At 53.9% G+C, this 265,283-nt stretch overlaps 8 protein-coding genes and 1 long non-coding RNA gene across 18 annotated transcripts; 5 read left to right on the top strand and 4 right to left on the bottom strand.

Moving 5' to 3' along the window:
* The first annotated feature begins 22,811 nt into the window (after positions 1-22,811).
* SEZ6L (seizure related 6 homolog like) lies at positions 22,812-60,702 on the top strand. 2 transcript variants are annotated; one of them, XM_051785554.1, is made up of 17 exons: positions 22,812-22,888; positions 45,210-45,971; positions 46,636-46,769; positions 50,321-50,513; positions 51,026-51,211; positions 51,664-51,829; positions 51,958-52,124; positions 52,925-53,119; positions 53,209-53,347; positions 55,477-55,673; positions 56,821-57,015; positions 57,140-57,331; positions 57,566-57,760; positions 58,121-58,153; positions 58,290-58,401; positions 58,635-58,737; positions 59,038-60,702. In XM_051785554.1, the coding sequence occupies exons 1-17, from the start codon at positions 22,819-22,821 to the stop codon at positions 59,065-59,067; spliced, it is 3,069 nt and encodes a 1,022-aa protein (XP_051641514.1). In that variant the 5' UTR covers positions 22,812-22,818; the 3' UTR covers positions 59,068-60,702. The 2 variants fall into 2 exon arrangements, with proteins under 2 accessions (XP_051641514.1, XP_051641513.1); XM_051785553.1 differs by having other exon boundaries at positions 58,287-58,401; positions 59,038-60,701.
* A 3,631-nt stretch (positions 60,703-64,333) lies between these two features.
* Positions 64,334-71,692, top strand: ASPHD2 (aspartate beta-hydroxylase domain containing 2). 2 transcript variants are annotated; one of them, XM_051785573.1, is made up of 4 exons: positions 64,334-64,490; positions 66,876-67,981; positions 70,251-70,364; positions 71,403-71,692. In XM_051785573.1, the coding sequence occupies exons 2-4, from the start codon at positions 67,096-67,098 to the stop codon at positions 71,510-71,512; spliced, it is 1,110 nt and encodes a 369-aa protein (XP_051641533.1). In that variant the 5' UTR covers positions 64,334-64,490; positions 66,876-67,095; the 3' UTR covers positions 71,513-71,692. The 2 variants fall into 2 exon arrangements, with proteins under 2 accessions (XP_051641533.1, XP_051641534.1); XM_051785574.1 differs by lacking the exon at positions 64,334-64,490 and adding an exon at positions 65,306-65,418.
* A 3,461-nt stretch (positions 71,693-75,153) lies between these two features.
* HPS4 (HPS4 biogenesis of lysosomal organelles complex 3 subunit 2) lies at positions 75,154-88,748 on the bottom strand. Its single transcript, XM_051785563.1, has 13 exons — positions 88,615-88,748; positions 87,678-87,768; positions 87,277-87,420; positions 86,250-86,357; positions 85,833-85,949; positions 85,616-85,710; positions 84,476-84,548; positions 83,782-83,815; positions 83,084-83,180; positions 81,694-82,612; positions 79,147-79,279; positions 78,172-78,280; positions 75,154-76,327 (listed from the first exon to the last, which is right to left on the bottom strand). Exons 1-13 carry the CDS (start codon positions 88,647-88,649, stop codon positions 76,156-76,158), a joined length of 2,127 nt encoding a protein of 708 aa, XP_051641523.1. The 5' UTR covers positions 88,650-88,748; the 3' UTR covers positions 75,154-76,155.
* Positions 88,746-90,683, top strand: SRRD (SRR1 domain containing). Its single transcript, XM_051785583.1, has 7 exons — positions 88,746-88,920; positions 89,007-89,047; positions 89,174-89,310; positions 89,387-89,485; positions 89,591-89,745; positions 89,980-90,025; positions 90,304-90,683. Exons 1-7 carry the CDS (start codon positions 88,772-88,774, stop codon positions 90,508-90,510), a joined length of 834 nt encoding a protein of 277 aa, XP_051641543.1. The 5' UTR covers positions 88,746-88,771; the 3' UTR covers positions 90,511-90,683.
* A 794-nt stretch (positions 90,684-91,477) lies between these two features.
* On the bottom strand, positions 91,478-99,897 carry TFIP11 (tuftelin interacting protein 11). The gene is made up of 12 exons (XM_051785555.1): positions 99,508-99,897; positions 98,910-99,063; positions 98,522-98,678; positions 97,872-97,999; positions 97,257-97,409; positions 95,888-96,397; positions 95,236-95,342; positions 94,831-94,999; positions 94,398-94,641; positions 93,631-93,773; positions 92,974-93,139; positions 91,478-91,922 (listed from the first exon to the last, which is right to left on the bottom strand). The coding sequence occupies exons 1-12, from the start codon at positions 99,702-99,704 to the stop codon at positions 91,567-91,569; spliced, it is 2,484 nt and encodes an 827-aa protein (XP_051641515.1). The 5' UTR covers positions 99,705-99,897; the 3' UTR covers positions 91,478-91,566.
* Positions 99,898-100,050: 153 nt separating this feature from the next.
* On the bottom strand, positions 100,051-117,563 carry TPST2 (tyrosylprotein sulfotransferase 2). Of its 5 annotated transcripts, none has more exons than XM_051785568.1 (7): positions 117,483-117,563; positions 109,542-109,601; positions 105,628-106,530; positions 103,621-103,819; positions 101,919-101,969; positions 101,676-101,724; positions 100,051-100,901 (listed from the first exon to the last, which is right to left on the bottom strand). In XM_051785568.1, the coding sequence occupies exons 3-6, from the start codon at positions 106,461-106,463 to the stop codon at positions 101,695-101,697; spliced, it is 1,116 nt and encodes a 371-aa protein (XP_051641528.1). In that variant the 5' UTR covers positions 106,464-106,530; positions 109,542-109,601; positions 117,483-117,563; the 3' UTR covers positions 100,051-100,901; positions 101,676-101,694. The 5 variants fall into 5 exon arrangements, with proteins under 5 accessions (XP_051641528.1, XP_051641531.1, XP_051641530.1 ...); XM_051785571.1 differs by having other exon boundaries at positions 117,381-117,492; XM_051785570.1 differs by lacking the exon at positions 117,483-117,563 and adding an exon at positions 117,338-117,394.
* A 684-nt stretch (positions 117,564-118,247) lies between these two features.
* Positions 118,248-123,044, bottom strand: CRYBB1 (crystallin beta B1). 4 transcript variants are annotated; one of them, XM_051785580.1, is made up of 6 exons: positions 122,830-123,044; positions 122,032-122,191; positions 121,048-121,166; positions 119,263-119,395; positions 118,991-119,133; positions 118,248-118,720 (listed from the first exon to the last, which is right to left on the bottom strand). In XM_051785580.1, exons 2-6 carry the CDS (start codon positions 122,170-122,172, stop codon positions 118,540-118,542), a joined length of 717 nt encoding a protein of 238 aa, XP_051641540.1. In that variant the 5' UTR covers positions 122,173-122,191; positions 122,830-123,044; the 3' UTR covers positions 118,248-118,539. The 4 variants fall into 4 exon arrangements, with proteins under 4 accessions (XP_051641540.1, XP_051641537.1, XP_051641538.1 ...); XM_051785577.1 differs by having other exon boundaries at positions 118,991-119,395; XM_051785578.1 differs by lacking the exon at positions 122,830-123,044 and having other exon boundaries at positions 122,032-122,231.
* Positions 123,045-126,596: 3,552 nt separating this feature from the next.
* Positions 126,597-127,790, top strand: CRYBA4 (crystallin beta A4). Its single transcript, XM_051785586.1, has 5 exons — positions 126,597-126,663; positions 126,787-126,905; positions 127,117-127,258; positions 127,350-127,492; positions 127,643-127,790. The coding sequence occupies exons 1-5, from the start codon at positions 126,625-126,627 to the stop codon at positions 127,788-127,790; spliced, it is 591 nt and encodes a 196-aa protein (XP_051641546.1). The 5' UTR covers positions 126,597-126,624.
* A 3,145-nt stretch (positions 127,791-130,935) lies between these two features.
* Positions 130,936-136,660, top strand: LOC127470278 (uncharacterized). The gene is made up of 2 exons (XR_007904253.1): positions 130,936-131,886; positions 132,108-136,660. It is a non-coding gene; the product is annotated as an uncharacterized LOC127470278 (long non-coding RNA).
* Positions 136,661-265,283: the final 128,623 nt, after the last annotated feature.

Raw genomic sequence — 265,283 nt, 5'->3', positions numbered from 1 at the left:
TGAGGACTTAGAGCAGGAGACAGGCGCTCACTTGGGTGATGGAGAGGGAGCAAGGACACTGCTGGGGCATTAACCTCACACACTGACCATGGCTCTGGGTGAAAAGTGTTGTTTCTCCTCAATTCCCAGTCAAGCTGCTGATCTGAGTGATGAATTTCTCTGAATCGAAGTCCTGAAAGAACAGCGAGGGCTTAATTACAGTGAAAGGTCTTTGTGCTCATGCAGCACATTGCAAACCAGCTGGGGAGAGGAGCTCCTACAATAGGAACCTTTTCAGAGCACTGTGCTGGCTCTGGGGCACCTGGGGCAGAGGGAGGGTTTTAAAGGGAAAAAGAATACACCAAAGAGAAGCAAATCACTAAGTCTGAGGCTCATTTGCATTCCCACTGCAGACTCCAGGCTGGCACTGCAACTCCAACCCACCCAGGCATCACTTCCAGCAAAAACCCCAAAGTGGGGCAAACTGGTGCTGCTGAAAATGCTCTTCCTAAGGAATATTAATATTTTCATCTTCTGGCCTGAGGGGCCAGGGCACAATGGCCGTGCCTTGGGAAAGGGGCCCCCTGGAGATGGCTCTGACCCTGCGCCTGTCACTCTGCTACCACTTTTTGCTGATGTCTTAAAAATAGCTCAAGGCCTTGTGGTTTTTAAGACAAAGGTTTGGTACCTGTCTATTTTAACTACTTTCCAACAGCACAGCCTTTGTCAGCTGCCATCCTACAGGATGCTTTGCCAGAGTTTCCCAGGAATAGTGGGATTTCACTGGGTGCTTGCATGCCCAGTGCTGTACAAATAGCCCTGGTGATCCAGGACTCCTTCACCAAGGAGAGGTGGCAGTGAGGGGCAGAGGGGTTTTCTTTTGGGGTGCCCTGGACAGGTCTGGGACTCGCAGCCACCCGCCTGCACCGGGACATGGTGGCTCAGCTGAGCACGGGGAGCGTGGGCAGGGATCCAGGGAAACAACTCCATCCTGGAAACGTGAACATGTGCTTTCTGGAAAGTGCCAAGAAAGCAACATTTGGAGGTTAAGAAATGGCAGAAAACAGACAGATTTTTTTTGTGTGATATTCGGTGAAACGATGACTGTGAAGTTTCGTGGAGCACAAGCTGTGCAGCTTGGAAAATTAATTAATATTTGCTAAGGGCTTTGGGCTCCTCAGTGGAAGGTGTCAGTGGCACCACCGAGATGGGTGGCCGATGACAACGCAGCAGTGAAGGGGACTGTGGGCTCTGCCATGAGTTCCCTCTCCCCTGTGGGCAGTTTGGAGGGTGGTGGGCAGGGCTGGTGGTGCAGCCCAGGTTTGTGAGGGGGCACATCCAGTACGGACCTGGAGGGTTCTGTGCTCAGGTCCCTGATCCCTGATGAACCACAGTGAGATGGCAGTACCCCCTCCCCTGCCCCAGAGCAGGCCCAGGGGGCCCAGCTTTGTACCCTTCCAACATCTTTGCATTGGTTTTGAGCCAGAAACACCCCGCAAATTAAATTATTTATTCCTATGAAATGTGCTTACAACTGCAGAAGGAATTCACTTAATTGAGAGTGCAGCCAGCATTTTAATAAAACTATAAAAGGGTGAAACGTGAATAAACAGAAAAAGTGTTTAATCTTGACGCAATCACTTGATGTTAGTGAGAGCATTTAGCTTCCAATATAGCAAAGCAAATAATACCAAGATCCCACGAGCAAAGAGATATTTTTATCCTTTTGCACAAGCCCTGGGTTTAAATTTGACATTCTAATTGTGAATTATGGTAGTCCATTACCATAGCTACAGGAGGCTCTGACCAGCCAGTGGATTGCATTACTAATTGTGTCACAGGTTGGATGTGGTGGCAGCAATCCCTTGGGACTGCTGTGCCCTGGGTGACACCACCGAGCTGGCATCACAGCATGTGGCACTGTGGGCACAGCATGGGTGTAAGGTCAACATGGAAAACAGCCTGCGCTTGTGTTTAAGGCACTCAGATCACAGGAGACGTGACAAACACAGCTAATAAAGGAGGGGGCTCACGGCCAAAATCCCCAGGGATTTTGGGTACATTATGAGCATTAACAGCAGCTGAACAGGGATAACCACTTTGGCTTTGCAGGTCCGGGTCCTCCCACTGCTCTGGAGGGCTCAGAAAAGTGTTACAGGACAATTTTGGGCTCCTTTTGCTGCTAGGCTTAGCTTAAATTCCTGTCCAGGATAAAGCTGTGGGAAAGGAGCTGCTTAGGCCTTGGGGCTTGCACAGAGTCCATGGGATCTGCTCTGATGGCAGCGCTCAGCACCTCTGCAAAACCAGCATGATCCCCTGTCCCACATCCTCCTCTGCTGAACATCCTTCCAATACCATCACCAGCACCCAGGCTCCCTGTGTGATGGAATGAGGCAGCAAGAGTTTGGGAACCTCTCAAACCTGGGTTTCAAACTCTCTGCTTAACAGCCTGGTCTCCAAAAAAAGCATTTGTATGGTGTACTGTAACCAAGGAGACTGGAAACTCAGGGAAAGGCCAGTCCCGCTTATCAGGGGCTTTTCTTCATCTCTGCTGGTGCACAGGATTGTGCTCGGTTTAATAAAGAGGTAGAAAACGTGTCTCCCTTTGCAGGGAGAGACAATTCTTCCCAAGGCACAGACATCTCAGCTGGCATCTGCCAACAGGAAAAATGGGCAGCTTAGAAATCCGTGCAGCCAGAAGCTGGAATTCTCTGCACTTCTCCAGGCATCAAACTTACATCTGAATTGCAGAAATTACCGGGCACTTTCCAAGGCATCATGAGCTGGAATCGCACCCAGGAAGGCTCCTTTTGCCAGCTGGGGGAGATGGTTTGGGGGGCTGCACCCACATGCTCTGTCTGAGAGACCTCTCAGCTGCATCCAGAAGACATGGAGACAGAGATCACCGGGAAAAGTCCAGAGGATGCTGCACTTGTGGTTCCCAGTGTCCCACAGCAAGGTGCTGCTCCTTCCATCCACAGGACAGAGCATTAATACATTCCTGATTATTTCAGGGCCTGTTCCTGGGGAGGAAAGCCATTATTTAAACATTAATTCCTTGTGTGGGCTCTCCTGCAATAAAGCAGAAGTGCGGAGGTGTTGAAGGAATTACGTTTTTATTTAATCACAGAATAATTACAGGACCAGAGCTCTACGGAGTGGCTGTGATTGACTTCTCAGCTCAGCCCCAGCTCACGGGAAGGGCCAAACCGTCTGACACCAAACACACAATAACAACCTCACGTCAGGCATGGCCACTGCAATGGTGCAACTGCTGGAGGACTGTCGGTGTGCCATAGAAATGTAAACAAATATATATAATATATATAAATATAAATAAATATATATAAATAAATATTATATATATATATATGCATATATGTATAGTGTCCTGCAAGGAGAGTCCCAGCTCGGGCAGGCCTCTGTTTCCAGGGTGGTTTTGTACAGAGAGCTGTAGCCCTATCACCCAAAGCAGGTCGTCAGGGACACATCCAGACCACTCTCCAACTCCAAATTTTATAAAGGCACCATTTACCAAAAGCAAATTAATTGCCCTGAGGGTGGCAAGTGCAAAAGCAGGGACAGTGGCAGGACAAGTGGTCCTGGCTTCACTAGGGAATAAGGATATGCAGGGAAATGCCTCTTCTCCCTGTTCCACAGCCATGACTTGAACCTGGTTTTTGCCTTAAAATTTCCACCAGTTTCATCAAAACACTGATTTTAAGGCAGAACTGCAGGCTCTGGGCTGACCTTTGAGAATGGGCAGTAAATTCCTCCAGTCATCTATGTTCAAGTAAAGCTTCTTCTCGGAAAAAACATCCTCACTTAGTCTGAAAACTTCAAGAGACTGAGAAAGCATCACTTCCCCTTGATAATTCGTTCCAGTGGTTAATTACCTCACTATTAGAAATGTGTCTTTTGTTCTAATTTAAATGTGTCTGGCTCCAGCTTCCAGTCATCAGCTCTGAAGTGCTTTCCTTGTTGGATTAAAGGGCCCTTTCAGTGCCTGTTGTATGTCAGGATGGATTTTGCGCAGTGGATTCAAGACAATTCTGGATCTTCCTTTTGCTAAACCCCAGGGACTGCTGTCCCCCCTCACCTCTCAGAGGTGTTTTTCCAGTCCTCAAAGAATTTTCTTACCTCTTTTATTCACCGCCTCTTGTTTGCCAAACCGCTCTTTAATTAACCACAGATCCCTGAGCTGCCTGGAGTATTTCACTTGGTCACACAGGTATGTCAGGACCATGTCAGGACCATGACAACTCCCCTAACCCCCCACCTGACCCACAGCTGTGCTGGGGCTGTTCCCTCCAGCCTTGGAAGGTCCCCCACTGCACAGCCCTAAGAGCACCCGTTGAGCTGCTTTTTTTCCTACAGACCCCAAATTATTTTCACATTTGATGTTTTCTGGGACGCAGCCTGCCAGTTTGTGAGCATGGCCTATATTTCCTGTCTCTAGATCGCAACATCGCCTTGGATTTGATTAAAATCTATTTTTTCTTGGATGGCACTTGATTTACCAAGGAACCCAGATCTCACTGCTCCTGTGGGACACCAGCAGTCCCAGCAAACGGGGCTCTTCACCCAAACCTTGCAGGAAGGGAACCGTGTCTGAGAGCTTGAGGTGTTTCTTAATCCCAGAGAAGTGCCCTCGGCACTGGCACCAGCATTGAGCCCTCAGCTCCTGGGCACCACTGTCAGCACTAATAGGTTTAACATCAGGCCCTGTGGCTTAAGCTCCTTAGTAGGAGTAATGCTAGGTTTGTGGGGAGATTAGGGCAATGCTGCTGCTCAGGGATCCCCCTTCCCATCCCTGGCAGCCCAGGAAGCACTGGAGGAACTCCCTGCTCTGCTTGGTCCTTGAAGCTCTCCCGTCACTGCTGGCATGGCCATCCCACCAGCACAAACTGATGGCATGTGAGGGGTGGCCAAGGAAAGTGGGACACGACAGCGCACGCCCAGAGCTCTGGCTTGGCAACCAGACCCCAGGCAATCTCCCAGCCCCCCGGTGCTACTTCTGGGTTATTGGGCAGAAAAGGGTCAAGGGAGTGCTGGTGGGAGAGCAGTTGGTTCCTGGGAAACACAGAGGTGATGGTTGGCAAAGCCGAGGGTGCTGCTGGTGCACTGCAGGCGGGTGGCACAGCATGGGCACCTGGCACGGTGGTGAGGAGCATCCCATCCTGGGCTGGGCATGCGCTGGTGGTGGCTGCGGCACACGGAGCTGGCACTCTCCCAGCCATGCTTGCAATCACAGGGCTGCAAGCCTGAGGTGTTCTCAGCAATTAGATGTCACCTCTAACAATGTCTCCAGTCAGCAGCAGCATCATTGCAGCTCAGCTCAGCATGGGAGCAGGACAGCTCTGTCCCAGACCACTGACACCAGCAGTGTCCAGGGACCACCAGGTGACCTGGCAATAGCATTGGAACAAGCACTGCAGTCAGTACTGCACAGGCATCACCCACCCAGTGCTGGCCTTAAGGACCCCATCCCGGGGCCATCTCTCCCTCCCAGCACAGCCCTGGGGTCACAACCTTCATTCCCACATCTTTGTGTCACTACCTGGTGAGCAGTGCAGCACCAGAGTCCCTGTTTGGTGGGTGGCTTTGACATCTGTGGGTGTCCATCTCCCATGGGGACAGTTTCCAGGTCAGGGGACACCACTGAGAGCTCGCTGGGATTACTCATGGCTTGCTCCTTGCATTGTGCAAGCAATTGTGTGCAGACACAGCATCACTCCTGCTTCCTGGCTGGGTGACAAACAAACAGGATGAGACCACGCAACACCCACCATCACACAGGAGGACGTGCGGGGGCGTTTCTTCAGCAGTAGGGAAATCTCTGGCAGCTTCTTTGAGTGAGGCAGAGGCCAGTCTCCTCCTTTGACAAAACCAGAGCCTCTGTGTGAGGCAGAATGGGGCCCTCTGTTTTGCACGGGAGAGTCCATAAATCATTATTGACTTGCTCAGCCCTCCTCTCACCAGAGCCAGTCTGGAAGCGCTCCAGGAGGGTCCTTGCAGAACTCCTCCTCCTCCTCCTCCTCAGCGTTCCACAGCAGCACCACAAAACCATCAAGTAAATAAAGATAAGACTCTTACTCACCGCTGCCCACGTGAATCATCACTGGGTCCCACAAGGGCAGCAAAGGAAAACGCTCCATTTTCCCAGACCTCTGCAAATTCACTAAAAAAAGCAATCCTGGCTGTCCCCTCGCCCTTGCTCTGGGCTGTGCCGGCAGCGCTGAGCTGCCAGAGCCCAGCACAGGAACCCTTTGCCAAGCAGCTGCAGCCGGCACAGAACAGAGCACGGACTGTGCTCTCGGCAGCCTTTGCTGCTTTTCTGCATCTCTTTTGCTCTGCCAAGGCATTTGCACACAGGGGAAGAGCACCAGTGGGAAAGCACCAGAGGCAAGGCTGGCAGAGGGGGGAAAACAGTGTGTGCAGCAGGGACGTGACCTGAACATCGTCAGCCTGGGGATCTGCCGCCCTCCTGCACTGCCCACACGGCCGAGCTGGGCACGGGGGGCTCAGGTGGCTTCAAACCCCAGCCAAAGCCCTGCTCAGTGCTGTGAGGCAGCAGCCACATCCCACACACTGCAGGGAGCACGGAGGTGCAGGGCTGCAATGCTGCTCCAGGACCAGCAGCTTGTTATAGGGGGGATTAAGGGAACTGCTCTGGGAGTGAAGTACCCCACACCAGAACCACACCTTGCCAGGGGAACAGGCCACTGTGTTCATCTGGGCTCCTCTTTGAAACCTGGGCAGGTTTTATAGCTCAACAAATGGATAATGCCCCATCCCTAGAAGTGTTCAAGGCCAGGCTGGATGGGGTTTGGAACAACCTGTTCTAGTGGAAGGTGTCCCTGCACAAGGCAGGGGGTGGAAGAAGATGAGGTTTAAGGTCCCTTCCAACCCAAACCCTTCTGTGATTCTGTGACAACAAGAGATCTTGCCACCAGTGCATCCCCAGGGTCCCTCTGCCTCCCAGCCTCCACAAACATCTCTGTCCCAGCTTCCAAGCGATGGCTTTAAGAGCAGCCCTGTTGCAGAGCCCATCTGCTGTCAGCACGTTCTGGGCAGTGGCAGCAGCCAGCACAGAGCTCCTGCCGGGAGCAGGAGCAGGAGGAGAGGCAGAGCACCAGCCAGCACAGTCTGCATCCCCCACCACCTCCGAGACCAGCCAACATCCACCGCTCGCTCCCGTCGCAGGGCACACGTGTTGCAGCATGACGGATGTTTGCTCTGTACCAACCCAGGAGCCGAAATAAATTGCAGCCATACAATGAAGAGGCACTTTATTGCTAAGGCATTAGGCAAAGCTAATGTAATCCGAACTGATATTGAATACAAATCCTTGGCTGTGACTCACCCTGCTATTACATTGTGTTCTGCAGAGCAGCCGCGTGCCATCAGAAAGTCAGGTTTTAGGAAAAAATAAGAAAGGAACATGCTTTTCTTTCTGCCTGTGAAAGACAGCTGCAATGACGGCCAAATCACCCAATCACTGCCTTAATTAATAATTATTTGGGGCCTCCTGGGATTGATTGGATCATTATGACACCAAGTGAAGCCTGAAGAGGAAGAACTCCTTGGGGGAAGACAGTGCAGATTCCACGTTCACTTCAGCTCTGCTCACTTGCAGGAGAAGCATATCAAAGCTGAAGCACTTCAGGAGCCCACAGAGAGGGAGAACCTGCATTTTTCCTGGGATAACTCATTCTTGCAAGTAGCGTGAGACACTACAACCATCACCTGCTCTTTCTGCCTGAAGCCCAACACGGGGCCAAGTCTTGTGCTGGGGCAGAGCTGCAGCAGAAGGGCAAGGGGATAGGGGAGCTTTTTTCTTCCCAGCCTCCCTCCCCAAGACTGGAGCTGGGATCCTGCTCAGTACAACATTTGTTCTGCACAGGATGGTTTCAGATGCCACATTGGTGCCTGCTGCACAATTCACAGCCAGAACAGCACGTCACACAGCCAGAGCACCCCTCATCTCAGGGGAAGGGTGAGTTTCAGCAGACACTGCAGAATCAAAGACCCCAAGCACTCCTACCAGGCAGGTGGTATCACTGCATAGTGCTAGGTGAGATTTAGATTTGAGCACAGCCTCGTGCTGAGTTAGGAAATCTCTGCTGCTAACCACACCTGAGGTCAATACTAATGCAGTCCTTGATCCCACAGCCAGCCTGAGACTGCAAATCTTCCCTCTAATTCAGCCAAGAACCTCTCCCTGCTCAAAATCCCACTTTCCCTTTAACTATTCATTTCAAGACCAAAAAACTTGGGTAAATCAAATTGTGTCCCTGGTCCCCCAAGGCCACGAGCCCCAGAGCATCCCAGACAAAAGCCCAGCAGTGCTGAAGGGCAGAGTCCATCCTCACTCAGTCCCTGTATCCCTGATCCCCTGCCAAAACCTGCATCCAGGCACCCCTGGGGACAGCCTGCTTATTCTCTACACCCCTGCACAGAACTTCTTGAAGCGTGCCAAGAAAATAAACATGATCCCAGAAAGAGAAATCAAAGCACCTCCCACTCCTGTGTTGGATCATCACCCTCTTGGATATCCATGCTGTGAGCACATGGGGATGAACTAAACATGAGTGCTGAGGGTGGAGATGGATCTCCAGCACAACGAGGTGTCATTCCTGGTTGCAGGCACACTTCCAGCCCCATGATATCCAGCCCAGTGACAGCCCCTGTGCAGCCCAGACCCCAGCAGCAGGGGGCTGCAGCAGGCATTGCATGGCCAGTTGGTGAGGGAATACATGGCCACCAAGCCAGTGCTGATGTCACTTGCATGGACTGAAGCTGTTTTCCATCATGGGAGGCTGCATGGGCAGCACTATTTGGTGTGTCCAGCTTGCCACTGCCCTAGTCATAGAATCACAAAACTGTTTGGGGTAGAAGGAACCTTTGGTCTCCCAGTCTGAACCCCCTGCAATAAGCAGGGACCTTTTCAACTTGATCAGGATGCTCAGAGGCCCCCCCAAGTCCTGTCATTTTTCTTGTGAGCAAAGTCATGGATAAGCTGGGACTGTCCTGTTTTGGATCGTCTCACCAGCTCCTGCTGGGCATCTGCTCTGGGCTGCAATGAGACAGTGACCTTCAAAAGCACCCCTGAGCCCTGCACTGCACCCTAGTCCCTGCCCCAGAGACATTGCACGTGCTGAGGCTGTTTCAGGTGATGAGCACGCCTGCTGCTTCCCTGGCTTTGGGGAAGAACGAATGAGTTGTGCCTCACACTGCCAGAAAAGCCCACAGTGAAGGCAGTAAGTCATCTGCTCCCCTCCCACACAGTGCACCCCTGTTTTATGAGAACATCCATCACCAGGGTTTTTGGAAGCTATCAGTATGTTCAGGGTGAAAGACTTGGTCATTGGTCACAGGGATCTGCCAGGGGCTGAAGGCAAAAGTAGAGGCACCGACTGCTTCCCCAGAGCAGCATTGCCCTGACCCCACGGAGCCCCTCACCTCTGGGATTTGGGGTGCAGACCATGCCCTGTCCCACCAACAACATGTCCAGTGCCACAAAGGCAATGTCGTGATGGTCGAGGCTTTCTGAGCACAGACCACTGACCCAGACCCTGGGATGGACCCCACCTTCCTGGCAGTGCCACAGAGAAAGCTGCACACAGCAAAGATCAGCCCTGCCTGGGTGCTGAGGCTGTTCCCTGGAAAGGTCAGGCTGGCAGAGCGCAGTCTCTGGGTAAATGCTCCCCAGCCCCCAGCTGTGCCATCCCTCAGCTGGTTTGTTTTCTCTCTGAAAAGCACGGGAAGCGGAGCAGAACTGGGAAGGCAGCAGGATGAAAGGGGATGCAAACAGATGGCAAGACCAGTGGAGACCAGAAATACCTGGAAGGCTTGAACTTCAGAAAATTGGTCTAATATGCGAGTAAGTGCATTTTCCACAGTGCTGTGCATGGCAGGAGGACAGGCAGGGGCTGCCTGATGAGTGGCTTCTGCACCATGAAATCAATCCCACCCAGCACACACAGGCTCTTTCCAGCAGGAATCCTTCCTGGGTCTCACTGACCCACCTCAGGTCAACCCCCATGGATGGCAAATGGAATTAGAGCAGGGACAAGTAGATGGAGACCTTTTTTTCTAGAGTGGGGAAAAAGCTTATGAAAGTGAGGAAAATGCTGGTTTTTAAGGAGGTGTGAGCAGAGGAAGCTGGCACAGAGCAGTGTTGGTAACAGCTCAGTCCTGGGGTGTAGAGCCTGGCACTGCTTCCCAAATTCCACATCCACCAGGACCACACCACTGCAGCAAGTTCATGTGTCAATAGCAATTTGTGACAGCAACAAGCATCACTCCACAACACCCTGAACACAGGCTCAGCAATCCTGAGGAGGTTTGTTTGACAAGCTGAGTTTTGCAGAGTGTAGGAGCAGCCTCAGTCAGGGCACAGTCCTGTCATTTCTTGAACACCCTCAAGGGTAGTGACTCCACCACCTCCCTGGACAGCCAGTTCCAATGCTTGATCACCCTTTCCATGAAGGATAAAGGTCCATCCCCATCAGCTGCAGGGTAGAGAGATGGACCACCCTGAGCCAGAAGGTTCCTTGAGGCTCAGGGGTCCCAAGCAGCCCCTTTTGTGAACAGTCAGGCTTTTCAATGGCCACTATGTTCCTCAAAGTACTGGGGCACAGAGCAGCATTTGCACCAGAGGAGCTGGCAGCAGGGCAGAGGAATGGCTGCCCCCTCCAAGGGTGTTCAGGGCAGGGATCCCCCAGGCATTTCTTCCCTCTTCGAAGTTTTACTGGCTCTGAGAGGAATGGGAACAGGACCCTGGAGTTAACCACAGAGGCAGCCCCTGTCTCAGGCAGAAAGGCTCCAAGGATGTTTGAGCATCCTCATGGGCTCACTCATGGGGTGATTGCAGAGGGCTGTGCAGACACAGAACAGAGATGACACTGAGCTGGGGCACATTCATCACATGAACACTGCACAAATCTGCCACCACACGTACAGAAGAGGAAGCAAGTGCAATGGCTTAACAAAAAGTCTTAATTTTTGGGTAACCATTAGAGAAAAATCACTGTTTGGGGTTACAGACGTTGCATTATCAGTGTTACGTGCTCAAGCCCTCGGCTCCAGGTGTAAAGGCTTGTACAGCTCATACTCTCATCATCCTCAGACCCAGGGAGCCACACAGGCAGCTGGGGAAGGTCCCTGTGACTCAGAGCTGTGTGTCACCATGATCTTCCCATCACCCCCTCACATGCAATGTGACCTGCCAGAGCTGGGGCCCATGAGCAGTCGCAGGATCACAGAGTCATTAAGATTGGAAAAGACCTCCAAGATCATTGAGTCCAGCCTTGGATCCATTGCTACCATTTGCCCAGTGGACGCCAGTGGAAGCCAGGTCTAGTTGTGACCATCCCCAGCTACAGGCCACAGCCAGTGTCAGAGGGGCAGGTCCCAACACCACAAGGCTGGAAAGAGCTGCTCCAACTCTCCCCACTGTCCCACCATGCAAAGCCCCCACCAGCTGATGGCTCACCTGAGGTCCTGAGTGATCATTCATTACCTGTTCCACAGAAGAGTTTGAGTCCTCAGGAGGTTGTAAGCACCTTTCATCCTGGGGCAAGGCACGTCCTGATGAGGGGACAAGGCTAATTAACACAAAGTCATTACAACCAGAGCTGGAGTCCCCAAATGAAAGTCTGAGTATGCCCTAGGTAGGGCAGCCACATGTTTATTCCCAGTTTGAGCCCCTTGACTAATCCTCTCTGCCCACTCATCTCCATCACTGCCAGGTTTAACCCTGCAGCATTCCCTCTAGGATCCCCACCAGGATAGCCCAGAGATATGGCTCATACAGGGGCTGCCAAGCTCCTTCCACCTCCCTGTGTACTAACACTGCCATACTCGACAGCTCCCCTTATCTGCTGCCAGGCAGATCAGGTCTGGCTGTAATTTCATGCTGTTATAAGCAATCACACTTGTAAAGCAAAAATCACGGTTGTGTTTCATGGCAGAGAATGTGAAGGAGGCTTTTAAGTGCTGGAGAAATCCCAGCTGATGGCTCATCCTTCCATCCCTCCATTGGCACCCTTCACTCATCCCAGTGCTTGGACATCCCCACAGCCACCTCCTCATTCACAAATTCTCTGGGCAGCCAGTGCCTCACAGTAAAGAATTTCTTCCTTATATTTAATCTAAACCCACCCTCCTTCAGCTTGAAGCCATTCCCACTTATCACTGCATGCCCTTGTAAAAAGTCTTCCTCAGCCTCCCACCATCCTCAGTCTCTTCCACACGAGCCCTTGCCCTTTTTAATGGCTCTCAATAACAAGCCCCAGGTGGGAGGGAGCATCTCCAACCCGGATGTGTCCCACACCTGCCTCAGCTCCAAAACCCCTCCGTGCTGTGCCAGTGCCAAGGAATGGGTGACCTGGTGGTGGCCACACCGTGGGGACCTCCGGCAGTCACAGCCTGGCCTCACTGCCACTCACCCACAGCCCTTCTGCACCAGCCCCGTGGCTAACACCACTGTAGCTGCACCACCCCTCGTGCCCTGGCAGAGCAGCACCACGTCTACTGTGGGGCAGCGGCACGGTGCCCTCTGGGCACAGCACCCACCCACAGAGTGTCCCTGAGCATGAGATGTGGCTCTGCTTCATGGGAACATGGGGCGTGGGAGGATAGAGCTCCCCTCACTCCTCTCACTCCCCCTCGCTCCCCCTCTCTGCTGCAGGGACTGAGGGCAGGAGTGTGGATGGTTCCTGCAGAGCCGGCTGTGCCTCGCACCACGTCACACAGCACAGCTCAGACACCTTGTTAGACAGGCAGGGAATGTGTTGTGTGTTTTGGGAAGGAAACAAAACTCCTTATGGTGCTCTCCATCTGGGCTGAAAGGTTGCCTGGAAGGAAGGAAGGACAGCCAAGAGTGCAGGGCACAGTCCCAGGGTGAGAAAGCGTGTCCTGCTTCCAGTGCAGCCCCCCTTCGTGGCTGTGCTGCCCTTCCCATGTACCACTGTCCCCACCAGTATCGGGAAGGGGCCTGGGAGCCACGGTTCTGCCAGGCAGGTATTGCAGGAAGAGAACACGTCGCTGAGGGCAGCCACAAAAAGGATGGAAAGGATGTCAGGCTGCAGAGTGATGCAGCTTTTTGGCCAAGCAGGAGGGGAATGAGATCAGCTCAGCTGAGCTGTGGGGGCTCCTGGGAAGGGGGAAATGTGTTTCTCTGCCTGCAACTGGCAATTTTCAGCAATGAGCTGCAGCAGGGACAGTGCAGCCTGCAGCTCTCCTGGCAGGGACAGGCTGCAAATGCTGCAATTTAGCTCCAAGGTGTGACATAGCTGTGACACCCCACCCAGGGATGGCCCCCAGGGACCTTGATTTCCACGCTTGCATCTCTGAAGAGTAGATGCTGTGGAAATGAGAAAGAAGGGTAGAGAAGAACTGGCAACTGCTCAGGACCCTCCTGAGCTGGGTTAAGGCTTGGACTCGATGATTTTAGAAGTTTTATCCAAGCTAAATTCTGTAACTCTCACCCATAAGCCTTCCATGACCTCATCCTCCACCTTCCCTAGGGAGCCTGGGAACCTCAGACCCCCAGACTCCATCCCTGTGGGTCGAGCCCTGTGCTGGCAGGGCTGTGCCATTCAGCGCCAGCCACGTCTCAGGAGAGGGATTATTGATCCATCAGCATCCGGCACCGGGGCAAAAGCCTGCTGCAAAGTGTAATTAATTGATCAGTAAGCGCTCAGAGATCCCAGATGAAAGAATCACGTAATTACTGAGTATCATCCGGTGGCACTCAGGGTAATTGCGATAACGGCTCAGGGTCAGCTCTCAGAGGCAGAATTACCTCAGTGTTTAATGCCACCCTCTGGGGACAGACCATGTCCTCCCTGTGCCATATGGAAGGTACTGGAGAGCTTGGGCCTGGGAAACAAAATCCCTCTCTGCTTCCCCTGGGATGCTGGTGCCTCTGGAGAGGTTGGGGACAGCGGGAGGGCCGTCAGGAGGGTGCAAAGTGAGGAGCTGCTCTCCAGAGTCAAGGCAGGGAGGGCTCCCAGAGTCACTCAGGTTGGACAGGACCACTGGAGATCTCCATCAGTGACCCTGTCCATCACCTACTCGTCACCAGGACTGAGGGAGTCTGTTGAACACCTCAGAGTTTCCAGAGGAAGGCACTGGAGTCTAAAAACTGTGATTATGCAGAAATTCAGCTCCGTGTGGGATTCTCTGACAATTCCCAGCCTTATTTTAGATTTTTTACGGTCTGCCATAAAAGCAGTTATAGTAAATTATTAGACCCGCATGTGAGCTGTCAGGAGGCTTCTTCCATTTGAAATCCCCCAAGATGTTGTTAATTTGCTGCACTAAGACAGGCTGTGTGTCCCACGCCCCTCCAGCCTTAGGACATTCTGGGCTTAGGGCCACTGAGTGTGCAGGGACCTGGGGCTGGTGCAGCACCTATTCCCATGGAGCTTTTCCCAGGCATATAAAACCCTTTTAGAAATCAAAACCAGTCCTCACTAAGTCATCCTAATGGCCAAGTCAGGAAGAGTAGAGCAGTATTTGCGTCTATTGCCAAACACAAACCAAAAACTGATCTCCTGGATGCTCAGGAAAGATTTACAAATTTCTGTGGTTCATTCCATTAACCCCATGGCTGCTCAGGGAGCTCAGCAGTCCTGTCTGCAATAACATGACCTCCTTTAACCCACAGCCAACGTTCCTTCCTGCTTTCCCAGCTCCCAGCCCTGCCTGAGCCACAGCCTGAGCAGCTCCGAGCTCTGGTGCCATCTCCGAGTGACAGGACAGGGCCAGGGGCACCTCCCCGGGGCCACAGGGAGTTGAGCTGCCATGGAACACACTCGTGTCATGCAGCCAACACGCAGCAGCTCAGTTTCCTTGCACAGTAATTAGTTACAACTGGAAACGGCTGCTGCAGGGCCAGCACCTGGGCAGGGCCAGGGCTGCCATCTCTGACCCTGTGCCATGGAGAGTCAGGTCCTTTCAGAGAGGCACAGGTGCTGCTTGAGACCTGCTGGAGCTGCCGGGAACAGTGCCGGGTGCTCTCAGCCAGAGACATCCCTGCACAAACACCCACCAAAAGCCCCTGCCTGCCTGCAGGCAAGGCACGGGGAACGGGCAGCACTGCCCACCAGAGCAGGCATGGAGGGCCACGTTGGTTGGAGAGCGATTCCCTCCCGGATGGCTCGTGTTTGCAGTGCATTTGCTAATCTCATGGCAGCTTGCGCTACATCTCCCACCGTGCGAACGCACACGCACACGCTGCGATGCTGAAGCCCTGCCAGGGCCCCACACAAGTGGCTTCCAGCCTGGCTCCTCCTCCTCCTCCCCCCCCAGTTTCCCTTCCGCAGCTCCGAGTCGTGCCTGGATCCCTGTGGAGTCCCCCAGGTGCTGCTCCTCCACAGACTGGGAGGTCGGGGGGCCTGGGGCCAGGAAGAGCCACTGGATCCCGTAACCAGCTGTATGAAGCACCAGGACCCAACACCAGACCTTCCATCTCCACAAATCCCTGTCCGCAGGATGTGAGCAGGTGCTGGGAGCCAAAGCACTGTTATTCCAGAGGAGGCATTTATATGGCAGCACTTAGTGAGTGCCGGGAGCTTTATTACCAGCCCCTCATCACACTGACACACGCAGCAGCAGGATCTTTGAGCAAGCCTCCATAATTGCTCTGCACAAGTGAAATGCTGTTATTTTGCTAAAATGTCTGGGAATAAATATTCCTGTATCCATGTGAGCTCACAGTGCTGCAGGTTGGGCAGTGGCTCTGCCCCAGTGGTGACTCTGTGCCTGGGACTCCCCCAGCCCCCAGGCCAAGGCAGAGTGGGAGTGCCCCAGCCTCATGTGGTGACTGTGTGTTTTAGGGCCTTTTCTCTTAAAACAAGTACAGAGCGTCCACCCAAAGGCACTCGAGAGGTGGAGGGACGAGGCTGGAGGTGGAGAGAAGAGGCTGAAGGCGGTTAATGGCTTTCCACCTGCGGGAGCTGCGGAAATGCTCCCAGCAAAGCATGGGCTCTGCTCCAAGCTCTTACAAGCTAATCAATGAAACATCACAGCTTGGGAGCCGGGGCAGAGCAAAGCAGCACAGTATGGATTTTATTTTTTCATGCAAAGAGCTTTAGTACAAATCCCTTTTCCCCCCACAAAGAGATCAACCATCCTCTGCAGAGAAAACCAGCCCCAGAGCACTGGGGCTACCACCTCCCCAGAAAGGCACAGACGGAGTTAGTGCCACTGTCCTGCTCCCTGTGTCACCCAGTTCATGGGTGTTGGTCTCTGGATGATGCCCAAAGCAACAGAGGAGCAGGTATGATGCTGCTGGCCCATGGCTTTGCTGGCCAAACCACAGACCCCATCAGGAGTGTGCTCTGTGGGGCTGCCACTGCCTCTGCAGTGCCGTGGGGAAACAAAGCACCGCTCCCTGCTCCAGCTGCAGGAGGCTTCTCTGACCTGAGTGATGCCAACTGCTTTAGCTGCTGCTGAGGGATATTCCAGTCTCTGGGACCCCCAAGTCCCTCTGTTTCTTGGCACAGAAATGAGTTAATCTGAGTGGCTAGACTGCATCTGGTTTAATAATTCACTTGCACTGTGATCTGGGTTGTGCCATGTGGCTGCACGTCCCTGCTCCTGTTAACCAGCCCTGATCTCCTGCTTGTACAGCAACCACCAGGGATTTGGCATTTACCTGCAGACCATGACAACGTGAAGCTGTCACAGTGCTGAGTGCCAGAGCTGAACAGACTCATTAATAATTCTTCCTTGTGAAGATGATTCCTCCTCATCTGTCTGTTCTCCAAGATCTGTCAATGAGCCAGTTCACAACCCACTTAAGATGTGCTGCACTGATACAGCATCACGCTGATTCTGTGAGAATGGTGCCTGATGCCACATCAAATACATCACAACAACCTACGACAGTGATCAGATACCTCCCTCCATCAAATGCATCATCTCCTCAAAGATCACAGTCAGCTGTTGGACAAAATCTGGATTTCACAATGCCATGGTTACTGGTGCCAGTTGTAATCTGTGCTTTCCTTCTTTTCCCTTATTTCCCTGTTCCTTCCCCTTCCCACCCATCATTGGTGCTCCAGTCTCACCAGCATCTCAGGGATTATTCCCAATCAGCATCACCAAAGGATGCTGATTGCATCAGCTCCTTTGAGACTGCTTTTATGATTCCCATGGGGAAATTATTGGGGCCAGATGGATGAAAAATATTTACCTACGGTTGGTGCTGAGGGCCAAGGTCTGCAGGCTGCACTCAGGTCATCCTATCCTGTCCCAGTCTTCCCCCTAGGTGTTCCTGCCCAGCTTGGGGTGCTGAGCACTGGTGCTGTGCCCTCCTGCCTGGGTCAGGGGACCCTAAAACACATGGGGAGACATTGGTGTGAGTGAGAAAGTCAGGACATCTTTCTGGAGACAATTAGTAGGTTATAGTAAGTGTAGATTAATGCAAAGAAATCCCTTTTTCCAGAGGCAGTGGGATAGCACTATAGTCATGCTGCACTCTACCTCGCTTCATAAAAACTCCCTGTTATTCCTCAAGGAAAATTGCCAAAGAGGACAACAGATCTGTGCACTCCTGGATTTACGAATGCCATTTTTTGTATCAGTGTTGGGTGCAGAGTAACTTCTCCTGCAATTTGTATTTGGGATGCGATGAGTAAACGCCAGCAGCGTCCTGGCAGAAATACCGATTCTGCAAAGGATGCAGAGAATGGAGGACAAGGTAGGAAAATCTCCCCAGAGCAGGTATTTTCCAGCAGCCAGCACTGTGTGGAAGGCAGATTTCTCCAGGTGTTGTGGGGATGGTAGTCTAGGGGGGCTGTGTAGCTCGACCGTGAAGCTCAGCTTTGGCTGCTCCCACCGGCTTTGCCTGATGCAAATCCTACCTGAGCGAAAAACTGAAAATCACAATTAAAAAGTCTTTAAAAGATGTTGGACAGCACAGCACAGCACAACAGTGAGATATGGATATGGCAACCAGAGCAGCACTGTTGCCTTGGGAAAGAGCCCAGTAGCCATGGATCGGAGCAGCTGGAAGAGCTGCAGTGCCTGGAGCTGGTGGGAGCCTCTCCGGGCACTGCCACGAGGAGCTTTAGTTAATTAAGCTCTGAATTATGAATTATGCATAGAGGATAAAACAATGTCCTGATTTATGGCTGGGGAATTAAGGTGTCACGGGCTCAGGTAGGTGCTTGCAGGCTTCATCCCTACTTTGGGGTGAAAGCCTTTGTTCTGTGATGGGATGGCTCCCTGGGATGTGACACAGGGACTCTGCGAAGCTGTGCTGTGGCCAATGGCCCACACAGGGACATTGCATCACTGAGGGACATTGATGGAGTGCAGAGGTGATGCTGGGGGTCACAGCCCTGGCCAGGTGCTTGGTCAAAGGCAGTGCGGGGGCCAGGCCACCCAGCACCCCAGGCGGGCTGCCCAGGGGTCCCTTCCCTCCCGCTCCACAGGGACGCCACTGCCTGCCATCCCTTCAGCAGGTTTGTTTCCCTCAGTCCCCTCCAAACCCCAGTGGGCAATAGAGAGCCTATTTCTGAGCCATGCAAAGTCTTCTTCTGTTGACAAGGAACAAGGACTTCCCTCCTGAGCGGGCCCCCAGCTGTGCCTGCCGGCACTTGCTCAAAGGGGCTGGATCCCAGCCTGTCCTCTGGCTCAAACCCTCCATTCAGCACCGTGTTTGGAAGGCAGAGCAGGGAGGCAGCCAGCTCCCAAAGCCAAAGGCTGGAGTGGCTCTGCCATCTCAGAAGAACAAAGGCCTTTTCTGCCCTGGGACAATATTGCCACTCACCAGTGATGCCCTCAGCCAGTGGAGCCTGGGGATGGCTCCTTTCAGCTGCACTATGGGAGACCTCAGCTTCCAAGTCTAAAGCTGAGGTTATTTTTCCGCTTCTTTCTGCCATTGAAGCCCCCCCGGGCACTGTGGAGGAGGGCTGAAAGCTTCCCAAGAAAGCTGCAGGGAGGAGGCTGGTCCCCTATGTGCACAGAGGGCTTTTGGGGTCAGAAACCTGGCACCCCATATCTGCCCTGTGTGCCCTCACAGGACCCCCACAGAACAGCTGTACCATCCTGTGATCCTCAACAGGATCCCCAGCATGTTTTGGGTCTGGAACCACGAGTCGTGGATGTACCCTGGTGGGGTCTGTCCTTCCAGCACCTCTGTCCCCATCTCCCCCCGGGACTCTCCTACTCTGCTGTGGGGGGCAGAAGCTGTGGGGATGCAGGGTCAGGATGTGGGATGCAGGATGTGGGATGGTTCCCACAAGTCAGATGTGTCCAAGGGCTCCAGAGGTGATGCCCAGGTTGGACAGAGCCCCTGGCAGTGCTGCTCCTGCCCCACGAGTGCAGGGAGCTGAGAGTGGGCGGCGATCAATAGGCACAACTGCAGAGCAAACGCAGCAGCACCGGGCTGCTGCATCACCATCACGAAAATAAATGAGAGATTGATTTTCCGGGCAGTTTGGATCTCATGGATCTCAGCAGCCATGACAAGTGGAGCGCAGACAGGGCCAGCTCAGTGGGGCTGTCACCTCCCTGCACTCCTGAGTGCTGAGGAGCAGTGGTGTGAGGTGGTTGGAGGCTCAGGCACCTGGAACAGGGGCAAAGCAGAAATGAAAGGCTTCAGGGTTGCACTGGCAGTGCAGGGGTCAGACCCCAGGCATAGAACGAGGCAAGACTGAGGACACTAAGAGGGATAGGAAAGCAGGTGCTTTGTGCTCCCTGAGGGATCTCCTGGCTCACAGACACCAGCCACAACCCAAACCGTTGTGAGCAGCACTCGCCTGCTCACCAGAAAGGCACCGTCTGCCTTTAATGTCTTATCTTCAAGCTGCTCTTGCTAAGTCACATCTGACTTAATTATGGTAATTAAGATTGACATTAATACAAGATTAAAATGTGAAATTAAAATTAGCTGCGAAACTTATCTGAAATTTTAGAGCAGTTATTGATTTTCTTCACTGTTAATCAAAGGTCTGAGGTAACGGCCGATGAACACTGCACTAATTAGAGTAATGCCCATAAAGTGGCCTCAGGAGATATTTCTCTTATTTCCTTGGAATACCTCAGGTCTCTGACCTTGCAAACATGTCCAGCCCTGAGTGCTGCTGAAGGAGCTTGAGAGGCCACGTCTCACCCGCTCTTGTCAGCACCACTCCCAGTATGGAGCCGGGCTGGGCACTCACCGATGGGCAGTGGTGCTTGGTGCTTCACGGTGCTGCACAGCCAGACACAACGCTGGAAGGGCTGGTCCAGCTGAAGGGGGTTCAGGATGACAGGTCCCACCTGCAGGCAGGAGGGCCCTGGTATTTCCAGGAGCAGCAGGAGCACAGTGACCCCGGGAGCACTGAGGCTGCTGGCTCTCCCGCCGCACACATCACCGCTGTTTCTCGGGTTGAAATTTCACAGGCCATTAGGCCTCAGTGGTGGCTGTGAGAGGGAAATTATTCCAACCACACCAGCTCCGGGGAGTGCATCCCATGGTGTACCCTGCAGTTCATCCCAGCCCATCTCCCCACATGCACTCCTGCCTTTCAGCTCACTCAAATCTGCAGCAAAGGGTTGGAGGGACAAGGGGACCCCAGTACTGCTGTGAGACCCCCCTGGGCTCACTAAGCAGCACCACTCCCAGCAAAGGGTTCCTTTCCTCAAATGTGATGCCTTGGAGTCACAAAGTGCTGTGTTGTGGGAGCTGGGCCTCTCTGCACTCCCTAAACCTGGCTGAGGAGCTGAGGCTCAAGCCTCACCATTCCCTCTCCAACACTAACAACTTTTGCCACTTCGTGGGCATTTCTGCATCACAAATACAGCATTTGGTCTCTTTTCCTGCCTGTTTCCATGGCACTGCTGTTGTTATCTGACTATCTTAGGAGTTTACTACAATGCAGATGAGCACAATAAAAATCACTCAAGGAGAACTGCTAAATGATAGACAACTTTTATCTTTAATAATGTCAGGTTGGGAGAGAAGCGGGGCTGGAGTGGAGGGGGAGCAGAGCAGGCTGCTCTCGCTCTGCCACAGATAGCTTTGTTCAACCAAATTAAACCTCTGAGCAGGCGAGTCCCACTTGGATATGAAAATGACAGTGTTAAATAACACGCTGCACCTCTCAGTGATTTCTCTTCCTCATTTTGTCCTTCTCACGCCTGCTGCCCAACTGCTCCCAGCTGGCTCTGGCTCGGAGTGACACGGGGAATGCAAATGACCCTCTGCCTGCTCCCCAGCATCCCCAGGCCGCTGCCTCCACTACCAGCAGTGTCAGTGGAGGAAGGAGCTCAGCAAAGCCCAGAAGGGAAAACGGCAGCAGGATCAGTCTCCGTGTTTGGACAGTTCCTTGACTTGATGTGTTCTGCGTGGTGGCATTGGTAGTGACACCAGTGTGTGATGGTTGTTGCTGAGGTAACGGGATCAGTGTAATTGCTCTCCCAAAGGTAGCGGGGACTTCTCAGATGGCAGCATCAACAAAGTGGCTGTTTGGGGGAGAGACTGCGCTCTGTCTCGTGCTGTTTGACACTCGTGTCGTGCTTTGTGACATTGTCCTGGCTATCTGACTTGACAGGCGTAGAGGCCGGGAGGACCAGGCAGCTCTCACTGGGAGGTGGTTTACAGTAAACATTTCAGGGCAGGATTTGGGATTTCAAGAGAACGAAGCCTCCATTCCTGTTCTTATCAAAGTCAGTGTAATTACACCGTGTCCCCTGATGGGCTCAGGAGGGGCCTGCTGGGAGCCCTGGGCTCACAGCAGCTGCTGGTGGCCTGGGTAGGAGGACATGCAGGACCAGACTGGGCAGAGGGCCCCATGGTCAAGCCCACGGTCCCCTCGTAGGCAAGGAGGTTGTGGAGCTCCAGGGCCAGGTGCTGAGCAGGGACTGACTGTGTACTGTTTCTTTTGCCACAGGACTGGGGACATTCCAGTGCTCACCCACAGCCACAGTGCCAGTTCCACATTACAGGGGACCCCGAGCAACACCCACAAACTGTGAGCTCTTGTATACCTAGAGCCCCTGCCCCACTGAGGCCAGGCAGGTGCAACTCTCTCCAAGCCAGCCTTGGCTGGCACTAACAGCAGGACCAGACCTCAGTGTGTCCCCCCCAAGGGGGCCATAGGGCCTGTATCAGCCTTCCCATAGCACCACTGCCCTACTCACAGTCTGCTTTTTGGGAGCCAGAGGGCAGGGAATGGGGGTAAGTCTTGCCTTGAGGAGGGAGGTGAGAGGAGCTCTGGGTGCTGAGGGGAGTTTTGGGTGCTGAGCAGAGTTGGGATGCTGAGAGGGGCTTGAGATGCTATGGGGGGCTTGGGGACAAGGGACAGTGAGACCATACAAAAGACTGGGCACAGGTTGAGCGGGGGCCTGCAGTAGGGAGCACTGCCCAGGTTAGGGGGGTACTGGGGCTCTTGGAACCAGGGGGAGCCGGGGGGCATGCAGGAAGCCACGGGGGAACCGTGTGACCGAGGATGCCGTGGGGAACTGTCCCCGGGAAGCACAGCGGGTCGGTGGGGCTGGGGCGAGCGGCGGGGGGGCCGCGGGCGGGGCCGGAGCGCTCGGCACTGCGCGGGGGCCGGGGCGGCCGCCGGCGCCCTCCCCCGCCGCTCGCTCCGCTCCGCTCCGCTCCGCGCCGCTCCGCTCCGCTCCGCCCTCCGCCGCGCCCGCGCCCCCGCGCCGGCTCCGCTTCGGCGGCAGCGCCCGCCCCCGCCCCGGCCCGGCCCCGCTCGGCGCGGCGCGGCTCCGCTCGGCTCGGATCGACGCGGCCCCGCTCCGTTCAGCTCGGCTCGGCTCGGCTCGACTCGGCTCGCCCAGCTCGCCCCGGCGCGGAGGCTCCGCCGCGTCCGCCGCAGGATGCCGGGGCCCCGCGGGCTCTGCCTGCTCGCCCTGCTGCTGCTCGGCACCCCCGCGGCCCCGCGCCCAGGTAAGCGGGGCGGAGCGGGGCGGAGCGGGCCGGGGCTGCGGGGCTCCCCGGGGCCCAGCGCCTCCCGGCTCCGGGGAGTGGGCACCGCCCGGGGCGGGGGGATGCAGCCGGGACGGGGAGCGGGGAGTCGGACGGGGAGGGTCTGCTGGAACTGGCCGTGGCATCCTCGACCGGGAACCCCTAGCTTCTGCTGCTCCTGGGGCCGGGGTGAAACTTCTGGCATTGCGGGGGAGCGCAGCGGCAGCGGAGCGGCAGCGGGCGCGGGGCCCGGCGGGACGCGGAGGCTCAGCACCGCGGGGCGGACAGCTCCCACCGCCCGGGCCGAGCGGGGCTGCTCCGGGAACCGCGTTCTAACGGGGAACCGAGGGCTAAAGGGGCCGCGGCCTCCCGGGAGCCGTGACGGACCCTCCACCTATCTCCCACAGGGAGGCAAGCCCGATGTGTCCGCAGTCCTCTGTGTGTCCCCAGCCCCCGGGGTCCCTCCAGCCCCCACTGCCAAGTCCCCGCCGGTGTTCCTGTCCCACCGCCTCGGGCTTGCAGGGGGTGGCCGTGAGGGGGTGTGTTTATCCAGGGGCTGCATGTTCATTCCGCGTGTGTCACGTTTCCACGCAGACCCGCTCCCGCTCCCACCGCCGCGTTGACAGACCTAAGAATAGGCTCTGGGACGTGCTCGCGGGTGACTTGGCAAAGTCATCACAAACTCGCGTGGGGCTTAAACATGACAAAAGTGGTGCCTGTATCCAGTCCCTCGGCACTGGTGGGGTGCTGGGATGAGGCAGCTGGGCTTGAGTGTGTGTCCGGATGGGGCTACCAGGGCGGATTGTTCAGTGGGAGAACGGGAGAGGCTGGTGTCTGCCAGTGCTGCAGTGTGTGCGGGGCCCGAGGCTGCCCTCCAGGGCTGATGGGGGGTTTATAGCAGGGACGACCAGCTCCAGGTGTCAGGAATGTTGTGCAATGCTGCCTACCCTCTTCGGTCCCTGTTCTCATGTTCAGATTGCATTGAATGACTTTGACTTTTTGGCCTTAAACTCAGCTCTCTAGACAGGGATTGTATCACAGAATCCATCCTTTCTGGGCAGCAAGACAGAAATGAGCATAGAGGATGGCATTTCTCTCTCACCTGCATGGATTTGTGTTCTGCATATGGACATGCATGTATGTGTGGAGGAATCAAAGTCCCTGCCAGTCCTGGCATCCTGTTCCAGCATGGGGGCACAGAGAGGCATGCTCCTCTGGCTACACTGACACTCTGGTCCAAGCTGCTGGTGGGTTGTGAGTGCAGTGATGGTCCCTGAGCCCCCTGGGGGGGTTTGGAGGAGCTGGGAAGCAAATCCATCAAGCACAGGCCCAGTGTGGGGCTCACAGCTCCCACACTGCCTCATGTACTGGAGGCAGAAGGGTTGCCCCAGTCCCATTGGGAGCATCAGCAGGAAGCCCAGCTCCCTGGGAACAGGATTTGGCACGATCTGCCATAAATCTAAGGATAGGAGAACACAGCGTGCCGAACTCCTCTTTCCTTGGCAGAGAGAGAGCTGATAAATTGTTGACCCTTTACAAGGTTTGGTGAATTATTGCTGTAAAAGCTCAACTCCTGCCTACACAGCCTGGAGCCAGCGGTGATGTGGCAGCTCTGCCCATGCCTGGGAGGGTTGTTGATCTGTGTGGACAGGGACACAGTTAGGGCCCAGACCAGCAAACCATGCTGTTCTCCAACTTGGGTGGGGAGCAGGATCAGACCCTGCAGAGTCAGATTGCTGTGCTCCATCTGCTGCTCTTTCAGTTCACGCTTTCAAGAAACAACCAGTTTCACATGACTTGCACCCATCGGGTGCTCGGCTGGTGGCTTTTGGTGCTCTGCACTGGTGAAACCATTTAGATCACCAGAGAGGAGGTGTGAAAGCCTCTCCTCTCCTCTCGGCATCCGCTCGCACCCACCCACCGGCACAGAGTGGAACAGGCAAGACAGGCACGTCTCTCCGCAGGGACTTGTGCCAGGAGGCTCCGGGCAGCGGCGTGCAGGGAGCAGTGGCGTGCAGGGAACACGGTCACCAGCGGGGGTATTTGTTTAGCACCGTGAAATGATGCAGAGGGCAAACATGGGGCGTGTGGGCAGCTGTGGGCAGAGAGGGCAATGCTGCCTGTGCTGCCCATGCAGTCTCGGGCTGGGACCGACCCCTGGCAAAGTCTGGTCACTGGGCATGGTAGGTGCACAGTCAGACCCCTGGGAGATCTAGGATTTCTAAATATACCCCGTTTAGGGTGTCCACTAGAGGCTGTGACGAGACCAGTAAACCCTTCCCGAGGCTGCGGTGCCGGGAGCAGAAACGCAGCCAGGGGTGCTGAGCTTTGGGCTCCTCTGTAGCCTCGTGATCTGTGCCCTCCCTTCTCCGAGGGGTTTGGGCACCCCCAGGCTGGCTGTCACAGTGCAGCAGCAAGGCACAGAGATTCCTTTGGCCGTGTGGTGAGCGCAGCACCACGGGAGGCTGTTTCCAGAGAATCAGGTGTGTCCAGCAGGAAGAAAAACTGAGCGTGAACTCGGCAAGGGCTGCAACAAGTGCACGGTGAGCTCTCGCGGCAGCACCCCGAGCAACGAGATAACGGCACAGGGCCAGGCTGCCCGCGGGCTCTGCGGCCGGAGACATCGGAATGGGGATTGTCTGATGGAGAGCTATCAGAGGCCATGGCAAATGGCTCCTCTTCCTTCTCTCCTCCTTGGCAGAAAGGACAGGGAGAGCCTGGACTAGGAGCAAATGAAATTAGTCTCTCTTAGCCATCTGCTTCTCCCGTATTTCTTGCCATTATGAATATACAAATATGCCATTTTAAGTATAGTTTTCTGGATGTCACAGTGTCACAGACATTTCCTTCTGTACATTTTAAACTTTGTCCTTGAGGGATCTGTACCAGGATTTGGGGCTGAGAAGGCAGGCTGCACACAGCTGAGTGTGCTCCCTTGGCATCCAGAATGCCAGGCAGAGGTCTTGGAAACGCAAACCATGTGAAAAGGGAAGTGAAGAACAAATTAGTGTGTGATCCAGCCCTCAGAAGTCAGATTGTGCTGGGTTTGGAAGCTGATGGATAGTACGTCACAGATGAGGCAGAGGGGTGTCAGGGCATTGCTGGGCAGGTAACGTGGGTATCAAAGTCAGCAGGTGTGAGTATGGCCCATCCTGCCAGCAGGCAGGGATGTTCCATGCTCAGTGCCAAGCACTGGGGTGCTTTGTTATCCCATTCTGTACAAACAGTTGTTTTTTTAATGAAATGAGCTTTGTATGATTAAATAAGATGCAGCTTTTGATTTGGACTACAAGCAGCCTCAGAAATCCGTGTATTTTCCATCCTCTGTCACTGCGATGAGTGCAGCTGCTTCCAGCGGGCTTTGGGCACAAAAAAACTCAAAACAGACTAACCTTCTGTGACAATCCAAAAGTTATTTACTTGATGCGATTTTATTTTTCAAATAGTTGAAAGCGGTTACTGATCAGTAAAATACACTCCAAGGAAATCCTGTTACAAAACACAGGCTCTATTTTAATTAGCATGACGAGGGCGACACGGCTGGAACTGGGGCCTGCCACCGAGTGCATCTTTCAGGAGCTCAGAGATGTCTATAGGAAACACTGCGTGAGCACTGGCTTTCCAATTTTCCAGTCCATCAGGATGGATTTACACTCTTGTCAGGGGTATGAAATTGCTGAATTCAGTGCTGAGAGTTTTGTAGCTTTAACCACTTGGTTTGCCAGGCACAGGGCGCTCTGCAAGATGGGGATGTGTCCATCCCTGCTCTGGCCCCAGGGACCCACAGCTCTGTGGGGGGTCACCCACTGGATGTGTAGGGGGACACTGGCACCTCAACAGCACTCAGCCTCCTGACTCCATCAGGGCTTGAGTGGGGTGAGCACCAGGATGAACCACATCAGTGTGGAGTGTGGGGGCCATGGGCAGTACCCAGCCATGCCCCTTCGTGAGGCAGCACAGGGGCTCAAAGCCAGGAGAAACCTTGGGGTGCAGCTGGTGCCAGCCCTGGCAGAGGGGATGGGGACAAGCCACCCCCCAGCTGGTGCCCCCCAAAACAGGGGGCAAAGAACAGAGTGGGGGAAGGCTCAGGGGCGCTGTCCAAGGGGAGGGAGGGTTTGGCATATCTGACTGGGGTTGCTGCCCTTCAGCTGCTGCTCGTAGCTCTATTCTGCACTTTCCAGAGCCCTTCCCAAAAGGACCTGCTTCACAGGATCACTTTTTCTGCTGATGCACACGTGAGCAGTGCTGGATTGATGGGATGCAGGGAGCAGGTCCACATGGTGCAGGTGCCTCAGCAGCTCTCGCTGCAGCCCCAGGTCCAATGCAGTGTCAGGTAACTCAGCCTGCACGAGCCGGGAGAAGGGAGAGAGAAAGATTTTGCAGCTGGAGTCATTCCCGCTGAGGTGCTCAGGGAAGGAAGGTGTCCTTCATTCCAGGGACAGGCCGCCAGCTCCTGGCTGTCTGTCTCCTTTCACAGCTTGTTAACAGACAAGTTGTTAAGGATGTTCTCGCTCTGTCCCATGGGGCTGGTCCCGTTCTATCCGCATCCTGCTCTATCCACATCCTGCTCTATCCATGGATAAAAATACCTGCAAAACGGAAACGGCAGCCACAGAGAGGAGTGAGAATATGTGAGAGAAAGAGCCCTGTGGATACCAAGGTCAGTGAAGGAGGAGGACGAGGAGGTGCTGCAGGTGCCTGTGGTGCAGCCCATGGTGAGGTAGCTCTGCCCCTGCAGCCAGTGGGGGTCCACAGGGCAGGAGAGATCCACCTGCAGCCCGTGGAGGACCCTATACCGGAGCAGGGACCCCGTGGGAAGCCCATGCTGGAGCAGGTTTGCTGGCAGGACTTGTGACACCCTGGGAGACCCACGCTGGAGCAGCCTATTCCTGAAGGAGTGACCCTGTGGCAGGGATCCATAGTGGAGCAGTTCCTGGAGGACTGCAGCCTGTGGGAAGGACCCACACTGGGAAATTCATGAAGAACTGTCTCCCATGGAAGGAACCCCAGGACTGTCTCCTGTGTGAGGGTGGAGCAGCTTTGGTGGGCACCCAGCATCCCTCCAGTGCCAATCCAGAACATCTGCAGGGTCACCTGCACCACTGGGAAGGTGAAGAAGGGAAATAAATGAACTTCCAATGCTTGCAGCAACCCCCTTTTCACTCAGAAAGTCTGTTGTGTTTCAGACTTCATCCGTAAAAATTTCCAAAATCAGAGGTGATCCATGGAGCTGGGCAGCTGGAGGAGCTAACTGGAGCCTGGGACTGAAGGGGCAAAGCTGGGAGCAAGGGAGACTCATTTTCCATACTGGAGGGTTACATGTTGTGGATTTCCATTAGAGCCTATGGCATTGGCTCATACCCAAATGCAAACCTTGGTTATCTCTGGCTTGGATGGGGGGATGCTTGAGCAGCCATGGCCAGTTCCTGGGTCCTGGCAGAGTTCTGGGCCCCCTGGCAGCCCCTGGACCCCCAAAAACCAGGTGATGTCAGGAAGGAACTTCCAGGAGCTGTAAAAGTGGGGCTCAGCTCGCAGGGAGCTCCACCAGTGCTTTTGAGAAGATATTGTTCCTGGCCCCGTGTCCTCCTTAGATGACATGGATGTAGGATAACAAGCCCTTTGAAGCGTGCTGCTGGGATTTAGTGTCACGCTGTCACAGTTGTGGGAGCTGCACTGAGCTGTAACTCAGGGATCCAGATGAGTGTCCTCGTCCTGGCTGCAGCCAGAGCCCATGGGGAGTGAACAGGGGCACGCAAATCCAGCCACAGGGGTGCAGAGGGGAGTGACAGTGCCCTGGAATGGGGATCCTCTGCTGCACTGCTCTGTCCCATGGTGCCAGGGGGCTCAGGGCTGTGGGTGCATGGTCATAGTGCTGTTCCCAACCTTTGCTCGGGAGGGACGGTGTTTCTGAGGTGCTGAGGAGCTGCTTTCCCTTCTGTTCCCTCTTTTTGGTTGCTGGAGCTCCTGCTGGTGGTGCAGCTGCGGCTGGCATGCTCCCAGAGCACAGCCCCGACTCAGTCATCTCTTTTTTTATTCCTTTTCCTCCTTTTCCTTTCCCTGGGAAGAGGCCAGGAGAGCAGCTGACCAACCCTGAGCGCTGGCTGAGCCTGGCGCTTTCCTGACACAAAGTGAGGAGGCTCTGCCTGGATTCCCAGGTCTGCAAGGTTAAGCGCAGAGTTATCCAGACCGATCTCCCTTTTTCCAACCCCAGGATCCCATTCCTGCAATAGGTGTTTAACCCCCAGAAAGCCTGGCAGACTGCCCCCAGGGGTTTGGCTCTTTGTTCCTTCCTAGGGGTGAGGGCAAAGCACCCCAGGACAGATGGCTGCGGCAGGAAGGTGTGAGGAGACTTCATGGAAGCGAAATCCAAGCTTCTGGCAGAGAGGAGGGATCGTATGAGCAGCCTGGCCACTCAGCCCGGCTCCGAAGGCACGATTCCAAGTGCAAAGCTTTAGTCTGGGAAGGAAATTTGGTGCCAAATGCAAAGGCATCCAAAACCTGAAGCACGACAGAAGGGATAACTGTGGGGTGGATCCCGGAGCAGCGTCATCTGCTCGGCAAGAAGGATTCTCATGTCTCGCTGTCTTGCACAGCGGTGTGTGATGTGCCAAAACCAGGAGCTGAGGGACCAGGAGTGTCCTTGGGAGGGCAGCTCTGCAGGGTGACCCCAGGGAAGGGACAGCAAACCTGGTCCCTGGGGCTGCCAAGGGACATTTGGTGACGTCCTCCAGCCCATGATCAAGGGCACCACTGCGGGGACCTGGCACAGAGGGCAGGAGTGGGCAGGCAGGCACAGGAATAACAGGGGGAGTGAGGGAATGTTCTGGAAACCGGTCAATTCAGGGCAATTTCAGAGCTAGTCAGAATGGCTGAAAATATTTAAAATTCAAGAGAGAATCTCCATCTGACTTTTTAGGGTGGATTAATGGAGCATGGCAACATTTTGTGGATGAGATGCTTCATCTCGGGTAGAGTGGTGGCTGGGGGACAATACTGAGGACATCACTTCTGATGTCCCCTCTGCCACCCTGCATCTCTTCCATGATGATGGGGCTGCACAGTGATCTGCAGAAACAGGCACTGCATCTCCTGATGCTGATTTGAGTGCAATTTCAGTAAAAAAACAGGCTACTCCTGACAGTCCTGAACTTCCATTTGCAAAGACACAAAGTCCCTAAATTGACAGACCACTCTGGCATGAGCCCTAAGAGCTCCCAGTGCACCCAGTACACCAGCACATCCCCTCCCACCGCAGGAGCTCTGCAGACACAGCTTAGCAATGTCCTCGTGGACATGTCCAATGTCCTGAGAACATCCTTAGAGACTTCAGACCATTCCCAACACTGTTGGGGTTAATCCACTCTGGGGCAAAGGGGAAAGATCCTGGGGCAACACTTTCCAAAGCAGCCACCCACTGCAAAGCCACCCCAAAATTTGGGGTCCCAAGACAAGGAAAAGCTCCTTTCCAGGGTACACAGCCCCTACCAGACAACATGTTTCCCTCCACTCCTTTTCATGCATCCATATTATCCATGCAGCAGTTTTTAAACTGCTGCTGGACACTATATTTACATAAATATGTGAGCCAATGAGGTATAAAACCCTGGTGAGCTCTAAATGGTGAATTAGGTTTTTGGAAAGAGGATTTTATCAATTTACTGTGAGTGCAAATCAACAGCAGAATTTACAAACCCATCAAAAAGCGAGGTGACAGTTTGGAATTAATCCTCTGCCCCAGGCACACGATGTACCTCCACAAACATCTCCCAGCATAAATATATTTGAGAAATAGTGAAGGAAAACGTAACTCCTAATGCCTGTGCACGCTGGCGGCAGCGGGAGATGAATGGAAGCGAATGTCATCGGGAAGGTGCTGCCGCCTCCTGCTTTATTTTTATCCAAGACTCAGTCCCCAGCCTCCGCTGAGGTATTGCAGTTTGTGCCAGAATTTTCCCCCAAGAAATTTCCCCAATAATCTCTCTTCCTCATGCATTCTTTAAAAAAAAAATAAAATTAAATTTAGTTCCTCCACACACCCACCCCCCAAAACAGCCCCCCCCTCCACCTCCATCCCACACCCCCACCCCATCCCCCCGCTTGGAGCAGCCCTGGAGGCAGCGTGGCCTGGGGGGACGAGTTTCTGCTTTCCCCCCAGATCGGAGGGGGTGGGGCGTGGCTGTGGCTTTGGGACAATAACTGGCACCGTTGGGGTCACTTGCGTGCTGATGGTTTCAGCGGTCAGGGATTTCCTTGGATCGTGGGGATGCTCCGGGTGCCCGCGGTCCTCTCCTGGGGGGAGCCGAACTCTCTGGCAGCTGCTGGGCAATGGTGCTGCTCCTTCTATAAGGATGGAAACCAGCTTTCAGCGTTCAAACCCAGTGCAGCATCCTAACAGGCACAGACATTCCCATTCCTGCTCCTTCCGGGCCCTTGGAGCTGCATCTCACACAGCAGAATCCGTGCTCGTCGTCTGGAGAGGGGCTTGGTCTGCTCTCCTCTCCCCTAGAGGTTCAGAGCTGCCACGGAGATGAAATCAGTGAGGCAATATCAACTAAAAGCCAAAACTTTTCAAGCTTTCTAATCACAACTAGAAAGGCTCCTTTTCAGCTTTTGTTTCCAGCTCACAGAGGAGCCCGTGGCTGCCAGCGGCGAGATCGCTGGCTTTGTTGTGGAGATGACTGTGAAGGACACAGGCTGTGTTCCCATTTAGGAATGCATTGAGGCTTTCTTGGAATTCATTAGGAAAGGTAGGGAGGGAAGGGTGCAGCAAAACCAGAGTCCTTGCAGCTGCAGCCCGCTCCCCAGGGGCAGGGCTTTTCAGTTTTTCTGCTGCAAAATGTTTTTTACAACATCTAAATTCGAAAAGGGTTCCCTTCCTCTGGTTGGGGTTTATCTGTAGCCTTCAAGGAAAGGGAAGCTGCACCTCCAGCAGCCCAGCTGGTTCCCCAGCACCGCTGAGCTGTGGTTCCAGGTAGGACCCCCAAGTCTCCTTCCTTGGATCCATCTGATATGGCTGAATGGCTCTGCTAGAGCTAAGCGTGGAATCCTGAAATGGTTTGAGTTGGAAGAGACCTTAAAGATCATCCCATTCCACCCCCTGCCATGGGCAGGGACACCTTCTGCTAGATCAGGTTGCTCCAAGCCCTGTCCAACCTGGCCTGGGACACTGGGGCAGCCACAGCTTCTCTGGGTAACCTGTGCCAGGGCCTCACCACCCTCACTACCAGGAATTTCTCAATATCCCATCTAACCCTGTCCTCTGGCAATGGGAAGCTATTCCCTCTTCTCCTGTCACTCCAGGCTCTTGTCCAAAGTCCCTCTCCAGCTATCTTGGAGCCCCTTTAAGCACTGGAAGAGGCTCTAAGGTCTCCCTGGAGTCTTCTCTTCTCCAGGCTGACCACCTCCAGCTCTCCCAGCCTGGCTCAGTAGCAGAGGGGCTCCAGCCCATCCATTGGCAGGATGAGGCACAGGGTGACTGTGACTCGTTTTCCTGGTGGGCACATTGTCACCCAAAGGCACAAACTGAATTGAGTCGTAGCAAACAACATCTCTTGGAGTGGCTCAGGTATCCGATCAAACCTCCATGGGGGAGGGCTGTATTTTTCCACATTTCCACTCCACTGGCATCAAACTGGCCTCAGGAGCAAAGTCTTTCTTAAATTATACAGCATTGCATCCTTGATCAAAACAAGAAGCCTGAGCAAATGGCAGAGGCAGGAACCTGCCTAAAGTCAGGGCTACGATCCCGGAGTCAGAGTCACCTCTGAAACAGGGGTTTAGCTCTGAAAGTTCCTTCCTCAGCCCCCCAGCACCATCCCCAGCTACAGGCCAGAGCCTTCTCTCATGGAAAATACTTTATGCATGCCCAGGACCCTTCAGCCTGATCCCTGAGTGTTCAATATTGCATGTCAAAATGGCAATGCTTAAAACCAGATTTATGTCTCAGATATGCCTCTTTTAATCATACTACACTGCTATCAAAAGGACATTAAAAATTACGGTTACCCTGTAGGAACATAAACAATAGCAGCAGTGAAAAAACCCTCATCCAAGACGAGTGACAAGCAGGGTTTTATAATTAGCTGATTCTTTACCTGCTGGGAAGAAGAGTTGGGTGTTTTCTCACCACCTTTCCCCTTCACCAGGGTGTGCCAAAGATAATATGAGCAGAAAATGTGCCCAGACACCAATGATACCACACGTGTTTTACAGGAATACAAAAGGAACATCTGACACAGCCCCTCTCCACATGCTGATTTCAACATCAAAGCTCTCTGGAGAGGCTTGTGTAGTGATGCAGCTCCCTGAGCCAGAGTGGCACTTCCCAGCATGGTACTGCTGGTGTCACACGGTGCCAAAGTTGCTTTGATGGGAGTAGAAAAGCTGGAAAACCAAAGAGCTGCCCACTAGGAAGTGTGATGGTCTCCAGCAGGTCCAGGTCCTCCCCAGCACACCCATTCTGAGGCAGAGCTGGGGGTAGAAATGAGCCTCCAGAGCTGGCATTTTAGGGTTTTCCTGGTTAACTCAGTCCATCTGTGATTAATGAACAATGAGGATGTAACTTGAGTGTGTGGGGTTTCTGATTTTCCTATTTGAGGATTTTTTTGGGGCAGAGTAGAGGAAAGTAACATTGCCCAGTCCCTTACAAGGGAGATGTGCTTCCATGCCCCTTGTCAGCATCCTTGTGCTTGTTCCCAAGGTGGAACACAGTGGAGGGGCAACAAATCCCCATGGGCACAGGAGAAGGTGACACATCCCCACGCTGGGCAGGTGCCCTGATGCAGGTGGGGAGTTCCCTACAGGAAGTGGGAGAGGCAGAGACACAGTTTCTGCTGCTGGCCAGTCCAGCTGGGGGACCAAATCCTCTTTGCTTGTTTACAACACGCTTTTAGCCTTACCTTTCTCCATTTTGGGGAATCCAGGGATGTCCTGGGTGTTGGTGCTGCCCTGGCAGCCACACTGGGTGCAGAGGATGGGGTGTCCCACACCTCATTAGCTGGGCACAGCCGTCACCACCCCAGCAGTCCTGGGCAAAGCGCCCAACCTCTTTGTTCCCAATGTACTCGCACCTCCCAAAAACTTATCATTATCCTTTCTGATATAATCAAGATCAATCAAACAGAATAATAGAGCAGAGGTCAAGGGAGGCTTTTACTTCCTCGGGGAACAAGGGGTTGCTTTCGTCAGAAATACCAGGGAGCCAGCTTAATTGTTCTAAATCTGAGAAATTATGAATGTGCTCTGTAATTGCATGTTCTCCTGCACTGGAGAGGGAGGAGAGACCTGGGAGAGGCTTTGGATGGGAGCTCCCACTGCAGACACTGCACCTCCAGCCTTGGGGGCTGCTGCCACAGAGTAGGGTTTTAGGATTTAATGCGTCATGCCACCAATACTGTGCTGAAAGGAAACTCTCTGCCCTGTGCCTGCCCAGCTATTGCTGTGTGAGTGCACATCAACGAGGAGGAATGCAGAGGGATGTAGAGGTTGCTGGAGCCAGGCAGGGGACTCAGCAGGGCTGCACCCAACCCCAAGAGTGAAGCTGCTGCTTGCCATGCAGGAGGACTGTACTCCTTTCCTGACATCCTGATGGCTAATGAAAATATATGTGCTATCTGTATTAATTAAAATAAAGTGCAGTAGCTCGTCATAAGGCTCCGTGGGAGAAGCTGTACATGGGTTATCATCATCCAGCACAGCGCTGTGCAGCAGTGGAATTAGTTCTGCCAGGCCATCTTTAAAACACAAATCACTGATGGCTGATACAGCTGACAATTAATTATATAGAAACCTGTGTCACTGGAAATGAGGCGAGGGCTGAGGAGCAGCAGCAGCAGCCCAGGACCCTGGAGGGATGGACCTGGGGTGGGCTGTATGGTCCCAGGGTCTGGGGCAGGGCAAGGGGGTAAAGCTTGTGCCAACCCCAAACTGCTGCTCTGCACCCCCAGAAAAACTCCATTTTTAGTGAGAAAATTTTTTTTAGAAGTTAAAAACTGAATTTCAGGCAAATCTTGTCTGCAAAGGGGTTAGTTTCTGAAGGAATGAGCCAGTGCAGAGGCACATCCCTGGTAAGGAGACTCTGGACACTAGGGGCATGGTGGAAGCTGTGGTTCCCATACAGATCTGTGCAGCAGGATGTGCCCATGGGCACAGGGAGCTGCTCTGTTGCCAAACTCCAAATTGTCCTGACACAATGAGGATCTGGCAACGAAGTGCAGGTTATTGCTTTTTTAGGAGGAAAACACTAAGTAATGGAGGGGGTGACTGGCTGACAACCTGCATCAAGGCCAGGCTGGACGAGGCTTGGGGCAACTTGATCTGGTGAAAAGTGTCCCTGCTCACAGCAGGGGGTGGAACTGGATGGGCTTTAAGGTCCCTCCCAACCCAAACCATTCTGTGATTCTACGGTTCTGGGGTCACATCTGCTGGCACTGCTCCAAGCTGTGAAACATCATCTGGGAGCCCAGCACACCCCATCCTTTGGCCATCCCGTGCAGTTCCAAGCTCTGCCCTCTCTGCTGGGGCACACGAGGCTGGCAGTGGTGCAGGAATGGGAACAGAGAGCGCCAGCTGTGCCCTAGCTCCTGCCAGCCTCGGCAGCACAGACCGTCCCCATAATCGATGGAGCCCAATAACTGTAATAACCACAACCATCAGTAACCCTCCGCTTTCCCTGCCTTCCTGATTGCCGGCAGCGGGGCCGTTCACAAGCTGTCAGGAGTCATTAGGCGCTAGAGCTGCATCATTTCAGAGCGGTGCAACAGGGTCTTTTCAAGGGCACCAGCATGCACCGGGCAGCACCAGGCAGCACTGGTTCTTGTACGGTTCCTGCACGGTTCCTGCATGGCCTCAAAGAGGAGAAAATGCAAAGAAAAGTATTGCCTGGAAAAATTTCCCCTCCAGAACAGATCTTTGGGATGATGCAAACTGTGACCATCATCAGGACACACTGACCCCGATGCCTGACCCAACACAGTGTCCCAGCAGGCAGAGCTGAGACCCCACTCTGTCCCTCGGGAGGGAGAAACAGGCTGTGCATGGACTGGGTGTTGCAGGGGATTGAAGCACAGTCTGGGGTACTGAGAACCCCCAGCCCTGTCCCCAGTCCCTCACCCTGAGCAGCTCCAGCTCAGCCACCTCTCCCCCATGCATGGTGTGATCCCGGGTGCTGCATCCCTGTGTTGGGAACAGCCTGTCTGGGTCCATGGGGAGAGCAGAAAACACCTGTGTGCCCTGTGCCAGATGTCACCCATGCCATCCTCATTGCTCTGAGACACCTCTGCAACCCAGGAAGAAGGGCAGGACCTGGTGGGCTTCAAATCCTGCCCTGAGATGCCCCAGGGCAACTTTTGGGGTACTACAAAAACAATCTTTTGGAGTACCCCTGGAAAAACCCACGGAGGAGAGCAGGCAAGGGCAGCAGTGGTGCCAGCCGTGTCCTACCCTGCTGCTACAGGAGAGGCAGTGATGCACCTTGAGGTGCTGCCAGTTCTGCTGCTCTCACAGGAGCCTGGACTGGAGCCACACTGTGATTCCTGTTACATCCTGTGAAAGAAATATAAAGAGCTGCCAAACAGATTGAGCAGAGGCAGCTCAGCTCTCCCCCGTCACTGCAGTCACTGAGGAGCTGTGCTGTGAGCTCTGACAGGAGCCAAACTCTCCAGCTGCCCCAGCCCAGAGAGCACCAGTGCTCTGGTCACCTGCATCTCTGACATCACATTGTCACCTCATATCTCCACTTCTGGAGAGGAAATCAAAACTAACCAAACTGTGAACACACCACAGACGGGTAGAACAACAGGGGAGGTTCTGAATAGTCAGATATTGCATGAATGTGACTGCCTGGAAGTGAGTCCATGAATGATTTATAGCCAGGCAGAGAAACAATCAGCGATTATAATCAGAGTAAACTTTTTCTCTCCAGATGTTTTAGGGCTGTGTATCCAGTAACTGCTTTCCAGTGTCCCCAGGGGCAGGGAGTTTGACTGAACCCACTGGATGAGAGCTTATGCAATTCTGGGGTGTCCAGTGGGTTACCCGGGCTGTTCACCCTCACCTGGCATGTGCTTAGCTAAGGCAGGGTAGGAAGGGACACAAATGTGGTGCCCACACTCCCACAGAACCCCTGGCTGGCACAGCAAGGGATGCTCCTTGGAGCTTGAGGACATCAGTGTGTCAGGGAGAGGAGCCCTCAGAGGTAAAACCCTTCTGGCCATGGCATTCCAGCCTCCCCAGCCTGCCCAGGTGGGTCCCAGGTGGCAGGAACCGCCAGGGCTCTGTGGTTGGGGCTGAAAGCACAGAGGGTCCTGGCTCACTCCCTGTGAGCAATGTCCTGCCCACAGCAGAGCTGCTGAAACCTGGGTTGCAACTCTGCCAGGGTTCCTGCATCCCTGCCAGTGCTCTTGTGTCCCTGCTGGGGCTCCTGTATTGCTTCTGGGTCCCCTCCACCACCCCAGAGGCAGTGCCAGGGCAGAGCACCCCTGCCAACACTTGGGCTTTGCAGCACTGGCACCGAGAGGCACTGGCATGGCAGGGACACAGCTGAGCAGAGCCCAGCCAGGCAGGAGCCCCCAGGAACCCCTGTGGTGTCACAGCACGAGCAGAGCATGAGCTGCTCCCGAAGAGTTAATCCTGGTACTCACTTCTTCAGATCTGCTCCGCTACGTCTTAACAGTGATGGGAGATTAATTATTTTAGCTGCAGAGAGCTGACTAGAACGGGGTTTTGTAGCTAAATATACTCTCTCTTTAGGAACCCATTTAATTTTATGCCCTGATGTAGACGGCTGGGCTGGATGATTGGTGCAGAAAGAAGGTGCTTCTCTTCCCCCACTTCAATTTATACTCTGAAAAACTGCCAAAATACCCAATTTCCTCTCCCTGGGAGGGCCCTGAGGAGCAAACATCCCGCTTGGGGAGCCCAGGAGAGTTACAGGATGGATCTGCCTCTTCTCCTTCATCCCTGTGGATTCCTCATCCCTGGAATTGCTCAAGGCAAGGTTGGACAGGGTTTGGTCTAGTGGAAAGTGTCCCTGCCCACGTCAGGGGTGAAACTGGATGATCTTTAAGGTCCCTTCAAACCCAAACCATTCTGGGATTTTGTGATCCCTGTGACAAACCTCTCTAGAGTGAGGACACCCATGGGGACACGGCAGCAGAGGACAGGGAGAGCAGGTCCCCCTGCCCTCGGATTCTGTGTCTGGTGCTGGTTGTGGTAATCCTGGGGGTGCATCTGGCCAAGGTGGAGTTCTGGCACTGGGGATTTACCAGGAAGACTAGAAAGCTCAATGGAAAACTTCCTATTTGCACCTAGTGAGAGGCTCAGCTTCCACAAAAATTAATGCCTCCTTGAACCCACTGGGTTAATTCCTTTCAGCCAGGTCTGTCTGCCTGTGTCAGGCACAGATGTGCCTTTCTTATACCTGACATCATAAAAATCTCTGATAAACCAATCCCTGCATCAAAGTTCTGCTCTCTGTAATGGCTTTGCCCCCCTGGCCCCTGGTCCCCACGAGTCCGTGTATTGCTCTTGGAATATCAGGATAATTCCTCTCACATTGGCTGGGGAAGCAGTGGGATCCATTTAGGAACAGTCAGCATGCGATGAGTTGTATCGCTTCCACACTGCGAATCTCTTGATTCCTCCATAATTGGATGAGCCTCTTTAATTCCTCTTCCTCATTAGCTGCTGGTGCTGCTCCTCCCGTGTCCTTTTGGGAAGGAGCTAGGCAATTCCCAGCATGATTTCATCCCTGGGTATTTGGGGCTGTGCCAGGGCTGCTCTGTGCTGGGTGGGATACAGGGGTGAGGGGTGCCAGGGTGCCAGGGCTGGGGCATCGCTGGGACACACAGGCTCCAGAGTGAGGGGACCTGCCCAAAGCCACAGGTGCCTGCACGGAGCTGGCGTGGCCAAAACAAATGCCCGAGAGTCAAAGCCTCATTGATTCCAGCTCCATGAAGCAGCACTGGGGAGGAAAATCTATTTTCCTCATAGCTCAGAGAAGTGTGTAATTTCCCAGCATCTGTCAGGCCGCTGCGGATCGTTAGAGCAGTTACGAGCTTCTCGGGAACACGTGGAAGGGAGAGGTTTGCAAGTTTAATTCCCGTATTCCTGGTGGTGTCCTTGCTCCTGAGCAGAGTCAGCCAGGCACAAGCAGCATGAATTCACCAGTCAGGCACAAGTAGGATCGATTTGCCACTGAAACAGGTTTTTAGGAGTGTTTTGCTGTCGGAATGTTGCCCGCCGCCTGCAGCAGTCCCTGACAAACTCCCTGCTCCCACCTGGGACCAGGAACCCCCTCCCCTATGGCCAGTCCAGGGGGCTTTTCCATCTGATTCAGCCCGGTGCTGGGATCAAGTGTGACAATGGGTATGTGCTGTCCCCCAGGACCATGTCCCAGCCCCACATCCTCTGCCAATGCAGCAGATCCCTGAGTCTCTTGCTATGAGCAGCAGGCATTGGTGAAATGCCTCTCTTCCATCCCTGGAATTGCTCAAGGCCAGGTTGGACGGGGCTTGGAGCAACCTGGTCTACTGGAAGGTGTCCCTGTCCATGGCAGGGGGAGTGGATGAGATGGTGCTTAAGGTCCCTTCCAACTCAAACCATTCCAGGATTCAATGATTCCATGATTCTCTCTTCTCCTCACTTCTTTCCAGACAGAGGCAGATTTGCCACTGGATGCAGGAGCTGCAGCCAGGTGGGCAGTGGGGAGGAGAACCCCATCCTTCCTGGCCATGGCTTCTCGGGCTGGGCACCACTGCCAGCATCCTCACCCAGTAATGAGGGGTTTCCATGGCAACCTTATTTGAGCATCGCAAGTGACACAGATGTAAATTTTAAAATGAAATATTCAGACCACAGTCCTATGAGCATAAATAAACCCCTGCACATGGGCAATTTAACAGCATTTTAAAGCAGATTGGAAACTCCCCAGGGCCACCGGAGTCTCTGTGGCATTGGGAAATTCATGGGAATGGAAAGAAATGCATCCTGACCCCATCCTGCCCCAGGAATCCCAGTGCTCAGCCCCATCCCAGCCTGAGCCCAGAGCAGGATCAAATCAACAGGGAAAGGTGCTGGTTCACCTGCACTGCAGAGGATGTGGCACGTGGGGACAGCATGGGAATGACATCCAAGTGCCCCCTGGAATGGGAGGCAAATCATTCCTGGAGATTCTTGACCTCTGCTGCAGTCTCCTCCTGAGCAAAGGCTGGGCATCTTTTTTCTTCTGAATTATCTTACATCAATTGCTCCGTGGAACAGTCCATGTTTTCACGGTGTGCAGGACCGAGCACTGGAGCCCTGGGGCTCCCAGCACCCCTGTGCTGCCATCCCTGCCGGGCAGGACCTGGGGACAGGCACCGCTGCTGTGTCCTTGTGCCACGTCGGAGAATCACTTTCTATTTTCTCTGACTGCAGTGGAAATGTTTGTCTGAAACTCACCCACAGCCCTCCCGCTTCTGCCTCGCCGGGGCCACAGAGTCGCCTTTAAGAGGAGAGCGGCTCCGAAAGTCGGGGTGCCGCGGGCAGACCCTGCTCTGGCTGCGCTTCCCGGCGCTCCCACGGGGATGACTCACCCGGATCGGATTGCTACGGCTTTATTTGCTTACAGGGTGAACCGGCAGGATGCTCTTGAGGAAAAGTGGAGGGTTTTTGCCATTGGAAAAACTTAATTTGTTGAAACTGTAACTGCAGGAAAACGTGGGATTCACATCTCCTGCCTGGAGGCAGGCAGCCAGCGAGGCTGCTTCCGGCTGTGGGGACATTTGGAAAATGAAAGACTGTTTTGATTAAGGCTTTTCTGCTCTTCAAGATTCAAGGCAAAAGTCTAAAATCTGAAACTTAACCAAAAAATTTCCAATCCGTCACAGTTGAGTGTTTTCACGGGCACAACATGCTGCTTCTCAGATCTTCACTTGCCACCCAAACCCTCTGTTTTCCTCCCTGAGGGTGAAACCTGTGTTGCAGGTGCTGGAGGTCGATGTGGGAAGAGGCAGAAAAGCAGGAGGTGCCCAGGGTGCTGCTGCCCCTTCCCACACACCAGACCCCACTGACATTGGGTTGCATCAGGGACTGGCCTCAACAGCCCTCTTTTGTCCAAGATCTGGCTAAGCCCTGTATGAACTCATCCTCCTGACGATCCAGTGCACGGCAGCACCTGCCAACCCTCCTTCATCACTTGTGTGGGAATTGGGAATTCTGGGGGTTCGGCCTGCATGCAGAGGCTTGGGTGCTTGGGGGTTAGGGATCAGTCCTGGATAAGGTGCGGGGGGGTGCAGGATCAATCCCATCTCTCCGTGAGGGCTCACATGAGACACCAGCAGCAGCTCCAGGACGGATTAGCCCAGCCCAGCACCTGTCAATCTGCCTAGCCCGTCACACAGGCAGAGCACAGGGCTGAACACCACCATTAATAGCATCTGGATAAGCTTTATCCATTTCTGCTATAATCAGATCCTAAACCCTCCTGGACAGTGATTCCTGAGCTCGAGCAATCCCGCTGCCGTTCCCAGCAGCCGAGGAGCGTGTGCTCATTGTGCGGCAGCGATACCATCGGCATTGGTAATGGGAGCCCGCGATACAGCCACTCCTGGTTTAGCCCTTTCAGGAGCACAGCGGCAAAATGAGGCCTTTGTGATTATTCCAGCATCCTTTTATCAGGCATTTGCAGCTCTGTAATTCCTCTAAGCCCCTCTGGCTGAGGTATCTCAGCAATCAGGTTTGCCTGCAGCTCTCCAGCCACGGCGCCTCTGGAGCAGCAGATGCTTCTCTGCCACCACTGCCCACAGGACAGAGTCCCATCTCCCTGGCTGGGGCTGCAGGGATCCTGGGGACCCTCTCACATGTGGATGAAACTTCAGGGCTCCCACGGGTGGTTGATGCCCTGCAAGCACCTGTGTCAATGCTGGGTCTGGGTGAGAGGAGACGCTCTAGGAGCCCTTGCCCTGCAACCCCTCCTGTCCTGCTGCCTTTCCAGACCCCTGTGGCATCACCTGAGCCCTGAGAAAGGGCTGTGTCCCACTGGCAGCTCCTACAGTGCTCAGCACCCTCATCCCACCAGGGAGCCAGAGCTTCCGACACAGCTAAGTATAAACCGCGGGGGAGTGCGGCTGGTTGGAGACATCCTCCCTGGAGCCGAGCTTCCTTCCACGGTGTTTACATGCTGGTATCCAGGCAGATCCCAGAATAGACCTGAAGAAGAGCTGTCGCTTTGCATTAAGGTCACTTGTGCTCCAAACTGTCCCGGACGTGTCTGTCCCATCCCTGAGGAGCAGCCGCCCGTGCCCACAGCGCTGTGCAGAGCACAGAGCCACGGGTGCCACGTCTGGGGGAGCAGGGGCTGCAGGGCCACAACAGAGGCTTCCATGGATTTGAAGAAGCCTTTCCAGTCCTGAAAGAGAGCCTGCAGAGAGCTCCTGATCAAGATACAAGATAAACCCCTTGTTCATCTCAATAGCATTTATTTCCTCCACAGCTGATTTAGCAGATTAGATCAAGGTCAAACGTGACCATTTCTCTTCCACCAGCTCAGTGTCTCCAGATTGATAATTTGTGAGAACAAGATGGATTTTGCAGCCAATGAGAGTCCTGCTCAGCCTGCCCCAGCCCCAGCCCAGCCTCCTGTGGAGCCAGGTCATCTCTTACCCTGTGGGCCTTGGAGGCGGGAGAATGGCTGTGTGCATTGAAATCGGCATGAAAAGGCTTTCCAAAGCCCACCCCGATCAATACAAAATATGGAAACCCATTGTAATCCTTCCTTAAGGATGTGGATACTTGATTCTGTCTCCTGAGATGGGGTCCAGGCAGGACTGAGCGAGCAGGGGCCTGTGCTGGGGCTGTGGGGCAGCTCTGAGGTAGGTGGGGAGGGAGCAGAGTCTGGCAGCCTGGGGATGTGCCAGAGCACAGCTCAGGTTTGGGGGTGGTGATGCAATCTGGAGCTGAGATCATTAATCACTTCTCTTTCTTGTAATGTGGAATAAGCCTATATTAATCCTTCATGCCAAAGCCCCTGCACGTCCCCCTCCCTGCCACAGCCTGGCTTCATTCCACCTTCTCCACTTCCCTGGAATGCACATTTGCCCTTTACAGACTGAAGCATGTTCAGTGTCTTATTAAAGAGTCACTTTACAGGGTGTTTTATTTCATGCTTTGTTAAGGACAGAATCGGGTAAATGCATCCTGGCAAAGGATCTAATAAGGAATTAGTCAACTTTCCAAAAGCATAAAACATGGTTTAATGGCAAAATCCATTAAGAATTAGGGTTCATGTGACAAATAACCCAGGGATGCTGGTTTGATGTTTCTGGGAATACACTGGCTTTAAGGACTTGGGATCCTGCAGGAACACTCTGACTGTCCCACTGTCACCCAGTGTCCCATCATGTCCCACCACATCCCACCGCATCCCACCAGCCAGTGAGCTCCATCCCCTCACCTCCAGGACTGTGCTGCCTCCTCCTTGTCTGAAACCCCCATCTTCTCCCATCACAGAGAAAGCCTTTTGCTGCAGAGCACTAAAACCAATGAGCTGACCTGTGGGACAGCAACCACCATAATGGACTTCAGCTGCAAGAGGAAAGCAATAGCCCAAGAAAGCTCTGCAAAACTCCTCATGACAGGAGAGTTGACATTGGCAATGCCTTGGGGACCAATTCCCCTCCATCAGCCCATGGCAGGATGTGCATCAGCCCATGGCAGGATGCCCGTGGGGGCCAGGACCAGTCCAGGGTGGGATGGAGAGGGAGGCAGAGACCATCAGAACAAAGTGGAGGTTGCAGGGTCTCCCAGGTCCTACTCCCAGCAGCGTGTGTGGGGACACCAAGGCACCCAGGGGGAGCCAGGGGAGATTATTCAGAGCTGACACCAGTTGGTGGTTGCAGATGATGTGTGTGAAATGTCTCCTAATGTGCTAAGGGAATCAGCTAATTGATTTGCTGAACCACTTGCTAATTAAAGTATTAATGTTTTAACTTGTGGGAAACATAGTAGGAGAGGCCAGAAAACCCTCTGGGGCCAGAACACGTTTGCTGGTGGCTGGATCCATGACTCGACTGGCTGGCAGCAGGACACAGTGGCTTGGGGTGGGCACAGCTCCATCCCTGGCAGTCCCAGGGATGAAGGACCAGCCCAGGTACTGACAGTGTGTCCAAAGACTCTCTAGGACCAAGGACTGGAAGCAGCACAGGGGCTGTCAGTGAATTTTGGTGACTCCATCCTTCAGGATAACTCACCAACCTTTGTCTTTCCCTCTTATTCCTTATCTTCAACTCTTGCCAGAAACTGCTCTGATTTTCCAGAAGATGGAGCAAAGTCAGTTTTCATCAGTTGCTCAGTCCCTCTACACAGGCTCTTGTGTCATTCCTCCATCCCCGTGGGCAGGATCACCCAGCAGTGTCCCTGTGTTTCAGATTTCACATCCAAGATGTGAAATCTTTTTTCCTTTTCATTCTGGTCCTGCCTAAATTGGTAGAATTGAAACACAAAAACCCCAAGTTAGGTCTAGCCCAAGCATTGTGCTTTTGTCTAAAGCACCTGCAATACTGACAGTGGTGATGTGCCCGGGGTGATCCAGAGGTTTATCTAGAGTCTGCTTGGGAAAGAAACCCTGGCTGCTGCTCCAGCCCCCCATCCCCGGGAGAACTGGCACTGTGGTGGGCACATGTTCTGGCTGCCCCCATGGGCACATCACAACAGCTCAAACTGTTTTTGGGAGCAGGTCGGTGCCTTCGTGTGCAGCTGGGAAAGGGAGCACGTGCCTGGGCAGCCAGCAGTGGGGCTGGGGGCTTGCAGACCCCCCACGCCCACACAAGGGCAGGGATCCTGCATTTTAGGGGCTCCAAACCCTCCCAGAGGAGCTGAGGGGGCTGGAATTACGGTCTTTAAGTACCGTGCATTAAGCACTTTCCCTGGCAACTGCTGTTTCCATGGAAAGCTTTGACTCTGGCTCTCGGAGCTCTCTGCAGTATCTCACAAAGATCACCCTGTATTTCACCCCACAGACCACAGCCCAGACACCACACTTGTGGTGGATAAATCTGTATTTATGCAATTATCCCCTGGCTGGGGCAGTGCTGGGGAGCTTTGGTCACTTGCTTTTTATCCCACAGGTTGTGTTGAGTTTGCTCAACACAAGGGGTGCCTAAGGGGGCTCTGCGAAGGCTTGTGTTGTGCTGTGGGGATCACAGCAGAGAGCAGCAGGTGTTCCTTCAGCCACAGCTTCCCAGGGGAATGATTTCACACCAGCAGCACACTTACAGTTTCATGCCCAGACTTGCCCAAGTCCCACTTTTTCCTGTTTTTTTTTCAGACAGTGGATCAGGGGCGGCGCTGGTCCCTGTCAGCCCGGACCCTCTTGCTGCAGATGAGCTGGTGGACAAGATGGTCGGTGGAGCTGCAGAGTTCGGGCACGGCACAGGTTTGGCCGGTGGAGCTGAGGATTTTGGGCATGCCAAGGGTTCAGATGGTGGAGCTGAGGAGCTGGGACATGCCACTGCACTCAACCTGCTGCCAGCCACGGAGGACGGTGCCAAACCAGCAGCAGAGGAGACAACGTTGCTCATGCAGAGCCACGTCCTGCCAACAGCCACCACGGCCCCCAGCACTGATGCAAAAAAACCTGTCCCTGTTAAGAAAAAGCCACCAGCTCCAAAGCAAATAAATATGGGAAGAAAGCACCCAAGGCTCAAGCCCACCCTGGCAGGGCCCCCTGGGACTGCCTCCCCAGCCAGCCCACTGCGCTCCCGGCTCCCCACCACTGCCCAAGATCCACGAGCGCCAGCAGAGGACATGGACCAGGGGCCCCCGGAGCTGCCCTGGGGGGACCAGGCCACCACCAGCTGCCCCACGCTGCAGATCTCCCCATCCACCCTGCCCCCAGCCCTGCCTCGGCCCTTCCCTGACAGCGCAGGTGATGCTGAGGAGGTTCCGACCGCGGCTCCCAATGGTGACACCGTTATCCCGATGAACAGCGCGGAGAGAGACGTGCACAGCTCCTCATCAGAGGAGAGCCAAGAAACCACCACATCCACCATCATTACCACCACTGTCACCACCACGGAGCCCACCCCAGGTAAATGAGCTGCCAGAGCACAGGCACAGGGGTATGGCACCTGAGGGGGAGCAGGTCCGTGTTTAGGGCAGCCCCCCAAAACTAGGACACCACCTGGGTTTGGGGGGCTGCCTAAAATCTTGGTGCTCAGAGGGCTGGAGCACATCTCCTATGGGAAAAAGCTGGGAGAGTTAGGGTTGTTCAGTCTGGAAAAAAGAAGGCTCTGGGGAGACCTTAGAGCCCCTTCCAGTGCCTAGAGGGACTCCAATAGAACTGGAGAGGGACTTTGGACAAGGGCCTGATGTGACACGACAAGGGAGAATGGCTTCCCACTGACAGAGAGCAGGGTTAGATGGGATATTGGGAAGGAATTCTTCCCTGTGAGGGTGGTGAGGCCCTGGCACAGGCTACACAGAGAAGCTGTGGCTGTCCCATCCCTGGAAGTGTTCCAGGCCAGGTTGGACAGGGCCTGAAGTAACCTGGTCCAGTGGAAGGTGTCCCTGCCCATGGCAGGGGCTGGGACTGGATGATCTTTGAAGTCCCTTCCAGCTCAAATCACTCCCTGATCCTATGATTCAGTGGGATCAGCTGACTGAGGAGAGACCTGGGTGCTGGGTTTTGGGGTGCGGGAGGGAGCTGCCAGGTGACGGTCCCTTGGTGTGATTGCTGACGTGTGTTCCCCCAGTCCTGTGCAGCATGAGCTTCCACGACCCCGAGGGCTACATCGACTCCACAGACTACCCCCCACTGCCCCTGCACGGGTACCTGCAGTGCACCTACAACGTCACTGTCTACACAGGCTACGGCGTCGAGCTCCAGGTGAGAAGAGCTTCAGTTTGGGGATCCTCACAGCCAGACCCCTGTGTTCACAGCAGCAAACTGTGCAAGGCACCCACAGCCTTGGGCACCACTGCCCTGGGCGCCTGCACTTGCTAAGATAAACCTTCCCAGGGAAAAAAATAGATTTCTCTTGGGCCTCCTAATAAACAAACTGTACGAGGGAGCTGATACACCCTGAATGTCAGCGATGATCAAACCGCTTAAATGTCACACAATTAATTTAACAACGAGGCACTGGCAAGCAATTTGCTAAAAAGGTACTTGGTTTTGGTGGGAAGAACACAAGTCCCCTGGTCCCTGCATCCCCCTGCCTGCTGGGAAAGGTGTGGGTGGCCCCAGTGGATGCAGGAAGCCCTGAGGCAGCGGGGTGGGCAGCCCAGGTCCCCTCTCCAGCCAGTGCAGGTGCTCACCATGTGCCCTCCCATCAGAGTGGGGCATTCTCACCAGGTTGATGTGCTCCATCAGTTCTCCCCAAAATACAGCACCCCTCAGCCTGATGAGGCTGGGAGCAGGGCAGCGGCCTCAACACATTCCAAACACTCTCCAGGTCAAACCAGCCCAGAGTCCCCATACTCTGGCATTCAATTCTTTCTTCTTGCGTTCTCCCCATGTCACTGTTTACATCCAATTAACATCCATTGACTTTTAATCTGTGTAATTAAGAATGTGCATTAGAAGGAGCAGGGGTTCCACTGGGGTTGTCCCCTTCAAGTGGGCACACGCTGTGGCTGATCCCTGGGGTACAATGGCAAGGTGGCCACCAGTCCCAGAAGTGGGGCAGTGGTGACAGCACAAGGTGAGCACTGGGGTGTCTGAGCATCTCAGACACTTTTCCATGGCAGTAACTGCCTCCTCAGATCTGCAGGGTGCTAAAGACAGGCTGCTTTGCTGTAAATTCGCCTCTGCCCATAATCCATCAGGTGACACCACTCCTGAACTTACTCTGTTGTAAGCCAAGGTTTTAATGGAGCATAAAATTAGCCTCTACACAAGCCCCCAAGCTTTGCATTTCCCTTTGTTGATGCTTCTGAGCATTTCAGACAAATTAAATCACAACAGCAGGTCCGTGCTGGCAGAGTGTGGCCTCATCTGCAGCTGGGCAGTGCCCTGAGCTGCCCGACCACAGCTGGGCTGTGAGCTCCGGGGGCTCTGAGGTGAATTCCATCTGGTAGGTGCTGGATAGTGCAGTGCACCTTCCCCAGATGCCCCGTGTGATGTGGGTAATTGGTACAACTGGAGAGGTTTGGATTTAATTCACAACTCCTGGAGTGGGGATGGGGAGTAAGTCCTTATTGGGTTAGGAAGGGGATGAGCTTTCCTGCCAGGATGGTGTAATGCAGGAATAATTCAAAGGGGATTCCTTTCTTCACGTGGGTGGGCTGAACTGGGAGCTCTGGAGGCCAGAGCCACTCAGGGATGCTGTTTTGGGAGATGCCAGATCAGGCTGGGCTGGGAGCTCTGGAGCAGGTGCTGTGTTGCTCTGTGTTATAGGTGCTGTGGTGGGGTGACCTGGGGTGGATGGTCCCTGTGTGGAGCCTGAGCTGGTGCCCACCCCGGTCACAAGTGGTGCAGGGTCTCAGAAGGTCCTGCTGGAGGCTGAACTTGGAGGGGGGTGTGAGAGCTTGGGGTCTCTACTTGGCTCCCTCCCAGCAGCCCCCCACATCCCTCACAGCAACTCGGGGACAGCTGTACCCTTGCCTGTCCCTGTGCCAGCCAGGCTGTGCCATGGCAGCCCTGAGAGCTGGGAGCAGCCAGCTCTCCAAATGCTTCGTGAAATTATATTTATTTTTAAAATTCTTGAATCTCCTTGGCAGGAAATAGAATTTCCCTAAAGAGGTTTTATAGTGGGTGAGCGAGGCTGGCAGCCTGACTTGAGGATCCCTCCTGCCTTCCCAACAGGCTCTGGAGGAGCTGACATCAGTGCAGACATTGATTAAAGTTAGAACTGGTCCTCCCAGCCCCTGGCAGGAGCTCACACATATGGTCCCTCTCACAGCGCTGACGGTCCCTGGCATGAGGCCACTGCATCGTCTGGGCTCGCTGGGTACTCTGGACTCCTCTGACGATGCCAGCCTGGTGCTGGCACAGAGAATGGCATGTGACATTCACAGTGACACCCAGCTCCGGGTTGCTCTGGGCCTGGGTTTGCTGGAGGATAGGCTGCTGGTGGACCCGAGTGGTGTATGTGTGTGTGTGTGTGTGTCCCATGGCACCCAGCAGTGCTCCTCAGCTTCCTCCCTTCCACAGAGCTCTGCCTGCTCCTGCTGCTCTCCTGAATCCCCTTCCCAGGGCAGAGCTGCTCCAGCAGCACTCCTGAATGCTCCCCTTCCCAATTTCCTGGAGTGATTTGGCTCTGCATAGTGTGCATGATGCCATCATCACCGGAGGGAGCCAGCTGGGGAACAGGTTTGGCTGGAGGGATTTCAGAACAAAATGTGTTAGAAACACCCTGGGAACATCTTTGCAGGGATTCAGACCCAGCTGGGGAAGCAAAACTCTGTCCTGGTAGGAGCTGGCAGGAAGTAGTTAGCATTGTGTGGAGCCCACTCAGCATCCCTGGATCCCATGTTCCAAATAATTCATCCCAAATAACACTTCATTCCATTTATTAATAATTAGATCTGAGCCATCCCACAAGCTGCAATGTGTGCCAGCTGTGCTGGGGAGGCACATTTCTGGGACAAAACCTGGAAAGGAAGGAATGACCTGGGGCAGGTTGGGGGCTGCCCATGTTTCTGATGATGCTTTTATCTGCCAGGACCCAGCACCCTGCTGCAAAATAACAGCAAAATCAGCTCCTCCTGGATTAAAACATGGGCTGGGGTGAACTCAGGCATACTCTGACCCAGCCTGGGGGTGCTCAGTCCAGCCCCACAGCAAAGATCAGGCTTTTCCAGGGATTTTCCTTCAGGTCAGGCAGGGAGTCATTTGGTGGGACTAGGGTGGTTTCTCCAGAGGAAATCTCCCTCCTCCCAGCAGAAAGGCAGAGGATGCCAAGGGCTGTGTGGGGGTCCATGTAGTGCCAGTGGCTGTGTCCTACCTTGTGGGCCAGGGGGAGGTGGCATGGTGGTGACAACAACCACCAATCCCTCCAGTCACAACATCATCGGGAGCGCTTGTAATCACAGGCTGGGCTGGGTGCTAAATATAGAGCCCTGGGCTCACACACTTAAGGAAACAAACGATCTGATGAGCATCTTTCTGCTGAAATATGAGCCCATTTATTAAGCTAAATGGACGTGAAATGCAAATGTGAGGTTACTGCTCAGCTATTTCCAAATAATAATTAAAGGCTTTTGGGACTACTCATTAGATGCACACGCTGTGTGACTCCCCACCACTCCCCCCACTTGGTGGGGTGAGGGATCCTGGGGAGGATTCCCGGTGCACGGAGTGGATGGTGAGCACCGAACAGAGGGAGGGCTGTGCTGGTGCAATGCTCTGTGGGCACTGTGTGTGTCCAGGGCTGGGATGTGAGCCCTCACCTGGAACCCTTCACCCGCAGCTCACAGGTCTCTGCTCCCCCCCAGGTCAAGAGTGTGAACCTGTCTGACGGGGAGGTGCTCTCCATCCGCGGTGTGGATGGCGATGCCCTCGTGGTCCTGGCCAACCAGACCCTGCTGGTGGAGGGCCAGGTGATCCGCAGCCCCACCAACACCATCTCCGTCTACTTCCGCACCTTCCAGGACGAGGTGGTGGGGACCTTCCAGCTCCACTATCAGGGTGAGTGTCTCCCTGATGTGGGTAGGGGTGGGATGGGGGTCAGTCCCATCGGGCTGCCGGGGTGGGAGGATGGTGGGCTCTGCCTGCACAGACCAGTTGGGCTCCTGTTGCACTGCCTGCCCATGCTCAGAGCAGGTGTTGTGCCCAGAGCAGACGGTTCAACGTGCCCTGATGTCTTCAACTCTGGCAATGGTTGTGCCTTTCACGCCTGCCTTGCCCTGTTTCTGTCCCTGTGCAGCAGCTCTTCCTACACACACTGAGACTGTCAGTCTATTTTTTACCTCGAAGAGCTGTAAAAAATAAATGAGTTCAAGCAAATTATTTTTAAAATAGAAACTGGGTCTGGGCAAGAGCAGTAACAGGTGAGGAAGCAGCAGAGCAGGGGGTTGGCACCTGGCAGCCAGGTCTGTCTGTGACACGTGGGGACATCCAGCACGTCCCTAGGTTCACCCCCCTGTGGGGTGGCTGGGAGCAGACGAGCCCTAAACTCCAAATGGGTGTGCTTGTTGCAGTGTTTATGCTGAGCTGCAACTTCCCACGGAGACCTGACTTTGGAGACGTCACTGTGATGGATTTGCACTCGGGTGGAATTGCTCACTTTCACTGTCACCTGGGCTACGAGCTGCAGGGTCCCCGGGTGCTGACGTGCATCAACGCGTCCCGGCCGCACTGGAGCAGCCCCGAGCCCATCTGCTCAGGTACGCTGCACACCCTCAGAGCTAAGGAAAACTGGGGTCCACAACCAAAAATGTAGTCCCTTTCTTTGTGCCATGGGTTGAGTGAGGTCCTGGGAGAGAGTGAGAGCGATGCCCAGCTCTGCACACAGCGCAGCCCGAGGTACTGCTGTTGGCCAGGCAGTGACTGCAAAATCTATCCCCTCATTAGGCAGGAAAGGAACAGGAAATTATAGATTTTATGTGTAAGTGCTAGTATATATGTGTGAGTATAAATATGTACAGATAGAGCAAAGCTAAACCAGGCAAGAAGTTTGTGCATTAGGGACTGAAGAGAGCTGGGCAGGTGCCAGCGGAGGGGGTCATCCATGGGCTGTGGGAGTACAAATGCCCCCGTCCCCTCTGCCCTGCCCCATCTCCTTTGCCTTGCCCTGTCCCCCTGCCCATACCAGTGTGGCTGTGCTCTGTTCTGACAGCTCCCTGCGGAGGGAAGGTCCACAATGCCACCATTGGCCGCGTCCTGTCACCCAGCTACACTGGGAACCAGTCCAGCAGCATGTACTGCGTGTGGGCCATCGGGGCACCCCCGGGACAGAAGCTGCACCTGCACTTTGAGAAGCTCCTGCTGACAGAGAAGGACAGGTGAGGGTCTAGGAGCCACCCGGGTTTGGAAGTTCCCAGCTGGTCCCAGCTCCTACCTCAGACCTCCTGGGGCTGGGTGGGACACAGGGACTCCTGTCCCATGTAACGTGCCATGTCCTGCCGTGCAGGATGGTGGTGTACAGCGGGGACACCAACCAGTCTGCTGTGCTCTACGACTCGCTGCGTGCGGAGAGCGTGCCCTTCGAGGGGGTGATCAGTGATGGCTCCTCCATCAGGATCGACTTCCTCGCGGAGGAGCCCGCGGCCACCACAGCTTTCAACATCCGCTTCGAAGGTGCTGTGTCCTCATCGTGGTGCCCTGGGGGCAGTGCCCCGAGAGCTGTGCCCAGCCTCAGCCAGCACACCCGGCCTCGGGGCGCTCGGGTAGTTACACATGGCTGCAGGAAGGGTCTCAGCTGCCGTTGGCACCAGCAGACCTGGTGCTCCCCTGTGCCACTGTCCCTGTGTCCCTGTGGGTACACAGGGTGACCTGAACCTCATGGGTGCTGTAACAGCTTTGGGGAATATATTTGTCTAGGAAAAAATAGGGAAAGAAATAGTGAAATGGCATTTCCTCCAGCAGGAAAGCTTGTTGGTGAGCTGAGTGTCCATGGGACATGTCTCCTGTGGCAGGGATAGGGCTGTCCTCCCACTTACCCATCTGCCATCCTCCAGATCCATCTCCTTCAGGGACAAGGTGCAGGACCAGCCCTGGCAGCTCACACAGCTTTGCTCCAGTCATTTAGGTGGATCCCACTGGAGGATCATTCCCACGGGAGCCCTGTGCCCCCAAGCAGGCTCGGTAGCACTCAGTAATCCCAGGGTGGATGGCTCAGCAAACATAGTGCCTGGCAGTGCTGTGAGCATGTCCCCACAGGAGTGGGGTTTTGTTAAACCTGCATGGCTCAGGGCAGATAAATTGTTGCTAATCCTAATTGCCTGTAAAACGTGCCATGGAAGAGGCTGTCCATGCTAGTGGGGATGCAGGGGTTGGTTCCTGGCTGGGGACAGTAGCAGAACCTGGGGCTCACCCAGTGAACCCCCAGAGAGGAAAGAAGCTCCATGTCCCTGTGGCTAACAGGACTTCTCTTCCAGCCTTCGAGCGGGGCCATTGCTATGAGCCCTACATACAGAACGGGAACTTCACCACCTCCGACCCCACCTACAACCTGGGCACCACTGTGGAGTTCACCTGTGACCCCGGGCACTCCCTGGAGCAGGGCCCCGCTGTCATCGAGTGTGTCAACATGCGGGACCCGTACTGGAACGACACGGAGCCGCTGTGCCGAGGTCAGCCCCTGTGTCACGGGCAATAGTGGGCAGTGAGGGTGAACACCCCCGTGACCCCGCTGAGCTCTGACCACCTCTCGCTCTCGCAGCCACGTGTGGGGGGGAGCTGACCGCTGTGGCTGGGGTGATCCTGTCCCCCAACTGGCCGGAGCCCTATGCAGAAGGGGAGGACTGCATCTGGAGGATCCATGTGGGTGAGGAGAAGCGACTCTTCCTGGACATCCAGCTGTGAGTAGCCCAGGACCTCAGTATCTGTCTCTGCCCCAACAGAACACAGCCCCCTTTGCTGTAGTATCCCGCTCTCCTTGCCCCAGGGATCTTGCACCATCATGGGATCATTGAATCCCATAATGGTTTGGATTGGAAGGGATTTTAATGCTCATCTCATTCCTTGTCATGGGCAGGGACGCCTTTCACTAGACCAGGTTGCTCCAAACCCTGTCCAATCTGGCCTTGAACATTTCCAGGGATGGGGCAGCCACAGCTTCTCTGGGCAACCTGTGCCAGGGCCTCACCACCCTCACAGAGAAGAGCCATGCCATGTTCCTGTTCTCCCACTCAGAGCTTCCCTAATCCCTGTTGATGCACTTGGCACTGTGGGCAGGACTGAGTGCTGGTCCCTGAGTTCAAAGCACTGCTACACCATCCATTGCAGTAGTTTATTGCTCCTTCAATGGCTTTGGAACTTGCCACAGGGAGTGACGACACAGCAGCACGTGGCCATGTGCCACGTGGGGTGACACACAGCACCATCAGGAGCTGGGTTATATGGGGTTAGGAGAACCTGGGGGCATCCATGAGCTGCAAACAGCTGAATCTTTGGGCTGAATGTGAAATACAGGCACTAAGGGAGCAGAGCCCAGCAAGGGGCTCAGCACAGGCTGAGCATGCCGGGATCAGAGGGAACGAGATCTGATGCTGGGGCTGGGAGCCCTTGGCATGGTAATGCTGCCTCTGTAGAGGGAGTCTCCTTTGATGCTATTTTGGGTTTTCAAGAGGAGGACATGTTTCAAGTAGAGGCTTAGAGTCATAAAGGTTTTAAAGCTTCCCATAAAATCCCAAGTCAGAGCTCCCAGTGCACCTTTCCCAGCTCTGTGGGTGCTTGGGCTGAGCAGAACTGGAGGCCAAGTGATTTGAAATCATCAGACATAAATGTCACTGAGAAAATCGTGTTTGACAGAAAGCAGAGATTTACTACAAATGTCAGCTTACCATGGGGATTAGCTGGGCTCCTTCCAAGAACATTCCTAATAAGTCGTTTGGGTATCAGCTCAGAAATCTCCTGTGGGGCCAGGAGCACCCTGCTGCTTCTCCCCTGGCCCTCTCCTGCCCTAGGGAAGGGGAGGATGGGGGTGTTCCTGCCTCAGTCCTTCCTGTGCCATCCAGCAGCAAAGCGCTGGTGCCGGCTATGCCCCCACTACTGGTGCTGGCTGTGCTCCCAGCGCCGGAGAGCCTTGCTGGGATGCGGACTCGGCAGGACAGCGAGCAGGGAGGGGGGTGTCGGTGCCCACTCTTGGGGCTCATGTGATCCGTTCAGCCAGAGAACCCGCCTGGCAGCAGCGCTGGCACCAGAGCCATGTGTCCTCCGGGATGCGCATCCATCTCCTGCCCTTGGCCTGGTAGCGGGGCGAGAAGGCGAGCCCACCCCATCCTCTTCGGCTCCAGGGCAGCCGCATCCCCGCCGCATCCGGGGCGGATGGATGCTGCGGCCGGCGCTGCCCGGTGTCCCCGGCAGTCCCCGCCATCCGCGGGCCGCCACTGCGCTCTGCTGGCCGCGGGGACGAGCGCGGCGCCGCCGGGACCGGCACTTGCACGGGCAGGGACGCGCTGCCCCGGGAGCCACCGGCACCGCCCCGACCTCGACCCCCGGAGCCACACCCAGAGGGCAGAGGGAGCCGTGGGGCTGCGGCCCAAACAGGCGGGGACGGGACAGTGCCACAGCGCTGCCCAGTCTGCCTGAGGAGGGAACAGGGAATGGGATAGGGACAGGGACAGGATGAGGATGTGACAGGTATGGGAACGGGGACAGGGACAGGATGGGGATAGGATGGGAATGGGACAGGGACAGTATATGGACAGGGATGGGGACAAGAGAGGGATGGGGATGGGACAGGGACAGTATATGGACAGGGATGGGGACAAGAGAGGGATGGGGATGGGACAGGGACAGTATATGGACAGGGATGGGGACAAGAGAGGGATGGGGATGGGACGGGACAGGGATGAGCCACAAGGCAAGTTTGCTGCACTGCAGTGTTGGGGCAAGTGATCACCTCACCTCACCACCCTTTGAGTCCCACACCATTGCATCCTGTTTGGGTTCCTTGCCCTGCTCTCTAACCAAACTCTCCTCTCAGCCTGAACATCACCAACAGCGACATCCTCACCATCTACGACGGGGACGAGCTCACCGCCCGCATCCTGGGGCAGTACGTCGGCAGCAGTGGCCCCCAGAAGCTCTACTCCTCCAGCCCTGACCTCACCATCCAGTTCCACTCAGACCCTGCCGGGCTCATCTTTGGGAAGGGGCAGGGATTCATCATGAACTACGTAGGTACGGAGAGCGGGGGGCTGGTGTGTCCCCTGCCCTTGCCATGAAGGTGGGGATGTGGCACACAGCCAGCCCAGGCTGTCCAGGTGCCAAGTCTGGAAGAGGGAAAAACGGCTGTGACACCAGCATTCCACATCCCACCCACCTCCTGCAGGACCCCCAGCCCAGCCACAGGTCTCTGGGTCAGCCAGTTCTGGGGTGTCCCTGTGTGCCTCCCTCCTCCAGGCTGGCAACAAGGCAGTGGCATTTTTGGTCCCTGTTAGCCTTGGTCTGGCCCAGAAGGAAAGAAATTGCTGGAAATGGGGATGCAAGATACACACACACACCCTGCCAGGCATAAGCTGATGGCAGAGGAGGTCACTGAAGCCAGTCCCTGGGTGGGCTCTTGAGATGGATGTTCCCAGCTCCCAGCTCCTTGCTCCAGAGTGGCTCAGAGCACCTGGAGATATCTGTTCCATTGTCCTTTGGGGCAGCCCTGTCTGCCAGACTGGAGTGGGGAGTGCCCACGCAGGGGACAAGTACTGGGGAGGGCACTCCTTCCCCATGGCTGCCTGTGGCCTTGCTGGCTGCCTCTCCTCCTCCTGCCTTCCCCTGCCAGACTCCTTCCAAGCGTGTTTTCCTTGCGCTGCTGACAGCCCTGGCTATGACAAAGAGAGCAAACTGCAGTGCAGAGCACCTGTGAGGCTGCAGGTCCCTCCTTGGTGCTCTGCAGCACACGGGGTCAGGCTCAGCTGTGGGCACAGGGCTGGGGAGGGCAGGGCAAAACCGGGAGAGCAGGGCACAGACCCCTCACCTGAGCAAACCAACCACGGTACCTGCACTGATCCTGCACCTGCAGCCAGAGTTGAGCCTGGTGTTCCCAGGTTGTCCTGACCCCAGCACAGGTACTGCCCCATCTGAGCCCTTTGTCTGCTGGTAGGGTCAGGGCTGGGGAGGTTTCAAAGAGCCCCCATCACCCACCGCTGCCCCTTCCCTGTGCCCAGGGGTTGCCACCTGCAGACCAGCTGCCAGCTGTGGCTGTGCCATTTGTGGACTGTGAAGCTGGAGAGCTCTGGGGAGGGACAGGCACTTGGGCCATGAGTCTAGGTGTGGTGGCTCCAAGGAGGGGTCTCATTCGGTGAGTGACAGCCAGAATCCCTCTTGGCTGCAGAGGTGTCTCGCAACGACTCCTGCTCTGACCTGCCCGAGATCCAGAACGGCTGGAAAACCACGTCACACACAGAGCTGGTGAGAGGGGCCAAGATCACCTACCAGTGTGACCCAGGCTATGACATCGTGGGGAGCGACACCCTCACCTGCCAGTGGGACCTCAGCTGGAGCAGCGACCCCCCCTTCTGTGAAAAGAGTAAGTGCCCCAGCAAGGTGCTGCTGTCCTGGTCCCACGCCCCTGTAATGGTGCTGGTCCTGCTGCCATGCCGGGGCTCCCTGCTCCAAGGGGACCCTGTGCTCAGCCATCCTCTCCTCCCCAGTTATGTACTGCACAGACCCAGGGGAGGTGGAGCACTCGACCCGCCTCATCTCTGACCCAGTGCTGCTGGTGGGCACCACCATCCAGTACACCTGTAACCCTGGCTTCGTGCTGGAGGGCAGCTCCCTGCTCACCTGCTACAGCCGCGAGACTGGGACACCCATCTGGACCTCACGGCTCCCGCACTGTGTCTGTGAGTTTGGGTTGTCTCTCCTGCTCTCCTGCAGTTCAGCTCCTCTTTGGGGGTCCCAGGGATTCCTTCCCTGAAGCTGGGACCTTTCCCAGCAGGGGGGTGGTGCAGAACTTTGAGCTACCTGGAAGCAGGATGGGGTGGGACTTCAGGTACTTCCCGCTGCCCTCCAGGGTCTTTTTCTCCCTCAGTAGCCTAAGCCCTGAGCTAGCCCCAGATTGTTTCATTCCCTTTCAGCTGAGGAGTCACTGGCCTGTGATAATCCAGGACTGCCAGAAAATGGGTACCAAATTCTTTATAAGCGCCTCTACCTGCCAGGAGAGTCCCTGACCTTCATGTGCTATGAGGGCTTTGAACTCATGGGGGAGGTAACCATCAAATGCATCCTGGGCCAGCCATCCCACTGGAGCGGACCCCTGCCCATCTGCAAAGGTAACGTGGGGGGCCTGGGGGACTTGGGATTAGCTCATGCCTCTGTCTCCAACTTGGGAGAGCCCAGGGTCAGCCCTTGGTCTGGCTGCAGACCTTGGCAGGTCTCTGTCTGGGAGCTGAACTCATCTGAGACCTGGAGCTTCTCTGGCTTTGGGCTGAGTGAGCTCTGCTCGACCCAGCCCGCTCAGTCCTGGCCATGTACTTACAGACACCAAAAGTTTATTAAAATCTGGGAGTTCACAGTGTGGTTTGGGACCAAATGGGGCAGGAGACCCTGAGTCTGGGCTCCCCAGCAGCCAACCACTGCCAGTGCCCAGTCAAACCCAGCTACATACCAGTAATTCTCCATTTCTCTTCCAGTGAACCAAGACAGCTTTGAACACGCTCTGGAAGGTGAGCGATGCGGGTTTGCTGGATGTGCAGGGACCTGAGCCAGGGCCTGGTGGAGCCTGGGAGGAGGGAGAGAGGCAGAGAGGGGATCACACGATGCCTGCAAATGCCAACATAATAGATCTTGTCCTTTCAGTAGCAGAAGCTGCTGCAGAGACATCGCTTGAGGGTGGAAATATGGCCTTGGCTATATTCATCCCAGTGCTGATCATCTCCCTGCTGCTGGGAGGAGCATACATCTATCTCACAAGGTGGGGATACAGTTGGGCTGGGGACCACCACAAAGCAGGGGGGACACAGCCAGGGCTGGCTCAGCATTGCCGTGCCCTTGCCAGCTGCACACCCTGGGCATGGTCCTCGGGAGTGCTTCGGGGCCCTTGGGGTGCTGGTGGGGGACTGGGATGGGGGAATTGGTAGATGGGGCTGGTCATGTTCTGCTCCGGGGTTGGTCCGTGCAGCCCAGTGACTCCAGCATCTCCCACAGGTGTCGGTACTACTCCAGCCTCCGCCTGCCACTCATGTACTCCCACCCCTACAGCCAGATCACAGTAGAAACAGAGTTCGACAACCCGATTTATGAGACAGGGGTGAGTCCTTCTGCACCTGTCCTCCTTGGGGACCCTCCTGAGGGGTTTGGCTGGGTGGGCAGCCATGGGATGAGTCCAGCCACACTGCTGTGGGAGTGCTGAGTAGCAGGGCAGGAGTCTGTCCGTGTTGGTCACTCACCAGGAGCTGGGTCAGTGGCGCAGAGGGTGAAGGGTCCTAACTGGGAAGGCATCACTCCCCTGAGGACAAAACAACACCCAGGATCTTTCTTGCTGCCTGGGAATGGGGAGATGATCTTGAAATGCAGCTGCTGCCCTCAACTGGCTTTTCCTTCCTTTCAGGAAACACGAGAATACGAGGTTTCGATATAAGGACAGCGGTAAGAGAGTCTCCGGCTGTGAACTTAATGTGCTCTCATAGAACTTCCTCAGTAACTAATCCAGAGGCCACGTGGAGTTTGGTTGGACCCCCGGACCTGCTGTTGTCTTTCCTTTTGCCTCTTTATTGAAGATTTTACTGTTTTCTTCACTGTATTTATTCTATTTAAACTGCGATAGGTGTGCTGCCAAGCCCTGGGCACAGGCAGCAGCGGGAGCCGGGGCAGAGCTGGGTCCTGGTGAGGCCTAGGGGGCACGGGGGCACCTGCTGTGTCCCCCTCCATGGCAGTGTGTCCCCTGGTACTGCCCACACATGCAGAGGGATTTTTGCGGTTCTGGTGTTGTTAAAAATTAAAGATGTCTCCATTGCAAGAGCCTGCGGTTGATTGCTGGGAGCTGAGGTAGCGCAGGGTCCCCTGCAGGGTTCCCATCCTGCAGCTCCCAGCTCCCCAAGTAGGACCCTCACCCAGGGGCTCGGGTGGCACTGGTGCAGGGATCATCCTTGCTGCAGGGCTCAGGAAAGCTGTCATCCAGGGAGCCAGGACAGCCTGGCACTCGTGAGGCACACGCTGCGTTCTTGTCCCACTTTGCGTTGGATGTGGAGAGGCAGTGAGCCAGGACTCATGGGGTGATGCTCTGCGGAGAAGCACCAAGCAGTGACCCCCGGCTGCCGGCCCAACAGGGTGGGCAGCCCTGGAAGCTGCCCTGCAGCGAGCGGAGCTCTGCAGCCGGTGCCTCTGCTCATACCAGTTGTTCCTCTCAGCAGCACCTCCAGTCACCCTGCCAGGAACACCCCGACCCAGTAATGGCCTGAGGCCACCCCTTGCCCCCCTGGCAGCATCTCAGGGTAAGCAGGATGGGCTGGGCTCCCTGTCACCGCTCCTTCCACTGCAGGAGGGTCTGCGGCCGACCCCGGCGTCCAGAGCTGGAGTAGCACATCCCACCCAGCACCTCCCGGATCAGCACCTGGCTGGGTCTCACAGCTGGGCAGGAGATGGAGAGGGGCAGGGAATGAAGATGGAGGTATATTGGGGATGGAAGGCAGAAGGGATGCATGAGGGCTCTGACACAGGAGACCAGCCCGGGGGGAGCAGAACAGCCCCTCAGAGCTGGTCCTGAATCCCAGTTCCACCCTTGGCATGCCCTGTGCTCCTCCATCACCTCTGCCAGAGCCAGGCACTGGCAGGGCCACAGTGTCTGCAGGGACACAGACCCCAAAAGGACACCCTGTCCCTGTGCCCCCTATGCCACAGCCCCCAGCCAGCCCCTGGGGAGGGCAGTGAAGCCACCACCACATCCTTGGCTGCCAGTGTCCTTCTTTTGTCCTTGTAGAACAATCACAATCGCGGGAGGCTGGGTTAGCTTGGGGTGGTAGTGCAGCTCTGCAGTGTACAGCTGGGATTTGGGGTTTTTCCTTTAAAAACAACGAATGTGTGTTTGTAATTTGTAAAGGTTAAAAAAAAAAAAAGAGAAAAAAAAAGAAAAAAAATGTGCCAAAAATGTACGAAGCATTTCATTTCCCTTCATACATGTCTGTTTTTATAAGAACAATGTGAAAATTGCTGGGATTAAATATTTTTGAACATGATAAAGTAGTTCCGTGGGAAACTCTAGCGTTCAGTATAACCTCGATACCAATTGTTCTGTGTTTTTAAATGTCTGAAATCAGTTTGCAGAGACTCAGGCCACAGGCTGCAGCGGTGCAGGGGAGAGTGAGGGCCGGGCATGCTGCATGCCCTCCTGTGGGATGGTGGCCCGATGCCACTGGCTTGGCTCTGAGTGCCAGATCCTGCCCTGGTGCAGCCCCATAGTGCCCCTACTCCTGTGGGATGGAGGCACCTAAGCCCTGCTGGGACACGGAGTGAGCTGGTACAACCTTGGGGACATCTCCCCCCAGCACACCCTGGGGGAGCCAGCGCTGGCTCCCCCTGCACCCTCTGAACTCAGCATTGCCCGAGGCACTTGGGACCCCACAGGAGACTTGTGGCCCTGTTACGGAGGACATGCAGAAGGTTTGGAGGAGCCCTGTTAGCCCATTCCCTCTGGGCAGGGGGTTTGTGGGGATCCATCCTGCGGGTGCCCTGCTCACCCATCAGCTGCCCAACTACCCGTGGCTGTCACCTGGCAGCTCCTATGGCTGGGGCAGGACAGCTTTCCAAAACCACAGGGAGAACATGGTGGGATGGGGGGGGGCTGCTTGGCCTGCCCCCCTCCATACAGCTTCAGACCAGCTGCATCCCATAGGCATGGCTCAGGGAAGATGCCAGGGCTCAGTGGGAAAAGTCCCCCTGCTGCTCCCTGGGAGCCTCTCCGGGCTGAACTGCTCTGGTGGCTGTCAAGACAAACCTCCAGGAGGTTTCCCCCCAGCATCAGGTGTGGGTAGGACAGGGTCATGTGGGGGGACCCTGAGCACAGGGCCCCCTGAGCATGGTCCTGCTCAGGAGTGTGGTGGCAGAAGGGTGGCTGTCACCTCACCAAGGAGCAGGGCCACCGGGATACCCCAGATGAAACAGTGTTTCCTGATGCTTGCAGAGTTCCTGGTGTCCCTGGAAGTGGGAAGGGAGGGGGATGGTCAGGGAAATGCCCTTTCCCAGGGCATCCACCCGTCCAAGGAATCCTGGGGTCTTCCATCCATCCCTGCACCTCCCTACACAAAACAATGCAACAACCTTGCCCTCTCTAAATGTGCTTTTAAACAAGGTTATGCTGTGACATCGATAATGGCTTTGCATAGCAGCTGCCAGGCTAATGCACAGGGGGCGAGGGAGCCAAAGCTCTGATGCAGAGCATTCCTGGGGGAGGGAGCTCGGGCTATTTTTGGACAGAGATTGCAAGAGAATTAAAGTGAAGGGAAAAAAACCCAAACCCTTGATGCTGCCGTTCCTCCTCGGTGACGTAAAGCCAGAGCCAATCTCTGGCCTCACGCGTTGTGCTGCAGATGAAGCTTTGTCTGGGCACAGCAGCCTCAGATACAACTCACCTCCCGCCCTGCACTGGGCCAAGCAGGGGACAGAGCGTGTCTGTGCCATGGCAGCCACGTGGCTGAGGGACCCCCGGGCTCAGGGGATGGAGCTGCAGGGACCCCTAAACTCCTTTCCAGCTGCACTGCAGGGTGGTGAGGCACAGCATCCCTGCCCGCTCTGGGGGAGGCACAGCATCCCTGCCCAGCCTAGAAGAGCTGGGAAAAGCCCTGGGATGTCCTTGGCACAGTTCTACCAATGACACCCTGGCAGGAGCCCAGTACGTGGGCAGACTCCTGGCTCCAGTGGTTCCTTCTCCCTTTTCAAGAGATGTCCTCCTGGGGCAGACACTGCCCGTGTCCTCCCCTCAGCTGCTGCCAAAACTGCGCCTGTGTTCTGCCAGGGCTGGGATTTCCTGGAGTGTTTAGGCTGGAGATGGGAGAGTGCTCCTGGAGGGGCCCTCCCTGTGCCAAGGAATCACAGAATCATGGAATGGTTTGGGTTGGAAAGCGCCTTTAAAGACCATCCATATGCACCCCCTGCCGCAGGCAGGGACACCTTCCACTAGACCAGGTTGCTACAAACATCCAACCTGGCCCTGAACACTTCCAGGGATGGGGCAGCCACAGCTCCTCTGGGTAACCTGTGCCAGGGCCTCACCACCCTCACAGGGAAGAATTTCTTAGCAATATCCAATCAAAACCTATTCACAGTTTAAAGTCATTCCCTCTTGTCCTATCATTCCAGGCCCTTGTCCAAAGTCCCTCTCCAGCTCTCTTGGAGCCCCAGAAGAAAGCCAGGGGCAGGTTGTCCCACAGGGAAGTGTTGAGTGGCAGAGCTGGGGACCAGGGCCGGGGGGGCCAGCGAGAACAGGGAGCAGAAGATAGAGGGAGGAGAGAAAGAACGAGAGAGGGCCCAGAGCTGAGGAGCCTGCGACTGCTGACAGAAGGATGGGGGTCTGGGAAGGAGCAGGATGAAATGAAGTCCTGCTCCTTTCACCCTGCAACACACAACGCTGCCAGGGCCCTGCAGCAGCAAGCTGGGGTGGGGAATGTGCTGGTGGGAACATGGGGAAGCAGCAGGAGCAGGCAGGAGGCAAAAATGCGTCAGGACAGAAAACAAGGAGCAGCTTAGGTCTGCAACAGCAGGGGATGAGGTTGCTCAGAGGAAGCATATGCACACCTGAGGGGCTGAGCAGGGAAGTTCTAGTCCCACTTCCAGAGCCCAGCACGAGCTGTGCCAGAGGAGGATGTGCAGGCACCGGATGGCCAAACCTGCAAAACAAGGCAGGGCTTTCCTTGTGCCAGGAGCAGTGACACGTGTCCCACGCAGCTCCACGTGGCACTGCAAGAGGGCAGGGCAGTGTGCTCTGCCTGCACCCCGGCTCTACCTGCAGGTAGGGGAATGGAGGAGGGAGGGCTGGAGCACTGGGCCCCCTGGGGTCCTTGGATCTGACAGCAGTGGCTGAAGTGAACAGGAAATGGGTTGGGGAGGAAAAAAGGAAGCAGGAAGGCTCACAACAGTTTCTCCACCAGCACTTCAAAATTGTTAAGGGACATCCCAGCCTGGGAACAGCTTCCCCCCATCCCAGGTGCCACAGCACATCATCACATCCTCGCTGAGGTATTCCCTGGCTGCCTGCATCCTAAGCATTGCCTCCCTGGGAGTTCCTGTCCTCTGCATGCCAGGTGCACTCATCCTTGGGGACCAGCAACCCCTGCATCCCTAGAGCTGCAGCCCCAGGGGCCTGAATCTCTGGAGCCAGTACTTCCCGCATCCCTGAATCCCTGGGTGCTGCATCCCTGGAGCCAGCATCCTGCACATCCCAGCTGCTGCATCCCTAATAACCTGTGTCCCTGGAGTCAGTCCCTGCAGTCCCGTCCCTTGGGTGCCTGCATCCCTGTGTGCTCCCACCCCTGGGACCACCATCCCCGGGGCCAGCATCCTCTGCACTCTGACTGCTGCAAATCCCAGTGCCTCAATACTTGAAGCCAGAGTCCCTGCACGTCCCCTGCACCTCGTGGTGCCCCCGCACCTCCTGCGCCCCCGCCGCTGCAGCCCATCCCCTGTGTCCCCGGGACGGTGTCCTGGGGTTCCCGCCGCCGGGATGGGCACTCCCTCGGGGACCATACCCGCCGCCTCCAGCCGCTCCACCCCCCGGGACCCCTCCCGAGTGCCGCAACCCCGCGGCTCCCCCCGCCCCTCCCGCCTGCGCGGTGCGGGAGCGCGGTGCGGGGGCGGACGCACCGCCCCGAGGCCGCGGCGAGGGGCGGGCGCGGGGGCGGGCGGGCGGTGCCGGGGCCGGGGCCGCAGCTGCCGCCCGGCGCGGTCCCGGCGGGGGCGGTGCGGCCCCTCCTGCCCGGGCTGCTGGGAGTTGTGGTCCACTGCGGCGGCGGCAGGAGGAGCGGAGCGGCGCGGAGCGGAGCGCGGCCCCGCACGGCCCGGCGCGGGCAGCAGGTCGGTACCGCATCGCATCGCATCGCATCGCATCGCATCACATCGCATCGCATCGCATCGCATCACATCGCATCGCATCGCATCGCATCGCATCGCGGGGGGGCCGCGGGCGAGCGGCGCGGGAGCGGAGCCCGCGGCGGGGGGCGCAGCCCGAACACCCCGGCCGGGGCAGGGGCTCGGCGTCGGGAGGGCGACACGGCCGTGCCGGGTGACAGCGCGGCAGCAGGTGCCACCGCCACGCCGGGTGATGCAGCCACACTGGTGACACTCGCTGACGCTGGGTGACACCATCACACGGGGTGAGAGCAGCATGCAGGTGACACTGTCACACTGGTGACACCGCCGGGGTGGCATGCTGGAGGAGAGGGTGAAGGGAGCACCCACGGCTCCAGCTCCGGAGTGACAGTGGGCACTTCACCTCACCCCAGTGCTCCTGCTCCTCGTGCCTCTCCCAAAGGCGACGCCGGCCGTGCTGAGCTGAGGACATCCCTGCCATGCATCCCCGTCACCACGGGCCCACGGCCTGGGGATCCCAGCCAGGCTGAGCGGAACCCACTGCCTCCGGGAGATGCCAGGGCCACCACGGAGCCACCGAGATGCAACTTTGTGCTGCATCGAAGCCTCTGCCTTCCTTATGTAACGCAGCTGCTGCTGGCACGGTGCTCGCCTCCACGTCCTGCACAACTTCGGTGCAACGTGGAATTGATCTCCTCTCCCTGGAATGGCTCTGCTGGTATCATTAGCTGAGGAGCCTTTTCTGGGATCTGAGGCCAGGGGTGCTGGATGCGACCACCCGTCTAATTGCAGGGCTGTGGCTGGAAGTTGACAGCACCTATTGGGTGCCCCAGGCAGGTCCTGGCCATGCAGTGTCCACTGGGAGTGGTGCTGGTGTTTGGGGCCCTGCTTCGCTGCCACAGCCCCTGCGGAGGTGGGTTTGGGCAGGTTTGCAGGGGGGTGTCTGTGCAAGCATAGGAGGCAGCTCCTGGGATGGATCCCATGAAGTCTCTGCCCAGAGGAGACCAGGGCTCTCTAGCCCGAGCAGGTGGCACATGGGCATAGGGGCTTTGATCTCTTACTGCTCTGATGGTTTGCCCCTGACTTTCCACCTTTGAGGCACTGACAGCAGCAGTGAGGCCGTGTTTGTGCCATGCTGCCCTCACAGGATGTGACTCTGGCCTGGGGACCCCAAGGCTATCGGACCCCCAGCTCTGCACCCCCCATGCCCCCTTAGTCAGTCGGTCTGACCGAGCCTGGCTGCTGTGCTGGGGTGGCTCCCTGCTCGCCTGGCAGGGTGAGAGCCACCCTGAATACAGATCACACCAGGGCTCTGCTGACTTTCCTGGCACACTCTGGGCCTGCAGGGAGCACAAGGGGGTTGTGTTGGCCTTGGGGGACACCCCTGCAACTGACCCTATGGTTGCACCCCGGGAGCTGAGGCCTGGGCAAGAGAAACCAGTGTGTCTGGAGGGATGCCAGCTGTGGGGATGGAGGAAAGTTATCTTAGGATTCCCAGGAGGCTGTGACGTGCCACGTGGATTGCAGGTGCTGGGACGGGGCACGCAGGCAATGTGCTACAAGGAAGTAGGGTGTGTGGATGTCCCTCTCTGGGGTGTAACTGCCTGAAACCCATGTCCCCAGCACTGCACAAGGTCCCAGCTGCAAGGTCAGGTCCCTCCTGCAGCCCATTCCCATCCCCACTGATAAGGAAATGCATGTGTAGAGGATGCAAGACCTTAGTATGAAGGGCTGGGAAGGGTTTGGATGACTTCCCTGGCTCATAAACACATCCTGCTCCTTAGAGTAAGTGCTCTCACAGATAAGCCAGTGAAATCAAACAGGCCAACCCCAACCTGCCCCTGTTGCCACCATCCTGACATGCCACTGTGGGTATGTGACCTTGGCAGTCTGGCCAAGTGCTGGGCTGTCACACAGCTCAGTCTCTGGAGGGAAACTCACTTCAGAGCGGTTAGATGAAGGGGATAAACTGATGTGCTGCCAGATAGGGCTGTGAAGTGTCTATTCCCAGTGTCTATTCCCTTATCAGCCAGATTTCAGAGATGATAAGGCAGCAACTTAGGAGAGAAATGGGAAGAAGAGCAGGGAGATGGTCCCTGGGCTGATGGAGGTGGGCTCTGGGTCTCCCTGCTACCTCTCATTTGTATATTTGTGGAAGATCCTGTTGGAAGGGGTGTGGGTTTTTCTTGGCATAGGATGAGGTTGGGCTCCTGGGCAGGGAGGAGGACTCCTCATCCATCATCCCCTCCCAGAGAAGCTGGTGTCCTACACAGCCCCAGCACATGACCCTGGCTGTGCCCCTTGCACTGTCCGCTGCAGGGACTCCAAGGGGCAGCTCCCTTCCTAATACCTCTGGGTTTCTCTCCCCAGATCTTCCCTGCAGGGGAACCTTCCAGGATGATCGGCCCAGGAGCACTGCTGGGGACCCTCCAGGCACGTTGGTGCTGACCCAGCACTGGGACCCTCAGGCAGCCTGGCCACCCTCCTCCCCGGGTGCTGCCATCAATGCAGAGCTCCCAGGAGTGCACGGGAGAGCCACCACTCCACTTCCCCATGGCAGCTCCTTCCCACTGCACCCCGGCCCAGCTGCATGGTGTGGGTGCCCCTGAGGCCCACGAGGACTGACCGCCGGGCCCCGCTGCGTGCACCCACCCACTGCGGCACCACCATGTCTCTGGAGTGGCTGATGGGCTGGAGCTGGTCCCTGGATGGACTCCGGGATTTCATCGCCACTGGCATCCAGTCTTTCCGGGACTGCGACGCCACCGCCCTGGCCGCCGTCGCCTGCTTCCTGGTCCTCTTTGTGTGGTACTGCTACCACGTGGGGCGGGAGCAGCCCCGCGCCTACACCACCGTCAATGCGCTGATGCAGAGCGCGGAGGCCAACGGGGTGCAGAACGGGTACGTGTACTGCCACTCGCCCGAGTGCGTGCGCTGCACCCACCACGACGGGCTCAACCAGAAACTCTACCACAACCTGCAGGAGTACGCCAAGCGCTATTCCTGGTCCGGCATGGGCAGGATCCACAAGGGCATCCGAGAGCAGGGCCGCTACCTCAACAGCCGGCCCTCCATCCAGAAGCCAGAAGTCTTCTTCCTGCCCGACTTGCCAACCACACCCTATTTCTCCCGGGACGCTCAAAAGCATGATGTGGAGTTGCTGGAGCGCAACTTCCAGACCATCCTGTGCGAGTTTGAGACCCTCTACAAAGCGTTCTCAAACTGCAGCCTCCCGCAAGGATGGAAAATGAACAGCACGCCCAGCGGGGAGTGGTTCACCTTCTACCTGGTGAACCAGGGCATGTGCGTGCCCAGGAACTGCCGGAGATGCCCACGGACGTACCGCTTGCTCGGGAGCCTCCGCACCTGCATTGGCAACAATGTCTTTGGGAACGCGTGCATCTCCGTGCTGAGCCCGGGCACTGTCATCGCCGAGCACTACGGACCCACCAACATCCGCATCCGCTGCCACCTCGGTGAGTGCCCAGCGCCGTGGCTCGTGTTCTCTGGGGGCAGTGCCGGGGCTGCAGCAGTGCCTGGGAGCAAGAGCTCCAAAAAGGCCTATGGCATCCGGTGCTCTTGGGGTTCAGCTGCCAATTGCAGCCCTGGGGGGCTTAGGCACCTGCTCTACTTTGGCGTGATGGAGGTTTTTAGGGCTTTTGTGGCAGCAGCCTCCTCAGGAGAAGCTGGTGCTCAGTCCCTGGGTATCTGACATCCCCAGAGTCCTCAGCTCAGCAGCAGAAGGGTTTCACCTCCTCCTCACACCAACCTGGGGCTGTGGGCTCTTGCCAGTGCAAGATACAGGGCTGATTTTGCACAGAGGTCTCCAAACGCCCCTCACTCTTCAGGCAGGCCCCCCTCCCATCCCAGGATGTGGCTCAGCCTGGGGTGCTGCTCCAAGGACTGTGTTGTGCCACTGGCAGCTCCTCACTCCTGGGATCTCAGGTGCTCTGCGCGGGACACAGGTGGATGGAATCAAAGATGCTGCTTTGGGGTTTGCAAAGATGCAAATGATGGTTGAGAGGTCCTGGGGGGTCCCCTCTGATGGGTCAGGCATTGAGTTGGTAGCACAGTGCTCCCTGCTCTGCAGACACTGGGACAGGGAGAGCCCACAAGGCACAGATGGCCGGGCTGGCAGTGGCACCGATCCTGCCGGGGGAGGCACCGCACGGGCTGGCTGGCAAATACCGAGCACGCCTGTTCAACCAACAACTTGGGTAAACACACCCAGGCAGTGCTGGCCATTTATTTGGAAAAGGAGTCATTTTCAGAGTTGATCCCAGGAGCTGCTGGGCAACTGGGACCTGCCCTTGCTGGTTCCAGGAGGAAGCCTATCACTGACCCCTCTCTCTGGGGCGCTCAGTGCTCCCCTCACGAGGGGCTGGGAGGGGTTCCTGGGAGGGGGCTGATGAGGTCCAGGTTGGCTCAGGTGAGCACAGCTGGAGCACACATGCCCTGGACACTTGGGAGATGCAGTTTGTTCCCTTCTCCTTCTACCAGGACACCGCACAGTGCCAGGGGCACACAGACACCCCCACCTCTGTGCTGGGGACACGGTTCTCGCTGTGCCCAGGATTATTAAGAGATAACCTGCCCTTTCAGACAGCTTGCTCTGCAAAGCCAGTGCAGCCACTGGCATGGCTGAATCGCTCTCGAGGATTTACTGCAGCCCCCAGGCACGGTCACCAGCTCTGCCTCTCCCTGGGCCAGGGTAGCATCCCTGGGGTGCGAGTGCGATGGAAGGGCTGCAGGCTGCTGCTGCCTCCTCCCTGCATCCCCTGGTTGTTCTGCTCCCCCTTTCCAGCCTCTCCAGCTGAGGCTGTTGTGCAGGGAAATGGCTTTGGGTTTTGTAGGCTTTGAAACAGCAGCTTTGTGCTCCCAGCTCTACCTGGCAGCTGGGAGTCCCTGCTGTGCTCAGTTTTGGCATCGCTCTCGGGTCTGTTCTGCTCGTTTGCTGCATCGTTACCATTCAGGAGCCACGTGAGCCCTGACCCCTTTCTCTGCCACAGCTGCATCCTCAGGGCAGGTTAGCTCTGCAGCAGCTCCAGTGTCCCCTGCACTGCAGGGGGTGATGGTCCTAATGCAGGTGGTGATGGGATCAACCCTTGTTAAACTGGTCTGGCTTGTGCTGGTATCATACAAAAAGACCCATTTTATTTCTATAATTATTCTTCTTCCTGTGGCCCTCACAGAGCTGCTTCTTTACGAGGGTTTTGTGACGCCCCTGAATTTCTGTCCTTGCAGCCTGGTAGGTCCCCCTGTAGCAGCACTTGGGGTGGGGACCGAGGAATGGGGCAGGTGCTGAGTGATGCAAGGTCCATGGGCAGCTTGTGGCAGAGACAGAATTGAGCCCATTTGCCTGTCCCAGTGCAGCAGTTCCTGCTTTCCCAGCCTTGCCCTGGGCAGGGTCAGCACAGCAGAGCTGGTCCTGAAGCTAGAAAACCTCCCAGGAGCCTGGTTCCCTACACACATCCTGGGGTCCTGGACTCCAGGGACTGGGAAGCTGTTCCAGATACAAAAGTGAGTGCCTGTGGTGCTGAGCTCACTGGGGACAACAGGGGCTGAGCTGCACCAGGCTTGGGGTTCAGGTCGCTCCCTGGAGGGAAGCTGACCCTTGGCAGCAGCATGGAGCTCACATGGAACTCACATGGGGCCCATATGGGGCTCGCTGTTTGTCACTGCTGCCCTGTCACAGGGAACACAGCACCACCTGACCCTCCTTGTTCTCTCTCTTTGTGCCTGAAGGTCTGAAGACACCCAGCAACTGCGAGCTGGTGGTGGGGGGTGAGCCCCAGTGCTGGGCTGAGGGCCGGTGCCTCCTCTTTGACGACTCCTTCCTGCACACGGCATTCCACGAAGGTGAGCGCAGGTTCAACGTGTGCAGCCTCACAGTGTCCCCTCTGGTGCCAGGGAGGAATGGGTGGGCAAGGACACCTGTGCCCAGTTCCTTCTCCTGCCACAGTAGGACTGGAGCACCTGCCTCCCGCTGGGCTTGGACTGCTGCTGCCCTTGGCTTGCACCACGTGGCAGCAGCCCTGCCCCTGGCACTGGGGGCTCACCCATGAAAATGCTTCCTCTGCCTCAGGGCATCTGGTGCCCCTTTCCTGGCAGAGCCCTGGAGCCCCCCACAGCCTGCCCAGGGCTTGCTCCCATCCTGACTTGCTTCTGGTGCTGCCACAGCACTGCCAGCCCTGCACGGGGCCTGGTGATCCTCTCCCTGCCCAGAGGTCCTCTCCCTGCCATGGCAGCCAGCTTGGAAAGGCTTCCTTCATTGCCGAGCTGTGCAGGGCAGCTCAGGCTGTGATGGCACAGCCTCGGCATCCTCTAACCCTCGCGCTGCCGCTGCAGCCGCCCTGTTGCAGGAGCAGCTCGGTGCTGACGTGACAGCGGCGCCTTTGTCTCCCGCGCAGGGGGAACAGCCTCACTCCCGCCTGGATTGTTCCTCCCTCCGTCGCTGACAGAGGCTGTTCCACTTCAGCTCTCCCAGATTAACCGGCATTAGTTGCCGATGACATAAAAACATCAAGCAGAGCTGTTCCCCACAGGGGAGCCTGTGGAGAGAGTGAAAGAACAAAAGCTGTTGCTTCCACCTAACCCGGCTGTGGAATTGGGAAGCGCAGCTCCGTGCAGGGCTGCAGGGCCAGGAAGGCTGGAATGGCGCAGCAGCTGTTCCCTGCAGATACAAGGTGCAGCTGCAAGGAGGGCGAGCGCAGCATCCTGCCTTGGCCCTGCCAGGGGAATCCTCTGGGTGCCCAAAGCAACTCTGGAGCTCCGGCAGGGAGGACCCTGCCCTATGCCAGCTACTGGAGGCACTGGGCTCCCAGTACACAGGTGTTTACTGGGGTTGCACTGAGCAGGTGCCTCCCTGTGCTCACCCTGCGCTTCCATCCCACCCAGGTGCCCCGGAGGATGGTCCCCGCGTGGTCTTCATGGTGGACCTGTGGCACCCCAACGTGGCGGCCGCCGAGCGCCAAGCCCTCGACTTCATCTTCGCGCCGGGACGATGATGGCGCTGCCCGGCCTGGTGGGCTCAGGGCAGCCGCGGGCGGGCGGCTGTGCCGGCTCGGCCCCGCCACGGCTCCGGGGCCGCACTGGAACCTTCCTCCCAGCACACGGCCTCGGTCCTCCCTCCCGGGGGCTCTTGTAAATGGAAACTGTGACGTGTATCAGCGCCCATCTCTTTCCTCCATCGTTGGCTTCAGGGATTCTTTTCTCGCCCCCCGCTGTGGCTCGCTGCCCCCCATGCTCCTACGTGTTCTGTTGCTACTGTGTTTTGCAGTGTTCAGAAGTAGAGTAACAAACCCAAGGGTGTTCGTTTGAATGTAATAATGTAAAATTTCTCGTGGTCATCAAAGGAACAACACACACACACACGCCATTACAGCCAACCAGCCCAGCAAAGCACTCAGCCTGTCCTGCCTGGCTGCAGTCTGGGATGGATGGACAGATGGACACTGGGGGCTGCAGCAGGCATGGTGCTCCCCCCTGGGCAGGGGCTACTCTGGCTGAGGCTGATGGGGTGGAGAGGGCAGAGCTCTGCCTATAAAGAGCCCTCTCACCATGAGCCCAGGGGCTTATGCTTCCTCCCCCATCTGCCAGCCCAGGGCCCCCAGCCCTCCTGTCCTCAGAAACTCCTTTTGTCACCCAAAAAGGGAGCAGAGCCCACTGCCTCGAGCTGCAGGTGCCCCCAGCCAAGCAAGGCAGCGAGCCTAGGGGTGCCCCAACATGCACCCTGCCAGGGGACAGCACACACAGCCCTGCTCTTCAGTCTGACCGAGGGCATTATCAATCGCCCAAATCCCCTCCTTGCTCTATCTGCAACCTTCAGTTTTCACAGCTCCAGCTGGGCAGCCCTGCAGGGGTAGAGATGCTGTTTGGGAACACAGAGTAGGGGTTTTGTCTGTCCATAGGAAGAAAGGAGGTCACCATACTTTCTGGGAGGTCACCATTCCTTCTGCTGCTCCATCTTCTCCTTTCCTCGAGCCAGGGCAGGTGCACACAGCAGCAGCTGACATGGACCTGACTCCAAAGGAAAGGTTCCCAAGGCAGAGGGGTTAACACTGCAGCCTGAGGAATGAGCCCCCCACCCTGGGGTCCTGCCTGCCCAGCGACCACCTGCTTTTCCTGAAGGCACCCAGCATCCAGGGTCTGTTTGGGGGACAGTTTATGACATCCTACATGTGAAGCACAGCGTGCTGTGGTTGCTCACCACTGTCCTTGCTGGGGACCGCTCGGCTCCGTGCCCTGCCGGGGAGGGAACACAGCCCTGTCCCCCTACAACTTCTTTACAGACTTCTCAGTGATTTGATTGCGAGATAAGGCAGAGATTTCAAATACATCTGAGATATTTTTTACACCTGTCTTGTTACAGACTATCTGAAGTGCATGATTTCTACTCGCATTGGCTACCTGGCCGCAGGCCCCGGGGAAGCAGGTTGGCTCTGTCTGACAGTCGGTAACATTCATAAGTGGATAAGCAAAGATTATCAATAAACAGTTGTGCTGAAAACAGAAGGGGCTCTGCCTGCTGCTCTAATCAGTCCAGGGTCAAGCAAACACTGAGAGGTTGGGTCCTGCTTATCACAGCAGCTCAGTCGGCTGCTGGTGGGGAGAACATGCTGGAAGAGCATGAGCTGCAGGGTGGGAGGGGGCATTGGCCCATTTGCCAGGGATATGGTGAGTGAAGGCAGTGCTTTAAAGTACCCAACCCCATGAGACCTCTGTCCCCATGGATTTGGCCATGCTGGATGGGGCCCTGAGCAACCTGGTTGAGTGGGTGAATTCCTGCCCATGGCAAGGGGTTGGAACTGGATATTTGGGGTCCTTTCCAACCCAAACCATTCTGAGATTCTGTGATGTCAGTCAACCCCAGGCTGCCAAGTAGCACAGGGAACACCTCCCTGCCTCTCCCATAGCTGTGGCGTGGCATGGGCACAACTACGGTTATGGCAGGACTGCCTGGCCTGGGGCAGTAGAGACTGTCCCCAGTCATCCCCAGAAGCAGCTGCAGCCCCTCAGCTCCCAGAACCTCACAGCAGCCACTAGTCTTGCCAGAGCATCCGCAAACAAACCATTCTGGGAATTGCTTCCAGCTGCCTGCACTGACGCATCAAAGGCAGCAGATCCCCAGGAGCAGCTCCAGGGCAGAGAGTGCTGCTTAACTCCCACCCTACTGCCCGAAAACAGCAGCACAGAGCCAGCTTGGCAGGGCAGGAATCGCCCTCCACCACTCCCTGGGCCTCGCTGGTGGCACTCAGACAGACCCAGCTGCAGCAGCTGCTCCTCATCCCCTTATGCTCAAAGTGCCCCATTTTTAAACCTCTCCAGCACAGCAGTCACGCCAAGGGCCGGGAGGTCTCCATGTGCTACCCAGGCAACTTTCCTCCCAGCCAGCTCAGGCAGAGAGGTCTGGGTGACCAGATGCAGCCCCAGCAGCCACGGGAAGGAGCCACCCCAGCTGTTCCCCCGCCGGCAGACGGCTCGGCAGATTGCGGCAGGAGATCCCCGACGGCAGCAGGCGAGAGCATTCATCTATTTTGTGTCTTGCTGCTGTGCCAAATCTCCCTCCTGTCCCTCTCAGGATTTTCCTTCAACTTCTACGTGTTTCCTGATAGAGCATACAACCACTTCCAAAAACACCCAGGCAGGAGCCAGCCGGATCTCCCCGGGGAGCAAACCAGGCTGGAGCTGCCCCGCAGCCCTGCCCGCTGGCTCGCTGCTCCCAGCACTCCGAGGCTTCCTCACCTCCTGGGAATTGCAGAGGGAACCCGGATCTGCTGAGTGCGCAGAGGCGACAGGCAGAGCAGCATCTACCCGAGGGGCTGCTTGGCTCAGCCTGGCAGGGAGCCCAGAGAACAGAAGAGGCTGGAGAACACAGCAGCCCCTCCCCTCCTGCCTTCTCCCACCCACGCGATGCCTCCCTGTGCTCTGCTCCAGACCCAGAGCAGCTTGGCCATCACTCAAGGCAAGTGCACAGGGAAGTCACACAGGGAAGCAGCACCTTACCTTCCACATGGATGTCACTGAAACAGGAGGTCACTAGGATGGCTCCAGCTCAGGCTTCCCAGTGAGCTTTCACTCCTACACTGCCAACAGGCTCCTGACAGTCCTTCTGTGCAGAGCAGCTTCCCTGCTATCGTGCCCAGGACAGGAGCAGTGCCACACAGCCCTGCTCCTGCTGAAACACCCCCATCCAGGTGGCAATCCATGCCCAGCCACCTCTGAGCAAGCAGCTGGCTTGTCCTCTGGAGTCCTCTGAAGTTCCCAGCAAGGTCTTCAGAGTAGCCCTGCAACGGCAGAGATCTTGGGAACTGCCTGTGTCAGAGCAGATCCACGAGCTGTGACCATGGTGACCTCGCCATGTCCAGCTCTGATGCTGACACGAGGCTGCTCACCATCTCACCATGTTCATGTCTCTCTCACTATCTCTCAGTAACACCAGTAATGCATCTACCTTCAGGAATCTTCCAAGAAGTTGTTTTGCAAGAATGACTGAACCAACAGGCACTGCCTGTTCAACCCCACCAGTCAGGAACTACCCTTGGCACAGAGCTAAGAGGGGGAACAGCTCACCCAACCCAAGCCATCACACTACGAACCACAAACACGACAACCAACATGACTCTGGCCGCTGACACAGTGTTAGAATGAGCCTTGGAGACTCTCCTTTATTTCCAGTCATACTGTGGGAGGGGTGTACGTACCAGCAGCAGGTTTCCAAGCCCAGCCAAACAGCTATCCATCCCTCAGGTCTAAGCAGCCATCACCACAGACCCCCCCAGCCACCACTGAGAGGGGACACTCTGTCAGAGCAGGAAGGGAACAGTTGCTGAGGGGCTACAAAACCTCTTTGGTCCCATCAGCTTAAGAGGCAGTTTCAGGGTCAACAGAGCGTGGGCAAATGGAGCATCAAGAGCAGCAAAACAAGGTCCTGCACCAGGAGGGAGGGAGCAGAAGGACACTCACACCACCACCACCATCACAGGGCCCTGTGAGGCCACAGGGTCCAGGTGTGGGCAGCAGTGGGCTGTACCATCACTGACCAGGCAGGTGTGGAGGGACAAGAACCTCCCAGAGTCACCTACAACATAAAAGCCTCCTGACAGCACCTGGAGGAGGCTTATGAGTTCTGCAGCACTTCTCCAGTCTGAGAACAGGCAGGCTCTGCTAATCAAGGTAAGGCACTACATCATGGCAGGGCTCATTCCTATGGATTATGAGATATAAATAAAGCCCAAGTCTGAGCAGGGCAAGTGCAGGCACAGACAGTGTCTGACTGACATGTCCCAAAGCCAGCGCTGCCCGGGGTCTGTGTGGCTCAGAGGAAGACGAGGTTTTACATCAGGTCAAGGCACGTGGAGAGTCTGCAGAGCACCAGGAACTGGCCCAGAGTCCATGTAAACCAAGCGCCCCAACACGGCTGTGTTCTGTCTTCAGTCTTTGGTAAGTGCTAATGTCAGTAACACCTGCCCTGGCCCCAGATGAGCTGCAGGACAGGGCAAAAAGTGACCCTTTTGAGGGTCAGGCAGGCTGGAGACCCCACAGAGGCAGGACAGAGCCTCGTGCCTCTGACGGAATAAATGGCTGAGATTTTCCTTATTGGAGATGAACATTCAGCAGGGGCTGAGACACATTGTCTGAGCACATCAGCTCACAGCAGGTTCACCCCGTGCTTCAGCAGCTTCTGCTTGGCCTTGCTGGGCAGGCTGAAGGCACTGTCATGCGGGTTGGGGACACCTGAGTTGCGGAGCGGAGCACCCAGCTGCTGGAAGTAGGTTTCCTGGACGGGATTCCGACAGGCATACACAGCTGTGGAGGCATTCCTGGCAGGGCAGCAGAGAGGGAAGAGGTCAGATTTACAGATTTGGGCCAGATTCACAGGTGGGCACTGGTGTGTTTACAGCACTGGGCTCCCAGCTACTGAGAGGGACTTTCAAATGTCTCAGCGAGGGAACACGGAGCTAAATGGGCACCAAACCCCTGCAGTGCATTCCCAGAAGACCACAGGGAACCAGACCCTTCTTCTCAAGGGTCCTGGCATCCTAAAAGGGAAAATGGGATATCACAGAACCTTTGAGGCTGAAAAAGACCTCCAAAGACCATTGAGTTCAACCTGTGACTGATCCCTACACAGTCAACCAGCCCAGAGCACTGAGTGCCATGTCCAGTTGTTCCTTGGACACCTCCAGGGGTGGGGACTCCACCACCTTCCTGGGCAGCCCCTTCCAATGCCTGATCAGCCTTTCCATGAATAAATTCTTCTAGGACCCACTCAGCAGCACTAACACCTGCGTGTCACCAGCCCAGGACACCATGAGCTGGGATGGAACACTCCTCATGCCCAGCACTCCTCCCTCTCCCACAGGAGCCCATCTCACTGCTGCTGGCCATAACCAAATCCCAGTACAGCACCTCGCAGCAGGAATCACATTCAGTCACAGGTGTGATGAAGCTCAGACAATAGCCAGATACTGTAACCACAAAAGCTGTGATTATTAACAGCAATTAAGATTAAGAACCCCCACAGAGCATTCTCCTGCAGGAAGGCTGGCATGGAGAAAAGCCAAGGACCCTGGATTCCTCCTCAAGGGAGGAAAGCAGCAACTGCTATGTTTGCTGACACCCTTCTGTGACAACTCTCCATAAAAGAAAGCAGTTTTAGTCATCTTGTTACTCAGGCTGATTCACACATGGAGTTGCTTTTTTTGGGGTAACACGGAATACACCAGCTTAGGCAGTCAGTTTAGGATTGGATTTAAGGAGCCAGTCAAGCTCATGCTAAACAAGGAGTTCTCCAGCACTGAAGTGTGTGATTCACATTCCCTTGGCAAGCTGTGCCAGAGCAGTGAAACTGTTTAATTCCCAGAAGCATCTTTATTTCATCATGTTTTGGACAAACAAGCAGGACCAGGCAGGCAGAATCTGTGCACTCACAACACAACCCCCCCAGCTCAGCTGAGGAATGGAGGGTTCGCTTCAGCCATGGCCTGGGGAAGGGATCTGGGTGTGGGGAAGGGATGTGGATGTTGGGAAGGGCTCTGGCTCTGGGGATGAGCTCTGGATGTCAGGGAGGACTCTGGCCAGGAGGAAGGGCTGTGGCTGTTGGGAAGGGCACCAGATGTCAGGGAGGGCTCTGGCCATGAGGAAGGGCTTTGGATGCCATGGAGGGCTCTGGAAGTCAGGAAGGGCTCTGGCTGTGATAAGACCATCCCGCCTGGTGCATCACAATTGAGTTTGCCATGCACATCACAGTGTGTTTCCAACCCAACAAGCCGTGTAAGAAAACAAAATCTAGGTTGCCAATTCTGGGCGCCTTTGGCTCCCTGCCGAGACACAAATTTATTAGGAACAGCTATATTTAACACTGCGTCTTAGAATCTTATGGTGCCAGGAACTGGCAATGTTTGAACATTATATCTTAATCCAACTCATGGCACCACTCAGCTGTGCCCTCAGTCCTGGTGCCACTGTAGCCTCTCAACATCCAGAACACAAAGGAACCCACAATTAAAAGCAAACTTAGGGAATAAGGCGATGTGACTGACCCTTGCCAGGAGGCACCGGTGTGGTTACAACATGTGCCAAAACCCAGCCAGACTTAAAAAGAGGTTCTCCCCTTCTGTGACCACCCAGCCTGGTGTGAGGAGGGGTTGTGAGCACCCCTTACCTGATGATCACCTCTGAGGCCGAGGGAAGCTGGCTGAAGTCAGAGTGGATCAGCGTGGCCGCCCTCAGGAAGTGCCGGTCCAGAGGCCCAGGTGTGTGGGGCAGGTTGGCTGCACAACAGGAGCAAGGGGGGGTATTAAAGGCCCACTCTGTACTGTGTCCCCATTTACTGAACAGAGAAAGGCCTTGGATCTTCCCACAGACCCTGCATAGCAGCAGAACACGCTGGTGACACCTTAAGTCCCAAGGTGACCTCAAGGCTCAGCCAAGCACATGCTGGGGTACCTTTCCCTGCAGGCAACACACATCGAGGGGTCACAAGGTGGCCTGAGGCCTGGAGTATCTAGAAACATTGGGGTTTCTCTCTCTCTTTAAAGCACTTCCAAGTTGGACAGAGCCAGGCCACTGTCTGGGAGGCTGCCAGAGAAAGGGAACAGCAAAACCAACTGGAGCAACACATGCACAGGGCTTTCTGCAGGTCAATGGTCCACCCACACCCAGGGCAGCAGCCCCCCAACTGCTGCCTGGTCCCAGCTCCTGCTTCTCACAGCCAGAAACAACTGAGAGACCCTCAGGTGTGACTGACAGACCCTCAGATGTACAGTGGGACACAAGGCATCACACCAGGGATGAATGGCTGGGGGCAATGGCTGGGTTTGAAGGGGATGTCGAGTCCTGTGCTCACACCCAGCCCTCAGCAGAACCCCAAGGGACATCATTCTGAGCAAAGCACCAGTGGCAGCTGCTCCAGCTCCCAAAGCCTCTGGCTGTCACCCAAACAAAGCCATCAACAAGTCTTCAGCAGATTATAAACTCTCAACAGACAAAGTTCCCTCAACAGGGCCTTTCAGCCAGGCTGCGTGGTAGGAGTTACAGTGAGAAATGCTTCTGAGCTGTCTGAGGTATGAGAAAAGGTTCCCCTAAAACCCATTTTCCTCACTATTCCCTCCTGCTGTTCCAGAAGATGAAGACTCACCTGTGAGGACATTCTGGACACGGTCATAGTGTGTGAAGCTGTAGGTTGTCCTGGTTGAGGCCGAGGAGTCCTTGGGCAGAGTCTCCCTCAGGTGAACCTCGAGGCCATTCAGGGAAGCCAGGCTGCTGTGGTACTGCAGACAGGGGAAAGGCAAGGGTCAGAGCTCCACCTGTGCCTCACCTGGGCTTCCAAGGAGATGCTGGAGGGCGCTCAGGTGACAGAGGGACCAGACCCTTCCATGCTCTGCTGTGCTGCCCAGGCTCCCACATGGAATGGCTGGGAAACTTGGGCACAGGGGAAAGCAGACAAGTCCCACAGCTCCCATGTCAGTGATGGAGCTCAGAACACCCTGGTCTGGTGGAAGGGGACCCTGTGGAAGGGGTCCCTGCCCATGGCAGGGTGGTGGAACTGGATGATCTTTACCAACCCAAACCATTCCTTGATCCCGTGACTCAGGAAAGGGCACTCCAACCTGAAAATAAGCCAATAAACCACCTGATGCTATTAATTCCAGGAAAATGCAGGGTTCCATTAATGTACCATCAACCATTACTCTCCAGGGCTCATTTTCACATGACTTTCAGCCACAACAAGGAATATTCCTTTGCTTCCCAGCCCTTATTACACCAGGCAGTACAAACACACACAACAACGTACACAATCAACGCCAAGCTGTTCTCCTGAGTGGACTTTCAGCTGTTCTCCTGAGTGGATGGCTGTGCTGAGGCTCCCTGGGCACAGGCAGGGCACAGGCAGGGGCCCTCCACCACTCCTGGGAAGATTAACTCCATAATCCTCATCCTGCCTGTGTGCTTTCCTCTGCTGTGGAGAGGATAAAGCCTCTGTTCAGCAGGACAGCACTGCATGGCCTATGCTTGACCCCCTGTTAAAGAACAGATTTTCCCTTCTGTGCAGTGAAATGGAGGGATTAGACCTAAAGAGCAGCAAGAAGGAAGCCCCAGAGCCTCCTGCTCCACAGGGAAAGCCTGCGATGGAACCCGCCCTCCCAGAGGTTCTCAGCTGCACAAGTAGCATATTTTACCCTTCTTTGGTGTCATTTTTGGGCCTCAAAGCATTCAAAAACATTAATTATAATGCAGCTTTTACATCCCCGAGAGCTGAGGGTCATTTTTAATCTACAGATAAACAAAAGGATAGACAAGCTGAGGTTATGTCTCAAATCCACCAGCAGAAGAGCCCAGCTGGACCTCCTCAGACAATGCTCTTCCTCCTGGGATAACTGGACATGCAATGCAGCTCTAAGGGATAACAAACACCTGCATCCACAGGAGGGTGTAGCAGAAGAGCCCAGTCACAGCCAAAATCCAGGCTGTGACAGTGCAGTTTGGGTGAGATCCAAAGCAAGGGTACGTGAGATGGAAGCAGGATGTTTGGGAAAACAGCAATCTGGATGGAATGGAGCTTTGTCGACCCTGAGGCAACACATAAAGGAAAATGGACTGTGCAATCCCTGTGCAACAGGGACAACCTTCAGCTCTCCAGAGTGACAATTCCCACCTGCCTGTTTCCCTCTTCCCCTCTTTGGAGAAGACATGGCAGAGCAGATTTGTGCAGCTGCCTGTTCCAAATGAGCAGAAAGGGGACCAAGTGCAAAAGGCACCAGCTGCACCTCCTGCCCTCAACTGATTCTGCAGCAATTCCTCCCCAGGCACATGATCCCTCCCATGCTGAGTGGGGAGATGCTCCCCAGCCTCTGTGTCCCACAGCTTCCAGGGAAAGGAGCAACCTTGAGGCTCTGCATTAGTCTGAGCTTCCCTCCACCTTCCAGTCTAGCTGGGTAAGGAAAATAGGTTGTTCCTATGGCAACTGGCATATCAAACAGGGCTCTGCAGCTTTGACTCAGCTCCTGGGAGGGAGGCAGAGGCCAGGCAGCAGCTCTGCAGGCTGATGCTTCCCAGGAAAGGCGGGGGACTGGCACATCTTGCCCCTGCAGCCTCATCAGCTCCATTCACAGGGAAGCCTTGGCACCCAAATCCCACAGCAGAGTAATTTGGGATTGCTCTGATACAGCCCCTGTGCAGTGCCCAAACGGCATCCTTCTCTCCAGCCTTGGGGAGCAGGTTGGGGGCTCCCACAGCCAAAGGAAACACTCCAGGACCTGCTGCCAGACACGTCTCTGGTGCTCCCAGAGGGAGAAGCTGTGATGTGCAAAGTGGGGGTTAAACAGAACAAACCTTGCTTCCCAAAAAGCACTAAACTGAGGGGTTTTCCCAGCGAATCCCAAATCCAACCCAGGCCTTCTGACGGTCACACCCACACACTCTGCTCCGGTGCTGGCACTGACAGACAACAGCAGCACCAGGAGCTGTGTGAGACAAGGCTCTCACCTCCCTGCTCGCTGCCTCACACCCTCCCACACAGCCAGGGCTGTGGTGACGAGCCCTGAGCCAAACGGCTTCGCCTTGTGCAGCACAGAGCAGGTGAAGAAAGGATGGGAAGAACGATCCAACATTCCCTCTTCAGTTGTAAACCCTGTCCCTCCCACCAGGAGGGCAGCTGAAGGTGGGAGAGATCTTTCCCACTCACCACATCTTCCATGGCACTCCGGTCCCCTCGGAGGTGGTCCTCAGCCAGCAGTGACAGCACCAGCCCCTTGATGCAGTGAACATAGAGGCTCATCCGGGCTGGATCGCCCTCTCTGCCCAACTCCACGGCAGTCCGGGCTCCCAGCCGGTCCCCTTGGGGTGCCCAGCTGCCCTCCCCACTCCTGGGACACGGCGTGTGCCCTGCTGGGTCACTGAGCAGACCCTCCTGAACCCCCACAGCTGGCAGCTGACTCCCACTCCAGAGCTGTGACTGTCCAGCAGTGCCTGGACCACCCAAACCCCACACATGGTCACCAGCAGTGCTGCCGCTCCCTCCGGACACACGGCTTTGGCTCACAGTCTCTTGCTCGTTGTGTTCTCTGGATTTCCTCCTGCTCAGCTCCTGAGCAGGAGAGGGAACAGGAGAGGAGAGGGAACTTTGGTTCTCAGCATCAGAGTGCTCAGTATCAGAGTCCACAAGGGATTTCCCCATGTCCCGACTCTCCTGCTCCCGGGCGTAAGGGTTGGGAAAGGAAAAGCCTTCCAGGTATGGACCCACAGTTTGAGCACATTCAGAAGTCCGGAGTGTGGAAGGGCTTGGGAGATGCTCTGTGTCACTCTCTGATGGGATGTGTGTTTTCCTGCTGAGCTCTGAGCTGTCACTGCCTGGTCCACTCAGGTTTGCAGCTGAGGAGCTCCTTGTGCTGGCTCCCATTCCAGGGAAGCCTGTCAGGGGACTTGCAGGGCTGCCTGACTGCAGAGCATCTTCTGGGGCAGCTGTGCCTGAAGCCTCCTCAGGGCACTCCTGCACAGATATACCATCCAGGGCTTGATTTTCATGAACTCCTGTTGACTCTGGAACTGCTTGGGAGCACGAAGCCCTCTCCTCTGCTCCGGTGCCTGCTGGGGACATGGATGCCCTAGCAGGAGATGACAAAGGGGTTAAACTACTGAGCAGGATCTGTGTGGAGTTATCCTATACCTAATAACCCCACTGCCCCCTGGTACTGATCAATGGCTGCTATAAAGAGCATCTTCCTGGGAAAAGGATGGGCTGAGATCTAACATAGGTGAAAAGCCTGGGAATGTTACATTGCAGGCTCCTGGGAATGTCCCTCCCTTGTCCACAAAGCACAAAGGCTCCAAACAGTGCTGTGAGCTGAGACATCAGGTCACAGATGGTCTGGGGAAGCAGTTCTGCTTCAGGCTGCTCACAGCAGGGATATGGACACAGGAATTCCGTCCAGCCCGAGAGGCCTTAGGCAGCTCCAACAGGCAGCAACAGGGGCCGGGTTAGTTCCAGGGAAAACAGTGACAATGACAACAAGGACACAGAGCCACGTGTGAGCTCCTGCTGCAAATCCTCTCTCTGTGTCAGGCTGGTTTCCTACCTGGCCATCCACTCCACTGGGAAGTCCCGGAGCACTGAGACTTCGTCCCCTGTTAGGAACACCGGGATGATTCGGACACCCTGCGGCAATGGAGACTCTGCAAGAGCAGTGGAGGTTTCAGGATTAAATGAACATGCCCCAACATAAAGAAGAGAGGCCAAACTCCATCAGTTTAAAGGCTTCTGCAGGTGGAATAGGTTTGCCATTATCCTGCATCCCAACTGAGCTGGGCAGCATTTGCCTACCCTCCTCATACACAGTTAAATTTTCCCTCAGCGTTTCTTCCTAACCATCCTGGCAGATCATCTCTAAACTGATGCTGAGAGATGATGACTGGAGGTTTGGACTGCAAGAATCAGCCATCTGTTGTCAGGGCTCCATCAGGGCCAAGTAGGCACATGAGGAACTGGAATGAAGGCAGGCATGTTGGGAATCTGCAGAACTGACAAACCCAAAAGAGCAAACCCTCTGCTTAGCCAAGGGAAGGAGCTGGTTCTGATTACACAACACCCACTGGTACTGCTGACTAGTGCCAGCAACACCCTCTGGGATATACTGGATATACTCCTGCATCCAGCAGGATCTTGGATGTGAATCCCTGAGAACCAGCTCATGCTCCCATGCAGAGAAGGCAGCCTGGGGAGTGCCTATGTGCTGCTGCTGGTGGGCACTTGGCAGCACTGCAGCTGGATGCTCACCAGGCTCCTGTGGCTCCTCATCTCCAGGATCCCTCTGCAAGAAAAGTCAAGAATCGGCTCAGTGCCACCAGGACACCCCTGCCACCCTGCTCAGCCTCCCCAAGGTCACAGCAGACCCCACATCACCCCTCCAGCAAATGCTGTGACTGGTTTATAGTGCTGGGCAGGGGTTTGTTCCTTAGAGAGCTCTCAAAGCCAAAGAGACCTTCCCAAGGACCAAAACACACCTGAAAGCCAGGACAGAGCCACAATTTGCCATTACTGCCTTCTCAGGCCACAGAAACTCAGGTCATTACACAGAAGAGCAGAGGTCTTCCTCATATCTGCATTGTGGTAGCTTTTCTGTCACATAAGTAATAACTTTTGACAAGTTTTAATGCAAACAAAAACTGCTCTATTTGTCACTTTCAGACATTCATGGTATTTCCCACTAAATATTTAAATGTGGGTAAAAAGCCAATCAAAACAACCCACAGATGAGAACTCATGAATTCAGTAACTTAAAGACTGAAAAAAACAAATTCCTGGTGCAGAAGTCTCAAAACCTTATTCAATCATAACTAATAAAGGCTTTGAGCATCAGCATCAACATTTGTCCTTCCCAGTAATGGCACGTGTCAGATCTGTGTGACAAGAGCTCCCACACCACATCCTTGCAGGTATCTGCATGCAGGGAATGTGTTCAGCAACATACCTGGCCTGGAGACTCGCTGCCTTGGAGGAGAACTTTGGCAGTGAGGGAAGGTGGCAGTTGGGTGCTCACAATCCTAAAAGGACAAAACATAGTCATAGAATCACAGAATCATGGAATGGTTTGGGTTGGAAAGGACCTTAAAGATCATTTAGCTCCACCCTCTGCCACAGGCAAAGACACCTTCCACTAGACCAGGTTGCTCCAAGCCTCATCTGACCTGGCCTGGAATAATTCCAGGGATGGGGGAGCCACAGCTTCTCTGGGTAACCTGTGCCAGGGCCTCACCACCCTCACAGGGAAGGATTTCTTCCTAATATTTAATCTAAACCTACTCTCTGTCAGTTTGAAGCCATTTCCCTTGTCCTGTGAGCAGAGAATCCTTCCCTAAAGCTCAGCCACAGGCTCCTGGGGCTCCAGGACAGGCAGAACCAGCAGCAATGCTCATGATGGACACACTGGACTTGTGCTCTGAGCAAAGTCAGTGGTGCTGCAGGAACCCAAAAATACCCTAAAGAAGGAGAGGTTTAACTCCAGTTCAAAGCCCTTTGCAGTGCTGCAGTAAGACTTAAGAGTTCACAGAACTCTGAGGACATTTGGTGACAAAATATCTCTACCAGACGCAGCAGTGATACAGTGACACACACATATGTGTGGCAGAGGCAGGACAAGGCTCTCAACTCCCTTCTCAAGCCAAATGTCCACCTCCCTGCACATGCTGCCAGCTTTAAGGTGCTGCAGTGACTCACGCCCAGCATCCTGGCCACGGGTATGAGATCACTCCCTGTCAGCCCTGGAAAACGCTCCCACTGTGGCACATTTCCAGTGCTCCTAAAAGGTGTTACTGGAACAGTTTATGCCAAAGAAAAATGGCACTTGAATGCTGCTGCCAAGGAGTTCTCGGAATTCCCCACCTCCTGCCTTTCAAGGCCACCTTAGAGGCTTTCCTTGAAGTCGTTCAGTCATCTTTGGTTGTAAGAAGCTGGAATTCCTCATGGGAAATCCTGGCTCTGTGCATTTTCTGTCAGTACAGTGGTCCTAGTCAGCAGATCAGACAGAACCACGAACACACAGACATGCCTGCACTGATCTGCAGTGGATTTAGGGGTAGGTCAAGCCTTCAGGGAACACCTGGTTACTTACAAGCCTCTGTAGAGGATGCAGCCTGCCAAGACATGGGGACAGCGCTGGCACGTCTGCAAGATGAGAGCTGCCTTCAGCAAGAGCAGGGGATCCACCTGGACAGGGAGAACCACAGGGAGTGAGGCCACAGAATTCTGGGAAATGGTCAGAGCAGCAAATAATGCACACTCCCAGGTAGGGCTGCTCCAGCCAGGCAGTGCAGAGGATTGGCTCTTACCTTGGTTTTGTCCAGATGCCAAAGAGAATTGAAAATCCTGTGGAGGTCACTGGTGTTTTTTTGGATGTGTTCAATGTACCTGTCCCACTGCCTGCCCAGCTCCTCCTGGGAAAATGCCTGTGGACAACAAAACCCCACACACTGTCACTGCACAGGTGTTCCTGCATTGGGGATGGGAGATGCAATTCATGTGGGACAGAGCCTCTGAGGGACAAATCTCGTCAGGATGAGGGGGAAGATGATACCGAGAGGAAACTGCTTTAGTCTGAACACCTAGGAAATGTTCAGCAGACACCCAGACATCCTTGGAGCAAGGGCAGGACGGGCCTGCACACTTTCCCAGGTCCCAGTTCTTGGATATGTGAGGAAGAAACACAAGAGAACATTCCAGCCCCAGGGCCAGGGGTCTCCCGTTACCGTGTAGGCGCCGCGCACGGGGCCGTTGTAGAAGGTGAAGAGGCTGATGAGCTGCTCCAGAAAGCGCCTGCAGCTCACGTCAGGGAGCTCCACTGCACAGCCCAGAACCTGCAACAGGAGAGCCAGGAATGGGGGATGTTCACTGACAAAACCCAGGCACAGCAGGTGAGAACAACTCTTATCGCTTTCCAAGGAGGACAGACAGCTCTGTCAGGCAAAACCCCCCGGGACTCACGAGTCATATGAAAAGGAAATTCAGAAATACCCACACAAGAGCCCTGGCACAGACAGGATAAATAAATGATATCAGAAATGCAATGCTTCAGACACACTTTCTTCCCACGCTAGATGACCCAGCTTGGTTCTTTAATAGCTAACAACATTTTCCTGAGATGAAGTACTTTGAAACATTCAAATTAAGTTGTTATTTACAGCAATGAAGACACTTCATTCAGCTTTTAAGTTGCTGAGGGAAGCAGAAGCATCAGGCCACGTGCCTCAGAGCAAGCCATGTGAGCCTGAAGAGCCAGTTAAATGGGGCTGACTGGTCTCAGCCCAGTTCCCAAGGGATGGTTTGGGGGCATTTTTGTCACAGCTCTGCCACACACTGTTCTTTGTATACTAAATGTCTGTGGACACAGACATGGCTCTGCAGCAGGAAATGCTGAGGGTTAGAAGGAAAGAGCAATCAGACCAGCTTGAGATTCTGTTCCCAGTCATTGCCAGTAGCCCACAGATACACACAACGATGTGGAGCTCAACATTTCACAGCCATTGGACAGGAACATCTAAAGAAATCATGTTGGGAGTAGACACACAAATGAGGTACATGAAGCCTAGTGACTTTCAGGACACAGTGACTTAAACTCAAGTTACCTTGCAATGAAATGCGTGCACTGCAAGGTCCCTCCCAGCTCTCCCCAGGCGTGCAGCCCCCACCCTGAAAAATAAACCCTCTTTGTTTGACACAGTCCTGTAGCCTCTGACTGTTCCCATTCTGTGATTGCTCCAGACCTCCTGAACTCACCCACAGATAGTCTCCATCCACCACCACAGCAAATTTGAGCTTCCTGAGGCGGATGAGGCTGGGAGGGACCCCGGAGATTTCGGTCATGCAGCGAACCACCCCTGCCATCTGCCCACACAGCAGCTCCTGCTGCTCTGGGAGGGTCTGCCCAGGGAGACAGGGAGGAGAAGCTTTAGTTTCCCTTTAAAAGAACTTGGAAAAAAATCACTACTGTAATCAGGTATAAATAAAAATTAATTATTAATTCAGTTATACAGAAAGAATTGTAAAGCATTGGAATAGGCTGCCCTGCCCAGATTAATCTGAATCTCCACCTGGGAACCAAACCATTCCTGATCCAGAACTATCAGCCCTGACCCACAATAGCCCTTTACAGGTACTGAAATGAGAGCAGACATTACCTGAGAAGGGTAAAAGTAACAGATCCCAGCACTTGTAGGATCTCCTTCCTCCTTCACCTTTGAGCCGTCGTAAAGGAAAAAGTAATTCCACCTAAAAAAGCAAAGCAGTACCAGGAATTATTTTGTATTTGAAAACTGCTGCACTTCTCTGTCTCCTTTCTATTAGTTCAAGAAGAGCAATTAAAGGTTATTACAAATGGAGAGAGACGTTGTTCTTGCACAATCACACTAAGTTTACACCCAAAAGCAGCACCGAGTGTCCCTTACAACTAAATTTGACCTTTTTTGTGGGCTTAAAATAGGTTCTATAACTCAGCAGCTCAGACAGGTGGAAAAGGATATGGACTTGTGAGATATTCTACCTGAGCCCAGGCAGTAATTGTCATTGAGCATTATCCACGTGCATTCTAAACAATTCCTGGGACCTGCTACTATTAATTCAGTTGCTGCCTGCACCCGACAGCTCTCGAGGAGCATGAGACAGAGAGTTCCCTCGGAAGACAAAATGTTATTCCACTCGTAATTTCTTTGATTCACATATTCATAACACTTTTTGTCCTCTCCTGTCGTCACATCTCGGGACAAGCTTCCCCCAGGAGTATTCCAGCAGGAACAGCCCAGGTCTGGGGCAAAGGCAAAAGACGGCTCCAAGGTGGTACCGAGGAACCCGGGAACCCGCGTTACGGCCGGGCCAGGAGCAGGAGGCTGGATCCGTTCCCGGGGCGCCTCTCCATGGCCCTGGAATGACTCCGGGAGAGGGACAGAGCTGCTGAGCCCCTGCTGGGTTCCCGACCACGGGACGGGCTCTCCGCTCCGCGACCGGTGACCGAACCCACGGTCCGGCCAGCAAAGGGCCGAAGTGCCTTCTCGGGACACCCGCCACGCGTGTCCGGCGGTGTCCGGGCGGTACGGACGGGAGGGGAAGGGGCTCACTCACCACGGCGCGGGGCCGGGCTCGGTGGGCCGGGCCATGGCTGCGGGCGGCTCCGGGATGCTCCGGGCGGTTCCGGGACGCTCCGGGACCCCGCGGTCCCTCCCGCCGCCGGTTCCGGGCGCGCCCCCGCCGGTCCCGTGACCGCCGCACGTGACCGCGCATGGCGGCGCCGGGAGGGTGGCGCGCGGCGCGCGCGCGGCGGCGGCGGCGGGGCCGGGACCGGGACCAGGACCGGGGAAAGGAGGAGGAGGAGGAGGAGGAAGGCGGTACCGGCACCGAAGCGGTGCTGCGGCGGCTGCGGGAGGCGCGGTGAGTGCCCGGCCCCGGCCCCGGTCCGTGTGTCCCCTCCAGCCCCGGGGCTGCCGCGCCCCGCTGACACCGCGCTCTCCCCGCAGGGACGATCTGCTGAGCTCCGGCTTCTGGGCGGCGAGCGCCGGTGAGTGCGGGGAGCGGGAGGGGAGAGCAGGGGGAACGGGAGGTGCGGGGGCAGCGCGGTGATGACGGAGGGCGGCGAGAAGCGGCCCCGTCCCCGCCGCGCTGACCGCGCTCCCCGCGCCCGCAGGAGCCGTGCGGGCCCCGCTGAGCGGCCCCGCCGAGCCCCCCGCCCGCTGCGTCTGCTACGGGCTGGGCCGGTTCGCCGCCTGCCCCGCCGCCCGGTACCAGCTCGCCTTCCTGCTGCTGCTGCTGGAGGAGCTGCGGGTGAGCACCGGGGCCGGGGAACGCCGGGGGCACCCCCCGGGCCGGCCCCCGCCCACGCCACCCCTCTGCCCCGCAGGTGCCGCCCGCCCGGTGCGCCCTGTTCGACCCGGCCTTCTCTGCGCGGGAGGCGGCGGCGCTGGGAGCGCTGGGGCTGCGGCTGCTCCCGGAGAATGAGGTGAGCGGGACTCCCGGCTCGGCCGCCGGGACCCCCGGGGCCAGACCCCCTCGGGACCCCGCGGCCAGGGCTCAGCAGTGACGGGAGACGCCGGTTCTCGGGCAGGAGGGGAAACACGGCGTGGGGGACTCGGCCACGCTGTTCTACATGGTGCACTGCGGGAAGGCCTTGTACAACAACCTGCTGTGGAGCAACTGGAGCCCAGTGGCACTCTCCAAACTGGTCATCATCGGGAACAGCTTCCGAGGGATCGAGGAGAGGTCTGTGCATGCCCCGGAGACTCTCTGATGCCTCCAACCCCACTTTTCTCTCCTCCCTCCCTCCCTCTACTCCTTATATTCCTTGTGACAGCAAGGTCCCTGTTTTGCTCATTTTCGTTGCCATCAGTTTTACAGTCATGAGCCCTCTTTCCCCTTCTCTGTTCCACCCCCCTGTACAGAAAACCCGCCTCACAGAAACCTTGTGTCTAACATGGGCACGTTCTGTTATTCCAGATTGCTGTCCAGAATACTGGAGAGAGATTATTCTTACATAGCAAAGGTATGAGGCAATAGTTTAACATTATTGTTTTGTGTTGACAAAGCACCTTTAATGAGAAAGAAAATGAACTGCAGTTGGAAAGAAGAGGGTGGTTGTTTTTAAAACCTTTTTCTTGGACACTGCAATATAAAAACTAATTGCCTTAGGATTGTTCAACATCTGCAGAACACTGCACACAGGGGCTGGGGGTAACATACACCATCCTCATCCTCACTGACCCAGCTTTGTAGAAAGGGACTTCTGCGTCATCTATAACTTTTTTCCCAAATGCTCTTTAGGTCTTGAAAGGGACAGAGGAAGTGGCGCTCCCGAGTCACCCCCGCTACCTGGACACCTTCAACGACACCTCCGTCCACTGGTTTCCCTTGGACAAACTGCAGGAACTCTCCCCCGAGGTCTGGAACTTTGTGGAAGAGCCAACGTACCAAGATTGTGAGGACCTGGAGATCATCAGGAATCAGGACAGAGCTGCTGCCCAGTCCTGACTGCTCCCTGTGTCAGGAGGGCTCGGATCCATATCTCTTCCCATGGAAGCTTCTGCACAGCTGAGATGAAGCTCAAGAGTGACACTGACATCAGGCTCTGCCAAAAGTGGCAGCACCTGAAAGCTGAGGTGATGGGACACTTTTGTATCTTATTTAATAAAATGTAAAGCTGAGCTTTGACTTGCACTCACTGAACTACAGCAAACTAATTCCCCTAAAACCTGCCTTCAGAACCATCTGTACTGCAGTGAGTGCTCTTTGATTCTCTCCCCTTGCATGAACAATTCAAGGCCTTTGCACATACTACTCACATCTCAAAGCATGAGGAAGAGGAAATTATCTGAGAGGAATTAGCAGCTGGAGGTGTTGATATCTAGTTCCCAGTGCAGGCTTGTAAAAGCTCTGAGAGCTGCTCAGTGCTGCTGAGTTCAGTTCTCCATCTGTTCAGTGAACAACCAGGTCAGCTCCCTCCAGGGACATAAGCCTCGGGTTTCCTCTGTGTGCCCTGAACCACTGTGGTCCCAAAGCACCTTCTGTGAGTTTGCTGGGAGAAATCTCCCTGCTCCAGCTCTGCACTGACAGGGCAGAGGGAGCACAGGCACCAGGCTGAGGGAGAGAGGTGGGACAGGTCCTGGCTGCATGTGGCAAAGAGGAGCCCACTGTGTGAGGGCCATGGGGACAGCAACTCACTGCCAGTGCAGTGCACAGGCAGCAGAAGCTGTGACATCTGTCACTGGATACCCTTGGGACTCAGCTAGACCAGCCCTTGCTCATCTCTGGGATCAGGGAATCACCTCCCATGTTCCCTTCTAACCTGCTGCTGAACCTCTGTCACAGGTGGCAATTGCACATGTGTTGGAACTCCTTTTTCCTCCCTCAGCCTGGGTTTCCAGATCGGGAAACCTGCTCTCAACACTGCCTGAACAGCTCTTCCAGAACAGAAAACCATTCTGGGATACAGCTTCAGTTTCACTATTTACAAACCTGTAACTTCTTTATTCTAAGAGTTACACTAAAGCTATTCCCCGGGAAGGTCTCTGGGTCCCCAGCAGGGCCTCACTTGGCCATGTCGATGAGGCTCTGGAGGGAGGTGGGCACCCACGTCTTCTCCCCCTGCACGAACACCACGCCCCTGTCGATGTAGATGACGATCCGGCCGAACGTGTACAGCTGCTTCCCCTCATGCCGCTTCCCGATCACAGGCATGAACACAATGTTGTGCTCCTCGGCCTTGGTCTGGATGAGGTCCTTGAAGTTCATGGGCACGGAGCTGGCAGCCACGCCGATGCCACGCTGGGCCATGTTCTCGGCCTCCCGCCGCTCCTGCATGGCCTCGTACTGGAAGTCCTTGCGCCGCTCCGTGTGTGTCAGGTAGGCGATGTTCTCCCGGGCCCCCGGCTGCATGTACCCCCCTGTGGGAGACAGGACAGTGAGAACAGGGTCCTGGTCTGTTCCCAGTGCAAGGTCTGTGGGTAACTCTGTCCAGGACACATAGACATCAACACATCTGGAGTGCTGTGTTCAATCCTGGGCTCCACAGTTCAAGACAACTGCTGAGGAGGGTCCAGCAGAGGCTACAAAGATGGTTTGGGGTCTGGAGGATCTCCCTTATGAAGAGACTGTGGGAGCTGTGCCTGGTTAGTCTGGAGGAGACTGAGAGGGGACCTTATCAATCCACACAAATATCTCCAAGGGGTGTGAGGATGGTGCCAGACTCTGTTCAGTGGTGCCCAGTGATAGGACAAGGAGCAATGGCCATAAACTAGAACACAGACATTTCCTCTTAACTTGAGGAAGAACTTTCCATGGATGGTGGCAGAGCACTGGAACAGGCTGCCCAGGGAGGGTGTGGAGTCTCCCTCTCTGGAGACATTCCAAACCCACCTGGATAAGTTCCTGAGCCACCTGTGACTCTGTCACACAGCAAGAAGGCAAGAGGAGCTCAGGATAGGATATCTCAGTCTTTGATAGACGGCAAATTCCAGGTGCTGCTCCCTCAGGCATGGCCTTCCCTTTTATACAGTGTAATTCCCTGTGAAGTCCTAACAATCTCTTTTAGGTCACAGGGAGAGTCATGTGGAAGGAGAGGGCACTGTTCTAAAGCTAAGGAAAAGAACCAGTAATCTCACTCTAAGGGGAAAAAAAGCCAGTAAATTACAGTTTTAGAAGTCAACCCATAAACGAGGGTGTCTGACAGGAAATCCACTGTAACAGGGCAAGGCTGGAACAGAATCAGTCATTTAATGGTCCAGGCAGCCACCAAAACTGTTTCTGCTTCAGTGCAGCACAGAACAATTGAGCAGCACCTCCAAGGACACAGCAAGGCAGAGCATATCGACTTTCACTGCTCATAGGAGCTGCTGCCATGCTGACAGCAGGGCCATCCCAAATCAGCCTCCCAGGAGCCACACGTGGCCTTGCTGCCATCCCAGAGCAACAGAGCCACCCCCATGAGCCACCTACCCACGCTGGAGGACACAGCCCGGTTCATGATGTCCAGAGCCTCATTAAACTTGTCTTTGATGGAGGGATGTGCCAACACCTGGTCTGAGAACATGGACTTCCAGCCCAGGTACCACTTGGTGATCTCTTCATAGTTAGGGCTGTTACTGAGCCAAGAGCAGAGCACCTGCAAAACACAGGGACATGTCAAAGGCAGCACAGGTTTGGGGAAAAGAGGTCTCACTGCCACAGAATCCCAGAATCATTCAGGTTGGAAAAGACCTCTAAGATCATCAAGTCCAACTCTTGACCCATCCCCGCCTTGTCACAAAACCAGAGCACCGAGTGCTACATCCTGTTGTTCCCTGAACACCTCCAGGGATGGGGACTCCACCACCTCCCTGGGCAGCTCCTTCCAATGCCTGGACACCTTTTCCATGAAGAAATTCCTCCTGATATCCAACTTGAACCTCCCCTGGCTCAGCTTGAGGCCACTTAGTTTATTACTGAGCTGTCACTAAAAGGAAATGCTGTGACAATCTGAGGACAGTCTGCTCTGATGGGTACAGAGCTGTGAGTGGAAATCAGCCCATTTCAGCATCATGGCAGCAATTCCTAGTCAGGAGTCACTAAAACAGTCCCCAGTAACCTCTTTCCTCAGTCCTCACAGCATCTCACCTGCAGCCACTTTGGGAAGAAGTGTTTCTCCAGCAGCCCAACAAGGCTGGAGACAGAAATCATCCCCTCCCAGTCGATCACCCAGTAAAAGGCATCCATGTGCTGCTGGTGAGGGTTGATGATGAGCTCGTTCAAACACATCCCTGGGAAAGGGGAAGGAGAGTTAGAAAAGAACCTGACTCAGGTTTATCAGTTCCCTGACATCTTTCACTACCAACACACATGATTTGAGGAGCACCTATTTATTGCACTAAGGGACACTGGGGATTTTTAAACTCTTTGGCTGATCCTGCCACCAAAACAGTGCATTTCCTCCTCCAGTAACTACAGTTTGCTGCCAGAACTCAGAAACTTAAAACCTTTGACTGGTTTTTAGCCTTTGAGCCAGTTCACGTTACAAAACTCATGATGTGAAAGCATTAGCACAGACCAAGGAATTCAGGAGCAACAGAGAGACATCTTACAGCTTGGTCCTACCTGACAGCTGTCAGATATTCCTGCTAGTTGAAGAACAGAGGAATTAGATAATTTTATAAAAAGTAAGACAGAAGACACAGAGAATAATCAGAGTAATTCCTGTACTTTTCTAAGCTGTCTGCCTCTTCATGGGATTGGTAGCAGAAAAGAAGAGGGAAGCTTGGTCTAACCTTGCTAATAACATTCTCTGAAGTAACATTGGCACCCACATTAATGAATATCTTTCCTGGGTGTCAGAGGAAAGTGCAACCAGCAGATTCCCAAAATTCAGCACTGTCTGGTTGTCTCACCTAGTTTAGGCACAATGTTTTTGACCATGAAAGCCTCCCATGAACCAGGAGTGAACACATCCTTCCAGGGCTGAAGGATGAGCTTGGCAGAGGAGTCACTGGGATGCCACTTCTGCAGGGCATTGGCCAGCTTGTTCCTGATAGGAGAGTACAGTGGCTCCAGCCGTGCCTGCATCAGGGGCAGCCAGGGGTGGATCCAGGAGTGGATCGGGACTGTGTCCGTCAGTGGATTCCAGTTTTCAACCTTGAGGTGGAACAAAAAAGATTAAGTAAGTCCATCCATTACCAGCAAGTCTTGTCCAGAAGCACAAGGAGCCGTGATGCAACCTCCAACTCCTCTATCCATCAGTCAGTTGGTGTTTTAGAAGTTCCAGTTGGAATTCAAACACTGGTTCAGAGCATGGCTTCGCTCTACCCATCCCTCTCCTCTCACCTCCTTCTGTAGCTTGGGGAAGATGAGCTGATCCAGAATGTTATCCAGTATCCACACAGGAACAACATTTACCCAGCTATCCAAGAAATCCACCATGGATCCACAGTTCCTTGGCTGCCACCGTGCCACGATGTTTCTGACATATGGCATCCAGATCTCCCACATCAGTCTGGGAAAAAAACCCAAACAATTAAATCAAAGTGAAGCTCAAAGGTATAACCCAGGCCTAAATAAATCAAATATGAACTGTTAGTTAAAGCTGCTTCTCTTCTGTAGAGGGCAGCTGGATTTCAACAGGCACAGCAAGGGAACTGTAAGGAAAGCTCCTTTGTGTCTGCTCTTTTCTGTCCCTGAGGAAACAGCATGTGAAGATGCTGCACAAAGTACAGTTCATTTGCTCTTTACCTGTGGAAAGCATCCGTCGACAGGTCCTGCCCACTGTGGGATAACAGCTGGTCATTTTCCAGAAGGCTCTTCCACTTGGCTATGATCTCTGTGCCATAGGAACAGTCCTGGGAATGATAAGGCACTCGGGGTCAAGGTCTTTATCTTTTTCCATTAATTTCAGCTGGGACCTGCACAGAACAGGCTGATGGTGTGCTGGGCTACAGCCACCATTCTCACCCCTCACAGGGCCAGCCTATCTTACCCATCCCAGCCTAAATGGCATTGAGACTTGACTGAGCATCTGTGATACCTGACAGACAGACCTCTCCTACTTTTGCTAAAAAACAACTGGAGACTTTTTTTCACCTACTTTTTCTTTCCAACATTCATAAAAGGGATTGATTTTAACCTTACAAACTCCTCAGCAAATGTTTGAGAGGGGGCACAGAGCAGGGTTTGGTTTTGTTTCTTTTCTTTTTCACCAGACTGATCAGGAATTTAGAATCACAGAACCCCAGACTGGTTTGGGTTGGAAAGGACCTTGAAGCTCATCTCCTTCCACCCCTCTACCATGGGCAGGGACACATTCCACTAGACCAGGACACTTAAGACAAAGTAGAAAAGACTGCTGAAGCCATCAAGTGAGAACTGCAGATAACCCAACACACACCTTGAGGGGATCCCAGTTCTTGAAATAATCCTTCATGAGAGGATAAACTATGGCCACTGCCAGGTCCACCCTGTCTGACATCCTGTACTCCTCGTAGTACTTGTCCTGAAGTGTCTCAAAAATCTTTGCACACTCATCCAAGGTCAGAGGGTTTTCACAGCCGGGCTGCATCCGCCTCTCACACTCCTCCACCATGTCCAGCACCTTGCTGAGGTTGCTGATGGCCTTCTCCTCGTGCGAGAGCACCTCGGACATCTTCTGGATCTCGTGGCTCAGGTTGACCACCATGTCCCTCTCGTACTGCAGCTGCCGGTCGTTCTGGATGATCTCCTGCTCCGTGATGTCGATCAGCAGCTGCAGGTTGTGCTCCAGCTCAGGCAGGGCGAACCCCTGGGGCTTGGAGTCCTTGCCCAGGGGCTGCTGGGGGCTGTCATCTGGGATGTTGTGCTTGTGGCTGATCTGGCTGTAGCTGTAATAAACCTTCTGCTCCCGGCCCGTCATGTCTATAACCTGCCAACAGACAAGGACAAACAGGTCTTAAATAAAATTGTATCTCAGAATCACAGGATCACTGAGGTTGGAAAAGACCCCCAAGATCATCGAGTCCAACCTTTGACCCATCCCCACCTTGTCAACTAGACCAGAGCACTGAGTGCCACATCCAGTTGCTTTCTGAACACATTTAAAGGAGGTAATCCCTGACTCCACATTAAAATCTTAATTACTCCAGGAGGCTGCTAATACACATTGTATCTCCAGGAGAGGATTGCCTCCACAATGGCCTTCTCCAGACGTGAGGAGTTAGAATGAATAAGGGACAACCTGGAATCAGAGCTGGAAAAGTCTCCTCCATCTCATCTCAGTTTCACTGAGCAATTCTACAAGCAGTGATCATGCCATTAGTATTCTATTAGTTAGTGCACTCAGGTACTTTTATACCTTTTTTAAAGACACCGTAATTTTACATTAATAATTTTACTAAGTACACACCAGACAAATCCCTTACTGTCCCCTTGAGGTAGAAGAAGGTTCAAACCATGTGTTTAGTTGCATAATCCCAAAAAGGACAACTGTGCTTTCAGAAGTGGGTGAGTGTTGATCTATGACTAATGTGAAACAATTATTAAACAACTTGCAATTCAAAAAAACCAAACCCACCCACATTTAATCTAATTGGCATGTTTTAAACCAAACCTGATGTCCAGGTGACACAGGGGGCTATTACCTGGTTCAGTGATGAGTCCAAAAGGCTGCACAGGCAGCTCCTAGAACTGGCTTTACCAAGGTTACTGGTGGCTAAAATGTACCCTTGACACCAAAGTGGACAAAGTGTTTCTCAGAGGTGTCACCTCTCAGGTATCAGCCTTACCTTGACCTGGGACAGCTCCTTCTGAGGGGCTGCAAGCTGCTTGTTGATCCTGCCCTTGGCTTTCAGCTCTTCCACTGTCTTATAGCTGTACTTGGGCTTCTTCTTGCCTCCGTTCGGGTCCTTCCGCCACTGACTGAGCTCCTTCTGAAATTCCTGAACAAAACAACAGGAAATTGTGGGAGCTGCTCTTTGCCGTGCCCCAAAGCTGCCTCTTTCTACAGGACAATAACCATCAGATCAATGAGGAATTCTGTACAGAAAATAACTGGGAAGTGGTGAAGCTGAGTGCCAAAGCACCACAGATGTTGTGGGTCAGTCACCCACCCTATGGCCTGTGCTTACAGGGTTGTTTGTGGTCTTTTTTTAAATTTAAATAAAAGACAAAGACTATTTACCTGGGGGGACTTTTTGTAGGTGGGACTCTGAGACAAAACCCAACAAAAAACATTACAGTGACATGAAAAATCTGTCTAAATTAAATCAACATGCTCAATCTTTGGCTTCTTACCTAAAATGAGCCCAAACAGTTTTCTCTGACACAGAAACTAACAAGAGAACTGAAGTTTGTACACACAGCACAGCAGGGAAACAGATACAGAAGAATCACACCAATACCTCCTCAGCTTCCTCTTCTGAGTCCACCACAGGGAAGTCCTGCAGGGACTGAGTGGTCCTCTCAGAGCCATAGGCCCCCACGGCACCTTTGCCTTTCCTCTGCTTGGCCTCGATGGGATTGATGATGCCTGGGAGGATGGAGAGGGGTCAGGAGGAGCAGTTTGTGTGCTGGGGGAGCACAACAGCCAGGTTTTCCCTACCAGTTACCAGAATAGCACCAAGCCCCTCGTTGGCACTCTGCCCCCAGCACTGGGGTACTTCCACCACCTCACTAATTTCCTATAAAATCACTTAATCCCAGCACACACCAAAATGCCAAAGCCCAGTATTATTCCCATCCACATTTCACTGCCTTTTTATTCTGCCAAATAAAATAACATTTCTTTTTCTGTGAGGAGTTTTATATCCTTTGGAATTTAAATCCCAATTTTTGTTCAATATTTTCTCTCTTGCAAAATACCAAGAGGAATAAATGACCACGGGCCAATTTTAACACGCCTGACTCTCACCACAGGACCTGAATCATTTACAAGAGAGGCAGGAAAATAACAGTGAAGTTTATGCCACCTTGGGCTGGCATTTCTTTAAGGAATCCATTCTCTTCTCCACATCACCAGTTAACAATAAACAACCAAACACACTGACAGTACCTTGAGCATTCTTCCCAAGACCTCTTCCAGGGACATATCCCATCTTCTGGAGAAGCTTCTGCCCAATTCCCTTAGTGTGTCTCTCCCAGCTGCCAAAATCCATGAAAGATTTGGTGCCCCCTACAAAGCCTTTCTGGCTGGGCTTGAAATTTCCTCCCTGTTAAAACACAACACAAACCCCACATCATTAGATCAATGATTTATTATTATGGTTGCTATTTTATCAATTATACAAAAGCCAGAGAAAACACCTCCCTTAATGACAGGTTTGGGTTTCTGGTTTAATTATTTCCCCCTTTTTTAGTGCTCTGTTGTAGTTTCACTGCTTTGGCTACAGTTTCACAAACACATTAGTTACACAGGTCAGAAAGTTTCCCGGAGAGCTCACTGTTTTCAACTTCTTGGGCACGAACTCCTTGGGGATCTCCTCCTGCTTCCCAGGTTTCTCATCCTCATCCGAGTCCTCGTCTGACTGTTCCTCGGCCGCCGCCTTCCTGAGTCCGGCGCTGACAAAGCTCACGGGGGCGGAGTAATCCCTGGAGCTGAGAAACACGCCGTCAGGGAACGCTGCTCCAGAGCACCTTCCTGGGGGAGCCTGGGGGCTGCTGTGCCTTACACCCGCCCAAAATGAGATATTAAAGATGGTCCAGCTGTTTGACGCTGGTTGTGCCCCTCCATCTCCCCGGACTGCAGGGACGGGGAGCAAAGGGGAAGTCCCGCAGGTGAGGGGTCCCAAAGGCAGCCCCGGGCCAGGCTGGGCTGCTCAGGGGGGTGTCCACAGCATGGGTATCCTCAGGGAACGGGGAAATCTTCACGGAAAGGAGAAAGCTCTAGGGAACGGATGAATACCCAGGGAACGGGAGGAACCCAAAAGGAACGGGGGGAGCTCCCCAGGAAGGAGAAACCTGTAGGGCACGGGGGGAGCTGCCCGGCCCGGGGCAGCCTCGGGGCTGCACAGCCCGGCCCGGCCCCGCTCCCGCCCGTACCGCTTCCCGCCGAAGCTCGGCCGCTCCTCGTCCGAGTCGCGCTCGGCCCACACGCCATAGGTCGCCTCCTCCTTGGTCTGGCGGTGCCGCTGCCGGTGCGGGTTGAACTCGTTCTGTAGGTCCCAGTCCGACACCTCGAAACTCTCCATCTCCACGCCATCGGCACCGTCCGTGCCGTACAGGTGCGACATCGACATCGCGGCAGCGCCGGGGCCTCCGGCCCGGAGACCCCCAGCCCCTCAGGGACCCCCGGCTGGACACCCCCGGCCCCTCCGGGACCGCTCAGGGATCCCCAGACACCCCAGGACCCTCTGGGACCGCTCAGGAATCCCCAGACAGCTCCGGCCGCGCCGCTAAACCGGATGAGCCCCGTTCACTTCCGGTTTACTTCCAGTTACGCTCAAACCCCGCTACAAACCATAGAGTCGCAAGGGGCGGAGCGGCCGCGCCTGGGCCGCGCCCGCAGCGCCACTCTACGGCCCGGCGGAGTATGGGGGGGAGGCGGAGCCCGCGCTGTTGAATATCAAATATTGAAACATTAAATATTAAATATCAAACCAACACTTTAATGGTGTCCAACACCGGGGGCAGGGGGGCCATATATTAACTCTGCAATAGCCTCTGCAGGGTCAGGGAGGGGGTGTGGGGAGGGGGGCACGCGCACCACAAAGTCTCTGCAGGGCCAGGGGGCTATTCCTGACCCTGGGAATTGGGAACAGCAGGGACAGGGCGGCTGTTCTTGAGCCTGGGAACAGGGAATGGCAGGACCAGGATGGCTGATCCTAACCGTGGGAATAAGGAACAACAGGCCCAGGATGACTGTTCACAACCCTGGAATTAGGGAACAGTGCGGCCAAGATGGCTTTCCCAACCCCAGAAATACAGAACAGCAGGGCTGGGAGGGCTGTTCCCCACCCTGGGAATAGGGAACAGCAGGACCAGGGTGGCTGTTCCCAATCCAAGGAATACAGAACAGCAGGACCAGGGTGGCTGTTCCCAATCCAAGGAATACAGAACAGCAGGACCAGGGTGGCTGTTCCTGACCCCAGGAATACAGAACAGCAGCGCTGGGAGGGCTGTTCCCAGGAACAGGGAACGGCGTCACAAGACACTGACACGAGATGTAATGAGTCCTTCGGCCACGGCACACACGGAACCTCCTCCCGCCACCCCCAAGCCTGGATTCCCACAGCTGCTTTTCCCACGGAGCGCTGGGAGAGGCCGAGGACATTCCCGCTGTGGAGCACATTTGGCCTTTGCAAATAAATGCAAATACATTCCTGGAGCGCAGTCATTTGGCAACAGTAGGAGCAAGCAATATGCTTGGAGAACCGATTTCCACGGGCCAGTGCAAACTCTTCCTTCTTGGGCAACAAAAGGCCATTTGCAACGTTCTGGAAGAGAGAAACACAGGGAGAACACAGGGCAGGATCCCCTCAGGGGCAGGATCTCCTTGGGAACAGGATCCCCTCCGGAGCAGGATCCCACACACCAGCACAGCAGTGCCCAACAGATGGTTTAAAGCCCCTGTGACACAAAACACAGTCAGCAAGGAACCAAATCCCAGCCCAGGACATTGGACACACAATTCCTGATCCTCTCTCAGCACTTCTGATCTTCTTCTAGCCGAATCGACTGCTTTTACACAGGAATTAGTTTTCAAAGGGCCAGTTTTAGTACCAAAAATGACATTTTATGCTTTAGCGCAGACGGTAGAGAGGGAAAAACATCCAACACGTCAACAGTTGTCTCTGGAGCAGAAGCCCAAGGCAGCAGCTTTGTTTCCCATCATGTTTCCCTTTGTTTTCTATCCCCTTCCTCAGGTCCATGGCACGTCCTTGGAGGCAGCTGGGGAACAGCTCAGCCCATCCACACATTCCACATCCCATCCCTGTGCTGCCTGTGGGGACAAGCAGCAATGACCCTCCCAAGTGGCTGATTCTCATTTGGCTGCTTTAAGCCTGTTCCCAGAGCTCAGGAAGAGAAATCCTGACAAATGGTCCCATACAGCAGCATTGTTTGGAAGATCTAAGGCAACTGTGAATGATCTTTGGCATCAGAAGCGTGCCTGGAGCCCTGGCTAATCCACAGAAATTACACAAACCAAATGCCAATCCTGGAGCAATGTGGGCAGATTCGCCCAAATCCCAAAATTAAAAGGGTCTTACCTGGAAATCATTAATTTTCTTAGTGAGAAGATGACGTGTTCTGAGTGACCTGAAATAACCCAGAAACAGAAGGGTCAGCTCTGAGCCACCATCTGCATTCCCCAGGAAAGGGAGCAGGGACGTTCCCTGAGGGAAGGGAGCAGGGACATTCCCAGCCTGCAGACACCCCTAGGAGGGAGCCAGGGACCAGACACCCCAGATTAACCCAAAAACACAACCCCCCAGGGCACACCAGACTCTTACCTGCAGGTGACCTTTCAGATTGGCCGGTGTTTTATAATCCCCCTTTAAAACCTGTGGGAAAGAGAACCTGGAGTGACCCTTCTGGGGCAGTGGCTCCACGAGCACCAGCCAATCCACCCCATTCCATGTGTCCCATGTCCCAGGACACCTGAACCAGGTGGAACACCCTGATGGGAGTTTGATCTACATCATGGGGTCATATTGGGGCAAAAACGGGAGGTTTCATCCTTTTTGACTATAAAGACAGGGAGCAGGGAACCGACACAAGCAATTCCCAACTCCCCCCTTAGTCTGAGAGGGGACAACGTTTTGGTTTTACCACCATGCCAGTTCTCCAAATTCATCCAAAAAACACTGAAAGGTCCATATCAGAGACCAGAGTGGCCCTGACCCTGCCCAGGGTAGATGTTACCCCAAACCACTCGTGTCCCAGGACAGCTCTCAGCAGGCACTGAGGAGCTGTGAGAGACACCAGAGTGCTGGGAGTACAGAGCAGTTCCAGGGAAGCTCTTCCCACCTCCCAGTCAGTGCTGCCACTTCCCTGCCTGCCTACAGCACCCTGGGGACTGGTCCCACCCTGCTCCCACCACCATGACAAAGGACACCTCATCCATGGGCACTGTCCCAGGGAACTGGGGGGCTGCAGAGCCCCACCCCAAACATGGGAACCTCCCTCTGCCTCCTAACTGCTGGCTGGGACTGCAGCTCCTTCCTTCCAGTTCTGCTCCAGGGACATGAGTCAATATTCAAAAAAAAAGGAAAAATCTGTTGGTTTTGCCCAAAGGCATTCCAAGCCTCCACGTGTGTTCCTGGTGAGAGCACGGGAGTGGCTGTGGAGCTATACACAGACACAGCACAGCCAGAATGTTGTCCCAGGTCCCAGCCAGGGTACAGTGCCCAAAGAAACCATCAGCACACACCAGGAACGCCCACACCGGGGTTCAGGAGCAGGGCTGGGTCAGGGAGGGACAAGTCAGGATCTGCCACAGCACCACAAACAAACACCACCACAAAACCATCGGCAGCACCGTCAGCATGAGCCCCATCAGGCTCCACCCGGGACACACAGCTGGGCTGGAATCACCTCAGGGGAGCTGTCAGCCACTCCCAGCCTTCCCAAGGAGAAGACTGCACCTCAAATCCTGTGTCCAGGTCTGGACCCCTCACTCCAAGACAGACAATGAGGTGCTGGAGCGTGTTCAGAAAAGGGAACGGAGCTGGGAAAGTGTATGGAGCATCAGGAGTGGCTGAGGGAGCTGGAGGGCTCAGCCTGGAGAAAAGGAGGCTCAGGGGGGACCTTCCCTGACAGGAAAGGGAGCCAGGAGTGGTTGGGTTCTGCTCCCAGGGAACAAGAACAGGACAAGAGGAAATGGCCTCAAGCTGTGCCAGGGGAGGTTGGACATCAGGAGGAATGTTTTCACAGAAAGAGTTGTCAGCCATTAAAAGGAGCTGCCCAGGGAAGTGGTGGAGTCCCCATCCCTGGAGGTGTCCATGTGTCACTCAGTCCTTTGGGCTGGGTGACAAGGTGGGGATCAGGCACAGGTTGGACTCAGTGGTCTTGGAGGTCTTTTCCAGCCTCAGTGATTCTGGGATTCTATGTCTGTTTCCCCCCTGCTCTCTCCTGACCTGGCTCAGCAGCCTCCTCTGCTCCAGGGGCTCTGTGAGCCCCCTGGCTCTGCTCCCCCATGGGGGTGACACTCACCCTGTGTGTGTTGTTGACAACCAGGGGGTCGGGGTGGCCGTAGTTGGGGGGGTTGGCGTAGGGGTCGTAGCCCAGCCTGGCGAGCATCGGGGCGATGTGGGCCATGTCCTGCAGCACATCCCCCGGGATGTGCCCGATCCATTTAGATAACGCCTCCATGTTCACCGGCTTGATCACCTGGTCTGTGGATCTTTCTATCCTGGGGAAAAAAAAGAAAAAAAAAAACAAAAGACACTAAAGTTGGATTTCACACACGTGCTGGGGTCACACAGAACAGCCTCAGCCAGCTTCACTGTCACCTCAACATCGAATCACAGACTGGTTTGGGTAGGAAGGGACTTTAGAGTTCATCCTATCCTACCCCTCTGCCATGGGCAGGGACATCTTCCACTAGACCAAACCCCATCCAACCTGGCCTGGAACACTTCCAGGGATGGGGCAGCCACAGCTTCTCTGGGCACCCTGTGCCAGGGCCTCACCACCCTCACAGGGAAGAATTTCTTCCATAAATCTGACCTAAATTTCCCCCATTTGAAATTGAAGCCATTCGCCCTTGTCCTGTCACTGCAGTTCCTGATGAACAGTCCCTCACTGGCTTCCCTCCAGATCCTGGGAGGTGCTGTGAGGTCTCTACACAACCTTCTTTTCTCCAGGTTGACCAGCCCCAACATGTCCCTTCCACTCCCAGGACACAAACACTCATCACCTGCCAGGCACACCTGAGGCAGAGCCAGGGTGAGGCACAGAGGGGCAGTCCCAGGGCAACCCTGTCCCCTCACAGCCCTGATCTGGGGGAGCACACCCGGCAGGGGGTTGCACAGCCCCAGAGGTGGGGTCCCCCTGTATAGAATCATGGAATCGTTAAGGCTGGAAAAGCCCTCTAAGATCAACAATTCCAGCTGTTCCCCCATCATTGCCAAAGCCACCACTAACCGTGCCCCTAAGCATCACATCCACGTGTCTTTGAACACTTTCAGCAAGAGTGACTCCACCACCGCCCTGGGAAACTTGTTCCAATGCCTGACCACTCTATCCATGAAGAAATTTTCCAAAAGATCCAATCTAAATCTCTCCCAGTACAACTTGAGACTGCTTCCTCTTGTCCTAGAGGGGGGATTCATCCTTCACTGGGGTCAGAGTGTTACCAGGACACCTCTCCTTACTACAGGAAAATAATGTAAGTTGTGTGGGCCGCAGCACAGATGCACCACAGGGCCTCTAGGGAAATCCAAAATCTTATCTGTTTAAGGAATCTGGGCAAGATTTCCTCAGAGCAAACAGGGAAGCAGAGCCGGCTGCACACCCACGGCATCCCAGAGCACCGGAGCAGCTGCACATCCCCCCTGGCTCCTGCTGCCCTCACCACCGGGGCACCAGCAATTGATACGGAGACTCGGATAATTCCCTTACACAGCTGATTACATTTTGCTAAGCCTGACTTAAGCCTTTCACTTAGAAAAGAAAAAGCATTAAAAGAGGAAAAGAAAGTGGGAGCAGGTAAACACCCCCCAAGACACAGAGAGGCCAGAAGGGAGTGCTGGGTGTGCCTCCACGGAGCAGGGGTTGCTTTGATTCTGCAACACCAGCCCCAGACCTGGCAAGAACTGCTGCTCATCATCATTTGCAGCACAACTAATCACACTGAGGAGGCATCTGAGGACGGGTAGAGAAAGAGGCATTAAAGAGCTCACGTTTCAGAGCAAGCAGTTCTTTCCAAATTAGAGACTGAAATAATTTCTGCAGTGTCAAGAGAGATTAAACAGTCACCTGCTCCTGAAATCCTTGCTTGACAAGCTGCTCTGTGGAGTACAACAGATTGGGAGCATTAAAGCCATCTCTTACTCAGAAACACAAACCCTATTGCAGTACAACTGATGTGTTGCTCCTTCTGCCCCCAAAAATCACACACAAACACCAGCAACACAGCTTTGCCCCCAGTTTTAGCCTTGACCTGATTCGTGTAATGAAAATGCTTCTTGAAAAGCTGAGGAAGGAGCTGAGACTCACTTGGAAAGCGACACCCCGCCGGGCTTCCCAATGAGCTCCTCGTGGTGCAGCACCGTGTCGCTCCAGGAGATGTCCAGGAACTTCATGATGTTGTGCATGGACTGCTCGGGGTGCAGCACCAGCTGCTCGTAGTAGACGGGCAGGCAGCGGGCCCGGCCGACCTCCAGGCACTGGGAGTACATCACCTCGATGGCTTTGTTCCACTTGGTCAGGCAGTCCCGGTAGCTGTTCAGGTCAAAGCCCGCGATTGTCACTTTCCGCGTGATCATGGAGTGCACTGAGGCCCGGCCATCCCGCACCATCAGGAGGAATTTGGAATTGGGGAACAGCCTGGACAGGTAGACAGAGGACTTGAGCGTGAAGGGGTCCTTGTTGCACAAGTACCTGGCGGGCTCGCCGTGCTTGGCGATCACTTCCAGGATGAAGGCCTGCATGGCGGCGTCCAGGACCTGGTCTGTCACCCCCGCCTCGTCCAGGCGCATCTTCTCCCGCCCGGACTTGGACCAGGCCTGGCGCATGGCCAGCACGCGGGGGATGATGCGGGTCTCCTCCCCGCAGCGCACCTCGGGGTGGGCGTCCAGCATGGCCCTCATGAGCGTGGTGCCGCTGCGTGGGACCCCCCCGATGAAGATCAGGGGCATGTCCTTGCTGTAACGGTACTCGACGTGGTTGGCGTCCATCATGACCAGCTCCTCGTTCTCGGGTCTCATCAGCCTGTGCCTCCTCTCGCTCAGGACCTGCTGGCACTCCAGAACCTGATGGCCAAGGTGCAGAGTCACCATCAAGGCAGCCACCGAGCCCAGCACCAGCAGCACCCTCCGCATGGTGACCCGCATCCTGCTCTCCTGGGCACAGGCTGGGGACTTCAGCTCTCAGCTAGCAAGTGTCCAACCCCACGGGCATCTGCAAGAGAAATGGCATGGTCAGAGGAGCAGGACCCACACTCCAGCCCAGAATCCAGCCTGGCTCCAGCGGGATGCTGACACCATTCAGGATTTCATCATCTCCTTCACTTATCAGCAACTCCCAGACTCCATGCCTTCCACCCAGCAGGTAATTAAAGTCTCTGTCAGTGCACACCCAAAGAGACAATTTCTGTGCTGTTTGTGTTCCCAGAAACACAGGTTTACAGCTGGAGCAAAGCTCTAGGAATGTTTTGGAGAGGAGGGGCCATGTATACCCACTGAGTCCTTAAAGAAAATCTTTACAGAGAGCCTGTTGCATCCCAGATGAAGCCCAAACCCTCTCTAAAGTTATTCCTCCTAAACCCGAGTCAGCACTCCACCACTGCTCACATTTCAGCCACCTGCCTCCTTCCTACATTTTCTTTAGTTTAACCCTGCGGTCAAAAGGGAGGGGGAAGCTGAAATAAGAGAAAAACAAACGCCTCTCATGCAAATCTTAAGTGTCAGAGTCAGGAGAAGCCGTTAGAATGAAACACTGAGAAACTCAACCATCTGACAGTGAACAGCTACACACAGTGTTCAACACCCTGCCCTGCCTCCGGAGACTGACCTGACGGAGAAATCCTTGAAACTTCATCTGGCATGAAGACTCTTTGGGTTTTCCAGGGCTCGGTAGGACATCCAGCAGGAAGGCTGCAGCCTCTGCGAGTGCCCAGCTCTGCTGCGTGCCCAGAGGGACTCCCGGGAAGGCTGGCACCGCTTCCCACCCCCTCCCCCCATCCGCCCCAGTTGCGAGTGCAGGTTTTGCAATCCTACCCTGGGCTCACCCCAGGATTTCCAGTTCTTTGTGATTATGTGGCTGGGGCGGGAGCTGAATGGAGTGGAAGGAACGGGCCGTCCGTGCATTCTGTTTTGCTGACAGGCCAAAGAACTGCTCCAGAAAAGTGTTTTCTCCTATCAACTCTTCCCCCGAAGGAGCACACTGCGCAGCGGCCCGTGCAGAGCAGGGAGCAGGCAGGAGAGAGCCCGGAGCCTGGCAGCCTCCCTGCCCCTGCCCTCCCTTCCAAGCACTTGGGGACTTGCTCTGCTCCCCACTTCCAGCCCCTGACATCCCACTCCATTGTTCCCATCCGCCCACTCGGTTTTTATCCACTTCTGCCCAGGCAGAGCCCCTGTGCCAGCCCAGGGACACCCCTCCCCAGCCCAGGGACACACTTTCCCAGCCCAGCAGCACAGTAACATCAACACCAAACTATTTTTGTGGCTCTTTACTACCTGGTCCATCTTGGCCAGCTGCTCAGTGACATACCCAGGTTAAACAGTCTCAACTGCATCCCCAGGTCTCAGATAAAAGTGTGTGGCTTTCTTGGGATGTAGATCAGAGGGATACCCAACAGCTCTGGTATTTTTGCAGCACCAAGCAGAGTCAGAGCCATTAACAAGGTAAGTATTGCTCCTTCCTGCTATCTTCATCTATTTCAGTCATGTAAATATATTCAAATGTTCACCCAAAAATAAATGCAAATGCCACAAGACCCATTTCAAAGGATGGCAGTGGATTCCAGGATTTAGGGCCAACTGGAATAATTAGGGTGATGCAGACCAAGACAGGCTAATTAGCAGGAAGGGCTGCAGTGTGAAAGGAGGCTGGAGCACAGAAGTACTCTGTTCTCCCAAAAACCAGCTGACAGGGAGCAGTTCCCACCGAGATGCTCCAGCAGCTTCATCTGAGCTGCAGAGGGAACAAAGGGACTCACTCATGTGCTCGTGTTGAGTGCCGGGGGCTGTGGTACCAGCACCACAAGCAGGACACAGCCTCGAGCTCTGCCAGGGAGGTTCAGGTTGGACATCAGGAGGAATTTCATTACAGAAAGGGTGGTCAAGCACTGGAATGGGCTGCTCAGGGTGGAGCCCCCATCCCCTGAGGTGTCCAAGAAATGACTGGATGTGGCACTCAGTGCTCTGGTCTGGTTGACAAGGTGGTGATGGGTCACAGGTTGGACTCAATGATCCTGAAGGTCTTTTGCAACCTAAATGATTCTGTGTGCCTGGGGACTGTCCTGCCTGTCTGGTGGGCAGGGACACAGCCCCCCCACTCCCACCCAACACCACCAGTGTGGGGAAGCTCTCAATCCACGAAGCAGCAGAAAAGGAAGCTGCCCACAGGAGCATGGCTTCTCCTCACTGTTGTGCTCTGGGACTCTGCCTCTGCTCCTGCATGGCAGCCACAGGCCCTGGGAGGGCTGGAATGGAACAAACTTCTCCAGTGGGATCATCCCGGTGTGCCAGGTGGGCTGAACAATACCCACGAGCGCGTCTGGCAGCCGGATGGGAGCAACCACAAACAGCCTGGCTGGCTCTCAACTCTTTGTGCAATTCTCTGTTAAGAATTTCCTAAAATATATGGGGCTCATTAGTCTGTGAGGGAAGAAGGATGGGTCATTTCCTCCAGAGCAGACACTGTGGTGGAATCATGGCATAATTAGGCACATAGCTGTCTGATCAAAGACAACCCTTCCAGAGACAACAGTCGTTCAGATTCCCAAACTGGCTCTGAGAGCTTCTCACTCCAGCAGGAATTAGGGAGCTCTCGGGGGCTTCTCTAGCACATCATGGCAGGCACTGGAGACATGGGAGCAGAAATCAAAGTACCAGCAGCCAACCCCAGGCTGAAGTCCCCCGAGTGCAGCTTGGACACCAGGGGACAGGGAGGGGCTGTGACCCACAGCCAGGGGCTCCATCCCTCACCACCATCAGGGCAAGGCTGGCACCCAGAGCATGGGGGAGGATGGGAACCAGCAGGGAAGTGACAGCAGAGTGACAAGAGGTCCTACAGGCACAGAGCCTTCCCTATTCACATGCTGATGAACCATTAGCATGAACAAGGCTTACACCACCTCCTGTCAGCTTGTGAAGGCAACAGTATTCATGGGGCACCAGTGCTGGTGTGGACAGATGTGAAACATTCACCCAGCATCCCAGGGGAACCAACAACCCATGTGTGCTTACCTTGCCCCCATAAGGTCATTTTGCTGCTAGCCGAGCTTCATGCTGCAACCTCCAGAACACCTGATGGGGAAGAGAAGCCACAATGTTGATTTATTTATTGCACATATGTGCTCTCCTCCTTGGCACCTTCCACTCCTGCCCACAGCCTCCCTCTCGTCCCTCCCAGGGAAAGGTGGTCCCAGCAAAGCCTTGGCACCAGGAGCTGCCCATACTGCCAGGACCTCCCGGCTCCAGCCGAAGGAACAAAGCTCTCTCCAGCCTCACCACCCCCCCAAGGCAGCAGCACCAGCCCCTCAGAGCACATGAATCCCTCCAGGTAGGGAGCCGAACCCCTGTACACCAGGTTTCCCACAAGGACATGGCACCTGCACCACAGGGATTGCCCCCTCCCCGGGGAGCCCGGCAGCTGCCTGCAGTGCCTTGGCTGGAGCCATCCTGCAGGCACATCCCAGGGACAGCTCAGAGACACTGTGCTGCAGCAGAGCACCCCGAGGGGCCGGACCCAGCAGGATGGGAGGATGTCACTCTGCTCCAAGGATCACAGTGGGTGCACAGGGCGCTGGCTTGTCATAGGGCTGCTGCCACTTGGCCCTTCCCAGTCAGCTGCCCCTCAATACATGACAGTGTCCCGGCCTCAGAGGATGTTTTTTAGAACATTTCAAGGACAGACATTAATTGCTATTCCAGGCACTCAAGTCTCCTCCTCTCCTGCCATCGAGTGTCACCGGCCCCTCTGCTTCAGCATCAACGAGAAACCAGAGGGAAACTCCACCCAGCATGAACTTCAGGAGGCCTTATCCGCAGTGCACATGCTGCCCTTCTTCCCTGCCAGGCTTCCTGCTCGATCCTGGCCTGGCCTCCACGGACCATGGGATTTCAGCTCTGGATGAGGCTGCATGCCCACGGAGCAGCATCTGCATCCCTGGATGCACTTCTGCAGTGCCACAAATGCTCTGGATCAGGGAACAGCAGCAGTTTAACAGCCCACCCCAAGACACTCCGCTCCGGAAACAGCTCCAGCTCCTGCCCGTGCACAGACACACACAGACAGGCACACGGACATGCACTCGCTTGCTGACTTCCTTCCTGACACTGCGCAGGGTGTCACTGCCAGCCAGGCTCCAGCACTGAGCTCTGAGCAACCACAGCCTCATGACCCAGCACCTGCGGTGGGAGCGGGTAAACCACCAGCAGCACCGTGAACAGCCCCGTGTGCCAGCACCGCCGGGCCCAGCACCACCTGCAGTGATGAAACAACATCGACCCCATTTTTTAAAGCGTGAAAACAACCGCAAAAACAGCGTCTACAAGAAGCTCCATACGATGAGAAGCTGCATTTTTTCTTTAAAACATTCCCAGAAATGATTGTCACTAACTGCAGCTTCCCCAAAAGACGTAGGTGTGGCCTGGAAAATTTGAGCTCAATTTGTTGGTGCTTAATAAAAGGATGAGGAACTGGAGGCGCCTTTGTGGCGGAACAGCAGCAGGAACTGTGGTCAGCAAGAAATGTCCTAATATATCCAACTCACATCTTTACAAATCAGCAATATTTAATTACTTAATTAGTAGTCTACAGTTCATTTACAAAAATAAACACAGCTTGCCTGAGGACAACTGCTTCATCACAACCTGAGCTCAGCCCAACTCTGTCACTGCCAAGTGGTGGCCATGACAGCAGCTCTTTTTCTCCTAGTCCCTGCCTGGCGGCAACATCACGTTTCAAAACACCTGATGACTCCCAGGTACCTCCCTTAGCAGGACAGGGATACTCCCATCCTGCTTAGAGGGGGCAGCAGCAAACAGCAGAGCGGTCAAGCCTCTGGGAGGAAAAAGCCGGGAAGAGCTGTCGGGGACTGAGGGCAGCAGGAAGGGACAGGCTGCTGGCACTGCTGGCACACAGACACATGAGGCGTCTCTCCATCTGTTTCCAGGCAGCCCGAACAAAAGCTGATCAACAAATTTCGAAGCATTCACCCACTCTGATGAGCAGCTCCGGGACACAGCGAGCGCGGGACAGCCCTGATCCCCGCCGGGTGCCCACGGAGGCACCGCGGGGGCGGCTGCGGTCGCCGAGTGCAGCGTCAGCCCCATTGCACAACCCCCAACGCGTGCTCATCCGCCCCAGCATGGCATGGATCGGGATTGGTCCCATGGCACAGCCATCTCTAGCGAGCAGGGTCCAACCTGCCCACCCCAATCGATGTTGCAGCGCTGGCAGTGGAACAGAGGCTCTGCACCCACCTCTGCTGCAGGCGAGCTGGAGCCTCAGAGTCACTTTGATATGCACAAAATTAAGCTGCAGCACTCAAAAAAAAAAAACCCACAACAACAAAAGAAGCTGCTTTCAGCCACCACGTGGCGAAAGCAGCACCACTGACACCAGGACAGGTTTGGTGACTAAAGCTGAAAAGTCACTGCAGGCCATGAACCCAGAACATCCACCAGAACCAGAGGCCAATCACAGTAAAAACACCGGGAGTTTAGAGCACTTCAGGGTTCTGTGCCCCTTGGAAAAATCCCCAAATAGCACTAGCAGCATCGTGGTTTGCAGTTGCACTGCCAACAAAAACCAAATCCAAAAAAATCCCAAATAAAACTGAAAGAAACAGTCAAAAGTCAGCAAGGATAAGTGTTCAAGCACCCAAATCACACAGAGGGTGCCCCAGTTGCATCTTAGCACACAATCAGCTCAGAAGGAAGGAGGAATTTATTCTCACTGCTGGGTACCTAGAAAAATAAACCATCAGAATCTGACGCCCTGAGGATTAAGGCAGTGTGTGCCAGTTTCGAACACTGGCTTTCTCACTTGGAAAAGCCTGAGAGGTGAGAGCCCCGAGCCACACTATGGATTCCAGCTGAGCACCCCAGCACTCCATCCCAGAGAGCCTGGCCAGGGATACAGACACAGAGCACCAGCTGGCTCCAACAGGCTCTAAATCACATCAGCAAAGAATCCACAGACATTTCACAGCACAAATGGACGGCTGGTTTATCACCTCAAGGCTGTTATGATTAGCAAAACATTTTATTATCCCGCTCAATGCTACAGTGTTCCTCAAACAATAAAAATCCCACCAATTTACAGAATCTTCCCTCCGCCCGTCCCTCATTCCAAGCACAGTGATAGCATTTTATGGTCCAGCGATGGAAACCGCAGCATCCACCCCGCCAACACCGGACGGCAACGGCCCTCGGCCCAAAGTGGCTGATTAATTATGAAACGCCCAAAGTGAAAGCTGCTGGCAGGAGCTGGGCATGGAGGCACCTACCCAGCACCTGGCTCCATGCCCACCATGCCCCAGCAAGGCTCCAGCAAAGCTGGGGGAAGGGGCTTGACACGTCTCCCCTTTGCTCAAGGAGCAGGGTGGGGAGGCAGAGCTGCTGCTGGAAGAATCGAGACGAGTGAGGGGGGACAGGAGGGGAAGGGAGAGCCCCCCACTCCATGCTGCGGACTGTGAGGGATGGGGACCGGAGCAGGAGGGGTGTCTGTGACCCCCCAGTGATGGATGGAGCCACCAGATCAGCTCCATCTCCACGTCGGAAGTGCCTGTGCCAAAACAGGACATGAGCTCTGTGCTTTGGAGAGAGCTCCTGACTTTTAATCAACCCACAGAGCTTCACCTTTCCTTAATTACTCTGCAGTCGCTGCCTCGGGGGGGACAAAGGCAAAGCCAGCGCAGGTGCCACTGCAGCGACGCTGCAGCCAGAGAGACGCTCCCTCGCTGCCTCCCCTTGTGCCCTGACCCAGGAGCTCACCATCCTGCTCCCTGCTCAGAGCTGGATGAGGGGGCTCTTGGGAGACACAGAGCTGTCCTCCTGTTCCCCTTGCCCAGAGAAGTTGTGGATGCCCCAGCCCTGGAGGTGTTCAAGGGCAGGCTGGCTGGAGCTCTGAGCAACCTGGTCTAGTGGAAGGTGTCCCTGCCCATGGCAGAAGGTTGGAACAAAAAGATCTTTAAGGTCCCTTCCAACCCAAACCATTCCATAATTCTGTGATGGTTCCATGAGCCCTCCCCATGCCTCTGACCAGGTCCCTCCAACTCCCACCCCAGGGCCAGGGTATGCCCCAGGGATCCCCAAAGGAGAGAGGCATAGGGCGATGGGAACTGGAGGTTGCAGCCCCCGTGTTCACTCACCACACCCAACGCAAACACAACTCTTCCCTCCCACAACTGCACAAAGATTCCCTGTGGGAATGTGGGTGGTCAGAGCCTGCCATACAATAGGGAGAGAGAGAAGTCAGAGGAACTGCTAGAAAAAACAGTAAGTATCTTCAAAAAATATTTTCCCAATCCACAGGCCAAACCCTAAGTCTCAACAAGCTCTATTCTTGCACGCACAAGGATCAGGATTTGCAAATAAAAAGTTGTTTCTGCAAGAGAAACCCCAAAACCTCAAATTTGCTTAAGAAACAAAATCAAAGTGGTTTATTTCCCCATGCAGGAGCAGCAGCGGCAGCCCCAGGACTGGAGGCACTGTCTGAGTGGAAGGTAGGGAGGACAGAGGGGCTGCTGCTCATCATGGGCAGTGAGGGGAGAGGGGACACGGCTGTACCTCATCTCTGCCAGCCCCTCTGCTCATCTTTGTCCCATTTCCTGCAGCTCGAGGCCTCAGGAACCCTGAGCATGGACCAGGCTCTGGATCTCCACTGTGGCCCAGACGGCCTCGGCACAACCGATGCCACAAGGGCAAGCATTTGGCATTTCCACAAAGCCAGAAACTTTGGGAAGCACCGGCACCCCAAGGCCGTGTGCTGGCATAGCCCCAGCAATTACAGGAAATGAACCCCACCAAGCCTCAGCACAGGAGTAGCCCTTGTGAAACCATGGAAGGAAGAAACGGAACCAAACCCTTCCAGACTGCGTGGCTGCTGACTGTCAGCCAAACCACCCTGCACGGCACATCCGAGTGCTTTCCTGTCTGCAGGAGCCCAGCTGTGAGCCCTGGTCCTCTGCTGCCACTTGCATCTGCAAATGCTGGGCACCAAGGCCTTGTGCTTGGTGCCCTTCCCCTGCTCGGTGCCCTTCCCCTGCTCGGTGCCCTTCCCTTGGATGCCACCCAGCCCCGCTGGCCCTCAGCCAGCTGTGAGCACAGCTGCCAGGGGGACCAGCTGCTCTCCCAACCCCCTTGCAGCTCAGTCACTGCCAGGAACAGCCACTCACACCACAGGATCCATCCCAGCACCAAGCAGGAACAGGAGCACTGGAAAAACCCCAGCTGCTTCCTCCTGCCCCACCAGAGCAGCCTGCGGGCTGCAGCAGCTCCAGAGCTAAAACACCCATGGTCACTTGTCCATGGAGAAGCATCTGGACGCTGCAACCACCTGTGGAGTCCCCGGTCTCAGTTTGGGGTCAGTGGCCTGGGAATCCACAATGGGAACCAGCCACTTGCTTCACTTCCGAGCACTGTGGGTTGAGCAATCCCCTGCTGCTGTTCTTGTTTGCTGTCCCTGTGAGGAGACAAAAGGCTCCTCAGCAGGGCCAGCCCCAGCACACCCTCCTGCCTGCGCCATGAGGCCAGCACAGGATGGACTGGAGACGAAAAGGGGGAAAAAAAGCATTATTCTCCTTGAGACAGGACTTCTGTGAGAGAATTGCTGCAGAATTGGAGGCAGACAGGTGTTTAGAACTGCAGAACTAGAGGCTTGAACAACGTTGTGAACCAAAGCAGGCAGCCAACACCATGGCAAGCTTCTCCCGCGTTCCGCACACTCGTTGCCTGCAGAATCCAAAGGGAAACACGCCTGGCTGAGGCACAAGGCTGAGGTTCCTCAAGGCATCACAAATTCATCAGAAGGCGCATCTGTAGGGTGCCAAATAAAACCACCTGCTGGGGTTTGTTTTCTCTCTCCAAAAATCTTCTTGACAGTCCCTGCATTTTAACAGCACTCCTGCCATCCCACACATCCCTGAAGGCTCAGCGTATCCGTAATGCAAACTGCCTTTGGAAAAATCTCCTTAAAATAGCAACAGAAATTACTAATACAGTTTGTAAAACCTACAGGCAGAGCACGGCAGTGGCCTGGGCCTGCCCTGTCCTGGTGAGTCCATCAGTGTCCTGTGGAGACCCCACGGCAGCTCCCACCCCCTGGCCTGGCACATCTCACCAGTGTGGAGGGCACAACTCTGCACTTATCCCCCCGCAGTGATGCCCCTCCAATGCCAGCTGCTGCAGGTGACGCTGGGAAGGACCCACATGGTCCCCAGCTCAGCTGCTGCCCCCACTGTGTGAGCCCCCCACAGACCCTCAGCTCCCTGTGGGCACCACAGCACGGCTGCTCCTGCTGCGCCTCACGCAGCAGCCACCGAGCATCAGCTGCCACCAGGCACAGGATGGCAAACCCTGCTCGCAGGAACCTGCGTTGGCACTTGACAGCTCCCCACGAGCACGCTGCACCGTTCCCAGAAAAGCAACAGCAAATTTGGAAACCTGTTAGCACCAATCACTCTGAGCTCTGCACTCACCCTTGCTTGGTGCCCGAGCAGAAGGGAGCAGCACTGCTGTGCTGAGGGGGGACTCGCCACCCCACAGTGCACCCAAGCAGCTGGCAGGGTGGCTCTGACTGGCAAAGGGAGGCAAGTTAAGGGGTTTCAAGCTGTGAGATGTTTTTTGGACAGAGCCTGAGTGTGCAAACAAACACATCAAGGGACAGAGCAAAGGTCCATGTGATGCAAATCCCCCTTTGCCCATGGAGGACATCGGCCCAGCTCACACTGCCCACCCTGGGACACACTGCCAACAGTGCTAGGATGGCAACTCCAGCCACGAGTCCCAAGGAACTTGAGCTTGCTATGGACACAACTGGATGTCACATCCCTGCCACGCAGGGCAAGTGACAGATGGGCACAGCCAAGGACAGCGCCAGTGTTTTGGGTGGGCTGCAAGGTGCCAACGCAGCCGCCTGGGCACCCACCTGCACCCCCTTTGCCAAGGGATCTGCACCCCACGGCCACCCCAGCCTCAGCACTGCAAACATCTCTTGTGCCAACAGAGGATGATGCTGACCAAGACCTGAAGGTGCAGGTTGCCCCTGACGCTCACCTGCTCAGCTGACTGCAGCACGGGCCACCACACTCACCCTGGCAGGGGAGGGCAGCGCTGACACCAGTTCAGCTCTGGACACCCAGATGGATGGACAGTCCCTGCCTATGGGTGCCCTTCTGTATGGTGATGCTTGGGTTATGGGGGGCACGGCTGGGCTGATGCTGGGCTGCCAGGAAGGTGCCAGGGGAGCAGGGGCATGAGGAGTGGGTGCCAGACAGCAGGAACAAGGGGAGAAAGGCACAAGGAGCACCCCGTGCTGAGCACTCTGTGGCACCTGCCATGTATCCTGCACCGTGCACCGAGCACCCTGCGGCACCCTCAGCACATCCTGCACTGCACAGAACGTACCCTGCACCCAGCACCACCCCGTGAACCCAGCACGGAGCATCCTGCTCCCAGCACCCAGCACCACTCCGTGAACCCAGCATGGAACACCCTGCACCGGCCACTGCCCTGTGTACCCAGCACCCCTCTGTGAACTCAGCACCGAACACCCTGCACCACTCCGAGCATCCCGCACCGAGCACTCTGCACTGCTCTGAGCATCGAGCACCGCTCCGTGCACCCAGCACCGAGCATCCTGCACCGGGCACCTTGCACCGTTCTGAGCACCCAGTACGGTGCACCGAGTACCGTTCCGAGCACCGCTCTGTGCACCCGCGCACCCCCCGCACTGCGCACCGAGTATCCCCCGCCGCTCCGCCACCCACCGAGCCCCGAGCCCTGCCCGCGCTGCCCGCACCGCCCGCCGGTACCGAGTACCGCGCACCGCCCGCCGCGCAGCCCCGCCGCTGTCACCTGCCGGCCGGGGTGACACACACGGTGCCGGGGCGGGGCCGGGCGGGGCCGATCCCCCCCTCCCCGTTCCCCCGTTCCCCGGTCCCCCCCCGCTCCACTCACCGGGGCCGCCGCCGGCCCGGAGCGGCGCGAGACGCGGCGACGTCACGCGCACGAGGGGCCGGGATCCCCGCGCGCCGCACCGCGCGTGCGCCGCGCGCCCCAGGCACCGGGCGGCACCGGGAGCGCGCGGGCGTGCGCGCGTGTGTTTGTGCGCGCGTGCCCGGGACACGCGGGCGGCACGCGGGAGCGCGATCCCGTGCCGGCGCCGGTGTCGGTACCCGCGGCAGTGCCCGCACCGGCCGTGGCACCGCAGCCGTGCGGGGTCCCGGGCCCGGGAGAGCCCCGGACCGCGCTCTCCGCAGCTGCGCCGTCACCCCCGGCCCCGGTGCTGCTGCCTGTGCCAGCGCTGCCGTCACTGCTATCGCTGTAATTAATCACCGCCGTCGCTAATGAGCGGCGTGGGAGCGCAGGAAAACGCCACCCGAGGTGCTCGGACGGGATGGAAAAGGGGGAGTGAGGCCGAGGAAGCGCCCGGTGCGGAGCGACAGCGTCCGAGGGGAATAAAAACTCATTGAGAGTGAATTGGTCTTTGATTGACTGCAGTTACGGCTGTTAATTAGTTCCCAGGTGGATCCCACCGGCGGGCCCGCAGCCCCCCGTCCTGCCGCACGGACGGAGCCCGGAGCCCTCCATGGTCCGAGTGCTCTGGAGGTGCCCTGAGTCCCCCCAGCCGAGACGGTCCCCGCGGGTGCTGGTGGGGTCCAGTTGAGGAGCCTCCTGCCCTTTCCCACACCACTTCTTTTCCTCCACACGGAGGGTCTCCCATGTCCCAGCAACAGCATGGGGAGCAATTCCCCTGGGAAGACCACCCTGCACCATGTCCCACCCGGCTCCAGCACAGGGCTGGCACAGGCCAGGAAGGCAGAGCGTCCCGCGGTCACACTCATGCACCACCAACCCCCGAGCAGCTCTAATCTTCTGGTTTTTTAATTTGCCTCACAAGGTAGAGTACATCCAGGGAATGTGCAATGTACAAGGAAAGTGCTGGGCAGGCGAGCGCGAGGGGAGGCGGGGGTGCCCCACGGGGCCCGGGACTCGTAGCTAGCAGGCGGCACGCTCAGTCAGAGGGCGCGTCAGGGGTGACGAAGGTGCCCTTCTGGTCCCACTGCATGTCCCGGATGCGGCGGATGGACTGGATCTGGGGCTGGAAGGCAGACCACTCATTCCAGTGTCGGAAGTCTCCGGTCTCAAAGAGGTACTGGTAGCCTCTGTAGCCAGGGTACTGGTACCCGACCCAGCTGCAGGGAAAGCAAAGACAGGGCACCTGAGCGGGCTCAGCTGTTACAGGCAGCAGCGCCACAGCCGGTACACGCTCAAGGAGCCGTCAGAGCCCCCCTGCCTCCCTGCGCTGGGCACAACCCTGGGTGATGGGCCACCAAAACAGCCATGTGGTGCTTTCTCGCTGCCTGAGAGCCCCGTGTGGGTGCTCAGAGCAGCAGCAGTGGATCGGGGCACAGGGGAGGACAGGGAGCCTGACACAAGGCAGCTGCCACTGCAGCCTGGCTTACGTTCCACTGGGCACCTGCACGCTGCCCACACGGTCGCAGAAACCATAAGCCCAGAGGCTGGGCACATCATCCTCCTGGATTTCCATCTTGTTGCCCTTGAAGTCAGCAGACTCGTAGAGGGAGATTTTGTGGTCCTCAGCCTCCTGGGGAAGACAGAGGGAAGGTGTTGGCTCGCATGGCTGAAGCCCTGGAGCTGCTGCAGCGAGGCATCGAGCAGCACAGTCCTGCCCTGGGCAGACCCCAGCAGGTGCTTCCTGCTCCCAAGCACTCACCATTTTGATGGGACGCATGGACATGAAGCAGTCGCTCCGGTAGCTGCTGGACCAGGTGTCCCAGCGAGGGTACTCGCCCTTCTCCAGGATGAACATCTCCCCACGCATGTTGGCCTGCTCGTAGGCCACCCAACTGGGGAGAGGGGTGGGCAAATGGCAGGTCAGATGCCACCCTGCAGCTCCCCTCCTGCTCTGCCAGCCTGTGGAGCGCTGGAGGGGACTCCCAGCACCCAAAAAGGCTGCAGGTACCAGGAGTGGCCCCACCACCCTGCTCCAACCTTTCTCCCAGCCCAGGCACTGTGGTCTGGACAGAGCTGGTGCTGATGTGAAGCAGAGGTGAGGGCTCTTGGCTGGAAGCTCAGTGGTATGTGTGTCCCAACCTGCAGCTGCACCCCTTCCTCAGCTGGGGAGCAGTGGGACCCCCAGGCAACTGGTGATCCCCACATGCTGCACACCACAGAGTCATTTCAGGACTCTGTTTTCCCTCCCGCACCCCCGGGCCCGGGCTGCCCAGGCTGTCTAATCCTGGCACGCTCGCACGCCTCACTGCACCAGCGCCAGCCAGCGCTGGCACCCGGCCCACTGCTGGGGCACGGGGCTTGCTCAGCTGCAATGTCACCTCTTTAGCAGTGCCACGAGGTGCTGCAGTGCTGTGAATGTCATGGGCCTGGGGCCTCAGAAGCCCCTGGCACCACAACAGCCCTGCATTTGCTGCTTTCCATTTCCCTGCAAAACAGGGCTCTTCCTGCTAATGCCAACAGGTGTTTTCCCACTGGCAGGAGACATTCAGGTACCCCAAGCAGCATGTCCTCACACTGGCTTCTAAGGCTCAGCTTGGTCGATTTTGCTTTTCTTTCCTTAAGCACATTTTTTGGCACAGATTCTCATCAGTGACTCTCAAAAAGCCTCCATGGGCCCCAATGATACCTAAGTTCTCTGTTCACCCAGTTTAACCCTTTATATCTAGTGCAGCTTCCCAGGTATCACACCTGAGCTCCTTCCAGGCTTCTCCATCCCCCTTTCATTTCAAGAAGAGTTGGGCATTCCGGGTTCCTAATAAAAAAGTCATTGGTGCTACATGGTGTCATTCGAGGTGACCACAGGTCACAGTCCTGATCCCTCAGGGCCGGTGTCAGGGCAAGCTGTGTCCTGTGCATCCTGCTCAAAGCCCTGCTAGCCCCCCTGCCCTCCCAGCACACCATTTCCAGCCAGGCAGTGCGGAGGGATGCTCTTTCAACATGGAGATCATCTGTTCAGTTATCTGCTTTGGGGATCGTTTATGTCCCTGACTGTGTCAACTGTTCCCATGGCTTTCAGACCTGCCCAGCCCCATTGTCACTGCTCGGCTGCCTGGGTGCAGGCAGGCGTGTGAGTCATCCCTGCCTGTCCTTGCCCACTCCAGCCTTGTCTCCATGGTGGCCCAGACCACCAGCCCGGTCCAAGGCTCCCACCTTATTTCACCTTGGCTTCTGTAAAATCTGCAGGTTCCTTGCATTCCATGGACAGCTCCAGGTGTCCAGGTGGACACCTTTCTTCAGCACTTGGCTTTGTCTCTGGTGCCCTTTGCTTTGCAAGTGGCCCTGGCATCCTTCCTACCCACCCTGGCTTTCTTGCCCCCCTTGAAGGAGATCCGGGACCCCCACCCTGCTCCTGTGCTGGCCCTCCACTGCTCTGCCCAGGCTGCAGGGAAATGCCCCTGTATACCACATTGTGCCCAGGGCTGTGTCCCCACCCCCTTGGGGCATCCCCAGGGACACGGTCCCCTCTGTGGCTGGGGTCACTTACGGTCCAGAGATGACAATGACACTGCGCACCCGGTCGAAGCCGCGGTCAGCCAGGTTCAGGCACTCGGCGGTGAACTCCATCTGCCTGCCCTGGAAGTTCTCCTGGTCAAAGACGACGATCTGGGGGTACAGGAAAAGGGTCAGATGGGGACAGGCATGCTCAGGGAGAGCAGGGTGGTGCTGTGTGTCCCTGCACGACCCTGCGCACATGAGCCTACTGCCCCACGTGTCCTCCTCGGCTCTCCAAGCCTTCCTGCAGCTTTTCAGCTCTGGTGCCCAGGCAAGCCGAGCTGGGCTCTGTGTATGAGCAGCTCTGTCACAGCACAGACTGAACACAAGAAGGTCCCGCCTGACAGCTGTCCCTGGTCCAAGATGGCCTCATCCAGCTCCCATTTTTGATGCTGCAAAGCCACATCTCCCTGTGCCGGTGCCCAGGTTGCTGGGAAGGAGCTGCTTCCTCCAGAGCTGCATCCATGCCGTGGCCTTTGCTACCTGGCACATGCACAGTGTCACCACAGTCCTTGCATCACTTGCCCCTCATCCCCAGCCCTGCTGCAGTGCCTCGGTGGCATTCTGCCCTAGAATCACTGCAGCATTTCAGTGCTGGCCCTGTCACCTACAGTGTCCCCTCCACCCTCCCTGAGCACCACAGAACCCCCACATGCAGAGGGTGACCAGAGGGAGCAGTTGACAGCAGCTAGTCCTGATGCCACAACCCAGGGGACAGCATTTCCAAAGCCTGTGGTCCCCAATGGTCACTGATGAGCTGTCCTGACCAAGGGACTCCCAGAGTGTCCCTTCTGCAGCAGTTGCCCAAATCCTGTGCCAAAGGGACAGAGCAGGGAGGGATGGTGGCACCTGCGCTCACATCCTGCTCTGGGAGGGGGGTCCTTCCCTGTGGGATGATCTCCTCCTGCCCCAGAGATGCTGCCACTGTCCTGCAGCCCCGGAGTGTGTCCTGCGCGTGGGGAGCCGCGGGGCTTACCCTGAAGGCTTCTGGGGAGGGCTCCTCGCCCTTGCTGTTTGCGACAGGAGCAGGGTCAAGGGATGGAGTTGGCGCAGGAACTGCCTTCTCCTTCTCCTCTGCAGCCTGTCCGGGAGCAGTGGGTTTTGTGGTCTCAGACATCGCGGTGGTGGGCTCAAGTCTGTGACAGGGCACCAGCAGCATGTTAGAGGAAGGCATGGTTGGGGCACCCACCACCCGCCCCAGGGATGGTCACATCGGGATGGGGTCTCTCAATGGGGTGGGTGGCCAGGGCCAGGAGAGGAGCCGCTGGAAGGTTCTCCAGCAGGCACAGGCAGAGGATCTGCCTTCACCAGGAGGATCACATGAGGTTCTGGTGTCCACACTCTCCTTCTGTGGTCAGAAGATCTCTATCACTGCAGAGGTCCTGCCACTGTGGGGGTGCCCAGGGCAGCCCCCAGCTCTGTGTCCAGGCACTCCCTGCTCTCCCTGGCCAGACTGGGGCCTGACACTGCACCGGGCACTGGGGCCATCCCGCACGGGGTGCGCATGGGAGCCCAGGGGGCACGGGGTCAGCATGTGAGGAGTGGGAAGGGGACAGCCCTGATCTGCTGAGGCCCTGCAGCAGGCACCCTGCTGTGGCCCTGCAGGTGAATGTCACCAGCAGCTCCCCAGGGAGAGGAGGGCAGTGGGATGCTGAGCACCGAGGTGCTCCCAGACGTGATGACCACAGCAATGGCCATGGCTTAGACCCTGCATTTCCCTCTCCCCACCTCGGGTCCGGCTGCAGCCCGGTGCCCGGGGACTTTGTCCTCTTACCTGGGCAGCTGCTGCTTCTTGTTGGAGTGAGCGGGCTTGTGTTTCGGGGCGCCGCGAGGCCCCCACTTTATAGCCTGGCAAGGGCAGACCCCCGGGCGGGCGCACAAAGGAACTGCCAGCTCATCAGTGTCTGCGCGGCCGCCCAGTCATCACATCCTGCAAAGCGCTGGGCGAGCTGGAAGCCTCTCCCCGGCCCCGTGCCCAGCCGCTGAACCCAGCACTTTCCTTTGTGCCCGCGGCACAACAGAAGACCTGACCGTGCCACTTTGCAGCGCGCGGCGGCACCCGCTGCCCCGCGTGCGGCAGCCCCGGCAGGGCATATATAGCCCTGGCACGGCCAGGCCAGCGCCGGCACCGGCACAGGCACACTGCCCTCCCCTGCCCACCGCCCCTGGCACCAGGCTCGCACGGACGCCCCAGTGCCACTGCTGCCGCAGCCCCACGGTGCCCAGCCTGCAGCCACACTGTGCCCATTTCTCCCCTCCAAACACTGAACCTCTTGCTCTGAACATCACTCTGTGCCCATAAGTGCCTGCAGTAGTGCTCTGAAGATGCCAGAAAGTGAGACCTGAGTGTTCTGAAATGCTTCAGAAACTGTTTTTTTTTTCTCAAATGATGTGTAATTGAAGCCGACACTTTCTGAACCATCTGAGTGCCTGAAAATGGAAAATGGTGTTTGCTCTCTGTTGGGAATGTCCCTGCTCACTGGCAGGGCTGTTCTCTTGCTTTTTAGCCCATTTGCCCCGTGCTGTGCTCCCCCTGTACCACCCCTAGTTTTACCACCACCACACTCACGGTGCCAAACCCCATACAGTGTTTTGGGGCATCAGCTCTGTCTGACTGGCACAGGAGAAGGGTTGCAGGGTGGCTGGATGGGGACATGCCAGCACTGGGCTCTGTGGCGGATGAGCCTGAGGTGCCACTTCTCCTGCATCCCATGGCACCTTGGGGAGACCTTCTCCTGAGCTCCTCTGAGCCTCTGATCAGATCCTCTCCCTGTTTGCCTGCTGTTATCCTTTTCATCCTGTAAATACCTGCACACTCTTTTGGAACACCCCCAGCTTCCCGCAGCATCCAGCATCAGTGCTCCTGGGCAGTACCTCACCCGAGGGTGTGTGGTCAGAGAGTTCAGAGCCCTGTGTTTTGCCCTCATCTTTTGTTCCCCTCATGTGTCACCCAGCAGCAGTGGGATCCAGCTGTGCCCTCTGGGCTATTGCTCAAAATCCCTAACAAAAAGGAAGTATTGATCCGCTCTTTTCCCGAGGTTTTTTGGCGGCCGCGCTGTGCCCATGACGTGGCTGGGTGTGGGGGCTGCTGCCCCGTTACCCTGGGCACTGCCACAGTCTGGTTCTCACCTGGACACTGGGCAGTGGTTTAGGATTCATGATTTCAATTGGCACCATGGATTTTACCCGGCTTTCTAATTTAACCTGCCCTCTCTTCCTCTGGGAGCCAGAGTGGATGTTCTACCTGGCTGCCTCCCCTGTGCCTCCTGGGCATTAATCAGCAGGTCTCACCCACCCCCTGCTCCTGACTCTGCTTCCTCTTCCAAATCCCAGCACCTGGGAATTGGGAATTGAAACTGGGTATTGGGAAAACATTTCAGAGGGACTGAACTCTGCTCCTGATGGCTGCTCTGTGCTGCTCCATGTTACTCTGATCACACAGTAGCTCCATGGTTTTCCTGAGCCAGTGCTGTGGCAGGGCTGACAGCAGGGATCTGTCCTCGGTGGTTCCTGAGCACCCCAGACACAAAATCTCTGCCCTCCCTGTGCACCATCCCTGCCGCTGGCTGCAGGTGCTTTAGAAAGCCCCTCTCTGCTCCATCCCACCTTGGCACGGGGGTGCCTGTGGGATGCACAGCTCCGACAGCAAAGCACAAGGCCAGAGCTGGCACAGCAAGGCTGCAGAGGGCACGGGAATGGGCACGGGGGTTTGTTCTGCCCCGGTGAGTTCCACTGCCCCCAGAGCTCCCGCTGCTGCAGCCCTGCCCAGTGCTGAGTGGCACCGTGGGTACACCCGGCACAGCCCAGCTCTGTGGCCACATCCCCGTGCCAGGACATGGCGTGGAGAGCAAGCGCGTGGTGGTCACTGTGCTGGTGGCCAGCACAAGCTGAGTTTAGCTCAGGCCACTGTAAGAGGTTGGGGACAAATTCTGCCAAAAGGCTTTTGCTGGGGTTGCAGATGTCGGGACAGCCTGTGCAGCCGTGGTGCAGCCGGGGGTGGCTGCTTGCACTGAGCCCCCCAGGCTGCTGTGCTCGCCTGCTCTGCCTCCCCTGCAGTGCCCAGGGCTGACAGGGCTGCAGCTGCACGAAGGATGCTCCAGCTCAGCCCCCTGGCAGTTTCCTGGCAAATGCTGTCCCAAAACACAGCTCTCTCTGGGAATACGAGTTTTCTCACTTGGCCTAACAGCCTCCATTGGCTGCTGCCTGCTCTGAGGTGCAGGCTGGGTGGGTGCCTCTGCCCAGCCCTCGGAGCCCTGGCACGCTCCTGACACCACCCCAGGGTGATTTATGAGGTGTGGGGGTCACGGTGAGTAAAGCTAAAAGGTATTTAGGTTCCCAAAATGTGGGTGCAGCAGACTCTTTTCAGTGCACAGAGGCAGGAGGCTGCTGCAGCAGCAGCCCAAATCATGACCTACACCTCCAGTCCCTCATATGCCTTTGCAAACCCACCCCTCACTTCCCATGCCCTTGGTCCCTGCTTGTTACAGTGTCCATGGCTGCTGTGTGCCCACCCTGCAATGAACTGCCCTGGATTTCAGGGAGAGCTGTTCTGCCCTCCCAGGGAGAGCAAGTGCAGACGTGTCCTTCCTCCCACTTCCCAGAAATGGGTGAGGAAATCTCCCCGCGCCCCCAGTGCAGGCAGTGCTGCCTGCAGGCAGGAGGAGCACTGCCAGAGTGGGAACACGGCCCCAGCTCAGCCCTGCCCTGGGGAGGGCACGCTGCAGAAATGCTGGCAGACCCGGGGGGCAATGCCCCGGCTCTGGAGCTGTGGGGCCGGGGGTCAGAGCCTACACCCGGTGGGCCCGCTCGATGTCCCGGCTCATCAGCGTCTCTGACACGTTTCCTTTGTTCTGCCCGGTCCCTCCTCCCCGCCATGTGCTGAGTTAGGGGTTTCAGTAATGCTCCCCTGGGCTCTGTCTCTATCTGGAGGCTATAAAAACCCAGCCAGAGGCTGCGGGACGTGTCACCTCCCTGGGCACCAGTGCCTCACCCCAGGTAAGCGCCGGAGCCTGGGGCAGCTGCCCTGTCACCGTGGCTGGGGCCTGGGAGCAAGCAGTCGTGGGAACACGTGGAGGAGCATCCAAGATCTAGGGTTAGACCTCACCTTGACACAGGAAGCAGTGGCAGTGGATTGGGGAACTGGGGGCTTGGGAGACTGGAGAATCAGGGGTCATCGCTGGCCATGGCAGTGGCAGGGTGCTGATACTCAGTGTGGGCACATGGCCACCTCCACAGCACTCCCAGCTCAGCACTCCTCTGCCTGCACAGGCTGCATGCACGGGTGCTTTGGCTCAGGGATCTGCCAGTGGGAGGAGTCTCCCTGGGCATGGGCAGGCAGTGCTAGGATGGCTGCCAGGGCCAGGTGCCCACTGCTCTGCACAGCCCAGGCAGCAGCTCTGGGTGGGCAGGGAGAGCCCCAGCCCATGCTTTTCTGCTCCAGCAGGAAGCAACCCCCTTTTTGCCCCCCACGCTTCTGGTGAAGAGATGTGCGTGGGCTCCTGAGGGTGTTTCATCTGGGCAGAGGGGCAGTTTTGACAGTCCTGTTCCCCTGTGCCCTGGCAGAGCCACCATGACCCACCGCTGCAAGAGATCCTCCGGTCTCTGGAAGGTACAGGAGCCTGGGCAGTACCAGCACCACACCCTGTGAAATACCTGGGAATGGGGCTGCAGCATCTACTCAGGGCCTCCGCACCCCCGGAGCCCCCTGACTCCCTCCATCCCCCCCCCCCAGATCGCGGTGTGGGATGAGCCTTTTTTCCAGGGCAAGAAGCATGAGTTCACCACCGACTGCTACAGCACCCTGGATCATGGCTTCAGCACCGTCCGCTCCTGCAGGATCGAGAGCGGGGCGTGAGTGGGGGTCTCGGGGCACTGCTACCTCGCGGTGCCGCGGGACCCCATGGATGGAGGGGGGTTGGGGGATGGAGGTATCCAGTGCCTTTTGCCACCTGAGCCAAGGGGCCGCCTCCTCTGGACACCCGTTGTGCGCAGCGGGCACAGCCCTGGGTGTGAATGGGGCGGTGGGCATCCCGAGGGTCTCAACCCCCTCCCGCCCCGGTAGGTGGGCAGGCTTCGAGCACTGCGGTTTCCAGGGGCAGCAGTTTGTGCTGGAGCGCGGCGATTACCCGTGCTGGGAGGCGTGGAGCGGCAGCAACGCCTACCACGTGGAGAGGATGTGCTCCTTTCGCCCCATCGCCTGCGCCGTGAGTGCCCCCGCCCCGGCTCCCCCCGCGGGGCCGGCCAGGTGAGCCGGGCAGGGCGACCGTGCCAACGCCGTCCTCCTCTTGGCCGCAGGACCACGGGCGCAGCCGGCTGATGCTCTTCGAGCAGGAGAACTTCCAGGGCAAGCGGGCAGAGATGAGCGACGACTGCCCCTCGCTGCCCGCCCTTGGCTGGGGCAGCAGCACCGTGGGCTCCTTCCTTGTCCGCTCCGGCGCGTGAGTACCCGGGGGCTCGCACCCTGCCAGGACCCAGCACCGAGGCACGCGGCGGGGCCGAGGATGCTCTGGCAGCTTCTGGCACCCGCAGCGCGGGGGCTCCATGGTGCTGCCAGCCCTGAGCCACCGCCGTTCTCTGCTCTGTCGCAGGTGGGTCTGCTCGCAGTACCCGGGGTACCGAGGCTTCCAGTACCTCCTGGAGAGCGACAGCCCCGCAGGCGAATACAAGCATGTGCGGGAGTGGGGCTCCCACGCACAGACGGGACAGGTCCAGTCTATCCGCAGGGTCCAGCAGTGACCGCGGTGCCGGAGCCCCCGCACCACCGGCCACATGCCCTGGGCACCGTCTGTCCCGCGGGGCAGTGGGGGCAAAGCTCAATAAAGGCTCAGTTGTCCAAGGCGGCACTGGCAGTTGGGGAAGGGGGGACCATGAGGGTGTGTGGTTGGGAGTGATGTCATGTGTGGAGGCAGAGTGGGGAGTCTGCAGGGGCACGGATGGAGCGAGTGGGATCTTTTCTGCCCCTGCAACCAGCACATGTCCCTGTCACAGGCAGGTAAAGCCCTGTGCCAGCCCAGCTGCAGGCTCAGGGGCTCTGCAGAACCCCCACATCCCACTACGCTATAGACCCCATCTGCTCTACCAGCACCTGCCAGGGGCTGGAAGGAGCTGCAGGACTCAGCAAGTGGCAGGTGCATGCTGTGCACCTATCCCCACATTCATGCACACCCCTGCACCCATCCGAGCACTGATCCTTACTGCCCTACGCCCAGTGCACAGCCAAAGCTGGAAATGTGGCAGGAAAAGGCTGGTCTAGAAAAATTCCTCATTTCAGAAGAGCTCTGGAGAAAAGGTTTGATGTGATGAAAATGTCCCATCCATGACATTTGCAGTAGCAGGGCCACCAGTGGAGGGAATGGGGAATGCTGCCCAGAAAGGGATTCTATCCACTGGAATCACAATAAAAAAGGCAAAATAGAAGAAGAAACAAAAAGTTTTGGGAAGGGCTGAGTGAAACCCTCCTGCACCCCAGGGCAAACCCGTCCAGGGCCAGCAGCCAGCAAGACCCAAGGAGTGGAGCTTCCTGGCCTCTCTATGGCCAAAGATGGGGAGGACCCCCGTCCTGGGCCCCCTTCCGACCCTGCCTAGCTCCTGAGCCCCAGGGCGGGGCAGGGGGCTGGGTGAGGATCCAGCACACAGCCAGACACGGTGGACAGCTGGCAGCGGGACCGGGGGTCCCCAGGGACCCGGCAGGGACCTGGAGAACAATGCAGGAGCCCAGCAGCTGCACAGCTCTGAGGAGGGGCTGTCACGGCCCTCTGACCGGGAGTGGGGCTGTCCCCGGGATGGAGGGGCTGTCCTCCGGCAAGGCTGTGTCCCCAGGCCGGGCTGGGTCTCTTGCCATCCCCCCTACCAAGCCCAGCCACATCCTGCCCACCACGGCCCCAGGGATGTGCCCACAGCAGCCCCTGCCCAGCGACCTGTGTCCCCTGGGCCACCCCAGGGCTGTGGGGTGCCCACACCACCCCAAAGGGCTGTGGGGAGCCTGTGACACCACGGGGGACGGTGTCCTGGCAGGGGGCATGACAGTGGCCTTTCTATCGGCTGTCGTGGCAAAGGGGTCCCCGGGGTCTCCCGAAGCGGGATCAGTGCAGAGAAGTGCGGGAAGGGTGCAGGGAGCGATGCGGGAGCAGTGCTGGGAGCGATGCGGGAGCGATATGGAGCGGAGAGCAGTGCGGGAGCGCTGCGGGGGGAAGGTGACTTGGCCGCATTTCCAGCATTAAAATTTAAAGCGAGTTGCAGCATCCTCCTACGCCGTAGGTAGGGCCGGGGGGGCCGGGGGCTGCGGGAGGAGGAGTTTGCGTGGCCGCCTCTTCCTCGGGGATGCTCTGGGAAAGCTCCAGCACAAAGGAGCGGCGCGGAGGGCAGAAGCGAGCGGAGCCGGCGCCCCCCAGCCCCAACCCGGCCCCCGGGAGCAGGTAACGCTCCGCGGACATCGCTCCGTTCCCTCCGGATGGAGGTGGGGCACCAGTGGGGTCTGGGGGCGCGGGGAGCCCGCGGGCCGCCCCCACCTCGGGGCGGGAGCGGGGGGCGATGCCGCCCCGGGGCTCGGGGGGTCCTGTGGGCATCGCTCCGGGGGGTGCGGAGCCGGCAGGTGGGGCTGCTCCTGCCGCTCCGTCTCCAAAAAATACACCCCACCCCTCCCATATATTATTCCCTGGTTATATATAATCCCATGAGAGCCTCGCGCCCCGGCAGGAGCCCCCGCTTCCCGGGGGTGCCAGACTGGGGCAGCCCGGGCCCCCTCCCTTTGTTAAGGCAGGGGCAGCCGCTCATCCCGCAGCCTGTTCCCGGCCGCTTCCCGGCCCGGCCGGCGATCCCGCGTGATCCCGGTCCGGAGGCGGCACCGGGCAGCCTGGCCCATCCTGGACACAGCCTGCAGCCCCCGGCCCAAATCAGAACTAATTGCTGCACCGCTTGTTTGTATTTTTTTTTCAGAATCCTCACCAAGAATAGGGCTCCTGCCAGGTAAATGGATTCTTGCCTGATTTTCAATGCCCCTGGGAAGAATTGCAGCCAAAATGCTGTTTTACTGCTTTGTCTCCTAATCCCTGTTTTCTCCTAAAACTGGGGATCCTGGGTGGGGATTAGAGGCGAGGCTGGGGCCAACACTCCTGGGGCACAGCACAGCCCCTCCTTCAGAGTTAACCTGCCAGATGCTCCTCTCGCGGAGCCATTTTCTCTCCCTCATTGTCTTGCAGCCTTTTGTGTGTGTGAGTAGGTCCTGCCTAGGGCCCCAGGAGGAGCCCAGAAATAATCAGGTTTTCCGGCGTTCTGGGTTTTCAGGGAGCCTTTCACACCCTCACCCTCCCTTCTCCCAGGCTGCCCAGCCTCAGAGCTGCAGACAAAGGTGGTAGTGCCTGGCACTGCTGCAGCAGCACGGGAGCCTGGGATGTGCCAGAGCCTGGGCTCTGCTGGATGGCAGTAAGGGTCAGGCAGCGCTGGCAGGGCCCAGGGCAAAGGTATTTGGCCACCCTGCTGGGAGCTGGGGGACTGGGGTGCCCAGATGCCACATCCCAGAGATCATCTCTCTGGGCACAGGCAGCTCATGGCAATGCCGTGCCTGCTGTGGCCTTATCTCCCTGCTCCTGCCTGCTGTGGAGCCTGTGCTCCTGTCCCTCCCTCTTCACTCCAAGGGGGGGTCTAGCCCCTGTTTAACCCAGGTGCTCAGCAGCACCATATGTGCCACCCACCCTGTGTGGCAGAGGAAGCTCTGGCTCATGGTTGGCAATCACTGCTCACTGTGCCCCAGACAGAGCGTTTAGCTGAGCCCTGCCTGCACAAAATTGTTTTCCCTCCCTGTCTCCTGGGATGTGTTTCATTCCCGGGTGAGAGAGGCCATCCCACAGCCATCGTGTCCCGCCTGCCTCACCACAGGCACCTCCTGCTCAGATCCAGGCAGGGGATCCATTTGCCAGATGCTCGATGGCATCTCCGGAGCTCATTCCCGCAGCTGGGTTGCAAATGCTGCCTGGACATGCTCTCCCCATGGGAGGGACTGTCCTGCCAGCAGTGCCTGCGGCATGTGGTGACAATGAACAGCGGGAAGCAGGAGCAGCTCCACAGCTGAACATGCAGAGTCATCACGGCCCAGCTCCCCCAGGAACTGCTGCAGTCCTGGCTTTTCCAGGTGGGCAGGGCAGGAGCAGGAGCAGGGCAGCAGCGGGAGAAAGGCAGGAGCAGGAGCCGAGCAGGAGCAGGAACCAGAGCAGGTCAGAAACAGCAGCAGGGCAGAAGCAGGAACAGGGCAGGCAGTGTGGCTGGCTGCAGACATGGACTGGCTGCTGGCACCAGCCATGTGTCCCTGTATCCCTGTGGAGGTGGAGTAGCACCCACCACAGCGCAGTTGTGACCGCTGGCTGCCCCAGTACAACTGGTGCCTGCGGAACCACAGGGTCCCAGTGACCCAGCTTAACCACAGGGCAGGAGCAGAGCTGGCAGAGGCAGCAGTGGCAGTGGCAGTGAAAGTCAGTCCCTGCCCCCAGTGCAGGGGTTCCCACACCAGGTAGGGACAGTCTGGGGCATTGCCACCATTTCTGATGTGGTGGTTCCTGGTGCCCCCCTGTGCCTGGTGGTGGGTCTAGCTCCCCGCTCTGCAAGAGGAAAGGGACAGGAGGATCCCTGCCCAGCCCTCCTGCCAGGCTCCTGCCAGCTTGGCTCGGCTCTGCCTGAGGACGGTGCCGTGTGTCTCTCCCTTGCTGCGTTGGTTGTTTCTTTTGCAGCTGCTAATGACTGACCTGAAGTCTGTTCACACAGTCCCCTCGCGGCCTCCACAGCGCAGAGCCACACAGGATGGGGGGACACTGCACGGCACTTGCATAGCTGGTGACCACAGGTAGGATCCCCAGGGAGGGGACACAGGCAGTACCAGCCCCAAGCTCTCCCACCCCTAGCAAGCTGGGAGGGCTCTGGGCAGCCAGGAGCCTTCCTGCCCAGGTTCCAGTGGTGTCCAGGGGTCACACCATCTCCAGGGCCACCTGCATGAGAGAATGCTCACCAGTGGGGAGGGGGTGGTTGCCACACTGCCCAGGGTCTCACAGCATCTCTGCTCCCCAGTGCCACCACCTCAGAGGCACGGCCTCAGCTCCTGCCTGGCCAGACCGGCTGTGCCTGGAGAGGAGCCAGGCTCGGGGAGCCGACGTCGCCACCTGCACACAATGCCAGAGCCGGGCTGGCCCCAGCAGAGCAGCCTGGTGCTCAGTGCCACGGGCCACAGCCACGAGCCTGGCCACTGCGGGGGACACAGCCGAGGACACGGCGCTGGGGACACCTGAGGACACGGGTCTGCACGTGCGCGCGGTTTTCCTGCAAGGTGCTGGGGTCCCCTTCCCTTCCGCTGCTCCACCCCAGCCATGGGCAGGACGAGACCCATCCCCTTCCCTGAACGCAGTGTAGGGAGAGGGAGAAGAGGAAGGCTACAGGGATGGAGCTGTGCCAGCTCCTCAATGAGACACAATGGCCAGAGCACAAAGGGACTCTGGTTGTCCCCACCGATCCTGCCTGTCCCTCTGTCTGTTGGTGAAGTCCTGGTGCTTTCTGCCCTGGAACTGCCTTGCAGTGCTAGTACTGTGTTCCAGCAGGACCCTGTCTCCCCTGCCCTGTGGAGCAGCCTGGAGTGTGTGGAGGGACATGGGCAGTGAATCCTCCTCCCATGACCTCTGTGGGGGTGGCAGTGGCCCAGTAAGTGGTTGGGCTGTGGCTGCACCAAGCAGTCACTCCAGCCCCTGTCTCTGGACAGGAGGGAGAGCTGGGAATGAGGTGGGCTGGGGGCTGAGGGCAGACACAGCTTGTGGCAGGTGTTAGAGCCTTGAAGTCCAAGCTGGAAAAGCATCCTCTTGGGGACCAGCAGGAGTTAGTGCTGCAGGAGGAGGTAACCCAGAGGGACATGGGGCGGAGGGTGCCCTGGGTGCCCCACCAAAGCCCTGTTTCTCAGGGCACAGTGCTCTTACTGCCCCTCAGAGCACTGCTTAGCTCCATGGAGAGGCAGCTTCTGACAGGGAAGGGGTAAGCTATGGACCACTTTTCCTCTGCTCCATGGCATGGTTTTCCCTGCTGAATCTCTTCCTCCCTTCACAGGCAATGGGAGCTCGGTGGAGACCCAGAGCAGCTCTCTGCAGAAGCCCTGCTCTTGCAGAGCTGCCCATAGCCTTGCCCCAGGCATGGTCAGTGATGCTTTCACCCCTTCCCTCTCTGCTTCTTCCAGCTCCTTTAGTGCCCTGACCTGAGTCACTGCCTTGCACTGCTGGGACTGTCTCCATGCATCCAGTCTCCCACCCTCACCAGTACCAGGAGTGGGAAGCACACTCTGTGTGGGGACACACTGCTCGGGGCATTTGGTACCTCACTGGCCTGGATGAGAGGGGCAGATCCTTGCAAAGCATTTAACTCAGAAACAGGTTATATCATGCAGGTTAAACCCTCCAATAACACCTTCCCAAATCTCGATGTGGTAGCAACGCCCCAAAACACCTCCTGCTCTTGTGAACCAGAGCCCTGCTGCTCACTGGGCCCGGCTCTGCATGCTGCCGCTGCGCTCCGACATTAACCTACTAACCCGCTGGGACCCTGTGCCCTCACCGGGGGCTGGCACAGCCCCTGGCACACGGACTAACCCACTAACTGGCCCCAGTGCATGCCCTACTAACCCACAGCCAGCCCTGCCTCACACCCACTAACTGTGGCAGCAGTGCTGCCTTTAAAGGGGAACGGAAAAGCTGGGAAAGGAGGTTTGGAAGTGCCAGGTGTCAGTGCCAGGCTGTACAGGCAGGGACGGGCAAGGGCAGCCCCAGCTGTGGGCAGGAGAGGGGATTGGCAGCCCCTGCCCAGCATTGGGCTGTGTCCATCAAGCTTTGCCTATACAGGCAGCCCCAGCCCCAGCTGTGAGCAGGAGGGAGGACTGGCAGCCCCTGCCCATGCAAGCAGCCCCTGTTCTGGGCAGGAGAGGGGACCAGCAGTCCCTGCCCCAGGCAGGAGAGGGAACCAGCAGCCCCTGCCCTGGGCAGCCCTTGCCAGCACGAGGAGAGGGTTTCTCCTCGCACGCCCTGCCCGGCTCTGCCCGTGAGCCTGTTGCTGACTAGGAGCCTAAAACGGTTTTATCAGCAGAAGCTTTTCAGTTCCTTTTTAAGCCAGTAGATCTCTGTTACTAACACATTCCTGAACTGAATTAAACAAACTAACCATTGCTGCTTTTCTCTTCATTTCTCTTCCAGTGTGTGTGTCCTAAGGCAGACCGGTGCCCTGCTTCTGTTACTAACCTGTACTTCTGTTAGCACTGTACTAATCCTTCCTGACCTGTTTCTCTCTTGCTACTAACCAACTCTCTGCACTTTGCCTCTCGGATGCTATTTGCCATGACAAGTGACGGTGGCTCCTCCTGGACTTCTGGTTATCAACCCGCAGCACCCCAATTTTCAGTGCTGCTGAGTATCCCTGGCTCCCATTTGGTGCGATGGGAAGGAAGATGCCTTTACTGGAGGGTTTTGAAAATTTCCCCATTTGCCTTCTGTTTTCAGAGAAATTTCATGTGGCACAATGAGGAAAAGAGGCTGAGAGGCAGTAGGACAATACAAAACCATTAATAATGACCAGTAATGGCTGTAAAGATCCAGCAAACCCAGAGAGATTCAGCCACAGAGTGATGCTATTGCCCATGAGCCCCACCAGAGCCTGAGTTTGGAGCTCTCCTGGGGCCCCACGTCATCTGTCATGGGGAATGGTCTTGTGCTGCTCCCTGAACTGGCTCACGGACACTCCCGGGCTCCTCTCTTCACTCCCTTTGTCTTTCCACAGTTTATCTTGTGCCTGGTGCATGTGGAAGCTGTTGCCAGCAGCGTGGGCGTGACTAACCATACCTGTGTGTGACTGCTGGGCTGGTAATGAGCCAAGGGCAGGAGGGGGCAGTGGGTGTCAGAGGGGGCTCTGCCATCAGGCTGTGATGGGGGCACCGCCTGGGCTTTGCTTTCTGTTTGTCTGTCAGTTGGAGTAATGTTCCCAGTCTCTCAGGGGTCCTGCCAAGGTGAAGGCTCCAGGACCTGGCCCATCAGTGTAGGTTTGGACATGGGCTGGTGACCCAGGGCCAGGCACCACCAGTGTTCAGGACTGCCATGACCAGCGGGGCAAAGCCAAGCTGTGTGCCAGCAGAGGATGGTGGCCCTGTGGTGCTGGTAGGCATGGGCTGGCTCATGAGGACACCCCAGACCATGGCTGCTGTGGGGACACAGCAGTGTGGGGCTGTCCCCACCAAGGGTCAGGGCAGCTCTGTCTGGGGGTTACAGATCCAGGCAGCATCCAGCTCTGGCTGCTCTTTCTTGGCTTTGCCTTATGCTCACTAATCCCATGGTCTCCCCAGTCACTATCACTGGCTGGTGTCACCATCACCCCACAGCAGCTCCTGCCTTCAATGGAAGGCAGAACCAGAGTGGGGTCCCCCTGGATGGCTGGGTCCACCCCCTAATGCTGCCACTACTCCTGGGCATCCCAGCTCTGCACTGACACAATCCTGCTCCTTCAGCTGGGGTGTCACTGGGCTGTCAGGCTCATGGGGGTCCCCTCCTCACCCAGCTCCATGTCTGTCCAACCTCCACCTTATTCCACTAATCATGTGCCTACCCTTCTTCCAGACAACTGGCACCAGGGTGGGTTTTTGGGCTGATGCTCCTATGTTTGATGGAAGGGGGACACAGGGCCCTGCTGTGGGCTGGGGGCAGAGGAGGAAGCAGGGCTGTGGGGACAGGAATGGGCTAGGAGGACAAGCCAGGTTGGGCACAGGGTGGGCAGGTTCAGGGCTCCTGCACAGTTAGGAGCACCACCAGCACTGGGTTGGGGTTGTCAGAGCCCACCATTGTGAGGGACTCTCCTCCCTGCCCCATAACCCCTCCTTCTGCTCCAGAGCAGCCCTCCTGCACCCAGGGGGACCTCCCCAGGCTGGTCACTGAGGGGAGTCATGGGACCACAAATCACCCTGATAGCTAAGAGGATGCACTGGGCAAATGTGGCCCTCCAGGGGCAGCCAATGCTGCCCACAGACCCCTCAGTGGGGACAGGCCACTTTGGGTAGCTGCCCCCCTTGCAGAGCCACCATTGCTGAGCTGAGCAGGCCTGGAGGGCAGGGAGGCTTCCCCAAACAGCCTGGTTGCTCCTTTCCTCTACTCTAGCACCTTGGGGCTCCCTGCCCCTGCTCCCCAATTCCTGCAGCTGGCAGAGGAGTTGGTCAGTCTGTCTGCCTGTTTCTCCCACTTTGCTGGTGCAGGGAGAAGTGGGGCTGGGGCACCCCAGCAGCAACATGGGCAGAGGTCAGAAGGTGTCACTCAGCCCTGGGTGCACCATCTTGCCCAGGGTGCTCCAGACCAAGCTGGCCAGGGCTGCCCCTGCTCTGCAGGACCCCACACTCACCCCACGTCAGCACGGTGGGAGCAGGCACAGCCACGGTGGGACTGGACTGGCCACTGGAGTGGGGCGTGGGGATGCTCTGGGGCAAGGAGTCCTGGGGTGGCCTCAGCGGTGTGAGCAGGAATCCCGCAGGTCACCAGGGCCCTGAGGATGAACCCACAGCCCCGAGGATGTCCTCGCTGCCTGTAATGTCTACTGTGAACATGGCAAGTGTGCAACCACCCTGCAGTCTGGTGTCTTTGTGAGGTGGGGGGGGCTGGGGGAAGCGGGTGGGCTGGGGCAGGGGGTGCCCCAGCTCCCACGGGACACACTATGGGGTGCGGGGTCGTCAGGACAGATGGTTCTCACCGCAGCCACCTCGGCATGTTGCTGAACATCTGGGGCCACCTGGGGCGGGCGGAGGGACAGGAGGGGATGGAGACGCCCCGGGCCCTGAGTGGACGGTCCTGTGGGGACGCAGGAGGGGGATCACCCCCCCACCCGCGCACCGCCGGAGGGTGGTCCTGGGGGCGGTGGTGATACCACCCAAGGCGGGCAGCGATCGGGGCGGGCAGCGCGGGGTGCGGGGTGCAGTGCGGGCACGAACCCCCCGCCGCGCTCCCAGCCGGGAGACCCCTCGGCGGGGCCGTGCCCGGGGGTCGATCGGGGAAGCCGCGAGCAGCGCGGAGCGGGGAGGCAGCGGCCGGGGGCTGCGGGGCCGGGGGGCCGGTCTGGGGGGCTCGGGGCACCCGCAGGTACCGGGCCGGGCCGGGAGGGCGGCGGCAGGTGGAGCTCGTGCTCCAGGAAAGTCCCTGCCCCGGCTCCATCCCTGGAAGTGTTCAAAGGCCAGGCTGGACGGGGCTTGGAGCAGCCTGGGCTAGTGGAAAGTGCCTCTGCCCATGACGGGGTAGTGGAACGAAATGAGCCTTCTTCCAACCCAAACCATTCCATGATTCTGTGATTCCTGCCTGGGACACGATGGTCACACAGAGCAGGGCGCGGTGCCTGTCCGTCCCTCTCCCGTGCGGGAGGCTGGAGACCCCCCCGGCTGTCGCGGGGAGGGGTCGCGACTCCATCCCCTGCCCGGCCATTCCCGGCGGAGCGGGAAGGCAGCATCCAAACCGCCGTATTTATTTTCCCCGCCGTGAGCAGCATTTTGACATGTCACAGTGAGTCTCTTCAACGTGTGTTGACAGGGAATGTGTACAAGCAAGAGAAATGCTGTTCATTTGCATCAAATTGCGCCGCGGTTCTGTGAAATGGATGCGTGGCATTTCGCGGAGCGGCTGCGAGCGGTGCTGGGGTCTCTGCCACCGAGGGGCCCTGAGGGAAGGGCTTTGCTGGAGCGATTGTTAAAGCCCCGAGCACCGGATCATGGCCATGGAGCTGCCAAAAGAGCTGGGCAGGCGAGCAGGACGCCAGGCCGGGGAGCAGGTCCAGGGCAGCTCTGTGTCCGGAGCCTCGAGAGCGCAGGAGGCTGCTGCTGCCATGGGAGCTCATCCCCACCTCATGCCCCTGCTCCTGAGTCCCTCCCCTGCCCCTGGCTCTCCCACTGTCTGGCATTCCCTGTGCTGGCTGCTCACCTCTGGGCAAGGAAAGGCTTTCCTCCCCTAGAGCTGTGCCCACCGCCAGGAATCTTCTTGTTTCCCAGGTAGTTCTGACTATTCCATGTCTTGCAGCAAGCAGGGCTGAGAGAGCCATATGTGGAATAATGAGTGAAGCTGGAGCTGAAGGCAAGATATTCTGGCACATCTTGAAGCAATTTAAGTCTCAGTTACAGAGCTCTGCACATGTGAAGCCGCTGTCCTTCTCTCTTCCACCTTTGTAGAACAAGGCAGTGGCTGCAGCTTAGTTGGGCACCAGGATAATGTCTTTAGGCTGACAGAGAGTAGGTTTAGACCAGATATTAGAGAGAAATTCTTCCCTGTGAGGGTGGTGAGGCCCTGGCACAGGTTGCCCAGAGAAGCTGTGGCTGCCCCATCCCTGGAAGTGTCCAAGGCCAGGTTGGATGGGGCTTGGAGCAACCTGGTCTAGTGGAAGGTGTCCCTGCCCATAGCAGAGGGTGGAACTTGATGGCCTTTAAGGTCCTTTCCAACCCAAATCATCCTGTGATTCCATGCCATGCCCAGGGCTCCTGGATCCTGGTTTCTCCAGGAGTGATCGCATTTGGGCTCTCCCCTCTGCCGAGAGTGGGCTCTGGGCCTGCGCTGCCGCACTCTCATTAATGCGCGGGATTGTGAGGCAATCCATAATTAGATGCTAACTGAGTTTTCTCTAAGTTGGGTGAGAGAAGGTCACCAAGGTAGGACTGGAGTCAGCTTATTGTTATTATCAATCAATAACCTATTTATTTTCCAACATTCCTATTAACCTCTACGAACCACTCGCCGTTTCCCTATGAAAGGGCTGTGCCGCTGCTTTGCTGACTGGACAACTCTGATTGAAAATGGAGCAGTGACCTGACCCCAAAGGCAGAATCCAATTAAAATCATTTTCATTTGTAGATTAATATTTTTTAACATGTTCTACATCCCTTGCTTCAGCATTTCACACAGGAACTGCTGCCTCATTACACGAGCACCTGTATCGATAGCGCCATAAGGAAATAATTACAATTAATTAGTCATGGAGAAAATAGGACCGTCCTTTTCCAGGACTGAGGGACAGTGTCCAGTTCTGACGTGCCATCCCTGTGGTGGCAGTGACCAGGATGCCTGTGGCTGGTGGGACAGGGCTGCTGTGCTTGTGGCGAGAAGAGGGACAGGGTGGTCTCCGCGTCTGGCTCCTTGTGCCACTGTCCAAGCACCAGCCCCAGGGAGGAGGGTGGGTGAGGGTCACTGGTGATCCAGCCTGTGCTGATGGAAGAGACCAGATGCCCTGGCACTTCACAACACACAGCGTCCCACCCTCAGCCCCTCGCAGACCCTGGTGCTGAGTGCTGCTGAGAGCAGTAATTGCCTGATGGAGCTCGGTCTCAAGGTAAAGCCTATTATTAATAACGTGACTTTGATAATAAAAAGATTAAAATTAGGTTTATGGTTTGCTGACTGCCCTTTCCACACTGTAATCATCCCTCATTCATATTCATGAGCCTCTCATTAGTAACCACTGCTTACAAGGCGGCTAAACAGCCCAACCCTTCAGCAGCCGCCATCTCCTTAACTGCTTAACTTGCTCGCTGATTACCAACATCAAATTAACTCTGCAGAACGGATCTAATAAGCTTCCCGGTGGCTTCAAACCTCCTTGAAAATTGCTCTGATGTCTCCATGGGGCCCTATTAAAAAAAAATCCTTCCCCTGTGAGTAGAACGGGGAACTCATCGGGCTGCGGCCGCGGCGCTGCTGGTGCCCAGCCCTGTCCAGGCCCATGGCCCAAGTGCCCATAGGCAGCTCCTGGGATGCCCCCGCAGTGCCCAGCAGAGCAGCCGTGCTTCGTGTCGTGTTTTTGCAACGGGAATGGCTGTTTGAACCAATGAGATGTTTTCCCTGATCCTTCATTAAACACTCCAAGACTTAATTTGACTATTTGGTAGCTTGGGGGTTGTGTAACAAAAGAATAAATAAGAACGACCTTTCCATTTAATTACTTTTTTTTTTAGATGTGGGAAATGCCTTGACTTTCCAGCAGTGTGTGTGCGGTGTTTAGGAGCGAGGGGACCAGTCTGATGATGCTGACCCCAGTCTGGGCCAGGTTTGGGGACAGCAGAACACCCCACAGTGCTGGGGACAGCACAGTGCCATGGGGGACAGGCCATGGGCTGGAGATGAGACTCGGCACAGAGCATGGGGGTGGCTCCCTGGCAATTAGCTCTGATGAACATCTCAGCATGTCCCAGCAGCAGCCAAGGCCGTGCAGAGGAACGATGGTGCCAAGCATCAGGGAGTGAGGGAGCCTTCTTCCCTCATTGCCATGGCAACTGCACATAGGGATGGAGAGATGAGGGGCTGGGGGGATGCATCCCTCCCATTACACAGACCCGCCCTGGGGTGACTGTGGAGCCATCCCCAAAATACCCTCCGAGAGGGATGGGTGGGCTGCACCTGCTGGGATGTCATGGACCACCATCACCCGGACCCCCTCTGGTCCCCAGCCCACCTGTTGCTCAGGACCCCCTGCACACAGCCAGACCCACTGCAGCCAGGTTGGATGGGACATCCAGAACTGGGACATTCCTTGGGACAGCAGGCAGAGCTGGCTGCAGCTGCCCATGCCTGGGAAATGTGTGCAAAGTGGAAGGCTGAGCCCCCAGACCCTTCCCTGTGTCCCCCAAACTCCTGGCACAGGAGCCCCCTGCCTTGCCCAGTGCTGATGGAGTAACCTGGGTGGCTGCAAATTCCCACATCCAGCTCATATTTCCTACCTGTGGAGAGTATGTCTTGCAGCAAGGCAGAAACAGGTGAGATTCAGGCAGAAAGTAGAGAATTTGTGTACAGATTCCCTGCTTTGTGGCACCAGGGGCTGGAGCAGGAGGAGGCAGCAGCCAGCTGTGCTGCCCCCAGCTCTCCGTGTCCTGGACCCCTCATTCCATGTGAGGGACAGGGATCCTCCACTTAGTCCTGAGCCCTGGAACCCCACAACTTTGGGGTCTAGCATTGTGCTGTCCCCAGAGCCAGCAGCGTTTCCCTGAACAAGCAGAGGAGTCGGGGATGGTGTGCCCATCTCCCACCCTGGGGTGGGCAGAGGATCCTGTAACCCTGTTGCACACAATCTCAGCCCCACACCATTCCAGGCCCATTCCAACCCTGTCCCACACCATCCCTGAGCAAGGAGCCCCCTGTGGAAGAGCTCCCTGAGCCACAGCTTGGCCACAGGGCAGGCAGAGAGGCTGGACATGCAGGCTGGGACAGGGGCACGTGGCCACCAGCTGTTGAGCAAGGAAGGAAGGGGATCCCCAGCCTTCTGCCCAGCCAGAGGAGACCTTTCTCATCTGGCCCCAGCCCCACTCAGATCTGGGGCCCCTCAGGTAGGTAGAAGCCATTCTGCACCCTAACCCCCTACTTTCACTCCCCATCCCTTACCCACAACCCTCCTCCCTGCACATTCTCCCTACATTCAGGCTGATATTAATAATAGCTTATTTCAAGCTTTCAGCCCACTTTCCCCCAAGAAAATATTTATCCTGAACTCCATTTTCCATTTCTTTTCAATTACCCTGTGTCTGATCACCACCCCACAACTCTCCTCTTTAGCCATGAACACAAATCCTATTGCCTTTTCTCTTTCCGTGTATTTGCCCTTTGATTTAAGCTGCATTTTCTCCTGTTTTCATCAGTTCTGGCCCTCTCCTGCTGTATATCTCCCTGTTTATCTACTTTCCAAAGACCTCCTCCTATTTCTCCGTCCTGGATCAATACAGCTGCAGAGCCGACTGGCAGCTCCTTGCTGCTGCTGCCTGTAGTTTTTCTTGGGGGACTTGTCCAGTATTTCTTGTTAAGCTTCTGTCTCAGCTTGTTCCATTTCTCATTAGGTTTTAGCACTGGCATTGTAGTATTTCTTGTATTTCCACGCTGCCCAGCAGATCTCTTGGAATTCTTAATGACGAGGCTTAAAGCCTCCTCTTTAGTGGGCTCCTGAGTCCTCTTGGACAGGCTGGAAGAGGCAAGCAGAGAGACACTTGGATTTTCAGGTGATGAAAAGAATGTCTCTGGCTCCAAGCTGGGCCATGATTTCTTGTTATAAAAGGGGTGATGGGGATTATTTGTATTTTATGGCTGATTTTCCAGGGGATGCATTTCCTGGGGCCATGGTGTGCAGCAGTGCTGGAGGGTGGGTGGCAGCACCCAAGGCTGGGGGGCAGGGATGTGCTGGGGTCGTGACAGCTGGAAGGGCAGAGCAGGGCAGCCCCCACAGAGCCTCCTCTGTGGCTGCTGAGAACACCAAATCATGATCCCTGAATCCCTGGCCAGTCCCAAGATGTGACCCCTGCATACCTGGCCAGCCCCCAAACATGACCCCTGCATCCCTGGCCAGTTCCCAACCATGACCCCTGCATCCTGGCCAGCCCCAAACCATGACCCCTGCATCCTGGCCAGGTCCAAACCCTGATTCCTGAATCCCTGGACAGCCCCAAAACATGACTCCTGCATCTCTGGCAAGGCAGCGAACATTCTGGATATTCCAAAGGGGGTTTTTTTCCATCTGCATCCCTCTCAGAATTTTCTTTCCAAGAGAAAGGCTGCTTTTAAAATCCACCCCAGCTTTCCAGCTGTCAGGAGCCAGCAGATGTATTGCTCTCCATGGCTGCATCTCTGAGTATTAAACATGACGCGCAGCCGCCACCATGCAATATTTCCTTGGATGCCACAGCACTGCGGGAGCCAAACAGTGTCCTTTAAAATCAAACCAATTTTTCCTGTCTCCTCCACAGAATAGTCTTATTTATCCACACTCAAGCAGCTGTTACTGCAGGTTAACCAAAGGTTGTAAAAACATTTTTCAAATGCCCTTAACTTTGCGTGGTTTGTTATTGAAATTATTAATCTTGGGTTGAGGGTTTTTTCCTAATTAGATTGGTATAAAAAAGGGGAATTATGGCCCTTCCCTGCAGAAATCTCTGCCCATCCAGCCTGGAGCCTTCCTCAGCAATGTTGGAGCCATGGATCCTCTCCACACTGCCTGGGAGGGATGGGGATGGGAAGGATGGGGATTGCAGGGATGGGGATGTGAGGGATGGGGATTGTGTGATGGTTCAGCCCTTGTACTACTGTGCTAAATCTCTGCCTGGCAAACCCGTTGGTGCATTCCCACATGCAACCCCCTGAGTGCCATTTCTGTGCAGGTGATTCCCTCACCCAGGAGGGGAAACCAAGGCTGATGAAATCCAATCTCCTGTTCAGTCAGACCGGGATTATTTGCAATGAGCTAAGCAAAAGAAAATTATTATTAAATGCAAATAAAAATGAAATAAAGCTGTTTGGGACCTGCTCTGTGTCGCACCATCCACATCAGTCAGGGGGATGTTTAACCCAGGGAAATACATTACTGCAGGTAGTGACAAGTGCCACTACCTGGTCAGGTGTCCAGAGCTGCCCAGCCCCTCATTACCTCCCTGTTAGTGGGGGACAGTGATGACATCACGGGGTACATGGAGGGGAACCAGAGCTCTGACACAGCCTGGGCACAGGGGAGCATGGTGGGCAGGGGAACAAGAGACGGCAACAGGGGCAGGACATGGCTGGAGGTGTCTGACCCACACTGAGGAGCCACGGAGCATCCTGATGGTTGCACATCCCTGTAACTCGCTCACCAATTCCATGGCTGACAAAGATGTATTTTTAGCTGCTGCAGCACAATTAAGTCTTCTCGTTAGTCTCAGGAGGAGAAGGAGGCTGTTGGTTTACTTGCAAATGCTTGAGGTAATTCTCTAATGGCTCCTCCACCATTACACAGACACTGTTTTCCATCTCTTATCATATGTAATCCCTAATGATTCCTCCGTTATGTCCTGTTTTATTAAAGCGCCATTGAACTATAGCCTATTGATTTAGATTTCACAGACAATTGAAATTTAAATTGACTCCAAATTGAATGTCTCCATGCAATCTGTGTTCCGCGCTAAAGATAGATAAAATGCTTCTATTTTTGATAACAACTTATAGCGGAGGCACATTTTAATTTCAGGAAACATGGAAGGGTATCAGGATTTCCATGACAATGACAGGTGGCCGGGGGGGGCAGCGGGTTCCTGACCCCCGTGGGCATTTGCCATCACCAGGGGGCTCAGTGGGAGCTGCAAACCAGCATGCAAGTGGTCATTTGTGTTCGAGTAGAGAAAAATGGAATTAATGCCATGAAGGATATGGCCAGGGAATTCCTGGAGGGCTCTTGGCTTGCTGAGCACCAGCTGAGCCGCCCCAGGTGCCAGCGGGGTGCTTGGCCACTGGGATGCTTTTTATAGAATCATAGAATCACAGAGTGGTTTGGGTTGGAAGGGACCTTACAGATCATCTCTTTCCACCCCCCTGCCATGGGCAGGGACACCTTCCACTAGACCAGGTTGCTCCAAGCCCTGTGCAACATGGCCTTGAACACTTCCAGGGATGGGGCAACCACAGCTTCTCTGGGCAACCTGTGCCAGGGCCTCACCCCTCTCACAGGGAAGAATCCATTCCTAATATCTGGAGCTGGAAAGGACCCACAAGGACCATCAATTCGACTCCTGGCCCTGCACAGGACACCCTCAAGAATCACACTAGCAGCACACAGAGAGTGTACAGTCAACACACGGCACCAGAGGGGAAAACCCCACTGGACCCCAAAAGTCTGACACATTTTACTCACAAACTCCAGGGCTAAATCCAGCTCTGGGGGTGCAGAGACCTGGCTGGGACAGAAACCTATTGCCAGGAGTGCACAGAAGCTATGCCTGGACCTGGCACCACGGCTACCCGTGCCCCATCCCTGGTGTCCCCACAGAGCACAGGGTAGTGTGGCCATCCCTGCAGCTCCAGGGCCCTGTGCCTCCAGCTCCAGGAGCTCTGGTGTAAATAATCAAGAGTTACAGGCTGAGATCTGCCACCGGCTCTGCTCATGTGCCTCCTGCTGGGAATAATGTCTGTGTTACAGCCGACCTTAATGCCAGCGGAGATAACTCTTCCCATGCAATGAGCTGTTTATTGGCTGATGGATACAGCCTCGTCAGAAAGGGCCATCCACACAGCCCTGCTAGCCCCTGTGCAGGGATGGGAGCGTAGGGGGTCCTCTCTGGGTCTGGAGCATCTCCTGATGTCCCTCAGCAGCACTGGCAGCCCAGCCCGAGCTCCTCTCCAAGATGGGGGTACGGCAGCATCCTTGGAAATGAGGGACTGGGAAACATTCCTGAGCATCCCTGGGCAGCATTTCTAGGGGGAGATCAGCCCTGGGCAGTGTGCTGGGGGGCCAGATCAGCCCTGCTGTGCAGGATAGGAAGGATGATTTCCAAGTATCATCACACATCCATTGTGGTACACAAATATTGTGGCCTCGATTTGCAGCAGGGAAGGCTCAGGTTGGACATCAGGAAGAATTTCTTCACAGAAAGGTTTGCCAGTAGCACAGGTTGCCCAGAAAACTTGTGGCTGCCCCATCCCTGGAAGTGTTCAAGGCTGTGTTGGACAGGGCTTGGAGCAACCTGGTCTAGTGGAAGGTGCCCCTGCCTATGGCAGGGGGGTGGGACAAGGTGATCCTTAAGGTCCCTTCCAACTCAGGCCATTCTATGATTTCATGATTTCCCAGTTGTTGGGTCTGTGTGTGGGAAAGGTGCCTACTCCAGTGATGGGGAGGGGACAGGAGACCCAGCAAAATCTTCTGACACTGATGTTGCCCACCTGGAAGGCCAACCCACCCCCAAACACATCTGCTTAAAATCACCTGCCTTTAAAGCCCACCAAAACTCCTACAACCGGAGCTGTCACCTAATTTCTCAGGGCACCGCAGTTTTCTACAAATGATAGACAGTAATTAAAACTCAGCTAATAACCTCCTCACTCCTGACATTTCTACAGGGGTTTTCTTCACCATTATCTACATATAGATTAAAAATTGTAATTGGACCAGAGATCGGGTTAGAAAAATCCACCCCCTTCCCACTGATCATTTGCTAGTGAGTGACACTTGGAAATTTTATTTAATCTGAGGAAAATTGAGTTGAACTCCTGTAAAAGTTGAGTTAACATGAAGTATCTGCATTGGGTAGAAAATGCGCTTGGCTGAATGATGGGCAGAAAGAGTGGGAAAGGGAATGGAGCAGCAACAGGGATCATATCAATGTTTCCATACCAAAAAAGTGAAAAACTGAGGAATTGATGATGTTGGCAGCTTCGCGTGCTTTAAAGATTCATTGGGAGCAACCAGCCAAGCTGAGAGTTAAATCAGACTCACCCAGCTCTTCCCAATCTCTATCCATCCCATCCTATGGCTGATGCTTTCCTGGGATGCCCAAATGTCTGCCCAGCTGCCCTCTAGACATCCCAGGAAAGTGAAAATACTGTGAACTCTGTGCATCCTCCCACCCATCCCAACCCCACGATGACTATAGACACTTAATTACAACCTCAATAATTATTATACCACAGAATTAGTAATGGGATAATGACAGCATTTATTGGAAGCGGTGACATATTAACTAAGCAGGGCAGTATTAATTGCAATGGTGAATTATCCTCATAGACACTATTTCAATTCTTGTTTTGTCACTATTACGTTTATGACAGCAATAATTACATCTCTAATATACTCATTATTGGGGGATATACAGAATAAGTCTGGATAAATGCAGCAATTAAGGGATAATGTTCCTGGTGGGGAGTTGAGGAACAAGAAATGGTTTTGGAGGCTGGTTTTAAGGACTCTCCTGATGGAGACGACCTTTGGTGGCTCAGCTGCTGGTTGTGCCATGGGGTAAGGGCTTGGCATGGGGAAGCATCCAGTGATCACATCGCCCCGAGACCCCAAAGAGACCTCAGCTCCTGGAGATGGGGTGGTTTGAGCAGAGATGTCAGTCTGGGGGGCCCCCATGGGCAGGGGTGCCCAGGGATGCCTGTCTGGGGGTGCCAGTGAGCTGGGGTACCCAGAGTGCCCTCAGATGCCTCATTGTCAAAGATCCTCAAGTCCAACTCTCAACCATCACCATCACCATGTTTAGCACTTAACCATGTCCTCAAGTGCCACATCCACACTTTTTCTGAGCACCTCCAGGGATGAGGACTCCACCACCTCCCTGGGCAGCCCCTCCCAATGCCTAACAACCTTTTTAATGAAGAAATTCTTCCTGATGCCTAGCCCAAAGCTACCCTGGCACAACTTGAAGCCGTTCCCTCTTGTCCTGTCCCTTGTTCCCTGGGAGCAGAGCCAGACCCCCACCTTGCTCCACCCTCCTGTCAGGGAGTTGGAGGGAATGAGAAGGTCTCCCCTCTACAGCCCGTGCTGCTTCTCGACCTCATTCCTGCTCCTGCACTGTCCTATGTTGTGCTTATCTCCAGGAGAGAGAACAAGGACGTTTGTCTCAAAAAAAGTGCTACTCTCCCTCCTTGTGACCCCTTCTCCAGCCACATCCTATTTTTTCTCACAGTGTGTTATCACCAACAATTTCTGGCTGTCTCCACAGCCTGCCGGCTATCGGCGTTCGAGACATTCACATCACCGCTGATCTTCTGGGCTTCTACAGGTGTTGTGCATGCGGCGGTGCCTCGGTGTGTCCCCACACGGTGTCCCTCTTCACCCGCGGCACGGCCGCATCCCGCCCTGCCAGCGCCGCCATCCATCACCGCCGACCCGCCGCTCCTCTCGCAGACAATGAGGGAAAATCGGGCTTTTCAGGAGCGCCACTTTGTTGTTTGTACAAAGGAGTTGGGCTGTTAACACGTGTAAGGTAATGGGATCCCCCCCGGCTGCGCAGGGCTCTGCCTGATGGATTACCCACCCCATTCATCTAAATTATGTCACAGGCAATGAGCAACTTGCTTAATCTGTCCAAAGGCAGGGCCGGGGTGGCTATGCTGACACGCGCTGACGCTCCCTCCTCACCGTCCCCGCAGCGCGGCCCGGCGACAGCCCCGTCCCCACCGGGATGGGACCAAACCCGCGGGGCCAGGGCGTCCTGCCCAGCACCTTCCAGCGGGGCACTGGAATCACATCCACCGAGCGGTTCCCGGGGGGCAGGGTGGGTGCCAGCCCCCGGGAAGGTGTGGACAGGGTGTGAGCACGGGCAGGGTGCGGGGCAGGATGGTCCTGCCCTGGCTCTGGCACAGAGACCTGCCTGCCGTTTTCTGTGCACCGTGGCATTCCAGTGCATAAAGGGGCTTGTAAAAAAGATGGAGGGCGGCTTTCTACATGGGAGAGTTGTGACAGGACAAGGGGGAGTGGTTTTAAACTAAAAGGAGAGATGCTTAGATTTGATTTTGGGAAGTTCTTTACTCAGAGGGTGGTGAGGCCCTGGCACAGGTTGCCCAGAGAAGCTGTGACTGCCCATCCCTGGAAGTATTCACGACCAGGTTGGACAGGGCTTGGAGTAAGCAGGTCTAGTGGAAGGTGAAGAATTTCTTCCTCCTAGTGAAGAATTTCTTCCTATTGCCCACATCATCTCCCAAATACAAAGGATCCCCAGGGATCACACCAGTGACAATAAATTGGGTCCATCCCTGCTCACACATCTCATGCTGGGGCTCACCCAAAGGAAGAATCAACCTGGCTTATTTTAGAGATGAAGAAAGGAAGGAGAGGAGAGAGAAAACCCAATTTTTCTCCCAATTTGGTACCACGCTGATGCCTGGAGATGGTGTCTAATTTGACAAGGGCATTGGTCCTGCAGTGATGATGTTTGACTAATGACAGGATGAACTCTCTGCCAGTGCTGCTTGCACTGGAATAGCCCTGGGCGATCACCCAGCCGCATGTTCCAAATGTGGCAAAGGAAATTGTCTAATAAAGCGATAAAGTGAGGGACTCGCTAAATGATTTGTCTTTTAACTATTGTAATGGATTTTTTTTTTTTTAACATTGTTTTATGTTGGAATGCAAAAAATTATTACAAGTAATTAGAGTCATTTCGATTCAAATCTCTGCTTGGGCTTGACATATTTTGCATACTTCCACCCCATATAACAAGTCAGCTCATAAAAATGCAGGCAGCTCGGAGCGTGGCGGCTCAGGCGAGAGCTGGGGTTGTCTAAACTACGATCAGATGCCTTTGCCTTAGCAAGAGAAGGAAAGGGGAGCGGGGGGGGAGGATACAGCACCACGTAAATTTATTTTGTCTCATTAGGGAGCAAGGAAGACGCGCGGTTCTGCATCACCACGGAGCCGCAGCGTCCCCACTCCCCTGGCACCACACAGCCCGGCACTGACACGGCTCCCTGGGCACTCACATCCCCAGGAACCACCCTGGAAGTGGAATGTTGAGTGTTTCACCCTGATTCTTCGGCATCCTGAGTGTGCACAGGCACTGAGATGCTCTGAGCAGGTATTTATCCACCCTGCCTAAAGCAGGTGTGTTTGAGCACAAAACCTTTGGATCTTCGGGGTGCTTGGCAGGCACACACCCTCCACCCCCGCCCCCTTATCTTCCCTAAGGTGATCATGGACTTATCAGCGTTTTAATAATATGATAACTAACTGAGTCACACCCAGGCCATGGCACAGATCCCATCAGCCTTGGGCACAGCGCACCAGCACAGCTGATGTGCCAAGGGCATCACTGCCCATGGCACCGGCCAGCCTGGAATGCTCTGGCCAGGGAAGAGAAAGAGCTTGGGAATCAGACTGACTTTCTGATGGAGACAAATCCTATCAGGTAGCACTAAGCCACTGCAAGAACAGTTTATCACAGGGCAGATGCATCTTTACAGGTACCAGGAACAGGTTGGTTCTGCCCCAATGGTCAAGTCTGTGCTGTCCCCTGTGCTCAGGTTCCCACCTGGCTCCTGGTGGGCTCAGCTCAGGGCGCTGTCTGCCCTCCTGCCCCTCCTGCCCAACACAACCTGGATCAACTATAACTTAGTTTCAGATTCCTGAGTTGTGAATGGTGTCACAGGCAGGATCACAACAGCAGCAGCAGCAGCAGCAGCATTGAGGTCAGTCCCAGCAGACTAGGAGGGCTCAGTGCCGGGCTCTGTGTCAGGCTCTGTGCCAGGCTGTTAGACTTAGCCCTTAGGTTTCAGGAAAGACACTAAGGATGGCTGGGTGGCTGCATGGTGCCTGTGCTGAGGCTGGTGGGTCTGCTCAGATCCACAGACGAGATGATGCCATTCAGCTGGGGCTGAATCCTGCTTGGCCCCCCAGTGCTGTGGCTCAGAGGAAATGCTGCTGCTCAGTGGGGGCTGAATCCTGCCTATTCCCCTGTGGAGGGACTGTGCTGCACTGACAGCACCGTAGATCTGCTCCCGACAATCAGATGGGATCTTTTACCCGCCGCTTTATGTATCTCAGCCTGTACACAGCATCTCAATACCAGATCTTATTCTTTCTATTTGTCTTGTTTGAAAGCCCCTGTGTAAGAGAGACAATTTTTTAACTGTAAGATGGATTGCCTGGAGCTGTGCGACAGCAGGGACGGGGAGGCAGGGGATGATGGATAACGTACAAATGATTAGAGGACAGGCCGCACAAATTCAGATGGAGAAAAAACCATTCCCAGCAGTGTCATGGCTCCTTCCCCTCTGGTCAGTGCTGGCTCAAGTGCTGGGGAGTCTGACACAAACCTCCTCACGGCCACAAAACTGCAGCAGGTGTGATGCTGGTGCTGCAGGGTCCCTTCAGCCCCTCACCAATCCCTCCTCCAGTGGGAGGGCACAGCCTGGCACGGGCAGCTCTCTGCAGGGCTTCATCCCTGTCCTTGTCCTGCTCTGGCTGAAAGAGTGATGAGTGCCAGTGAGAGGGGGCAAAGGCAGACAGACGGAGACCTTGCTGCCAGACCACAGCTCTGCCGTGGTACTTGCCAAGGGGGTGCGTGCCGGGGACCCCCGGCCATGCAGCACTGCCCAGTGGGACAGCCCTGCCACAGGTAGCAGAGGACCCATGGCCATGTGGAGTGAGGGCTGGCTGTGGGCACACTGCTGGCACTGCCACTGCCTGGGGACAGGGGGGCAGGCCCTGCTCCCAGCCCGGCATGAGCTTCACAAGGGTGGAGTTTCCCCACCATCTGCTCACCCAATACAGATGCTAGCACCCTATTACACCTCTGTTCAGCTATTTTTCAACTTAAAGGGCTAATAATGCCTTAATAAAACTGTTTAATTATAGAAAATGTCCTTTATTAAACATAATCACCATATGGTTGCAAAGTACTTATGGCCACATTCATTACCTGGGAAAGTAAAGCTTCTCTGGTGACACCGGCACTGGCATTAATGGGGTGTGTTGAAATTATTCTACACGCACCCATGTTAATTCTTTGAAGATTAAAGGAGGCACAAGGCAGGAGTGAAAGCCTGTACCTGAGCTGCCACCTGTGCAGCACCTGGCCTTGTTGCTGCCTCATGAGCCCAGCTGCCCGTTGTGGCACCCCAGGGGTTTTTGTCACAGCACAGCCTCCAGATCCACAGCATGTCCCTGCAGCCTTGTGGGCTGGGACTGGCCCGCTGTGGCACCAGGTGAGACACTGCCAGGCACCGTGAGACCTTGTTTTGTGGTGGGTGGTGGGTGGTGCATGGGCAGCTTGGCATGGGGTGCAGCCCCTTCCCAGCACCTCGATGCAAACTGGTCAGGGGTGGCCAATTTATCCATTACCCAGAGATACATTTTCCATGAGCTGCTGAATCACTGACTCCAAAGCAATTAGCAAAAGTAATGAACTTCAGTGCTGCAGCAGAGGGGAGCCATTAACCCCCTCTCCTCCAGATGAGGTCACTGGAGGTGCTGGTCCATGAAGATCTCTGGACCCCACATCCTGACACTCCCACCTGCACGGCATCAGCTGCTCACACCTGGGTGAGGTGTGAGTGACACAACTGTGTGTCTCTCTTGCCTTCCCACCACAGCCCACCTGGAGGGAGCAGGGATCGCCCTGCAGAGCCCCAGTGTCCCCATGTTCTCCCATTCCTCTCCAGAACAGACATCTCTGTCCTCTCCTAAGCCACCAGAATCAGTGCAGGGTGTCAGGGATCAGCACCATCTGCACAGGGTGATGTTCTGCATCACGGACTCATTTAATCTTCCAGCACACAGGGACTGATCTCTTTGCACAGAAGCAGCAAATCACAGACACAAAGAAATGTCCCTTCTGAGGCTGGATCCCACTTCAGGCAGCTCCACTGGCACTGGAGACCCAGACAAAGGCCCACAGGAGAGGTTTATTGCAGACAAAGGGGGCTGCAGTGACACCTTTGCACCCTTCGTCCTCAGCAAAGGCTTGATGCAAAGCTGGAGGAGAAGGAATTGCACTCATTTTTCAGCTGCCGCAATTTTACATGTAATTAAGTTTATTAATTGTGTATATTAGTGATGAAATCAAGACACATGACTGTGGGAGCCCACCCCAGCAGCCATCCGTCTCGCAGGTAGCATCTCCCTGCCCCTCACCCAGAGGAGTTGCAGCTCTGTCACACCGTCTGCTGAGGGGTCCCCAGGTGAACCCACTGCCCTGCTCTGGAACAGGGGGATGTTGCTGCTACTAAAGCTTGTGCAAATGGGTCCCAGAAATGCTGCTGAGACGATCCCAGGGTGTGTTGGTGGAGTTTGGGTGCTCCTGGGAGCAGACCCTGCCCAGCAGCAGAAGGATGTCTCTGGAGGACAGGGAGGGCTGTGTCTGCCCTGAGGATGTGCCCATGCCCCTCAGCCTCGCAGCCAATAGACAACTGCCTGAAGACAGCTGACTCCTGTCCTTGCAGAGTGTCCCAGGAGCTGGCTGATCCCGGATGCCACACTCGGGTCCATCCCTGAGGTGACTGTTGGGATGCTTGGCTGTGGAGCCCCTTCAGCCTCCGCAGGTGTAGGGTCAAGGAGTGACCCAGGGAAAGGGGAGCAGGGGGCTGTGGAGGATTGGCTGGGAGATGCTGGAGTAGGGACTGGGGACACCAGTAACTCCAACAGCCACACTGGCAGCCTGGAGGGAGGAAGACTGAACCACTCTTCCTGCTCCAATGTGTCCATGCGTGGCTGGAGGGATCTTCCCTGCATGGGGTCACGAGAGCTTCCTGGGCAGTCCTGGGCTCTCACTTTATTCTGAAGCTGTGTTACCTGCTCCTGGTGATGGGGGACCCTTAGAAGCTGCTGCAGATACTGTTCATCAGGTGCAGCATCATCACCCATTTGTGCTAACGAACCGTTCTGCCGGTGCTGCAAAGACTGCCAACATGGATAGAACAGAATCACAGTGAGGTTTGGGTTGAAAGAGACCATAAATCTCATCTTGTTCCACCCCCTAGTGTGGGCAGGGACACCTTCCACTAGACCAGATTGCTCCAAGCTCCCTCCAACCTGGCCTTGAACACTTGCAGGGATGGGGCAGCTACAGCTACTATGAACAACACGTTCCAGACAGTCCAAGGAGGAGAGAGACATTGAGAATGCAGATGGGTGGAGAGATGGACAGACTGAGGTACCTCAAAAAAAAATAACTGTGATTTTTATTCGTAACTAATAGACAAAGTCTGTTAATTGCAGCATTAGCCTGGCAGCCCCTCTGCCCAGTTTGTGTCTCAGCTCATTCCCAACATCCCCTCCTGGCCAGTGCCACTGTCCCTTTGGGGTGGGCAGGGGTCAGGGGAGCCGGTGGCCACCAGCAGGGATGTGACCAGGGCCAGACTCAGAAAAGGAGCAGCCTCTGGCAGGTTTCTCCCTTTGGCTGCTTGCAGAGGTTCAGCCCTATTAATGATTTGCTGATTCTCATGGCCCTGGGTGCAGCCAGAGGCTGAAAACTCCTCATTTCCCCACTCCAGGACCCCATGCAGTGATGAGTCTCCTTGTTTAGATGCTTCCTTGGCTTTTTGTCCTGATTTGATTTAGGTTTTGCTGCTAAAAAAAAAAAATACAAGGGACAGTATTAGAGTACATGCTGCTCTGTGTTTGCTGTCTGATTTCCACTAACATGCTCTGGTGCTGCTGCCTGATCTCAAAGTGCCACTGGCTCTGTGGGCACACGGCTCAGGGATGGGGACACACACACACCTCTGCAGGTGTTTGCTGATGTGGTGACAATGGCCATTTGTAGGGAAAAAAGTTATGACCTGCCCTTAATCTCAGGTGAGACCCCCCCACCCCTGGGTTTAACCCCAGCCCCAAGCTGGAGCTGGGGACTCCTGTCTGGTGGGAACTTCAGCGACCTCAGCTGGGAGGAGAGCCCTGTGGAGCTGCCAGCTTGGGACCCAGCAGCTCTCTCTGGCTGCAGGGACAGGAAAATGGGGTAATAATGCAACAGGTTGGGTATGTCCATTATGTCATCAGCACCCACTGAGCACATGGCCATGAGCTGGTGGAGGTAACCAGGGCACCAGCCCTGTGGAGTTTGTGCCCCAGGGCTTTGGGGACACAAGTACTCTGGTCCCCAGCTGGGTGCAGGGCAGGCACCAGGCACACACATGCTGTCTCTCACCTGGAAGAAGGTAAAGTGGGAGCCGTGTGCTGGTGCCTGTGCCAGGAACAGGAGCCATGGCAGCAGCGAGAGGGGCACCAAGGGCAGCAGGGAAGTGACACGTAAGCACATGGGAACATGGTCGGTGACACAGTGTGACTGTGGCAGTGCCACGAGGTGCATGGTGCTTTGGGCTGCAAATACCATGATTGTTTTACCTAAAACTCTGCAAACTTTAGTGGTTTTGATTCTGAATCACAGCTGGTTTTCCCTTGGCTCTGACATCTCCATGAGCGTCCCAGGGCTCGTGAGCCAGTGTGGTGACCTGGCACTGGGAATGGGGCTCTAGGAGCTGCTTGACAGGAGCTGCAACCAGAGCACAGAGAAATGCAGCACCTGAGAGCAGCAAGAGGCTGCTCTTTAACCCAGGATGGGGATGGCACCTGGGGCTATGGACAGGGATGTACTGAGTCTCAGGAGAGGCTGAGCTTGGACTCGGGTGCCTGAGAGCCTGGAGGGATGAGTGAGCCCTTTCTTCAGGCCAGCCAGTGTGTGTTTCCAATCCACAGCCATGGGCACTGGGAGTTGGTGCCTTCCCAAGTGCATCTGCCTTTGTTTCAGCCCCAGCAGCCCCAGGGTGCAGCCCTGCAGCTCCCCGGGGCTGGGGGTTAGTCCCAACCAGAGACCTCATTCATTCTTTCCATGACGTACTTCTTGTGAACATCTGGTTAACATTTTCCGAATGAAAAGAGCTCTTCTTTGCTGAAAAATGGCTTCTTTCCTCTTCTCAAAATTGCTGAGATATGTGAAAAATTGTCCTTTTTTTTTATCTTCCCCAAGGTGTCCTGCCCTTGACCTGCTTTCCTGGAGGAACCTGCCTGTGGGATAAGAACCTGCCATTTGTGTCCCTCCCAAGAAACATCTCCCATGGACAGTGCCCGTTGGATCAGCCACTGCCTGCAGGCACCCAGCAAAGTGGGGCAGGACCTTGTCCTGGGGGTCCTCTCCTCAGGGTCACCCTCCTCACCTGCAGGAGGGGACACGACTGTGGTTTGATACCCAACTCCAGGATGGGTCCCTGTTCACACAGGGCTGAGGGTGTCCCCACTCCAGCAGAGAGCTGGAGCTGCTTCCCACTGTGAGGCCAGCACTGGTGGCTCTGCATGTCCCATGGCTTGCAGGTTCTGGGGGAGACGTCCATCCCACAAGTTCCACATCCTCCTCCCTACAGGAGCCCAGCCCGGCTTTGGCTGCCCAGGATAATGGGATTCCAAAGGTTTCTATAGGGGGGAGAGTTTGCATTTTTTTTCCCCCTTCAAATTTCCATCCATCGGATTTGATCGGGCCCTCTAGGGACCACGATGCCGTTTGATCTCATTTTGTGTTCCATTTCTGATGTTACACCTTGTCACGGTGTATTAAGTGCCATCAAGCTCCGTAACGCAGTGACACGAGAACCTGATGCTACATGATCGACAAAAATACGCTCGTCCCTGGAGAGCTGCTGACAGTGTCAGCTCCGCCGGCTCCTGCCGTGTGCCAGGCACAGACCCCCTTCCCTGGCAGCTCCGGCGCCTCCACCGGTGCCGCGGAGGTGGGGGGATGAATTTCATTAAAGCTGATGTCCCGGAGCCTGACACCTGCAGAAAATTGGGCCCCCAATTAACAGCAGGATCCATATCCAGAGGTGGTTTAACCACTTTGGGGCTGTGGAGGAGCAGAGCTGGCAGGGACCAGAGCTGCTGCTGGGCTCACACACCTGCTGATGGGCATTACCTGCCTGTTTGCACACCGGGCGGTGGCAGGTAAGGCCTCCAGGGGATGCTAATCCTGGAAAAAGACTAAAACCAAATCGTGTCACACACAGCCAGACCGACCCCCTGCCCTGCCAAGGGTTGGGGACAAGGGGGAGGACCTGGAGACACGTGGGGTGCCCAGGACACAACAGCCAGGTGGTGGGATGAGGGGAGGAGCAGCAGTAGGTGATGCTGGGGGTGTGCTGGGTGGGAGGCCATCACCCCGCGGCCCCTCCCACCGCTGCAGAGGGACGGGGACTCAGGGAGGACCCCAGGACATTTAGGGGATCCAGGGATGGGCACAACAGCCAGGTGATAGGATGAGGGGAGGAGGAACAGGTGATGCTCGGGCTGTGCTGGGCTGCAGGACATGCCTCCCCCCAACCCCTCCTGTCGCTGCTTGGGGGATCCTCGCTGGTTTAATCCACAGTTATTTCCCTTATTTCCCTCTCCCAGGTTTCTTGACAATCGTTAATGTGCGAGTTGACTGATTTTCATGGTAATATGCTAAACAAGTGCCTCTTTCTTTTCACAGCGATCCGGCGGCTCTGCCAGAGCCCCGTGATAGACTTGGTGCACAATACCCTGATGCAGGGAATGTGGCACGCCGAAGTAATTCCAAGTGAAATCCCAGGGGATTTATGTCAAGGACAAAATAGTGTATCCCATGGGTAAATATAGTTAGCACAGCTGCAAAACAGAATTTATTTCTTGTTTGCGATATCATTTGTAAAGTATGGCATAGGGGAAGCTTTAAAAATGAAATTATAGCAGGCAATAAAAAAAGCTCATAGCACTGTATTCAAATTATGCAACAGTAATATGCCGAGTTCATAAATAAACATCTCTTATTAACCCTTCTCGTAGCAAAATGGTGTTTTTCCCGGGAAATGAACAGTCAGAGTGAAAAACATCAGCAAACACCAGTGAGGCAGGTCTGCAGACGGTGGTACCAGTGGTACCCACACCAGGACAAGCACCCCACTTCCCATCTGGACCCCAGCTCCCTGGAAAGTGGGAATTTGGGGAGGTGGGCAGGGCAGTGACACCCCCAGCCCTCAGCCCTGCTCCCCCAGCCCCTCCTGGGTTATTAAGCCAAGCACAAAGTGGTTAATCAATTTTGTTTGCATATGCAGGGAAGGCACTGCCATTTCATTAGCTCAAGTAAGGACTCAGCACACTTTGTGCAGCTTCAATAATTCTCTTTAAAGTTATTGAGAAATGGATGCTTAATTATATTTGCATATGAAAAATAGGGTCTAATTAGTTTGATTGATTATTATTTTAACCTTAATGACATTTTGAGTATCTGTCCCAACTAATAGCAAATGTATCGTTAATAAATCACGAATTTTTATAGCATGTTCTATCGAGCTTCCTTTTGAAATACATTTTATTAATCCACCAGAATGTATTGAAAGTGAAACAAGTCAAACAACTGCTCATTTATTAAACTGTTTAAACGTCAGATTTATACAAGAGTAATAGTACAGGAAATACGTCCCCATGAAAGACATCTGTGGGCCGGGGACACTCCAAATCTTCGTTATTTTAGGGAAATATATTAAGGAAATAAAAATTCAATTATGTCATTTATTGCACTAAATAAATTTATATCGACTGGCATAAATGTTTTGCATTAGCAGATGTTCTTCCCTGCAAACTCTCTGATTTGCCGTGGCCAAGCCCGTGCGGATGCTTCCTGATGGAACAGCAATCCCGGAGTAGTGGCACCTTGCAGCAGGATCCAGAGACTCTGGATTTGCAGAACTCTGGGATCAGCTCAGCCTTGGGAACACCGGGAAAAATCCCAACCTGAGCTGGTGATGTCCAAGGTGGGGTTGTGGGCACTCCATATGCCAGGCTGGGAGTAGGTTAGGAGCCCCACATACACACATCCTCCCCCCCAAAAAAATAAGAACCCAGATCTGCTTCTGCACTATCCATGATTGGAATTCTTGGGCAGTGGTGGTGTCCCTGCCATCAATGCCTTAATTAGAAATTAGGATAGTCACATTGGCATAAATTAAATCAGACTAAAGATGATTAACAAAGTAATGCAAGAAATCATTAAATTAAACCACTGTGCCAAGTCCACTGCTGATCTATCACAAATTTGGGCTGCTAATGAGGTCTTAATTAGTGACTTCGGTCGGAATAATTCACGTCATTCAATTCGGAGAAGATACTTTATTTTTTTCCCCGAGACTCAATAAAATGTATCAACTAATGGGGCCATAAATAAATGAATAAACAAACACACCCCTGTGTCAGCTCAGCTCAGCCCTGGAAGCAGTGGGTAGGAATTTACAGCAGAGAGTTTGTTCCCCAGCATCCCCCATACCCACCAGGGTCTCTGGCAGCTCAGCTCCCCCTTCTTCAGGGCTGAGTCTACCCTGCACCCCACACCCTGCACCCCACACCCTGCACCCCACACCCCGCACCCTGCACTCCATATCCCACACCGACTGGAAAGGCCCTGCCCACCTTTTTGGGGTTGGAACCAGAACTTTGCATTCCAGGGCTGGGCAGCAGCGAGAGGGTCCAGCCCTGTCCCAGGGCACAGAACCACACTGCAGCCACCTCCTGCAACCCAGGGGACACTCCCCTCGTCCCCGCTACAGCGTGTGGCACCAGTGGGTTGCCTCTCTGGGGAAGCAGCAGCTGTGCCACCACAGGGCTGCGAGTGGCAGTGTCTGCAGAGTGATAAACCCAGAGTAAAGCCTCCCCTCCCATCCCAGGGGCTGTGACCCATCTGTCCTGGATCCCCAGAGCCAGAACTCCAGAAATGGTGGGATTTCCCCACCGGGAGTCTCTCCAGAATAGGGTCCTGCTGGGTCTCCCTCCCCGGCGCAGCACAGGAGAGGGACAAAAATGAACCCTGATCCTGCTAACCCAACAATACAGAGCAATGGGAACACGGAATGATCAGAAAGAGCCAGGGAGGGTGACCTGGAAACCTCGTCTGCATGCACCGAGGCTGCTGCGGTGACTGCTGCGCGGGGTGTGTTTGGGGAATTAAGCAAAGCACATCACTTTTTTTGCATAATTGAATTCTCTGCATATTTTTTTCTTTCTGTGCATAATCTTCCTTTCATGTTGTTCATGTACTTCCTAGATAATTCAGAGGTTACTTTCCTTGAAAAGAAAATACTGAAAGAACCTATGGCACTATATCCTTAAGTATTCCACTTGTTGTAAACTCCCCGAGGAATCTTACAGACACTAAACATCAGTGGAAAAATATTCAATACATTTTCAGAACAGCTCTTTGTACTTGAAATACTCTGGTTGATATTAAAATATTCTCATCTGCCTATAATTTATAAGAATTCATAGAAGTAAAAGGACTCTATTTCTTCCAAATTCTATTTAGTGGTGGCACCAGTGCTGCCAAACACTGTGAGCATGGGGCAGTTCTGGTCAGTGTGTGCCTGGCACTGGGGCCACATCCTGCACCTACCACCCTGACTGAGACTAGGGGCAGGCAGGTATCACGCTCTGCTTCCCAGCACAAGAACAAAAGGAGATCTGGAGGAGGAGAGGAGCGGAAAATTGCCCACTGACATTTCACCAGCGGCTCTGGAGCGGCTGAGCCCCGGTTGGCGTGGGGTGGGGGGACACAGGAGCCCTGGGGGATTGGGGGAACAGGCCAGGGGGTGCAGTGGGGCCAGTGCACCCACCCAGGATCCCATGGCTGTGTGTGTCTCTGCCACAGCTGTTAGCACATGTGGCACGTGCATGGCATGGCTGGATGGGGTCAGCTCCCTCCAGGCTGGGGGTGATGCCTAGTGTATCCATGAGTATTTTCTGCCTGTCTCCTGGGAAGGGCACAGGGAGGGTGACAGGGCCAGGACAAGGTGCAGAGGGATCCCCAGAGCCAAATAAGGCTCCCAGCAGGCCACGGGTGAGCTGAGCCGCTTCCATTTTGGTGTCAAAAGGGAATTTTCCACTCCTTATATGGACCCGAGTGGAGGCTCGAGGAAGGAAAAAGAAGCCAAGACAGTGCAATTGCCTTGTCCTGCCCAGACAGGATTCATTGCTCCAAAAAGCCCACTTTCCCCCCAAAAGCAGCGCTGCAGCAGCTACCCCTGACACATATCCCTGGTGCGGGGACGCGGCCGCCCTGAAGGGCATCGGGAAGGAGCTTCCCAAATTCCTAGCACTGCAGTGGTTAAAATGTTATCACTTTTATTCGTGTAATAGAGATGAAGTTCCTGGGCCTTCCAGGAGCATCAATCTAGAGATTTATTAACCAATTTAAAATACTATTGTCTTTCACTTCAATGTGAGATTGAGGTGTGTTGTCGGAGGAATATAAAGCCACAATCAGCGAGCGGCAGTGCTGGGAGACGCCAGTACCTGGAACTCAATAGATATTCATGAACATTCTCGTATTTAGTGAAGGAAATAACTTAATACCGACAGTGTCGATGGAATAATAGCCATTTCCTGGCTGACTTGCAGCCCTCAGAAAATGAGATTGCGCCTGCCTTCATTTTTCTTGTCTTTCCCGGGTTTCTTGCCGGGGCCCGCGCGGCGCGGGGATGCTCTGCGCATTCCAAATCAGCCGCAGGGCAAGCCCTGCCGCCGCCCCGCGTCCCACCCGGCCGCCCGGCCGCGCCAGGAACACCCCTCCCTGCCAGCACCGCAGCCACGGCAAGATTATAAATATTCCAATTATTATTCCAGGCAAAAGGAGGGCGGGCGGGCGGGCGGCTGCTCTGGCATCCCACGCCGAGCCCCACATTTCCCCCCGCCGCACACGTGCAGCCTCGCACGCTGCATAAATATTCATGGCAAAATCAATTTGCACCTAAAGATCTCTCCTGAAATTGCATCCCCGATGCCGCGGCGTGGCCCGGGCGGCACAGCTGGGACGTCACTGGAAATGCCACCTTCAGCCTAAATATATAGAAGGGGGTAAATCTCCTGTAATTGTTACATGATTTCTCCATCATAAACGATGCTAAATTGGGTTTTATCATTTTGGAGGCTGCTGGCAGATGCTGCCAGGCAGGCTCTGGAAAAACGAGGGGCCCCCCTCTCCCTGTAGCCGATGCCACACTTGCTCCATGCAACATATATGAGGGATCCCTCAGAGAGATTCCTGAGCCCCCCTCTCCATCCTGCCAGATGGGATAAGGGACAGAGGGATGTCCCCCAGGGCCAGCAGGACTGCAGTAGGATCACTGCCCAAACCCTGGGCAGCTGGGGACAGCAGGGACATGGCCACAGCAACCAGCTCAAGGCAAAGGGGCTCAGTTTTTTAGACCTGTGGCCTCAAAAGACAGGTGGCCAAACCTAGAGATACTGACAGAGTTTAAAAAAAATTACATTAAAAAATGACCTAATATGTTTCCGTAACTCCAATCAAACCACAGTGTGCAGAAATCTCAAGCCTGGAAAAGTATCTCCCATTTCAATGCTCTCATTTGTTTTACTTGCTTCTCACCAACCAAAACCAGAGCCCAGGGTGTCCTTGAGTTGTGGTGTCTGGGGAATTTCCCTGCTGCTTCCAGCACCCACCTGCGTGACAGAGCTCAAATACCAGCTCCCAGCTCCCTGTGCTCCCTTGGAGTTTCCAAAGCCTGTGGCTGCCTGTGATCTTCCTCAAAGAAGCTCTCAGTTTCCTCAAAGCTCCAGTTCCTGGAGTCACATGGAAACACATATCTGTCCAGAAGTTCGGGAGCCTCTTGGTCTATCTTCCTGCAGGAGCAGGGCGTGGAGATGACCTGTGGGGTAGGTGCTGTGGATGTGCCTGGGGCTGGGGACACGTCTCACAGGCTGGGGACAGACTGCACAGTGAAAACACTGATCTTCCAGTCTCAGAAAAAGCTACAGCTCCCACCAATCATTTTTATACCCGCTAAACAAAACCTGACAATGAGGATTTATTGCTTATAATATTAAGTGAAGTTTAATTTAGACCATCTATAAAAGTCCCATTCCAGAGTGTTTCCCAAAGATCCTCGACACTTTAAAATAAAGAGGACAAATACTGAAGTGCTCTTGGAATGTTATGGGACAATTTCCTTTAATGTTGCCATTCAGCGATGTTTTCTCTCTGGCTGGAACCCAACATTTCAATGAATTTTTCAGACTCTATCAGCCTCTTTCCCCCCCGAGCTGCCAGATGACGCTCAGACAAATGAGCTTGCACTGGCAGGACAACATCCAGCACTCAGCATTCCCTGTTCATTCCAGCTCATTCTGCTGAGTACTTGCTCCATGCAGTGTGTGAGGGGACCCCTCAGAGGGGCTCCTGAGTCCCCCTCTCCACCCCGACAGAGGGAATGGGGACAGAGGGATGTCCCCCAGCACCAGGTCCCTGCAAGACTGCAGCAGGGTCACTGCCCCAGCCCTAGGTGATTAGAGATGGCAGGAATACCATCAGGACTTGGCTCCATCCAGGCTGTGGCCCTGAGCACAGCCCTGTGCACCCCCAGGTGAGCGGGATCACTCCGCCCCATTCCCAAATCTACCCAGGACGCACAGTGGCCAGTTGAATCAATTCTGGGCACTTTGGGCCACTGAGAGCCAGGTTTCTGCGCCCTCCAGTGTGGCCTCTCCTTGAAGGTGCTGAGGGGGAGAGTTGGGCAAGAGACATTCTGGGTCTGAAGGAACTGAGCCTGTCCCCAATGCGGGCACTGAGCAGCATTCAAAGAGGGGTAGGAATGAGATGAGCTTTAAGGTCCCCTCCAACCCAAACCATTCTGGGGTTCTACTCTTTTGTTCTGGATGTTTTCTTGCAGGATTGATGACACGTGGGAGCAGGGTTAGAGAGCAGCAGGATATATTTCCGGGGGTTGGTGGCTGGTGCCCCTGGGTGAGGCAGTGCCTGTCCCAGCTCCACTGGGCTCTCAGGTGCCAGAGGCTCTCTGGGCTGCTCCCACTCAGCTCCTCGGATCAACAGAAAGCAGAGTATGATCTGCTGGAGGCAGAGCTGGAAATGGCAAAGCAGTGATGAAGAGCATTGCTATGGAAACTCCATCAGTTACAGTCCTCCGGCTCAACCCGCTCCTGGAGCCAGCCTGGCTGGGAGGAGAGGCTGGGAAAAATTAGAGCCAGGAAGAGAGAGAGATGAACTCACTTGAAGACAGCGAGTGCACCAGGCTGATCGGATCCGCCGCTGAACATGGGAGCTGTAGTTAGGAAGCACTGCTTTAAAAATAAGCAGAATTTTAATTAAGCATTGACACACACTTTATTACTAATGACGAGGAACTTGACAGCCATGGCAGGTGCCATTAATTACAGCTTCTCCCTGCACTGCACTCACTGCCCTGGCGTGGAGCCCCACAGCACCCACAGTCCCTGGCACTGCGCTGGTGGGGGTCCCACAGCCAGGCCCCCCCTGACCTTGGAGTGGGATCTGGTGTCTAGGGGGTGAACATCTCTGTGGGGGTGACCTACTCCTGAAGGTGAACCCACAGTTCTGACTTCTGTGCTTGGGTCACCCAGTTATCCCAGTGAGAGACCAGTAACTGGGGAATTCAGCCTTTTGCCCTGGGGTGGGCAGACCAGAGATAGTTCCATCCTGGTGGTGGGTAAGATTTCTTTGTTTTGCTATTCAACCCTAAATACGAGGGATGAGATCTTTGGGATGGCTGTTTGTAGTGCTCTTGGCTTTACTACTTTTAAACCTGTGCTCCTGGCACTCAGCCATGCAGCAGCCACAGCAGGGAAATCCTGGCCAGACCAGTTTGCTTCTGGGATGGCAAACATGGCAAGCAAGCCTCTCTCTGGGACCCGCCGGGCTTGCTGCTGGGTACAGAGTAGCTTGGAAAGAGGAAGTTCTTGGTACCACTACCTTCGATTTTACAAAGGCAGCAACAGACTTTTCCCAGTGAGACGGAGCCTGATGCCACGGGCGAGCAGGAGGGGCGAGTGACTTGAAGTGGGTTTGCTTGTTCATCTCTCAGTGTAGTGAACTGGTGCTTCTAAAACACCCCAGAAATGATGGTAAATCTGTTTTAAAATTTTGTGACAGTGCATGCACAAATCACCAATTAAAGACTCCCTAAGTGCCCATTAACATGATAAGTCGTAACAGCTCCAAAAGAGACATTATTGTTTATCACGTCAGCGACCCGTGGATTAAGGACTCCCCAAGTACACATTGACAGGGGGAGCGGAACATCTCCAGAGCTGTTCTGTGCACTGCTGCAGTCAGCTGTGGAGAATAGCAGCATCGAGAGACACGGCAGCACCCAGCCCTGCTCAGCGCCTGACCTTCACAGCACCCAGCCTGCTCAGCACCCAGCTCTGCTCAGCATCCTGACCTGCTCAGCACCCTGACCTGCACAGCACCTTGACTTGCTCTGCCAGGAGGCTCTGGTTCTGACAGCTCCACCATCCATCCACACCACTTTAAAACAGCCTTAAAAATTAAATTCTCATTAATCTTCTCATCCCACTCATCCCCATCCTGCCTCATCAACCTGCAACAATTTGAGCAGGAATATGATCTGTTTCAGAGCCGCTGGCAATCCCTGCCCCTACTGTTTTCTAACAGAGGGTCTTTTACTCCTTTATTTGCAAATAACAGCACTTTGTGCTTAAAAACCTTCACTTTGAATCGAAAAGCACAGTTTTCCCAAGTCAAAATATTACAGCCAAAAATGGAAGCATTTTGCAAGGGCTGTGCTGCCACGGAGCCTTGTGGGAGCTGTAGTCCCACAGCTCCCGGCACAGCCGTGCCCGGCATCGCCTCGCTCAGCCCCGGGACATGCCACCACCACCTCACCTGACAAGGACACATCAGACATTGCTGAGTGAGGGATGGGACTGTGGGTGCCGGTAACTGGCAGCAGGAACTGAGCCGATGCTGTGCCAGAGCGGGAGAGTCAGCAATTGCTGCTCCGTGGGATCATGTCTCTTAATTTCCAGCCACCCTCATTCCAAGCCAGGCCAGACAATTATACACAATACACAATTTGTGCAGGGAGTGCCAATTCCCAGGCCTATAAACATCCCATTTCCTATTCCAGCTGCACTGACAGAGTTGTACAGTTCAATTTCTACTGAAGCCCTCATATGCTGTCTGGTCCCATGAAGGGCTCTCAGCTTTACTCTGCTCATCCCAATTATTGTCTCAGGACCTCAAGTCAGGCAGGATTCAGACTGAATTCCCCAAATCTCTCCATTAAACAGATCTCTTCTTGTTAGGACCTATTTATTCAAGATGCAAATGACAGGCTCCCTCCTCAAATGAAATAATTTTCATCCAGAGCCAAATAACATACTTTAGTCTTCCTGGCATGAAGTGGTGAGCTATTAAAAATGGGAAGGAAATACAGTCAGGCAACTCCATTCCTCGCTTCAGGCCTTCTTCATCAATATTTCACTCAGGGAGTCACAACTCCATTTTAATGGGAGCCCAGATGGAAGCTTTGTGAGCGTGCAGAGCGATGGCCAGGAATGCTGCGGCACCTGTTGAATCCAGGACTGGCTCCATGGATGGGGCAAAGCAGGGCGCCTCTGCCTCAGTGTCCCTCGTACCAGTCTCAAACAGCAGCCCCAGTACAACTGGTGTCTAACAACTCCTGGCTCCAAAGGGCTGTTATCCGCTGGTGCTTCCCAGGGAGGGGGAACCAGGAGCTCACTGGGGAGGATGCTTATGATGAAGTGGGTGCTCCTGGCTCTGCTTCTGGCTCTGTCAGTCATCAAGTCATGGCTCAACCTTGCAAAAAGCATCAAAGACCAGATTCTGAGTCCCCAGATGTTGTACCCCGCCCCAAGTTTTACCTGGATCCCTCCGAAGGATTCCACCAGCACCTGGCTCAATGGGCCGTACCCACCTGTGTCTGGATTCCTGCGTGAGAGGAGAGCTGAGGAATGGAGCAGGAGGAGGAGGCAGGTCAGAGCAGGGCCACTCAGCCCAGGGAAGGCATCTCCCTGCTCCTCACTCTGGTTTTCTGCTCTCTCCATTCCTGCAGCCCCGCGGGGAGGCTCCAGGGAGAGGGAAGGCTCTGGGAGATAGCAGGCTCCGTTACAATGGAAGGGAAGCGTGTTATTCGATCCAAGAGCTACAGGAGCAGAGATGAATAATGAGTCTACAGCACATCCACTTGTTTTCCTCAATATTCAGACTTGGCTTCTTTCCCTTAGATCCAATACTAACAAAACTGTATTTGAAATTCTCCCAAGTGTACCGTAACCATGCCAATGTGTTCTCAACTTCCTCCTGGCACGCTGCTGGTACCTTGCAATTACACCTGACACCGTGTATTTAGTGGGTTTCAGTCAAATTAAACACTGTGCCGGGCGGTGTTTAAGGCAGGGTCTGCCTCCAGCCTTGCAGCCGTGCCAAAAACTGCACACATGCGCACACGAATGCACGTGTACACACCCCTCCTATGCACCCCACACACCCCCATACCTCTATACAGACACACACACACACACACACATCACCTCTGCAGGTGCCCAGAGCCCAGCCCAGCCTGGCCAGTCCTGCCCCAGTGATGCTGTGCCACGACATCCCTGTGATGTGCCCTTTGCCACGGCTCTCCCACCCCAGAGCCAGCACAGGTGACCCATGGGCAGGTGCTACCCACACTCCCTGTGGCGCCGGGGCTGCAGGAGAGGTGGGATGGGCCACATCCTTTCTGGAATGATGGTCCAGCATGGCACAGGGCTGGCAGCCAGCATCCCCCCCAGCGGGGCTCCTGTGCCGAGGACCAGGGAGCTGAGCTGTGCCACTGGCTGCTGCCTGGGCCAAGCAGATGAGTAATCAAAACTCTCATTGCCAGCTCTGGTGCCAAGATGGGAACAGAAATAGGAAGTACATAATGAAGCCACTCACATGATAATGACTAGGGAGAGCAGGAGCTGGGGCTGAACCTCTCTGCTTGCCCTGACTGCAGCCTTGGGATCTTTCCCAAACGTCTCATGTCCCTCTGTGCCCACACCAGAGAGGTGCTGATTCGGCTTGCAGACGTGCTGGGCATCCTTCTCCACTGGCTAAGCCACAAGAATTCCCAAGGCTGGGCCCCAAAAGCATCTCCACGGCCTCATCCCTTGGAAATGCTGCACTCAGGAGATTGGTGCTGGCAGCTTTGGGGTCAGGGCATGGCAAGAAGGGTTTGCTGTGCCAGGGTCAGAGTGTGAGGAGAAGGATTTCCTGTGCTGGTTCCCTCTGTTTCCACCCACAGGGACTGGAGAGCAGTGTCACTGTGCCCTGAGAGCCACCAAGAGCCAGGGCTTTAGCTGACATCAGCCACTCTAGGTGAGTGCAGCCTCATGATCTGTCTTATCCCTGATTAGTATCCTTGGCACTTGCTGGGGACTTCCTGGCCAGGAACTCCCCAGAATTATATAGAGAAAATTAACAAGGATCGGCAGGTCAATTGTGAAGTAATGGGAGCTCTTAAGGGTTTGTTTTATTGAAACATTTTAACATTAAATCAGCAATTTTGATGTCAATACTTGAAGCTCTTTCTGTACTTGTCAGTGAATTTTACTGGGGGTAGAGCAGGGCTGAGCACTGGGTCCTGCACCTCACAGAGCAAAAAGGGTCTATTAATTAGTAACTAATGCCATTAACAGCACCTTCAGGGTCTCCTGCCTCCCACCATCCCACGGGCACCACATGTCCCTCCAGCCACAGCCACTGGGGTGCTGTGAACCCCCAGAGCTCTGAGCATCAGGCTGTGACCTTGGGGACGAGGAGGTGGCTGGAGAGGGGACCCTGATGCCAGTGCCCAGCCCTGACACCGTAACACCGAGCTCTGCAGCTCCACAGGACTTCTCCTGCCTTCCCTCACCATACATGCTGGATGTGTCTCTCACTCGTGGCAGGGATATTGGATTGCTCTCCTGAACGTGTATGAAGTATATGAAATGTTATAGACAATAAATATACTTAAAAGCTGGGGATGCAGCGTGTCAGCAGAGCGATTTCCCCTCAGTAAAAGGAGCTGGGAACGGGCGCACTGAAGTCACCACGATCCTATTTCAGACTTCACACGGCATCTGCAATAACATCAGCGCCATCCAAAAAGCAACAATACACAGTTTATGAGCACCTGAAGTGCCCGTTGTACCTGTATTTACTCCATTAGGTTGTGTCACATCGCATTTGAACTGGAGGCTTTGCAGCTTAGGCTGCTCCTGCGCTGCAGGAGGCAGGAGGAATCCTCCCAGGTGAGGGAAGGATCCCGCAGAGCTCCCTCACCACCGTGATTGCAAAGGAAACCGGAATATTGGCACCATGGCAGGCAGCTGCCACAGTGGGCAGCTCCTTGGTGGGCAGCATCTGCTGATGGGAACATTCACAGCGGGCAGGATCCGTGGTGGGCGGCATCCGTGCAAAAAGGTCACAGCTCTCTCTCAGAACTTCATAGTATCAGACAAAATACAGTTGAATGAAATGGAAAGGGGGTAAAAAAATTAGTATTTTGAAAAAAAATAGCTACATAGGTAGATAGGTTGATAGAGAGACAGATGGATAATTAGATAGATGGAGATAGAGATGGCTAGATGGATGGATAGATAAATAGATGGATAGAGTGTGAATGCACATTGTAGAGGCAGATGAGAAGGTTTCCATAGGGTTTTCCCTTCCACCTGCTGGTCCCCCCCTTCAGAGTTCACTGTTTCTCTTAAAATTACTGATTTGCACTGATTTACAGTGTTTTTTGCACAGTGGGCAGCAGTGCCCAGGGTAGTGTCACCAGTGACCTGCACAGTGGAGGTAAGAGGGGACACACTCGTCAGCTCTGCTAGGGTTAGGGGTGACTGTGACAATTGTTATAGACAATAATTTCCAAATTTTAACAATAGGTGGAGGGAAAAAGTCCCCACTTTCTAATTAGCACAGCCACGGCTCCATGCAAACTTTGGGGTGATTCTGTCTCTCTTCTGCTTTGGCAATTTCAGGAGAACATGAACCATCCAATTATCTAATCAATTCTACACTGCCCGAGTAGCAGCTAAGAAAGGGGAAAGGTCACCACATTCCAGAGTGCAGGACTAAAATGCCTTCATTTTCTCTAATATCTGTCTGTTTAATTAGTGGAACAATTGTTTGAACATTTTAATATATTAATTTAGCAGGAGGATAATTGTATGATTACAAATTCACTTCTAATTTCGTGATTACAAATTCACTTGGGCTGTGATCAACCGAAAAGTTGAAGCTTGCACTGAAATGAAATCTGGAAGTTGTATGGGGAAAAGAAAAAAAAAAGGAATAGGGAGTGTGCTGGGTTCTGTTCTCCCTCCCCAGGGTGGGAAATGCTTCAGCAATCATGTGCTGTGTGTGCCGTGCTGGGAGGGTGCTGGTCCCACCAGGATGGGGCAAGGACTGCCCTGCAAGTGGGGTTTGGGCACCTGGAAGGCACGTGGAACAGCAGAACTGACAGGGGGAGCAATAGCCATGAAAGGAAATAGATTCAGGAATTTCTCCCTGAGCTGCTCAGAGGATGTTTGATCCCGATGCTCCTGGGAAGGGCTTGGCTTCAAGTTTTTCAGTTTTCCCAAAAAAGAGCCTTGCAAGGAGTGGAACATCAATGCACAGCTCTTAGGATTGGGCATTTAACACAGCATTTCAGCTTTTGCTTGAAAAGGTCCGTGTTGGCTTTTGACTAATTTATAGGGTGCTGGAGCTGCGGGTTTGATAATGTCTGAAGTGAAACTTCTCTGCTGCTGGACCCTGGGGATTTATATTTACTGAAAAATGAGGGTTTGGTCTCTGTCCTGTCTCAGACCAGATACAGTTTCCAACCTCCTTCCCTATGTTGAGCTGGGCATGGCTGCAGCCCCAGAGGGGCCAGGGTCCCTCTGCAGCCCCTCAAGCCCCTGCAGGTCCCCCAAACCCCCACAGCCCCTCAGGCCCCCACAGTGCCACAGACACAGGGACAGGCTTAGCCACAGGGGTTTTCCTGCAGCCACAGCCTCATTGTCAACATCTGCCCCCACTGTAACCCGAGGGTCCCTTGATGCTCCCCCGTGTCCAGCACTGACCGTGGTGGTGGCTGGGGACCTACTTGGACCCAGGACTGGGGTCCCTGGGGACATTCCTGGCCCCAGCTGGTCCCATGGAAGCCAGGGCTGGGTGTGTCTCCCCACACAGCTCAGCTGGCATTTCTGCAACAACAGGCAAGAGAGAAAATTGGTCTTTGACAGCTCTTCCTAGAAATGTGACCAACTATAAACACAGGGTGGCCTTTGCTCTCCCCTAGCTCCTCAAGGAGCCACCAGCAAATTCAGTAATGCAGCCAGCGGGTCCTAAATGATGTCACCTCCCCTTTAAAGTAAATTAGTATCAAATCCACCTGGCCTGGCGCCTTTACTGGTCATCAGATGAGGCACCTCTGTCCTCCAGGCTGTTAGAAAATGCCTTCCCAGCTCCTCACACCCCTGCCCATGGTGTGTCCCCACGATCCCACTACTGCCCAGGGCTCTGCTGCCTCCTTGCCCACATCCTTTGTGAGTAAGGGAGATTAGGGTTCAGGCAGGGTGGGAACACAGGGATCCGGGGGGAGTGAGATCCCTGGGACCAACCAGACTGTTCCCATATCCCCTAGGATGTGTGCATCCCTCCCAGCTCCCCTGCCCACTGCTGGCGGTGTTCCTTGTGCTAACGTGATTTTCAATTATCAGAGAAGTTCCCAGATTTCTGCTTTTGTCCAGTATCTTCTGAAGTATCTAATTCCAGACAACAATTCTATAATCCAACCGTGACAGGACAATCAGTCACACTCTAAATTAAGCATCTCAAATAAGGATTTATTAGAATTAATCAGACAATTAATATATGGCCATTAAATAGAGTTTATTAAAATGCATCTAAGTGTACAGACTATTTAATAGAAGAGATATTGGTTGCAGAATGGGCAAAAGGCTTTCCAGTCGTCCTCTCCATCCCAAATTCTGGCAGGCAGCACTGCAAAGGCAGGAACCAGGGGATGAGGAGGAGGAGGAGGAGGAGAAGAAGAAGGAGGAGAAGGAGAAGAAGGAAGAAGACAGGACTGAAGAATGCTCAGCCCCAGGGGCCCAGACAGACTGGAGGTCCAGGGGTCCCTCCTGCTGCTGCAGGCTGGTTCTGCAGGAGATGGATCACAGGATGCTCGGATGCTGCCTGCCAACCTCAGCCTGAACAGCTCCCAGCAGCATCATTACTGCCCGAGGAGGTAATTAGAAGCCTTTTAAGTAAAAAAAACACTAAGAGGGCAAAGCAGGGGAAGCCACCACAGCACCTCTGAGTCCTGGCAGAGCTGTGCCATGTTCTGGGGACCATGGCATTGTGCAGGCTCTGAGGCTGGTACCAGCACCCCCATCCCTGCTGAGCATCCCTGGTGCTGCCCAGACCAGAGCTGTGTTTCTCTCAGTCACAGCTTCACTTCCCTCTGGTATCGCTGCCTTCCTCTTCCTCCTCGCCTCTGAAGTGTCTCCATCACCTCGAGTGCCATCTCCAACCACTCCGGATCATCCCATTTATCCTTTGCACTTGTGCAGAGCTTTACACTTGCAAAGCAGCCCTTAACTAATTAATCAGATGTTAATGATTCCTCCAAGGTGCAGCAGAGCAGACAGCTATCAATCCTCGCCTCTCCTTCTGCATCTCCCCCGCCTCCACAATTAGATTCCAGCCGATCTTCCTCCTACTTTGCTCTGTTTTCCCTGTGGCCTCTGTTCTGGGGAAGGACGGCACAGCAAGCATCCATCAGCCCTGTGCTCATTACTGGTTCACACTGAGCCAGGTTTGGCTGCCTTTCCTGCCGGTAATTCCAGCCTGGGATCACGGGAAGGCCAGGCAGGGAGCACAGGAAGGCCAGGCAGGGAGCGCGGGAAGGCACAGCAGGGAGCATGCATGGGCAGGCTGCAGACATTTTGGTTTAGTCTGAAAAAGCTGAAGCTGTTCTTAGAAAAATGACGTGTCCTGGAGCCATCCCACACTGCCCACTGTCGCCTTGGTGGCCCAGGAGGGAGGTGGCATATCCTAGGTGTCCCTGGGCACACTCCCGGTGCTGTCAGGTCCTGGAGAAGGGAGGAGGGTGATGGTGATAGTGTGGTAAGGGAGCAGGTGTGGGGCAGGGGCTGCTCCCTCTTGCTGACTGGCAATGGCTGTGGCACCTCTGCAGACAGAGCTAACCTTCCAGGAAAGCAAAACACCCTGTTCCCCAAAGCAGGATCAGGCTCCTGCTGTCCCAAACTGGCTGGACACAGAAGTCCTGTGGGACAAGGAGAGGGGGAGCTGCAGATACACCCAGCAACTGAGCTGTCAGTTTTCAGGGACCCCACTCAGGGACCACCTCCTCCTCCAGAAAAACAGCACAGGATTAGGCAAAGCTCCTCATCCTGTGCAGCGTGTGATGGATCTGATCCGCCGGGCTCTGCACTTCCATTTCCTAATGAAACAATGGGGAGAGGAGGAAGGGGAAAAGGGCAAAGCAAAAATATGGATCTTTATGATATGCAAAAATATTCCAAGACTATGCAAATTAAGCAATTTAGCCTTGCAGGCATTTCTCTGCGCACCGGTATTAAAAGTTCCCAGTCTGGAATTGCCATTTCTAATCACAAATGGGATACAAGGCAGGTGGAGCCAGAGCTGGGGTCCAGGCAGGGCAGACATGAGGAGAGCAGGGCAGGATTGAACCCTGCCATGCCCATGCTCTGGCCGTGGGCTCCTGATGGAGCCTGCAGGAACACCAACAGGGGGTAGGGGCAGGGAGGTGGGCAGGGATTCATGGAGAAATTACTTGGAGTTTACTGACTCCCACTGCCCTGAGTCTTTGGTGTGGAGCAAATGCTCAAACAGGTCCCAAGATGGGACGGAGGACTCCAAGCCACCCCCTCCCATCATGTCCACACCCCGGTGAGCCTCCCACCCCTAAACTGGGAAGCACTGGAGAGGTGGGGGGAGCATGGCCTGAGCAGAACAGCCTGGGCACGGGAGGGGGTTCTGAAGGAACACATGAAATACATAATTATAATTACAGTAATGGCAACTCCGTGAGCAGAGCAGACATGCTGAATTCACTCCAGCAGTGGTGATACAGCCTGGCAGGGCTTATCAGAAGAAACAGCAGATCCCATTAGGAATTAACAGTGCTGCAACCATGGAGCAAACACCCCTCACCCAGCCTCTGCTGGGAGAGCCTCTCCCCTCCCCAGATTCTCAAGTGAGGTCCCCTTCCACTGACAATGTCTTTGTCCTGGTGTTGAGACCACTGGCCCTTGTCCTATGGTGGCCCTTGTCCCGTGGTGGCTCCTGTCCCCTGGTGGCCCTGGCCCTGCCTGCAGCTGCCTGCCTTTGCCTGCACTGGCCCCCCTGGCGCCCTCCCCGCAGGCAGGAGTGCAGGGGCAGGGCTGGGGCTGCCCCTTGTACCCCACCTTCTGCAGAGAGACACAAAAATATCCAGGCAAAGAAGCCAGGAAGGATGTGAACTTAGGAAAAAATCAGCCTGGAGTCTAACGGAAAAGGAGAGGGGGAAGATTCTCTGTGGATTTTGTGGAAGTGCAGCGGAAGCAACTGGACTTGAGGTCACTAAGGATCTTGTGATTCTTGTATTTTGAGATGGCTTTTTTCTGTGTATTAAAATAATTTATTTAAGAAACTGGCTGTTTCTGTCACCTTTGTTCCCAAGGATGCTATTCCTGTTCAGTCTCTGAATTTCCTCTTTCTAGAAGTCCGGGTCTTTTCTTTGCTTTTCTTCATTTTTTCCTCCTAGGAATTATAAATTTCATTCTCTTACAGTCGTTTCCTAACAGCCTGCTGCCTTCACATTCCCAACCCATTCCTCTGCTGATTAGCACCAGATCCAGAAGAGTTTCCTCTCCGTTTGTATTTATATCTTTACTTACAAATGGTTTGGTGCAGAGGAATTCAGCAGAGCCCTGTGAAATAACCTGGAATGGAGGAGTGAAAGGAGAGACAGAGGAAACAGCTTTTGTTTGGCCAAAGAAAAGTCCGATGGGAGAGGAGAAGACAGGCTTTGGAAATGCAAAAGGCAGCTGAAGAAGAAAGTCACGCACTGCTGGCTCCTGCAGGGAAGAAAGGGAATTTGGGCTTTGTATTAAGGATAAAGAGGCTTTTCAGGACAGGAAGGACAAGCAGCTGTCGGGAAAGGCTCAATCCTTGCTCCTGCCTTGCCTGTTATCGCCTCGTTCTCAGGGTGAGTGGAAGGGCCAGGCAGGTCGGAGCTGATCCCCAGCAATGGCTCAGAGCCCCTGGGCTGCCCCACAGTGAGATTTGTACCAGTGAGGACTGGCCACGGCCACTGGCTGCTCTGGGCTTGAGTTCTCATGAACCCTGCTGAAGACAGGAGTGCTGAAATCCCCTGCTCCTGCCCCTATCCATGCCCCTGCCTGTACCCCTGCCTGTACCCCTGCCACTGTACCTGCCTGTCCCCAGCAGCTCCTGCCCAACAACACCAAGGGGTCATCGAGGAGTCATTTCCCCATTCCATAATGGACTAACAATGCCAGACTAATTAATAAGCAAGGGAAGTGGAAACAATGGTGTCAAAGGGAATTTAATTATTGGCAATATAATATGATTGTGATTAATACAATTAGATTATCTAATTGCATTAGTAAAAACAAAAACTAGCTCCAGGTCACTAATTTGATTGAAATTTCCAGCTAAATGAGGTCCAGCCCTTCTCTACTCTCTGGGACAATGGGCCATGGATGCAACCTGTGGCACAAGGACAAGGACCTGCAGCACTGCCCAGCCCAGCCCGACCTGGGTTCAACACAGGGCAGTGCTACAGGGGACACCCACCCAGCTGCTCCCTGGCCCCATGGCAGGGGCTGGCAGCCCTGCCTGCAGCTGGGACTGTGCACAGGGGGCAAGACTCCCATGACCCCATTTAAACCCGAGCCCTGGGCGTTCCTGGTCAGTCCAGCATCGTCCCATGTCCTGCTGCTGGCTTGGGAGAGCGGTGCCATTGCTGGGCAGGTGGAGATGCCACTGATGGGCTTGTACGCACTGGGAAGAAAACATCTCCCCAGATTTTCAGATTTTTCGTGTAAAGACTCAGAGAATGTTTAAATTCCTCCTGGTGCGGGTTATTCCTGCACAGCAGAGCTGGCCTCGGGGTCCAGCCATGTGCACGGTGTGCAGAGAGCAGCTCAGCTGGCCGGGCAGCACTTCCAATTACGGGTGATCAAAACCTAATTATTGACTTTAATAGCAGCTGAATCCAGCCTGAAGAATCCAAGAACAATTATTCCAGGTTCCTGTTACATTAAATAGGAGCGACAGGACAGCTCCTTTGCCTTGTCGTGTGGAGATCAGAGCTGGAGAAAAGACGAAATAAAACTCAGTCCGATGCATTTTGTTTTCTTCCCAGTGCAGGAAGCGGAGAAGCAGCAGAGCTCAGCCCAGGGCACTGGGAGCACATGTGTGGGACACCCCAGGGATGTGGGTTCATGGAATCACAGACTAGCTTGTGTTGGAAGGGACTTTGAAGTTCATCTTGTTCCACCCCCTGCCATGGGCAGGGACACCTTCCACTAGACCACGTTGCTCCAAGCCCTGTCCAACCTGCCCTGGAACACTTCCAGGGATGGGGCAGCCACAGCTGCTCTGGGCAAGCTGTGCCAGGGCCTCACCACCCTCACAGGGAGGTTCTTCCTCCCTGGCCTGTTCTGGTCTGATGTTGCACATGAAACATTTAAAAAATTGAGCTCAATAAAATAAAATTTGCCTTGGCAGAAAGTTCTTGTGTGGAAGTGACAACTTGCTGGGATAAGGAAGAACTTCTAAGCACTTTTTTTCCCATATTCCCACAGAAATTTTTTTATTGTTATTTGAATTAATATGCAAAACAACATGTAAATTATAAATACACACATGTCTGTGCGGGAGTACAAGTCACTTTGCAGCTCACTGATGACTTTGCAGAGTTTGCAGGCACCGAGACCTGTTCCTAGGTGCCCTCCCAGCACTGTGGGAAAGCTTCAGCCCCATTTACCCAGCCCCACGGTGTGGGGCTCCAGAGCCTGACAGGAACATCGTCTCCATCCTGCAGGATGCTCAGGACACCAGGGCTGGGCTCCAGCCCTGCTGTCAGCTCAGAATGGGGGCTGCTGACAGTGGCTTCCCAAGATTTATCACTTCTGTAAGTGTGTGAGAATTGAGACAATTTTTTCAGCTGTGCATTATCCACCCACTGGACTGTGACGGCTCTTTGTGAGCTGTGACGCTGCATCCCATAAAAGCTGTATTTAGGATCTAGTTTAAAATTCATATTTTCTACCACATAGAACATAACGGCTCCTTGGGAACTGATTCAATGATTATCAGATAGATACATTCATGGAGATATTTTTTGAAGAAACTCATCTATTTAGAGGCTGTTTTAAAGAGGTGCCCCATGATCCAGCTGCCTCGGGGCACAGCCTGAGGGCTGCCCTCACACCAGGCAGGGGGAGGTGGCTGGGTTGGAGACTGGCAGTGAGGGGGGCACATATCCACCTATACAGAAGAAATTATTTCCTGTCAGGCTTCCCAGGGCAGTGGTGGGGTCATCATCCCTGGAAGTGTTCAAAAAACATGTGCATGTGGCACTTGAGGACACGGTTTAGTGGTGAACATGGTGGTGATGCTGGGTTGACAGTTTGACTCGATAATCTTTTCCAACTTAGTGATTCTGTGATTCTATGCCAGCCCTACTGGCTCTGCTCCTACTGTTCACTTGGTGCTCCAACCCCTGTGTGCCTAAACCCCTCTTCCAACACCGTCCCTTTTATGTCTGGCCTGTGTGATTAAACTTTGCCAGAGTAACACTCAGGGTTTGCTGATCTGGTCACGGCGTCTCGTCCCTTCCAGCACCAGGAGGCGTTGGAAGCTGTGCTGGGCTTTTTTTCCCCCACGTTCACATTAGAGTTTATTAAATCCTCATTCCAATTGAAAGTATTAAGTTCCTAATCCCATTACAGCCAATTAGCTGGCTCTCCTGGTGTGCACAGGGTGGGTGGGCTGGCAGCCCAATGCTGGTGCCAGCACCGCCCCATCACCCTCCCGGGCAGGAGCTCCCAGGTGAGCACAGGTCTGAGGCAAACAGGTAGCCAGCGAAATGAGAGTATCTGCTTCAAAACAAAGGCATAAAATCACTTTTTAGGACAAAAATTTCCTTTGTTTCCAGCAAAAAGCAGATTTATGGGTTAACAAACATCTACGATTGGCCTCTGAAAAAAATACGCTCAGGTAGGCAGGAATTATTCATTCAAATAAACTATAAATTAAGATCAGCCTAATTTACGTCCATTAAAATGGAAAAGCATATTATCTCCCATTCAAAGGAATTTGTATTTGATGCAAATAGGACAAATTCAGAAAGTTTGGAAATGTTCTCTGATTGTTCATTTGCATCGTTAACCGGCAGAGAATGGGCCTGTGATTTCAAAATGGGAGAACAGAAGGAACAATAATTAGTTATGTAAATAATGTGGCATTCTTGTTTATAATTAGTCCAAGAATAAAATAAAATTCATGCATGTCACAGGACTCATTTTCGTATGCAAATGAACAATCAAAATTATAAACGGTAATAATGCAGTTTGGGAGAATGTGGCATTTCTAATTTATTAGCCCAGGCAGAAGCCAGAGCTGATTCCAGTTGACGTTGGGAGATTTCAAAGGTACCTCTGGGTTGGGAAAAACATCCAAAAAAAAGAGAAAAATTAGAGTGTGTGAGGAAATGATCACCTGTTGGAGTTCCTCCTGAAGGGAGGAGTGTGCAGAATTCCCTGTGGCTCTGGGAAGGATGGGAATGCCTGCATGCTCTGGGGCCGACAGCCTCTGTGCAGGGTCCTGTGCCAGGAATGCTCCTCCTTAACCAAAAACTGGAGGGATGTGGGAATGCTTTAAAATTCTCTAAACTTACCATGGTCTGTAACCACAGACATGGTCTAATTTTCCAGGAAAGTGTGGTAGAGAAGGAAGCCGAGGCTGGAAGCCCTTCTCGCTGACATTCCGCTGGCTGTCCCAGCACAGAGGGGGATCTCCACCCCATTTTGCAGGGTGGGTCCCAGATCTATCATCAGATGACAAAGCCCAAGGAAACACCCCATCACACCCCTAAAATATCCACATTTCCACCCATTCCTGTCAATCCCATTTTAGCCCCTGCCATGAATTTTGGCCTCTGTAGATCGACACCAGCAGCTTTTGGCAGTGACAGGTCCTTGGAATGTCTCTTCCTTTCTGACCCACATGGCTGGGGGCAGGAGCATGAGCATCACTCCCAATTTTTCTACCTTGCTCCCACCCAAGGTCCTCAGAGTCTCCACCAAGGATGTAGCAGGAGCCTCTGCACCACGGCCAGAGCCCTCCCTGTCCATCCTCAGGAATGGCTTGAGCCGGGGGATCCTCGGGACAAGCTGATCTCTAGGAATGTAAGGGATTAAATAATGGTATTAATTATTAATTATGGCTTATCTTGCTGCAGAGTGTGGAACAGGAGTCAGAATCTGCACCAGGGAGGACGGGACATCTCGGGGACAGGAATGCTCTGGCTTCTCTCTTAAATTATGCTCCCTCCTCCACTTGACACCAGAGCTGAGGGCTCTCAGTGGAGCAGTGGAGCCGAGCAGAGCGTGTTGGATAATAAAAGCAAGTGCAGGAACTTTAATTAAGGCTCCTCAGGAAGGTGCAAAGGAGGCCGAGTAACTCAGGCTTTCCTGATGAGGGCTGCTGGGGAAGGAGCTGCCTGAGGGATTCTTGGGGGTGAGCTACATCCTGCACCCCCAGACAGACAGATGGACTCGCCTTGGATGTGGCCACTGAGGTCCTGGTCACCCTGTGGGGCTGTGGGGGCTGTGGAGGTAACCCCCATGGAAATGCCAGTGCTCCAAGGGAACCAGCACTTTTCCAAGCCTCAGCTTCTGTGTTCTTGAGGGAATTATCAAAGGAAGCACATCCAGAGGTCAGGCTGGGATCCCCAGCATGTCTTTCTGCAACACAGCCAGTGGGATCCCAGGACACGGGCTGAGGTGCTCAGGGGCTGCTGGAGACCGTCAGGACTCCCTGGGAACATCTCAGGGCATCATCTCCAGCCCTCTCCAGAACACACTGTGCTCAATACTGGCAGAGGAAACCTCAAATCCCATTCCCGAACCTTGCAAAGCTGGAACAAAGCCTGAGCGACTGTTTACTCACATCACCAAGGCCCTCGATGCCAAACCACTGACTGAACCTTCCTGTCAATCCGACACTTTTAGGGTAATTTAACTTAATAACACCTTTGTCTGCACAAGCGTTTGTATCTGAAGGGTTATTACCATCACAGTTATTTTAGGTGGGTTAATGGGATGGAGTAGATTTGAAATTGTCAGCACAGCCACGCAGGCAGCTGCTGGCAGTGTTTACTTTTCCAGTCCTTCCCTCGCTTTACAAAACTTCCTACCCTCACCTAGAAGTGTCGTCATAAATCATGAGCAATTTTCCCCCAGGTTCTCATGCATCATTAATTCTTTGTTTAGAAGGAAAAAACAAACTGTCCAGGTCTTAATTGCTACTTCTTTGAGCAGAGTTGGAGCTGGGTGCGGGGGCCTCTGGGGTCTGTCAGAGTTTTTGGACATATTTTAGTTGAAATTTAACTCAATGCATCATGGGGCTCACAGGAAAAGGGGAGGGGGAAAGAAGTCTTCTCTAAAGAAGAAAGGAGAATTACTGTTAAGAACAATTAAGAATTAGCCAAGGCAGTGGCAGAGCCCAGGTTCCCTCCTGCTCCTCAGCAGAGGGATTTTAGGAAAACCTGTGACTGCAGGTGTGGAGGGAGAAGGAACTCGGAACCCAGTGCCTGGCAGGGGGAGGGCTGCAGCCACTGGTTCCCTGCAAGGGAGGGAAACCCAGCATTTGTTGGGAGCATCCTTCATCCCTTCAAGCTGCTCCCCTGCTGCGGACAGTACCAGCTCGGACCAGTGCCAAGGCTGGGGGATGCAGCGGTGGTCACCCCTGCACAGCAGCTGGCACCTGTGCATGGCAACTGGCACCCCTGCTCAGCATCTGGTATGTCTGCATGGTGGCTGGCACCTGTGCATGGCATCTGGCACCTCTGCATAGCTTCTGCCCCCCTGCACAGCACCTGACAGGATCCTGCAGCAGCCACAGAGGGAGGGAGGAAGGGAAGGAGGGCTCTCTGCCCACCCTGCTATGCAGCCCCTCTCCCCTTCCCCAGAGACCCCCAGCTGGGCACTGCCTTGCTCCCAGCACAGCACACAGCCCACATCTCCTGCCTTTCCCCTGCTCTGTATTTTTTTTGAAGTGAGAGTCATGTTAATGGCAGTGGGGAGGGCAGCAAGGATTGTCCCATGCCAGGGCTGGCACCATCCTGGTGCTGCCATGACCCCATCACTTTGGTGGGTCCCCTCAATGCCTCCCAGCCACCCCTCGGGCCAGGTGACCTTGAGGTGGCTTTGCTCTTTGGCTCAGCTGCAGTTGGAAGATTAAATTCTGCTCCTGTCCTGGGAATCTGATGATAAAAAGTCCTTTCTAGACAGAATCCGGATAATGAACAGCTCCCTGGCTTCACGCTGGAAGAGGGAGTGTGGAGTTATTACTGCATTAAAAAAATCTCCAAAGTCAACTAAATTCACCACAGACACCAAGAAACAGAATTCCTCTTCATTATAGCAGGGTGGAGCATCCAGCATCATCAATAACACTGTGCTAATTGCTGCTGGGCACAGAGCACAGGGGACTTTGCTGGGGGTGCTGACCTGGCACAGGAACCAGCTCTCGTGCTCACCCTCCTCCCCCTGTGTCCATCACTCCTCTTCTGAGGCCAAAGAGGGATTTGTTCTGTAGGAAAACACACTTTCAGTGCCCATCAAAAACCCACTCTCCAAAGCACTGGGGGTGCGTGGCACTGCACCACACTCAGATGTGGCAGTGCCAAAACCCAGGACACGACCCCTTGCCTTGTGTCCCCGGAATGTCACCGACCAAGGACTGCTGCCCAGCACTCAGGGACAGCCACAGCTTTTTAGGTATAAACCCCGTGTTTTAATCACCCAGGACAAAGAAAAGCCAGGCCAGGAGAACAGAACAGCTGCCATAAACAAAGCTGTGGTATGTCTCTGGCATTAGTCATACACGAAAGGGATGTGGGACATATATCTGGGCAGGATTCGGGATATCTGCTAATTAAAAAAGCCTCTGACTGCTGGAGAGTGTTAATTCACAGACAGCGTGGTCCCTCAGGCAGTGTTCAGGGCAAGAAAGGATTTATTTACACCTCACAGAAGTTGTTCTTTTTTGCAAAGGTTGTGCTTAATTGGAATTTTTCAGAAGAATTTGTTGAACAAAGAAGGAATTGAGCCTCTGATGGAAAGTCTCTGGCTTTCCTCGTCCTGTTTGCCTTTAGTTAAGGCCGGAGCATGTCTCCACAAGCACAGCCCACACTAACTTCCATTTCTCTCCCAGGTGTCACACAGCCCAAGCCTTCTGTCACCACAACATCACCATGGTCCCCCTCCTGAGCTCCAAGTCAGACCACTTGGACCAGGTCAGTAAATTTTCATAGAACTCCTAAATGGTTTGGGTTGGAAGGGACCTTAAATACCATCTCGTTCCTCTCGTTTTTCCAAGGGGTTGTGTGAAGCAGGATCTCTCAGCACAGCCTGCTCTCCCTGATGGATTGTTTTCTGGGTGATAGGAGCACGGCAAGAGGATGCCTGCTGCTCCTATCGCCTTCCCTTGCCCTGCCGTTCAGCAGCAAGGGCTCTTTGGTGCTGGCAGGCACCTCCGGCATGAAGATGCTTCCTCACCTTCAAAAACATCATTGCAGAATTTCCAGAAAACAACGCACGGGGCGAGCGGCGCCGGGGCGGCCGCTGGAGGTTCAGCCGTCAGCGCAGGACGGCTCTGACAGCACAGAATAAAAGCAGAAATAGCAATTTCTCACTGAAGAGCTCGGCTGACACCTCCCTGACCTGTGAGCAGCAGGGACTCTCGGCACACCGGCACAGCCCAGTTGTTTGCTGTTGCTGGGGCTGACACTGCTGATTAGAGGAGACAGGCGGGCAGGCGGATGCGGTGCGCGGAGCAGGAGCTCCGGCCGGCGATGGGGGTGCCTCCTCCTGACCCCAAACCTGAGAGCTCCTGCCCTGCATCTGCAGCTAAATAAACCAAGTAAATCATCCTGGCAGATAGATAATTAAATAATTATCAACCACTTAATAACAAGGAGTGGGTGTTCAGAATTAGCATATTAGACAGTGTCTTTAAGGGCTAATTGTTGCATTACATCAGAGTTACTCATTCATTATTCTTGTCATTTCGGGTGATAATTTGCACTTTAGGAGACAGAGACAATTTTAGCAGGCAATTAGAGACATGTCAGGCTTGGCCTAGTGAGTTACTGTCACAATTATTGCATTTTTTCCGGTGTCCTCATTTGCAGGAGTGTATTTAAGGGCAGTCTGATAATTTCATGGTGAGGCAAAACAGGCACCAGCACCCGGAGAGGCAGCAGGGACGGAACAAAACCCGATTTCACAGCGTCGGAGCCGGCACGGGCTGGCGGGGAGGGGGCTGTGGGCTTGCACAGGGAAAGAAACTAAAGAAAAGCGGGGATTCTACATTGCTGATGGAAACACTTTACCACCCCCTTGTTTGGGGTCCCTCTGGAACCCAGTTGCACGTGGCCCCCGTTGCCACAGGTTTGTGTTCAGGAGCTGTTGGCTCTCTTCACCCAAGGCACCGATGGACATGGCACCTACAGCTAACACACATCAGTAATTGATGGATATGTGGGTTTATCCCAGTTTTTGGCACCTTTGGTGACCTGGAGTGATCTCCAGTCAGTGCCTGGGGGCTGGGGTGGGCTCTGCTCAGATGGGTGGTGTGTGCTGAGACCAGCGTCATGTGGGTGGCACCTCCTGGGTTTGGGCCCCAGGATCTCCCCAGCAGTGAGATCCTGGTAACTGAGCTCAGAAACACAGCCCTGAAACTTGGCTGCCAGTTTTACCTTTCAGTGCAGCCCTGGGAGACAGTGACGGACAGAGCTGCTGCAAATGGGCTATGGGAGGGACGGAGATGCCCAAATCCGTTATCACACCGTGGGAGGGATGGAGATGCCCAAATCCGCTATCCCATAGCGGGAGAGCAGAGCTACATGGAAACTCTCTGGTCCTACCCTCTGAGAGGCAATATCAGCTTATCTCGGGGTATAAAAAGCAATTCTAGCATTGCCATGGGAAAGCCCTCACCTGCAGCCCCCCAAAAGAGTGTCTGGAGGGGCCACTGGACCAGCACCTGCAGCGAACTCCAAGGAGAAACCTATTCCCAGGGAAATGGTGCATCTGCACATCAGACTGATGCAGTTGTTTCCCTGCTTTATCAGTGAGATTAAACACAAGGACGTGCCCAGTGATGCTGCAGCGCAACCAAGCCTGAGAGCCATAAGGAGGTTTAAATATCCCTTAAACTACAATTGAAGGGAAAAAGCGGATCTGCAGCAGCTGCACCTTGGGATACATGCATTATAAGGGTATATACAGTCAAATAGAGTTAATTAAGCTAAAACCACAGTAAATCTGCCAGACCCATATTAACACTATAGTCAAAATAGTGGAAAATATAGTATTTTCTCTAATAAATCCCGTTCTGTTACAGATTTATGTTGGCATCTGCATAGTTACCAGAGTTTTACAATAATCATTGATCAATCAAAGTTTTATGACAAAACTATAATTTTTCTTTGTTTCTTTCTTACTTATTTTCCTAGTTTGCTTAATTCCCAGAATGCAATCCAGTAAATCTTTGGGGCTGAGATATTAAGTAGATAATAAGAATGCCATGTAAGATTTGCTTATATTTTAAACTGTCCTTACAAATGATTTATAATTAGGGCCAAATCAAAGACAAAACATTATTAAAGTCAAAACCCTCCATAAATTACTGGAGTTTGCTTATGCCTGTAGTAATTTATTAGGGTTTTGCTACAGTATTTTCTCTGGTGATATCCAAAGCTTTATATGTCATAAATGGGAAATATGGGTTGGTAAAACACACAGAAAACAGGAATGATCCCCAGTGACCCCCAGTGACAAACTCAGATGCCGCTACCACATCAAAAGCATTTTACAGTGAAAATATAGTGGCACTGATAATCCAACTGTGCCAGACCCAAAGTGCATCTTTCTTCTGTGAAATTAAGTCTTTTGTTTATATGATTTTTTAAGTTATCCTCTTTACAGGTGTAACACAACCTGTAGCTGGACAGGAGGAGGGAAATGCTGGGTTTGTGTTTCTGGCATCACACCGAGGGCTCCCTGTGGGAAACCCACCAGGCTCATCCATGTCCTGGGAGAGTAGGGACGGCAGTGCCAAGGGAGGGCAGAGGGGCTTTGATATGTGGGGGTTTGCTCATCCCAGTGCTGGTTCCAGTCTGTCTGTATAAGCCTAAATCCTCCCAGTGGGACAGACTGGGATAGACTGGCAGGTGTGAAGCACAACCCCGCTCCCCTGGGAAGCAGCGAAGCTGGGTGGATTGACCCGGGAGCGGAGCTGGATCTCGAGCTCAGGGTTTGGGAGCTGAACAGACATTTCATTTTCCACTGCGCCCTGAGGGAATGACCTGGATCCTTGGGTTGAACAGAGCGCAGGGCTCACATCCCTGTGGGTGACAGGCAGTGGCACTGCGGGCAGCAGTGAAGGAGTCGATGGCATTGGAGGATGGAAATGAGATGTGGTGGCAGCTCTCGGCTCAGGGCTCGGCTGCTGGGGAGGCTGATGGGAGAGAGCAGAGTCAGGAGAGGAGTCCCCGTTCGGGTCATTAAAAACTCCTTCCTCGTCTTTCACAGCAAACAGTGAATAACAGAAATGAGACCTGTGGCCAATTTAAATGTCTGTTAAAACAGAGAAAAATAGAATAAAACAACATAAATTAAATTAAAATAAATAAAATAAAATGATGTAAAGTAAAAATATAAAATAAAATAAAATAAAATAAAATAAAACAATAACAGCTAAGCAAACAAAGACAAGTGACTGCAGAAGCTGCACCAGTGCATGTTCTGATCATCCCAGCAGCTGCACAGTCTCTGCCTCTCCACCTGCGATACCATCGGAGGCACTGATTTCATTGCAGGTTTGTTATCAGTCTCTCCCCATCCATCTCCCACGGATAATCCCTTTGCTCCGACATCAGGCAGTGCTGATCCCTGTCCTACCCTTGGCACCGTGAGCCTGGATGCTCTGAGAGCCACTGAGATTGTTTCAGACAAATCCTTCTAAGATATGAGCAGTGGCAGTGACTATGCAGGAATGTCTCATCCCATCGAGGACAGGGCCCAAAGGGCCGGGATTTGGTCTGAAGGGAATTCGTATTCCTGAGAATAACAATTTGTGCCTTGACCAATGGGTTTCTGGGGTGATGTATCAATTACAGTGTATTTGTTGGCACCACTGGCCCTACCACACCCAGCTCCCAGGTGTTACCAAGGTGTGGGTGCTCAGAACAAGAATCTGAATTAAACTGCAGTGCAAATGGGATGGGGCTTAATTAATTCACATTAAATTCCACTCGCTTTAATGCTAAATAAAGTTTTCACCAGAGGAGGACATTTAACGAGGTTTAGCTAATTCACTACAAATTCACACCTTAAATTAATTCTAATTAAACTTCCCGAGCAACCCTGGAAAAGCAGGACCAAACCGTAGCAGCTCCTCTTCTCTATATGAAATATATGTTATTTTATTTGCTGGTCTCAGCCCCCCAGAGAGGGAGGAGCCGAAGCCCAGGGCAAGGCGTGTGCTCTCCCAGCAGAGCCCCTGGATGGGATGCTGCAGCCAAGGTGAGCACACCTGGATGCCTACGTGTGATTCGGCTGGTGCTCCAGCACTCAAATACACCATAACCACGGGCAACACCTCATGCCCTGCGTGGCTGAAAACTCCCATTTCCCTGCTCTATGGTGAGTCATGTCCCATCCCACCATGACTGTGATCAGTCCCATCCCTGTGGGACCCTGAAGGAGCCCACGCTGTGCTGTCCCCTCGTGGCTGTGCTGCTCTGTGTCCTCGTCCCTTCAGTGGGCTCTGTGATGGCCATGTCTTGGGCAGCAGCTCTCTCCTGTTCCTTGCCCTTGTGTAGGGAGGAGCAGGGAGAGGAGCCTCCACTGCCACATAGACGGATGCAGATTACACCATTAATTTTTTATGTGAATTCAAAAAATTCTGTGTTGACTTCATGACGCAAATGGGTATGAAAATTCTGGCGAGCGCGCTCATTGTTACAGAAATCAAATGGCTCAACAGCCACTAATGAGGCAGACAAGAAGCTTCACTCACCCTCTGAGGATTTGAAGGCAAAAAGAGAAGAAGGAGCGCGTTACATTATTCATGTGCCTTGTTTGAGTTTCAAATCATAGGAAGTCGCAGCAAAGGGGGATTTGGGATGTGCTGGTGACCTGCTCTGCATGCGGAGAGGGCAGGAAAAGTCCTGTCCCCTAATTGACAACTCATTGCAAACGCAGCTCCTGTCCAGTGCAAGGAGAGAGGGGGCTCCCCGGGACCCCTGCCCTGTGACATGCCTGGGGATGCCCCGGGGATGCCCCAGGATGGAGGAATGCACTGGCAGCACCCTCAGGCTCTGCTGCCTGTGATTGTCGGGTGCTGCCCAACCACAGGACCTGCCCTCGCTGTAAACTGTTTAAAACACACCACATTCTGCTGGAACAGGAGCAGAATCCTTTCACAGGGAAAGAAAAAAAGGGAAAACAAGGGAGAACAATTGATCTGAGGAGGAGACATGCAGGCAAGTGCTCCACAAAGCAGGGATGAGGTGCACAGTGTAGCTGCTGACTGAGTACTCACAATTAATAAACAGATTCCCAGAGTCCTTCTGCATTTTGTAATTATTACTTACCCATAAAACCCTTCTCCCTCCTGCCAACATTATCTTAGCCAACTTTACGAGTGCTCACAAGGTTAATGCAGAGCTGTAAATCTGCGTCGGGTTGCAGGAGTGAGAGGAGAGGAAGTGTTCGTAAATCTGGTGGAACCGCTCCAGTTTGTTTATTTAATGAAATCCGGGTCCACGAGGAGGCAGCAGGTTGCTGTCGGGGCCATGTGCCCACCCAGCCCTGCCTGGCAGTGGGGAGGACGTGGGGGGCTGCGTGTCCTTCTGTCCCTCCGACAGAACCCGCTCTGCTCACTGGCTTTAGAGCATCATTTGAGTCTGGATTCAGTATTTTAAACTGTGCTCTCCGAGGTCACTGTCACCATCCAGGACCACTAACCAGTGGCACCAAGGTGCCTGTCTGTGCCACCTGCCTTCAGCAGCAATGCTGTGCCACAGACAGCATTGGGAGCAGTTGGACCATGATTTACCACAGCCAGTGCGGAGTTAAACTCCCCCCTCACCGCTCTCCAGGTCAGGGTATATTTGCTTGGATTTTACATTGCAATTTGAAATCCACAGCTACGAGGAAACATTTATTTTCTTGCCCTTCAATGATCAAACAAGTGGCGCCAAGGCATAAGGAAGCGGAGTTTCCATTAGGAGAACTGTTTTCTTTTTGCTGTAAAATATCAAATATTTTGACATTTCCATCAGACTTTCCTTTGTATCAAAGCTGCAATGGCAGAACAATCTCAAGGCGTTTAGACTTCAGAGGTTTGTGCATTTCTGAGCACCCCCCTCCTTTACAAGGGGACACTTCTGAAGGGACGTGTGATTTCCCTCTCAAAGACCAAAGAAAAGGTAATAAAAACAAGAGCCCTGTGAGGACTCTGGGGAAGCAGCAGGCGGGCAGTCGGGGGTCTGTGCTGATTCCCCTCCCAGGAGCCACTGGCTCTCTGGAGCACGGTGCTGGCAGGCAGGTGAGCTCCTGTCACCCTCCTTCCTTGGACAGATGGAGGGATGAACATTAGGGCATCATCATCCTCATCAGCCACACTGTGTTCACAGGGTGGAAGAATGAGGGTGTCACTGACAGACAAGACCCATCACACCATTCCAAACTGTCTGGAGAGGGAAACCAGCTGCTTCCCCCTGAGGCAAAGCTCCTGTCTTGGTCCTGTCCCAGCATGGTGGGGTAGAAATACTTTTCCATACAGTCACAGAATCACTGAGGTTGGAAAAGACCTTCAAGATCATCATGTCCAACCAATATCCCCATGTCCACTAAACTGTATTGTGAAGGGTCAAGACTACTCACTATTCAAACACTGCCAAGGATGGTGACTCCACCACTTCCCTGGGGAGTCTGTTTGTGGGGTGTCAAAGAAAAGTCACCTCCAAATGCTGGTGAGGGCACCCTGGGAGGGCCCTATGTCTTCCTACTGCCCCGAGGTGGGTCATCTCACAGTGTGGGGGGGCAGTCACAGAGCTGTGTGACTGACATCATTCCTTCTCTCTGTTTTAATCAAGAAATGTCTGCAATACTCAGACTTTCAGGAATAAGCTACACCCTGTCAGCCCTTTTGAGTGAAGAAGGAGACCTCCTGCTCACAGGTACTGTGCCTTCCTGGCGGCCACATGGGGACTGGAGGAAGCCCCCAGCACACTTGCAGCACTTGTGAGCAGCCACACCTGGCAGGGCACATCCCGAGGGGAATGGGGCCAGGGATGAACCAGTGAGCACAGTCTGAGGGGTCAGAGGAGCCCATTCCCATGGGTGACCACGTTGCCATCCCAACTCCACCACATGGACTGGGAGCAAAGCAGGAGTGAATTCTGGAGCCCCTCCAGGCACGACTCACGTGATGGTCTCATGTAAATGACTTCCCAGAGCAAAACGGCTTTGAAGTTGCTGTTTATCTCACTCTGATAACAATCTGCTTCATGTCTTGTGTCAAAGTAATTAGAGTGTAATTATTTTTATTTTTTTTTAAGAACAGGTACTTTAATTGCTGCAGGAATGCAGAGGAGCTGGGGGAATCCTGCTGTTGCACTTCCCCACCCTCCCTTCCTCCTCTCTGCCTTCCTCTCTCAGCCTCTTCTCCTTCCCAGCTCCCTCCTGATCCCCCCCCTCACCTGTTCTCTATTTGGACTCCTTTTCTCTCACCTGTTTGTGCCTGTGTTCAGTTTCTCCTTTTCTGTTTGTTTTCTCTAGACATCAATTTTTCATGCTAGAGAGTCGAGGATAATTAATTAATGATTCATTGGAACACTGTGGCTATAATACATAATGAGAGGATGGCTCATAACCTGTTGCAGAGGCAGTTATCAGTAATTTCAGAATAAGTAAGAGATGTTTCTAGCACATTTCAAAAGCCCTCAGAATCAAGGAGATGGGTGAATTTATTTCCCTCAAAAACTTGGGGACAAGTTTTTTGTCCCACGTTGGTGGCACAAGCAGCATTTCCCAGCTCCTCTGTGGTCCTACTGTGGACCAAGGGCCAGGGCAAATCCCATCCTGGGGACCCTCTTGCTTCAATCACAAGGGAAAAGTCTTCCTTTTACTGCCTTTCCAATCCTTCCTCAGGGGAGCTCCAGGATGGAACTGCCTCATGAAAGCCCAGTTTGGGATATGGTTTCTACCTGGCATGACACTGCCAGGTTGGTGTTATTTCAACGTGAGAGTGAGAATTACCATAAATAATGTGACACACATTGAAGTTAGTTTATCGTTGAATCATGAAATCACAGACTGGCTTGTGTTGGAAGAGACTTTAAAGCCCATCTCCTTCCAACCCCCTGCCATGGGCAGGGACACCTTCCACTAGACCAGGTTGCTCCAAGCCCTGTCCAGCCTGCCCTGGAACACTTCCAGGGATGGGGCATCCACAGCTGCTCTGGGCAACCTGTGCCAGGGCCTCACCACCCTCACAGAGAACAATTTCTTCCCAGTATCCCACCTAACCCTGCCCTCTGGCAGTGGGAAGCCATTCCCCCTTGTTCTGTCCCTCCAGACCCTTGTAAATAGTCTCTCACCACCTTTATTGTAGACTCCCTCCAGGTACTGGAAGGCCACAATTAGGTCACTCCAAAACCTTCTCCAGATGGTCCTGGGAATCTTGGAGAGATGCCAGTCTGGGGCTGTCACCTTCCTCCCCTCTGCACTGGAGCATCAGAATTCACCCCAACAGCAGCAAATATGGACCCAGTGGGGAAGCCCTCCCTCTTTCCCTGCCACTGCAACAGCTGAACTCCTTCACTCCCACATCTTCCCCACCGGAGCTGATAAGAGTTTTCCCTCTCCTTTTTTCCCCTTTTATTTTTATTTTTAGTACCACAGGGTGTTAAAACCAGCCTTCCTATTAGGGGCTAGACATATTCAGAACCTTAATGATAGATTAAATACCAAATACCTTAACATTTGAAAAATGACATTTATTATACAGAGTTGTAAATAGAGGAAAAAATGACAATAGAACACAGTGTAGATCTTACATAAACTGCACCAGCTCTGTGTAATGACTATGATAATGTCAGTGCTAACAAGCAGATAATTGGCATCACTGAGATAATTTTTGGCACCTTATGCAGAGGGGAAACTGCTCTGCATAATTATTTTACCTAGTAATATTCTTCATTTAACAGGTCCATTTGCATAACACTTGGAACTTTTTAAGCTATAAAGGGTGTTTAATATGTTGATTTGTTTTATCCGCAAAACAATTGTTTATTCATGAGAACTGGCACCTTGAGGACTTTTGTAATGAGGCCACAGTGACCCAGTTGGAAGCAGCAGCCTTTTATTGAATTTATGGGTCCAGGCGGAGGCAGGATTATCCGACCCCTCACAAACACCTCACAGGCTTTTATAGGCGCTGTAAAACCGAGTCATTCTCTGTAGTAAAACTTTATTTCTTTAGCTCTTACAAAGTTGATCACTCCAGCGTTTCGTCGCCGGTGCAGGCACTGCTCAGGGGCTGTGTGTCCCTGTGTCCCCGGGATGGTGGCACAGGAGTCCTGGCCTCTCCAGATGTGACACACAACCAGGGTGAATCCTCCTCAGGCTTCCAGAGCCCAGCAAACCGCAAACACTGCTGCCTGCAATTAGGCAGGGGAGCGTGATAAAACACAGGATGTGAAGCATCTGAGAGCTTCTGCAGGAACTGTGCTGGGATCGGTGTGTAGCGGGTCAGGATTGGCAGAGCAGAGCTCAGAGCTTTTCTCAGCCCAAGCACAGTCTTGACAGGTCAGGCTGATGAGCATTCTCAGTGTCAGCAAATGGCCCTGCAAGCCCATGCCAAGCTGTCTGGAAACATAAAAGCTGTTGGACACCAGCCTTGGACTCCCACAGCAGGCAGATCCCTGGCCAAGGTCCAGGTGTGCGGTGCTGTTTGGGCTCCAAGGCTCTGAGCAACCCTCATCCGTCTGCCTGCACTGCCCTGACTGGAGGGAAACTCACACCGTCCTTGCCAGATCTGCACTGTAGATCAGAGCCGGGTTTGTCCCATTCCAAGAACGTTTCCAAAGCAGGAATGGTCTCTGGCTTTCACTGAGTATTCTGTTCACAAACCTCAGCGTGTTCATCCCCCAGCCACCCCCAATGGGATTCACAGAGCTCTGGGGTTTAGAGTCTGCCATGGAAAACTTAAAATTCCCCCCAGGTTATATGATGCTTCCTTGGCTTCTCCAGCTGTTTCTGTGTCTTCCGGCGAACAATTCACGTCGTTAGGAAAGCACCAGCCTCTCTCTGACAAACATCCCACAAAGCACTCGTGATGTCTTGAGAGCAACACCAAACGCTGCTGAGATTTGCAGTGGTGACTTTCATGGATGAGCTCAGTGTCCACAGGGAAGGCTGGGTGGGGTCTACGCAGCACAAATCTGTCCCAAGGCTGGGGTCTGGCATACGGCAGTCACCTGGGCTAAAAGTTATTCTCTGAACCTGCAGACATCAATTTCTCTGTGGAAAGGCCAGCAGTGTAACTCATCATTCATTAAGCTTGTCCAGGTGTGTGCAGGTATATGCCCATGTGCACACTTGTCTCTGCCCTGCTGCAAAATCAGGGGCCTGCAACTTTCAGCTCAGCCACGTGTTTTAAGGTTAAACTCCATTTTTTCCCAAACAAGGCCGTTGGCTTCAGTGAAAGGAGGTCTGTAACATGTTTGCCTGTGAGATGTCTAATTTCTGTGTTTTGATGATGTTTCCCTAACCTTCATTCTGGCATATCTGCTGGAGGGAATAGCCTGTACCAGGGCAAGGGATGCAGAACCAATACAGGCTCAGGCTTTCAAGGCCATCTCACTGGTCTCTAATGCTCTAGCAAAATGGTTTATTCTCTGCTGGTTTGTAAACTGCAGCCTGTCAGCTTCCAGCTCCCACCTGGAGCTCCTGGAGCCACCCTCGCCCTCACCAGCACAGTGGCCACAGACGTGTGCCAGCACAAACCATGGGCGTTTCCGATGGATTCAGCCCATCTGCTGAGTTAAAAAATCCTACATACCTGCCTTAAATCACCATCCTCTCCCACTTAGAGAGAGGAGTCCAGCCTTCCCAGGGATCAGCAGGTGATGGCTGGAAGCTGCTGTGCTCTCACCCACTGAAGGGCCATAATTACGGCCTCCTGGTCCACCCACAAGTTCTGCACCACTTTTTTTATGACTCTGACAGACCATCTGTCTCAGAGACTGAGACCACACTCACTCCTGTTGGGTTTTTCTCCTTTCCAATTCCCAAGTCAGCTCCAGTTCAGTGGGTAGATTTATTACTCCTCCTCTGTGCTCCTTGGCTCTGTGCCACGGTGGGGGAAACAGCAGCTCAGGCAATATTCTAATGGCAAGGAACCATGATCCTGTGCTGGCAGCCACTGGCATCATGTCCCAGCTGTGGTCCCTGCTGGGACAGGGCTCAGCACCCCAGCGAGGGCACTGCAGCCACCGGCTTTGGTGGTACAGATGTTGATCAGTCAAATCTCTGCCCCCTGCCATTGTGAATCTCTCAGGGGGTGTCACAGCTGTGTCAAAAAACAGGGAGGAGGGCTTCAAATTCCCCTTCCTCCTCTGAGGATGACGTTGAAATAGTGTGTGTGTGAGGGGTGAAACCGAAACTCATTCCAGAGCCGTGGTGGAGGGGACACAGGCCCCTGGCCAGGGGCTGTGTGTGCCCTGCCAGGTCCATGGCAGTGCCCTGAGCTGTGGCAGCACAATGAGAGACGCAGTCTCCTGGTATGACATCATGAATGCTGTATGGTTTCCTAGTCCCCATCCCCAGCTCCAGAAGGGCGGCTGGAAGGTCTTGGCACTGGTAAGGGATGGAGCTCATGGACAGATAGCAGAAAGCCTGGGGAGCTTCAGCTGGATTAGGAGAGAGGAGAGGGGCAAACTTTGCAAAATCCTACACACATGGCAACTGTGCCTGCCATGGCATGGGAATCCGGACTGGGCAGGGGTCCATGGCCCTTGCCATGGAGGGGGAATCGTGGGCTCTGGCTGTTTTCTTTGTCCAGCTGATGGAGCCCATCTCGATTCAAGATGCTGAGGACATTATTGATCTAAACAAGTTGTCAGTGAAGGAAAAGTTGTAATTGCTGCTGTAGTTGCGTTGTAACACACCAGCCCCGAAGGGAAATTAAAGTTTGGAGCTAATAGGGTTGTATGATCCTTCAACCTTTGATGTATTGAATCTTGAGCAGTCCCTGGAATACTGATTCGATGCACAAAGGATCATTTTTAACAGCAGCTGCACCTCCAGGTCCTCCGATTCAATTCTCCGTTCGATCCCACCGTGAGGCGAGAGAATGGCTCCTGGAGCACGAGGCAACATCCTCCCCCCTCTGCCCCGGAGCCTCTTCCTTCAGCTCCCCAGTTTCTGTGAAACTCTGGCTCTTGTTGTAGGAATAAAACTTGCAGGAATGATTGTATTGCCCGGGAGGGGGTGGGGGGCAGGGGGAAGATCTTAATCTGGGATTCCTCTGATTCCTGCTTGTGCCTGCTGCTGCACCTCCATCCAGGGAATATATGTTCTGCAGCAGGAGCACCAGTTCCCAAACACAGTGAGTGCTCAGTGAAGGTGTAAATCTCAGTGTCCTGCCCAGCCAGGACTTCCTTGAAGAAGGAATTACAGATTTTTCTGAGCAGAACTGCAGCTCCCCATTAATCACCTGCAATTAGAAACCAAGGATCTGCCAAACAGTTGCTCCCCAAAGGTGCCTAATCAGGGAAGTTAATAGTCCTTGGGTTGTGTTTTGGGAAGTGTCTGGGGCTGTAAGCCGGGGGCTGGGCTGTGCATTCCCAGCGTGTCCCGGAGCTGAGGACAGGGCTGTGTCCTCCCAAACTGCCTCTGACCCCTCCACCTTCGCACTGAGCCCCTGCTCCCTCATCACGTCCCGCTCCTGCAGCCAGCCCGGTGCCGGATCCTACCGCGCCTTCACACAGACACTGATTCTGTGTTACGAAGACACTCTCTCTAATTGCTTCAGTTAATTAGCACTTCACAGCCGCCGCAGATTCCACAGAAGGAGCAGCCCACGAGGATGTGTTGCTGTTCCTGCTCACCACCACTATGGCAGAGGAGACTCCCAATCCACTGCCCTGTCCATGCCACGGCAGAGGGGACTCCTGCTCCACCACAGTGTCCCTGCCATGGCAGAAAGGACCCCTGCGTTGCCACTGCCGTGCCGTGGCAGAGGGGATCCCTGCCGTGGCAGAGGGGGTCCCCACTCCTGTGCCGTGTCCCTACTGTGGCAGAGGATACACCCACTCCAATACTGCCCAGCAGGTCATGGATGCGCCCCAGCTCCTAAATCCCTGCTGTGGCCAGCAGGCAATTTAGACCTGAGTGCAGCAACTAATTAAATCAATATGAGCTAATGAACAGCAATTAGAGGTCCAGCTAGGCACATCTTCTCTGGTAAATACTGCTTCTCTCCCAACGGGAAGCTCTTTTTTAATAATCTGTTTGTGTTTCATTTCCAGGAGCTGTAATTCCCCAATGAAGCAATTTGGGAAAGTGATTTGTTTGTCTGTATAATTGCCAAAGCACTTCGTTAGGCTTGTTTGTTTTTCCTTGCTCCTGCTGCTCCCCGAAAGAGACAGCGCAAGCACGGTGACGGGAATCTTGCTTCTCTCTGAGTGTTCTGCGTTGTGTGGTTGGGATGAGGGGGTCCCCTGTGCTCTGGAGAGGAGGGAAGGAACAAAAAGGAAGGAAAAAAGGAAGAAAGGAAAAGGAAGGAAGGAAAAAAGGAAGGAAGGAAAAAGAAGGAAAAGGAAGGGGGGGAGGGAAGGAGGGAGGGAAGTAAGGCGTTTTCCTTCTCCAGATCCCAGGGCTCCACCTCTCCTAGAACAGCCTTTTCATTTCTGGCTCACAGCAGCAGTTCTGCAGCCGTTCCCCTTCCCTCATTTTGGCTGAGCTGCCCTGTCCTATCTCAGCCCAGCCAGGATCTCCTTATGGGGAAGTTTTTCCAGCACCTTATCCCTGCCCATCCCTGATCCCGCAGTTCTGCTCTGTCTGTTCTCCATGGGGATCAGGACAGCACACACTGTGCTGGGCCAGGCTCAGCCCGGGGTACTGGGGCATTTCCAGTGTGATTTTCTCCTGCATTCCCTGCATTCCCTGACCTGCTGCTTCATCTTCAGCCCCCACTCATTGTGCAGAAGTTTTTCATTAGCTGTCCACAGTTACAGCCAGGGCTCTTTCCTGACTGCCTGTATCTCCTTTTCAGCTCCCATAAACCTTCCCTTCGGCATTGCAGCGACACAGCCAGGAATGGCCTTGACTGCCCACGTGCAGTTCCGTGGTTCTTTTCAGAGTATCTCCCAACAAGATGAAGTCAACATTCCCCACTGCAATTTAACACCACACCCCCCCCCCATCCCAGCCTCAGAGAGCCAAACCTTCCTCACAGCTCAGGCCTTGCCGTTCAGTGCTTGTGTGGTTTTTGTTCCTGAGCTCATAGCTCATCCCATCATGACACTTGTGGCTGATTCCCTGCTTTGGCTTATTAAATGGGATGGGAACAGGACAGGAATAATAGGTAGGATTGGATGGGTGCTCTCGCCACAGACACATCGCTGAGGAGAATGAGCTCAGGGAATGGTGTCTCCAGTGCTGTGGCATGACAGGGATGAGCGCACCAAATACACAGATTACTTTGTTTTGAAATTCCCTCAGAAAGTGGAGGAATCCTGATTGTTCCTCTGCTTTCAGCAATGGAGTTTGCTCTATGTCCTGTGCAAGTGTTGGGGGAGTCAGGAAACCCATCCAGCTGCAGCCCCAGAAGCCTCTCACACCCCACCTTGGTTCATAAGACCACCAAGAAGCAAACCCCACCCTGATTTTGTCCCACATCTGTGCCTGGGGGTTTTGTCCTGACCAGAGGTTTTGGGAAGGGCACACACAGCTCCAGCATGATAATGGCTCCTGCAACTCGCCCTGCAGATGCTCCCTGCCATTCAGTCATATGAAATTACAATAACCTTTCAAATTAAACCCTGTGCCTTGTTTATTAGCAGTTAAATGCTTCCCTGAGCCTCTGAGCTATGGCAGGATGCAGGACACTGGGAACACACTCCTATAATTGCATATCTATTGCTTGTTTAGCGGGCAGCAATTAGACTGCAAATGGGTTATGGGCTGGCACGGATTAAATATGACTTTCCACACTTCCTGCAGGGATTAGTTATTGTTTAATTCAGCTGCGCTCAAGCTCCATCTACATCAGGCAGTGGGGGCCCCGGCAGCCCCATGCTCCATCACGGGAGTTAGAGGAGGAGGACAATGGGGATAGTGCTGTGGTCTTCCCATGCACTGGAATGTTCGTCCAGATCACCAGAACAAGGGGAGGAGGAGGAGGATGGGGATGGTGCCGAGGTCTCCCTGTGCACCAGACTGTAATGCAGCTCAAGACCCAGACAGCCACAGGGCAAGGTGCCAGCAGATGTCCCCCTCCCTTTGCAGAGGAGAACCCTTGACTGCCCATCCCAGCGTGGACAGGGAAGCATGAAACCCCCGAGCCAGGAGCTGGGGACAGAGCAAGCCCCTCAAGAGCCCCCGGGCTCTGTCCTGGCACCTGCGGGATGGAAAATATTTGGTGCTGCCAAAACCAGAGCGTGTGGTTTCCCTCTCTGTCCCTCCACACTGAGCCGCCTCCTCCAGGGTGAACACTCCACTGTCTCTGTTTCTCATCTCACACCCTGGAGCTCACGGTGTTTTCCTCACAGCTTCGAGCAGAGACAGACATATTTTGACAAACGGAGATTATCTGAAATCATCTCTCTCAGAGCGAGTGGTTGGTGTATGGAACTTAATTATAAATTAATTAATAGCAGTAAATTTACAACCCAAGCTAAAGGGAGAAAGGGGTAGGAGAGATGATTTGCAAGTGAAGGCAGCGTGCCTGGAACATATAAAGCCAAAATAAGAATCGTTCTCCCAGCGGAGCTCCCTCAGTGCCGGGGCAGTGGGATCACCGGCAGCAAACCACGGTGTGGAGCCAGAGCCCTCACCAGCCCCGCAGTGCCAGACCGACCCCGGGCTCAGCCTCAGCTCTTCAGTCCCAGTTCCATCTGACACAGCCGTGACTCCCAGGGCACCCTCAGCTCAGGGCACACGGCTTCCCAATGACCAAATTGTGGTTTCTGAAATATCAAATTACAGCCTCTTTCAGTCTCTCCAGTTTCAGTTCTGGAGCGAGGAGCTGGGTGACAGCAAGGGCTTAGGTAGAAACTAAAGGAGCAAGTGATAATAATTTATTTATTATTGTTATGCATCAGCCCAGAGAGACGGGCGTTTTCTTTGGCCATGTCTCTGGCTCTGTGGTTCGTTGCTTCGCGGCCCCTGCACATCCCATTCCACAGCTGACCTGGTGGGAGCAGCACCGGCAGATCCAGCACCCACCAGCCCTGAGCTCTCTCGGTGAGAGGGGAAGCACATTGCAAGATGCCACCTGTTATTGCAGCAGGGAGAGCTGCCGGCTTGCCTGCCCTCGGCAAACAGGGAATGATTCCCGATCGATGCATCCCACCCACGTGTTTTAAAAGCAGTCGCTTTCTTGTCAAAACTTCCACAGCAGCTGTGTGGCAAAGACTTTTGCTTACAAAACAGCACTGGGATTTCTCCAGGGAGGCAATGGATTCGGAATTTGTAAAGCTGCTTTCACCAGCACTCCAGCCTGCAAGAGCAGTTGAGATAAACATTTGCATTTTTATTTTGTTGCTGCAGTTCCTAAATGGAGCTTCACCAGCACAGGGATGGCCCCTGTGTGTACCTGGTGGCATAGTTTGTAAATGCAGGATTTCAAGCCATGTCCAAAGACGTTGTTGATATCAGTGGGGCTGAGCTAATGGACTTTGGTGGGAATTTTTAATTGAAATTCCATTAGGATAAATAAATTAGGATTTACAGTTGCACTCATGATCTTAAGAGTCTTTTCCAACCTGACATATTCTGTAATTCTGTATTTCTGCTCGGCAGAACAATGTCAGCAGCAGCATTTCCATCTGGTCCACATTGATATCAGCCCCTTGGTGCGATGGTCAGAGGAGCAGCAGCTTGGGAAGGTCCTGCTCTTGTGCTCATGTTCTGATGGCTGTGCTGGGCAGACTCTGAAAACACTGTCCAGAGTCACAAACTGGTTTTCCACCACAGCCATCAGGGCTCAGGGCTGCACTGAGGGGGGAGCAGGAGCTGCATCCCACCAGTGTGTTCATGGCCCAGGCAGGGAACCTCCACACTTGGGCTGTCAGTGCTTCTGGCTTGTTCCCAATGGGCTGAACTCTCTGCTGGGAGCAGGGACAGCATGGTGGCACTGACTGTGTCCCCAGTCTCACTCAGCTCCATCACCCAGGGGAGATCCAGGGCACTGGGTCCAACTCCTGCCCCAGTGCTGGTGGCTGGGTCCCACTGGCCAACAGGAGTTTGGGGAGTTATCAAGAGAAACCAGCAAACCCCTCCAATGCCAGATGTTTCCTGCAAAAGTGCCTTTACATCCACATCAAAACACCCCATGGGACTGCCTCAGCTTGATGAGTTTTTCAATGAAATAATCCAAGATCAAAACTGATCCGTTTTGACTTTCTTCACTCTCTTAAACATTTCAAAGATAGTGATGAATCACGGGATATTTCTTTATTTCCTCTGGTTTATTATAATGCTTTAACAGCTGTCAGACTGTGTCATTCTAATAAGGTTGTTTCAGTGTTTATGAATTGGAACATTTCTCCAGAATTTCCATTCTGAGAAATACAGATTTCTGTCTCTGCGAGCTCACTCCAGGGGAGAGATAAAAGATTTCCAATATTGAACCCCCTCCTGGGAAAGTACCTTGTTTTCCAAACAGGTCAAAGTCAACATGAAGCTGAAGTGCTGCCAATTTCACCTCAAAACTCACCCCTTCGATTTACTGAATGTCTGTTTTGTGTTGTAAGTCTCACAGTTGAGGGTCTCTCACCACACAAGACAAACCTGCCCTGAAGGTAAAACCCATCCCCAAATTAACTCCTCCATGAGCATGTCTTTCAAATTGTGGTATTTATTCCTAAATGCAAAGGGAATAGAAATCTCTTCTCCAGAAAGTTTTTCCATTCTGAACTCCTCACCTTTGCTGGAGACAACGCCTGAGTTTTGACGACTTTTAAAAATTCTTGTTGTAATTCTTTTTTTTTTTTTTAGTTATGGAACATCATAAATTAGCTGTCACTGTTTTTTAAAGGTTACTGAATGTGTAAAATAATGTTTGCCAGATTCTAGAGTGCAGCAGTTTATGCAATTATGAAATAGCACATCAAAACCAGCCAGCCCTTCCCTCACGCCTGCATAATTCATCGCTCATGGGTGAGACCTCTCCTATGTGCAGACAACACAAAATTAAGTTTACATTCTATTCTTTAATTAAAAATTTAAAAGTTTAAAGGAGGAGAGTTTGTAAGCTGTACAATCATTAAAAAACTGGAGACAGGGTGTTAAAAAATGCAAGCTAGTGACAGAAATAAAAGAAAGCACGCATTGGAAACCAAGTCAGAACAGGCAAGCGCTGAGATGGTCTGCTCTGGATGTATATGGGCAGATGTGGTGGGGTATTTGTACAGATATAGGTACTTTTACATGTACACATGCAGGTCTGTGTCCATATGTGTACATATCTATTTATATATGTAGCTGCAACATGAAGGAATTGCAGCTTTGGGTGCCTCAAATTGGCATCAACACAGCTGGTCATGACACAGCCCTTGTCACGTAGCTCGAAAACAACCACGGCTTCTCAATCCCCCAACAGATTTTGGACCAAGCAAACAGATACCGTGGGTAAACCACTGTGCCAAGGATCAGCCCTCCCTGGCAGTAGGGACTGTGGGCCAGTGCCCACACTGATGCTGCAAGAGATGGAGCCACTGGTCCGTCTGCCCACCTGGGCATTCTGGGGGAGGGATGGCAGTGCCAGAGAGATGGAGCATGGGACAGGGACCAGGGGAGATGCCCAGGAGAGTCTCGTAGTTGCTGATGGCAATGAGGAGAAACCGCTGAGACAAACCCACAGAGCGAATGCAGGTGGTAACCAACACTCATAATATGCTTTATGTGAAAACACACCCGTAAATCAGGCTGAAATATTGGAATCCTGGAATGGAGGCGGCTGAACCGTGCTGGTTGCCCGAGCTGTGCCCTGCAGTGAGAAATCACCCGCTCCCCCCCTGCTCCTCCACCCCAAGGGTCTCCCCTCAGCACCCAGGATGGCTCCCAAAGACACTGAGCAGCAAAGGTGGCACTGAAGGAATGAGCAAGGCCATAGTGGAGGAGGCCAAGTCAGAAATGCAGGCCCCGCTGCCTAATGGGACTTATCAATTATTATCTCAGCCCATATTTCTTTGAGGGGTGATTGTTTCACAGAGCCTGACATCTCATATAGCTTTAAATTACTCACAACCGGGACGCCTTACAAGATAGCAGTAAAATCAGGAGAGGATTGGGCAATGTAATTATAGTATGGAAATGATGTTGATCGCTCAAGCAGGAACAGACCTTGAATCGACGTTGATGCCTCCCTGCACTGGTGGAACCCGGCGAGCAGGGCGGCCACAGCACCTCATTAGGCGGCTGCAAATGAGGCCACGGTGATGGCCAGGCCATGGTGATGGCCACACCACACCGGGGGAGAGAGTGGGGGCTGTGTGGGGCCGGAGCACGGCGGGATCAGAGCAGGACCTGATCCCTCAGCAAGAGGCTAAAAGGGAGCGAGGCCACAGTGCTCTGGCACTGGGCTGTCACTGTGTGGGTGCAACTCCCTTTAGGCTGAGAATTAGGAGGTGTCCTGCCTCGGTGAGACCCTCAGAGATGCTGCTCAGAGCCTTTGCCAAGGGGCAGTTTCCCTCGGAAAGCGGTAAACAAAGGTTATTATTGTTTTGGGGTTTTTTTTATAAAAAGGATTTTCTAGAAAATAATTCAGCAGTGGACCACTATTCAGAGTCTGGGAAGAATTTAAAAAAAGAGTGAACATCTGTTTTCATGGACATTTTCAGTGGTTACAGCACACCCTCCTCATGCAGAGCTGACCCCCTCCCTGCCCTGCACAGCATTGGTGGTGTTGGAGGCACTATGGAAGTTGACAAGATCAGAAGAAACTGAGCAGAGAGCAGCCTCAGGGAGCTGGACTTCAGCAGAAGGGAAGAGATAGCTGTTTCGGTTTTTTCCCTGTTTATTCCTTGGTGTGGATGGGAGCTGTTGTCATGGCCATGAAGTGCTGGGTGAGGCACAGGCACAGGGATTGGGAATTGCATGCAGCAGGAAACTCTGGCTCTGCTGGGGCACTGCTCTGAGGGGGTACTGCACTCCTTGCACAAATATCACATTTAGCCTTTGACCAAAGTTCAAATGTTCCAGGAAAAAACACCTGAGATGCAAAACTGACTTAAAACCCTCCTAAATCTTGTCCCATCTAACAGAAATTATGTGACCACTGTACCTTAATGTTGTGATGGACACACACTTCACAGGCAGCCCCTGCCACACTGCCTCTGGAATATGGGGCTGGGAGAGAAACAGGTAGTTAAGCAGTACCTTTAAAAAGGTCAGAATTCTTTCTTGGGTTTCTGGCATGCTGTAAGCAGGAATGATCCAAATTTGGTGTTTCCATTCCATGCAGAACTATGAGCTTTTGAAACTTAGTTTGGCTCTTAACTGGCATTAGGTTTTCCAAATTTTATGGTCACCCACCAGTGGGCACCACCTTGGGACTGGGAAACAGCAGGTGCAGGACCCTCACTCAGCAGGAACCGCTGATGGTCCAGGTCAGCTAGACACACAGGCAGATGCTGAGTTTACCAAGTCGGGAATGGAGCAAGATTTGAGAATTAAGGCAATTAGGGCTTGCAGATTTTTGTTCCTTTTGTCCTTCCCTCTCCAGCATTACTGCTCCCCCATCTCCCTTCTGCTTGAGACTGGTGCTTTATGGCTGCTGATGAAAGTGCCTTCACCTGAGACAACACTCCTCATTACCATTCACCTGCTTTGGAGGCAGAACAAGCTCCACAATAAGGAACTCCAGCTACCTGTCGGGAGATCACAGGTAGAGGATGAAATACTCCCTTGGGATCCCACACACATTGCTCCAGTCTCCCTGTGACCCCCAGGAGTGCTGCCAGTGCCACAGGGAGTGACCTGCCAGCCCCAGTACCTGGTACCAGTATCAGTATTTTCTGGGATGCCTCTGGGAACAGGAGGACGACAGAAGCCTAGCTGGATATTTGCTGGTGACAACCACTGAGTCTGTAGGAGAGAAAATGAATGTCCCTGGGGACAGTCACACAGCAGTGCCTTCGCCTTCAAAGGCAGAGCCCGGTGGGAGGGCTGGGCAGGGAGCAGTAGCCCATGGGCACAGCTGACAGGGCTATCAATTTGATGTTTTTAAATGCCGGAACAGGAATGCTGTTTCCAGAGGAGATGAACAGGAAAGGCAGAAATCATGACTTGCCTTTTTTTTTTTTTTTTTTTTTTTTTTTTAATTAAAAGCCCTGCTTTCTCCCACTCCTTAAAGGTGATGCTCTGTCAGGCTTAACAAGCCGCTGTCAATCCGTCCCCAGCCTGGTTCTGAGAGGAGCAGAGGCAGCGGGAGCCGGGCCAGGCACCGGCCCGAGCACACACGGCTCGGGCACACACGGCTCGGGCACCCGCCCCCGCCGGCTCCTCCGGCCCCAAACCGGGCTCCACATCCCGGCAAAGCGGTGCCGAGTGGGGACTGGCTCCCTGCGCTGTCTCTCCTCCAGCATCCCTTCTCCAGGAGCAGAGCCCAGGGGTGGCTGGATAAGTGGAGGGGCCGGGGTGAGCCCCCATCGCTGCACATCTCCAGTCCCGCACAGCCCCTGCACCGCCCGCTCCGGGGCCCTGCAGAGGCAAATCCCGGGACCCTCCGGCTCCAGCTGCCCCCGGCTGAGCCCGGGAGCGGGAGCTCTCCGCGGAGCAGGGCTCGCCGCGGTAACACCCTGGCTCTGTGAGTGCTGAAATGATCCTAGATAATGAGGTTAATTAATATGTTCCTCTAAGCCCAGAGGCGCTGGGGAAGACCGGGATCAGCCTGTCCCCAGCGGCTGTGAGACGTGCGCCGGGAGCAGGGATTGTCCAAAGGTTACACGGTGCAGGTGTGCTCCGGGCCATGCCAGGAGAGTGTAAATCATTGTTTATAAAAAGCTTTTTAAGGATGCCTGAGGATTAAAAAGGGGATGTGTGGCTCTCCCCCAGCTTCCCCCTCTGCCGATTCCAGCCCAGCGGGAACCGAGCCGCTGGTGCTGACAAATTGCCGTCCTCAGCTCGCGGTCCCAGAAGCACCTTAAAAAGCGCAGGAATGCTGGACACGGGGGGCCAGGCTGGAGGGAAGCCAGCAGCCGAGGAGGCAGCGAAGAAGGATGGTCAACAGAGCACGGAGACAGGCAATAAGGCTGATGGGCCTCACGCGCCAGCCGTGGAGAAGCCCCGCTCCTGAAACACATCCAAAACAAGCATCGCATTTGGTCTGAAGTGATGTCACTGCCGACCATTAGTGTGGTAATTACAGTGAAAGCCTTTGGCAATTGTATCCTCCGAAGGGTCATTAATGCAACCCAACCGCACCAGCAAAGGTCTCATTAGTCTTATTTCAGACTTATGTATTTTTCAGAGCTACAGAATCCTAATAGTCTTTTGCCCCCAATAACATTAATATCTGCTCCCTGCTCTAGCCATGCTGACAATGGGACCTTCTCCTCCACTTCCCAGCATTCCACTTGAGAAGATGCAGTTCTAGCAGAGGAATGGCACTGGGAGCCAGTGTTATATGCTGGGGCTGGATCCCAGTTCCTGGTCAGTACAGAAGTTCAGGAAGCAGCCCTTGCTCCTGGTTCACAGCAAACCTCATTGGGGTGGAAATCCAGGGAGGTGGAAAGGCAGCTGAACACATGGACATGAGTTCAGCCACCTTAGGAGCTCCTGGAGTCCAATATCAACAGTCAGTGGTGTGGGAGGTCCCTGTGCAGATGACTGCAGGGGAAGGTGGGTCAGGTGCTACTCCGTGTCCCACTGACCTCATCTGGGGAGAAAGGGAGAACCAAGCTGTATTTGCAGAAGATTTATGGCTGTCAGGATCATAAGACCTCTGGGAGGAGATCAGAAATCAGAATCTTGTTGACAAATTGGAGTCCTGGCCCAAAAGAAAGCAGAGCAAAACTCAGCAGAGACAACTGTGGGTTGTGCAGCTCAGCCGGAGAAACCAGGAGGGTGGGCAGGCTCTGCCAAGGAGGGAGTGAGAAGCCAAACCTCATGCTACAACAATAGCAAATATGCCACCTGCAAGGCAGATGAAGGGACTCACCCTCAGCACTAGGAGCAGCAGCCTCTCTTGGATTACTTTTTTTTAAAAAAAGGGCTGTTACAGGGATTAATGAGTGTTTTGTGTCAGAGTTAGACTCAGGTCCTCTCAGGTTTGAATGCCCAGAGGGACTTTGAAGAATGAAATGGAGCTCCTGCCTAGCAAACCAAAACCAAAGAGTGGTGCCACTTGTGGTACCACAGTCCCCAAGCTGGATGCTCCAAACCAGCTTCCATCATCCTGGCAGGAACAGCAAGGGGTAGGGGCCCGGGAAAGCACAGTCTGGCCAGATGCCCTGGGCTTCTGGCACAAGGAGAGCACCGAGGTTGGAGCTCTACAAAGAAAACCTAGAAAATCCATCCTACAAGCAGGAGCTGCTCCCCGAGACGTGCCTTGGTCCCACACCCCCTCCCGGCACATCATGTGTAGCTGTTCCTCATGTAGCCATCTCCTTTAATCAGAGAAGAAAAACCTTCAGAACACAGGATTCAAATCCACCAGGAAAGGTGACAGATTCTCCTATTCTTCAAAGGGGCTCTTTAAATATTAAAAATAGCATTGTTGTTTTAGCAACATTAATTTAAATGATGCACACATGACACATCTGATCGCCTCGGCGTGCTCAGACACGGCGCCTCTGTGGCGACAGAGCCAGGCAGGAGCTCCTCTGTTCTAGTTTGTCCCGTGACAGAAAAAAGGATTACAGCCTCTGCACAGAGGAGGAAGAGGAGGAGGAGGAGGAGAAAGAGGAGGTTTATTCCCAGCCTGCACATGCCCAAGTTGTGACGAGACGCAGCCAGCTGACAGCCTAGAGCATGGAGGACAACAGAGCCCAAGGACAACTCTATCCTGAAGCTGGGCTTCCAGACCAGCTTGGCTAAAGACTTGCTCCTCTAAGACAGAGCTTAAGTAGGTCAAACACAAGGAGTCACCTAAAAACACACCTTGACATTTTCTTGGTTCTTCCTACAACAGCTCAGCTCATGCTGAATTCATGCCTTACCATCTCCTTTCCTTGCTCTGCTGTTCTTCCAGCTTTAGTACCTTGATGATCCATTTTGGTACCTATTTCCAGGTTACTTAGACAAATCTTGGAATAAGTTGGTTGCAACTGTCCTCTCGATCTTCTTCCTCCAAATGCATTCCTGGACCAAGAGAACCAGTGTTACTTATGTACTCTAAGCTGAGGCTGAGCATAGGGGGGTTAGATTAGTCACCACTGCCACTTAGGAGGAGCTGCCTGTGGAAGACTTTACAAGGAGATGTGTAGTCTTCATCCACCGCAGGTGCTTTCAGGCTCTTTCTTGAACTGAAGAAGTTTTCCCTTGCTGTCTGCTTCCAGGGGTCTCTGCAGAACCAGGGAGTTTAGGATCCATCTATAGACCTGCTACACTCCCTTGGGATTTATTTTCATCAGCCTCTGAAGGGATGAAGAGCCAGCTATGACACCTTGTGCTCCATTACTGCTTGTTCTAGTGAGAACACTGAGCTCCAGGCAGCTGGAAAACACCACTCGAGAGCTTCACCGTCTGCTGGAGACCCAACCACGGGCAAGGGGGGAAGTATATGATTGTAAAATGATTGAATTCATCTGCAACTTGACCTTCAGTAATGATGGATGGCCTGTTTCTAAGGATTATCAGTGGAGAGCCTGGTGAAACTCTGATGCATAACCTGCAGCTGCAATGAACTAAGGGGCAAACGTGACATCCTTCCCCAGGTCCCTGGGGCTGTGCAGCACCTGCAGGGTCAGCCCAGGTTCTGGTGACAAAGGCACTTCACCTGGTTGAAGTGAGCCTGAATTGCATCCGGGCTGTCAAGGGCAGTGGCTCACCAGGATTAGGTTCAGGTTCTCCTGTTCATGTGTCCCAGAATGAAGTTGTGTATCTCATTACGACTCGCTTCAAACCAGACCTTGCCAGAGCATGGAGTGGACCTGCAAATAATTTGACTCTCAATGCTGGCTGTGTGCCTGGCTCTGAGTCATACATTGCTGAAGGAATTGTTGTAATCTGCAAATTATTTTCCTGTATTAATTCATTCTGGTGAAATAAAACCATTGCAAATTGCTATCAGCCTAAAACTGGCTAAACTGGGAGTGACCGTGTGGGCAGTGCTCTCTGCCTGGGTGACAGTATGTGACAGCCTCTGGTGTTCAAGTGTGGTGGATCTGCTCTCTGTGCTCAGGATCTCCCCACAGCCACAGGGATTCCTTTTTAAAAAATGTTTAATTTTTTAAACTGTGATAATTGTTATTCGAACTTACTGCTCAAAAGAGAGGAAGAAGCCAAGGATCTGGGGTAGCTGTTTCTGTGTTCTAAGGCTCAGATGCAGCGGAACAGGCGAAGCACCCACCTGGCCTCTCCTGCCCTGGCAGGCAAGAGTTGAAAACCCTCTCCTGTCACAGACTCCTGATTATTCTCTTCATCGCTCTCATCTGGCCTTGAAGCAGCAATAACATTTTCAAGAGCATGGAGCTGCCTTTCAGCAGGGATCACAAGCGATGGAGCACCAGAAAGTGTTTTTTGGACACTTCTGGGTACAGAGTTGGCTCGTTCTCAGCAGGGAGTGCAGCCTTGGAGCTCCTCGAGGCTCCTGCAGTGTGTGGGTCTGAGGGACTCAGTGGGGCAGGCCAGGGGATTAGGAAAATAAGAACATTAAGAAAACCTCTTTTTCTTCCAGACAGCTTAAACTGGTAACTAAAGGAGAGAAAGTACACGCTGCTTTGTCCCAGCTCCTGCCTTTTCCAGGGAGGCAGGTTTGGATTATGCATTCTGAGGCGTTACAAGGTCCACTGGTTTGGAACAAGAAGTCTGCCAAAACGCGCAGCCTGGGAAGGGGGAGCTGAGGAGGAGAGGGCTGGAGTCACCGTGGTGCTGCTGCTGCAGGCGCAGAGAATATTAACACTGCTCTGTGGGAAACACCAGTGTCTCCAGCTGAGATGATGGAGGATGCAAGCCCCATTCCCAAAATATTCCCTTGCATCTGATCTCCCTTTGCCAAGTGTACTTCCTGATGGACGCTCTGGGAAGAAAAATCTGGGCATGGCAATTTGGTTTTGAGTCACATAATTACAGCACTGTGAACCAGATTTCCGAGGGGTTTCAGAAGTACTGTCCTCCTGGTTGCACAGGGAAGTGAACTCTCACTGCATGTCTCTGATGTCACTGAACACCTCCAAGCACAAGGTGCACTGGTGAGGCAGAGGGGGTCCAAGAAGAGCCAGCTGCTGTGCAAACTTCCCCCTGCAAATTCCCATTCAAATCCCTGTGTATAGTTCCTATGCAAAGCCCCAGTGCCACCAGCCCATGACAATTACAGGCAGGGACATCCCTCTTGTGTGCTCTGAGTGTGAGATCTGCAATAGCTGCTCCTCTGGGTGTGTTTGGGATGGGGCAAATAAAGGTGCTCAGCAGAGGGAGGTGGTTTTTCTTGTTTTTCTTGCTTATTTGTTTCTTGGTCCTGGAGTTTCTCCTGTGATTTCAGAAATACTGTTTTTTACTGGGTGTTAAAATGTCCAGGTAAAAGGACTGTGGCCTTTCTGTGCGTGGAGGTTGTGTGACCTCTTTGCTGATCTGTGCTGAAGGAGTGTTCATGCAGAGCCAAGCAAGCAGATGAAAACATTTCTGTGTATGTACAATTATTTCGACACAGCTTTCAGTGGGACTGTGTTTGCAACCTTTTATGATTCTCTTTTCAAACATGTTTGAGTGCTGGAGCTCAACTGATGGAGAAAGCAGAGACTGTGCTCAAACGTGTCCAACAAGTCTCAGAGCCTCCCTTGGTTGCCAAATTCTGATGCAGGACTGTCTGGGGTGGTTTTGTTGCGTGGGGCTGCAGGATGAGCACGGTGCCAAGAGCAGGGAAAACCAGAGCCTGATGGCAGGTTTGTTCCTGAGCCATCAGCGTGGGCAAGTCTGAGGAACACACTCATTCAGAAATGTGAACATAAAGCCTTATTAATAAGGAATTTGCTGTTACACTTTGTTCCCTTAGCTTTCAGTGCACTTGCACAGAGAGACAACCAAGGAACAAACGTTGGTTTGAGTCTGGTGATGGTTTCCTGCATGTGCAGCCTCCTGGTACCTGCTAGAGGAGTTCTGGTGACATTTGAGGCACATCAGGCTCTCTCCAGCACTGAGAGACAGTGATTTTTGCCTTCAGATCATCCTCTCAAGCTGCCTCTCAAGAGCCTAAAATAGCTCTTGTTTATAGAGGAGCAATGTGATGCAATTCGCATTTGTTATCGGTGTGTCAGTCACAGTCCGTGCCCCCATGGTAGCCTGTCCCTTCCCTTCACACCTCCACTGCTCCCTTCCCAGCTGGTATTGAATGGCAAGGTGCCTGATGACAGGGGTTGCTCTCGTCTAAACTGCAACTCACAGCAGTGCCACCAGCAAGGGGTGAGACGCTGGGACCACCCATGCTGAGCACCCAGATTTTGGAGAACTATTGAGAAGCTGCAACTTGGGACTGGGGCTGAGAGCGAGGAAGATCTACATCTGCCCAGTATAAACCAGTGCAGGTACAAGCCCTGAGGGCTGGACTACCATGGAAAACTGTAGCAAGAACAGGGTAGGTCAGTGAGGGGTGATGAGCAGTTCACAAACACCCCTGAGCTACCAGCCCCAGTGCTTGCTGCTCAGCAAGGTCACGTCTGCCCTTAGTGAAGATTACTTGTCCATCTCTTACTTGAGAAACCTGAGGGGAACTGCAGCAGCTCAGCTTGATCTGGCCATAAACTTCTCATGAAACTGCCTGACCTGTTCCCACCTGGTACCTTGCTGACATCTGCCCTCTCCAGTGGCAGCAGGAGCATTGATGTGGGAGACCATTGCTGACCCCCAGAGGCCCCAGTGCCTCTCCACAACCCCAGAAGACTCAGGGTGTGAGAACAGGATCCTTGGGAGGCCTTTCTAGTGACAACCCCCCTACAGATACCCTTCCCACCTCCTTGAGCCCCAGGCAGTATCCCAGCTGGGCGCTGGGCCCTTAGGCAGAGCCCACCCCTCTCCCACTGCTCCTGCTCAGCCGTCACCTGGCTCCCCTTTGCTCAGTGCTATCTCTGAACAAGGTGGCCCTTTTCTCCCCAGACCACATGTTCAGCTTTACAGAGGTGAAAAAGCCACGCAGACAGTGAACCCCGTCACTCAGGAACCCCCTGCACCCTAAACCACAGTGCTGAGCCCCCGCGGCCGCTGCACACCCGGCCCCTCACAGCCCCTAACGCTCCTCACAGGCTCCCGCATAAGTGATGGAGAAAAGTGTCAGGCTGGGGGAAAGACAGATCACGAGTATTCCTGGCCCTGACATTTTCCTCCAGATATCTGGATTTCCATATATTTGAAAACCTAATATAAACAACAGAGAGAAAATTTGCATTTCGGGCAGTGAGGAATGAAAAATGGAGGCGGCGTAATGTATTGCTGCTCGAGGAAGAGGAATGACAGTGGTAGAGTCGAGCACACACGACAGCGCCCAATCGGCTTGTGGCAAACTCATTTCCTGGCAGAATATAGGGTTTCATCTGCTGGAACATTTAATAGGCATCAAAGAAAGATCACTTCCCTCCTCTCCGCGCAGATTGAGAGCCTTCGCTCTTGCTTTATTTTTGCCATTTTATTAAACCCTTTATATAGTTTTAATACAATATGTATGATCCTCCGGCAAACAAATAAATTCTTAGGCGCTTCCCAGATTCTAAGGATTTCTAATGGTTACGTATGTTTTATTTATATTTTCAGAGAGACATTAAATATGCGACGAGTAAAAATATGCAACAAAAAAAAAAATCAACCCTAATTTATTGCTCTGTACAGAGCCATGTGACGTACGGAGTTAATTTGGGAAGCGCCAGCCTGGGGAAGGGGCTGAACCCCCACGCATCTGGTCTTAGTGCCATGACTGAAATGCCCCAAAGTGCCACCTCAAGGACCTTCTGTCTTTGCTCAGCTGGGCACAGGGATGTGGGCAGGACTATTCCTAGCCGGGACACCAGGAGACAGCTGGGAGCAGCAGGACACTCTCCAAGAGACACGCACACACACACACACACACACTGGACTGACAAACCCTCTCCCAAGTGGCAAGTGCCCAGTTACTCCAGGGCAGCATTCTGTGTTCAGCCAGAGCCAATAGTTTCAGCCCCAGAAGAAATGCCTGGAATTCCCATGCCATGGGAGAAATGGCTCACTGCCAGCTGGCTAAATGGGCTTGGTGCCCAGCAGGGCTGTAGGCAACTCCCACCACATGGAGCCACGCACAGATCCCTGTGGATCCTGAGCTCCCGTTGGATTAATCTCCAGTACAAACGATGGCCACTGCCACATGCACCAGGGCATTGGGTGGGGGAAAACTTGGGGGGAAAGTGTTTTCTGTGCTGTCAGGTGCAAAGGAAGCTCAGATGGAGGACAGCTGGGTTATGGAGCACCCTTGGCTGACTCTAACCATGTTTCCCTGTACATTTGGAATTTCATTTCACAGGCTCCATGGCTTCCCCAAGCCAGCAAGCCTGTGTGCGGGCTGGGAAGGAGGAGAAGCACACACAGGATGATTTTTGATGACAGTGCTCAGTAGAGTTGGGAGCAGAGTGCCTGGTGAACTTTAGTTATGGCTTGAAGCAGCGCTCTGCTCTGAGGTTCCCTTAATAAGGAACCAGAAAAATGCATCAGGAGGGTTTCAGAGGCTCATCAATTCTGATCAGGTTCAGTCTGGACACACGATCTCTCCAGTTCAGGCATATCCTTGGCAGGCAGCTCCTTCCCCTAAATATTCAGGCACACAAACACACTGGTGTTGGCTGTGCTCGAGTGAAGGATGCCTGTGCCCCCCCCAGCAGAGGGGGCTTGCAGATGGAGAACTCGTCCCCGTGCACAGAGATATGTCTGGTGTGGGGCAGGGGTCTGCAGTGGGATGGAGGGTGCCCTGCGCTGCCACCAGCATGATGACCTGGAGGGTGTCTCTGCACTCTGCTCCTCAGTACTTCCCAATCCAGAGCCCAGATCCTGCCTGGGAAGTCCCATCTACCCTGCAGACCCCAGCTGTGGCAGCACACAGCTGCTGCCTTGGCTGGGCAGCCTCAGGGGCAATTTGGAGCATTCCCAGCATCCGAAACACAGAAAAGAGATATACAGACAAGGAAGACAAAGTATCCATGGGTTTCACCAGGAGGCACCAAGACAATCCTGATGCCACCTCAGAATGGGCTGAGCTCGCACATATATATTAAGAAAGTTTAAGAAAGCCTTAATTGCACATTACAGATCTGTAACTGCTGCACCATGAGCAGCCTCATGTCAGGGACACAAGGGAGACTTTCACAGCCTTTCTGTTCTTGGGCACTTCCCAGCTATTTTTAATACCACCAGGGTAATAAGGTATCCGTAAATCCCCCCCAGATTGCTCCCAGGAAGGCAGGGAGCTGGTGCCACTGTGGAGGACCCAGGCCCATGTAGATGCTGTCGTTCCAACACGCGGTTCTTGCTGAATACATTATTTTTGGTCTTGTGAGCACAGTGATGTGAAGTGACCTCCTGGTTAAGGGTAACCTGCACTAACAGAGCTGTAGTCATGTTGATTCAGAATCTCTTTCATGTGTGTCCTTTAGAAAAATGTATTTGCAGACAACACGGTGAGGGCGGGAGCGGCGGGTGTGACACACACTTGTACCTCCTGCGAGTCATTAGTGCAGACACCGAGGGACACGGAGAGGAGCCAGCATTGTGTCACCCTCCAGGGCCCCATCTGGCATGTGGTGGCACAGAGGTGACTATGGCAGCCGTGTTCAGGGTCACCCACTGCCCTGCCAGACTAAGCCAGCACCCTGCCTGCACATCCAGGCTCCCTCCAAGTCTTTTTTCCTCTCACACATTCCACAGGGAACTCAAAAAGGTGCCCAAAGGACAGATCCTGTAAGCAAAGCCCAAAGCCAGGTGTTGGTTCTGGATTGGCATGAGCTGGGGACATAGAGTTCATGGTCATGGAGCTCTCAGCTTACTGGCCAAAGCAAAGATAGTCACCATTCTGGTTACCCCACAGTGAAAGTGATATGAACATCAAAAAACAACAGAAAGAATTCAGTTGTTACTAATGGCTGGACTCAATGACCTTAGAGGTCTTTTCCAACCTAAATGATTCCATGATTCTCACCAAATGCTTCCTTTCTGTACAGATTTATGTCTGCACATACACCTGCATAGTTAAAATGAAAATAATTTTTGAAAATCCCAAACCAACACAGTATCTTTTAAAGAACCATAACAAAATCCCTCCAAATTTTTAAGATGTATTTTCCAATTAGCTTTGGGATTGAAAAATTCACCCAGTCAATACCTTTGGCTGACTCCAAGCTCGTTTGGAGAGGGAGTTAATTCCACCTCACACTTCAGCCAAGGCTACTAAGAGCTGCTGGCTGTGCCCTTCACCCTGATCTGTCCATCAGCCCCATCAGCCCCAAAACCCAGCCTGGGACATCTGCCAGCTGGGGCAGGCAGAGCCTCCCCATCCCTCAGGGTATGCAGCATCTTCCCCACAGACCCCCAGCCTATGGCAGGGCAGATGAAAGGCAAAAGAAAGAGGAAAAAAACTGGATTTTTTTTTCCAATGTTTTCCTTAAATGGCTTAAACTCCAGAAGGAGAGACAGGGAAGTTGCCCTCACTGGCAATTCAGGACTGGAAGCAATTTTCCATCACTGAAGTGAAGACACGAGCGGCGTTTCCCGGCGCGGGCTGGGCGGCAGATGGGAGGTGGCCGGACAACTGGGCAGGCTGGCTGCTGGCCACCGGCCAGGGAGGGAGGCAGGGATGGAGGCAGGGAGGGAGGGGTGGAGGGAGCTGCACTGGCCCTTGGCCCTGGCCCAGCTGCACTTTTTCCTGCCATCAGCAACTGGACACAAAGCGTTTTTCACCATCAGCTCCTGGCACTCAGGAAATCCCACAGTCCACTGCAACGAGAGCATGAGGATGGGACGTGGCACCAAGAGCAGGGATAAGGGAAGATGCAACCTGAGCAAGCCAAGACCCCGTGTGAGATGTCACTGCCTTCCCTCTGCCAAAGGTTTTGTTCCCATAAGTGTCTCATCTCTTCCAGCAGGGAGTGCCCAACACCTCTCCCAGAGCTTCAACCATTCATGCTGCTCCTCATCTGCAGTTCAGTAGCTTCCCCCAAAAGCCTCCAGCTTGGGAGTGGCTTTTCTGCCTGCTGGCCATGGATATTCAGCATCCGCTCCCTGCCTGCACCCTGACACCGGGATGAAGCCAGGCTTGACACCACTGTCAGTCCCTGCCTGGCACCAGATTAGATCTGGGCTCAGCCCTGCTGCCAGTCCCACACGCCACACCTCACTGGTGCTGGACAGGGTGTTTGCTGCAGCTCAGAGAGGCTGCAGAGCTCCCAAGTGGTGTTTAGCTTTCCATGTTTGTAGCTGGAATGATGATTCTCATCACCACTTGAATTTAATTTAAATGGTTTGCTTCTGCTTTCATTTTATTGGCACCCATTAGATCCCCCTTGTACCTCTGGCATTTCCTTAATAGTCTTTTGACTCATCTGCTCTCAGGAGGAGAAACATTTTTTACAAGAACAATATGAAGTAACAGTTATAAAATCTGTAGCCCGGTGATAAATGTTAAGGACTCATATTCTTTTATTGGAAATTGCTGTCTTTCAAATGTTTAACAGATTTGTAAAAATAATTTCTCCAAAAGGTTACGGTTCTATTGAACTCCATTAGAGAGAGGCTGGGCTCTAAATCATGGCCATGTCCCGGAGCCCGCGCACGGGGACACACCAAAGTCATCACTTTCCCCCTCGTACACACACCGCCTGGCTCCTCTCCAGCATCATTCCATCGCCAGGACACTTTCCTTGACCCCTGGGTCTCCCCGCAGCAGCCGAGGGGCTCCGTGCTGGAATCCAGGCGTGAAATGATGAAGGGCCAGGGCTGCGGCAGCTCCGGCTGCGCCAGGACCTCAGATGGGAAATCGCCACCCTTTTTTTCCTTTTCCCTTCTCCTCATCCCGGCCTGTCGCACGCGGGGTGGAAAAGATTGTATTTATCACCTGTCAGGGCTTGGCAGAGCTGAGTTACGTGGAGCAGGACAGCATAAAATTATCATACACAAGCATGAAATTACAAAATCGCTCGGAACTGAACAACAAAATTATTTCATTTCTGAGGGAGGCCATTCCATTTTTTAGTCGTGACACCTCAACTGCCAAACTTTGAATTGAAATTGAGTGTGAGGTGCATGGAATATAGACAGCAATAACAAGCAAAGGCATGTAAACTAGCCATGCAAATACACTACATTAATGGCCCCGGAAACCTCCCACAGGAGATATGTAACTAAATAAATGTCACATGTCCCAATAACTCAACTTTTCTTATACATTGTGAAATGAATTATGCTGCAATCGGCGCACGGGCTGCTCCTGGCTATGGGGCTCCCATTTCCCTGGTGTTTCCCTGGATGGCATCTGATTGTGCTTTCCCTCTCCCAGTGTTTGATGCCTGAGGTGGGTGCTCACAGCAAGCATCAGCCAGGTCTGCAGCTGCATGTTGGGTGCAACAAGGCAGGACATGGCTCCCCCAACTTCAATTTGGTGATGGTGTCCCTGTCCTTTGTGAGAACTTCAATGCAGTGTTTGTATGTGCAGGCAGCAAGGAACCACAGAATAGTTAAGGTTGGAAAAGACCTTTAAGATCATCAAGTCCAACAGTGATGTTATCGCATCTCACCCCAACTACAGAATCCCATGGATCCCAGAGCAGAGCTCACATTTCCATCTCACCATTACAGCCAGGGCTCAGTGCTGCTCTGTATGCGCTGGAAGGTCTGGCAGAGCCACACAGGGTTTATTAGGCTGCAAATGCCAACCAGGCACCATGGAGGGAGGGAACAGCAGCTCCCCTCCCATCAGCTTCCTCACTGGAGAGCTTGGCTGGCGAGCCTGGTTCTGCCAGGAATAGCCCCCAGCACTCCAATGAGGAGAATCAGAGCAGTTCCATTTTATTGCAACCAGTAGCATCCCTATGACTGTCGGCAAGAGGATCCCAGAGGAGCAATATTTTATAAACACTATTTGTGTCAGAGCTTACTGTGTGTTTGTGTGACTTTCCCCAGGGACGGGAGCCCAGGGTGTAAATAACTTGGCCACTTCCACACTAGCACAGCCGTGGGTGTTCCTCGGGGCCAGGGTCTGCCCAGATGGGCAGCGGGGCCAGGCAGGAGCTGCTGGGGTGGGCAAGCAGCAAGCGGCAGGGCTGGGGAGGAGGCAGCTCGATCCATCACCGGGGATGGATTTGTCAGCTCCCGCCACGGCGCTGATGGGCTGTGCAGGTTCTGAGCAGAGCAAACCAAATGAGATGGTAAATAAAATTAAAGAGAGAGGGAAATCTCAGTCTGGGGTTGGGAGAGACACCCATGTACCTCCTGCCAGGCCTGATCACCCACCCCAAGGCACCACAGGCTCCTGCTGCTGCTTTTGCTCATTGATCCCTGCATCCCTGCCTGCATTCCTGCCTGGCCAGTGAGGAGGAATGCCAGAAGTACCCAGCATGGGTATTTAAACTGGTCACAAAACCAGCCCAAAAAGCCACCCTGGGGACAGGAATAGGATGGCCTATTCCCTCCTGGCTCTCGGCATCCAGCAGTAACCCAGCCTCAAGTGAGCTTTCTCTGGGCTGGACACGCCCCACCTTATCACAGAAATTTTGATCCCAACAGACTGATATCTATTAACCACCATCCTTCTGCTCCACTTGCATTAAAAGAGGAAGAGATATTTTATAAGAGTGAGAGCTTCTGACTGGAGCTCAGCAGCACTGGAAGCACCTCATGCAACAGGGAGTTTCCAGAGAACCAAGATTCCCGGTGATTTATGACGGAGGAGCAAACCTGGCCCTTCCTCTCCCAGGCAAGCCTTTGATGCTGCCCCTTTAATCCTTGGCCACCTGGTACTAATTATAACTGTAAGATAGTCTTTAATTAAAAACAAGGAAAGGTTTCTCCGTATAATGAGAAGCCTCCGGCAGCAGACCCTGTGTTCTCCCCTTGCCCGGTATTCATCCCCTCCTGTTCCGTTTGAATCCAGCAGTGTGGAGCCACTGAGGATCCCAAGGAGCATTCCCCAAAGGCAGCACTAGTCCATACTCCTCAGGCTGATCACTCACCCTGCAAGTGTGGGCAGGATCCAGGGGTCCCTGTCCCAAGGCACTGAGCCAGGCACAGGCACAGGATGGAGCATCTCCCTGCTCTGTGACAGGGGAGACCACGGGAAGCAGCTGATGCTGAGGAGCAGAGAGGGAAGGAGATGGAGAGGTGGTGCAGGAAAGGTGGGGGCTGTAAACCTGCTTTTCCATAACTTAAAAAAGGCAAGCCGTGACCAGGCAGCTGGCACAATGAATTCCAGGGCATGGAAAAGTGCAGGGAGGAATCTCAGCGTGACTCCTGGTGGTCCCCCAGGACTGGTGAGGGCATGGGAGGCACCAAGCACTGCTCTGCTCTGCCTGAGCTGCAAAGGGGAAGGAGAGGCTGAGAAATTATCATCAGTTTAAGTCAGTTCAACTTCAGTTCCCAGAAAAATATTGGAACAAATGATCAAACAAACTATTTATAAGCACCGAAAAGATAACAGGGTGAGTAGCAGCCAACATGGGTTTGTCAAGAACAAATCGTGGCAAACCGATCTAATTTTCATCTGCGACAGGGTAATAGGCCTTCTGGATAGAAAAGAAGCAGTAAATGTCATATCTTGACTTTAATAAGATTTTTGACACCGTCTTATATGACATTCTCACAAGCAAGCTGAGGAATCAGAGTTGAGATGAAAATACTATTTGGTGAGGGTAAAACCAGTTGAAAAACTGTAGTCAGAGACTAGTCAGTGATGGTTGGATAAAATGAGAACTGTTGGATAGCTCTGTCCTATATCCAGTGTTATTTGCTATCTGACCTGTGTGATGGAAAAATATAATTATTAAATTTGCAATCTTTGAATGCATTAGAGGGCAGAATCTGAATGGCAAAGGTCTTAGAAAATGCTAGAATTTGTTGAGAGAAACAGGAATTTATCTGTTGGATCCAGGTGCGGAGTACGGCCCCTGGAGTTCAGCGTAATTGGGGAATTACTGGTGTGACAGGAGGAAAAGATCTCGGAATTATTCCAGATCAGAACTTGAAATTAGGCCAACAATATCATGATGCTGAAGGAAAAGCAAACAGTTTGCATGGAACAGGGAAAAGCATCATTTGTGATGGGCAGGATGCAGTATTTGTCACCAACTCAGCAATGCCAAGGAGCAGCTGAGGCTGTTCCAGGTTTGGGAACAGGGGCACCAGGATGGAGTCCACAGGGGAATTAGGAGAAGGATGAGAGACTCGCAGTCCTCTGCCTGAGTAAAGGGGATGGATGACGGTCTGAGGAAGTCGTGTCTTCCCATCTAAATACCTCTGATGCTTCCTCTGAGAGGTGCAAAGCCCTGACCCAGGGGCAGAGAAATGCTGAGAATGGCTCCAGGAGCCCCGTGTGTGAGCAGTCCCCATGCTGGGGCTGCCCAGGGCACACAGAGCTCTTCTCTGCATGATGGAATTGCTCTGCTCTCGGGACACCCCCGCTCTGGAGCATGCCCCAAGTCGATCTGTGGTCCCCTCACTGCAGGAACATCCATGGCAGATCCCCAGGAACAGGGTCCTTCTCCCACCACTGCCAACCAGAGCTCTATGCCCCCCTCACCTCTGCCAGTGCCCAAGGAGTGAGCCCAGGAGAACCAAAAGCACAATAACAAAAGGTTATCTGGCTGGGACATGCAGGGGTCGGGGTCTCAGGCCAGCACCCCCTGCAGACACCAGAGGCACCAAACTGTCACTGCTCCTGGTTTTGGCAAGGTTGGAAATATTATGCATGTCCAGAGCAAGGGGAAGGGGAAACACAGCAGGGGAGAGGCTGGCAGGGCCCTTGGTGCTATCCTGACACGCTGATCCAGGTGGCCAGTGCTGGAGCCACGGGGATGGACAGAGAGATCAGTGAGTGAAACAGTGATGGGGGAGTAAAGGTGGGCTGGGGACACACGACTGCTTCCCTCTGCACCCCCTGGTCAGGGCACAGCTGGGGAGAGAGGCAGAGGACAAAAATCCTGAGCAGAGAGCCCCTTCCCTGCCCCAACCCCGGGCACTGGGTGCAGATGTGCCAGCAGAGCCTGGCCACAAAGAGTTAAAGCTGCTTCGCCAGACTGTGAATTCTCAGCGAGTCTCCCACATGCAGCCAAACAACAGCTTGACATTTTCCATCCTTCACGAGAAAGACAAAGGCGTGAAGATATTCCCATGATTCCTTTCTGCATGCCTAACTACGAGCTCAGGTGCAGCAGCATTTGCCCTGGACCGGCCTCATCAACATGAAGGGCGAACTCATCGTTTCTGCATCTTTCCTCGCCACTGCTTGATTAATTGGCTCACGACGACGCTGGCTGAATACCTAATGCCTCCCCTGTCCCTGTTCTTTCTTCACAGCCTTTTGCTGCATTTACATATACTTTATATTCCATAATTTTCACACACACAAAAAAAATGGGAGCACATCTCGGTAATTTGATGTAATGACGGCATGTCACCAAAAAGAGGAATTAGAAAAATCTGTAGGTATTTAATTTATTCTTGTTTTTTTCAAGTAGATCTCTCGGAGAAAGGCATTAATATTCATGTGCATGAAAAAAAAGTGCCCTCAAAAGGAAATTTCCAGCATTTTAGTTTAAATTAAATACATTTTTAAAGAAACAATATTTAACTGATAATGCTTAAAGGTAAAATTAACAAAAGTAGCAATTTTTACCTACCAAAGCAAGGTTTTGTCTCAGGGGTTTCTAGGAAAACTGCCCTGACATGAAATAACACTGCTTTTCCAAGGAGGGATTCAACGAGTCGAAGAGGGAGGGTGCAGGGGGGGGGAAAGACCCTTTGCATTGCCCTGTGTGGGATTTTTGCTGGACAATGTTCCATAGCACATCTACTGAAGAGGTTCAGCACTGATCCAGGCTGCCCAGGCCCTGGAAGCTGCCCCAGACCCACGGCCGGTTGCTCACTGGGACTTATTGCAAAGTCTGGCCATACTGGAGCCTGGGTTCTTTTCTTTTCCCAATTAAACACAAGAAAGGGAAAAACAGAAACCAAAGAGATGATTTTGTGGAAAACAAGCACAAAGTATTCAGCAAACAGAACACAGTGACCAATACAGGTGGCATTTCCCACAGTTAATTCCAGCTCAGCTCATCAGGAAGAAAAATGGCAAAAATAAACACCACCTTTTCCAGGAACTGACAGCAAGAGGCAGCCCTGACTAGCAGAGGTGGTAAAGGGGTTTGGAGGTATTGAGGTGATTCAAGAGGGACAGGAGCAGTGTGAGCAGCCAGGAGGGTCCCTGGGGTGGATTTCACGGCAGCACCACGGTGGGTGCTGGCACCAACAGGCTGAGCTGGGGGGACGTGGTGGGAATGAGGGTCTGGAACCAAGTGAGATGCTGTCCTCTGCCAGGACAGGCGTGGAGACTGGAGCAGCCTGGCCTCACTCTGCCCCACTGTGACTGGGAACAAGCACCAAACACAGGAATCCACATGGCCAGGTTATTCCAAAAGCTTCCCCCTTGCTGCCACCCAGTCCCATAGGGCACCCAGTCCCAGGGAGCAACACCAGGCACCACTCTGGGGCTCTGAACACCCTTGGGGTGCAGACATCCAGCCTCAGGGAGCAGCACCCGGCACTGGTCTGCCAGTGGCTGAAATGATCCACAGCGGAGGAGGCTTCAAGGATGCACGTCCTTGAAAAGGAAAAAATAAATCTTCAGCGCTGGGATTGCCTGTAAATTCCTCCTTGTTAGCAGGACTGGGAACTGGTGGGGAGGTGGGAAGGGCCTGGCTCAGCCCCACTCCCCCAGGGTACTCCCAGTAAATGCCCCCGTTGGGAGATCCTGTCGGGCTCTGTGAACACTTTGCCTCTCCTGCCAGCACAGAACTGCCTTAATCTGGTCTTCCAGAAATAAAACTTCCCATCTTTGTCCTGGCACGTTACAGAAAAGATTATCCCCTGGATTAAATAAAATTATGGGGTTTATTTCTCAAGTGTGAAAGGCTGAGCCTGCCAGAGGGGCTGGATAAGCCCTGGAAAGGGTCCCCACTGGTAAGAGAAGCCAGCTGAGCTCAGGCAGGGCTGCACAGCCGGGCAGCAGCTCCAGAGAGGTTCTAAATTGGTCTCCTGATATTTTATGAAATAACTTTTTTTTCCTAAAGTACTTCTTGATATTTTTATGTTTATCTATTTTAACTTCAGATCGGACTCATAAAAAATACATGAGGAGTAAGTGGTTTCTGCAAATGTTTTATACATGATTTGGGAACAGATAGTATTCCAAGAGAGGAGAATATTCCTTTCTATGCCAGTGAAGGAGTGGCAGGGTTGGGTTGGAGGGAGTGAGGGGGGTTCCCATGGGTACAGAACTGCTGCAGCCACTCAGTAGCACCAGCTGGGTGATGCAGCTGCCCCAAAGCACCTGGTCCAAGGTGCCCATCAGATACCTATGAGCAAGAAGGGTAACACCCCATAAACACACAGCTCTATGGGGCCATGCTTCACCCTCACGGGGTTTTCCAGGCAAAACAGGAGGTAGGGAACAGATGAACAGACAGGCATGATGCCTGGTCCTGCAAGGGAAAACTGGAAGCAAAGGGCTCCACGGAAGAGGCAGGAACATATCCCACCCAAGCCTGGACACGGCACAGCCCATCACAGGGACACAACAGGCTGAGGAGGATGAGGATGCTGAGCTGGGAAAGATGCTGTGCCAATGCCACTTGCTGCAGCGAGGGCAACTAAAGAGTTAACACAATATTTCATCGACTTCCTCCCTCGTAGCATACATTATCTTTTTGACTGTGTAATATGATGCAAAGTTTTTTAAATGATACAATTGTATTCTATTATATTCCCCTCTTCAGGGAGATTTTAGGCTCATTTTTTGCATGAATGATACCGGCTCGATGCATTTCAATGCTGACACAGAGAGCTCTGTAGGCACACACCGCGGAGAGGGTTATAGCAAGTGCACGGATAAATGCAAAAACATATGGCAACATGAGGAAACTCTACATTTTTTATTATATAAAAGCAAAACTCGTGTTCCCGGATACAGTGAGCAGGATCTGAAAGATGGAGTCACCGTCTCCTTTAGATGGATTTTTATAGGATTTGCTTAAAATAAAATCTAAGCAAGGATTCTGTGCAAATTTTCCCCTTTGGAGAATTGAACTGTGAATCAAATTTTGCCTGATCCACAGATGAAAATCAGTTTGGGGGTTTCTTCTCTGGGTCTCCAGTGAGCATTTGTCCAGCTTAACTGAATTTAGCATAATCTCTCCTCCAATGAAGCCCCAGGTACAGAGCCAGGTTGGGAGCAGGGACAGAGCCTTGCACAGAGTGGAGAGGGCAGCCAGGCTGCCCAGCACAGAAGGGACCCCTAAACCTCCTCCTTACCACAGGGACACATCCAACCCTAACAGCCCCATGGGTTGTCCACACCAGTGTTTCCCAGCCCACAGCCCCTCAGCAGCAGCAAGGCTGAGGAGCTCCACGTGTGCAGGGCCTCCCATGGTGGCATGTTCCCAAGATGGGGCCAAAGCCAGCACAGGGAAGCTTTCCCAGGAGATAGGGGTTTGATATGCTGCTGCTGGCATCCCAGAGAGAGAGGGAGGAGAAGAGCCATGTGTCCCCTTTCAGGAATTTCTTCTTCTCCCTCTTTTCCTGCCTGTTTCCAGCCTTGCCCTGGGGAGCATGGCCATACCCAGTCTATTGTCCACCTTCACCTGGCTGGAGGAGGCCATGGAGGGCTACCCACCCAGGAGAGTGGTCTGGTCACAGCCCCTCACCTGCCCTGAGCCTCCTCCAAACCTAGAGCACTGTCCCAGCATGCCTGCCCTGGCTGGGGGTCCCCTTCCACAGGGTCCCCACCCCGCAGCGCTCCAGAGGCAGAGGGGAAGGACGCTCTGAAGGCTGCCTGGCTGCCGGCAAAGGTCTTAAAAGAAATTATAGCCTGCATAAAAATATTCACTCCAGCCAAGGGCCTTAAACCATTCCCCTGAGCATTGAACAGTGACTGAAAGTGTATTACTGTGCACTTAAGGTTACTGCAGTAACCCAAGGTCAGACAGCAGCACGGTATATCCAGGCGACTTGGGATGGATTTGCTTCAGTGCTGGACTGGGAAGGCAGAGCCTTCACCAGGCTCTGGAATTTAACTCAATATTCAATTTACCCTGGAATCAATTTTGATAGAGTACAATTCCCATTTATAATCCCAGGTTATTGCCAGCACTGGCGTTTGATTAGACACCAGCAGACCCAGGCCAAATGCTTCCCTTGTCCCCCAGGGGCTGCTGGAGCCCACCCACCCTGCACTGCACCCTGGCACCCTGTGCCACCTGTGGTGGCACTTTGTGTCCACCAACCCCCTCAGCACAGGGGACCCTCAGACACATTCAGCCCCCCCAGCCCTTCCTTCCCTCCTTCCTGGAATCTCTTCTCTCCCACTGCACCGCTCAGCATTTAGAGATGAGAGGGAAGGGCGGAAGAGCTGTAATATTTCTCTCTTAACTTTAAGCTCCCATGAATTTAGAATTCTTTTCTCTGAGGGGCTAATTATATAATTTCAATGTTTACTCTGTGCAGACGGATCTTGTAAGATGGTGCCCCAGGGACACGGGAGCTGGATTTAAACCCTGGGAAGGGAGCACTCGCTGGATGGCTTTATGGCACGGCTCACATCACAACCCGTTGATGTTTGTTTGCTGGGCAGTGGGATACGCCACAGGTTTTCCCTTGGCTGCCTTTGATTATTGGTCATTGATGCTTCATTTCCTCATTGCTGCTTCAAAGACAAACACACGGCTGGGTGCTCACAGGAGCCTCCGTGCTGCCCAAATTGCTCTGTTTCAGCAATTCTGTGGCCACAGGGTGACCTCCCAGCTGGGGCTGCAGCTGCCCCAACAAGGATTTGGTGGTGTCAGTGGGTGTTGGTGGCCCAAGAGTCACCTGCTCTGCCGGGGCCCCAGAGCTGGGAGAGCTTGGTGGCCTGGAGGAGGGGACGTGCATCGTGACTGGTGGGCAGCTCTTCACCCCCTTCCCTGGGTTCTGTGCACAGCCAAGCCTCCCGTGCCCCTGAGCGAGGCTCTGCCATGCCACAGCCTGATGCCCAGGGGAAGGAGAGACCAGGGCTGGGCTCTCCTGGCACAGAGGAAGGTATTTCTGGTAGGCAAAAGCAAGCCCACCTCCGAGTTTGGATTGCCACAAGCAACCCCTGGGAGCCCCTGGGGGAGGGGGCTCAGCCAACCATGGGGCACGTGCTCCCAATGCTGATCCCAGCACACAGGAGTCACCCTGTTGCTCTCAGACCTGCTCAGGGACCATCCCAACACCCCAGACCTCACCACGCAGGAGAAAAGGAACAGCTGACTCTCCTGCCTCCCATACAGGAGATGAGACACATCGCCAGACTCCAGCCTTCTTCCCTTTCCCCTTGGGAGCACGTTCCCCGTAATTACAGGACCGGAGAAGCCATTTTTGCCTCTCACTATTCACAGCTATTTATATTTAACATATTTCAGCTTCCTGGGTCAGAAATGGAAATTATTCTGCACCCAGCTCAACCTTAAAGTTACAATTGTGCTTAGGAGCCAGATGGTGAATACAAAAGGGAAAGATTTCAAACTACAAAGTTAATTTAACACAACAAAAAAAGTACAGTATGGGGAAAACTTCACTGTTTTTCCCATGGAACCAGGAAGTGGATTATCTATTTACAGAGTTCACCATTCCCCAGCCATGAGCCGTCCCTTTAACCACTGCTAAATTGTTTTCTGACAGCCCTTGCTGCAATTTTATCCCCTGACATTTGATTTACATATGATCTTTAAGCACCAGCACTGCTGTAATAGCTATTTGGTTAATATTCAAATCACTCCGTGATGTCACATACCTTGATAGGTCATTTCACTGCAGCTCGGCAAAATGCATGTAAAAATAAATGTATAACTAATGAAATAAACTGATTAAGGGGAGAAATCAATCGCTTTACTGCTGTAGTGAAGATCCAGCAGTTAATTTAGCATGGATCTGCAAGGGTGCACGTTAATAGAACAGGCTCTCATCTAATTGGTGCCACAGTAAATGAAATACAGTAATATTCCATGATGCATTGGAAGAGTTCACTTCATTTTCTCTGCTCTTTCCTGAGAACTGTTTACAGCACAATGGATTTCATGGATTTATTTATTTATTTTGCCAGCACTGGGGGGGCAGAACCTGGCTGATCCTCGTTAACCCACCCCAATTAGCAAGTCCAACAACTTCCTTACAATAACTTCTTTAATCAAGACCCACAGGGCACAGGAGCAGCTATTTTTGTTTGTTTAGAGCCTTTTAAAGTTTCTTCCTCATTGCTGGGAGCTGCTGCCCTGCAGGCAGAGGAGCCAGGCTGTAACAGGAGTCTGGTAGCCCCCCTGGGGTCTTACTGCCTCCTTTCCCCACTTCATGGCACCGGTGCTTTTCAGCCCAGCCCAGGACACCGGGAAGGATCCCAAAGCAATAAAGGGCAACTTAGCTGGGGAAGGGTCTAGAGAGTAAGTTCTGTGATGAGCAGCTGAGGGAGCTGGGGGGCTCAGCCTGGAGAAAATGAGGCTCAGGGGGGACCTTCTCACTCTCTACAAATCCCTGACAGGAGGGTGGAGCCCGGTGGGAGTCAGGCTCTGCTCCCAGGGAACAGGAGACAGGAAAGAAGAAACAGCCTCAAGCTGTGCCAGGGGATGGTCAGGTTGGACATCAGGAGGAATTTCCTTGCTGAAAGGCTGGTCAGGCATTGGAAGGGGCTGCCCAAGGAGGTGGTGGAGTTCCCATCCCTGGAGGTGTCCAAGGAACTAGTGGATGTGGCACTCAGTGCTCTGGGCTGGGAATCTTTCACAGGTTGGACTCGATGATCTTGGAGGTCTTTTCTGACCTCAGTGATTCTGAGATTCTGTGATCCAACAGTCCCAAAATGGTGATCAGGGCCAGCTGGTGACATTCCCCTCAGGAAGGGTGTCCCTGTATCCCACAGCTCTCCCAGCACCCCATCCACAAGGATGCTGCACTCCACAGCTGCCCTGTCCCCCACTGACCCCCTGCCTACAGGGATGAGACAGGGTAAACTATAGGGTGACTAGGAGCAGTTGTAGTACCTAAGGAAGCTCTGGAGGGCTGTGGGAATTTCCCAGCCAGTTAATCAATACAACACTGCCCTGTTCATTACAGCTGTCAAAAATATGCAAAAGTCCCGTCTGGTCTCACCATGTCTGAGCCTGAACTCTGATCTGAAGGAATCACTTGACTGACTGATTACCACACCCTCTTCCTCCTAATTTAAGGTCAACACATCAAGGATGAGTTACCACCTCAAGGATAACAGAAAACTATAAATATTTGAGAAATGCCACCTTGGAGCAGCCTGAACTTGCTAGTCTGTGCTGAGCGGGAGGAAAACATCAGCAACTTGCTATTCCAAGACCAGGGGGGTCTCTGCCTGCTCTGCCATCGAAGACCTCTGCACTCACTAAAACTATTTATCTGTATTAAAAAAAAATAGGGGAAAAATGATCTATACAAAAGCTTTGCATAAAAAAGTGATCAATGCAAATTCCTCAGAGAAAATTGCACCAACAGATGGAACCAACCCATTCCCAGCAAATGCCTCTGGCTGTGCAGATGGTAATTATAGGATGTATGTAAATATGGGAGCACCAGGAAGCACAGCAACACGCACTGCTGAGGCTGGTGTGCAGGAGACGCCTGTCCTGGCCCTTCCCAGGGCCTTTGGAAAGGGGGGTACTGGGATTTGGAAAGCTTTTGTGCTGAATCCATACAGCCCACCCAACTGCCAGCCCCCCACGACCACCCCTTCTGCCTTGCAACTCCTGGGGAGGAAACTTCCAACCCCAAACCCTGTCATTGTGCCTCACCATCAGGATCTGCCACCAGCCCAAGGGTCGCATCAGGACAGGGGAATGGATCCTGGCAGTTCCCAAGGGGTGAGTGGGCTCATCCCCTGGCCATTCCAGGCAGCAGAAGCCCTGAGCACATGGCACTGCCCAGCCTGCACCCAGCACAGCCTTGCTTTGGCAGTATTATCCACAGACAACATCACAGGGATCACCCATGGTAAAGTCCATGGGGAACCTGCTGCCAGCATTGCCAGACCCACAGCCCTGGGCAGCCACGCAGGGGAGCCCCTCACCTGAGAGGACCCCCCTCCAGCACTGGGGGCTACCTGGCATCCGGGTGTCCTACACCCCACACCCCTCCTCACAGCCAAAACCACTCCTTCATGGAAAGCACTGCCCGGGGCAGTGACGGGGTCACCATCCCTGAAGGGCTTTAACAGACATCTGGACATGGCACTTGGGCACATGGGTTAGTGCTGGAGGAGCATTTGGACTTGGTCTCTGAGGACTTTCCCAACCTAAAAGGATTTCATGGTTCTATCCCAACACAGAGACACAAAGAAACCCCAAACCTCAGATGCCAATATCTGGGCTGCCTTGTTCGTGGCCATAGTGACTTTCCCCATGTAAAGGGCAGCACCTCCATAGAGCTGACAGCACTGAAACCACAGGACAGTTCAGGAATGCTGGTGGTTCTGCCCATCCCAGACCCCCACTGTCACTGGTCCTCAGCCCATTACAAGCCCTGAGGGCATCTGGGCTCCTCCAGATCTATCAGCTCCTCCCTGCCACACATACGCTCCCTCAGCCTGCTGTGCCAGCCCCGCTCTCACCAGGCCCCTGGGAGGGCTGGGCTTTTTTTCCTTATTTTTCCAGTGTGATGTCAAGGACTATTTCCAAGGCTACTGTATTTTTATTTTATGTTGCTGTTGACACTTTTTTTTTCTTCTGAGAAAAGTGCTTGCCGAGAGTCTGTGGTAAAATGTTAATTGGAGCCAAGTAATTAGAGAAAGATAGTTAGTGATCTCTCCCAAGCAATCAGCTTTTGGTGCTTTGTTTTAGTGCTATAATAATTACCATCATTCCACAAAGTGCTTTTGCATTTGATGGGAGGGATCCACGTGCAGCCGAACACTTCCCCCCGGGCTGATGGTGTAGGGGACACAGCTCCAGAGGCCCTTGCCCACCAGGGCATCCTTCCCTTGCAGGCAGGGGGTTTCCCTGGCCCCCTGAGCCCCTGCTGCTCAGGGCTCTTCTCTTTCCTCCATCCTGCAACCTTAGGGACTGTGCCCTGCTCTCTCTGGCTCAGCAGCACACTCCAGATCAACTCCCTGGGAGCAGCTCCTATTCACACTGTCAAAACTAGATCCAGAGTTATTGCAAACAAAAAAGTCCCAAACAGCCTAGGTCACTTGTTGTTTCCTCCATCCCTGAGGATGAAGGGGAGAGGGAGCCATCAGGCCACCTCATGGTGCACATGCACGATGGGCTGTGCCCACCCTGCCAGTGCTCACCCTCTGGGCCCACGGGAGCCCCCAGCCAGTCCAGCCCTTTCCAGAGAGGCACAACAAGAACCCTCACTCAGCAAGAGCCTTTTGTCGAGCTTCACACTTTATAATGTTTAAAAATATTTTTTGAATTTAAGCACAATCACAACCTAAAGGACCTCTAGATTGAGAATGTCTCAGCCTGGGTGAAGGGAACAGTTCCACCCCTGGTCCCTTCCTCTCCGGTCTCAACAGGCACCAACCAGGAGCAGCAGCACAGAGCCAGCCGGCAGCTCCTCCAAGAAGGAATTTTCCCGATAGAAAGTCATCAGGAGGTGTCTTCCTGCAAGTGTAAACACGGCCGTAATTGTCTTCGCTCTTTTTGCACTGCGGTTCTGAGCGAGGGAAGTTCCCGCAGCCTCATTATGCAAATGGACCAGCCCGTACCGTGGCATGTACGAGACGCCAATCGGCTGGAGAAGGCTCCAGGCTGGGACAGGGTCCCTCCCTGCCAGGGAGGCGGCGCTCTGGATCATTTCTTTGCCATCCTCACTTCAACCTCAGAGCCAGAGATGCTGGAGGTGTGTTATGATTTGCAGCCAGCCCAGCCTCCCCCAGACCTGCCAGACTGTCTCAGCTGCTCCAAACAGGGTCCAGGTTAATGGAGGTAACCCAGCAACGGCAGGAAAATAAATGATTTCCTTATGACACAGTGCTGGGAGAACCAGGAGAGAGCTCCAAATCCCGTGCTCTGGAGGGCAGCCTTCATGGAGAGCAGAGTCCTCCCTCAGCCCCAGCATCCACTCCAGGAGCACCCAGGCTTTCCAGGATCCTTCCCCAGGGAGATGGGCTCCTGCCACACTCGGGGCTGGGAGCAGGTGAACCACCCTCACAAGGCTCAGCCCCCTCAAACCCTCTGCCCATCACCTTTATTTAACCTCAGCTCATTAAACACCATCCTACAGCCATCACCAAGGGGGCACACAGGACAGCCCCGTGCTGGGAACCTGGGAATGTCACCACACACGAGTGGTGTACATGAGAAGCACAAAGGCAGCTGCTCTTGTACATCCCTCCCCTGTGTTTCACACATCAGCTTTCTATCTTTTCATCAGCAACTGCAGACAGATTTTCTCAGCGTGAGAACTGCCATGGAAATTGAAAGATTGTACAGCAAACATTTTTTTCCTTGATGCCCTGTCTAATTGTGCTGCCTTTGATTTTATTAATCTGTTTTTATTAATGTCCTGAAGGCAACAGGGGGGAAAAAAATTGAAGCTTTTACTTTCTGAGCTGCCTGGTGCTGCTGATGTTCTGTCCTGTTAAATAGGGCAGTTCTATGGTATCTAGGACAGACCATCCACCTTTCAGGAAGGAAAGGAATGAGCCTGAGTGCCCTCTCAGGCTGAGAGAATTGGGATCATTCACACCGGAGAAGAGAAGGCTTTGGAGTGATCTAATTGTGGTCTTCCTGTTCCTGAAGGGAACCCGCAAGACAGGTGGAGAGACATAATTTACAAGGGTCTGGAGTGACAGAACAAGGGGGAATGGCTTCACACTGACAGAGTAGGTTTAGATTTGATGCTGGGAAGAAATTCTTCCCTGTGAGGGTGGTGAGGTCCTAGCACAGGTTTCCCAGAGAAGCTGTATTTCATCCCTGGAAGTGTCCAAGGCCAAGTTGGACAAGGCTCTGGGCACCCTGATTTAGTAGAAGGTGCCCCTACCCATAGTAGGGGGCTTGGAACAAAATGAACTTTAAGGTCCTTTCCAACACAGGCCATTCTGTGATTCTCTCCTCACTTGGATGTGGGGCCAGGTACCAGCCTCCTTGATCCCCTGCAGTTTCCCAGAGCCACCCACTGCAGGACAGCAGGAGGAGATGCTGGGAAAGGTGCCACGAGCCCAGCTCACTGTGGCAGATTCCCCCAGGCACTGGGCTCACCATGATGGGAGAAACACAAAGAGGGCTCACAGCTGTTGAGCTGGGTCTTTACTGGCGAGATGTGCAGCAATAGCACATGTGGTGTTATTGATGTTCGCTCTGTACTCGCCTGTAAAACGCACTGACACAGTATATTGCATGGTCAATAGGTCTTTAGGGCTTTTCCAGTGATATTAAATATCATTTTAAATTATGTGCCCATGTACCTTATTAGTTGCTTCCAGGGCAGAGCACAAGGAGGTGCATGGGAAGTGCCAGAGCCAGGCATGGGGCAGCCACGGGGCTGAGGGGCAGCCCTGGAGCAGGGCAGGGGTCAGGGTCTGCAGGCAAGAACTGAGAGAAAGATGAGGCCTCTCTGGGAGCTGCATGTGCAGAGTGTCAAGCACCCAGCATGGAAGCACATAGGGGGAGTGCCAGCTGCTGGAGCCAACACCACTGCACCATACTGCAGGGACAGCCACCTCAGTCCCCTCTCATCCAGCCCCAGAGCCCTCAGGCAATGTCTCACCACCACCAGGATGAAAAAAAATCACAGAACACTAGGGTCACCACTTCTCACCGACCTCCTACAGCTTCCCCTGCAACTCTCCTCCTGCTCTCCAGTCCCTCCCATAGAGCAAACCCACCCTGGGAGTGGTTTTCCACCCCAGCAGGACCCTCACAGTGCCCAGCACAGGCACTTCCACAGCAGGTGAGGCAGCAGCATCAGACTGGAGGCAGCGAGGGCAGCGCAAGGGGAGGGAAGCACTGCTGCCCAAGAGCTCCCTACAATAGGCAGGAAGGAACTGAAGCAAGTCACATCCCCTTGTCACCCTACCAGGACACTCCTTCAGCACTTTCTTGCAAAGTTTGGGAGGCCAGGAGGAGTGTTTGATTATCTGATTTGAAATACAGCCCTCCAAAGAGCCCTCCCTATTGAAGAAACCATAAAAAGCAGATCTTTCCTAATGTCACTCTTTCTTCCCTGCTCCTCAGAGCCGCTGAGCGCTGCCATTCATCACCCGTGCGACACTTTCATAATGTAGTCCCAGATAATGGCACACCTTCCAACTTTCCAGAATTGGCTGTCAGGGAAATCGAAGGAGACATGTGTGAGATAGGGGAACAGGACTCCTTGGTGGATACAAGCCACAGGAACACAGCCCTCCTGCAGCCCAGTCTGCTGAGCCACAGCCAGGCCCATGGGGGGGGGCACAGGGCCAGCTCCTCACAGGGAGGGGACACAGCCATGAGCCAGTTTGGGGCACTTTTAGGCTGAAGTTGGGAGCAGAGATTGGGTCAGTCCTACACTTGGGCCCAGAGAATCATTCCCTCCCACACAAGCAGGTCACAGGCACTCCCAGCCCACTCCTGGCCCTGCAGTGCCTCTTCTTCCTCACACCAGGGCCAGTCCACGTGCCTGGAAGGATGAAACAGAGCAGAGGCAAGGTCCCCCCTCCCAGCACAGCTCCTTATCCTGACTCCCATCCCTCCAGAACACCACAAAGCACCAGGACCACCTGCTGTGGCAGAATCAATGCTCCAGGTTTTCCTGCTTTTTTTTTTTTATTTAGCCATGGCCTCTCCAGGTGTGCATATACATTTCCTGACTTGTCAGCTCATCCTGCCTTGGGGGTTTCTAACAGTTTATTCTACCTTTTTTGGCCTTTTCAAGTAGAACTGAGTGCATGAGAGATGAGAGATTGCAGACAAATGGTGCACAAAAATCTGCAACTCCATATACATATTTAACAAGGTCCTCAAACCTTATCTCACACTGCTGCAATGAGCCCTGTTCTTTGCCCAGGCATGGGGCTGGGGGCCTGGCCAGCACTTGGTCGCTGGTCCCAGTCAGAGCTGAGTGAGTCCATCAGAGGGACAAACCCCAGCAGAGCTCCCCACGTTGCTGCCCCCACGCAGGAGGTGCCACAACCCACAGAGCTGGAGCCCACAGGACTGTGGTTTTGTTTAGAAACTGTAAGTTTATATATAAACACCCTGAGCCCACATGCTGACACCTCCAGCGCACACCACTCCCAGGGCTCACAGACCCATGCACACACCTCAGATGGGAAACCCTACAGACCACATTTTTCTCTTCAAAGGCTGAAACTGCAACTGCAAGCTTTTTTTTTTCCTTCCTCCACTCCCAAATCTCACAGATATATTTATGGCAGAGCCAACACCAGTAACAACATGCCTTCAGTGACACTGCTCATAGATACAGACTCCAGAAGCCTAGAGTTTTAGACAATAACCCCTTGTCTTATCAAATTTAAAAAAAAAAAAAAAAAAGGCTTTTAAACCATTTAAATGCTCCAAGTATTAGTTGGAAAAGACCCTGGGGCTCACCACATACCTGCAAACAGAGGTATCTTCTCCTTCTAAAAGTCATGTCTTGAAGCTCCCAACAGCAGTCCTCAGGCATCACCTTCAAAGAAAAAAGGCCCCCCCTTCTTCCTGAGCTATATATACCCCTCTGGTCCTGATACCTAATTCCCCTCAGCTGCTGCTCGTTGGGCTGAAGGAACTGCTTTCACCTGGTGCTTGAAGTCAGAGAGGGGATGAGGAGGAGGAGAAGTGGCACGAATGAGATGGTGTCAGAGGTGGGGGTTGTTGTTGGCTCCTGGGCACATGCCCGATGTGGCAGTGGTGGTGCCAGGCTTGCACATTTTGGGGCTGTTTGCACCTGCCAGGGCGCAGCACACTCAGATGGGAAGAGAAAGTGAGCGCTGCCAGCTGGGTGCCTTATCTTTGTCTTTAAATTAATATGATTTTGTCAGGTTTATGAAAAATAATATAGCATGTTATTTTTCATAACCCTGACTGATATCTCCATTTCCCATGGTTCAGCTCAGGCCATAAACATGACCCTGCTTGAGTGATTTCACCTTCCCCATTGAGCACGGAGCCTCGGCAGCACTCAGACCAAGGTCCTGACTGATTATCGACAAATTAAAAATATAAGCTATTGACCAGACACTGAGATAGAGTCCCTGAGCCGGTGCCCAGAATCTCAATGAGGTTATTGAAGTGGTGCCGATCGATGCAGCAGTCACAGCCCGGGAGCCGGTGGCCGCATGCATAATGTGAGGGGCGGGGGGGGGGGGAGGGCGAAGAGGGGGTGAGGGGCTTAATAAATAGTTGTTCAAATTAACAAGGGTGCTGGAAGATGCAGCCGAATGGCTTCCTAAAGTCAGGAAAGCAATAAAGCCAGCGGGCACTCGGCAGCACCTTCACCTTCTGAGTGAGAGGGTGCAGGAGGGATGGGGATGGAGGATGTGGGCGAGGAGCGAGTGAGAGCGAGGTGTGAGTCACCTTCCTGGGGAAACTCCGTGTTTCCAGCAACAGGGGGAATCGCAGCCCAGATGCGACTCAAAGCATAACGAGACTCCCTTGCTTCCTATCCCTGCAGCACCAGACCCTTCCGGGCAGCGCCAGAGACGGGACCTCCGTTGGCCGCTGCTGATCCCAGCAGCGACAGAGCCAAGGCTTCCCTGTGCCCTTTTCTCCCTGCTATCGCCTGGTTCTGACATCCTTTGTTTGCTTCTTAAGTAGTTTCTTGGTTCTCCTGCTAATGCTTGGTGACATTTATATTGCTTTAATCGATATTAATTATCTTTTGTCCCGAGTCAACAAACCCCATTTTTTTTATTCTCTACCCACTGGTTTGGTGTCATACGGGATTTGTGCCTCGCTCTGTCCCCGGTGATGGCACCATCAGGAAACTTCCCCCTGGCCTCATCCTCTCTAGCTCTGCCTCCTCCATCTCCAAAGTTTCCTTTTCTTTCAGCCCCTCTTCCCAGTGCCGGGATGCCGGGATCCGGGAGCCGCCGGAGCAGCACCGAGCGCGGCTCCGCTGCGCTTCAAGAGTTAAACTCTGCTCGGCAGCAGCAGCAGCATTTCCTGGCAGCACCGGCGGCAGCTCCGCGCAGCGAGGCCCCGAGCGCGGCCTCTGGGGAAGGCGCCGATCACATCGCTGCCTGCGTGTTTGAAAACACCGATGTCAGCGAGGCGGCTGCCGGCAGCTCGCTGGCTTTCCTGGCACTGCTGATGGACAGGGTCAGATCCCAGCAGCTGTTGGGAAGGAAGAGGCGCACTCAGCAGCTGTGTGTAGTGATAGAAACCGACCGTGATGGTGCCAGCCAGATCCCGCACGGCCCCATCCTGGTCCTGCTTTGGGAGGGATGCTCTGCCAGCTCAGCATCCCCCAGCCCCGTTTTTGGGAGGGATGCTCTGCTGACATTCCCCAGCTCCAGCCCCCGACACGGGGGAAGCACTGCCAGCTGCAGAGGCAGGGCACCAGCAACGGGACACAGGACGGCACTGCTGTGGTGTAGCTCTGAGCAGACCCACCCAGGAGTTTTCTGGCTGATTTGGGCTGGATTTAGCCCTGGGCAACACCCTCTCCAGTGCTGCCTCTCTTGATGTCTCTTGCTGGTCTGAAGCCCCTGGGGATGCAACACATGCAGGAACCATCGAGCCCCCTCAAGCCTCAACGCAGCCTCCAGTCCCTCCCCAAGGAGAGGACATATGTGAGCAGTGATCTTTTTTTCCCAAAGCTCCAGGTCCTGGAGTCCTGTGAATCTCAGGCTGCACTATTTTTTTGGCAAGTGGGTTTCCAGCCCTTTTACTGCACAGAAATGTGGGGAAATGTTCAAAGAAAAAAATACCTCTCCAAAAATAAAAGCGAACCTGCAGTTAATTTTTAACATCATTGTCTCTGAGGGGCAGGGTTGTGATGGCTGAGCTGCCTCCCAGTGATTTAACACTTGGAGCTGTCACTGGACTAACAGGGGAGACCGCAGACGAAAACCAGGAGCGTGCAGACACCTGCACGTCGTGTTTTGCACAAGGTTCCCATTTGAGGCACTGATTCCTCTCCCAGCTCAGTGTGGCTCACTCCACTGATGGCTTCCTCTGAGTGCATGCTGTAATGATGTGGAATTATGCAGCAGGCAGCTAATGACAGCAGCGCTGCTCCGGGCAAGGGGTATGGCTTGAGCAGCCCCTCCGTTTTATGGAACACCACGCTGCAGTTCCAGCACTGAGGGAAGCTTTAAGCAGGAGCAGCAACTAACAGATTCATTTAACTTGCTCCAGAGCAACTATAAAAAATCAATTTAGTTCACCAGGCTGCTTGAACTGGTGCCAGTGGCAGGGAGCACCTCCCAGCTGAGAGCTCTCCAGCTCTGAAGTACCACCGGGATATTACTGGGGCTGATTCAGCAGCAGGTGATGATACAAAGCCAGCTCCATGCAGGGCAGCAGCATCAGGCTCCAGGTCCCTGTAAGGACTGAGGCTGTCAGCTGCCACAGAGCCCAGACACAGAATCACAGAATTATTTAGGTTAGAAAAGACCTCCAAGATCATCAAGTCCAACCTGTGATCGATCACCACCTTATATACTAGACCAGAGCACTGAGTGCCACGTTCAGTTGTTCCTTGAACACCTGCAGGAATGGTGACTCCTGGGAACACGGGGAACCTGGGCTTTAGAACCAGGCAAGCATTTCCAGAGAGGGGTTTGTGCTGGGTGGGCTGGTGCCAGTGCCCACCACCACCCCTCCCAGCCCCGGGCCAGGAATCAGAGGCAGCAAGAATGCCCACAGTGACCTTTTAGTGGTGGTGGCTGGTGCTCTGTTGGAAGGTCAATCCAACCTTTCCTGTTCTCCCCTCATAATGAAGATCTTCTCTTTAGTCAGGTATTTTCAGAGCCCTGAGGAAATCCAGGGAGCTATTATCAGCCTGCAAATTTAACTGCTGGCAGAGCAATCCCTACCCTCCCATCTACAGGGTCCTGTGCCGCCGTGTCCCTGCTGTGCCGTGTGCCTGGCTCAGTGGGAGCAACCACCCTGGCTGCTCTTCGCTTCCAGCAGAGCCCACCCAGGCTCACGTACTGTGACATTCCCATGTGCAGGATCAAACATCAGGAGTGCTGAGCTCTCCACTCTGGTGCTAATGCAAAGCTCTGGCGTTGCACTATGAAATATTCATCGTGCCCCGTCCTGCTCCCTCACTGCTCCGACTGCGTCTGGCACTGGCCCCGGTGCCGTGGCAGCAGCCGGAGCTGAGCGCTCGGAGTCTGTCCCTGCCCTCCCAGCAAACGTGAGTGCAGAGAATCACCCATCTGAATTCCTTCCTCTGGCTGCTGAGTTCATTAGGAGAGCTTCCAGGGTGGATTTTGATCCTGGTGGGCTGGCCTGGCTGGCACTTGCCTGACGGAAGCACTTAAAATCCCCATGAAATCCACTTCAGAGAGCGGCCAGAGGAAGGGGCAACACCAAGCAGAGGGCACCAGGAGCATTTCCGTGCAGAGGCATCATGCTGCTGGCACTTGTCAGAGGTAGAGAGGAAAGGGGGGTGTTTGAGTCGAGGGGTTGGCAGAAGCTCACCTGGCCGAGGGGGTCGTTTCAGCTTTGCATCCTTAAGGAGACACTCTGGAGCAGCAGCTGGTCCCTGCTCTGCCCTCAGGAGGCTCAGTGGGGGCTGCCAGACCCTGCCCTTGGCATCTGCATGTCTCCGGGTCTCTTACTGCTGAGCAGAGTTCTGTGGGTCCTGGCTCCCCTCACAGGACAGTCACCATGTTCCCAGGTAGGGGAGGGAATAAGGGCCGGGATGTCCAGCACCCAGGAATCCTGGATCTCTGCGTCACTGATACTGCCAGGGAAGGGCAACATGGAACATAAACCACCTTGGCTCCCAGTGGATCTGCTTCACATGGGGGAGAACTGGGTCTGGGACAGGGAAGGGGCTGCAGGAGGGAAAGCAAATGCCCTCCAGGCATTTCGCCATGGGATGGCGATGGGGTAACAGAGCTTCTTCACTCTGCAAAACCTGAGTGAGCCCCTGGGACAGCACACCTGGGCACAGCGACATGATCCCACCTACTCATGCTCTGGCTCAGAGGCAAAAATAACCATGGATGAGGGAAAGAGGTTTTTCAGGAATGCATTAAGCTGAGCGGGTGAGAAAAAGGAGTGGGCGAGGGGCTCCTGTGAAACTCAGATGCTGCCTTTCATGCACTTTCTAAATGTAGCTGCTCCTTCCCAATCTGAGTGATGCTTCTGCCTCTTACGTGGCAGCACCAGGGAGGCTCTGCAGGAGGGGAGGCAGAGCCAACCCTAGGCCCCATCCCCACCCACATGCCTGTCCCTTCTCAGGGAAAGAGGACAGTATTCACCCACCCCACACCTGACAGTGTGAGTCACAGCGGCAGGTGTCACAGGGCAAGCACATGGTGTTTGCCCCAAGTGGGAGCCACACCAAGTCCCACTGCAGAGGCACTGGCAGGACAGTGCTCACCAGGCAGCACAGCTGCCCCCAAACACTGTAGCCTTGTATCCAAACAGGGTCAGTGTGACCATGACCCAAAGTGCCACCTCCAGCCATGGGTGTCTCTGCCAGTGTCCTTGTTGCATGTCCTGTGCAACTCCTGGACCTGCAAGAGAGGATGTGAGACCATGGGAGCTGTGGCATTCCCCATCCCTGCCTGGGGACCCACAGAGCCCTGGCATTCACTGTACCTGCCTGGGAACACCCACAGGAGCTGTGGTGAGAGCCGGCACAACACTGCTGACAGCAGCACCTCCTGGGCAGGGCTGGCCAAGCATCCTGGCAGAGGACAGCCAGGAGAAGGAATCAGAATGAAACTTGAGCAGCATTTGTATTTCCCAGCAGTCCTGTTCTATTCAACTTTACTTTTAAATGTGTTCCTTAAGTTTCTTTTCTCCTCCTGAAAATTTTCCTACAGTGAAAAATAATGCAAAGCGCAGGCTGGAACGAGCAAGCACCTTCCATCTCAATGACACGTTTAATGTGCCTGTGAATGGAAGGGCTCTTGCTCATTCCACTCTTGTCTGTTGCATTTGGCTCTTCTGGATGGAGCAGGGCAATCATTAAAGCTGACTGATCTGGAGACAGGGGCCAGAGTGGCACAGCTGGGCACAGACAGGTATGTTTGGTGAGCCAGCTCCCACGGGCCAGGCTCCCATCGGGGGTTAGAGGCAGCTCCCACAGTCTGGGGTCCCACAGGTGGTGAAAGCCAGCTCCCACAGGGAGAGCCAGCCACACAGTCCTGGGGGGTGGGTGGGAACAGACCCAGCACAGGACATCCCTCCCAACCCACCCTCAGTACCCCCTGTGTCTGTCCACAGGTTGGGGTCAGCTGAAGGGGGCTGCTTTGGGGACAGTGCCTTCAGCTTCTTCACCTCCTTCAGCTCTCCCCTGTGCCCAAGCAGAGGGATGGAGTTTGAGCAAAGGTGAGAACTTGCACTTACATGGCAAGGTACTCCCTCTCCCACCCCAGCCTGGTCTCTTCTCTCCTGCCCCTTCTCTGCTCCCCACTGAGATGGGAGGGAGGGTGGAGGGTCCAGAGAGTTTGGCCACAGCCTTGCCGTGGCTTTGAGGGCTGGAAGCTGCAGAGAAGGGCTGCAGGAGGGTTTCCTCCCAGGTACTCTCATTTGCAGGGTTCTGGGGTTTTCTTTCTTCCTTCTGGGACTCTTGGCCAGGCAACTCTCCAAACCCATTGCCACAGGCAAACCAAGGGAAGCAGTGGGTGCCTCAACACAGCACTTTATAGGCATATTAGATTTGCTGAACTTGGTGCCTCTTAAGTATTTGGATGAAGTCACAAGTCATCTCTTCTGCCCCCATTAGGTCTCTAAAATGTCCCACCTGAATCCTGGTGTAAGAGGTTTTGGATGTCCCATCCCTGGAAATATTTAGAGTCATGTTGAACAGGGCTTGGAGCAACCTGATCTAGTGGAATGTGTCCCTGGCCATGGCAAGGAGTGGAATGAGATGAGCTTTCATGTCCCTTCCAACCCAGGCCATTCTGGGATTCCATGATTCCATGAGTTTGCCTTGCCTGGCTCCCAGAGCTGGCAGAGCTGCAGCAGCTCCTCGAGAGGAGCCCACAGTAAAACTGAGAGGACCTCAGTGACTGGTGGTAGCATCCTTGGGACAAAGATCCCAGCACAATGTACAGGTGAGAAGAGCTGGTGTCCCCCTCCACTCATCATTTGCTTAAACCAGCACTATTCCAAGCCTCAGCATAGTTATTTTATAAATAACTTGAGGACACAAATGTCACTGTGCACACAGCCATTGCACCAGCCCAGGCTGCCACTGGCAGGGCTACTCTGCTGCTAATTAGTTTAGTTCTCAGCTGTTGTGCCTTTTTTTCTGTTTACATAATTAATTCTGTGAATTTTGTATTCTCACTTAAACCTACTCTTTTTTTTATAGAGCAATCACTACTAAAAGATGAATTTTTTATAAGTTTGCCTTTGTTACTTTAAATTTTTTATAAACTTCTTACCCTTAAGGAATAATTCTTATAGCTGGCAATAAAGTATGTTAATTTCATTTGAAAAGGGAAATGTAAGTTTGTATTTTATTAAACACACGCACACGCACACACACACACACACATACACACACACACAGTGCCCAACTATCTGCACACGTGGGGTGTTTGGGGTGTTTGAGGCCTGCCCCAGGAGCCCTGAGGGCAGGGTGAGGGGCTGCAGTGACCCCCACCAACCAAACTGGCTTTAGGGGAGCACTGATGGTGCATCCCATGTCTATCCCAGCTGGGCATCCTGTTCCCACTGCGCTGCCTACCCTGGGGCTACTGGCTTCCCAAGCTGCCAGCCCAGCTCTGCCCAGCCCTGGGGTCTCTCCAGTGGGTCCCCTCACCCTGGGCCCCATCACACTGGCAGGAGGCTGTGGGTGAACTCATACCCAGGGCAGAAAGCTGCTCATGAGCCCCTGTCTACATCACTGGAGCCTCAGCAAGATGCGAAGGCCCTGTGAAAATCCTGTGTTTTCATGTGATGAACAGCATCTCGGATTTGTTTCAGCTCAGTGGTTCAGTTGCCTGGGGCCAGCTGTGGGTGTCCCGCAGCTTTCTGCCAGGGTGATGCAGGGTGGGGTAGCACAGGGGTGTCCACAGCAGCTGTGATGGCCAGGGCTCCCTGCCACCCACCACGGGTCACCTCTGCTCTCACAGCCCTGCTCTGACCAGACAAAAGTGGGCAAAGTTGGCGCTGGCAGTGCCAGAGAGCTCCCATACCACAGGCTATAGCATGTCCTTCCCCTTTGCCACACAAATCCATATCTTGGAAATGAAACCCCTCTTTCCCTTTGAAAATATTGCAGATTTTTATTCCTTGGTGTAGATGGAACAATGTGGATTATCTGCAGAATTACTGAAATACACATAACATGCATCTCGTGCGGCTCCAGCAGCGGACGGTGTTGCTGCATCAGAAAGCACGAGCTACTGAAGGAGATAAAGAATGTTTTCCCCTTTGGACAAGTAACCAGCAGTGCTCTGACATGTCCTCCGGTGAAGGCTGCTTGTCTGAAACTATCAAATGCACGAGCAAGTGGAGGGCAATCAGCAGGGACAGAGACACAGACGTTCTCCCTCAGAAAGCACCAGAGTAAAGGGATGTAAACAGGCATTGGGACATGAACACCTTGGCTGGTCATTGTGTTATCCATGGACCATGGCCACAGTGGCTCTGGTCCCACTGCAAGGGATGTGTGCTCTGTGGGGGCTCCCATGCCCCAGTGCCCGGGGGTTTTAGAGTGACCCCGCTGGTTTGGGGAGGGGCCAGCTGGTGAGTGCGAGCTTAGCACGGGCTGGGTGGAGGTCCAGCCCCATACGCTGTGCCCGCCGGTTCTCTGAGCTTATGAGAAAGATGATAATTGTGTTTGAGCATCTCACTGTGCTGGAGCTGAGGAGAGCAGGGCCTTCCTGACAACCAAAGCATCCCTGGCTATGGGGCACCCCAGCTCCCGGAGCAAACGCGACTGCAGCGTGCTGGTGGATGCAAAGGGGCCAGCTGGGTTCAGCCCACAGCCCATCCTCACTCCTTTGCACTGCATTCTCTGCACATGAAATGGTGTTCAATTTCCCTGGCATCCTACTTTCTCTGCTTTCATTTCTCCCATTTGCTCTCATACAGGGATTGTGATAATTAATGTTTGCAGAGCTGCAGGAAAAGACACCCCCTGCTTCCACCATGGTCTGCTCTCACTCCAAGCAGGGGCCAGTTCCCTCCCCACTGCAGCACGACCATCACTGCCTTCTCCAGGTCAATGTAGAAGGGTCCTTCACCTGCACTGAGCTGGCTACATCCCACACTGGGATTCTTAGGACAAAAAAAGAGCTCTACGCTCTTCTCTGAACTGCTCTGCAGGAGCTAAGTCCTTGCCAGGGACATAATTTACCTGGGAGAGTGGCCCCTGACTTGCCTGGCTCCCACCTCCCCGAGCTGCTTCAGGTCCTGCTCAGGCTACCCCTCAGGTGCCTCCAGCATCCCACAGGATGCAGTGCTGGCTGGTCCTCAGCTCCCACACAGCCTCACCAACTGGCAGGACCAGGGTTTCTGCCATCACCTGCTTCACTTGCAAAACTGTCTCAGACCAAACTGTGCCAGAGCCCACACACTCCTAATAAACAGCTCAGGACAGAAAACGCCAATGTCAGCCTCTGTCGAAGATGATCTACAACTGCTCAGCCTCGCTTGGGCTACTCGGAAGCAGATCAATGGGCTCCTGGGGCTCCAGACTAATAACTAATAGCAATGATAAAAATAAAATATAACTAATAGTAATGCAGCATGTCTATGTGACCTCTCCAAAATGGAAGCAGAAACAGGGAAGGGGAGACTCCGCACACCAACCCGTGTCTGGCCACTGTCGCCACTGGAATCCCTGGGGAGCAGCACGATAGGAGCAGGCACTTCAAACACCACAGGGACTGGAAATCAGGAACCAGCTCATTTTAATCTTTCCCACTTTGATAGCTTCAGATCTGTATTAGCACAAGATGTTTTTAATCTCTCATCTGTGGTGTTTTGTTTTCCCTTTAATCACACAAGGTGGGATAACCAGGAGGGTATCGCACAGCTCCCTCCCGCTGTGCCTCTGCAGCTCGATACTCACACACACACTAATGTTCAATCATTTGTTATACAGTGTCTAATATTTTCTATAGTAAACAGAGTTTTATTATCAGTTAATGTATTGATAAAAGAGCATGAGTTAGTTGATTGAATATGTAATAAATACAGAAATATACTTGAATTATCGATTCCTGCAGTTGCTTATGTGCAGTATTGATATCGCATGTGCAGGTTTGCCCTCAGACTGTTGAGTCATGATACACCCGTCACCATTTTTAATAACAAAGGGTGACTATTTTTGAACACTTCACAAGAAAAAAATCCATTTGCTAAATGGGTTTGTGCGTGTTGCTGGGACTGCTCATGTGGAAACTGTGGGAGAGGAAGAAGGGGAAAGGTGCCAACTCTCTGCATGCCTGAGGAAATACACGCTCCACTGGGAAACCCACATTATCTGCTGTATCAGAGCTACAGCAAAGCATTAATGAAAGCCTGACAGAACCCAAAGTGGCAAAATCCACATCTCCAAAGTTTGGATATATGAATATGAGGGTTGTCCAAACAGACTGGTGCACCTTGGCACTGGATCGCAGTGGCTGCCAGCAGCACTGAAGTGTGGGTAAGTCACGAGTGGGAATTTCACTCACAGTTTTCTGAGTGATCCTGGAATTCAGGGAGAGAAAACAAGTGGGGACCCATGCCTGGCTGCAGGGAGGACAGGCCCATTCCAGCTCCAGGTGATGCCTGCAGGGAATGTCCACGTGTCTGGCTGTTTCTCCTCATGTTTGCAATCGGCAAAGGATCACCACTTCCAATGGCAGGTTTGTTTCCAGGTATTTCACAGGGTGTCCTTCTGGCTGCCAAACATCCAGGAATACTTGTGGTGACACCTGTGCTGTGTGTTTGTGGGGAATTCAGCAACTCTGTGAGTGAACCAATATGCACACATGGATCCCTCAAGCTCATTTCACCCTGAGCCACCTCCAGCTGCTGTAGAGCTGGGGAGAGGCCACATGTTTGGAAAAACCTTGTGTAAGTAAGAGGGTTGGAATGAGATGATCTTTCATGTCCTTTGCAACCCAAACTCTTCCAGGATTCTATGATTCTGAGTCCTTCCACTCCTACCAGCAAAGTGTGGTCATCCTCTTGTACTTGTGGAAGGGAGGGTCTGAGGAGCCTTTGTGGTACAGGTGGGGATTACCTGTGATGCCCCACCCTGCAGCCAGCACCGGTGGTGGCTCATTTCCAAGTCTCAGTGTGTTCCTCTGCGATTTCCTGGACATACCCCTGGACACACCCCAAGGTAAGAACTCCAGCCCTGTCACCCCGTTTCGTAGTGGTGGGGTGTCAGCTGGCTGTAGTCATTGTCTGTGTGCGCTGCCTTCGTTTGCAGCAAATGTAAATTCCTATTTAAATCATTCCTTGACATTTCAGATCGGTAGCAGCACTTTGCAATTACCAGGGGATAAGAGTGCACACACGACAGGGAGCTTAGGTGACCTGCAGCAACCTGTTAAGTGCATTTACTTATTTGCAGAAAAGAGAGAGGCAGAGTAATGAACTGAAAAGCTCTGACGAGGAAAACTCATTGTCTCGCTGTGACTTCAAGATTAAACCCAGCCCCAGCTGTTCTGGGCACGGCTCCCCGTGACCCTCCCCAAACCGCTCTGCTTATTGCACACCTCCTGATCCCAGCGTGTGAGACAGAGAGGTCCCACATCCTTGAGACCAAAGGTCCCGTGTGCTGTGGGAAGGGATGCACAGCCCTCCCTTCCCCACGGTCTCTCCCAGTCATGCAGATCCCTTGGCAGGGCTGCCTGGGACCCCCTTGCCCATCAGGGCTGCTCCTGCCCCATGTCCCTGTCCCCAGGGCAGCACGGCTGGAATGGCAGTGGCTCCAGGGCTGATTCCTAGGGTTACATCCCATGTAAGGTAGCTCTCAGTGGAAAGAGGACCCTGGCTCTTGAAATCCTATATCCCCCCACATTCGGTGCACAGCTGCCCTTGTGTCTTTATTAACAGCCCCTCTCTATGCTCTGATTCTAATGTTTCTTTTGCCTCCCCACTATAACCCTGAACTCCCCCTTCAGAGTCCGTGTTCAATTAATGTCTAATCTCCATGACTCTCAGCCAGGAGGAGGATCAGTTACTGCCACCAATAATGACTCCATTTACGGGGCCCTTTCAGCCGGCGCAACGTGATCCCAAGCCCATGACTTTCCCAGTCCATTCACAAACTCCTTCAGACACCCCCTCATCAAAGGGTCCCTTCTGTCTCCTTCAGCCCCACCTTACTGAGCACCAGAGAGGAGATGTTTGCACTGTATGGAATTTCTCCCACACAAAGGCCGTTGAGCAGCTTCAGGGAGCATATCCCTCCTCTGCCAGCTGTGGGGCTCTGTTCAGAAGATGGCAGCAGTCTGCAGGGTGAGGGCAAACCCCAAAATTCAGGGAACTGTTGGCCCAGCTGTGGCTGGTGCACTGAATCCTGAATGTGCTGTAAGGAACAGCTGAGAAAACCAGCACCAGTTCAAATCTGCTGGGTAAAAAATATAAGGAAATGAGAGATTCCCAGATACAGTCACAGTGGGGAAAGCTGCAGTTGGAACATGTGGGTCCAAAAGTATAATAAAGGAAAAGTTAAGGAGAGGGAAGGCAGACAGGATTCCTACCCCTGCTCTCAGAAGAGGTAGGTGGAGGTGAAGGCATCACAGGAGAAGGGAGGAGGGTGGCCAGGACCCACCAGCTCCATCCCAGCTTGAAAGGATCCAGGGATGGTGACAGAGCAATGGAGATAGAGGAAGGGATAGTGGGATTCCTGTGCCACCTGAGTGTGGCACAACCAAAGCAACCATGTCATGGGAAGCAGTGCCCCAAACAGATCTCCTCTGGATTTTAAACAAGTCCGTGATGAAGTAGCCAAAACTTGTTGCAAAGATGTTACCCAAAGTATTGATTTCTTAGTGGTAAGCAATTGATGATTTACTGGTGACAAACCACCTGAGAGCAGGTGGGATCAAAGGATTAGTGTCAGCTGTGCTGTGCCAGCCTGAAGGGACATGATGGGCACAGCCCTTGCTCATGTGTCCTCACCACTTCTAGTTTCAATTTAGCTTAAATATTAATTGTCCAAGTCACTGAATTTACATGTTTCTGCGGTTCTGGCTGTCTATATTTGGCAACTTGTTTGCATGACTGAAAACTCATCTGACCTTTACCATCAAATACGTTTTGGATCCTGGGAAATCAGAGAACAAATCATGTTCATCCAAAACATTTTCACCCCAGAGGAGCAACAAAAGGCTCTGCTCACCAGCCTCCCCCCGACAAGGAGGGTCCAGGTTGGGAAGGGAACAGAATTAACTCCAGGTAAATATTAGCACTGAGTAAATTGTAAAAACTGCAGTGGGTACTTTTTCAGGTTCAAAATATAACTTGGATTTGGCTGGGTTGTTTAGCAAATCTCATGTATTGATTTGCAGGTTTAGAGGCTATTATGAAAAATTCTCTGCCCAAGAACTTGAAACCAGTCAGAATCTCTGGAGAAGCATGTTAAAAGCAGAGTCACAGAGCCACAGAACCACAGAGCCACAAAAACATAAAATGGCCTAGCTTGGTAGGGACCTTACAGCTCATCTTGTTCCACTCTCTGCCATGGGCAGGGACACCTTCCACTGGCCCAGGTTGCTCCAAGCCCTGTCCAACCTGGCCTTGGACACTTCCAGGGATGGGGCAGCCACAGCTTCTCTGGGCAACCTGTGCCAGGGTTTCATCCACACCCCACAGACAAGAATTTCTTCCCAGTATCCCATCTAACTCTGCCCTCTGTCAGTTGGAAGCCATTCCCCCTTGTCCTGTCACTCCAGGCTATTGTAAATAATCTCTCTCAATCTTTCTTTCAGGCCCCTTCAGGCACTGGAAGGCCACAATTAGGTCACCCCAGAGCCTTCTCTTCTCCAGGCTGAACAACCCCAACTCTTTCAGCCTTTCCTCACAGCAGAGCTGCTCATTCCTCTGATTTCCTTGATGCCTCCTCTGACTCGCTCCAGCAGATCCATGTCCTTCCTGTGCTGGGGACCCCAGAGCTGCATCATCCTCCTCAGCACAGCTCGTGTCATCCCACCCCACAAAAGGTGGCCAAAGCTCTTTCAAACGAATGGTGTCACCTCACGAAACTCTGGCAGCTTTACCTGAGCAGCCCCACCCAGGTGTGCTCCCACACATCCCCCACAGCACAAGGACCCACCACAGCACCCACACGCGACACACAGGGTGTGCAGCCCAGCACGTCTGTCATGCTCCCCTCCCTGCTGCCCACCTTCCTGAGTCAGTTATGAAATTATCTTCGCATTTGGGCGCAAAAAATAAATATTTAATTGTGGTAATGGCCATCATTTGCATTGAAATGTTTTTCCGAGCAAAAATTCCTCACTAAGTGACACCAAAGGCTTTTGAGAATGATGAACTTATCTGAGAGCATTGCTTTCTGTGCCGTTGAATGTCGTCGCCAGAAAAATGGCTAAATTTAGCAAATAAAAAAAAAAAAAAACAACAGAAAAGAAAAAATCTCTTTCCTCAGCTGTAATAAATACAGCGGGCAGTGAAAAAGAGCGTGCTCGGCTGTGAGGGGTATTGTGGTTTGATATGTGGGAGAAAAAACAGAAAGCCAATAAGACATTTTTACACATCAAAAATCCCGTAATGCTGGTGCGTTGCACACACTGTACTTATTCCTGGGCTATCCACAGGCAGATATTTATTGTTACACACAGCTCTCTGTTCTGCACAGAGATGCAGATCGGAGCTCCCATCCAGAGAATCTTTGGGTGTCCCCTTTACCTGCAGAGCCTTCTCGTGTTATTTATCCCACACATGAATACAGTTCTTTCCCGTGGCCAGGTTATTCCGTGTAACCATTCCTCTATGTGTGTGTATGTGTGTTAATGGAAGATGCTCCTCTAACCCCTGAAATTTTGTCTCCTATTTTTATTTCCAAGGCACTGACTTATCCATCTGGGTGCTGCTCACAGCCACGGGAAGCCCCAGCCTTTTTGCTTTGCCAGCTTTCTGAGTTGTTTTTTTTTTTTTTATTTCTTGCAATTTCCTTTCAGCCCTGAATGCTGGTAGCTGTATGTCTGCCCAGTCTGTTTTTCTGTGGAGATAATCCCATGACTTGATTTTCAAGTACATTTAATGTCTAGACAGGGCACTGGATCCTTTGTGCTTCCCTCCCAGGTCCCTTGTGGATTCAATGGCCCTTCAGGCACTTTCTAACTTCAAAAATCACCAGCCTCCGGTATCCCCACACCACATTCACCCCACTGGTGTCCCAGAGCCTCCAGGCCATTCTTCTGCCAGACTTTCTTCTCACTCAGCTCATAAATAGCCAGGAAAAAAAATATCTGTGGTAGGATAGGGCAATTGTAGAGGAGGAGGAAAAAGGAATTCTGAGAGGAGCCCCCCAAGTGGGAGCACCCAGCCCCCAGGGGGGTCCCAGCAGCCCCTCACAGCTGCTGCAGCATCTCCAAGAGGTGCAAAGCTCTGTCCGTGTCTCAGGTCCCGGCGGCAGCCCCGGTGCAGGGATTGGCACCCTGCAAGATCCACCACACATTCCTGCTCTCCATCCATACATCATACAACCCAATTAAGTCATTTACCGGGAGGACCTGGAGATGGCAGCAACATATAATCACAAACATAAGCAGTTTGTACATGGTAATTATATATTCTATTTTTTTTTATCAGTGCAATACAGACAGAAGATTATTTTATGCTTGATATCATTCTAATTTTTGATCCATTTCCCCCCCAACTTAAAAAGGATTAAGATTTGGCTTCTGGTAATAACTTTGGGAATGCCAACTCCATAAGTACTGTGCAGCATTGTATTAAACTGATTATTAGGTACTTTTGCTTATTGTTAACACTGTTCCTCTTCTCTGGGCCAGCATCTGAGACGTAGGACACAGTTTGAGTGGTCAAGCTGAAAGGCCAGAATATTTTTTAAGCCTGTTTTAAAATAAAGCATGCTCTTGCTTTAAACTCCATCTGATAAAACAGAGTGGAGTAGATCGGCGAGGAGAGAGGAAACGCCGCGCCTGGCTTTGATCATTTTCAAAAGGGATTGTCACGTGTGATTTTTCAGAAGATGAAGGCACCAGGTGAAACTATTTCATATCCCAAGACCTTTCCTCCGCTGAAGGAACATCTGCTTCTCATTTTCCCCGAGTCTGGAGAGCAGTCTGACCCCCCCAGCCCCATCGGTCCCATCAGGGGTGTCAGTGGTCCGGCTGAGGGCAGTGGCAGTGGGAGAGTGGAGAGAAGGATGGAGGGGAGGACAGAGAGGAGCTCACCTCCATCTGATGAGGGGTAGGCAGGCAGGGGGGCCCTGCCAGCTGTCTTGGTGACACAGGGACCAGGCTCTGGTGGATTTGCAGAGAGACCCTGGTGGGCAGTGTCCCAGGAGAGCATGGGACATGAGGACCATCCTCACCCCACAGGGATCAAGGAGGCAGGTCCCATCCTCCCTGTGTCCATGACCCAGAGTGTCCAAGCCTTGGTCCCATTCATCCCAGCCCCACTCATTAGCATGAGTGACCCTGCCACAGGAATGTGCAGGATGGTCCAAAATCCCAGAAAAGTGGCTGTGACACAGCCCCCACCCACGGCAGCACCCTGAGGCATCTGCCTAAAACCAGGCTATCGTCAAAGCCAACGTTAATTATAACTAGTTCCCTAATAGCTAATGTAATGCTCTCCGTTTGGCGCCAGTAGGGAACAAGCCTGGAGTAAATGAGCTCATGGTTGGGAATCAAAGATTAACAGACTATCGAGGAGTAATTTTTTCTCCACATGAATTAGCAAATCGTGGGTAATTACTGTGGACAGAGCTAGGCAGGTTCATTTGACTAGGTCAGTTAAGAATAGCCTGGGATAATTAAATTGTCTCTAGAGCCAGTAACAATGCTAGAGTTGGAAAAGGCCATTTCTCCCTTGCTGTTCTTCTTCTGGATAAATCATACTTGCCCTTAGCACTGCCCTTGGGGGCAGATGTGCATTGGTATGGGTGTTTTTTTGGTTATTTGTTTGGTATCAGACTTAACTCATTTGGGGGTGTCTGGACCCAGGGCTGCACCCAGACTGGTCCCAGGCAGGGGTCCTGATCATCCACCCCTGCTGTGGGTGCTGCTCTCAGGGCCATCCTCACCTTGCAGGGGGGGCCAGGCAGGGAGGTGACAGCCATCCCCCCCAGTGTGAAAAAAACTGAAGCTGGTGACACACTCACCTGGTTTTAGCAGCCTCAGTTGTGGCATCAAGAGAGATGCAGCACTCCTTGCCTGCATGGTCTGCCCAGCAAGCCCCTCGTGCACAGGGCAGGACTTGGCCTGGTAGCACTTTTCTTTTTCCTTTCCTTGCAGACAGGGAGTAGGATAAACTGTTTTCAGAAAGCCTGGATGAGAGGCTGGAGTCACTGGTCGCTCACACTCCAGTGGCTGCCTGAAGGGAAGAACATCAGTGTCCCTTGGGAACTGATCCCTGGGGTGGAATGGGGAGAGCTCGGGAGGCTCCCATCTCTGTTGTTTTCTCTGGACATTACCTGGCCGTGGGATGCATCAAACACCTCTCCTGGTGCTTGATGCCGACTGGAAAAAGGACGCAGCACCATTAAAAATAGAAGCATGAAAGATTATTTACATTTCAAGAATAGCTGAGGTCCTTAAAGAAACTTCCATCATCCTTTAAAGGCTCTTAGTCAAACGCTGTTCATTATTAATGCCTGTTGGCTTTATTTAGCCTATGACTACAATTATATATTTATGAGGTAATCAGCAATTGGAAATTTCCCTGTAATGGTAACTGGAGCTTGGCATCCAAATAAAATGAACACCATTAAGAAAGTATTGCGGTCATTGGGGTGGATCAAGTGTGCTAATAGCCCAACTAACAGCAATTAAGTCAATTAACCATTCAGACATATGCTGCTCAATTTCCCTGCTTAAACAGCCCGGTGCATCTGCGAAATTTGTGGAACTTATTTATGGCGTAAGCGGCTGCGAGTCATTATTAACCAGGGGAAACAGGGAAAATAAGGGAGGCTTGTAAAAAATTAACTACTGCAGCAAAAAGATCCGCTAATTGCCCGTTCCCCTCCCCGCGGGGAAAGGTTTCGTTTCCCAGAGTATTTATTTGTTGTGTTTTGAGTGTGGCTCCGAGCGAGCGTGCACAGGTGAATGGGCCATGCGGTGACAGAGGCTCCGCAGGGGTAGGACAGACCCTCCACCAGGAGTGGTGCCGGGCGTTCTGTCCGTCTGTCCCGTGGGGCTGTCAGGGTGGGAGGCTGCGCCATAGGGAGCACGCTGTGGTCCAGGGGAGAGCCAGAGACTCAGATATGGGGGAAAGGGGCAACAGGGATAAGAAGGGAGACTCTGAGCAGTCCCTCAGTGCCACATGCTCACGGCTCCCCAGACACGGGGGACATCCAGGGGCTGAGCACCCACTGCCCAGTGAAGGGTCCATCCTTCTCCTCCTCCTCCTCCCAGCTCTGACCCTCCCCAAGCCCCATGCTGGCAGACCACGGCCCTTTCTGCCATGGCAGTGGGTCCCAGAAATCCCTGGGTGGTGACACAGCCCTGAAGCCACCAGCGTTTGCATCACCTTCAGCTCCCAAGCACTGCGGTGGGACTCAGTGACACAAAGTGCTTTTCCTCCTCCTTCCCCGTTTCAGTTTCCTGCCGTCTATCCAAACGAGGATGTTCCAAAGTTTTGTTAAGTGCCTGTTTTAATGAAGCCCATTAAAGTTAACCTGGCCATATAATATACAGGAGAAACCCTCCATAAATATAGGTAAATAGAGATTGTAAAGATAAATAACCGTGCGGGTGTGTGAGGAGTGATAATGTGCTCTATTTACTGCGGGCCCATAACAGGCCAGTAAAAGATACTGCCCCTTTAATGACTTACTTTCTCCTGGCAGCCGGCACTCACCGTTAGCAAGCTAAGGATGCAGTGACACAAAAAGCTTACAGATAATTAAATATTGATTTTTGTTTTCTAATCCTATATAAAAATTGTCCTGGGTCTCCCAATGGTAGTTTCATCTCACTAGGACACAGGGAGGGCTATTAACCCTGTTTGGTTTCAAGCTGTTGTAGAACAAATAAACAGGGAGGCTTGGAGAAGCCAGGCACAGCTCTGTGGGCAGAGCCAGCTGCCAGCCCCCTCCTGCACCTCGATCCTGCCAGCAGCCCCACACCAGCACTGAGGCATCGCAGTGCAGCCGTTTTGGGGAGGGTGGCAGTTATTTTTCTGGTGTTGGGGTTCCTGTGGTTCAGGCAGCCTCACAATGTCCCTGTGGATGGGACAGCCCTGAGGTTTGAGGAGCAGGGGGGCATAGCAGGGATCTCTGGGGCATCCTCCCTGGTCCTGGGCAGAAGGATGAAGGAAGCTCCCCCCTGTGAAGGAGAGGCAGTCAGTGCATGGTGCCCTGTGCTCACCTACACCGCAGGTGATGCTTCTTTTGCTGCATCACATCTTCCTTCTGCTGTGGTAACCAATAGCAGGGTTCTCTGTCATGTCACAACCAGGGTGCCAAGTGCCACCTTGTCAAGCAGGGCTCACTCTAAGGGGCTTCAGGCTGTGAAATGGCACCCCCATGGAGAACCTGGCTGGGCTTGGAGTGATGGGGATGCTCTAGAGCAAGAGGAGCAAGAGCCATGAGGGATAGTCCAGCCTGGCACCTGCTGGAGGACAATCCTTCGAGGCTGGAATTTCTACTGGAAGTAAAGGTAAGGACGGGAAACCTCCCAGCAACACATGATCAGATCAGCCTCCAGGTACATGGTCTGCACACCTGCTCTCTCTGATCAACCTATTTGCTTCTGAGGTGCTACTGTTTTCTGATGTTCCTATATCCACTCTAGTTTAGATCATCCCAGCAGATTTCTCCTGGAAGATGCTATTTTGGGTCTCATGCAGAATACACGCAAAGCCACAGCGCTCTTTCAGAAAGTTGGATTTTCACTCCTGGAGAGTGTGGCAAGAAGCTGCTTTGTGTGAGGAGATGGCTGGAGGAGTGAGGGAGCAGGGACAGAAGGACTAGACAGGCTCTGAAGCAAAGGCTGAGAGTGCAGCTCCCAGGGCTAGGGCAGGAAGCAACAGGGACCTTGACTGGCTTCATCACTGCAGTCCGGTGAGACGAGTTTGGCTCAGCTTGGCTCTGTGGCACAGTCACAGCACGGGGATTAAGGGGGAATTTTGCACCCTCCATGAGAGCCCAGCCTGATGGTGATTGGTGTGTGGAGGAGCAGGGGGTGACCCGGCGTGCCTGCCCCAGCAGGCACACACCTTGCTCTACAGCGAGAAGAAAGGTATTAAAATAATAACCTCTAAGCCTGCCATGCACAATGTTTTCTCTCACTGTTGGGAAAGCAATTGCCTCCAGCAAAGATCTATTTCCTCGGCTGCTCGTTTCCAAGCGCGTGGTAAGTACTGTGTACACAGTATGGAGCAGAATAAACCCCAACATCCACCACCGAGTCACTCATTCACAAAATGAACCAAGGGGCCTCCCCTCCCAGTTATCTTTTCAGAAGCTCCGTGCAGCATAACTCACACTGTTTACATACTTTGGGCTGGGAGTAAATCCTGTTGCTTTACATAATTCCTGTCCTTCCGTAAATTGTGCCATTTCTGAAGGGAGAGAACATCTTCTCCCCACACTCCTCCAGCGCTGTATATAAATGAGGCTGCCTCTCGAACACACCGGATGAGTCTGATCATAGGGAAAAGAGCAAAACATCCTCCTGAAAAAGTGCATGCACCATTTGCTGAGAAATCTTAAATATTTTCCTTGCAAAAGCCTGTAGACTCAATGCTCGCTATGCCAAGTGTAGGCAGCTTGCCGTGCAGGCTGACCCCTGCTCAGCCTTGAGGGCCAGTTCAACAAAATAAAGCATTCAAGTGCACCTCAGCTTTGTGCTGATCCCAAAACTCATGGGACAGTGAGCTGAGGCTGTGTCCACTGGAGGCTCAGGACCTGGTGCCGTCCCCTTGGGCCAGCCCCACGAGCTCTGCTCCATCCCACCTCCAACCTGATCTTGGTTCATCTGGGTCAGAGCCTCTGCAAGTCTGCCTGTCCAGCACCCTGAGGAAGGAGGGCTGGATGGAGCAGCAGAGCTGGGAGATGCACCTGAACCTGAGCAAACAACCACAGAGTCTTTTGTAGTTGTCTCACCCCTCTCTTTTCTGCTGGGGATTTCTGACCCCATTCACATGCTTTCCTCCTAACTGCTGATCCCGGCTCACTCCTAGCCTTGTCTCTTCCAGGAGACCTGGCAGCTGAGCAGGGAAAGGTTCCAGCAGTGCCAAGAGGCTTCCCCAGGGACATCGGGAATACGGAGAGGTAAAGCAACCCCAGAATTGCCACTGCCCCCGCCCTGCCCTGGGGATGCTCTGCCTTCCAGCCTGGTGGCATGACCAGAGCATCTCTCCCATTCTCTGTGGTACCGAGAGTCCTGCAGAACTGTGACTCTGCCTTCCCTTCCCTCTTCCTCTTTGCCCTGCCCGATGGGAGCTGTGGACTTGCTGCAGCTCAGGTTTCCACCAGATGAGGAGACTGGGGACTCCCCAAGCCCACTACCACCTATGGCTCCAGCACCCCAGCCCACACTGGGGTCTCCTGGGGAGGCAGCTGCCTCCAGCCTGTGGGGAGCAGGGCCAGGAGCCATGCAGCCAGCCACATCCTCTGGAATGTTACCAGTAGAAACCCCGGTGACACACCAGGACATATGCCCCCTTCATCTTCTCCGTGCGGCAGAACCATCCCAGCCCACTGCCAGGGCACTGGCCAATGCAGCCCTCACCCCAGGAATGGTTTTGTCCTGGTTTGTGGGTAACCTGGCAGCTGAAAAGCTGGGGGGATCGTTCAGACACAGCCACCCGGCAGCCGCTGATTGAGACTCAAAAGAAATTCTTTGAGGGCAGCAAGATGTCAGGCCAACGCAGGAACAGCAGCAGGTTTGAGAGTACAGACGCGTTAGTCAGAGCTGATGAATGCTGGCTTGTCAAGCCTTCCCATTTCAGTCCTGGATTGCCTTTAAAGTTTGCCAAGTCACTTTTCAGCATTTGTGTGGGCAGAAGGAGACGTGCAATTAAGCTGCAATTGCTGCACCAAAGCTGAATACTTTCAAGTTTGTTATTTCCTCAAAAATGACAAAACGCTGGGATCGAGTCAAGGAACAGGACGGCAGCTCCTGTTGCAAAGCCGTCGTCGGCACAGTGCTGTGCTTGTCCAAAGCTGGATCCTGCTTGTGCTGAAGGATGAAGACGTGTACATCAAAAGCTACATTAGCATTTGAGAAGCAGGATGGGGAAATGGAAAGCCAGGATCCAAACTGCGCTGGGAGTGCAGGTGACACACAGACAGTCCGTGTGTCTGTCTGCAGGAGCCAGTGCAGCCTGCGGGGACATGAAGCCAGTGCAACACCCAAGGGCAGTCATGGCTCATGGCACCTGGCACCAGTGCAGGGCAGGGAGGGCTGGGGCATGGTGGCCACAGTGTTGCCCTGAACCCAGATTTTGGGGGATGAATGAGCTCACAGACCCTCTCTGGAGCTGGCATGCACTGCACGGCTCCCTCCATCCCTGGCTGCTGGGAGGGCACAGGGCTGGCCTCACTGTGGGCACTACACCTGGCATGCAGCCCCATGGGATCTCCATCCTGAGGCACCAGGAGAATTTCACAGCTCTCCCACTGAGCAGTGACTGTAAAAAGCCACTGGCCAGTTGGAGAGGGATGGCAGTGATTGCTCTGAGCAAGGTGCCTCTGTCCTGGCTGTGGCTTCTGCACCTCTGCCATGGTTCACACCATGGGAGGGGGAAGGCAGGTGAACCCCACTGTCACCTCCCTCCTGCCCTCCATCTAAGCCCATGGTGCTGCCACCCACCCTCCTGCCATCCCCTGCCACACCACACCCAGTCACATCCTTTCCCCTGTCACTGCCTTTCCTGGGTCTTGGCATGGCTGTGATCAGGGTTTTCCTGCAAGGCTTTGGCAGCCTTTTAAGCAGCCAAATAACTATTATTTCCAAACATAAAAGGGACAGTTTTGTGGATCCTTTTTCCCCTGAGGTTTCCTGTCAGTGGTTGCAGATGAGGCGGCACAGAACCGTGTGCTGCAGACCATCCGTCCTGCCCATAAACCATCCTGGCTGCAGAATGAATCGATTTGGAGCCTGTTGGCTGCTAAATTGAATTAATTTCACCCTAAAGGGCCTCCCTGAAATGCAGCAAAAACCCCACCAAGAGACCCAGGGGCTGGGAAACGGTGAAGTGACCGTGCTGAGAACTCCTGGGGTATATCAGGATAATCCTCAAGAGTCACCAAGCAGCAGGGACAGGAGTCACCCATTTGGTGCGAAGCTTTTCGGTAACATATTGCTTTTTAATCAACACTTAAACACGAAATGCTCTTTTCCATCTAATCCCTGCGATGATTTCACAGCAACTCCTCCTGCCACCCAGTTTAATGCAGAGACTGACTCTTTCAGCAGGGAACGTTTACCCAAAATATGTGATTTCATTGAACAGTCATTTTCCGCTGCCTTTTTGCTGACTGCATAAAGCTGCGTTTGGGTGCGAGCTGCTCTGGTGCCAGCTCTGCTTCCATTCCTGCTGCAGAGAAGCAGCAACAACTACAAAATAAGGAATTAACTTGCACAAATAACCCAGTGGTGGATGGGGGGAAGAAAACCTCAGGCTTTGGTAGAGCATTCTAAGACTGTGCCTTGCTGTTGCTGCGATCCTGGTGCACATGTGGGGGAGTGAGCTCTGGAGAGCAGGGAACAAATTCAGATTAGCCATGTGAGTGTTGGGATTGAGACCCAGAGCTGGGCACAGGCTTGGCCTTGGGACCAACACCTGTGTCACAGCTATTGGAAGTGAAGATATTGGAAGTGAAATGCTTCCCAAAGCAGCATGCTCTTCCCCACGCCTGAGCCTGCCGGGGTTGCCAGGGTCATGACTCGCACAGTAAGAGGTTGTAGGGGTTGAAGCCTGGACCCACCTGCTCAGGACCTGGAAAACTGGGCACACATCTGTCTCCCACCCTTCCCTTTGAGGCCATTTCACTACTGCTGGTCAAAAATTGTGAATCCAGAAGCCATTTCTTTGGAAACTGCTGCTTTTTGGGAACAAACTTCCCGTGGCAACATGTGATTTTGACAAAGTTTAATTTCAAATGAAATTGAAACGAAGTATCTCAATAATGCAACAATGTTCTTTTTAACATTTTCCAAATGTCACATTTTGATATTTCGCTTCCAAATGTCTTTTCTTTAGAAATTTATACTAGTTAAGAAAATTAAGACAAGATTAGATTTCTTCCCAAATTGGCCTAGTGTAATGTCCGTGACAGTGCTGTGGTTGTGCAGGGTTGGGTGGGCAGTGGGATTCCAGACCTGCCATCCTGGGGGGATCCATCCCCTGGTCCAGCTTCTAGTTTACCACCAAAGCCTTTGAGTCTGTAGGGATGCACAGACTGGGATTTTGGGCAGATTGCTCAGTCTGAAAATTCCTTTTGGCCTTGGAATAAATACACAGATGGACAGAAAAGCAAAAAAAAAAAAAAAAAAAAGAAAAAAAAAAGTTAAAGTTTGATACAAATCAGGCTGGGGGAGACTTGAGGAAAATTCAGAAATGCTGTGTGTACCACTGCTTGGAGGAGACTCATCTCACAATTACACAATTAACAGAGAAAGGAAACACTGTCTTTCACTTGGAAGTAAAAATGGGAGAGAAGGGAGGAGAAAGGGAAAAGCCTGAGGGTGGGACACGAGCTGGCTGGGGAACTGAATACTAAAACCAGTCAGAATCCTGGGCTGCAGGTGATGGGGTTGGGTTGGGACCTTTCCCAGCATGGAGGCCACACTGCCCAGTCCATACTGCCTGGCTGCCTTGTATGGGAATGTTCAGTGCAAAGCCAAGGAACTGAGGAGGGACAGAAGAGCTTCATGTGTCAGTCTCTGCTGAATGTGGAAAGGGATTTCTGAAGATCTTGAAGTATTTTACCTACAAGGCAGTGTGAAGCATCACAGGTGACATGGATTATTGGTGATTTCCTCAGAACAGGCTGTAGGAAGGAGCTGTGGACCCTCATTCCCAGGGCAGGGGCCACAGCAACATTTCACAGCCTCTTTTCAATGACAGTTTCCAGCAGAGCTGTAGAAGGCAACGATAGGAGGAAAAAACTGCTAAACCCAACAACGGGCAGTGATCCATTTCCCCGGGATGGACTCGGGAACAAAACGCTTCTGAAGCAAGTTCAGCCACAGTCTGTGTGCAGGAGCCATATGGGTGGTGGGCGTGCGTGGGCCGCGCTGTCAGGGTGTGAGTGCCCACTCCTCCCGTGCCCGCGCACCGCCCGGCACCAGGCTGGGAGAGCCGGGACAGGGAGCAGCGTCTGTGTGTGTGCATATGTGTGCATGTGCACGTGTGTATGTGAGTGTGCCTGTGTGTGTGTGTGCATGTGTCCACGTGTGCACGCATGTCTGTGCGTGTGCATCCGTGTGCATCTGTGTGCGTCGCTTTTTACACGTGATGTCACTGGCTGTCACAGACGAGCACATATTTAGTTCCATGGTCGATCACGAGACCGCAGTGCAGGGGGGGACACTCACCCCAGGGTGTGTTTTTCCTCTGCTTTTACTCAGAGGTGTGGGATCCCAGCACGCAGGGGAGGGGTTCACTGGTGCCACACGCTGAGCAGAGATGTGGGATCCCGGCACACAGGGCACCAGTGGCACTGCTGGCACACACCAAGCAGAGGTGTGGGATCCTGGCATGCAGGACACTGCTGGCACTGCTGGCACATGCTGAGCTGCTGTGGCACACGGAGACCCTGGTGGGACCTTCTGGGGGGGTCAGGACACAGTCAGGGCCCATGGGAAGCCATGGTTGCTGCAGGAGCAGATGATCCCAATGCAGTGGCTCTCCCCAACGCAGGATACAGAGCAGGACGACTCCCAGGACTCCCAGGCACAAAGCTCTCTGCCCTACCTTCCCCAGGCAGGCATAGTGACTGGGCTCTGGACACGGGTTCTCCCAGTGCCTCTCCCAGCCCTGGCCTCAAACTCTTGGGCAGCTCAGTGGGAGAAGCCCTGGGCACTGGGATAGAGCCAAAGCAGGCATTTGCTGGAGTTCACTCCTCCCGTGAGCATTTCGGCTTCCCCCGAACCTGCACACAAACACCCCATCCAAAGTTCTTTGATTCAGTCTATACAATGGCTTCAAAGATGTTTTCCCGCAAGATTTGCGAAGGTCTTTTCAGCTCCAGTCTGCTAAGACCCTTCTCTCTCAGAAAAGGGATAAAGCAGCCCCTGCAGGTCGCGACGGTGGCTTGCCCCGTGCCCGGTGCCGGGGATGGTGCTGGAAGAGGCGGCAGCGGGACATCCCCCGGCGCTCCATGTGCTGCTGCCGATAAGAGCAGGGCCGGGCGACCTGAGCACGTGACGGGAATAGCGAGTGCTGGGCTATTCTTGAGGGCTGTGAAAGGAGCCTCAGCCCGCGGAGACGGAGCAGCCTCCGCACAGCAGCAGATAAGGGAAGGCAGCAGTAAGCCACGAGCCACGGGGTGGGTTTTGTACGCACTTAAAGAGGAGGTTGTGCCCAGTTCCGATGGTAGGATAGCAGACCCTTGCTCCTTCTGATATTTTGAAAGGCTACAGGAAGCCTTAAAATGTAATTCCAAATTCAGATTCATCTTTCCTCTTCACGTCCTTCAAAGCCCCAAAAGATCAGTTAAAATTTCAGAGGAAATTTTTCCCTCCTCTGCAGCATCCTTGGCATTGCCTTTGCTCAGCAGCCTGTATAAAACACAAGGAATGAGAGAGTAAAACACAACAGGTATGTTCAGCTGATTGAAATCCACTTCCATGCAGGAAGGAGATCCAAGGCTTTGTCTGTGTAGCTGGTGCTTTATTTTTCCTTGTTTCAGAGCTTTGCACCCACAACTGGCCGTTACACTGGAGTTCTGTGGTGTAGCACCCACTGGAGGCTGTGGGTGCTGGGCAGCTGCAGGTGGGAGAGGAGGACGCTGAGAGTTCAGCTGCACTGGTGCAGGACAGGGAGCCCCAAGGGACCAGTCTGAGCCAGGGATGAGCAATGCCAATGCCCTCGATTCTCTTGTGTCTCACACTTGCCCTTGGCTAAGGATGAGCTGTGCTCCAGTCCTGGTATACACACACTGCATGGGAATATTTCGAGCTCCTGAACACTTGGTTTTGCAGAAACTGAGCTGCTGTTTTAAGCTTAATTTTGTCACTGAGATGCGAATTTTCCTCCCCAGCCCCTAGGATGGTGAGTGACACCCTGTCCTGTGTCACACCCTGTCCTGCCATCTCCACAGCCATAGACAGAGATGCCAGACGGGTTCTCCCCCTGGTTATGCCAGTATAAATCCATACTCCATTCAGTTACTTCAGATTTATGCCAGCATAACTGAATTGAGCAGTTTAATAAATGGCTCGTCCATTAATAAATGGAGAGCTGCTTAAGATCATGAACTTCACGATGATGACAAGGTCGTGCCCACTACTTCTGCCCTCATAACTTCTCCAGTGTTAGTACCTCCCACATTTCAGTTTCCCTGTGTATCCAAAGGCAAGGAGGAAGGTTGTCTAAATGCAGGAGCGACATCCCAAAGTACCCTGGGATGGATCCCTGCGGGAAGCAGAGCTGAGTGCTGGCACACCCCAGTGCTGTGGGGCCCCTCTGCAGCATGTGGGGTACGGAATGTGCCCCTGGGGTCTCACTTCCCCCCTATGACTTTCTCTCCCCCTCTCTTCATGGCTCTGGCTCTTGCAATTATGTCACTCTCTTCTTTAACCATCTGGCTCCTGCAAACAAATATAAGTCCTCCTACACAGACCCGCTGGTGACGGGCCTGATCCTTCCCTGGCTGACACCAGTGTCTCTCCACTGACTCGGGAGGAGCTGCTCCTCTCTGAGCAGCCATCCCATGGGAGCAGGTGCTCTCCTGGAGAGGCCACAGCAGTGGCAAAGGCAGCACCCAGCTCCCACCGCTCCCCCTGGGGTGCTGGTGCTGATGGGTGGGCTCTGCACTGAGCACCCCATGACCATGGACAGTGTCAGCGGGACCAGGCAGGGCAGGTGTCACCCTGCACCCCACAACCGGCCCCTGCACCCCTGGCAGGGGGACAGCTGGGGCACGGCCAGGGCCAAAAGGTGCCGGGTCCCACACACCTTCCTCCCGGGTGGTGCTGGCAGGCAGCGTCCCTTTGCAGTGCCCACCCTTGGGGAAAGATCTGGTCCTGCCCTGGCATCCCCATCAGAACTCCAGCTGGAGCAAGAACTCCCAAAGTGTTTGTTTGGACTGAGGTTCCTGTTCTCGGGCCCTCCTGGGACCTGCTGGTGTCACTGTCACCACGGTACATCCTGTAGGGCTCTGTCAAAGCCCTCGAGGAGTGGCTGCTGTAGGCAGGCTCCTGGCGGCACCAGGGAAATCCAAAGGAAATCCCAGATTTTTCTTTTGCTCTGGATCTGAACAATTCCTCTCAACATCTCTCTGGGAAAAAAAAAAAATAAGTGTATTTGGGTCAATAAAAGCAGATGGCTGAATAATGGCCATAAAATATTTCATTCTGACTTTGATTTTGAGAAACTATTAGGGAACAAGATGAATTTGAAAATGAAACCCCAGCAGCCCCTTCCAATGAGGCCCCAGATAATGCTTTAACCTTATTAAAAGGTGGGGGGGTTATTTTGAAGCAAAAACTTATTAACATAGAAATGTTTTTGCAAAAATAGTTTCAGTTTGATACACTTCTGATAGGTAAAAATTGAATTGCAAAACTGTCAAACTGCTGTGTTTAGACCCAACACCTCTGCTGGCATTTGGAGGGATGCAGGTAATGGGCTTTGCTCACACTCAAATTGTGTCTCATGTTCGGAGCTGAGTGAATGAAATATTCTCCAGTTCACAAAATACACCAAAAAATACAACACAAATAATTTTTGACCACTGATGAATCCAAAACCTCTTATGAGCCAGTTCAGTGGTGAAGGAGAAACTGTGCAGATAGTGACTATTTCTTTTTTAATACCATTTTCGTATTTTCTTTTGACTCATCAAACAAATTTTGAAAATCATGGAATAGTTTGGGTTGAAGGGACCTTAAAGCTCATCTAGTTCCACCCCCTACCATGGGCAGGGCCACCTTCCACTAGATCAGGTTGCTCCAAGCCCCGTCCAACCAGGCATTGAACACTTCCAGGGATGGGGCAGCCACAGCTTCTCTGGACACCCCAGCCTGCACTGACTGAGGAGTGTCAGGGGTGGCTGGTGGCTCCTGGAGCCAGCAATCCATCATCCACGAGCCAGGAAATCCACCCACACCCTGTCCAGGCACCCACTCCAATCCCATGGATGGAAAACTTCCTCCAAAGCCCCAGCTCATCCCAGGAACCGGCCGCTCAGTCCTTCTCTCATCTATTGGTGTCTTTTGATTACAAGTCTGCTTTGAAGAGACACTAATTGCAGCCTGCACACAATGCTGGTAATTATGCCTATTACATTTTGATTCATTTCCATATGTCAACACTACTACAAGGGGGATTTTGGGGAGGGGGTGCAGAGCACCGTTTTATAATTGTTATTGTCTGCAAAAAAAACCTGCCCAGAGCATGAGTGAAGTGTTCTTTGTGGAAATTGAAAATAAGATTATAAATAAAAGTCTTCCTCTGACATCCAGAAAATGGACACTTTAGAATAAATTGCCACTGTTGATCAGGAAGATTGCCACCTCCCTTTTACATTAATGAGGCAAAGACTCTTCAAGGCCCTAATAGCAATATGTTGGAGGATGTCATTTCAATAGCTTCTTTCTTAATAAAGCTTGACCCTAATATTCCCTTTGCTGTCACAGGCTTTGTCCTGCCAGACATCGCTGTGATTTTTAGCTGCTAATCAAGAGGAAGAAGCGAGGAGAGAGAAAGTGGTGCAAAGAGCTGCAAAGCCCCAGCAAGGGGGGATCCTGGATGGTGGCTGCTGCGGGGTCACAGCGAGGGATGTCTAAGCCACCACCGGAATCCCACCAGGAGCTGCTTTTCCAGCAGTTTATGCTCAACCCAAAAACCCATAGGTAAATCATATAAGGAAGAGCTAAGGGAGCTGGGGGGGCTCAGCCTGGAGAAAATGAGGCTCAGGGGAGACCTTCTCACTCTCTCCAATTCCCTGACAGGAGGGGGGAGCCAGGGGGGGTGGGCTCTGCTCCCAAGGAACAAGGGACAGGACAAGAGGAAACAGCCTCAGGCTGTGCCAGGGGACGTTCAGATTGGACATCAGGAGGAATTTCCTCATGGAGAGGGTGGTCAGGCATTGGAAGGGGCTGCCCAGGGAGGTGGTGGAGTCTTCATCCCTGGAGGTGTCCAAGGAATGACTGGATGTGGCACTCAGTGCTCTGGGCTGAGTGACAAGGTGGGGATTGGTCACAGGTTGGACTCGATGATCTTGGAGGTCTTTTCCAACCTCAGTGATTCTGGGATTCTATGAAAATGCCACAGAGGGTTTGAGCCTGCCAGCCCCTTTTCTGGATGCTCCCGGGCATAGCCCTTCCCTGAGTACCCACTGTGGGGACTGCAGGGACTCTGACCCACCACCCACCTGCTCTGGCACTTCTCTGCCTCCTCTGCCTCCTGGTGGGAGGAAGCAGCACTCATTGAGCTCTTCCTCCTCCAGCTACCTTTACCAACTAATTCCAGGAGTCTCAAAAGTGCAACCAGGCCTTATTTTTTAGCAATCAATCAATACAAGTTAAAAGGGCACTGTATTTGTTTCTGTAAAAATGCTCTTTGGAAAATTGGGCCCTTTTGCGTTTCCTGGTGGATCCCCCATCCGTCATACACTGCATCAGTCACATCATGTTATGTTTCAAGGCACACTGTAACATGATATGACTGGTGCAGCAGGCAGGAGCTCACAAAAGGAGTGTCTCTGCCAGGCATCCAGCCCCTTTTTTTGTTAATTTGAGTTTGAAGATAAAAACAGTTGAGTTTTGTACCAAGTACTGTGGCAGGAGGGAGTTTTTGGAATCACTGGCAGTTTTCATCGAATCAGAGAATCATAAAATCCCAGAATGGTTTGGTTTGGAAGGGACCTTTGAACCCATTTGTTACACCTCCTGCCATGGGCAGGGACACCTTCCACTATCCCAGGTTGCTCCAAGCCCCATCCAACCTGGCCTTGGACACTTCCAGGGATGGGGCAGCCACAGCTTCTCTGGGCAACCTGTGCCAGGGCCTCACTGGAATTATGGGGGCAGTGGGCAGAGTTCATGACAGGCCCCCCTGGCTGCATATTCCCAAGTCCACCACTGCCCCCAGAGACCCCCTCAGTTAGTCCCTGCCTTGGTCCAGCCCCAGCTGCACACGTGGCTCCCACAGGTCTGTTCAGCAGTGAGGGAAATGGGTGAGAGAGGAAAAGGTGAAGAATGCAAAAAATTCAGCAGACAGGGTGTGTTAAACCCCCCAGAACTGCCTCAGAAATAATCCAGCTGGTTTAGAAGGCAGGCAGCAGAGGGGTCACTCCTGCCCTGGCTCTGCTTGAGGAACCATGTGCCCCCACTTCAGAAGATTTCATGAACTAAGCTGCTGCTGGGGTTTTGGTGCATGTAGGTGTTCATCATCTTTCAGGATTTCAAGACACTCCTTCCTGTTTTAAGGAAATGAAATTTTAAACTTCAAAATGGCAGGGAAAAAAAAAATTCCCTGAAAATAATGGCAGCAGAAAATTTTCCTGGATTTGTACCAAGCTGGGTTATATAAAAATGAGATAACTTGAAAACAGAAGGGGATGTGAAGTGTTTGATTTTTTAGTTTCCTGATCTCAGCCTCTGCACACCCCCAGGCCCCTGGGGTTGGGATAGGGGCTTGGGAGATTGCTGCTGGCAGGAAAACGGAAGGAAATGTCCAAATTACGATTAGCCAAAAGTTTGTTCTCGAAGCATCCCTCACCAACCTAGCACTGCCCAAACCCTTCTTGTGCCTATTCCCAGCCCAGCCCCCTCGAAGCAGCTGCTCCAGGAGAGACCCGGCGGAGCTGCAAGGGTTTCAGGAGAGGAGTGGAGGGATGATGTATTCCCTTTTTAATTGGGGCTCGGAGAGCACGAAGGCAGCTGCCCACACAGGGGTATAACCTGGATGTAACACGCAGACTGGTAAAAAGTTTCTGAGAAGGAAACATTATGACTTTTTGCTGCACCTCACACTAAACACGCCCTCGGTAAAAAGCCCATGATTGGAAGATTCCTTATTTATTCTGATAAGTTATCATCAGTGTCACCGAGCCGAACATTTAGGCAGAACAGCTCCCTGCCCACACACTGTGTTTGCTGCTTAAAAATATTGCAAATAGCTCCGTGGCTTTAAATAAATAAATAGCTAATGAGTCACACCAATCGGAATTGAATGTCAAGCTGGAGGAAGCGCCTGCCTGGTGCCTACCCAGAAAGTTTATTAATGTTTGTTAACCACGTCGGTGCTGCTCCGCTGCCAGGGGCCCCAGGGATCGGCATGAGGCATTCCCTGCCCAGGGACAGGGATGCTGTGGGACACCAGAGGGGAACCAGTTAGGTAAGGCTCACAGGAGAGCACCTGGAAGCATAAATATTGATTGTTTGCTCCCTGAGCAAGGCTGCAACCCAGGGACATGGTGCCAGGGAGCCGTACTCCTGAGATGGAAGGCACCAGCCTTTTCCTGGAACCAGGAACAGAGCACTCTTTTTGCTCCTCCTGGAAAAAGTCCCCATGCAGGGAAGCAGTGCCCGGGGAAAGGCACAGATGGCATTGCTGGAGGGTATTTTTGCAGCTGTTCTTGCAGCCCCTGGATTGTCTGTGCTGGGCGGTGGTCCAGGGACAGAGCCACCCCAAAGGCAGCCTATCATCCCCTCCTCATGCCCCTGGCACGATTGGCCTGAGCGGGTCAGTGGTGTCAGGGAGATTCTGTGAGTGCTGATGAGACACAGCCAGTCCCAGGTGCCCCAGCAGAGGCTCAGCAAAGCCGTGGTGCTGGTGCACAGGGCCCCAGCAG

The sequence above is a fragment of the Manacus candei genome, unplaced genomic scaffold, assembly GCF_025592945.1.
Source record: "Manacus candei isolate 608988 ecotype Guabito, Panama unplaced genomic scaffold, ASM2559294v1 h1tg000020l, whole genome shotgun sequence".
NCBI lineage: Eukaryota > Metazoa > Chordata > Aves > Passeriformes > Pipridae > Manacus > Manacus candei.
This window is presented reverse-complemented; position numbering and strand designations above follow the sequence as displayed.

Bases quoted from the DNA above. Each gene is read 5' to 3' on its own strand.
- SRRD (XM_051785583.1), top strand. From the start codon at position 88,772: ATGGCGGCGCCGGGAGGGTGGCGCGCGGCGCGCGCGCGGCGGCGGCGG. The intron at 89,311-89,386 runs GTGAGCACCGGG...TCTGCCCCGCAG, and splicing joins TGCTGCTGGAGGAGCTGCGG to GTGCCGCCCGCCCGGTGCGC. The intron at 89,746-89,979 runs GTCTGTGCATGC...CTGTTATTCCAG, and splicing joins TTCCGAGGGATCGAGGAGAG to ATTGCTGTCCAGAATACTGG.
- ASPHD2 (XM_051785573.1), top strand. From the start codon at position 67,096: ATGGTGTGGGTGCCCCTGAGGCCCACGAGGACTGACCGCCGGGCCCCG. The intron at 67,982-70,250 runs GTGAGTGCCCAG...TTGTGCCTGAAG, and splicing joins CCGCATCCGCTGCCACCTCG to GTCTGAAGACACCCAGCAAC. The intron at 70,365-71,402 runs GTGAGCGCAGGT...CATCCCACCCAG, and splicing joins GCACACGGCATTCCACGAAG to GTGCCCCGGAGGATGGTCCC.
- TFIP11 (XM_051785555.1), bottom strand. From the start codon at position 99,704: ATGTCGATGTCGCACCTGTACGGCACGGACGGTGCCGATGGCGTGGAG. The intron at 95,343-95,887 runs GTGTGTGTTGGG...TATCATTCCCAG, and splicing joins AGAACTGGGATCCCCTCAAG to GACTGTTCCTATGGCACAGA. The intron at 93,774-94,397 runs GTGAGACAACCA...CCCCTTTCCCAG, and splicing joins AAACATTGTGCCTAAACTAG to GGATGTGTTTGAACGAGCTC.
- CRYBB1 (XM_051785576.1), bottom strand. From the start codon at position 122,229: ATGCCTTCCTCTAACATGCTGCTGGTGCCCTGTCACAGACTTGAGCCC. The intron at 121,167-122,031 runs GTAAGCCCCGCG...CTGTACCCCCAG, and splicing joins CCTCCCCAGAAGCCTTCAGG to ATCGTCGTCTTTGACCAGGA. The intron at 118,721-118,990 runs GTAAGCCAGGCT...CTTTCCCTGCAG, and splicing joins GTGCAGGTGCCCAGTGGAAC to CTGGGTCGGGTACCAGTACC.
- TPST2 (XM_051785568.1), bottom strand. From the start codon at position 106,463: ATGCGGGTCACCATGCGGAGGGTGCTGCTGGTGCTGGGCTCGGTGGCT. The intron at 103,820-105,627 runs GTGAGTCTCAGC...TTTTTTCCCCAG, and splicing joins GGCGGGGTGTCGCTTTCCAA to GATAGAAAGATCCACAGACC. The intron at 101,970-103,620 runs GTGAGTGTCACC...TCTTTCCCACAG, and splicing joins TTGTCAACAACACACACAGG to GTTTTAAAGGGGGATTATAA.
- CRYBA4 (XM_051785586.1), top strand. From the start codon at position 126,625: ATGACCCACCGCTGCAAGAGATCCTCCGGTCTCTGGAAG. The intron at 126,664-126,786 runs GTACAGGAGCCT...CCCCCCCCCCAG, and splicing joins GATCCTCCGGTCTCTGGAAG to ATCGCGGTGTGGGATGAGCC. The intron at 127,493-127,642 runs GTGAGTACCCGG...GCTCTGTCGCAG, and splicing joins TTCCTTGTCCGCTCCGGCGC to GTGGGTCTGCTCGCAGTACC.
- SEZ6L (XM_051785553.1), top strand. From the start codon at position 22,819: ATGCCGGGGCCCCGCGGGCTCTGCCTGCTCGCCCTGCTGCTGCTCGGC. The intron at 22,889-45,209 runs GTAAGCGGGGCG...TTTTTTTTTCAG, and splicing joins CCCCGCGGCCCCGCGCCCAG to ACAGTGGATCAGGGGCGGCG. The intron at 58,154-58,286 runs GTGAGCGATGCG...TTGTCCTTTCAG, and splicing joins CTTTGAACACGCTCTGGAAG to TAGCAGAAGCTGCTGCAGAG.
- HPS4 (XM_051785563.1), bottom strand. From the start codon at position 88,649: ATGGCCCGGCCCACCGAGCCCGGCCCCGCGCCGTG. The intron at 83,181-83,781 runs GTGAGCATCCAG...CTGCTCTTGCAG, and splicing joins TGAGGAGCCACAGGAGCCTG to AGTCTCCATTGCCGCAGGGT. The intron at 79,280-81,693 runs GTGAGTGGGAAA...CCCTGTCTGCAG, and splicing joins GGAGTGCCATGGAAGATGTG to TACCACAGCAGCCTGGCTTC.